Consider the following 241,836-nt stretch of genomic DNA (forward strand, 5'->3'; position numbering starts at 1 on the left):
GCTCCAGATTAAAGAAATTGAGACTCCAAAGGGCCCAGCCAGTGTCATATATGAAGTGGGAGGAATCTAATATTTTTCTTCTAACACTTACTCCAGTATGATTTCTTCTAGGCTCTGATGTTCTCCTAGGATCAGGGAAGTGGATAAGATGTATCAGTGAGGAGCAGAAGGTAGACAGTTCAGCCTGGGTAATAGCATATGCGAAAATGTGCTACAAAAATTCCTGAAATCTCACTGAACTCTAATATTTAGTGAACTGAAAATACTTTGACAGAACCCAGACATGTTTTTAATACTTGGGTGATGCTGTGGTGATGAGAATTGGATCTAAGATCTCACATGTGCTATCTATACACCAGTGAGCTATATTCCTAACCCAGATATACTACTTGCATTCAGAAAATACCATAGTCCTAGCTCATAGTTTTAATTTAAATGCTTCAAAGCAAAAGCCATTCTATATATAAGGTAACTAAACTTTTCATTACAATTTGAGCACAGAGATAAATCTAATTCCCTCTCTACTTTGAGATACCTGCCTCAGTGCAATGGATTATGACACAAGTCAACAGCAAGAAATAAAGCAGCCTTTTCCCCCTAGCAATCACAACATTTTTTTCAAGATGAAATCCAAGTTCATCAAAGTCTGTATGAGGATATCAATAAATAATCCCTCAGTATTAAAATCAGAGCTTAATCAGATACATGTATAATTCACACAAAATAAAATGCTAAGAAGTCAATTTAGCAGGCTATTGGCACCTAAAAATTTTCAAACCATGAAATTTCAGAGGGAAAAGCTCTGTAAGAATCCTGTTGAGTTATACAAAAAAGTGTTACATTTGAGAGTTCTGCCCTTCTTTATTCCTGCATACAGTGTGTCTAGCCTGGAGTATGCAAGTTCTTGAATATTGGTTACATAGATGCAGACTTCAGGTAGAAAGATTGTCAGGACTTCAAAAAGTGAGTCAGCTTGGCCTGACAGACTTTGGAAAGAGAGCAAATACTGGTGACTGGAGAATACAGCAGGAAAGGAAATGGTAGCTGTAGGCAAGGGAGTCAAAAGCTGCCACTAGGAAGAATTCTCGCTGGGAACTGAGGAAGGAAAAAGATGTAAGAGACTCTTGGAAGGTATGGAGTATGTGTGTGACTTAACAGACATGTACAGCTAGAGAAATGGGCAAAGGCTTACAGGTTAGCAATTCATCTTCTCTTTTTTCAATCACCAGTAAAATATGAATTGCTTTCAATCCCTTTTGACTACTGAATGCTATTTCTTTTCCTATCATATGGGATTTCTGATATTTATTTGAGATCTTATTTTAGTCCCACTTAATATTTATTATTATGTAATAACAGCAATAAGTGATTTACAATTAATAGTGATTAAATGATGATGATGATGTCATCTGTATGTGTGGTGCTGGGGATCAAACCCAGGGGCTTTTGTATACTAGATATACATTCTACCACTGAACTACCTACTCATCCCCAGGATATTTAATTTTAAAACAAGTAACTAAACAGGAAATAACCTCAGGAGAATCACAAGATTATACACATATTCTCTCTAACCAGAACAGAGCAAAATAGCATAGCATTTACTTGAAATATGTACCTCAGTAAAATGCATTTACTGTAATAATTTGCTAACTCTCCAATTTTTCTGAAGGGTGGTAATTCTAATAAGATTATTCGAGCTTTGCCATCTATCAGAAACCCTTGAAGGATTATTAAAAACAGACTGCAAATCCCAGCACGGTGGTACAGATCTATGATCCCAGCACTAGAAGACAGAGGCAGGAACATGATGGGTTTGAAGTCAGCCTAGGCTACACAGACTTACTCTATCTCAAAAACAAAAACACAAAACAAACAAACAAGGGCTAGGTATGTAGCTCAAAGGTAAAAACACTTGCCAAAGTCCAAAGCTTGCTCTCCAACACTATAAAACAAAACAATACAATGGATTGCTAGGCTTTACACTCAGACTTAACAGATCTTAGTCAGAGGACCTGAGAATCTACAGTTCTCCAAGTGTTTAAGTGAGCCATGCTGGTCAAGACCATATTTTTAAAGATATTATTTTTACTTATATGTGCATGTGTGTTTGCTGAATGTATATCAAGTGTGAACAGAATCACAGATTTCAGAAGAGGGTGCTGTATTCCATGGAGCTGCCTAATGTGGATTCTCAGAACAGAAAATGGGTTCTCTATAAGAGTAGTATGTGCTTTTAAAGACTAAGCCATCTCTAGCCCCTGGAGACCATAGTTTGATTTTCTTATTGATGTTCTCACAATACACTTCCCACCTTTTATAATCTTCTGATTTGGTTTAAATTTTCTCCAAAGGTGAGAAATCTTTACTACCATCAAACATGATTTTAATAAAAATATTTTTTGAATGAAGCAAGCCTAGAAGTAAAGCTCAAAACTCACTACTATCATGAAACTACAGATATCCAAGTATCAAAACACACATTTTAAAAATGTATATAAACACCCTGGGTTTGATGATACGTCTTTAATCTTAGCACTTGGGAGGTTGAGGAGAATTCCTATGAGTTTGAATCCAGCCCAGCCTATACAATGACTTTCAAGCCTGACAGGAATACTCAGTAAGATCCTGTCTCAAATACACACACACACACACACACACACACACACACACACAATCTCCTTGAAAAAATGGAGAAACACCTAGGTAAATTTTATATAAACAGTTATTTTACTGTGTCATTTAGGGACTAAAGACAGAAAAGGTATGTGTGTCTGTTCAAGATGGATTCAACTTTTCTTCTGAACAATTCTGATCCATGAATTCTGCAGTTGCAGAATCTGAAAACACAGAAGAACAACTAATCTAGGTCACATATAAAAAGTTATCACAGTCCCTATATAGATATGTCCTTTAAATTTTAATGTAATTGAAAGTGCTCAATATCTATATCTATCTATCTATCTATCTATCTATCTATCTATCTATCTATCTATCTATATCTCAATCAAATATTTGGAAAGCATTGGTGCTCCTCAATATAATAACCATTATCTCACCAACATGTATGCTGGTTCACCTGAAAACTAATTCCTAATACTCTTTGAGATTGAAATTTAGCTTTCAAATTAGCAACACAGTCAGCTTCTCCCAAGCCTCTAGCACAATAGCCATTTTGTCTTAGAACTTTTGCCTCCTGTCTTAGGGCATAGGTGGCTAAGAAGGACTACTGTGCTTAGAAATCAATCTTGGGTTAATATGATGGACCTATCTGCCAACACTCATTGGTTGGTACCCTTAAAATCTCTACGCTGTAGTTTATATAATATGTAACTGTTTCAAAATTCTGCAACAACAAATAGAAAACAAAAAAAATTAGTGCTGGCCAATGGTCTATGTTATTTTTGTTCAAAGCTACAAAAAATTAACCCAGAAAATACCTGCGGTATCCCAAGCTTTATTGTAGCCCTATGAAAACGTAGGAAGACTTATATGTCAATGCTGGTGTCTACAGTATAGAAATCATGAGATATGAGCATAGGAACTGAAGTCACCTTTACAAGGACCCAGTGATTAGATGAAATTTCAAAGCTCATAAAAATCAAGGCAACAGAACATGGTGGTATATATGTGCAATCCCACCACTTGGGAGGTCTAGGTAGAAGGATCTGAAGCTCAAAGTCATCTTCACCTACTGGGCAAATATGAAGCCAATGTGAATTACATGACACCCTGTCTCCAGTTAGAGAGACAAATGAACATGGAACAAAGACCTGATTTCACCAGATAAGATGTGAGAAGCTATTTCTTGGTCCTGAACCTTTCTTTGACATAAATCATTGTTTTCCAGGGTCACTGTTTTTTTTATTTTTTATTTTTGGAAGATAATTTTGTAATTATATTTATGTATGGAAAACTTAATGTACACTTAACCCAGTTTAGTGGCAGTTCTTTAGCCTTTGCCTTTTCCAGCTTGGCAATGTGAGCCATAGACTTAGGACCCAGAACGTTGCCTCCCCAGTGGTGGCAGATCTTGTCATATCTGTCACTGTAATTGGTCCTAATAGCTTCTACCAGTTTAGCCAGAGCTCCCTTGTCTTTTGAGTTAAGTTGTGTGAAGGCAACAGAAAACAATGTTTTTCTGTTGACCAAGTGCCCCAGCCTGGCCTCTCCCTTGATAATGCAGTAGGGCACCCTATCTGTTGACACAGGGCAGGCAAGAAAACCACCATCTCAATGGGGTCTACATCATGGGCAATCACCACCAGCTGAGCCTTCTTGTTCTCCACCAAGGTGGTGACTGTACTGACTCCTGCTTGGAGGACAGGTGGTCTCTTAGTTGGGACGTCCCCTTTGCAGCAGCTTTCTTCTCAGCTGTACCATGATGCAAAAGCTTAACTCCTACCCTGGCTCCTCATTAAAGAAGCAGTGTTCCTACGTTTATAAATAAATATAATATCAATATGTAAAATTTCAAAGGAAGTCAATATATACCATATACTCTACTTACAGTATGATCTGATGCTTATGTGAAGTCTACACAGCTTAGTGTAGGACTCCCTAAGGTAAACTGGTGATTGAGCACTGAAGTCTGTCTTCCCAGCTTTCTTCACCATATGGTACCCGCACAGATCTCATGCTTCCATACCCTCTGCATTTCTGATCAGTTTTTCTGTGTGTCTACTATTCACCCATAAGAATTCCGACTTCTCCTGCTGGGAAATAATCATACACATTAAAAAACAGGTAATGACACTAGCACTATATGAGTGGACATAGACAACACAGCAATTGTAGGGACTTCTATCATAGACAAAATAAACAGTGTCCTAATACCATTTTACTTATGGGAAACAAGCCCTGAATTATTTTTATCATAAACTAACACTGAGAAAATGTTACAAGGCTGTATACTGGGGAAGTATCTAATACCTGATTTCTGCTCCTGGACAATAATTTTCTGAAAACAGTGCAAGTAATCATCTTCAGGCCCTCTGTATTTTAGCCAGCTCTGTGAGTCTGGAGGGCTTCTCTAGCTAGACAGATGAACTTCTATCACCAGGAATCTGACAATTTTATGTCTTAAAAAATAAAGCAAGGCACTGTGCAGAAGGCTTAGTTAGTAAACTGCTTGCTAGAGAAGCATGAGGACCTGAGTTCTGATCCTCTGCACTTACATAGAAAGCCAGGGACCCCCATTAAACTTGGAGCTCACTGATTCTGCTAAATTGACTGGACAGCAAACCCCCATAATCATATGTCTGCCTCCCCAGTACTTGGATTACAGGCAGCCCCTAGCATAAACTTGTGTATGTTTAGAGTTAAATGGCACCCCTCTCCCCACAAGTAGAGAAGCATGCAAGCATGCGTAAGACACACACACACACACACACACACACACACACACACACACACACACAGACACATCAAAGTTGCTCTCAGAACAACAGTTTAGTCTATTTTCCCCAAGCAAAGCCTACTCATGAATACAAAAAAGAAATATAACAGGACAGATTTTATTCTAAGAATACACTGTTTTGTTCTATCATATGTCTCTGAAAATTCCACAACAAAGACCTGCTCATAATTGCTGTATTCCCAGCAATAAGGAGATATAATACAAGATGTGTGTGTATGATCATGCATGTATGTGTACATATCATAATCAGGAACACACATTGCTCTTTTTAAAAAAAAGCAGTAAACAATTAGTGGACTCATTACTAAGACCCTGACAATCCTCTTCCATCAAGATCATTTGTTTTGAGCAAAGTGGTTTGCCTTAATTAACAACTAACAGTGATCAATAAGAAATGACAAATATTCTGATTTATCCACAAGAAATTGCCTTGTCTAAAATTCTCAGCAAGAATCCAAGTATAACTAAATCTATCCTATGTTTATAATCAACACTGCATTTTGTAAAAGTTTTAAATATTAATATTTAATGCATTTATAGTTTAAATTTTAAATTTGTTTTTATGTTTTGAGATAGGGTCTTGTGTAGCCTAAGCTAGCCTCAAACACCCTATATAGCTGAGACTAACCTTGATCCTTGTGGTTGTATCTTCCAAGTGCTGGAATTACAAGTATGCCAGAGTGCTGGGATTACAGGTGTGCACTACCACAACTAACTCAAAAATACTTTAGTTCTAAATATACAAATAAAATGTCAGTGCCTGTGGTGGTCTGAATGAGAATGGCCTCCATAGAATTCTGTTTGAATACCTGGTCCCTAGTTAGCAGAATTGTTTGGGAAGGATTAGGAGGTGTGACTTTGTTGAAAGGAGTGTGTCCTAGGGGTTAGTTTCAAAAGGTCAACCTCCACCTCCTCCACCTCTTCCTTTCCCTCCTCTTCCACCTCCTCCCTCACTCCTCACTTCTGGATTGAATGCCATCCCCACCCAGAGAAAGCATGGGGCTCAGAAAAGTCATAAGAAACAAAACTCAGGAAGTTCCTCCTACTGATTACATAAGCAGTAAACAATTGCTGGGTAGAGAAAACTCTTCCAGGCACTGCCTGTAAACTTTGCAGATAACTAATTCCTCCAGAAAACTTTCTTTAGCAGTAACTCATGCTGGAATGGGGAGTTTTAAGATGTAGCTCCCATCCATGTTCCTGTAAGTAACCTCAATAAAACAGGTTGACAATGACTAATGAAAATGGAATCATTTCGTTGTCATTTTCTATCTGTGGTGAACAGTTGCTTCTGTGCATTTCCTTAGGGAAAGTAATTCAAAGGTTTTAATGCCTAATAACATTTACTGAGTTCTTAACTGTGTTGTGTGCTGTGTTAAGTGCTTATCATATAACATCTTACTTACATTTTAAAAGAACCTCACAGAGTTAGACTTATTACTCCTCCCTTCTACATAGAACACAGGTTTCTATAGAGATGAAACAATTTGGATCAATCAATCAATCAATCAATCAATCAATCAATCAATCATATAAGTATTTAAAAAAAGAACCAGGACCTAAACCACATAGATTTAGCTACAAAATCAAGCAAAAAGCTATAGTGAATAATATTTTATCAGTCAATGACACTACTCTCTATATTAAATACTAATATTTGCAGTTTTTGAAACTATAGTTTGATTACTATACATTAGTTACATTACAGGAATAAAGTGTCAGAATTTACGCATCTAGAGATGGTACTTTTGGAAGGAAGGAAATTTCTGTCCCAGAACTAACTCACTCACTCACTCACTCACTCACTCACTCACTCACTCACTCACTCACATGAGACACACCCTGAAGCCTTAGTTCATCACTTCCAGATCTTATCATATATCAGTATCAGATCGACTTGTAACTCCACTTTCACTGACTGATCTCTGCAATTCCTACAGACCAGCCAGTGAAAATCCAGATTCATAGTGGCAGAATGAAAGCAGGCGACTTACAAGGACACCACAATGCTCAACTATGTTATATGTCCATCATTATTTTGGGGGGCCTGAATTGTGCAGTGTGTGTGTGTGTGTGTGTGAGTGTGTGTGTGTGAGTGTGTGTGTGACTGTGTGTGAGTGTGTATGTGTGTGTGTGTGTGTGTGTGTGTGTGTAGACAGGGTCTCACTGTGTAAATCTGGTTGACCTGCAATTCACTATGTAGATCAGCCTGACCTCAAAATCAGTGTTCTCTCTGCCTCATTAGTACTGGGATTAAAGGTGTCCCTATGCTGGGGGGTTGGAGATACTGAATTCTTGTGTTTGCTTCTCTCACAATTCACTCAATTTGGGAATTATTCAAGGACTTAGTTAACCAGTTAATGTCATGTGAAAAAAGTGAAGGAAGAAGGGAAATGGGGGAAGGAAACATGTAAAAATATATCAAGACAGAAAAGACTAGTGGTAGGTTGTATAGGGTTGAGAATTGAAGGAAAATGGGGAATTACTATTAATGAATGCAGAGTTTCTTTTTGGGATCATGAACTGTTGTAGAATTTATTATGTCAGTGTTTATAGAACATTGATTGGCTAAAATATTGTATAGTTTAAATGGGTGATTTTGCAATGTCAAGAAAGATGGAGGGGGGGTCTGGGTACTATATAGCTCAATGGTAGAATGCTTGCCTAAATTGAGCAAGGTCTTAGATTCTAACAACAGAAAAAAAAAAAGAGAGAGAGAGAGACAGAATCTAAGTATGGGGCTCACATATCTAATCCTAGTACTCAGGAGGTAGATAAAGGAAGATTGTTACAAGTCTGAAACTGGCCGAGTCTACACAGTTGAGTTCCAAACTACCCTTCATAGCAAGACTGCATTTCAGCACCATCCCACCATGGATTAAAAAATAAAAATAAAAAAGGACAAACGATCAAAAAACACAACAAAATAATACTAAAGACATAAAACATTAAAGCCACAACTATAAGATGAGAACATGGGAAAGGCAGAATACCCTTTCTGTATGAATGGGACATATTAACAAATGCAAAATCAAGGCTTATTCTTTGCTCCAACACAGAACACTAAATCAGAAAATCAAGTATTTAAGATATTTACTTATTTTAAACAAAGTATTTTATGTTTTAAAATACAATTAGCTTCAGAATTTAGGATCTAAACCAGAGAATTGGAAGTGGTGGAATGTGGTCTAGTGGTAGAGGGTCAACATGGAAAGAACAAGTTTCTGGGTTCAGTTCTTTGAAACACATAATACAAATACACACACACACACACACACACACACACACACACACACACACACACATGAAACAGATATGAAAAAGTAGTCTGGAGGCAAGGAAGGTCATAGGGAAAAACAAGCACCACGTGAAGGAGAGTCTACTCTAGGAGCCAGGCATCCAGAGCACTGCTGGGGAATCTGACCCATTTGTGGTGTTCCTTGCAACTTCCTGTTCCATAAATGAAAGCCTCAAGAGTAGCTGAAAATATGTCAGGTAGCAAGGGAGCCATTGTAAACTTCACGTCTAAAAGCCTCATGATGGGCAGTGTATTCTTGATAAGAATTTCAAAATCTTTGATATAAATAATTTTTGTACTAATGCTGAATACCTCCTGATACGAGATAGGCACGTGGATCAATGGAATAGAATAGAAGATCCAGAAATGAGCCCTCACATATATGATCACTTGATTTTTGACAATGGAGCTGTAAACATTCAATGGAAAAAGGACAGCCTATTCAACAAATGGTGCTGGTCCAACTGGCACTCAGCATGCAGAAGAATGAAAATAGACCCTTTCTTATCTCCTTGTACAAAGCTCAAGTGTAAGTGGATCAAAGATCTTCACATTAAACCAGATACACTGAAACTAATAGATGAGAAAGTAGGGAAAACCTTAGAACACATAGGCACAGGAGAAAATTTCCTGAACAGAACACCAATGGCTCACGCTCTAAGGTCAAATATTGACAAATGGGACTTAATGAGATTGCAAAGTTTCTGTAAGGCTAAGGACACTGTCAAGAAAACAAAACAGCAGCCAACATATTGGGAAAAGATCTTTACCAACCCCACATCTGATAGAGGCCTAATATCCAAGGTATAAAAAGAACTCAAGAGGGCTGGAGAGATGGCTCAGCAGTTTATAGCACTGACTGCTCTTCCAGAGGTCAAATCCCAGCAACCACATGGTGGTTCACAACCATCTGTAATGGAATCCAATCCCCTCTTCCAGTGTGTCTTGAAGACAGCTACAGTGTGCTCATATACAATGAATAAACAAATAAACAAATAAATAAAAAAAGAAAGAACTCAAAAAGTTAGACATCAGAGAATCAAACAATCCTATTAAAAATGGGGTACAGAGCTAAAAAAAATCTCAGTTGAGGAATATTGAATGGCTGAGAAGCATCTAAGGAAATGCTCGACATCTTTAGTCATCAGGGAAGTGCAAATCAAAACAACCCTGAGATTCCACCTCACACCAGTCAGAATGGCTAAGATCAAAAATTCAGATGACAGCAGATGCAAAGAAAGAGGAACACTCCTCCACTCTTGGTAGGGTTGTAAACTGGTACAACCACTCTGGAAATCAGTCTGGCAATTACTCAGAAAATTGGACCTAGTCCTACCTTAAGACCAAGTTATTCCACTTCTGGGCATATATCCCAGAAATGCTTCAACATCCAATAAAGACACATGCACCACAATGTTCATAGCAGCCCTATTTATAATAGCCAGAAGCTAGAAAGAACCCAGATGTCCTTCAGTAGATGAATGGATACAAAAATTGTGGTATATTTACACAATGGAGTACTACTCAGCTATCAGAAACAATGACTTTATGAAATTCTTAAGAAAATGGATGCATCTAGAGAATATCATCCTGAGTGAGGTAACCCAGTCACAAAAGAACAGACATAACATGCAGTCACTGATAATTGGATACTAACCCCCAGAAAGATCTGAACACCCCAGAAACAACTCACACACTATATGAAGTTCAAGAAAAACAAAGGCCAAAAAAAAAAAAAAAGAAAAATCATTATGCTTAATCTTTACACACCAAGAAAACTTTGACTATTTCCAGGTTGCATCTTGTTTTACATGTACTTTATGCTCATTTTAACTAGTAAGATTTTAATGCATACTATCAAACCTTTAAAAAAATCAAGTACTTATAAAAATGTATTCATATACTGTTAGGCGAAAATGCTTTTAAAATCTGTACATTTATCTCTGTTTTTTAAAAATAAAGTTGTTCAATAAAAAAAAAAAAAAAAACCAATACCTCCTGATACCCAGGCCACCATCAAGATTCTCTCTCTCCTGGAAGTCCTAAGAAGCCACAAGTCAGTGAATACAATATTTTCCAGCTAGATGTAGTGCCAAACCATAGAGAATTACCATATGATCCAGGAATTCTACTTTTGCTACATACTCAGAATGGAAAGTGGGAACTAATAGATATTTTCATTCCTATGTTCATAGCAGCATTATTCATAATAGCAGAAAGGGGAAGCACCTCAAAAGAGTTCATTGACAAATGGGTAAGCAAGATGTATACTATCTAGACAATGAATTATTCAGCCTTAAAAAGAAGTGAAAGACCAACACATGCTATGAAATCGTTGACTTATGACGACATTATGCTAAGTGAAATCAGTCACCAAAAGGTAAATTTTATATAACTCCACTGATCATTGATATGATAGGCATATATAGAAACAGAAGATAGTGAAGGGAAATGGAGTGCTACTGTTGAATGTAATCATTATGGAGCTTCTTTTGACAATGTTAAAAAATATTCTGGAAATAGTACTGATAGCGAGACAACATGGTAAATACACTTAATACCACTGAACTGTGTTCTTAGATTGATAAAATGATAATTTGTAGTATATATATTATCAGAGTAAAAAGGAATTTCAAATTAAAATTCTTACATATAGGAACCCACACTTGGTATTATAAGATCCAAGAATATATTAAACTAAAAGATAGTTCTTTGATATGTATGTATGTGTTTTACTTTATATATATATATATATATATATATATATATATATATATTCACACACACACATATATGAGTATTTTGCTGGATATATGTATGTGCAGTATGAGAGTGTATGGTGTGCATGCCCTAAGGGCCAGCAAAGAGCATGGGATCCCCTGGATTTTAATTACAAACTTTTAAAGCCACCATGTGAATGCTAAACAAACCTAGATTCTCTGAAAGAGAGGTGAATGCTCTTAACTGCTGTGCCATCTCTCCAGCCCTTCTCTTTTGTTTGTAGGCAAGCTCTCATACTGTATTCCAAGCTGGCTTCAAAGTACCATAGGGTGGCCTTGGAATTATAGCAATACTCCTGCCCCAACCTCCTGAGTGCTATGATTGGAGGTGTGTGCCAACATGCCCATGTTCTTTAGCTTAAAGTGATTACTTATAAGAACCACAGACAGAAATAGCTGAAAATGTCCTTCTGTAAAAGAAATTTTCTTTGTCTACATTGTAAGTAACAGATGAACAAGATTTCTTTCCTATATTTCTCCTTATCTGTCTGTGGTAGTTTGAATGAGAATGATCCCTTTAGGCTCTTATGTTTGAATAATCTCCAGCTGGTGAAACTAGTTGAGAAGGACTAGGTGGGGTGGTCTTGTGGGAGGGGTATATCACTGGGGTGAATTTTGAAGTTTTCAAAAGCCTATGCCATCTCTATTGCACTCTCAACTTCCTCCTTGCAGTTCAGTTTGAGATATGAGTTCTTGGTTGTTCCTGCCACAGTGCATTCCCTTCACCATCATAGACTCTAACCCCTGGAATTGTAAGCCCCATTAAAGGCTTTCTTTAATAAACTGTTTTGGTCCTGGTGTTTTATCACAGCAAAAGAAAATAACTGCCTAAGGCTGAGCTAGGGAAAACATAGGAACAATTACTGTATTGATATTTTACATACTTAAGACAACCTTTGTTCACCTTGTATCTGTTTTTCAACCTCCCATAGCTTAATTGCACATCTTCCCAGAAACACCAAGCTTCTATTCCTATAAGCTTCAACCATTAAGACCTTATATTTTCTTTTTATGTGGCTCTTATATCTATAAAGAAAAGTCATAATTTCTGAGGTCTATTGGATAATGGTTCTGAGTTAATGCTGATTCTGGAAAGTCCCAAGAAACATTTTGGTCCCCTCCAGTTAAAGAAGAGGCGTATGGAGGTCAGGATTTGGACTAAAGTCCAACAAACAGTAGGTCCAGTGGGCCCCTGAACTCATCCTGTGGTTATTTTGCAAGTTCCAGGATGTGTAATTGAGAAAGATATACTAAGAAGTTGGCAGAATTCTGACACTAGTTCCCTGACCTGTGGTGTGAGAACTATTATGAATGAAAAAGCTAAATGGAACCCTTTTAAGAGTTGCTTCTGACAAGGAAAATAGTGAATAAAAAAATTGTATCACATTCCTGGAAGAATTGCAGAAAATGAGTACCATCACCAAGGACTTGAAAGACATGGGGGGGGGGTGTCCCACCACTTCTCCCTATCTAGACAGTGCATAAGACAGACAGATTATGGAGAATGACAGCTGACTATTGAAAACTAAACCAAATAGTCACTCAAATTGCAGGTGATGTACAAAATGCTTACTTGAGCAGATTAACACATCTTCTGGTGCATAGTATAAAGTTATTGACCTAGCAAATGCATTTTTCTAAGTACTTATCCATAAGAACCACCAGAAAAAATTTGCTTTCAGTTGACAAGGCCAGCAGTATACTTTTAGAGTTTAACCTCAAGGTTATATTATATAAAGCCTTATCCACGATCATGGTATTCCACACAATATTGCTTCTGAACAAGGAATTCATTTCACAGATAGAGAAGTGTGACAGTGGAGACAGTGGGAGCCTAGAAGACACTGTCCTGCAAACTGACCCAAGCCCTTTGTAAGAGTCCAGAAGACCATGAGTAATTTCCAGACATTGCTCATTAAGTTATTGATACTGTTGGGAGTTTGGTTTTGCTTTGTTCAGATTGTGACTGTGCTCTATTATCTAACCTGGAAAGGGGTTTTAAAAAGTAATAACTCAAAAGGACTCATCCTACATTCCTTCATGGGTCTTTCCAGATGTGAGTTCATAGAGGGAAACCAGTCTCACCCTCTCTGGTGTGAGATAACAGAGAAAAAAGAGAGAGAGTTGCCGCAAATCCTAGATAGAGTTCTGAGCATAAATGCAGTTACTTTACCTCTAGAACTCAGATACAGCACAGTGAACATCTAAGAAGTCATCTAGACTTCATAACACATGGCTACAGCTCCATAAAGCCTATCTGAGTCTTTCTGATAAATATATTGAACATAAAATTGGCTACAGCCTGCCTCTATTCTGGCATGGCTGGCTTGCATTTTCATCTCATTTACATACATACTGAAGTCATTTCCAACCAATGCCCTGGGTGTTTAAGACCCAAATCTCCTTCTAGGACTTTACTGACTTATAGATAAACTATCTTGGGAAAGACTACAAACACGTAGAAACTAAAGGCAAGACTCTTTGATCAAGTCTTATTTTTATTGGAGGGAAACCTCACCTACTTTATAGATTCATGATCTAAGGCAGATAGGACTAGAAGCATGAGTTTCCCCTTCAATCTTCAGCTCTGCTGAAAACTGTTCTGAGTGAGCGTTTAGAATTCAAAGGGCATTTATTAAATCAGCTACTATATACCCTGCCTTATGAAGCATTGCTTAGTTTGGCAAAGATGTAAGTACCTAAATATTCATAAGGGAACACAGATAAGTTACAGTAAAGCTATTATCAGCATAAGGACACACTGCTTGAGGTGGTAGAGATGGATGTGCACTCCTATCTCAACCAGAATGCTTACAATTAAAAAGACTGAACACCAGTACTGACAGAGGCATGGAAAAATTAGAACTGTCACTGGAACACAAACTGAGTCAACCACATGTTAGCAAACTAATGTTGTCCTTCTGGTATCTACATTCTAGTCCTCAGAACATATGCATGTTGGTTATCGTCTATGATGAAAGACCTCTGCAAAAGGCTGCTACTGAGATGCCCTAGTCAGTAAAATGTCTACTGAACAAACATGAGGAACTGTGTTTGGATTCCCAGAATGTACTTTTTTTTCACAAGTGAGGTATAGTGGCATTCACCTGGAACCCTAGCATGGGGAATGAGGGAGTCCTGAAGCTCACTGGCTAGCCAATTTTGCTGAATTAATGAGTTTTAAATTCACTGAGATACTTGTTTCCAACAATATTCCGAGTAGTAGACATCGACCATCAACCTCTGATATCCACATGTATTCACACATGTGAATGCACATCTGAATGTACACATGCATACATTAACAAGTACATATATATATAACCAGAGACACAGAAACACGCAGACAGACAAGAACCCCCCAATACACACACACACACACACACACACACACACACAAACTTTTTGCAGATGCGACTAAGCTAAGTCTCAAACTAACCACAAGGGAGCTAGGAAAGTTGGGAGTCAAGAGTGAGCTGATGTGTCAATGAAGTAGAAATTGGAGATAGAGAATCATAGGTGCTGGCAATACTGCTGGCCTGGGAAATGGAGGAAGGGTTCAGGAGCTAAGGAATACAAGAAACAAATTCTCTTTAGAGTCAGAAAAGCTCTGCTGCCAGCTTAATTTTAGACTACCTAACCTATAGAATAAAAGATAATAAGCTTACTTTGCTTTAGATCACTAAGTCTGTAGTAATAGCAGCATAGAAAAATAAATACACCCACTCTCTAAAATAGTTAATATCTCCTTAAGTTGAATATATGCCTATCTAATGACCCCACAATTCCATTCCTGGGTATAGAAATACATCTGCATGGGGTTCAATATATGTATATAAACATCATGTCCATACCAATTTTAGTCAAAACCATAAGAAGGTCAAAACCACACAGTTACTTAGGATTTGTAAAGTCCAACTTCCAAATGCTAAGCCCAATTCTATTTGCATATCATTTAACTGTATTAGTATAAACAACACTATCTGAAAAATTAAAGAAGAAATAAAATGAAAAAAACACATAAAGTATGTGTTATAGTAAGTTTCAGAGAGGAGGTAAGGTGTAAGTCAAATACTGAACCATGGACAGGGCAAACAAGAATAAAGAAAACAGATACAGGGACTGGAGAGATGGCTCAGTGGTTAAGAGCACTGACTATTCTTCCAGAGGTCCTGAGTTCGAATCCCAGCAACCACATGGTGGCTCACAACCATCTGTAATGAGATCCGATGCCCTCTTCTGCTGTGTCTGAAGACAGTTACAGTGTACGTAATAAATAAATAAATCCTTAAAAAAAAGAGAGAACAGATACAGAAAATAAGATAATTCCAGACAAAGGGAAGATGATGCAATCATCACTTCAAATGGGTGTAAAATGTACTGATACTAAGAGCCAGTGGTCAACACCCAAAGAAAGGCTGCAAGGTAAGTTCAGCTCCATCGTAACAAGCCTGGAGACTCTTATCACCAGCACTTTAATCTGTACTCTCTAGGAAATGTTAGACATCAAAGAAGGTTAAAGCCAGAAAGTAACATTGTGTATTCACAATAAGGAAGGTGATATGGACCCAGGGACCCATAATGCTCTTTTAATGCTCCTCTGGTCCTGGATGACAAGTCTAGCCAAAGGCACTGGTCACTGAAATGGGGTTCATAAGGAATGAGGGAGCAGACAGACCTACAGTGTTATTGACTACTATGGGAGAGGGTGTCCTCCAAATCCATGTGGCTGGTAAGCCTATCATCAACAAGAATGAAAATAAAGCTAGAAAGACAACTCCGCAGTTAAGACCACTGACTGCTCTTCCAGAGGTCCTGAGTTCAATTCCCAGCCACCACATGGTGGCTCACAACCATGTGTAATGAGATCTGATGCCCTCTTCTGGAGTATCTGAAGACAGCTACAGTGTATTCATATACATAAAATAAATATTTGGGGCTGGAGAGATGGCTCAGTGGTTAAGAGCACTGAATGCTCTTCCAGAGGTCTTGACTTCAATTCTCAGCAACTACATGGTGGCTCACAACTATCTGTAATAGAATCTGACGCATTCTTCTGGTGCTACAGTGTACTCATATAAAAAAATAAGTCTTTAAAAAAATGAATGAAAATCAAGTATATGTTTCCCTCTGCCTACTAGGCTGATTATGAAGCATTACAGAGCTGGAAAGCACCAGCATGGCTGCCTGAAATATTGTCAGGTAAGAAACTGAGTTATATGGGCCACTGCCTGAGGCCAGTTTATGAAAAGCAATCTGAAACACAAATTGAGACTTGCCTATTTTATCATGAACATCCTATAAAACAGGAAGCATTATTAATTAAGCTGTGATAGCCAATGCCCCAAATGTCCTTACCAACCTTCATGTACAGCCACGGGATTCACTGATCTATACTCAAGATCTGAGTTCCTATCAGCTATCCTTGCCAACCTTTTCTGGAGAGGTTCTTCCCACAGCTCATCAAAAATTCTAATGGCTTTATGATTTAGAAATTCCTTTTAAGTGTTTTGTTTTCTCCACCAAGTTGTTGTAAGACTTTAGCCTCTGTTTTTATTCTTCAGCATTGCCAACTTGATAGACTTAGAGAAGTTTAGAGAGGGGCAGCCTACTGATATCCCAGAGCCATCCAGAGCCAAAAATAAGTTTTACCTACTAGTTTTATCATTGCCATAACCTTATAGATCTGTTTATGAACAAGAGGAGCTGTAAGTTATATTCTTGAGAATGCTGACATGACAATTAGTAAAAATGAGAGCTTGTACTGGGAAATCATGGATGGGTCTGAAAGCAACTTGAGATTTGAAACGTATTTTTCATGTCTGATCCCATTTAGGCAAAGTGAGTCAGGAACTGTTTAGATCTTTAACATTTCCATCTTGAGATATTATTCTGTTGGAAAACACTGTATTTTGTAGGTCTAACCTGCTGAACAGGTAAGAGGGCACTCATTCTGAAGTCATTTTTATCTGACAAAAAGAAAGAAATTCTTCAACTTTTTAGTAATCAAGATAAATTTAGGTACCACAAAGAGCATTTACTACTCTTCAGAAGAAAGACACTTAGCCTCCTCAAGTAAAACTGAAAAAAACAAAAAAGACAACTAAGAAATTTATGTGAAGGAGTCCATTTCTCTCACTTTGTTCTATAAAAATTGTTAATCTCATACCAGAAGACTAGGCATGAATATGCAAAAAAAAAAATCAATGGACTATTAGTAAGTAGCAATTTAAAAGTTTAGGCCTAATGAAAATATCAAGTGAAGTAGAAATTTAAGTGGGTGATGAGGGAAAAGAAAAACTACAACTAGAATTAACTTTTTTTAAAAAGCTAAAAATATTTAAAATGTTGGTTATCTAGCTAATGAAATAAGCACCACTAAATTTTGTTCAAAGCACATGACTCCAATAGGAGAAAATTACCCAAATGCAAACAATACTTCCATTGAAGTCTGTCATATTATTTCATAACCAATTGTCACCCCAGATTGGTGCTCAAACTAAACACATACAATTAATACAATAAAAAACAAAGTAAAACAACTTAAGACGCTACTACACCTATACACAATGCTATTTCCCTCTCCAGTCAGTGGGATACTGAATACACATCCCTAGGTTCTGAAGTAAAAGAACATAAAGAAATCCTCCTAGGGGACAGGTTGTTTTAAAAAGAGGCACAGTAAGAGTATTCTATTTTTAAAAAAGGAGTATTCTATTTTATCTAGTTTAAAATTCTAATGATTATTGCAAGTTAATGATACGCATTAACATGATGTTTTGAAGTAAGAATAAAATATCATCCAATAAAGGGCTTTGGGTACCTAGAGGAAGACTCTTGCTACAAGGGGATTTCCTGTTCTGTATTTATTAATTTTAGGTACTCATCTGTAGCCCCTATCAGAAGAGATTAAAGTTGCTGATTATAAAATACATCAGTAAACATGGAAAGTGGATGAGAAAAAAGGATAGGGACAGAATAACAGAGCTGAGAAGTTAATCTGATGTAACTGCCACTCCAATTGGAATACCATACTTGTAAATTTAAACCAGCACTCAAGTCTTAGGTCTAAAGGTGAAAACCAACCAACTGTTCCAGGGACAGGTTGCTCAGGCAGAGACTTTCCCTGCAGGCCATGAAGCGAATTCTGGCTAACTGGCCTTTTCCAGTGACCCTCTATACCTAATGCCAACTCTCTTCCATTAGACCATAGAACAAGGAGCTCAGAACCTAGAACTGGAGTAGCTAAAAGAATGGTCCCCATTGTTGAAGCATCTGTCCTAATAAGCTCATCAGAACTAGCTGATGGCTTCTATAACAGGAACTATAACAGCTCCAACAATACTCAACAGCACAGTAATCATGCTCACTTAGAACCCAGAAGGCTCAACTTGGACCACTGAACTTGCTATGACTAAGATCTCCACATCCATAGTGGTACCCAAAACAGTTGCCATTAACTGAAGTTGGATAGTAATCATTCAAAGCCTGATCAGTTCAACTGAAGATGTGCCACAAACATAAGAGATGCAGAGGCAGGCAGATCTCTGTAAGTTCGAGGTCAGCCTGATCTACAAAGAAAGTTCCAGGACGGCAAGGGCTCTGTTAGACAGAGAAACCCTGTCTCAGAAAAAAATGTAAAAGTAACTTGGAACCACATTCCAAAGCATTTGCAACATTTTTACAGTAATTTCATATCCATAGATATCTTTGTATTTAATAATATTTAGGACATATTTTTGTATTTAATATTTAAAGTATGGAACATTTTTCCATGTCCTCTTTTCCTAGCACCTCTTCTTTACTGTGTTCTACTAAGAAACCAGTTTAAAATATATTGTAAATTAGAAATAAAACCAAAAATGGTGTTCTTTACTGAAGTCAGTTTGAGATACACTAGTGTCAGAGAATCTTCTGTGATCCTTGTACAGTGATTACTCAGAGGCATACAGGGGCCTCAATGCTCAGTCACACTGAATTCAGCTTTCTAAGGCTAAAAAACCAATTAAGGTTGTTTTCAAAGATCCTCAACAACAACAGCAAAGCTCACAGGAAAATGATAAGGATTAATTCCTAGCAGACCATGAAATTCTGTTAAACTGAAATTTCTCCCTCTAAGCATTTTAATATCATTTTTGCTATAATTCTAAAAATTGAGATCCTCATCATCATTGAGGAAAAACATCTCTGTACTAATGAAAAGGTCAAAAAATCTTTTTAAGAAGCCAGCAACTTGTAATCCCAGCACTTAGATGGTGGAGGTTCAGGAGTTCATGGTTATCCTCAGAACTTGAAAGACAGCAAGTTCTTTCAAGGCCTACATAACACACTGCGTCTTTTCCTTTTTCTTTTTGAGAGAGAGAGAGAGAGAGAGAGAGAGAGAGAGAGAGAGAGAGAGAGAGAGAGAGACAGACAGACAGAGAGAGACAGAGAGAGACAGACAGAGACAGAGACGAGTCCTTGTAAGGTGTGGAAATCTATATTTTAAGATGTGAGCTAGATTTTAAGATCTGTATAGACGTGGGAAACACAGGTCTTTTGAAAAAGGAGCATTATGAATCATCTCATCTATCTGTGGAAGCAGGGGCAAGAAAATAAAAACAAAAGAAAACAGATTCTGGGGCTGGTGAGGTGGCTTTAGTTTAGTTCAGTTTCTTTTTTAAAAAATATTTATTTATAATATATAAGTACACTGTAACTGTCTTCAGACACACCAGAAGAGGGCATTAGATCTCATTACAGATGGTTGGAAGCCACCAAGTGGTTGCTGGGAATTGAACTCAGGACCTCTGGAAGAACAGTCAATGCTCTAAACCACTGAGCCATCTCTCCAGCTCTAGTTTAATTTCTTATTCACTCATAAATCATTTTCTGTAGCTTCAATCACAGTCTGAATTCACTGATCACAAGGCTTTTAAGACAGGGACACGTTTCTAGGCAAAAAGAAAATAAATTCTTCCCACCAGAAAATCCTATCAGACTGATCTAAGAGGCAAATGTGAAGTAATTCAGAGACTATATCAGGCATAGCCTCTGATAATAAGACACATTGCAAGGTGGTGGCCACCTTAGATGAAAAGAAGACAGTAGTCAATCTCTCTCTTCACCAGCCCACAAGACCCGGTCACATTTAATCATCTATCTTATCTCTTCTTCTGGCACAATTCTTTTCACAAAAGATTAGAGGGAAAGGTCAGAGTTAAGTTTCTAAACTCAGCAATAACCTCAAGTTTTCTATTAAATGTGGGAGGTAGTTGTCTTTCAAAGTCTATCTTACCAAAAATAGTCTTAAGTAACTTTGCCTCTGTCTCTTGAATGCTAGAATTAAAGATGTGTGCCACCATGAGTTTTAAGCAACTTTGAAGCATTGGAAGTGTAGTGTTTACAGACAAGGCCCTATGGTCAATGTTCATCATTATGAATATAAATAGATAAATGCAACTTTGAAACAGGATGAACTGGGGCTGGAGCTATGACTCAGAGGTTTAAGAGACCATATTGCTCTTTCAAAGGACCTGAGTTCTATTCTTAAGCATCGATATCAGGTGTTTTGAAACCATCTGTATCTCCAATTCCAGGGGGATCAGATTCCTCTAGCTTCCATTGGCACCAGCACTCACATATACATGCCTACACACAAAGACATCACTGAAAATAGTGTAATTTTTTTAAAAATCAAGAAACTCTTAAAAAGAAAACAAATGAATAACTGATTGGGGGGTACTTTTCAGCCTATACTACCCAATCCCACCCTCAATCCCACCCTATTTGACTTCCTAGGGAATTTACTGAATTTCCTGTTTGTAGCTCCCTGCCCTGCACAGTCTTCTATTCCAGGGATTAGGATGGAAGACATGCAGGCGAGAAGACATTAAGAAACACTGTCTTGCCTATAAGCAATGTTTTCTCTATTTAAAGGGGCGGTGTTTAAAGTTCTGAGATATCCTAAATGTAATTTACAAAAGGAGCCATGAATATAAAGAGGAAAGATGGAGTAGTCCAAAGAAATCTCACAGCCAGGCATGATGGCACAAACCAGAATTCCAGCACTTGAGAGGTAGAAGCAGGAGTTAGAAGCCAGAATCAGAGTTAGAAGCCAGTTTCGGCTAAATAGTATGTCCAAGACTCTGTCTGAGAAAAAAACAATTTACATTATAAAATGCATGTTAAAACATTAACCAAATAATGCACTGTGCTGTGCTGTGTGTGCTGAGCTATGCTGTGCTGTGCTATGCTGTAGCAGTCTTACTTACAGTCTCAGTCAATAAAGAGGAATTATTTTCTTGGCAACAATCAATGTAGACTCAATTTAAATAACTTGCACCTTTCCCAAATTTTCTTTACAAAGTACCTTTCTTTGTGTGTATGTTTATGTGTGTATGTACACACCTTAGAGATTAGAAGAGGGCATTAGATCCCTTAAAGTTGAACTTATAGGTGATTATGAACCACCTGATATGTGTTCTGGGAACTGAATTATAGTCCTCTGTGAGAGCAACAAGTACTCTTAACTGCTGAGCCGTTCTCTCCAGCTCTACTTTGCCTTTTAGATCTTCAGAAGCTTTCCCAACTGCCTACATGTCTTGTTGCTTATTGCTTAAGGGAACTTGTCACAGAGATACTCCTTTCTTTTTTGGCTACCATTAGTCATGGATCAATAAATTCTTATTTCAGAGTACTTGGTTTCATGAGTTTTGGTTTACTAAGAATGAGCAAATAATTTAATTCAATTAGACAATTACCTTAGGAACACAGGAAAACCTTAATGGACATCTGACCACATGACTTTTAGTTCCATTATTTTAAGTTTCTGTATCACTTCTATAATAATTAACACATAATCACTGAGCATTCACCCTAGTGTAGATTATTGTATAAAACAACCGGCAAACATTAGTTACAGACCTGCTGTGTATGCACACCCCAAAGAATGGTAGGATAGTCATCCGTCCACCTTCTGCACTAAGTGAAACTGAAAGACCTACCTACAACTGGACCCAAGAATTGTTTTTAAGCCAATGACCTAGCAGGAAGATGCACACAGTTAATAATGGCTAACCACCTCAAGAACTTTTTGGACAGATAGTAACTGCATCATCCTGAAGGTAGTTTTCTGCCATTCATGTTTGCCCATTAAGTCTATTTTAAAGGTAAGATAAAAGTTGGAGAGAAGGCTCAGTAGTGAAGAGCACGTGCTCTTCTTCCATAAGACTAGGGTTCATGTCCTAATACCCACATGGTGGCAGGTCACAATTATCTGCAATTCCAGTTCTAGAGGATCCAACTCCCTCTTCTGGCCACCAAAGGTACCAGGTATGAACCTGATAAACATGCATATAGGAAAAAGTCCCATACCAAAAATATTATTAAAATTTGAGATAGTAAACCAGGGGCAATGGCTTATACCTGTAATCATAGTACTCACAAGGCTAAGACAGGATGACTGCTACAAGTTCAAGGCCAGTTTTGGCTACAGAATGAGACATAGTCTTAAAAACAAAAATTTGAGAGCCAGGCATGGTGACATGTGCCTGTAATCCTACCACTTGGGATAAGAAGGCAGGAAGATCATGAATTCAAGCCCAAGCTTAGCTACAGAAAGCTATCCTAGGCTACAAAGAGAGACCTTGTCTGAAAACAAGAGCAAACAAAAAAGAATGTGAGAAAGGTAAGATAGTCATGGTTACTCATGTTGTAATCTCAGCATTTAGGGAACTGAGGCAAGAGAAATGCTTCGAGTTCCAGGCCAGACTAGGCTTACAATGTAAGATTCTATCCCTTACTGCCTAATGAAAAAAAGTGAGAAAATTGAAGTTTATTGATAGCAAATAGTTTATTTAGGGTAACAAATAAGAAAAGATCTATCATTCCTTCCAAAATGGTCTGGACCTCAATCTATTCATGTTTGTTGACAACAGTGGATACTGAGTCAATACTGACTTAGAAGATGGGAAAGTTACTATAACACTGTCAGAATTACTTCAAGCACAGACAGAAGGAAATTCAGGGCTAGGCAGATGGTTCAGTGATTAAGAGTGCTTACTACTATACAACATGAGGACCAGAATTTAGATCCCAGCATCCATATAACAATCCATGAGTTCCATGAACAGCTGTAATCCCAGTTCTAAAGGATCAGAGACAAAAAAACTAATGGGGCTTGCTGATTTCCACCCTTGCTGAAAAAAAAAAAAAAAAAAAAAAAAAAAACAAGCCCAGGTTCAGAGAAGGACCTTGACTCAAAGGAGTAAGTAGACATAAAATGATACTCAATTATCTTAGTGGTTTTACTGCTGTGAACAAACACCATGACCAAGGCAAGTCTTATAAATAACACATTTAACTGAGGCTGGCTTACAGGTTCAGAGGTTCAGTCCATTATCACCAAGACAAGAGCATGGCAGTATCCAGGCAGGCATGGTGCAGGAGGAGCTGAGAGTTCTACATCTTTATCCAAAGGAAGCCAGGAACAGACTAAGTATCCCCAGGCAGCTAGGAGGAGTGTCTCCAAGCTCACCCCCAGAGTGACACTTCCTCCAACAAGGCCACACCTTCTACTAGTGCCACTCCCTGGGCCAAGCATATGCAAACTATAACACCAATGTTTCTCCTAGTATCCGGACACACATACAAGTGCATCCATCCACCTGTGCACACATTTGCTTTTAAGCACATGCAAATCTTTAAGAATAAATTTCACTAACCCTTGGTGAAAGAACCTAATGGAAGTGAGTACCTAAAGGGAAAAGAGAAAAGGAGTCACTTTAGGCTACAAGGAACACAGGACCTATGGGACACCAATGTATCTTAACATTAACTCGATTAGGAGATGGTGAAGTGCTCATTAATGGTATTTAAGCAGACTGAAACAAGAGGCACATGCTCCTCACCTGTTACACTAAGTATACATCACAAGCACTAAGGAGAATAGCATAATGGGTAATTTCATTCTCAGAAGTGAAATGTCTAAAAGAAGGCATCACTGGTGGGTAAATAAAACAAGCACAGTATTTCAATAGTTGAAGAACTTGTTGCTGAAGGAACACCCAAGGGTATTTCCTTGCCATGTCCTACAACACCTCAGGAAAACCACTTAACCACATCCCCCAAATATGCCAATAAGATATATTTTCTAAGTTCAAATATCTCAGACCTTTCCGTCTTTGTAGTCCCCAAGAGATTCCATGCATCCTCAGGAACAGTAGTTGGTCTCTAATAATACAAATGAAGTCTTATTAGGAATGGGTCCCACGTAAGAAGGCCTTGAGTGCCTAAGAATGAGAAACAGCTAGGATAAATTATCATTTTTTGTGGTGCTGAGTAATGAAGTCAAGGCTTTATGGATCCTAGACAACCACTCTACTAAACTGAACAATATCCCCAGACCCAAGAAAATGTGTTAAAAGATTGGTAGAATGCTTGCCTAGCATGCATGAATCCCTAGATCTGATCTCCAGAACACATGACCTAGGTGTGATTATTTCTATAATCCCACAACTTGGCATGTGAAGGCAGGAAAATCAGAAGTTCAAAGTTACTCTCACCTATATAGAAAGTGTGAGGCCAACCAGGGCTATATAAGACACTGCCTCATAAAAGAAAAAAAAAAAGACCAGTGTGAGGATTAAATACATGGACTCATTAGTCCCAAAAGTACAAAGGCTGGTATCACCTGCAATGTACACAGAATGTTCTAATTTTACAACACCAATCTTGGTATACCTAATTTACATGTATATTATTTTTAATTATAATAAAAATAGATTTTGTAACATATTAAATAGAAATTTTCTAATTATCATGCAAAGTAGTTTGGCATTTTCATAGTTTTGGTGTGATGGTAGGTTAAAATATCTTATTTTCATTTTTAATCCTGTGTATATGTAGGGATTTGTGCATAAGTGTAGTACCCAAAGAGGCCAGAAGAGGGTGTCAGATCTCCTGGAGATGTAGTGAAAAGCAACTGTAGCACTCAAGCTGAACTGCAGTCCTCTGCAAGAGTATTCACTGAAAGTTTATGTTCTTATTTTGTTCATTTTTAAAGAAAGGGTGGTCTCTTATAGTCCAGGTTTTCCTTGCTGTATAGTTGAGAGTGGCTTTGACCTCTTGCCTCTACTTCCTAAGGACTAGGATTATAGGTATGTACCATGCCTAGCTCCTTTAATCTATTAATGAATGTCTAAGCTGGTTCCATATCCTAGCTATTGTGAATAGAGAAACAACTAAAAATTCCAACTTTTTCTAACATAGGTAATCTTCAGCATACTAGGTGGCACTCTACCCACTGAGCCATATCCTCATCCTTAAAACTAATTTTAGTATCAGAGCCATCATTAAATGGTCCTACAATGAATATAATTAAAAGCCACCCTTCAGAAAATTATGTGTAGTGAACATGCCTGTAATTCCAACACTGAGAGGACTAAAGCAGTAGTTATCACCCCAATCCAAGGCCAGCCTAGGTTACATAGTAAGTTGGGCTACATAGAAAGTAAGGAGGGGCGAAGAGGATAGGGAAAAGGGTAAAAATGTGAAGAATCTCTTCTTAGGGGGAAGAAGAGTTACCATGTTTTCCCCCATATGTAGAACTTAGATTCAAAACTACCTGTGTAAACAACATGAAAACAGAGTGATATTTGGGAAGGTGACTCAAATGGGAGAAGGACAAGGGAGAGTAATGGGGTATAAAGGCAAACTACAGTGATACACATGTATGGAAATGTCATAATTGAACCTGCTAACTAAGAAATACAAGTTAAAAATTAAAACTGAGACCATTCGGTAATGGCGCATATGGGAGACAGAGGCAGGAAGATCTGAGTTTGTGGCCAGCCTGGTCTACAGAGTAAGTTCCAGGACAGCTAGGACTACACAGTGAAATACTGTCTTGAAACTCCAAAAAATAAAAAGTTTCTGGGCTGAAGAGAGCTTAGTAATTAAGAGCACTGACTGCTCTTCCAGAGGTCCTGAGTTCAATTCCAGCAACCACATGTGATCTGTAATGAGATCTGATGTCTGCCTCTGGTGTTTGTGAAGACCATATTCATATACATAAAATACATGAACAAATAATTTTTTAAAACATTAAATATGGGACTGTGAGGAAAACTCGGTGAGTAAAGTACTTGCCAAGCAAGCATGGAGACCTAAGCTCAATCCCAGAACCCATAAAAAAAAGTTCAGTATGGTAAATTGTAAGTAAAGCTCTGGAGAGACTGAAAAGGGTGGGTCCTTGGGGCCCCCTGACAAACCAGCCTGATCAAAACCATAAGTTTTAGGTCAGTCAGAGACTTAGAAATGAGACCTAAATTGAACCTGTGGACTCTTACAAGCACACCAGCACATCCACAGGAAACCTCAACTCACAAGAAAAAAAACAAACCAATCTTTAGTCAGAAATGTTGGTGATAAGGAACAGGAACATGAACTCATGCCCAAAATGGGTTATATAGCATCTCATAAATCTGTCGCCATCCCACCCTTGTTGAAATAAAGTTTAAAAAATTCTATCTGTTCCCTTTTGCATAACTATTATGAATGACCTCTACCTAGAACTATTTTAGGAATTCCAAAATAAAACTAGTATCCACACTGCAACTGAGCAATAGGAAAAATAATTGCCCCTTTAAATTCCTTCAAGTAAATTAAAATCCCAGATAAACTGGACATCCATACAAACCATACAACCCTTTCTCTACCACGAGAAACATCTAAATAATCTATTATTTCAAATCCCCACCAAAACTGTAAACTCAAACAGCATTCCCTTTCTAATGTTTTACTGCATGCGACCCCTTTACCAAGGATAGCTGACTCTGGTGTGTGGGTTCTGGGTTCATATCAGATATGGCCCGAGTTTCTCAAGCAAAACGAGTGAAAACATAAGGTAGGTAATCGTCACTATCCAGTAATGGTTACTAAGTTGTGCATTTAATAAAAGGCATGGCAACACAAACTAGAAATAAATTTTGTGTTCCTTTCCCTTCTATGAATGACGCAACAGGCAAACCAGTAAGATAGTCCCCTCTATCCCAACCCCCCCCCCAAAAAAAATTCAAGTGACTAAGGAAACATCTGCAAGCTGGTCATGGCATGGTGACTTGAAGATTCACTGGAATCCAGACCAACATAAAATAAAGAGCAAGATCCTGTCTCAAAACGAAGAAACAAACAATCCAACTGCATCTTCATTTGATGTCCTTCCCCTTCCGCTCTCCACCTTATACGATATATTCCACGATGTGGTAATTCCCAAATCCTACAAATTGTGAGTTTCTTTTTATTTTTTTCCTTCGAATGTTAAGCTGCAATACATTATTTTTTTTTAAAGATCAGTTTTCTCATTATCAACTTTTTTAAAAATAAAATGTCGCCAGGAAAAGCAGAATGAAATCCATTTCCTCACTGCGTATACCTCCGCACCACCTGCAAGTACACAGAAGGTTAGCACCAGAACCAAAAGACGCAGCCGCTTATCACGTTCTTCCCAGCGTCCTCACGATGTTCCCCTTGGGCAGAAGGGACAGCGACCCGCATCCCAGCACCCCTGGCTCCAGGTCTCAGCTGCAGTCCGGTGGGCTAGGACACTCAATCGCCAAGCTGTCACGTAACAGAAGGGCCACGGCCAGACACCCCAGTAAGGAAACCACTACCACCTCAGCGACTTCGTGGGGGAGGGGGTTGTCGTCGCAACGGCGGCGGCCCTGCTCCCTCCAGAAACCATCACTGCCCCCGGGCGATGCGACAATTTTTTTTCTCCAACCCCAAGAGGCCAATAAACCGCAAAGCTGTGCAACCTTGGTGGCTGGCTGTGGATTCCGGGCCAGCGCGCGTTAGTCTGGATGGAGGGTGGGAGCCAGCGAGCCAGCCGCAATCCCTGTAGTCCGCACACCTAAGCGGGGTCCCCACGCCCACAGGGTCGCCATCCCGGAAGCCCCCTCCAGTGCAGAGCCCTACCTCAGGGACGGTCGTGGGAAAGGATACCCGCTCCTCGCTCTCCATCCACCACCCACGCAAACTCGCCCACGCACCCACGCCAAGCCCGAGGGGCCCCCGCCACCTGCCGAAAGAGGGACGCAGCCCGAGGGCCCCGCGGCAGGCAGGTTGACCTAGGTCCCCGGAAAGGGCGTCCGGGCGAGAGCCGCAGGCCGCCCCGCCCCCCGGGGGTCCTCGGCGCGGCCTGCCCAGGCGCTCCCGGGGCCTTACCTGCGGGCCGCGGGGTGGACTGTGAGGAGCGTCCCGAGGCCGCCTCCGTGGACTTCGCCGGCGGCAGCGACGAGCCCTTCGCAGCCCCTTCAGAGGGGGCTCCGGCTCCGGCGCCGTTCCCAGCGCTGCGCTCCATCGGGCTGCGCGGGCTGCACAGGCGCACTGTCCGGCCCTCGGTGTCGCACCGGCTCCGCGCGTGTCCGCATGCGCACGCGGCCTCCCACCTTGCGCGCCGGCCTCGCACTGCCTGGGCTCGCCGCGCGGGGACCCTCCCGCACTCGCCCGTGCGGCACGCCTCAGCCGGCGCGCGTGCGCGGGGCCCGCACGTGCTGGGCGCACACCGCGTCTCCCTCCCCCCGCCCCCACAGCGAGAGAGCCAGACGCTGGGGTCGGTGTGAAATGCGCACCCAGTGCGCGGAACGTGCGCGCGCAATGTTCTCAACGAGTCCTCGCTGCGCAGCGGCCCCAGTGCCCGCACACACCAAACCCAGCGCCTTTCCTCTGCCAGTTTACAGGCGTCTTGCACACTCAGTTTAAACAAGCTTCCACACACCCGTACACTCATAGAGTTTCTCTGACCTTGCCCACATACTACGCCCACACACGTGTTCACACTGTGTCCACAAGAACAGCCCTGCAGCTGTAGGTACCGTTCATGGCTAGGTCCTCTGGTGGACAGCACAAGGGCCAGTGCCATAGTACAGATGCCATAGGGCCATAGGAGCCATTCCACCACAATGAGGTTTCAATTTATTTATTTCTCCATATAATTGCCAAATATTTATCCTATGAAAATGAGTTTCATTATCCATTTTCATGTCTATTATGTACTTTGCGAGGGTGGTGGTAATTTTCCTAGTGTTTGTTTTGTTTATGTTTTGTTTTTCAAGACAGGGTTTCTTTGTGTGGCCCTGGAGGTCCTGGAACTCACACTATAGAACTGGCTGGCCTCAAACTCATAGATCCTCCTGCCTGTCTCCTGAGTGTTGGGATTAAAAGTGTGTGCCACCACTGCCTGGCTAGGAGGGAGTGATTTTGAGACAGGACTTTATAGTACATCCCAGGCCTGGTCTGACCTTTAACCCATGGCAATCCTCCTGTCTCAGTCTCTCAAGTCCTGGGATTACAGGCATGAGTTACCACAGCCAACCATATCCTGTCCCTTGGTCATATTGCCCCTCCTATTACCCTCTTTTGTCCCCTCCTCTCTCTTGCCAGACCCTTTCCTCTTCCCCCAAAATTTCTTTTCTATTTCCCCATCATATATGTGTGGGCTTTAAATACAATTTTAAAATCTCAACTCTGCATGTCCTATGTTTGTTTTGGTTTGGCCACTCTCATCCTGTAGCTTAGGCTGGTATGAAATTCACGTTATAGCTCTCAAGCTCTGGAAGCAATCAAGTCTGATGGCTCAACCTCCAGAGTGCTACAATTAGGAAAATAACAACCATGCTGGACTTATAATGTCTTTTTGTTTGTATGTTTGCGTTCGGGATAAAGAGGGAAAGATTGTATGTAGCTAGGCTGGCCTTGAACTCACATGTAAAAGAGACCTTCTGCTCTAGCCTTCTGAATTGTGAGATTCAAGGCCACATTTACAAATGCGTTTGTGGGAGCGCTGGCAGAGCTGGCGTAAAGGGAGATAGTGGTTTAGGTAACAATGACCATCATGCTCAAAGCTGTGATCCTCATTGGAGGCCCCCAGAAGGGGACTCGCTTCAGGCCTTTGTCTTTTGAGGTGCCCAAACCGCTGTTTCCTGTGGCAGACGTCCCTATGATCCAGCACCATATAGAAAGAAGCCTGTGCCCAGGTCCCTGGGATGCAGGAGATTCTATTCATTGGCTTCTACCAGCCTGATGAGGCTCTCACCCAGTTCCTGGAAGCTGCCCAACAGGAGTTTAACCTTCCAGTCAGGTACCTGCAGGAGTTTGCTCCCCTTGGCACAGGGGGTGGCCTCTACCATTTTCGGGACCAGATCCTGGCTGGCGCACCTGAGGCCTTCTTTGTGCTCAACGCTGATGTCTGTTCTGACTTCCCCTTGAGTGCCATGTTGGATGCTCACAGACTCCAGCGCCACCCTTTCTTACTCCTTGGCACCACGGCTAACAGGACACAATCTCTCAACTACGGCTGCATCGTTGAGAATCCACAGACGCATGAGGTCCTGCACTATGTGGAGAAACCCAGCACCTTTATTAGTGACATCATCAACTGTGGCATCTACCTTTTCTCCCCAGAAGCCCTGAACCCTCTCCGGGATGTTTTCCAGCGTAATCAGCAGGATGGGCAACCGGAGGAATCTCCTGGCCTGGCACAGGGACCATCCGACTCAAGCAGGATGTGTTCTCAGCTCTGGTTGGGCAGGGCCAAATCTATGTGTACCTTACCGATGGTATCTGGAGCCAGATCAAGTCTGCAGGCTCAGCCCTTTATGCCTCCCGCCTCTATCTGGGGAGATACCAGTTCACTCACCCAGAACGCCTAGCCAGACATACTCCTGGGGGTCCACGAATCAGAGGAAATGTTTACATCCATCCAACTGCTAAAGTTGGCCCCATCAGCTGTGCTGGGCCCCAATGTCTCCATTGGGAAGGGAGTGACCATAGGTGAAGGTGTGCGTCTACGAGAGAGTATTGTCCTCCACGGAGCCACTTTGCAGGAACACACCTGCGTCCTTCACAGCATTGTGGGCTGGGGGAGCACCGTGGGGCGCTGGGCCCGCGTAGAAGGGACTCCCAATGACCCCAATCCCAATAACCCCCCACCCCGAGCTCGCATGGACAGTGAGAGCCTCTTCAAAGATGGGAAGATGCTTTCTGCCATCAAGATCCTAGGCTGCCGGGTACGGATCCCTGCTGAGGGATGATTGTTCTACCACATAAAGAGCTAAGTCGAAGCTTCACCAACCAAATCATCCTGTGAGGTTGCTGCCAAAAGGACCCCAAGACTCCCGCCCACTCTCTTTTGGGCTACTGCCTGCCTGGCCAGCTCTGTCCAGAAAGGACCTGAGAAGCTACCTTGTGGGGAGCCATGTATGTGGCCAGGGATACCTGGCCTCCCTCCCCACCCCCAAATAAACCCCTATGAACCTTGGGAAAAAAAAAACAAATGCGTTTGTGATTGGAGGAGGAATCGTTACATCATGTTAGGAGTATTCATGATCTTGGAATTGTTTCATCTCCTGTCTCCCGTCTTCCCGGGTCTCATCAAACACAGCTTGCATTGGCCACAGACTTTACAAGATCTTCCTCGGCATGTGAAACCCGACTCACTTTCCCTTTTACACTTTCTGCCACACAATTATCTGGCGATTTCTTGTGGGCTTTCTCTGAGAATTGTTTCTTTTGCTAGAGAGAGCTCTGTGATCTCCTGCGATCCCATTCATCAATTCTTTTGTTCATTTATTTTTGCTTTGTTTTTGACACAGGGTCTTTGTAGGGCAGTCCTAAATTGCACCATATTTCCCAGGCTGACTTTGGAATCCTCTTGACTTTGGCTTAGAAATTCTGGATTTACAATTGTAAACCACCATGCTTAGCTTTGTGCTTGCCTCGGGAGTAGGAGTCAAATAATGCTATGAGATATTATTTCCCCAGAATACCCTTTTTTTCTAGCAATGCGCATTTATTTATTGTGGTTTCAAAAACATACTGAACGGGCCATGGGTATAACTCAGTAGTAGACTGCTTACCCTGAACATGTGGTATGTATAAGCCCTAGGTTTGATTACTAAGATAGAAAACAACAGAAACAACCATGGGGGACAGGCCAGCCAGGGATGATACCTAGTGAGAATCCCACCCTAGTCTCAAAAAATTAATTGATAAAAACAACCATTTTGAAAAACATTATTTTTTTGGTCTAGAGAGATGGCTCAGTGGTTAAGAGCACTGACTGTTCTTCCAGAGGTCCTGAGTTCAATTCCCAGCAACCCCATGGTGGCTCACAACCATCTGTAATGGGATCTGATGCCCTCTTCTGGTGTGTCTGAAGACAGCTACGGTGTACTCATATACATAAAATAAATAAATATTTTAAAAAAGAAAAACATTAATTTTTAATGTTGGCTTACAGCTATAATTCCAACACTTGACAGCCTGAGCCAAGAAATTAAGTTTAAGAGTAGCCTGGGTTAGTAGAAAATGTGAGGCCAGCCTGGGCTAAATAGCAAAGAAAGAGAGAAAGGAAAGAGGAGGCGGTGAAGGAGGGGGAAAAGCTTCTGGGGAGGGAGAGAGAGAGACAGGGAAGACAGAGACAAAGACAGAGACAGAAGAGAGAAAGGGGGAGACTAAACAACCTATCTTTGCATGGTCTGCCTAAACTTTCAGGGTTTCGGGAAGCATAGCCTAAAATGATCCCCCAGTAGATGACCAGCCTTGAGATTGTTATTCCCAGTCTGGTAGAGAAAGAAACATTTGATTAAGAAAGAAACTGGGGGCTTCTTCTTCTTCGGGAAAACACCAAATGGCGGATGACGCCGGTGCAGCGGGAGGGCCCGGAGGACCCGGGGGCCCAGGCTTAGGAGGCCGCGGCGGCTTCCGCGGAGGATTCGGCAGCGGTCTTAGGGGCCGCGGTCGTGGTTGAGGCCGAGGCCGTGGTCGAGGCCGCGGGGCTCGTGGAGGTAAAGCTGAAGACAAGGAGTGGATCCCCGTCACCAAGCTGGGCCGCTTGCTTAAGGACATGAAGATCAAGTCCTTGGAGGAGATCTACCTGTTCTCCCTGCCCATTAAGGAGTCTGAGATTATCGACTTTTTCCTGGGTGCATCTCTAAAGGATGAGGTTCTGAAAATCATGCCAGTGCAGAAGCAGACCCGGGCTGGCCAGCGGACCAGGTTCAAGGCTTTCGTCGCTATTGGGGACTACAATGGTCACGTTGGTCTTGGTGTTAAGTGCTCCAAGGAGGTTGCCACTGCCATTCGAGGGGCCATTATCCTGACCAAGCTTTCCATCGTCCCTGTGAGGAGAGGCTACTGGGGGAACAAGATTGGCAAGCCCCACACTGTCCCATGCAAGGTGACAGGCCGCTGTGGCTCTGTGCTGGTTCGTCTCATTCCCGCCCCCAGAGGTACTGGCATTGTCTCTGCTCCTGTGCCCAAGAAGCTTCTGATGATGGCCGGTATAGATGACTGCTACACTTCAGCCAGAGGCTGCACTGCCACCCTGGGCAACTTTGCCAAGGCCACCTTTGATGCCATCTCAAAAACGTACAGCTACTTGACCCCTGACCTCTGGAAAGAAACTGTGTTCACCAAGTCTCCTTATCAGGAATTCACTGATCATCTTGTGAAAACCCACACCAGAGTCTCTGTTCAGAGGACCCAGGCTCCAGCTGTGGCTACCACATAAGGATTTTTATAAAAGACAAAATAAATGAACCAAATCTGTTAAAAAAAAAAAAAAGAAAGAAAGAAAGAAACTGGGGGACCTGGAAAAGGCTCAGTGGAGAACGCACAGACATGAGGACCAGAGAGTTTATTGCCAGCATACGTGTAGATGCCTTGTAGTTGTAGTGGCCCATCTGTAATTACAGTGCTTTGGAGACAGAGACAGGAAATCCACGGGGCAAGATGACTACCTAAACTAGCTCAACCCTGTCTCAGTAAATTGAGAGCCATCCAGAAAGACGACTGATGTAAACTTCTGGCCTCCAGATATTTCTCACAAATACACAGCAACGTGCATGTGAACATGGATATATAGACACACACCATACTTGTGTAAATATTTAAAAGAAGGCTGGAGAGATGGCTCAGTGGTTAAGAGCACTGACTGCTCTTCCAGAGGTCCTGAGTTCAATGCCCAGCAACCACACGGTGGCTCACAACCATCTGTGATGGGATCTGATGTCCTCTTCCGGTGTGTCTGAAGACAGCTACAGTGTACTCACATACAGACAATATATAAATAAATCTCAAAATTTTTAAAAGAGAATGAAACCTGTGCTATCTAGTTTTATGTTGACACAAGTCAGAGTTGTCCAAGATGAATAGGAGGGGAGGAGAGGGAGTGGGAAGTGGGGAGGGGAGATGGCAGGGCAGGGAAGACTGAAGAATGAGTTTTCTTTCTGGGTAATGGGAATGTTCTAGAAATCAGGCTGAGGATGTAAATCAGTTGGTAGAATGATTGCCTAGCATCAAGAAAGCCTTATATTTGATTCCCAAACACTGCAAAAAGCAGATGTGATAGCAAACACCTGTAATTCCAGCATATGGGAAGTGTAGGCCGGGGAATCAGAAGTTCAAAGTTATCTTATTCTAAATAGTGAGTTCAAGGCCAGCAAGGGATACTTGGGATCTTGTTTCTACAAACAAAGGAGATAAGAAAATTGCATATATGCTGTATATACACTAAAAACATTGAAATAAAAACACTTTAAACACAAGAAATTTGGGTTTTTGTTTTGGGTTTATTTATTTATTTATTTATTTATTTGTTTGTTTGTTTGTTTGTTTGTTTGTTTATTGGTTGGTTGGTTTGGTTTTTCAAGACAGGGTTTCTCTGTGTAGCCTTGGCTATCCGAAAGCTCACTTTGTAACTGACTGGCCTTCAACTCAGAGATCTGACTGCCTCTGCCTCCTGATTAAAAGTGTGGCTCACCATGCCCTGCTCTGATTTTTGTTTTTAATTAATGCATTTCCTGGTTTCCTTTTGCTTTTAATGTCTGAGTGATCTGCTGCACATACATCCTCATGCCAGAAGGGGGCACCAGATCCCATTATAGATATGGTTGTGAGCCACCACGTGGTTGCTTAACCACTGAGACATCTTACCAGCCTTCCATGGTTTTCTTGAGGTAGAATCTCAGGTGGTTTGAGTTTGCTTTGAAGTCATTACTGCGTAGTCAAAGATTACTTTGAACGTCTGGATTTCCTGCTCCCACCTCCCACGTTCTAAGTTTATAAGCACGATGCTTATCACCATTTCTGATGATACTTTGGGTCGCCAGTTGTTGTTGTTGTTTTTAAGATCCCACTATGTATCCCAAGCTAGTCAAGATATCACTACAAATCCAAACTGGCCTGCACTCCTGCCTCAACCACCAGTGTGCTTAAGCATACATCCTGTTTAAAGAAATGAGTTTTAGGGGCTGGAGAGACAACTCAGTGGTTAAGAGCACTGGCTGCTCTTCCAGAGGTCCTGAGTTCAAATTCCAAGCAACCACATGGGGGCGCACAACCATTTGTAATGGGATCCGATGTCCTCTTCTGGTGTGTCTGAAGACAGCTACAGTGTACTCATTTACGTCCCACAAATAACTCTTTTTTAAAAAGAAATAATTTTATAATGTGCAACTACTATATCAAATTTTAAAATAATGAATATCGTCTGTATTGGTATATGTTTGTAAGTCCTGCAGATGAGAATCTGAGACAGGAAGATCAGAAGTTCAAGGCCAGCCTGAACTATATATTAAGTTTGAGGCCAGCCTGAGCTACAGAAGACCCTATCTCAAAACATAAATGAAAACAATCTGGGGGTGGTATCACAAACCTTTAATCCCAGGAGGCAGAGGCGGCTGTAGTTCCTGAGTCCAAGGCCAGCCTGGTCTACAGAATGAGGTCCAGGTCAGCCAGAGCTATGCAGAGAAACACTGTCTTGAAGGGTCAATAAAAGAAAATATTTTTAAAGGGAAAGGAAAAAGAGAACAAACAACCACAAAATAAGTTGAAATCAGGACCTGGCATTTAGTTATTGGGGGAAAGATGGAAGAAAAAAACAGAAATAAAAATGAAACTTGGAAACAGTTCTTCTGTGGCACAAATCCTTTAGTGATCAATGTGTTCTTGACAGCCCATAGTTATGGCTGAAGGAGGCTGAGAGTGTATGAAAAAGCCAGAGGGGGAGTTAGGATTGTTACAATGAACAGGAAAGTGGGTAAGTCAAGACTAGTGCCTGGAGCTATAATGAAAACCTGTTTCTTTTTTATTTTTCTTTTATTGAATATTCTCTGCATTTACATTTCAAATGTTGTCCCCTCCTCTCTCCAATCCCCCTCCCCCTCCACTTGTTTTCATGAATGTACACCCTCTCCCAACCACCCTCTCCCACCTCAGCACCTTGGCATTTCCCTACACTGGGAAAACAAGCCTTCATTGGACCAAAGGCCTCTCCTCCCATTGATGTCAGACAATGCTATCCTCTGCTGCATATGCACCTAGGGCCATGTGTGCTCATTGAAAAACCTGTCTTTAATCTAGCAAGATAAAGCCTAGTTGATGAATGTTTGGAGGGGGTTGTTGTTACCACTTTATGCTCTTAGGAGTCTTGTGTGCAAATTTGACTAGTTGTTGAACTTCTGTTCTTGATGATGGTATGGGTAGCATCCTCCTCTAATGTTACAGTGTTTTTCCTTTTATTTACTTATTTTGAATTGTTTACATTTATTTATGTGTGTGAGTATGAATGTGCACCACAAGGGTGATGTGCCCACAGGAGTAAAAAAGAGGGCATTAGATCCCCTAGAATTGACATTATGGATAATTCTGAGCCACTATGTAATGCTGGGAATCAAACCCATATATATAGTGTGTGTGTATGTGTGTAGATATAGAGATAGAGATAAATAGATAGATAGATAGATAGATAGATAGATAGATAGATAGATAGATAGATAGATAGATAGCAATGTATATATCTATATATGGAATTTACTAGAATGACTGCAGTACAGCTAATCCAACAATGGGTAGCATGAATGGAAAGTATAAGAAGTAGTTGCTCACCCCCACAAGGCTGGATGTCTCAGCTGGTCTTTTGTGTAAGCTGGAATCCCAAAGAAGTAGGTTCCAATGCCAGTGAAGGAATGGGCTTGCTAGTGGGGCAAGGGCAAGCAGGCAGAGAGCAAAGGCTTCCTTTTTCTGTGTCCTTATTAGACTTCCAGTAGAAGGTATGGCCCACTAAGGTTAAAGGCATGTCTTACTGCCTCAAGATCTGAATTAGAGGCCTGTGCTTTCAGACTTAAGATCTGTATCAAAGGCCCATTTCTTCTCATCTCAAGATTCAGATCAAAGTGTGTCTTCCTACCTCAAGGGTCTAGAATAGGAGTGGATTCCGTCAATTCAAACCCAGCAGAAAATCTCTCCCAGATGTGTCCTCTACTTCTAGTTCACTTTAGATATAGTCAGGTTGACAACCGACAATAGCCATCACAAAAAGTTCCTCTCATTTTTGCTGTTATTAATTTTAAAATGGAGTCTTGTGCTGTATAACTCAGGCTAGCCCGAAACTCACTTTTGTAACTCCTGCCTGAGCATCTAGGATGCTGGGTTTGCAGGGATGCACTACCAAAACCAGGTTCTTTGATGTTTTTATAACTGCATTTTAGAAATGTTGCAGCATCATGTTGTGACAATACGAGCACCTGTAAACTTTGTATAAATGATACTGTGCCATAGCTACCAGTCTGCTTCCCTTGTTCAGAATCAACGTTTCGTGATCTTGTCATTGCAGCTCAGTACTAACTTATTGCAAAAGTCAGCCATATGGTTTCACCCTGAAAATTGCCTGTTTACTCTTTGGTCTTCTTTTCATTTGACTATTTGATCCAACCCCTTTTGGTTGCTGGGAATTTTTGCATTTTAGATGATACATTGAGTTTGAATGCCACAAATATTTTACCTGGTTAACTAAACCTTTCTAAGATTTGCAGGATGTTCCTTAACATTTTTCTTCACTTGGTTTTTTTGAGACAGGGTCTCACTACATAGCTTTCCCTGGCCTGGAACTCATGAGGTAGACCAGGTGGGATTTGAACTCACAGATCTGCTTGTCTGTGCTTTGAGTGTTGGGGTTAAAGGCACGTGCCATTCAAACCCATTTTCTTAAACATTATAGCAAAATTCTAGCACGTTTAATGTTAGGCTGGGCTAGATAAGATTCTGTCTCAAAAGTACAAAAACAATAAAGCCCAATAAACAAAAACCCAAACTACAACCAAAACTTCAAACACTTTCATGTGTATTTTCTAGGACAGTTTCTTAAAAAACAACCACCCTTGAACTGTCAACTTCAGAAACTTCGACACTAGCCTGGGGTTCATTGATCTGGCTGCAAGTCTCTCCCTGTCTTGGTATCTAAGGGGAAGGCACTATCCAGTCATACCTATTTCAACAAATCATCACTTAATGGTGCTTGCATGATCCATGTCTTTGATAATTATGAAATGATTCAACCCGTAAGATTTTTATTTGATGGTTTGTGCTTTATGAGCCACCTCTTTTTTTTTTTTTTTTTTTTTTTTTGGTACAGAATAGAGTTTATTCAAGTCATGGGGGAGTTAAGAGGGTGGTAGAGGCAGAGAGAGAAGAGAGGAATAGAGTGGTAGAGGCCGGCCATGAGCACGTGGAGAGAGAGGGGGAAGGGGAAGAAGAGAGATGGTGGGGGGGAAAAACAGGAGCAAGAGAGCTATGAGCCACCTCTTAAAATACATTCACCAGTAGTCTTTTCTTAGAGACCCTCTCACCATTGGGAATTCTTTCTCACTTTTCCTTAATAAATGGTCTGCTTAAAAATAAAAATACCTAACTTATACATAATGGCTCATGCTTTTAGTCCTAACACTCCAAAAGCAGAGAAAGATGGATCTTTATGAATTCAAAGCCAGCCTGGTTTACACACCAAATACCAGGCCACCCTGGGTTACATAGTAAGGTCCCCACCTCAAAAATTAAATAAACATAAATATAATATAAAATACTGTTTCTGAAACTGGAGGTCGTTTAGTGCTTAAGAAAGAGCTTCCTCCTCTGAAGAGTCCCTGAGCTAGATTCCCAGCACCCACATCAGACGACTCAAAAATTACATGTGACTCTAGCACCTCTGGCCTCTCTAGGTACCATTACTCACATGCACATGCCCACACCTAGACATACACTCAGACACATGATTTAAAATAAAATAAGTCGTGCTAGAGAGATGGCTCAGTGGTTAGGAGCACTGACTGTTCTTTCAGAGGTCCTGAGTTCAAATCCCAGCAACCACATGGTGGCTCACAACCATCTGTAATGAGATCTGATGCCCTCTTCTGGTGTGTCTGAAGACAGTGACAGTGTACTCACATACATGAAATAAATAAAAAGATCTTTAAAAATAAAATAAGTCTTTGAGGTACCATTTGCTAAGGACTGGAGCTGGAGCTTAGCACTTGGAACACTTGTCTAGTATGTGCAATCTCCAGCACCAATAAATAAATAAATAAATAAATGTTTAATTAAAAATATTTAAAATGTAGTTAAGGATTATACTGGTTTCGTAAAGTGGTGGCTGTAGGCTCTTCTCCAAGGTTCATGACTTCACTAGCCTTCATAGTGGCTAAGACTCCAATACCAGGCATGATTCTCTTATGTTGAATGGGTCTTAAGTGCAATTAGTTACCTCTAACGTATTCACACCAATACTGCTAGTGTTATCTCGTCATGCGGGTCACTGCTGGATTCATAGGTAGCATAGATGGATAGGATGGTTGTTTGCTTTCCTCCTTTTGAAGCCTTTCCGGTGCTTTTTGATACCATGAAAGATAGTTCTCAGAGAGGAGGCTTTCATATCAGTTCTAGTTCGGGGGCTTTTGGGGCTTATGTCTGAAGTGCACAGTCTTACCATACACGTGGGCAACCAGGGGCAACAGTGGCAGGATGTACGTCTCAGAAGTCTCTTGGACAGCCCTTGTCAACAACTCACGCCTCCTGTTGAGGTTTTTGTTAAACGATAAATGCTCTTGGGAAAGCATTATCAGCCCAGTTAAGCAAATTTCATTTAGACTATGTATATTCATACACAAATTTTTATGTGTATTATAGGGCATTTTTTGTAAATAGTTAATAGTTGATTCCTTGGGACTTCCCCAGACATCCTTACTGTTAATTTATCATCTTCATGCCTTCCATATTTATTTATTTATTTCCCAACATAGCCCCTAATTCCATTCTAAACATTTGTACTGTACCTACATACAAGAGTGGTCCTCATCCACATCAAGAAGACTTCGCTTCGAAACAGATGGGAGGCCGTTACAATAATAATAATAATAATAATAATAATAATAATAATAATAATAATAATAAAATCCAAAAACAAAATACAAAGTTGTGGAGGCCAGCCCCAGCTGATTAATCTACTACAGAACTCCTGCACCTACAGCTCAGTGAACATTACAAAAGAGTGCTCAGAAGGATTCTAAGAGCCAGAGGAACAGGGAGTTTGCTATGACTCCGTGTCTTCTAGAAATATCAGAAGCTATATCTGTAAAGTCTCATCAACATTGCTGCCTAAACATAAGCTTAACAACAATAGATATATGTGTTGTTTTTAACAACAAAATCCCAATCATTTGATTTTACTAAACGAAGACTCAGGAACCAGACGATGGGAAGAATGCCTGCTAGCTAGCTCAAAGAGGTTGAGGAAGCACCCAGCTGATCTTCCTCAACAGACATCCCAGTAGTAGTGGTGGTGGTGGTGGTTGTGATGATGGTGGTGGTGGTGATAGTCTTTTTTAATTAGGCTGTTATATAGTCCAAGCTGGCTTTAAAATGTTTATCCTTCTGTCTCCACTTCCCATGTATTGGGATTAGAGGCATCCATTAACACACTCAGCTCTTCAAGGATTTTTGAAGCCACTTTAATCCCACATCCAATTCTGCTATGTGGACTTCATTTTGAGTTCTTGGATCCTTTTCTACCAGTCTAGCACTTATTTTTATTGCAACATCTTGTGTTGCAGCTTCGTGAGTTCCATCTTGATTTGTTATTTTCTTTCTGTGGTGCTGAGGACTGAACTCAGGGCTTCAGGTGGACTAAATATGTGTTTGAACCTGAGCTACTTCTCAGCTCTGCACATCTTCTTCACTCTTACAAAATTAGCACTTCCCACGTTAGTTTATTTTGCAATGTTCTTAAATCTCCCATCCTCAAATCCTACAGGAACATCAGTTACAATTATATACAGATTAACGATTAATTTAAAATTCATGCCAAAAGAGTGCCATAGATCCTCTGTAACTGGAGTTACAGATGTCGTGAGCCATTATACAAATGTTAGGAACCAAACATCTATATAGGTCATCTCATCAGTTCCTAGAATGATCTTTAAAAATTAAATTAAAAAACAAATAAGAGGTTCCGATATGTATTTTTGGCTGGCTTAGACTCAGCATGTAGACCAGGCTGTCCTCAAACTCACAGAGATCCACCTGTCTCTACCTATGGTGTGTTAGGATTAAAGATAATAACCACAGTGGCAGCCTAGAATTGACATTTTTATATAACATTACATAAAATATCAATGATTAACACCAGTAAATATCAGTCATGGATTTAGAATTTTTTTAATGCCATTCAGGTGCTTGTGAGATGGCTCAGCACTTAAGAGTCCTTGCTGCACAAAGGTGAGGATCAGACTAGGGATCCTACAATATTCACTTAACAAACTGGATGGCACACATCAGAAATCCCAGATGTGGTGGTGTATTAGCCAGGGTTCTTTAGAGTCACAGAACTTATGGTAGTCTCTATATAGTAAGGGAATTCGTTGAATTTGTCCAACTTCCAAGCAATAGTCAGGAGCAGCAGTGAATGGAAGTCCAAGGATCTAGCAGTTGCTCAGTCCCACAAGGCAAGCAGGTGGAGAGAATCTTTCTTCTTCCATTGTCCTTCTCCAACAGAAGGTGTGGCCCAGATCAAAGGTGTGTACCACCACACCTGGATCTGGGACTTACTTTGTCCCAGATGACCTTGAACTCAGAGATCTCCTTGCCTTAGTCTGGGATTCATACCCATGATGCCTCAAGATCTCCATTCCAAGATCCAGGTCAGAAACTTGTATCTCCCAGCCTCAAGATCAGAATCACAGGTGAGACTTCCAATTCTGGATTGTGGCTCATTCTAGATATAGTCAAGTTGACAACCAGGAAGAGCCACTACAATCCACCCCTTGTCAACCTGATACAAATAATATCTCACGTCCACATGAAACAATGACAAGGTCATGAATACTCCTAACATGATATAACTATTCCTCGTACAATCGCAAATGCATTTGTTAATTACAATGGGGCAATGTCCCCTGGGAACATTCTTTTAGTATCTCAACTTAAATACCAACTGATATTAAAGAAACTAGAAGAAAGACAAATGTGTTCTTAACAAAATAAATCAGAAGCATCCATATTACTTTATAATCCTGGTTTCTGCAACTGGTTATTTGACCTTAGCTGGTATTTATAACTACCTTCCTGTACTACCCATTCTGTATTTTCTCCACCCTCTGCAAACACCTCAGGGTCTTTTCCTGAAAGACTGACCCATAATTTCATTCCTGATGGAATCTGTGTCCTTTGTCCTACTGCTTGGATTAGGCTGTTGTAGTTTCCCGTTGACTTTAATCACAGGACATAGTGATACTAAGAGACCTAAGGGATCTCCTGCACTCCAGACATAATCCTTCTTACCTCCATTGTGGAGAGGCAATCCAATTTCCCCCATGGTAATCTGGATCTAACATCCCTCCTAACACTGTTATTCTTTTCTTAGCCTGTTGGTTTAAGGGCATTAGAAGCCCAACATGACCAGGGGGACGTCTGAGCTTCCAGTTCAATGGAATGTTTGTTGTGGCTCCTGGTAGGACCACTCCCCCCTCTGGAACCAAAACTTCTAGGCCAGCAGAACCTAGAGTTGTGGGGACAGAAAACAAAAAAATTTCTAGAGGGTCACTAGGTGTGATCGTGAGTAGAAGTATTCCCCTTTCCTCCCCTGATTCCTGGACCCATAGATCCTGGCTATGAAAGAAAGTATACCATAAATTGGACACTGATTCAAAGCATATACCGAGTTCTGAAGAACTCTGCCCCAGCCCTCCACACTGCTTCACCTAATTGGCACCGTAACTGTGTCTTCAAAAGGCCATTCCACCTTTCTATCAGACCAGCAGCTTCAGGATGATGGGGAACGTGGTAAGACCAGTGGATTCCATAATCGTGGGCCCACTGTGGCACTTCTCTGGCTGTGCACCGAGTTCCTTGGTCAGAATACTGTGGGGAATGACATGACAATAGATAAGGCACTATGTAAGTCCACAGATGGTATTTTTGGTAGAGGCATTATGTGTAGGAAAGGCAAATCCATAATCAGGTCCAATGTAGTCAAATGTCACCAGGTTGCTGAGTGGTCACCTTGAGGAATGGTGCCATATCCAGGACTCAGTGTTGTTTTCTGCTGTTGGCAGATCTGACATTCTGCAGCAGCTGTAGCCAGGTCAGCCTTGGCGAATGGAAGTTCGTGTTGTTGAGCCCAAGAATAAACCCCATTTCTACCACCATGGCCACTTTGTTCATGTGCCCACTGAGCAATGACAGGGATGGCTGGGGAAAGAGGCTGGCTTTCCACAGAACGGGTCATCTTATCTACTTGATTATTGAACTCTTCCTCGGCTGAAGTAACCTTTTGATGATTATTTACATGGGACACAAATATCTTCATATCCTTTGCTCATTTGGAGAGATCTATCCACATACTTCTTCCCCAGATGTCTTTCTCACCAATTTTCCAATCCTGATCTTTCCAAGTCCCTGACCATCCAGCCAATCCATTGGCTACAGCCCATGAGTCAGTGAACAATCTGGCCATTTATTCTTCCAAACAAACTGTAACACCATGTGTACTGCCCAAATCTGCCCACTGTGAAGATTTCCCTTCACCTGTGTCTTTCAGGGTTGTCCCAGAAAGGGGTTGTAGTGCTGCAGCTGTCCACTTCTGGGTAGTACCTGCATAATGTGCAGAGCCATCAGTAAACCACGTCCTGGTCTTCTCTTCTGCAGTCAGCCTATCATAAGGAACACCCCCTGGGGCTATAGACGCGTGCTTTTCAACAGATGGCACTGTAACATGAGTAGAAATAATAGGTATTTTTACCAACTTCATGTAACTTGCTTGTGCCTTCAGGACCTGCCCGGGCCCGATCACATACGTACCACTTTCATTTGATAATAGACTGCTGCTATGCACGTCCTACTTTATGACTTGGAGGGTCTGATAGCACCCAGCTCATGATGGGCAGTTCGGGTCACATGGTAACTTGGTGTCCTATTGTCAAAGTTCAGTTTCCACTAAGGCCCAATAACAGGCCAAGAACTGTTTTTCAAATGGAGAATAGTTTTCTGTAGATGATGGTAGAGCTTTGCTCCAAAACCCCAAAGGTCTCTTCTGTGATTCACCTACAAGGGCCTGCCAGAGGCTCCAAACAGCATCTCTGTCTGCCATCAACACCTCAAGTACCATTGGGTCTGCTGGATCATATGGTCCAAGTGGTAGAGCAGCCTGCACAGCAGCCTGGACCTGTTAAAGAACCTTTTCCTGTTCCAAGCCCCACACAAAGCTAGCAGCTTTTCCAGTCACTTGGTAAATGGGCCTGAGTAGCACACCCATGTGGGGAATGTGCTGTCTCCAGAATCCAAATAGGCCCACTAAACATTGTGCTTCTTTCTTGGTGGTGGGAGGGGCCAGATGCAATAACTTATCTTTCACCTTAGAAGGAATTTCTCGGGCTGGAGAGATGGCTCAGTGGTTAAGAGCACTGACTGCTCTTCCAAAAATCCTGAGCTCAATTCCCAGCAACCACATGGTGGCTCACAACCATCTGTAATGGGATCAGATGCCCTCTTCTGGTTCGTCTGAAGACAGCGACAGTGTAATTATATACATAAAATAAATAAATCTTTTTTTTTAAAAAAAGAAGGAATTTCTCTACATGCCCCACACCCTTGTGCTCCTAAGAATTTCACTGAAGTAGATGGTCCTTGAATTTTGGTTGGATTTATTTCCCATCCTCTGATACGCATAGCGTTACCAATGAGTCCAAAGTGGTTGCTGCTTTCTGCTCACTTGGTCCAATCAGCATAATGTCATCAATATAGTGCACCAATGTGATATTTTGTGGGAGAGACAAACGACCAAGATCCCTTCTAACTAAGTTATGACACAGGGAAGGAGAGTTAATATATCCTTGAGACAAAACTGCAAAGTAATACTGCTGGCCTTACCAACTGAAAGCAAATTGCTTCTGGTGGTCCTTATGGACAGATACTGAGAAGAAGGCATTTGCTAGATCAATAGCTGCATACCAGGTACCACTAGATGTGTTAATTTGCTCAAGTAAGGAAACTACATCTGGTACAGCAGCTACAATTGGAGTTACTTCCTGATTTACTCATCAATAGTCAACTGTCATTCTCCATGATCCATCTGTCTTCTGCACTGGCCAGATAGAATTAAAGGGAGATGTGCTGGGAACCACCAGCCCTGCATCTTTTAAGTCCTTGATAATGGCAATAATGTCTGCAATTCCTCCAGGAATACAATACTGTTTTTGATTCACTATTTTCTTTGGCAGAGGCTTTCATTTAGCCTTTCCAAACTAACAGCCCTCACTCCACAGGTCAGGGAACCAATGTCATAATTCTGCCAATTTCTAAGTATATCTATCCAAACTATACATTATGAAACTGGAGAAATGACCACAGGATGTGTTTGGGGACCTATTGCACCTACTGTGAGTCAGACATCAGTCAAAACTCCATTAATCACCTGTCCTCCATAAGCCCCTACTTTGACTGGAAGGCCATAATGTTTCTTGGGATCTCCTGGGATCAGCGTCAATTCAGAACCAGTGTCCATTATACCCCAGAATGTCTGATTATTTCCTTTTTCCTAGTGCACAGTTACCCTTGTAAAAGGCTGTAGATCCTTCTGGAGAAGAACTGGAGAAAGGCTAACAGCAAAACTTTTAGGTGCCTTATCAAGATCCTTCTTCAGGGGTACTTGGCCACCCCTTCATTCAAGGGGTTCTGGGTCTGCAAACTGGCTCAATCTGGAAATTGATTCTCCGGCCAAGATTGCCTTTTGCTGTGATCCAGCATAGCCTTTTTTCCTTTGAGAATTTTTCTGCTTATACAGATCAAACAGATATGTAGTAGGTTTCTTATCTTTTTCATGCCTGGAAACACCATGATTGATCAGTACCAAAGGTCCAAACCAGACATGCCATTAGGTAAGGAGCAAAGGACACAGGGATCCTGAATATAGCTGGCTTCCATCTTAGCTGAGGAAAGACTTGCCTCAGGTTCAAGGAGGGATCCTGCCTAAAAGGATTAGGAAGAGTACAATAGAAGAAGGCATTTGATACCTTCTTCTAGACTCCGTGTGTGTGCATGGATAAAACATCTCCATAAACATATGTCCATATACCCACATATACCCACACACAGATATCCATGAATCTTCATGAAATAACATTCATAGAATGAAAAGAATGCCCAGTGTTTAACGGTGCTTGTAGCTCTTCTAGAAGTCTTTAGTTCAGTTCCCAGACCACATCTGTTGGCTCAAAACTGCCTGGATCTCTAACTCCAGGTTATCCAAAGTCTCCTCCTGCCTCTTCAGGCACTGCATACACATTACACACACACACACACACACACACACACACACAAACACAAACACACACAGGGATGCATATAAATAAGTATAAATAATATTTTATTAGTATTTTATAAAACTTACATAAAACATTTCCTGTGCTTTTATTACACTAACTTCCTATAATATCTAACTTACAGTTGGATGATTTCTTAAAATCTATTATGTGATTTTTAACACCACAGTTACCCAATTTCCTCATATCAGAATACTTTTATAGCAGTGGTCAAGTGGTCAGCAAATGATGGTAAATGGATCAAATGTACCCTACTATTTCTGTTAGTATAATTTTCCTGGAGTATAGCCACATTTTAAAATTACTACTTTTATTTTATCTGGATTTTGCCTGCATGTATGTTTGTGTGCTGAATGTTTTGCATAAAATGACTCATATATATGAGTGAGTGCTTAGTCATCAGTGATGATTAGAAGAATTAGGAGTTAGGAGGTACGGCTTTGCCGGAGTAGGTGTGGCCTTGTTTGAGGAAGTATGTCACTAAGGGGTGGGTGTTGAGGTTTCAGAAGCTCAAGCCAGGCCCAATGTCTCTCTCTTCTTGCTGTCTGTGGATATGGATATAGCATCCTCAGCTACTTTTCCATCACCATTCCTGCCTATATATCTCTATGCTCCCTACCATGACTGTGGACTAATTAAGGCCTCACTTAAGTGCTTTCTTTATAAGAATTGTCATGGTCATGGTGTCTCTTCATAGCTGTAGAACACTAAGACATACACCACATGTGTGCATTGCTTTTGGAGGCCAGAAGGGGGTGTCAGAAGACACCTGAACTGGAGTCACAGAAGATTGTAAGCCACCATGTGGTTGCTGGGAATTGAAACATACTCCCCTAGAAGAGCAATCAGTGCTCTTAACTGCTGAGCCACCTGCCCAGACCTATAGTCACATTTAACCTGTGTTGTCTTTGGGGTATCAGTGGCAGAATTGAGTAGTCTTAACACTCAATTCATCACTGATCTGCAAATTCTAAATCACTATTGAGTCATGGGCAAAAAGCGTGCCAACCCATAACAGATTCATAAAAAGCATTTGTTTTTTGTTAGCGGTGGTAGATTTAAGTTTTTAAACTGTAAATTTACTTGAAAATGCAAATAAAACCAGACCTGTAAGGCCAGGTCTTAGGAGGCAGGACAGAAGGCCAGGAAGTTACTGGCTAGCTTGTACCCTATGAGATCTTGTCAAACAAGTAAGAAACTTGCAAGTATATTGTTGGCAGTATTACTGTTAATTTTTTCTTTGTAAATTATTGAGTTGGGCATATTGCCACACACCTTTAATCTCAGCACTCAGAGGCAGAGGCAGGAGGATCTCTGTGAGTTTGAGACTGCCCGGTCTACATAGTGAGTTCCAGGACAGCCAGGGCTACACAGAGAGACCCTGTCCAGTGCATGTATGCAGGTCAAAATAAAACTTTGTGAAGTTGGTCCTCTTTTCTTCTTTTTTTAAGACTTATTTATTTATTATATATATGTACACTGTATCTGTCTTCAGACACAACAGAAGAGGGCATCAGATCCCATTACAAATGGTTGTGAGCCACCATGTGGTTGCTGGGATTTGAACTCAGGACCTCTGGAAGAACAACAGTCAGTGCTCTTAACTGCTGAGCCATCTCTCCAGTCCACCTCTTTCCTACTTTATGTGAGTTCTGGGATTTGAACTCAGGTCATCACGCATGTGAGGGAAGCACTTTGCTCACCAAGCCATCTCACCATCCTGTTAACTTTCCTCCAAATGAGAATTTCTTTTCTGACGTAGTTCTATATCACTACCGGATTGGTTGTATTATGTATTAGCTCAATAATGAACCCAGTACATTGACAGATTATTTTCATTTATTTAAAACTTAATTTATGTATATGAATAATGTGTCTGCATTTATATCTATCTGTAGATCATATGCATGCCTGGTTTCCCTATAGGCTATAACAGGATGTCCTGGAACTCACTCTGTAGAGCAGGCTGGCCTTGAACTCACAGAGATCTGCCACCTCTGCCTCCCTAATGCTGGAATTAAAGGCTAGTGCCACCACCCCCAGCCAAAAACAGTGTGGGTTCTTTCATTTTTTGAGGCAGGGTTTCTCTGTGTAACAGTCCTGGCTGCCCTGGAACTTGATTTGCAGACTAGCCTGGCCTTATCTCTGCTTCCGCCTCACCCCCCCCCCCCCCCCCCGTCCCCACCCCTACGGTCAGCCCTGCCTCCGCCTCCGCCCTATCCCCGCCTCCGCCCTGTCCCCGCCTCTGCCCCACCTTATCCCTGCCTCCGCCTTATCCCCGCCTCCGCCCTATCTCTGCCTCCGCCCTGTTCCCGCCTCTGCCTCCGCCCTGTCTCCTCCTCCCCCGCCCTATCCCTGTCTCCACCTCTGCCTTCTCCAAGTGTGCTTGGATTAAAGGTGTGCACAACTATGCATAGCCAGTGTTCTGAATGCAAAGAGGGAACAATACAATTTGGAGAGGGAATTGTTTTATGGTTTTGCAAATCTATTTGGCTGAGCAGGAGTGTCTCATAGCTCTTTTGTATTCAGTGTGCTGCACTATGGTGTTTTTACTAAGCAACAAAAATCTGATCTTGGAGGTACACAGAAAAGAACGATTATGTTTCATTTTCTCTATCTTTTAGATGGGGTACATGTTGTCCTGGTCTTGAACTCCTGAGTTCATGTGGTCCTTGCGTCAGTCTCCTGGGCATCCTATTATGATCCTATTATTATTTCACTGCACCTGGTGAAAACACAGACCATTGTGTTAGTTCCTCCATATTACAATATTGACAGATGATTTCTCTGTAGCCCAAGCAGACCTTAAACTTGGAATCCTTCCTCTGCTTCTCAATGAATTAGAATCAGGGCTCTATCGGGCCACCTGGCCCAGATAAGCAGTGAGTTTCCTTTTTGAGATGATTTCTGAGACGGGGGTCTCACCATGTAACCCTACATGTCATGGGATTAGTGACATAAGCTGCTTTCAAAGTCACAGATCCACCCGCCTGCCTCTGCCCCAACCTCTGTAGTTATGATGTCTAAGGCTTACCCTACCTTGCCCAACAGGTAGGAATTTGCTAAGGTACTTATCAGGACTCTATTACAAAATAAGAAGGTTTACATAGTTTTTTATTCATTAGATTGGTCTGCGCTTGGGGTAAAGCTCAGTGGCAGAGCCCTACCTAGCATGCGCAAAGGCAGGCCTTAGGTTCTATCGTCAGTGTCTGAAAAACTAATTTAGTATTCTGTTTCCAACTTTGGATGTAATTTTAACATCCTGAATGTAGAACATTTGGAAAACATTGGTGGAAAGAGCTATGAAAATCTTCCATTTAAAAAATTTTATTTATGTGTATGCGTGTATCGCTGTGGGTGCATTCTCTCTCTCTCTCTCTCTCTCTGTGTGTGTGTGTGTGTGTGTGTGTGTGTGTGTGTGTGTCTGAGGGTGCCATTGCAGGCCAGAAGAAGTTGGAGTTGGTGCTCCTGGCAGTTGTAAGCTTCCTAACGTGGGTGCTGGGGCTCAGGTCCTCTGCAAAGGCAGCAAATGCTCTTAACCACCAAGCCATCTTTCCAGCTCCTCATCCTACAGTTTTAAATGTTGCATTTATTAATCATCGTTTTCACGATTTACTCAGAAACCTCTTTATTAAAACTATTTTTTTTTCTTGAAAAGCTCAGTTTCCTAGGAGCAAACATGATTTGATAGGCTAATTTCATCTATTTTTGTAAAACTGCTAAAAAGGAATGCAAGTTGTTTTTCTTCCAGGAATTAAGTATTATGTTATTCAGAATAGACGAAATTCTTTAAAGAGATTTTTAAATTTTTTATGTGTATGGATGTTTTGCCTGAATGTATGACTGTGCACCACATGCATGCTGTGTTCTCAGAGGCCACTGAATCCCCTGGAATTGGAGTTACAAATGGTTGTTAGCTATTGTGTGAGTGCTGGACATGAAACTAGGTCGTCTGGAAGAGCAGTTCTTAACTGCTGAGCCATTTCTCTAGCCCGTGGAATAAATTTTCACTATTATTATTATTACCACTACTACTACTACTACTACTACTACTACTGAGGCCATCCCGGTATTCAGTATGTAGACAAGGCTGGCTTCTATTTGAGGTAATCCTCCTGCCTCCTTAGTGCTAGGATTACAAGTAAGCCACTGTAGTATAACTCTTTTCATCACTAACAAAACAGTCCCTCCTGGAGTGAAGACAGAGGCTTATAGAATTCAGAAAGCTAAGAAAACGTACAAAGCTCAGGGAGCTCAGTTAGTTACAAGATTGGGGAGAGGGAGCCCAGTTTAGGCAGGGAAGCGCTTGGGGTGCACATTTGAGGACCTGAGTTAGATTCCCAGCATCCATATAAAAATCTGCATATGGTAGAGTGGACTCATAATCCCAGTGCTGGGGAGGCAGACCCAGGGAGCTCCCTGGGGTTTACTGGTCAGCCAGTCTGGCCCCGGTTCCAGTAAGAAGCCTGATGAACAGTGTCTAAAGTTGGTGTCTGGCCTCTGCATATGTGTACATCTGCACACACAGGTGGCAAGGACTTTCTCCTTAAGAATAAAGATTTCAGGGGACCAATCACTGGACGAGGAATAGGCGGGACTTCCAGGACGGAGGCGCGGGAGGAGAGTAGGAGAAAGGAGACTTGGGGCTTGGAGACGGAGAGATTTTGGGGTACAAGATGTAATGAACTAGAGGCCCCTGGTAAGATGGCGGATCCGCCAAGCTCTGCCAAAGGACGATTAGTCTTGCAATGGCTTACTAATTAGGAAGTTAGTAGTTGCACCCAGCGATTGAGTTACCTGCTGATTGTAAACTAAGATTGTGTGGTGTTTTCACTGAGTTCCAGAGAAAGATACAGTGGCGTGACGTGACAAGCCCGCCACGGGCTTGTGTGCTGGTGTGGCAGCGACCGGCTATGGGAATTTAGCGAGTTGGGTGGGATGTTCCGGAGCTCTGGGCCAGAGAGTGCGGAAATGATAAAAGCCTGCAGGTGCCATGTGACCCGCCTGCGCTAGCATGACATGGTGTCCTCCCGCACCTTTTTTCTTTCTTTCTTTTTTATTACATAACGCAACACGCACACATGCAGCAACCCACATGTAAGAGGATGTACGCACAGAGTAAATATGCAGAAAGTTACAAGCTGTCTAAGCACTAAACAATTAACTGGGAGAGAAGAGATTCTTCCATGCAGTTGCCTGCAAGCTGGGAATGTCTCCAGGGATGCAGCCTTGAGGCATCATCATACGTACTGGGGGTGGGCATGGGGTTTCTGTAATGCAATTGCTTTTAGGTCACTCATGCCCTTGTAAGTGACCCCAGAAAAATAGACAGAATTGGGTGACATCATTTCTTTGGTCTGTCATCAGTGCTAACAGATGTTTATCCAGGTCTCTCTAGGCGAAAGAAGCATCATGTTTCCAAACAATCTCAAGGCGCCGCCATGGCCGTGTGATGACATTCCAAAAGCCTCCCGTCTTTGGTCAGTGCTGGTCGAACAGGTGCGATTTTCTGAGGCAGGATCTTGATCTAAGGCGGTGGTGGCTGTTCTTCATTGTCAGTTTGACTCTATTTGCAGTCCCCTAAGAAATATGCTTTTGAAGCAGTCTGGGGTCCAGTTTCCAGAATCATATGGCCTATAAGCTGGATGTGGGGGACAGCATCCCATGAACTCCAGTCTCGGATTGAATTCAAGGGAAGCAGAGGGAGAGCAGTGTGAGCATTCATCTCCAAGTCCAGTGTCACTCAGCTCCTAATTCCACTGCCGTGATGGACTCCCGTGGAACCACCGTCCAAAGGAAAGCTTCGCTTCTTGCTGCATTGGTGGGAGAGATTCGGTAGCTCTAGCTGCCATGGAACTGTTAGCCCAGGTTGACCTGCGCTGCACCTCTGTTTTTACCTCCAAACTGCTAGGATTATAGTTATGAGACACTATGGTTTCTATTGTTTCTTTTCTTTTTCTTTTCTCTCTTTTTTTATGCGTTTTGAAGATGATGTCAATTGTGAGAAACATTCTTTTTCTTTTAGATTTATTTATTCATTATATATAAGTACACTGTAGCCGTAGCTGTCTTCAGACACACCTGAAGAGGGCATCAGATCCCATTACAGATGGTTGTGAGCCACCATGTGGGTGCTGGGAGTTGAACTCAGGACCTCTGGAAGTGGAAGCAGGCAAAGCTCTTAACCACTGAGTCATCTCTCCAGCTCCCTCCTTCTCTCTTCCTCTCCCCGTTCCTGGTTCTCCAGTCTCTGCCCCACAAGTGCTGGGACTAGAGGTAAGTGGAACTATGGTGGTTTTGTGGTTTTTTTTTTTTTTTTTTTTTTTTTTTTTTTTTGTTCAGTGCTATGGATTGAACCTGGGCTTTCATGTTTGCTAGCCAAGTATTTCACCAACTGAGCTACGTGCCCCCCCGCCTGTTTTTTCAGTCTAGTTACATAGTCTTCTCTGGCCTCAATTCGCTTCCTTCTGCTTCAGCCTCCTAAGTGCTGAGCGTTTGTGTGCATATTCATAGTAGGTATATTATATAGAGGCCTGACATCAAAATTCACAATCATTCTTTTTTTTTAAAGATTTATTTATTTATATGAGCACACTGTAGCTGTCTTCAGACACACCAGAAGGGGGCATCAGATCCCATTACAGATGGCTGTGAGCCACCATATGGTTGTGGGATTTGAACTCAGGACCTCTGGAAGAACAACAGTCAGTGCTCTTAACCACTGAGCCATCATCTCTCCAGCCCCTGCAATCATTCTTAATTCCTCTTCCTCTTTTTTCACGGAGTCAAGGTCTCTCCATCAAACCTAGAGCTCTTGATATAGTTCGCTGTCTTACTAAGGTGGAGTTACAGGATGATCTCACCATGCACACTCACGTTTTCTGTGGGGTATGGGGATCTAAACTCTGGTCTGTGTGCCTGCACAGCAAATGCTGTAACTTCCCTGCCTGAGTCATTCTTGTTTCTTCTAAAGATTTATGTCTTAGTATTTTGCCTGCAAGCCTCCATGTGAACCTCCCAAATGCCTAGTGCCCGAGGCCAGAAGAGGACATCCATCCTTTGGAACTGGCATTGTAGATACTTGTGAACTTGTATATGGTTGCTGGTAATGGGACCTGGGTCATCTACATGGGCATCCAGTGCTCTTAACCACTGGGCTATCTCTTGAGCCCAGCCTGCATTGTAATTAAATAAAATTAACTTTGCTTTGGTAAATACTTTGGTAACATTTTATCCAGTTTTCACCGTTTCCTTGTATCTTAAGCCCTTACAACACACACAATTAAAATATATAAACTCCTTGTAAAGTATTGCAGTTTACAAAGTATTACACTAATGACTGCTTGGTGGCAATGCCAAGTAGCTTCAGGATAGTGACCAGTCACAGGAAGTACCAAAGCAGGTCAGGGAATTCAACTTCCCCCCATCAATGGCCATTGACTTATCGGGATTATATAATGAAGCCCAGTAAGACTCCCCAAATAGAGGTGGCCCTGGAGCTAAGGGTAGCTCGGTGCCATTACTCTATCCAACTTTTTATCAGGTATTCTCAGTATCCCTTGTAACAACCTTTATAATCAACATAAAATTTCCCTGAAAGACTCTAGAAGCCAAGGAGGTTGTGAAGTACCTCAATATGTATGACCTATCGTTTAGAAGCACAGTTAAAATCTTGGAGCTTCCCTGATCCTTACTTAACTGGGCAGCACAGTGGAGCTGGCTCTGGAGGAGTGGCTGCAGATGAGGCATCCCTGAGGCCATGAGAGCTGGAGGGCTGACTGCCTCTGGCTCCTGCTGATGGAGGCACTGAGTGACCCAGCTGGAGACTTGGAGAGCTTGCCCTGGTGGTGCAGATAAGAGAGCAAGCATGCTGACCTGCTCAGCTATCACGCAGACCCAGGGCTGAGCTGACCCACCCCCAAATCTTTATCATCTGCTGACTGGGACCCATTCAAAGGCCAGTTCTGCTTATTGAAAGCTGTAGGATCTCCATGACATCAGGGAAGATGACCCAGTGAGGATCCAATAGTGACGGTCACAGAAGCTACAGACCTCCAACACCAATGACTCACTGCAGTGAACATTTGCAAGTGAAGTTTTGTGTACAGAGGAGTATACTGGGGGACACAGTGTGACACATTACATCTTCCATGTTTCCTACGCCTTTTCTTCTTTGTGTTTTATTTATGTGTGGAATTGGGGTGCATGGTGTGAAACTCACAAAGAACCAATGAAGTTTTCCTTTAAAATAATCTTTAATAAAATCTTGGAGCTTGACATTGCATCTGTGGAAGATGGGGTACAGCCTTGGGGATAAGCTCAGCCTGTAGGGATGTGACTATTTAAATTCAGAAACTTTCTGGCCTGGGCCTTGTGCTGGGGAAGGTGAATAGTACTTGGCTGTAATCCCACCACCCTGGAGGCTGAGGCAGTTGTGTTGAGAGTTCAAGGTCCAATTGGGTTCCACTGTGATATCCTGTTTTGCAACTGTAGATTGTCCTGAAGCTGTCTGTATTTTAATGTTAATTCCCTCGCCCCGCCCAGTCACTGGCTTTCCTTTATTTTACTAAGTGGATGAATTGGCCAGAACTTTAGGATCATTTATACATATTTGCACAGCATAAAATGTCCACTGACATTTTTAGTAATTTGAGATCACTCTGAACAGCTGGTTTTTGGTTAGAAAATGTCTTCAGTACAGGTTTTCACTGAGAAGCATGACAGTACGCACCCAATCAGTTGAAACCAAAGCCAGATAAAAATAGGAAACATGCAATGTGTACTCTCTCTTCTAATGCGTCACACTTAAGTTTAAAAAAAAAGCCTGAAAGATTTCAAAAAAAGAATCATCATTAACATCTAAGTAGTCAAAAGCCTTAGTAGGAAAAGAAACTATACACCATTGGGTTGTTTTTGTGTATTTTTTTTTCTTTTAAAATTTTATTAGATACTATTTGTGTTTGCATTTGAAATGTTATCTCCTTCCCCCACCCCTCTCACTTGTCTTCACAGAGGTGCACTCCCTCCCTCCTAATCACCTTCTCCACCCCATTGCTTTGGCATTCTCCTAATTGGGAAAACGTGCCCTCCCTGGACCAAAGGACTCTTCTCACAGATCAATAGTTGTCTCAAAGTGTGCTCAAAGGTTGGTGTTTTAGTCCCTGGGAGTTGTGGAGGGTTTGGATAGTTGTTCTTCCCATGGGGTTGCAGATCCTGTCAGCTCCTTCAGTCCTTTCTCTAGCTCCTTCCTTGGGGTTCCTTTGTTCAGTACAATGGTTAGCTGCAAGCATGCTCAGCTGTATCTGTATGACTCTGGCAGAGCCCCTGAGGAGGCATCTTTATCTGGTTCCTGCCAGTAAGCACTTCTTGGCATCAGCAATAATGCTCGGATTTGGTGGCTGCATATGAGGTGAGGCAATCTCTGGATGATCTTTCTCCAATCCCTGCTCCCCTATTTGTCCCTTTATTCTCTCCCTTGCACAAGTGTTTTGTTCTCCCTTCTATTTGTTTTGCATCTGACTTCTTTACCTTTACATGATGGGAAAGGAATCCAAGGCAAAAGGACTCATTAAAGCATAAAATGATGTCACCACAGCCTGATTTATTAGGAACTATAAACTTTCTCTGAAGAAATACAGTTGGTGGGATTTCTTCAAGCAACTTTTGAGACTCCTACCTGCTAAATTAAAGGTGGTATGGAAGCCACTGTAGTGTCCAAATATACATATATTTTAAAGACTGCAAGCAAAGACATGGCACACAGGGAAAACAGGGAGACACACATCTTTGTATACAGTCCTGGATTCCCATGTGAAAAGTAGATGCCAGTGTGTCATGCATACAAATGTGTTTGCTATTAACCCTCCAATAATTCTACATAGATGTTATCATGTCTCCATTGTAAGCCAGGCTTGTGAAGCCGAGGAGTTGGGTTATAGAGCAACTGACCCCAGGGCCCATGTTCTTCCCTTTCTATTTCTAGTACACTGTCTCTCAAGAACCTGGTAGGGGTCTCCAGTACAGTCTCTCAATTGCTCAGTCTAGTGCTTCTGTATAATTGTAATACAACTTAATTCAGAGTTCCTATCTGAACAAGGATGAAAAATGGTTTAAGGTAAACTGTAAAAGTCCAGTATATAAATGAAACCTATCCTTACTGAGCAGAAAGAATATCACAGATACAAATCCTTTAACCTTTATGAACTCTCTTCATTCTGATACTTTTAACTGTAAAGCTGCAGTTTGGAGTGAACATCATTAAATCTGAACAGAGTACAAAATGAGTAGAAATCTAGCTATTTAAAACACACCATTACCTATATGATTATTCAGTTCCTCTGTAGTCAACACTGACAATCTATTAATGATGTTGCTCAGTATAGTAATCTAAAGTTTATTACCACGACAAGCCAGACTAAATCACATTATAAGTCAGGAAAATGTCTAAGCGACAACTTACAGCCACAATTCCATAAATGGGATGAGTAAACCAATGGCTATTCTCCACTAAAATATAAAAATTCCCATCACTAATACTTGTAATCTCCTAAAATTGGTTTCCTTAAAAGATGCTTAAGAAAGACCCAACAGGCAAAGGACAAAATGCTGGCAAGCCATTTTACAGATTCTTGGTGTGGTTACATTGCCACTTTAGTAACACACCATGTTCATGCCCTAACTGTAATAAACTACACGAAAAATACAACCCTATCAAACTGGTTTGCTTATGGGTGTTGGGGATTGGACCAAGAGTTTGGTGTGAGCCTATCAGGTTGACTAGCACTAACTTGTTACATCACCTTAATAGGAAGAGGTATTATTCTAGTTAGGTGTGCTTGTAGCACTTGTACCCCCAGCATTTGGGAGGTAAAGGCAGAGGATCAGAAGTTTGAGGCTGGCCTCAGCTACTGGTATTTTAAGGCCAGCCTGGGGGGTACATGAGATTCAGTCTCTCATCTTTCTTTTAGCTCTATATATTTTATATTTGTTAGTACTATGTCACCTGTCACTGTCTTCAGACACTCTAGAAAAGGGCATTGGTTCCCATCACAGATAGTTGTGAACCACCATGCTGTTGCTGGGAATTGAACCTGGGACCTTTAGGAGAGCAGGCAGTGCTCTTAACTGAAGAGCCATCTCTTCAGCCAGAGATTCTGTCTCAAAAAAATAAAAATAAAAAATAAAACCAGAAAAACAATAAACCTCAATCCCCCCAACACCACCCCTCCACAAAACAAAAAGAAAAGCATATTCTTGGATTTCATACATTTTATTTTTCTTCCTGTGTGGGGCTTGGAGTTGTACTATAGGAACCAAAAATAAAGCACAGACCATTTCCATTCCTTATCAACTAAAATCGGATCAGTGACACTACACAGTTTCACAGCAAATATACATCAAAGAACTCTTTCAGGCAGCATTTGCATACTGTATTCATACGACTGTATCCAACTATTTTAAATTAATATGACTCCAGATCTTCCAGGATACAAAAGCACTCAATAATGCTGCTTCAGGGAAGAAGAAAAGATAAAAACCACCAGAACATATAGGAAGTGGGGTCATGTCTAGTTTCTGCAAACATTCCAAACCTTGTTTGTTACAGAAGTAGAAAACCAGCCTTTGAGCCATATCACCTGTGCAGAATTAAAACACTGCTCATAAAGTAACCTATATACACTGCAAAGTTAGCAAAACCGCTTTTTCCTTGTTGTTTTTGAGACAGCGAATTACACAGCCTTGGCTACTACTCAGTGACAAATCCCCCCGTGCTGGGATCCCAGGTGTACGCTACATCCAGCTGGTGAAACACTTTTAAGGTACAGAGGTCTTTTAAGGAAGACGAGCACTGAGCAAACGCTTCAAGGCTACTTGCAGCCTTGTTCTCAGATGCAGTCTACCAAGATAAATGCAGAGGAACGCCACAGAATAGGAAATATACACGGACCCACTACGTCTCTCCCAATGATGCTTTATGGTACCTCGCACTTCGAGGCAGAGTGTGCAAACCTAGAAGATGAAGTCATAGTTAAGAAATAATTAGAGAAGCTCTCCTTGCTTGTGAAACCGTGTGAAGGTGCATTCCTCTGTGTGTCACTTTTCAGGAATGAAAAGTTTTCTGGATGCTGGTAGAATACAGGTCCACAAGCTTCGTGGTGGATCTTGGTTTTAAACTCTATTTCAGCATGTCTAGTGAATTCCGACTAGCTCAGCTCCTACTCTTAGAACTCCTAAAGGAGAGCAGTAGAAAGAAAATGGAGTTCCCCTGGACTCTCCCCAGACTGTCCATATAGTTTCGGGAAAGCCTGAAAAAGCATTAATTTACCTATACTTTTGCTATGTAATATTTATACGGTTATAAACTTAAATTTTCACTTGCCTATGCTTTATGTGTTTACAAAGCACTCAAAATTGTAGCTTATGTGAATAAGACTCCTGAAAAAAAAAGCAATACTCCAACACAATCTTTCTGTTGGGTAAAAATATTCTACACGCATGATTAAAACAATCTTTTGTTTGAGAAATTTCCTATTCACACTAGTTGAGAAAAGCAACCATCTCAACAATTAAAATAGCATTTCCTATGTTATGACAACTGAGCACCACCTAGTGTTCAACTTTTGCAACTACTGACCTTAATTCAAAATTGGCATTAAAAACCAGTTTCTAAAAACATTTTGAAGCAAGGTGGTGGTGGTGGCACACACCTTTAATCCCAGCACTTGAGAGGCAGAGGCAGAGGCAGGCTGACTTCTGTGAGTTTGAAGCTAGCCTGGTATACAGAGTGAGTTCCGTGACAGCTAGGGCCACACAAAGTAACCCTGTCAAGACCCACCCTCCCCAAACAAACAACCAACCCCCCCCAAACCATTTTGCAAATAGACACCTTTCTTCCTCCAGTAAGACTGCGAAATAAAATCATGAAAAAATGCATATGGTATCAAAGCTAGTATAAAAATAGCCACATACTTAAATATGAAAAGCAGACCTATCATTTTTGCCTTTAAATAGATTTCTGCCAGGGTTGGTGGTACATACATATGCTCTTAGCACTCAGGAGGCAAGAAAAAAGGATCATAGAGAGTCGAGGCCCACCAGCACTACAGTGAACTCCAAGCTAGCCTCAGATACAAAGTTAGACTCTGTCTCAAAACAAAACCAAACCACAGATTTCTGCCTCCATTTGTATCAAAATCTCTGGGCAACTGGAATATACACAAAGACTGTACAGTTGACAGCTATGCAAAGGCAGGGCTTAATCATAATTTATACTGAGCACAAGGCAAATGGTTTATTCAAAACACCCATTTACTTACTGGAGAGGGTCAAAGTAGGAAAGTTTTTTTTTGTTTTGTTTTGTTTTGTTTTTGTTTTTCTTAAATGGTCATCTTAAGGACCATTAAATGGAATCTACAAAGTGGGCTTAGCATGTAAATTGGGATTATCAGTGTGGAAAGAAGGCAGTAACAAATCTGCTGCAACAAACTACAATCACAGCGATAGTGAAAACTTCTCTTTGAGGTCTAGGGCCAGATTCCAAACTTGAAGGACAATCTTCAGGAAGACTGGAATGTAAAATGTTGAGTTCATTTTAGATCTGAAAGACAAAAGAACATTAAGTCAAAGGGAAAATTCTACAAAAGATCCTTTATGTGTGATAGTGGGGGTGCAGTGCTAGGGGAGCTTGGAGGAAGAGGACCTCAGGACCAATGTCATTTTCTGGCCTCAGTGGGCACCCGCACACACAAATATACATAATCTTTTGGAAAAATAATATGTATTATGTAAAATATTATGGAAGTTGGGGTTTCTAAAATGAGTTGTAATTGAGAGAAGCTTACACGTGGAATTTTCTCTTCAGACTGAGTTGATTTCCCATATAACCTTCGACAACATTTCTCTGAGAATTTCAGAATTCTTTGCTCCTGGAGGACGCTCACTGCTCATGCAGAGGTCCCTGGCTTGGTTCCCAGCACCAATAAAGTAGTTCACAACTGACTGCAACTCCAGCTCCAGGGAACCTAACACCCTCTTCCGGCCTCCAATAACACCCACATGCATGCACACACATACACAATAAAACATTTCATCAATAGCTAAGCCATCTCTCCGCCATGATTTAAGATTTAGTATTCTGGGAATAGACAAGAGGCAACTTGAGCATGACCCTTAAGAACTAGTCTTAAATCCTTTTCTTTCAGTTTGGTTACAGGAGTATTGATAGAAAACCTTTTAACACATAGGAAACAGCTAGAGAAATGTACCCAAGAGAGAAAGCAGAGGTCTCAGGTGATAACATGCTTTTAAGAACAAACCTGAAACAACCAGGATATACTTCATGGGCCAGGGAGATGGCTCAGAAGGTAAGTGTGTTTGTTGTCAAATCTGAGGCTCTCATGTGAACTGACTTCAACCTGCATGGTCTAGCACAGGTATACTTGTTCACCCAAACAGAAAATAAGCACATATTTCAAAATGGTGCTTGCAACAGTATAAATTCTGGGGATAGAGATGGCTCACTGGTTAAAATTGTTTGTTGCTCATGAAGAGTTTTGTTATAGGCACCCATATTGGATGGATCACAACTTCCTTTAACTCCAGTTCCAGAGGATCTGATGCTCTCTTCTGTGTACCCAACTCACACATACTACACATAAGTAAAAAAGAATAAAAGTATAAACAGGGACATAGACTTGTAGTTTCCTCCTATGTTTTCTTTTCTCTCCCTCTCTTTGCTTTCTGAATTACTAGGTGATTACTCAGGACTTTGTGCATGCTAGGGAAGTACCGTACCACTGAATTTTGACCTTTGCTCAAGACTGTAATTCCCTAAAGCGTCTCACCTTAGCAAAAGCATCAGATTGTTTGGGTTAGCATCTAAGCCATAACATATGGTTACTGTGTGTTTACTCTACTGCCAAAATACAAGCAATTTAGTCAAAGAATGTTTTGCTGGGAATGGTGAAGCACAATTTAATCTCAGATTTAGACACTACTACTACACTACTAACATCCTCCCCAGATCCCCAAAGAAAGCTACATTAAGAATCACTTTCTATTGTGGAGTAGTGTTAAAATGTTACTTATGTGTGCCTAGTGCTATTGGAAGCCAGAAGGAGGAGTTAAGAAGTCCCCAGGAACTGGAGTTTACAGATGGGGGCTGGGACTCAAACCTAGGTTCTCTGGAACCCTTACCTACTAAGCCATCTCACCAGCCTTCAAATGAAATGCTTTTCTAAAGCTATTTAGTGAGGTATTTAGCTAGAGGACCAGGGTTCAATTCTCAGCATCCACATGGAAGCTTATACCTGTCTGCAATTCCAGTTACAGGGCTTCTGACACCTTCACACAGACATACATACAGGCAAAACACCGATGCACATAAAAATTATGTATTTTTTTTTAAAAAAAGAAGCACATTTGTAAAATAAAATAAAAACCTTAAAGATATATTTGTTTTGTAACTGTGCTTGTGAACAGGTTAGGAATCCCAGGCAGCTCTAAGGCCTTATGCTTGTTAAGTGACACTCCATTTTCTCCAGCTCCTAGAATGTTTGGTGACAGCAGCATGCTGAAGGTGCGAGTGCAAGGCATTGCTGTGCAGCTCTGGCTGGCCTCATGTGTGCTTTGTAATCCAGGTTGACCTGCAGCAATCACCTGGCTCCAGTTTCCCACATACACTTTTGTATATATGAATTGTGCCGAATAATGGTTTTCATTGCAACATTTCATACAGGCACAAACATGTCTTTCCAATGTTCACCTAGTATTCTTTCATCTTTCCGCCTAATCGTCTTCCTCTTTCTGAACACGTTCCTCCCACTCCAAATATACACACAAATATATACACACACTGTCATTTAAATGTTCTCTAGTCCTAGAATTATAGAAATTTAGGGGAAAGGGTTATTATCTTTGTATGTAACTCACAAACAGAAAGCAGGAAAGGCAGGATGTGTCTACTTACATCATCGATGTCTTCATCATCATCCCCAATGTCATCAAACTGAATTTCATCATCATCTCCAGGACCAAATGTATCAGTTTCATTGATTTTAGCTAAAACACACACACACACACAAAAAAAACCCACTGATAATATAATAAAAATGTTGACTTCCAACTTTCTATTAATTTTTCTATATGAAGCAAAACAGTGAGAGTATTTTTAACTTTATTTTGTTCACAAGGGCTCCTGAGCAAGACAATCTCTAATTATACCAACTCTGAGGCAATTCTGCCCTTCAGATAAGCTTCAGAAGTTTCTTTAGGACGGAGACAGATTTGAGGAGTCATTACTGGCCTTGGCCTTAAGGAAGGTATCAGGTGTCCAGAAAACTTTACTCCTGATCCAAGTGAACCACACAGAAACAAACATACAGACCAACCAAAAGAAGAGAGAGAAGAACAACTGGCTCTCACCAGTCATTCACTAGGAAAATAAGCATGTGGGTAAATCCTGCTTTTCCCTGCAGAATGAAAAGGAATCAGCGTACTCCTCCATCCCCAAATCTCCACTTCCTAGATTGAAGGCATGCTTTTCAATAGTGCCACTGACTGAACCTGCTCTGTGCATGCTAAGGTGGCTGTGTCTCAATCTACTGCACCACCAACCTTTCCTGAAGGAGTCTGAACATACCATAACAAACAGCTCTTTTGGCTGACACTGTAATTTCTCACTAAATACACTTTATCAGGAACAGAATTTTAGTACCTTCTTTCTATGGTATCTATTATGAAATATAATCAGGTGTGCTTAACTCGAATTGTGTTAAGCACAAAAATAAATAGGATCATCAATAAATATCTACAAAATTTCATTCACTGCTTAAACACCAGCAGGCAACCTAAACAGCACACGACCCAGTCATTACCATGCTCCGGAAGCTCGCCATAGGCCTTGAGACTTCTAGCTTCATCTGCGTTGTATTTTAAAATGACATCTGCTTTGTTGTCCTTAAAACAAAAACAACCAATTTTCAAATCTCACTACTTCACACTCTTATCTGTTATACCATACAACACTTTCAAATTAAATTTAAAAAAATTCAAATCTCAGTGTTTTACTATAGATTCTTTCTCCCCTCCCTCAAATTTAACCCAGAAGTCCTTTATAATTATCCTTTTATCAGAAGCACAAATGCTACCCTGGAAAAATTTACAGAGCGATCTAACACCGTAGGTCAAAACTGAGACTTGGTATCAAAACTTAAAAGAATTTGCTTTTGCTAGGTAACGTTTCACAATAAGAAAACGAACACTAGGTATCAACCAAAATCTCCCGAGGATAAATATTAGCATCAGCAATTTATGAATTCCTTTAAAAATGATTGAGTGGGCTTAGGTAGTACCTTAGAGCCGCCCAACATGTCTTTGAAAAGGTTTAAAACCATGTCTTATTTCTTTTGTGCTGTCATACAAGTAAAACACAAAGCCGTAATGTTTACGTTTCTTTATTTGTGAAGAATTTCATTCCCTTAAGAGCAAGAAAATGGTTACTTTAACTTCAAGGGTTGTCATCTAAACTAGTACTTTTAAAACCGTGAAAAGTATATAAGATGACAAGAACCTGAAAGTTTTTTTTTTTCCCTAAAGCTTCTTTTTAGATATATTTATAAGTATGAATATTCTGCCTGGAGATGCATATACTATTCAATGCCTCATTCCCACAGAAGTCAGGAGGCATCAGGGTCCTCTGAAACTGGAGCTATTGATATGGTGTTGGCGGCGAAAATCAAACCGGGACTCTGTAAGAGTTAAGTGTTCTTAATGACTGGGCCATCTCTCCAGCCCCAAGATCGTGTACTTCTTTTAAGTCCCCAGTAGACAGTAATGCCACAATTTCTCTGGGCTCTCTTTTAGTGGCAGAGGACAGAGAAAAGATCATGGGAGAATAGAGTCAGTGTTAAGCCTGTCTAAATGTTGGTGCCCTTTTCAATAAGGAATTAAGTCTCTCTTCTTCTAGAGTTACTGTTAAAGTAAAAAAGAACAAATGATTTATGAATTTAGAGCACCTTTTCTCAACCAAAGCACTAATGATAATCCTGAGCCAGTGGAATGCTATGTATTAAAGGGTGTTGTTCCACATCACCAGGACTCTAGCCCAGACCCTCACTCAAACTATGGTACCCAGAATAGTCAGTCGCCTATGCCACTGTAGAGTGTCAAATCACCTACAGAGAACCCTATGGTTTGAAACAAAGATGTCAACTCTTTTCATCTGGAACACAAAAGTAAAAAACTAAGGAAGATGAAAGGCAAACATAGACATGTATTAAAGGGACCGTCATAGTGGCTCTGATGGGGGATTAAGAATTCAAGGTCATTCTCATTTCAGGGGTGGGGAGACTTGGGTTCCTGCTGCAGTGTCCACTGTGATGCACTGTCCCTTCAAACTGCACCAAACCAGACCCTTCTTCCTTTTGTGTGTGTCATAGCAATTAGAAGAGAAGGGAGAGAGGAATGGGGAGAGGTTCTGTTTGGGGGGACTGACAGGAGAAGGGGAGCTGGTATTGGCATGTAAAGTCAATTAAAAAGAGAGAAACGAACATACCAGGCTATATGCCATTTGTGGAATATAACTGGATTCATTCAGCTGTAAAACCCTACACAATTGGTTCCTAGACTTTTAAAGGCATAAAGAAAAAGTAGAGGACAAATAAAAAGAAAAAGAAAATCTCTACACAGTAGTGTCAATCATTGTAAAATGGGAAACTTCAAATAGTCACAGCAGAAGAAAAACTCAATGTCTGACTGCTCAGACTGGCATTTGGGAACCATAATGCTGGTGGCACCCAGCATAATGCCTACGAGACAATTGTGGTTAGAAAATGACTTCTGAAGTTCAAGCAAACCACCAAGAGACTTAACTTACCTGGTAATCCCGGAGGCCCACCAATATGATATCTGAGGTATTTATCCAAACCTACAAGAGAAAATCAGTCATGTTTTAGATAAAAAGGAATCATGAAATCTACACATTATTTACCTAGAAACCGATGACTTTACAAACCACTTGGTTATCTCCTATAAAAAGAGAAAAATGTGGTTTCTATGTCATGGTCTTCTACTTACCCCTCCGAACACAGCTTTCCCGATCCTTTTCCTTTCTGAAGGCCTGGTATCAGGGAAATAAATCAAGCATTCTCCCCTGCAACCAACTCTCACTTGGTGCTGGGACTTCCCAGAATGAAAAGGGCCAAATTTGCCAGACCTCTTTAGCACACCCTAAAACTGGACTATTCTCCAGCTCCTTCCCTTTCATACCATCAACAGTTCTGAAGACAGGCTTTTTGTTTTTTAGACCAGTCTTTAAATTAGATTTGCTGGGTAGATGGTTAAGAATGCAATCTGGGCTTACATAAATATCCTTAAGCTCATAAAAACTATAGAGGTGGGAGGCTGAACATGTACCTCCATGGTACAGTTAAGAGGCCCTGAGGTGGCTTCCCAGCAACACACTCACCCACCCCACTCCCACAGAGGCATTACTCTATATTCCTCCACACTTTCACATTAGGATAAAATGGGTGTCCACACACTTACCTTTTTTCTCAATTTCCCTCTGATGTGGCATAGCCTCTTCACGCCATCAAAACACATGGCTTCTAATCGTCCGTTTCCCAACATTTTGATTACCTGAGCATATTCTAAATGAATAGAAGAGAAAAATAAAGGAAAGAAACACTGCCTACTATTTTGATAGAAGCAACTTTATAATAGTCCACTGAAGATTAAAAAGGACATGTGGCTGCATTTATAAGGAATAAATATACAAAGGGCAAATATAGAATAAACAGAGGGAGCTAACCACTTGGCTAGTTAATGGTTGAAGTAGAAATAAGACTTTGTAATATAACAACCTGGGTCTGCTATTAGATGTTTTAATTATCTATGTGACTGTTCTTAGGGCTATGCTTTGCTTCTAGAGATCAAAGGTGTACAGTCTCAGTATATCTACCATACCTCATAAATTGCACACTCAGATCTTTCCTTCTTTCATACCCTTCTCCCTCTTTGAATGTTTATTAGAGAAATATCACGACATTTTCAGTACAAGTATCTTAAATGTTAGTGATATTCTCGCTAAATCAGTATAATAGTACTTATTCTTAGAAAGCCAGAATCTTTTTTCCCCCACTTAGGTCAAATACCAAATTCTTTTTTACTTTTTTTTTTTTTTTTGAGATGGGGTATAGCCTTGGTTAGCCTGGAAGTCATCAGGTCCACCTGCCTGTCTCTTGTCTCTCTGCCTCCTTTAAAGGTGTATATTACTATGCCTGGCCTAAAATGCCAAATTCAGAATCAGAATCCTTTAAAAGAATACCCAGATATCGGTGCAAATAAACTCAAACATTAACAGAGGCAGCCAGCCAGGAGTATAGTCTGTTAGCCAGAAAGTGTTCGATTTCCGACACAGGAAAACAAACAAATTGAAGAGCCCAGCTTCTCCAGCATCTTACCTTGCCCATCCTCCTTGAACACAAGCTCTCGCTTTTCGGATTCATTCTCATTCTTTCCTCTACGCCTGTTTTTACCTCCTTTTCCTAGTGGTTTTCATAAGAAAAAAAGGTATCAGTTATTTACAAAACACTGTGAAGAAATGTTAGATAAATATCGTTTTTAACAGACTTAAAACTGTCTTATTTGTTTTGGAGGCAGGGTTTCTCTGTGTAGATCAGACTGGCCTGGAACTGAGACTCATCCACATGCCTCTGCCTCCCAAGTGTTGGGCTTAAAGGTGTGTACCAGCCCCATCCAGTTAAAAAAAGCATCTTTAAAAGTCAATTAAATTTAAAAATTGACTCAATCTGGTTAATCATGTTAAACTTACCGTGTTCAGGTGTTTAATGTTACATTGTTAGCCTCCCGACTCCTCAGGTGAAATTCTCATTTTTTCATATATTCTGATTTTTGCCCCCCCCATCTCCCACCCCATATGAATTCATTCTCTGTGTCATGAGAAAATGGAGACATCTAAGGAGTAATAATAAAATTAAAGACACAATAACAAACAGGAGTGATAAAAGAACCAAGGAAAGCACAAGAAACACATCTAGACAAAGAGACACATGTTCACACAAGCAGGAATGCCACAAAAGCCCACACGCAGAAACAGTAATGTACAAGTGAAGTAAGGTTAGAAAATACCCTGCAAAGATTCCACTGACTTCCCTTTGTGTTGGCAATCCTGCTGGGCTTGGGGCTGTCCTCAAGGTGGTTAGATGAGCAGAGTGCCACCCACTTGTCACAATCATCCCGAATATTATGTCATTTAGTCCCAGTTTACCAGTAAGTTCGCTAAAGGTCAGGGATTAAATAACACGCTCAAAATTGTAGTCAATGAGCTTGGGATGCTAGATCCAACCTCAACCCTGCACTGTCATATTAAGGCTCCTTTCCAGAGAATTCTGCTCCACAATCTTAACCACACAGGCTTCAGCTTTCTTCTTCTTCTTCTTCTTCTTTTTTTTTTTTTTTTTTTTGAGATAGGGCCCCTCATTGGAGTGATCTGTCTGCCTCAGTCTCCTGAATGCTGGGAGTACAAGTATGAGCGGGGTGCTGATGAATTTTACAAAGAGCCCACCCCTGACAGGTGAGAGGAAAATAGTTATTGCTTCTAGAATGGAATACAGATTTCTTAACAGCAGAAGGCTAGTAACCCCACCAGTTTAATATGGTATACCGTAACCAAGATATTGTAAACTTGGAAGCAAGATGTTTGATTGCATCTAGAGCCTCTTAAAATGTATTTAATGTTGTGCATGTATGTCTTGTCTATCACAAGGAACCCAGGAACCAAATGGGAATCTCCTATTGACCTATGGGTGGAGTCACCAGACAGGAGGTGAGTAAGTCCAACAAATATTTATTAAGCATCTTTTAGGCTAAGTACTACCGAGCCAATGTGATTATGATTGGCATCACTCACATCCTCTTAGGGCCTACAACTAGTGTGACAACTGGAAATCTAGTCACTAGAATCAGGGCGAGATTAAGACCCTCTCACCTACTGAGGTGGTCGAGCTGCCACCCCAGAATAAGGCTGTCGCCAGGTAGGAATTTTAAAACTTTGAACACATTATGCTTATAACACACCTTTCTCAGGACAATCAGGTTGCAACCCTAAGTTTTGAGGCCCATCAGTGAGGTGGTGACAAGTTTAAGGTCAGATGGCTCAACTTATTTTTTCTATTAATTAATTATTTTTAATTACATCCCAAATGTTCCCCCTTCTGGTCTGGCCTCTGAGAGGGTGCCCTCTGAGGACAGACAAGTCAGTCCTCTGCTACAGCTGTGGGAAGAGTTGGGGGGAGGGGCGCAAGACTATCTTAAATAAACCTGTTCACAAGACTGTGACCAAGTACTCAGAGGGCTAATGTAAATGGCGACAGGCACAGAGAGTAAGTAGACTTCTTGGAGACAACTTTCAAGCAGAAAAGAGAATACTAGTGGGCACAGGACAAGGGAAAAGAGGACATTGGATCCCCTCGAGCTGGCATTACAGCCAGCATGTGAGTATGGGAACCTAACTTTTGTTCTCTTAACCAGGAAGACAGGATCTCTTTTTCCCAAAGACTTCACTATTTTTTTTCTAGAGAGGGAGTTTCTGTGTAGCCCTGGAACTCACTCTGTAGACCAGGCTGACCTTGAACTCAGAGATCCACCTGCCTCTGCCTCCCAAGTGCTGGGATTAAAGGCGCGCCCCTCCCCCCATCCTAGGGCTGTGTAATGGGTTTGTTCCTCCCCTGTGGGAATAAAAGCTTTTCACTATTTTTTACTGACTATTTTTGAGAATTACAAGGACAATGCCTATAGCAAGCCTGTGATTCCGGCTACTCAGGAAGCTGAAGCAGGAGAATCCCAAGTTCAATGTTAGTTTACGGTATCGAGTGAATTCCGGATCAGCCTGTGGACAGCCAGAGCAAAGGAAAAGCAAAGCGGTAGAGTGCTGGTAAGGATAGATTTGAAAAAACCACCACCACAAAATACTGTAGATAGATAAATATGAAAATGACCTCAGGAACGCTGCACTTCTTAATCATTTTTTCCATCAAAACATATACATGAACTGAAGCAAAAGTGGAAAAGTTGGCTAAATAAGGGTCAAGTGCTCTGTGGAAAAAGTTAACCCCGGTTAAACTATGGAGCAAAGTGATTCTCTGGGTATGAACTTTAAAAATGCATCTGAGTACTGGCCACTGGCTACACGGGAGCAGCCTCAACAGTACCAACTAAGAATCCTATAGAGGAGGTGCCAGATGGGTACGAAAGCCAGCAAGGCATCACCCTTTTTCAAACTTCAGACTGGCTCCCAGGGCTTAACTCCCCACGTGTTGGAAGCCTAAGAAGTCCGAGGCAGGTGTTCCCACGGGTCCCCCTGGCGCCGCGGTCAGTGTGGCGCGAATCGGGGGCAGGAGCCCACATTCTTACACAGGAGGCCCTACAAAAAATGGCGTCGGCTCCACCCCAATGTGGCCAAACTGGGAGCCAGGAGTAAGTTCCCTGCGTTTCTGCCAGGCTCCGACTAGAACGCAGAGAATGCAGCCCAAGAAGAGGCAAGGAAAAATGACAGGAAGGTCACTGCGGCCTGGGTTGACCTCGAGGCCGTGAGCAGAGCCAGGGAGCCGGCGGGGAGCAGAGCCCGGGTCCCAGCGGCGTCCTTACCTTTATTCTTGGGCATGGCGGCAAAGACCGGCTGACGGCGTGCGGGACCCTTCTCAGGCTGGTGGCAGGAAGGGAGGTGACTCTGACGGGCGACGCTGAAAAGTGAGCGGGATGAAGACTGTGGGGGAGGTCGAGAAGCGTGCTCCGGAGAGGTTGGTCACTGGTGCTTGCGAGAGCCACCGGTGCCCACGCTCGGCAGTGGCAAATGGCGTCGCGTCAGCGGGTGGCGCTTCTCCCCGCCCTCCTCCTCCCCCGCCCGCGGGGCCCAGCCTCCCACCCTCCCTCGGCTCTAAGGCGCAGGCGTGGCCAAGGGGCTGCCCTACGGCGGGAGGGAGCCGAGGGAGAAGCCTGCCAGGGAGGGGCTCACTGCTGACAGTGGGCACACAGTGGGTGGAGCGGGGCCCCAGCGTCCGGAAGGGGCCGGGAGAGGCCCTGCGTCACAGTGGAGGAGTGGAGGAAAGGAGGGGAAATTGAGGTGGTGCAGGCTGCTGGCTTGGGCATCATCCCTTGTTTCTTAGCCAAGTGAGTCTCAGGCTTGTCAAGCTGCTGACTCACTAAAACCTCCAAGTTGAGTTTTAATGGGGCCCTTTCACCAGCCCAACTAAGCTGGAAATCCGAGGAGAGAAGGCCCTTCTGCCATCCTCTTCCAAACTTTAATAGAATATTTGTATGGTACTTAAAATCTTGACCCTAACTCACTGTAGCTACGTCTGTTTATAACAACAGAATGTCTGCATGTGGTAGGTTGCTCAGCACATACAGGATAAAAGGGATGGAAGAAAGTCGATGTTACAGTCTGAATCCCCCAATATTCATGCTGATGTTCTAACACCTATGTATATTACTCTGTTTGGATATAAGGTTGTTAAAGAGGTTATACTGAAATGTGATCCTTAGACTTGATGACAAGACTCCACATTAAGCTGAGCATGGTTACATAGGCCTTTAATCGGAGTACTGGGGAGGCAGAAGATAGTAAAGCTCTATGAATTATAGGCTAGCCAAGGCTACATAGTGAGACCCTATCTCAAAACCAAAGCGAATGCAATTAACACCTAGGCATAATGAGGCACAAAGAAGTACAAACAGTTCCTGAGCTAGTAATCATGTACAAGCGATGGAGACCTCAGGAGAAAGCAGACTTGTCTTTACCTTAACTTTAGATTTGGAGTCTTCAAAACTGAATAAAAGTGATAGGCACACAGGTAGTTCATGCCTTTAATTCTAGCACCTGTGAGACTGAGGCAGGAGGATTGCTGCAAATTTAGGGGAAAGCTGGGCTACATAGTGACTTCCAGGCTAGCCTGGGCAACACAAGACCCTGACTACAAAACAAACAACACAGTCCAGAGAACGTACACTTATTTTTATGTTTAAACAATTAACTCTCCTGTTCTTTGTTCTGGTGGTTCCAGAGAAGGAATAATGCATAGCTTCTCAGAGCAAATAACTTCATTTTAAACCAGCTTTCTTTGGGCCAACAGGATGGCTCCGTAGATAAAAGCACTTACCAGGAAAGCCTAGCAGGCCAAGTTCAGTCCCTGGAGCCCCGTGGAAGAAGAGAACCAACTCTACAATGCTATCCTCTGACCACCACACATACCCCTCCATTCTGGCAATAACATATAGAAATGTAAAGGTAGGATTATTTAAAATGTCCTTTTGGGAAACACTAGCATCTTAACATTCTATAGGGAAGGAGACTAAATGAAAGAGAAGTAAGGTATAATGATCTACTTCTCTACTGTGGACATTAGGCAATGTCTGGAGACATTTGTGGTTGTGAGGAGTGGAGGAAGGAAGGAATGATGATGATGCCGGAGTAGAGGCCGGAACTGCTGGCAAACATCCTGTCCAGCTGAGAAACTCAGCAGCACATTTCTCACAGTGCAATTAAAAGATGACAGCAAACTGGACGTTTTAGTACACACCTTTAATCCCAGCACAAGTCTGAGGCAGCAGGGGCCTCTGAGTTTAAGGGTAGCCTGGTCTCCATATACAGTGAGACCAGGTCTCAAGAAATGAAAAAATGACAGGGGAATCAAAAGGTTCTGTTCTCTTATCATTTGTAATTTTTCAACCAACAGACTTTTCTTTTCTTGGTGGGGGGATGCAGGGTTCACTATGTAGGCCAGTCTTCCTCCATCTCTATGGTGTGGAGATTTCAGGAATGAACTACCACACATGGCTAAAACTTCAAACGCTCCTAAGATTGGGTTCTGGAGTTTATAGAGATCTGAGTTTAAACAGATTCTACAAAACTTCTTACTCTATGATCTGAGACAGCTATATCATCTTTGCAAGTCTGTTTTCGAATCAGAGGAACTAATGCAATATGCTAGGCATTTAGCAATTATGCCTAGTACACAAGTAATCAGACCTGAAGTGTATGACTGTATGTTTAAAAGTCAAGTACTTGATGTGTAGCCTCATAGGAGAAAATACAAATCAGGTTTTGTTTTGTCTCCTCTAGCAAGGTTCCTACATCTCTTCATCAGAAAAACGGAGACAGAGATGTGTAGGCAGGGAAAACATTGAGAACAGGGGCCCTGTGTGCAATACCTATGCTTATGGTCAAGAAATACCCAGGCCAGTGTGCTGCTTAGTTTTTGTCATCTTAGCACAAACTAGAGCTGCAGGGGAGGTGACAATCTCCACTGAGGAATTACCTTCCTGTGGACATCTTTGTGGGGCATTTTGATTAATGTATGATTCGAGATATCCAGCCCACTGTGGGCTGTCCGCCCCCCCCCCCGGTGGTTTTTGGCTGTATATGAAAGCGGGTTGAGTAAGCCACAGAGAGTGCAAATCAGCAAGAAGTATTCTTCAATGGTCTCAGTCTCAGCTCCTGCCCTAACTTCCCTCTATGACTGTGATCAGGACATGTAAGCCAAATCCCTCTCCTCCATAAGTTGCTCCCCAAGTGTTCATGGTACTTATATCAGAATTAGAACAGATGGTATGACAAAGAATGCAGCAAGTCAGGGAGCACTTCGGGAGAGGGAAGACCAAGATAGAGATGTAAGGAGACTTGGAACCCTTGGTAGAATTTAAACAGATCATTTGGCTTATGTGTTAAGAATGGCTGTAGGGAACAAGGATAGAAACTGAAACTATGTATGAGGTATTGCAACTGTCCAAGAAAAACAGCTGTGGTAGTTTAGAATAGGATACAATTTTCTTTGGGGATGATAACATATTCTAAAACTATGCTATCACAATGGCCGTGCAACTCTGTAAATGTGCTAAAACACTGAATTATAATTTTAAATGGGCAAACTTTATTGTATATGAATTATATCTCAATAAAAATATTTTGAAAACAAATGAACCTCAGAGGGATGGTGCCTGCCTGCAATCCCAGCACTTTGGAAGCTGTGGCAAGACTGTTACAAGTTTGAGGACAGACTAGTCTACATACTAAGTTGCAGACTAACCAAGATTTACATAGTGAAATCCTGTCTCTAAAGTCCAAAAACCAAAGGAAACCAAAACACCTCTCTACTCTTCCCTGACAAACTTTTTATTTAAAAAATAAAAAGAAATTAAGAGAGTGGATTTCAAAATGATGGACAAATACTGTAGGGACTTAATTGCAATTAAAAACCAGAAACTTGCAGTGCCATTTGCATACTTGTATATGTTTCATATAACATCTAGAAATGCAGATAGAATTAACCAAGAAGCAAAGACTTGAGTCCCACTCTGTGGGTACAGTATAAAAGTAAAGAGGTTTGAGTGATAAATTTTGAGGTTACAAGGTTCACTCTGGACAGCAGAGGAAACCCAAAGGAGAACTAAGATAACAGAGAAGGGGAATTTTTGGAGCTAAGTCTGGTAGTTGTGGACTTCTAGAAAAAACTATTTCATTTGTGTCTGCCCTAATATTGGGGAAGATGTTCAGCTCACATGATTCTAAGATGATCCATACCAAAATTATTTTGCACTTATTAAATTAGAAATATTCCTGATTTAAATTCTACTAATATGATTTCATAAAAACAATTCTGATAGAAAATTTTATATTGTAAAGTTTTAATCATATAACTAAAATAATCAGATAAAAGGAACATACATGCTTTATTTGAAACTTTATTATATAAATTTCCATTTCTTTTAAAGATTACAAAACCTGTTCTGTGACAGGAATACAAGCAATATTGTTCCAGGATTATTCATGGATACATTGGAAAGAGCTTAGATTACACATTAATAGTATGATTTGCAAACTTCCCAGATTAGACTCTTAAGTAAAACAAATTAGTATTCATTGAAATCTGAACCTCACAAGCACTTCGTAACTATGGCCACAACGCCAAGCATCTGATGTGATTTACCCATCAATAAAAGGTACAGCGCGTAAGAACCCTTGATATGGTACCTTGCTTGGGCTTCTGGCATGCCTTATTAGAGATAAACTAGTATAAAGGAAGATCATATATAATAGTAGAAAAATATTTCTGATTTTTTTCCTTTTTTAAAAACTACTCAAGTAGATACCCACCCTATTCCCACCCATGGCCAAAAATGCAAAATAATTACATCTTTTAGGTGTAACCTTCCCTTTTATTTAGGGCAAAAAGTTAAGATAAACTAATACACGTATATGATTTTGAGTTACACACTCATCACTCATAATCATTAAGGATGCTAATGAATGGCAATACTTTGAAATCTTTTTTAAAATTAAGAAACAAAGCTTTATATGGTCAACTACACTTACAGAAACAGAACCCAAAGTCTTTATCCTCATGCCCTTGCTCTGTACTTAAAAGTTCTACTTTAAATACTTTGAAAAACTCAGTATACAGTTCATCCAGTACTATATAGTAATACAGGAATAAAGATGTTCACTTTCATTGGACATTGAACTAATCTACTTAGAGAGAACTATTATAGTGACTCTCTGCTCAAATACATTTCCATATAATGTACTTAAATGGTATGTGTTTAGAAGACATTTTTTTGAGGTTCATACATCTGGACTTAAACCTCTAAATTTTCCTTTCCACTAATCTCTAGCCAAAATGTAATATACCTTGCTAGTTGCTCTGGGAGAAGTCATAGATATTTCAACAGCTTATCATGCAGTTCAAAGTTATATGGCAAAACAACGAGGAAAGTGCCTTAAGAGGTAGGAAGTAGGCTCTCACTCCAACCCTTGCTATGCCCATTATGAACAGTTACAGACTGGAATAAAAGTGGTACTTGTGAGACCTATAGTGACACCAGGTTTTACACAAACTTAAGTTGACTTAATTACTAGAGTTTTTAAAGAACCGTCACTTTGGAATCAGTTACAAGTCACTTGGCAACACAAAATACAGCAGTGTCAAAAACACACAAAGCACACTGTAGATATAGATTCTTCTTGGCCATCCATATTTGGGTTTTATTGTGTAGATTCTTCACTGGAAAAAGTGGTTAAGTGTGGCTCTGTAGAATACCACAGTCTCAAGAAACTGAATTCAATCCTTCATTATTAATTGGTCTCCACCAATGATCTCTTGGAGGAGATCAGCAAAATGTAAGTAACCCGGGGTTGAAAGAGGACTGTTTTCATTAATTGAAATAAAAACACTGAATTAAGTCAACTTCTCTGTGAATTAAATAAGGCTCAAAGTATACATCCAGGTTAGTCACAGGAGTTGGATCTTGCAGAGGAACAGATATAGAGTTAGACTGGACCTTCCTGGTTTAAGCACCAAGATCAGCCATGAAATCCATTGTTTTTGTGAGTCACAGAAAAGAGAGCTGTTTTTGATCCTTTGCATTCCAGAGCTCTGTCTGAATACTTTCCCAAGTCTCAAATTTTCAACACCATAGTAAGATAGAACTTATTTTTATAAAATACAGCAAAACAACCTGAAATAGTGTAGGTAATTCATAAAGCCAGGGAATGAAGACTATCAAAATCATGTTGAAATGTGTTACTGGCCCCCACAGTAATTAAGGACATCTTATACCAAGGCCTCAAAGTCTAGAAAGCCTTTTGTAACAAGCATCCCAGGATTAGCCTACCCTGGTCCTTTCCCAATCAAAGACATGCTTTCTTTTGAAGCTTCTGCACCTACTCTCTGTTCAAATTCTTCCTTGGCTGAGAGTATGTGAGCAGCTTAGAGAGCAACCCCCACTTCTCTTGATGCCTTCTGATCCCAACAAAAGCCATATCTAAAAAACAGATGAAAAATCATTGACCCCACCCAGCCTGTTGTTCGGAGCACAATGCATGTGAAATGTGGGAACTACTGCACATACCCAACATGCCCTCCAGACACTCAGAACTGACTCTTCCATATGCCAGCCTCAGAGCATCTTGACTTTGGGTCTTGCTAAAATTATTTTCAGACTTTTGGGGTGTCTTGTGAAAAAATAAGATTTACTTCACATCTGTTAAATTTAAGGGAGTAATGCACTTAGAAGATACCCCTTTAAAGAGAAGGAGCTGAAATTATTCATAAAAAACAAAACAAAAAAAGAAAACCAACCAACCAAACCAAAAAAACTTACCTTAATTTAATATCATCACTTGAAAGGGGAGATGCAAAACACACAGCATTTTAACTCAGAATTTCCAGTATGTGCTTGACTATGTTAAAATGCATTTCTATTATCTGGGATATTATTTTGCACTGTAAACCAAGAGATGTCTGTAAAGAGGCCCGTCAGTTTAGTTTCTTCTTTCAGTGAAACGTAAAAGCTGGACTAAGAACTCTGGGATAAGTCCTAGAAACTGGTAGGGCTAGGTGAAAGGCGGAAGACTTCGGGAGCCTTAATACCGTTAACTCCAGTGGCCTGTGAGAAATGGACTCTGGGAAAGGAATGGGGGGGGGGGGTAACCCAGCACAAGCACTACACTGTCAGCTATATATGCCCAAAGCAATGTGAACACTAAGGCCACTAACTTGTTTTGTCAGTAGGAAGCCTTCAGTTTTATGACTATATTGCTTTTCTCCAGTAAAACTAGCAGTTTAACTAGATAAAGAAGGCAATTCATCTGAAAGGAAATATACTTGGCAATATACTATAGTAGAGGACTGCTAAGAAGAAATACATGGTTTTCGACTTTAGCTCCTGGTTGGGGGACAATCTGAAGGAAAGGCAGCATGGTGTTCTGAGGAAAAATGAAATGGGATAAATGGAAGAGTCAGACACACTGACTAGAGGGGAAAGGCTTTCATGCTAGGCGATGGAAAGCAATTTTGAATCGTTAGTATACATACAGTCAAGAACTTCAATAGTTGGTGTGTAGAACTTCTTTTCAGTTAGAAGATAAGCATACATTTGATTTCTATGCAATTATCATTTTGTGTCCCTTGGGGAAAGGGGGTATTGGAGATTTTCTCTTTAGGAGCAGAGAAAATAAGGAATGATACATTTTTTTTTTTTTATGAACTGCACAAAGCAGTAAGGAACTCACATGTATTGGAGCACGTACCTGACGAGAGAAGTTAAATCACTTTTGTTTGCTCATGTTTATCATATCACATATTAATGGACACTGGGTAGTGTGACAAAGATATGAATAATGGTAGATAGAGAAGTGGGTTTTTTTTTTTTTTTTTTGGTTGTTAAATGAAACCAGAAACTACCAAGTTAGATGTGAATACTGAATACTGCACTTGAAGTGCAGCCAGGGGATGTTATGAAATCTGGTGACGAATGAAGTCAAAGGAAACATCATATGGCTATAAATCATCAGCAGGGATTGAGAAAACAGTCAGTGCTGATCAGTCATTTAGTCTGCCGCAGCTATGACTTTAAGTTAGAACAGATATTGTTTGATGAGGAATATTTTATTCCCTAGAATAAGAAAGTTTAAATCCAATTTTATACGGAGGCCTGTGGCCTTTATTACATCTGAATTAGTGTTTAATATAGACTATCTACTTAAACATGAAATATCCAGTAAGGCTTTGATTACCAATTGCTAAAATTTCCTTTTCTAATTTTCTATAGTTCTTTTAAAGGCCTTTTATGTATAGTGTCAAATTTTCAAATAATATGCCAAATATTAAGTACGAGGGCTATGTAAGGTTAAAAGTGCAAGGACTACTTTTTTAATTAAGGGAAAGAAACCTTAAGAAATCACAAAGTCTGTGGACTGACTTCATAGGAGTATTCCTGATTTCATGCCTCATACACACCAACCTCCTCTCCTGTTAACAGCTCTCTAGGTAGTCTGACAGAGCACCTGACTTGAAGAACAAATGAACCAACCTGTGAAACAAATGGGGTGATATGTACAATTTGAAAGAATTACATTCAATAGCTGTTCAATCAATCTGGCCATCTTTAAGGTTTTCCAACAATACTGTTAATCCAGGTGAACTATTTATCCAGATTTAATAGTCAACTGATTAGTAGATTCCAAGTTAAACAAGGCATGTATACATTAAAGAAAGCAGTACAGAAATGTACTGTATATGAACTGTTTACAAAAACATACAAAATGTTGGATGGCACAAGGGATACAGTGCTAATATAAATGAATTGTTTAAGCTAAGTGCTTAACATAAACTGTCCATCCCTATAACTAATAAAGAATATTCAGGGGACATGAAATATTTCCTATAAAAATAATGCTATATGGTGTAGAGTACTTTTATTCAGTGTATTTTAGGTGGTATTCATGTGTTCATTATTTTTGTTGATTCAGTGAATAGATCTTCATCATGTTTCCATTTTCTTTTCGGAGCTCCAGAAAAATCTAACTTACTAACAATCAATTAAAGCGAGAAGAGATGAAGCAGGAGCAGCAGGAGCAGCAGCATTATGGGTACCAGCTGGGACAGTGTGTGCTTGCAGGTGTCTCTCAGGTATGTGCTACCTGTCGCCAGAACTTGTGCTATCAGCTTACATCATGGTACCAAACATCTCACTGAGGTCACTTCACAGGGCTGTTGAGGTGATTTTTTTAATACCTCTCCGCTGAGCAAGAGTAGAGCGGCCTACTGGTTCCAAAACTGGTGACTGATTGCGGTTTAAAGCAGAGTATGTAGCTGCCATGGCACCCTGAAAAAAGTATAGGAAGGTTGGAACAAAAATGCCATGTATACATATAAAATACAGGTTTTTCCCTAGGAATCTTTCCTACATAAATGAATATAGATTTTTACCAGTCTCATAATAAGAATAAGCTCTGGTGAATATTTCAGATTTAATTAAAACAGGCCAATGTGAGAGGCTGACATTTTATATGAGGAAGAACAAGAGGGGCTCAAATAAAGCAGTCCTAGTTTTTCTTAAGGCCATTTAATTTGTCTTTATAACCCTGTAATATGAGAGAATATATTATGATTTTTTTCAGTGAGAAAAATTCATAAGTTCTGCCCTTATTGATAGTGAACACCCTTGTATACAAAATGACAGAAATGCAAATGTTTCCCTTGAGTTAACTTACTTACTGACATTCTGGTATGCTTTGTGCCCACATCCCAACATGTTAGACACTCGTGTATGGGACTCCCACACTAGAACTTGTAAAAAAGATAAAGAGAAGGTTGCTGGGGACATGGAGAAAGGATTCTTGGAGGCTTAGCTAGCCTTGTCCACCTTGGAGGTCACATAGAAAGCAATGGCTGGCTATGGATAGGGCTGCTCACCTTTACAAGATGCGGTGCATCCTGTCTGTTTAGTTGGTATTGTGGCAGTTGGTCCCAGTGGACAATCCAAGGATGTCTGAGCACAAGAGCAGCAGTCAGTCTCTGATGAGGATCTACATGAAGCATCTTTGACACCAGGTCCTATCAGGTAAAGGAGAGTAAGACAAGGTTAGTTTTGCTTTTCTTCTCCCATGCTTCTGGCATGAACACTGCTCTTCAGCTTTTATGACGATGTGTTTCCTGGTAGCAACCTTTGGGTCATAAAACTATTTTTACAATAAATTTGTGAGAAAACACTCCAACCTCTCCTCTATTTTCCCTGTGTACCACAACATTATGGTGCAAAGGACCAGTTTACTCTGTTTTTTCTTAGCTCTGCTCTAATTCTAGAGGTTTATAACATTCAGAGAACTCTGGACTTAAGGAGTATTAGTTCAGTGAGGGAGAGACAAAGAACCAATTAGTAAGCAAGGTAAAAACAGGTGCCAATAGCAGCTAGAAGAACATAAACTAGGAGATGGCTTCAAAATGGCACTTTTTATTGTTACATTTTTGAAATAGTTTTGCCATGTACTTTCAAGTGGCCTGCTACTTTTAGCCTAGCCTCAAACTTGTGGCAATCTTCCTGCCTCAACCTCCCAAGAACGCTGGTAAAAGTGACTCTTAAGAGGAAGGTGAGGCCTGAAGAATAGGCAGGAGTTCCTTCAGAGAAGGTATGGAGGAAGCTGAACATCTCAGGTAGACAGAAGGGAGTGCATCTAGAAGAAAGTCGTAAATACAAGAGAACATGTCTATGGTGCTTTGAATGAGAATGGCCCCCATAAGCTCTTATGTTCCAATACTTGGTCCCCAGTTGGTAGAATGTGTAGGAAGGATCAGGAGGTGTGGAGGAAGTTTCCGGACAGCCTTTGAGGTTTCAAGTTAGCACCCTCTGCTCCCCTGCTTGCAGTTTGTGAGTTGCTGCTCCTGCCATCATGCCTTTCCTCTATCATGGACTCTAACCCTAAGAAACTTATAGGGTTTTGTCACAGTAATAGGAAATAACTGATATAATGTCACAGTTGAGGAGCTCACTAGAGTACAATGTGGCTATAGTAGAAATTTGTTGTCAGAAAGAACATGGAAGTCACTAAAAGTGGAAGAGTGAGAAGAGACAAACCAGGAAGGTCTTTGCACACCATATTAACAAACACAGACTTAGTCTAGAGCATAAAAAGCGCTAACACAAGATGGTAAGGTGGTCAAGTTTGTGATTTAGATACTCCTTATGTATGGAGAAAAATTAATTTGAAGGGGCAAAAGCCTGGAAATTTAGATTGCTTGTTTGTTTTGAAGAAAAGGTCTCACATAGGGCAGGCTTCAAACTCATTAAGTAGCCATAGATGGATGACCTTGGACATCTAATTTTCCTGCTTCAGCTTCTCAAGTGCTAAGATTTTAGGATTGCATCACCCCTTCTGAGTAGAAAAAAATGCCTTGACAGCACCTATTGGCTGACTAGATACTGGGAATTAGGAAGTTGCTACTCCCTTCCTCTACTAAGGACAAACAGGCTGAGAAAGAAACTGGAGAATTGACACCCTTCAAAATAGTCACAAAGAGTATAAAATACCTGGTTGTGACTCTAACCAAGCAAGTGAAGGATCTGTCCAACAAGAACTTCAAGCCTCTGAAGAAAGACACAGAGGAAGACCTCAGAAGTTGGAAAAATCTCCCATGCTCATGGATTGGCAGGATCAACATAGTAAAAATAGCCATCTTGCCTAAGGCAAATCTACAGATTTAATGCAATCCCCATCAAAATTCCTACTCAATTCTTCATAAAGTTGGAAAGAGCAATTTGCAAATTCATTTGGAATAACAAAATCCCAGGATAGCAAAAACCATTCTCAACAATAAAAAAAAAAAAAAAAAAAAAAAAAAAAAAACTTCTGGGAAAATCACCATCCCTGACCTCAAGCTGTATTACAGAGCAATTGTGATAAAACTGCCTGGATGTGCTTTATTTACAACCTCATCTCAAGCTTTCATTTCTAAGGGAAGTCAGTGAACATTTTTACCAATGCTTCTTTAGTTTCTTCTGTATTTTCCTTATTGTGATGTGGAAAAGTTTACTCCTTTTTAGTGCTCAATGAATTAAGTGAAAGTAGAAGCATTGGAAAACATGTTAGTGTTAGTCTAAGAATGGCAGCTCTAGAACCAAGGGTTTCGAATGATTTCCAACAATCTGGCTGTAAACCAGGCTGTTGTTAATTATGATACAGATTTATTCCCGTTCTTCCCAACAAATCAAAATGAGGACATACTGCAATTCTTTTAGGGAACATGTTCTCTGCAATGAGAGTTTCAAGTGCTCATGTGTACTTGGTCACTAACCATGGACAAGTTTATACTAAAACTCTAGCCTTTGCTTTTATCATGTGAAATGAAGACACTACCATGTATTTTACAAGGTTCTTGGGAAGTAAAGTGTGCTGTGAGGCATACAGAAGACAGACAGTCACATAAATCACCACCGTTATTATTCATCATGCTTGTTAGTGATACAGCTTTAGAATGTATAGAGATAATAAGGCCAAACCAAAGTCCTTTAGGAGAGAAACAAAATGGTCCCTTTTTGGAGTTAAAGATATTTTGTAATATCACTTCAATGTACTACTTTATAAACAAAACCTTCTGCTAGTGTTTCTTCTCCTCATGAATTATGACAAATAATTTTTTCTCAACAGTTTGTAAGAGGGGAAATGGAAATAGTTCAGTCGGTATCCTGTTTGCTGGTTAGTATTTGTGGACTTGACACAAACTAGAGTTATCTGGAAAGAGGGAATCCTTACTAAGGATTTGCTTCCATTAGACTGGTCTGTGGGCATGTCCATGGAACAGTATTTTTTAAAAAAAACTCATGTTTTAGGTTTACTTATTTTATGTCTGATTTAACTTAGGTACATGGTATCTATCTAAAAAGTTGTCCATTTCCTCTATATTTTCCAGTTTTGTTAAGTAAAGGCTTTTGTAGTAAGATCTGATGATTTTTTGAATTTCTCCAGTTTCTGTTGTTTATGTATCCATTTTTCATTTCTGATTTTGTTAATTTGGGTACTGTCTCTGAACTCTATAGTTGGTTTGATTAAGGGTTTATCTATCTTGTTGATTTTCTCGAAGAACCAGCTTTTGGCTTTGTTGATTCTTTGTATGGTTATTTTTGCTTCTACTTGGTTAATTTCTGCTCTGAGTTAGATTATTTCCTGCTGTCTACTCCTCTTGGGTATATCTGCTTCTTTTTGTTCTAGAGCTTTCAGGTGTGCTGTTAAGTTGCTAGTGTATGCTCTCTCCAGTTTTTAAAAAGTGCCTCCAAAAGGAGGCACCCAGAGCTATGAGTTTTCCTCTTAGCACTGTGTGCATAAAAGACTTTTATTTTATTCCCCCCAAAATTTTTTATTGGAAATTCTCTGCATTTACATTTCAGATATTATCCCTTTCCTACAATCCCATCCCCCCTCCAATTGCCTTCATGAAGGTGCTACCTCTCCCACCCACCGTCTCCCACAAGTTTGGAGATGCTGTGCCTTCTGAATACTATTAGCTATTAAAAACGACGACTTCACAAATTTTGCAGGCAAATGGATGGAACTAGAAAATATCATCCTGTGCTTACAGCTAACCATTGGACTCAGCATGGGGACTCCAATAGAGGAGTTAGAGAAAGGACTGAAGGAGCTGAAGGGGTTTGCAACCCCACAGGAAGAACAACAATATCAACCAACTAGACCACCCCCTAGAGCTCTCAGGGACTAAAACACCAACTAAAGTGTACATATGGAAAGACCCATGGCTACAGCTGCATATGTAGCAGAGGATGGCATTGTCTGTCACCAATAAACCCTTGATCCTGTGAAGGCTAGGTAGAGGGGAATGCCAGAGTGGTGAGGTGGGAATGGGTGAGTGGGTGGGAAGGGGAACATTCTCATAGAAGCACAGGGAGAGAGAATGGGAGGAGGGAACCCGGACATACATGATATGTACTTGCTAATAAGTGGATATTAGCCAAAAAGTACAGAATACCTAAGATATAACCCATAGAATTTAAGAAGTTTACCAAGCAGAAAGGCCAAATGAGGATGCTTCAATCCCACTTAGTAGGAGGAAGAAAGTAATGATGGGAGATAGAGGGAGTGAGGGATTTGAGTGGGAGAGGGGAAGGAGAAGGGAAAAGGAAAAGGGGAACAGAATCATGTAAGGAGTGGGGGGATAGTAGAAGTCCAGAGGGACAGCAGAATGAATGGAAATATGCACTCTCAGGTAGTGGAAAGCAGGGAGACCCTCTAGAATGTACCTGAGACCTGGGAGGTGAGAGACTGTCAGGACTCCGGTGGAGGGACCTTAGATGAAATGCCAACAGTGGGGAGAGGGAGCTTATCGAATCCACCTCCAGTAGACAGACAGGGCTTAATGAGGAGGGATGGGGTTACCCACCCATAGTCAAAATTTCTGACTCAGAAGTGTTTCTGTCTAAAAGAACTGCAGGGGCAAAATGGAGAAGAGACCGAGGGAAAGGTGGTCCAGTGACCAGCCCAACTGGGAGAATCCATCTTAAGGGGAGACACCAAGGCCTGAAATTATTATTGATGCTACAATGTGTTTACAGACAGGAGCCCTAACATGGCTGTCCTCTTGAGAGGCCAAACTAGCAGCTGATGGAGACAGATGCAGATACTTGTACCCAACTATTGAACTGAAACTGGGGTTGAATCAGGAAAAGGATAGAAGCAGATGATTTGGGTGGCCCCATGAAAGGACCAGCAGTCTCAATTCAACTGACCTTTGGGAGTTCTCAAACACAAAGCCACCAACCAGGCAGTATACACAAGCTGGTCCAGGGCCCCAACACATATATAGCAGAGGACTGCTTGGTCTGGCCTCAGTGTGCTAAGTCCTCGAGAGACTTGAGGCTACAAGGAGGGGGTTGGGGAGGCCTGGTGGGGGAGCATCCTCTCGGGCACAGGGGGGAGGAGGAATAGGGTGAGGAATTGTAGGAGTGGGTACCAGTAGTGGTCCAACAGAATCAACTAAAGCAGGGCTCATAGGGGCTCTCTCTGGCAACTGCAGAGATTACATGAGTCTAAACTAGGTCCTTTGCATACATATTATGGTTGTGTATCTTTGTGTTCTTATGGGACTCCTAATAGTGGTAGTGGGAGTTGTCTAACTCTTCACCTGCTCCAGGGACTCTTTTCCCTCCTCCTAGGTTGCCTCATCTAGCCTTGATATAATGATTTGTGGCTAGTCTTATTGTGACTTGTTATACCATGTTTGGTTTATATCCCTGGGAGGCCCGCTCTTTTCTGAGAGAAACGAAGAAGGTTGAGAAGGGAGGTGGAGGAGAGGATAGGAGAAGTGGAGGGATGGGAAACTGGGTAGGATGTAATGTATGAAAGAATTGAAAGAAAGGAGAGATTGGATACCAAAAGAAAAGAAAAAGAAAAAAAGAAAAAGCACTGTTGAGAATGTGTGCTGAGCATATATGATGTCCTGGGTCCAATTCCTACCCTCATAATAAAACAAAATGAGAGAGCTCGTGTAGTTGGAAGTCACACATACCTTTGCTGTGTCTGAAACAGAATTCCAGTAACCACCACTGAGTGAGAATTTTTCCACTACCTATTCGTGCCAGTATTTCCTCTGGAGTATCATCAGGACCATTTGCAAATGGAGTGTAACTAGATTATAACAAAGTTAAATATCAATGATTAAAATTTCTCTTATGGTTGGTAATATTTATGTTTACTTGTAGTTTCTAAAAGTATTCTGAATAATTCAGTTAATGAAATACTTTACAGGAGTCTATCAAAATGAATAAAAGACAGTAAAAGAAATTTTCATAGACCAAATAAGATTATTTTAATTAGACTTAATATATAATATTATATGTGTTTTAAATTATGACACAGTCTCGGATATTAAAGCAGCATATGCTTATTACATAATCAGAATAAAGTTTGAAAAATTAAGACCGTAAGACATTAAAACAGAGCTATAGCCAGGTGTGGTAGTATACCCTATAATTCCCTAGCACTGGGAGGTAGAAGCAAACAGACCTCTGTGAATTTGAGGCCAGTCTGATATACATAAGGAGTTCCAGTACACCCAGGACAACACAGTGAGACCTTGTCTCAAAAAAGGCCAAAAAAAAGGAAAGCTAATAAAAAATGGTACAGCTATAATTATAGGACTATATACTATATATATATATCACATATACACATAGCTTATACCATATAGTACACATAACATATACATATATGTAGTATATACTATATAGTACATATAACAAATGTAACATATATATATATATATTATACATATACACAACAGTATAACACATATGTATATATATTATATATACATATGCAGGTTGTCCTGAAGCTATTAATATTTTAATGTTAATTCCACTTCCCTAAGAAGGGCTGCCTAGTCACGTGACTCCAACTGAACCTTCCCATTTTAATTAGTAAAATAAAGGAAAGCCAGTGACTGGGCTGGGTGAGGGAAGTAAAGAGGGCTGAGAGGTCAGAGGAGGGCAGACCAGACGGAAGGGGAGGAAGGGGAAGATTGTGGCAACATGGAGCTTCCCAAGGACCAGCTAGACCCAGGTGATATTTATTGGTGTTAAAAAGCTATGAACATTAAGGATTTTGTAGGTCTAGCATCTTATATGAAGGTCATTTTGTATCTTTGTCTATTTGATGCAATCCTGTTGTGTAGAGGGTTTATGGATTGAGAGTTGAATATATAAACCTGTATGAAAAGCTATTGGGCTGTAGAGTTGTGTTTATGAGATTTTGGGGTAAAGAAACACCCTGGGTAGAGCATAGGTGGTGGAAAACCGCCAGGGAAGGGAGTTACTCGGACAAGTTGGGCCGTGGTGGCGGCTCAGACCGGGTGCCAGAAGAGCGATCCAAACTAAAACCGGGCTTGAGGAGTGAGACCTCAGGGCCGGCAGAGAGATAAACCAGATCTATTTTTAATATTTACTGCAACATACATATTATATACATATATACTATATATATTATATTCGGTATATTTTAATATGAAAAACATAAAAATATTCCAATATAGGTATTAAAAAGCCTACATCATTTAAATAAAATATTGATAAATAAATGTTTGCAGCACACACTTACCCAGTAAGCATTGTATAAAGGAGGACACCAAGACTCCATATATCACAGGCAGCATCATAACCTTGTCGTTTTAAAACCTAGAAAAAGGATGAGTATTACCATCTTTTTATTTACATATATGTGTATAAATGCTAGCTTGTCTGTATATACACGGCACAAAGGCCAGGAGAGGGTATCTGATCCTGTGAAATTACAAATCCCAGTGAGCTGCTGATCCTTTGCAAGAACAAGTGCTCTTAACTGAAATCATCTCTCCAGCTTCACCACAGGATTTTTCTTTTTTTGGGGGGGGGCATGTATTTGAACAGTAAATAGAATTATATTTTCCAAATCAATACACATAAAAAAAACCTTCCATAAAGCATGACTAATACGACTGTATAGTAATCCAATATTAGAACATTTTGCTTCTGTTAATTTACACACACACACACACACACACACACACACACACACACACACACACTTTAACATTGGTATTTGAATATTTACTGTGTCCTGCTGTGGGTGGAGAGAAGATACAGAATAAATCAATGATTTTTTTTTATCTATCTCTTCTTTAGACATAGTCTAACTATGCAGTTATAGCTGGCTCAGAACTCATTATGGAGACCAGGCTGGCCTAGAACTCAGAGATCTATCTACCTGCTTCTGTCTTAGTGCTGTGATTAAAAGTGACTCATAATCACTGATTATTATCAGTCATGAGCTATAATAAACTTTTAAAAGGGATCAATTTCTTTAAAGACTTTGATATTGAGATGAATATTCATTTTTTGTGGAGCTGAGGATCAAATTCAGGGTTTCCTATAGGTAAGGAAAATATTCCCTGGGGAAGAGGGATGGGATAGGGGGCTTATGAAGAGGAAACCATGAAAGGAGATAACATTTGAAATGTAAATTTAAAAAGTATCCAATTTTAAAAAAAAGAAAGTATTCCCTAATGAAGGTATATTTGAGTTCCAATTTACTCTTGACATATGGAGAGAGTTAGCTAGCTTGTATTCTAGTAAGATGTCTGTAGACAAAGAGAGAAGGCAGAAGATAGTCAAATGTAGAATCAAAGGGGCAAAGCTGGGTGTGGTGCTTCACATTTGTAATTCCAGCACTTTCCAGGATAAGGTAGATTACTGGAAATTCAAGGCCAGGCTGGGTACAGAATTGAGGTCCTGTCTCAGAACAGGACAGGACAGTCTTAATGATAGGCAAGGAAGTATGAAGTGACTAGAACTTCAGGTAAAGGATACTAGAGAGACTGAAGAGCTTTTGTAAGATCTTACACAATTTAGATTCCCCCCCAGGCAATCTAATGTCATTGAATCATTAAACAGAAAAACAAAGGGCTAACATTTTATTTCTATGATCAGTTCAGTGATAGTTCAATTAAGCAAGAAGAGTTCTTAAATATACCCAAACACTATACACACACTCTCTCACAATTACCTCTGGTGCAACAAAATTTGCAGTATAACAAGGAGTCATGAGAAGCCCATTTTCTGCTCTCAGTTGTTTTGCAAAGCCAAAGTCACAAATTCGAATGGATTCTGGATTACCAGACTCATCCACATAAAGAATGTTGCTAGGTTTCAAGTCTCTGTGAACCACCTAGATGAAATAAAATTTAGAAAATTATGTTAATAATTTATGTTCCCAGTGAAATTGCTTTATTCTCATACTGCCAAACAATACACCTAACAAGCTGATGAGCACAGACCTTTAAATTATCCCAATATTATAAAATACTGCTAATATAAACAGAGCTTTCTAACACTGATCTGGGAGTATGGAGGAGGAAGAAACAATATCACTTACCTTTTCCCTGTTGCCCAGTTGTATAACTGGGTAAAGGAGAATTGCAGGTTAATTCCTTCATTTCATAATAGCTAGTCACTTCCTACCATGTGCCAGTGTCCCTACCATGTGCCAGTGTATTATATAAAGAGCTGCAGAAACTGTGAGTAAGACCCGTAAGATCTTGGCTGTTTGGTGGTAGCTGCTTACAATGTAGTGGAAAGGACTATGATAGACATTTTAAAGGATGGGAAAGTTTCGAGAGGTAATCACATCTTCTCTTTGACCTAGACACTTAAAACAAGCCACGAAAACAGCAGGATAAAGCAATTTTAAAGTGAGGGAATAGTGGAATAGTACACACACACACACACACAAACACACACACACACACACCCCAAGGTAGAAATACAATAAATATATGAACTGACATGTTGTTTATAACAGTAAAAGTAAAAACTCAAATCCAAACCCAAATAAAATATCATTGATTTGATATACATATCAAGATGTTACACACATAAAACCATTCACTTTTAAAAAAGTTTAGACTCTCTCTTTTAAAGATTTATTTATTATATGTATATAAGTACGCTGCAGCTGTCTTCGGACAAACCAGAAGAGTTTTGGATCCCGTTCCAGATGGTTGTGAGCCATTATGCGGTTGCTGGGATTTGAACTCGGGACCTCTGGAAGAAGTCACTGCTCTCAATCTCTAGGCCATCTCCCCAACCCTGATTCCCTTTTCAATCACAAAATTTGGAGTCTATATTTTAGTTGCCTTAGTTTTAATTTCTAACATTCAGAACATTAATTATATTTACTAAGTGACAAAGCATAGGGAAAATCACACAGAAGACTTAAGATAACTGCAAGTTATCAGCGGTTCAGTAAATATTGTGTCTTCTACCAATTTCAAGTTACAGTTCTAGGCAGATCTTGACTAGCCCACAACCAGGGAGCTGTAGATTGAACTTAATCCATTTGTTATAAGAACAAAATAAACAAATGAACAAACAATTCACCCCCTGAAATGAACAATCAAGATGAGACCACTGCACTGCACTGAAATGAAGTCCTAAGAAGTCTTTTGTTTGTACTCATAATAACAAAGGCAAAAGGACCTAGAGACTGGCTTTAGTTGATAAAATGCTTGCCTTGAAACCTCAAGGACCTGAGCTCAATTCCCAGAACCCATATATACTGTGTGTTTGTAATCCCAGGGCTTCAAAGGCAGACAAAAGGATTCCTGGGCTCATCAGCTGTGGGTTTAGCATTAATTGGTAAGGTTCAGGCCAATGAGAAACCCTGATCCGAGAGAGATAGACAGGATTTCTGAGGATCACACCAATGGTTGTCCTCTATGATGCATATACAGGTGCACACAAATCCAAGAACAGAGAAGTGTTTAAAGATCTTTGATCTACACCACAAATATATTTCTGTCAATTAAAAAATGTTAAAAAATAAGCAAAACTCTCCGATATTCTTTTACATCCTCTTTATTTTCTCCTTTCCCCATTTCTTCCACAAACTACATTCTTTTGAAAATATTAGTGTCTTTTCCACTTACTAAAATACGAATGCAGGAGGAAACAATGAGACCATTCACTGGTGACTACTTGGTTTTACTTGTGCACAAAGACACAAACCAGTATTCTCCGTTTCTGCTTCTAAGTTGAAGTGGGCCTAGTTTCCAAGGATTCAGAGGGCTATGTTTTACAGTCTGAAGATCTAATTAACTTCTTCTTGGAAAGCATAACATCAGAATATAAGCATGCTAAGATTTCAGAGTCCTTCAGACTCAATGAAAAAGATTTGTGTAAAGGAAGAACAGTAGGAGAATAAAGCTCATTACGGTTTTTTCATTACTTTTACATTTCTAATTTTAGTTTGAGTATTAATAAAAAGTAAGCATATAAATATATGTATGCATAATTTATCCTCAAAACACTTACCCCTTGTGCGTGAAGATACTCAACAGTTTTGGTTATAGTAAACAGGACAGCACTGGCCTCTCGCTCTGAGAAAAACTTCTGTCTAAGAATTTTATCCAGCAATTCACCTCCTTTCATAAGTTCTGTTACTACATACACATATTTTCCATCATCATACACCTATAAAATTTAACATCAAAACAAAAAATATTTGAATCTTCGTATATCTATAATACTACTTAAACATAGTAAAGCTAAGTGAATATATCAAAAGAAATATAAAAATTGCACATTCAAGAAAACTTTACTTGTAAAAAACCAATGCAGGATTTCTGGATATTGTGTTAAAGAGTCATTTACAGTAAATAATTTCATATTTAATGTGACTAAGTCAGCATTCTTTATCTAAGACAAATTAGTCTGAGAAAATAATTTTTTGACCATAGCTAAGTAGACTTTGAGCCTATGTGAACACCAGCAACAAGAAAGATCTGACTACTTACCTGGGAAGTGCCAATACTCAGTTATAACAAAAGCTATGGGAGACAGAGGTATCAGGACAGCCCTGGAGGAGGTAATGCTCAGGAAAGGCTTCCCGGGAGGAAGCAGCCCATAGTGAAATCTTAGCTGTGGTAGTCAGCCAGGCAAGGAAGGGAAGTGATATTCCCACTTAAGGATCCATACACTCAAAAGAGCACTTGGATTGGAGAAAATAAGGCGTTAAAAAGTCTACATCCCAAATAAAGCATGGCCAGAACATGTGGAATGAAGTATGAACTGCTGCAGAGGAAGGCAGATGGGAAGACAGTCTGGTCTGGAAGCCTCCAGAAAGATGAATAAATCCTGAATATTAACATTAACATTTTAGATGTTCAAATTCACATACTGTAAATAATACTAAAATAGGTTTTAAAAGTAAAACCAAAAAATTAATCACATATTAAGGCACCATTTTTTATTAAATTTTAAGATTTATTTTTAATCTCTGTGCCTATACACACGTGTATCTAAATGTGTTAGTGTCTGTAGAGACCAGAATCATCAGATCCCCCGGAGCTATAGTCATAGATGATTGGTTGTAAGCCACCTGAAGTGGGTGCTAGGAAATGGACTTGGGTCATGTGGAAGAGCAACAAATGCTCTTAACCACTGAGCTGTCTACCTAGCCCCCTACATGGTTCTGTATAAATTAGGCCATCAATATTGTTCTCAAATCTACCATATATACACGTATATATTTATGCATATATGTACATATGTATATATAATTATGTTAGTATACAAAGTATTGAGTTAGTAATGAATATTGAGTTTCATTATGGGATTTTCATACATATTGTTTTGTTCTTTTTAAATCAATCCTCTTCTTCTATTACATTCCCCTCTAATCTCCTGTGTCTGTTCTGGTGGTTCACTCCTTCCTAATGTAAGTTCCCTCTTATGATCTCATGTTCTCTTCTCAAACTTCCCTTAAGATATTTTTATCACCTCTCATGGTTACCTTTCTAGTTTCATGACCTACGTGCTTCATTTGTATACACACACACACACACACACACACACACACACACACACACACACAAATAAAATTAATCTAGGTCAAAGTCTGGGATACTTTGCTTAAGATAATAATTTCCACCTTCATCTATTCTTATTTACTTTCTAAGCTGATTATTCTGAAGTAGTCTTTGTCTAATTCGGAATACTGAATATTGAAAAATATCTTAAATGTGAGTTTGTTAAACAATCTACTTACATCTTTTAGGGTAATGATGTTTGGATGCTGTCCATAACGAAGAAGAATTTCAATCTCTTCTGTTGGGTCTCTCTTGCTTTTATCAATAATCTAAAAGGAAGATATTCACCATAAAATTTTATTAACATGGACCTTAAATGTTTATAGTTATAGATCTTAGGTATCACCACATGTGAAGATTTTATATACAAATCATTTACCAGTCAGTTGTAGTCAACTATTTAGCCAGATTATTTAATTAGAAAGCTAGTCTCCAGACAGATGGCATGGCTATATAAGGCTAACCACGTGACATAGTCCCACCAGGTCACATTCTTACCAGGTAACTCCAAGGTAAGTTTTTAGCCCAATGGTGACTTACTAAAAACTCAAAAGCCTCAAGAAAATCTATCAATAACAAAGTTATCATGTCAGTTTTTTCCATCTTTCAATTTCTCAAACAATTGAGAATTTAGGTAATTTCCAATCCCCTGTTAATATAGATGACTTTGGGATAAATGTGTCTGAAATACCAGCAGTAGCATCTGTTTGGATTGACTTGTTTTAATTAAGTATTCTCATGGACTATTACATTGGCTGTAAGCTACTTATAAAAGTTAAGTAAACAAGCGTATTTTTGAAGCTATAAAATATAAGATCATCCCTAAAATATTACTGGACTATATTTGATTATAATAAAGCTCTTTAAAATACTAATGTAGCTTTAAAATTTTGTCAGTTGTTTAACATTTTTGAATGTTTTAATATTTTCAAGTATTATACATACATACATATATACTTTTAAATTTAATTTTATGTGTATAGGTGTTTTGCCTACATGAATATATCTCTGTACCACATTCATGTCCCTGTCCAATGAGGCCAAAAAAGGTACTGAAGCCTTCAAATTGGAGTTACAGATGGTTGTGAGCTCCCATGTGGCTTCTAGAAAAAGAAAACCTCGGTTTGCTGGAAGTGCTCTCTTTTTATTATAAAAAATTATGTGTGTATACCACAAGTATGCAGAAGCCCTCAGAAGTCAGAAGTGGGTGTTGGATCCCTTGGAATTCGAGGTACAGTCTATGAGTACTGGGAAACAAGAGCAGTATGTGCTCTTAACTCCTAAGCTCTCTCTCTAGCCCTAAGTAACACATTTTATAAATACAATAGGGTCTCATATGCACAGACTGGCCTCAATGTTCCTCTTTAGCTGAGGATTAACTCTCCTTGATTTCCCCTGCCTCCATTCCTAAGTGCTGGTATGCCAGACTTGCTCAATTCTGGCTTTTGATTCACTCATAGTAGTCTGAAACAAATTTTGTGGTCTTCATGTTCAATTTTATTTTATCAGCTTTAATTTTTAAATGCTTTTAAAACAGATTCTCATTTTGTAGCCCAGATAAGCATCAAAATTACTACCCAGCTCAGACTGGCCTCCTGCTGGCAGCAGTCTTTCTGAAATGGCCCTCAGGGCATGTTTAATGTGTTTATGGAGGCAAGATACGCTCTTACACTGCCTGTAAGTATACCATTCCCCCTTTCTCCTCACGTTACAAAGGTTAAATTTCCAGTCACTCCAGATTTCAATAGAACAATGTATGGCAGAACAGCAAGTTGAATATATTTCTATGGTTCATTTTTTTTTGTATCTGATTGAAAGCCTTGGTGATATTGGTGTCTCTCTAAACAATTATGTCCAGTAATGATTTGCTACTCTCTTGTTAACTAAACATGAACTACTCATAGTTATAAAGTACTATGAAAGTTATAAGGTTAGTTGGAAGCTTTAGGCATGACTTCAATTACTTGAACCGGGAGAGATTACTATCATAAACAGTGAAAGGGCAGATAATTTTAATATAATCTTTGTTCATTCACAGCTAGAGGTTTGAAACTCAAACTTTATCACAAAACTACATGCCTAGTTTGGGCTTGGATAGTTTTGTCTTAAAATATTTTATGAAGTAAAATTAGTAATGCTAAGAAATCACCATGGTTCTTATTCTTTTAGTGATTCAAAGATTCATTTTAGATATAAAGAAATGTATGAACATTTTCAGCAGGAAATACAAAATGTACATACAGTTGAGGAATTCCCTGACACTCTGATCATAAAGTAGGGTCTGGTAAAGGGCGTCCAATTAAACATCACTGGGCATAAACTGGCTTCCCTGACTATACAGCTATTTTACTGTTCATTTCATGGAAACCCATGACTCCACATTAAGATCTTTGAGTACAGACATTTAATTTTATCTTCAATTTATTTCATAACAAAAAGCAGTTTTTCCAAAGAGAAGAGTGTATTTTGTTTTAGGAAGTTTTGCCATACTGGCTAGGTTAACTTCTAATTCATGATTCTCCTGCCTCAGCCTCCTGACTGAGTAGCTGAATTGTAGTCACGTTCTACTTACATGCATCTGGGTTAGAACTAACTGACAGACGTATATAATTAAGAGTGCTAGAGTTCCATTTCAAATGTAAAAAGATTTACCTTCACGGCAAACTCCATGTTTGTGGCTTTATGTATACATCTCTTACAAACGGAGTATGAGCCAACACCAATATCCTCTTTGACTTCATATCCATCAGTAAACTGAATACTGTTCCTGTGTAATTGCTACAAGCAAAAATCATAGGTTGATAAAGAGTTCTGTACTGTTTCTGATGCATTTTATAATAGAGAAATATTTTACTGAGCACATATTGATGATGTTATCTATTAACACAAATATTAATAATAAAATGAGCAAAAATATTCATAGTATATATTCTTAAAGTACATATTAATACCCAAGAAACAGACCTTTTAAAATGGTTATATTAATAAGAGAAATGCCTCCATTTTGTTTTTACTTTTGAGAATTTCATGTAATATATTTTGATCATATTCTTTCCTCTTCCTGAACTCCTACCATAACCCCCACCTGCCCAACTTCATGTTTTCTCTCTTAAAAATAAACCCAAAGCAAAAAGAAAACAAGACACCAAAAAAAGCACAGGAACACACACAGATACATACCCTCTCCATGGCCAAACTATTCCTGTCCTAGAATATATTTGATATGCTCAGTGTTACTCCACTGAAAAACCTAACTTTCCCTCACTCAGCAGGTATGAGTTGCAAATAGGTTCTTGGCTAGGGGTGGGACTTCCTACTTCTACATGCTAGGATTTTGTTTGGCTTGAACTTGTGATATGTATATATGTATGTATGTATGTATGTATGTATGTATGTATGTATGTATGTATATATGTGTGCATCTATATAAAATTTATGTGTATATGTAGGTCACATGGGTGGGAGTACCCATAGAGGTCAGAAGAGGGGATTGGATCCCTTGGAGTTACAGATAGATGACTGTGAGATGCCATGTGTGTGTGTAAGCAGAAACAAACTCAAATTCTCCAGAAGAGCAGTAAGTTTTTTTAGTACCTCTAGCCTGAGACCTTCACTCCCCTACAACCCACAGGCTTTTAGAAGTACCTCTAAAATGAACAAAAGTCTGAGACCTCTAATGCTTAGGAAGATTCATAATTAGAAATGTGGCATGTTTCTGTCATTTCCATCTTTCAGTAGCTGTGCCCCCTTTCTTCACCTTCAAGCCATATCTCCGGCTAAAGAAGCTATCTCATGACTTAGGGACTAATGTTGGTAAATGGCAAAAAGCAAATTCTTGTTACCTAGGGCAGCAGAAGAACTTGTGCTGCTCTTGACTATGCTGATGTGAGAGCCTTCAGAATGAAGAGTTTTCTAGAGTATAACTTGAATTTTGTAGCATATTTATGTTTATAGTCTCCGTGTTAGGGATTTAAGTTAGAGTTTAAAATTGTCATATTCATGGCTTTAGAAAGTAAAACAGACTACTGCAATGTAAGTTTTATTTAAAACATGGTGTTCTAAACTGGTGGTCTTGAAAACTGAATAACTAAAACATTTCAGAGTAGAGCTGAGGGTGAGATTCAGAGACAGATTGCCTATCATCGATTTAGAACTTGGGTTCAATTCCCAGCAGCAGCATACTATACCACTATTACACACTACACAGACACAGACACACACACACACAACCACAAAAAAAGCAATTGGAAAAAAAGCAACTTATTCATCAATCAATTGAACAAAACTCAAGCATCATCAATATCCTAAAAGCAATTTAACATTTCCAAACAAACAAACCAACCAACCCTCACTTTTTCAAAAGGCTAATTTAAACTTATGATGTAAAAGATGGATTAAAAAGTTTAAATGTATTTTTATTTTTTATTTATTTTCACACAATAATTGCACATTTATAATGTATAGTATATCTCAGTATATGTATACAAGGGTGAATTACAATTATCTTCCCACAGTGCTGTGACAAAAAGGACAAAATTTCATAGTTTATATTCTGTTTTAGCAATATTTATCAGTTTTCTGTTGCAAACACTCCCATTCCCAGACACATGTATTTAGGCCTAATTCTATGTTCTTTACTTACTTTTCTTTTCAAATGTGGTAATCAGATCATATGAAGGGGTAAATGTACTGTGGTAGATAATTTCAGTATTGTTAACTTGAGAAAAACCTTAGCTGAAAAAAAATGCCTCCATCAGATTGGTCTATGGTATGTATGTTTGTGGGACATTTTCTTGATTAATGGCTGATGTGACAGGGCCCAGCCCATTTCAGGCAATGCCACTTTTGAGTAGGTGGTCCTGGGTTGTATGAGAAAGCAGCCCAAGCAAGCCAGCTTCTACTTCATTCCTGCTTCCAGGTTTCTGTCTCCAGGTTCCTGCCTTGAGTTTATTTACTACTTTATAAATAAAGTTTTATTGGTACCCAACAATGTCCATTTGTATATAAATTATCTATGGCTGTATTTTTTGTGAGTTTTATTTCGTTTTTTAAGTTGGTCTTGATAAGCTGCCCAGGCTGGCCTTGGTCTTACTCCGCAGCCCCCACCAACATTGAAATTGATGCTATTGCTGCAGCCTCCTAAATGGATTACCCAGGAACATCATGTGTGGCACCATGAATGCTTTATTGCAACAAGAGCAGTGTTGTGTAATTGTGAGAGTAGTTCACAAAGCCTCATATGTCTTCTTAATTTTTCTAAAGTCTCCTAAGCAGGTACAATGAACTTGCAGACCTCAATCTATCATAGGTGACCTGACAGAGGCAAATGATGAAATATACTGAGCCCAAGAAACACTTTGAGGTATAGAAGATGGGGTAACAAAATAGTGATGTCTCTCTCGATTCTCTTAGCATTTCACTTTCAAATCACAAATATGATTTTGGTTCATGCAACCTTTGCAATGACATATGAAAGAAATTTCTCTGACATAAATGATCTAAAAATATGTTAAGGGGTTCCCCTAAAGTCAGCACATAAAATCTAACCTTACTATTCACATACTAAGTATATATAGTAACATTTCAGGTTCTAAGTTACTGCTGTGTAACTTACCTGAACAATTGAATGCACACCAACTGTCTGCATAGCTTGGCTTTCATCATCTGAGGTAATAGCAACAAAACTAAACCCCCGAAAAAGCTGGTGTGCATTAGCACTAGGTGGAATGCCAGGTGAATCTAGAAAGAATGAGGAAATACTAAGAAGAGACTTCAGATGGTATTTAAGGAAAAACTGTTGACATTTTCAACTTTCTTACTTCTTCTGGAGTTCTCAGTTACCCAGTATGTATACTGTACATGTATAAAAACTTACCTACGTAGTGAGCAGTGTCTGTCCTGATTATTTACTGTAATCATCAGCCTACTAATTTAGTCTCACAGTCTAGAAAATAGTTAATGTTTGGAGAGCATAATAAATCAATGAATTATTGGGTTAACTGTATTTAAAATTAGTTTTATACCATTCACCTTCTTAGAACAAGAATAGTTTTCTTGATCTGTGCTGTCCAATATGGTAAGTAACCACATATAGTTACTGAATATTTGAAATATACCTACTATGATTAAGAAACTAAATTTTAATTAAACTCAGCCAGCCCCATTTGATTATCAGTGCTATGGTGCCTCACTTTTACTGGAGGTGGGGATATAAGGTTCATATATAGCAAATTTAGGGGAGTCGAAAAAAAGACTTTTTGATTGAACCAGAAACAGATGGCTGTTGACGCAGAAAGAGACAGCCATTCTCTTACATTTGAGTTTCCATGTTTTTTCTTTACCTTTGGGAGTTTTTGCAGTAAACTCAGGATCAAAATAAAATGTATCTTCAGGTCTGCCAGTTGCCGGCTTAAAAGGTGGGTGAATCTCTCTTCTATATAGTTTCTGGTGGAAACAAGAAAGACTTACACATGGGTTGGGTTAAGTTTACAAAAACAAAGGAGTTCAAACTTTTCTTTTTATTTAAAGTAGTATTGAGCACCCAGAGCCTTGGAAATGCTCCTTCAGTTCCCTCAAGTGTGTCTTCAGATTATACTCACATTCCAGTCTATTGTTGAGAAAAACGAATGTCTTTTAATTTCTTCAACTCCATCTGGTCCAGCACCTATCAGAAATTGATTGGTAAATAGTTTGATTTTTGAGGACAAATGTGCACATACTGTTTACAGTCCTTGCTTTAGATTAGTTGTATGACTATATAACAGCCCCACTTAAAAAGATATCCACCGTCTACTGAAAAAAAGACAACACAAACTCATTAAAGAAACTAATTAATTCAACGTCTTTACCTAATCTGTTTGCAGGATTCCGTTTGAAAAGCATTCGTAAAAGACTCTGGGCTTCAGGACTCAGAAACTGTGGCATCCCAAGTTTGGCTCTAAATACAAATCCATGTAACAACATTTAACTTTTGAAGGCATTTTTCATCTTTAAACATTAAACATTTTATTCTGAAAAAATGTATAGATTCATCCTAAGTTATGAGAGATGATAGTGATCTGTGTATCATTCTGCAATTCCTACAATGTCCTATAGAACTGTAATACGGTATCATAGCTGCAGTGTGGACTCCGAGATAATCAACTGATCTTATTCAAATGGCTCCAGTTTTATTTGCATTCATGTTTCTGTAGTTTTAATTTTATGCAATGCTCCCATATGCATGACTAATCTCCTATATGGGTATACTAGTTTATTTACCTTCTGAAGGATACCTGAATTGTGTTCAGTCTGGATGACTATGAATAAAGCTGCTATAAACATTCATGTGCAGGTTTTTAAGTAAACATATTTTATATAAAATCAATACTATGAAATAAGGTCATCTGAGACTTAGTTATGGTTATTAATCATCTGCCTGTAAGCACTTCTTCATAAGCAAAGGCATTAACATGAGACATGCAAGGACTTGCACGTAATTTAAAAAAAAGTTAAAGAATTTTATGTGCGACTGTTTTGCCTGAATACATGTCTGTGTATCATGTGCAGGTAGTGACTAAGGAGGCAGAATAGGGCATAGATCCCCTGGAACTAGAGTTACAATTGGTTGCGTGCTGTCATGTGGATGTCAGGAATCAGATATGGGTCCTCTGAAAGTACAAGTGACATCAGTCAGCTAAGCCATCTCTCTAGACCCCTTCAAACTAATTAAAATGTTGAATTCACTAGACTAGTGCTGCTCAAAATGTTACTTAATAATATCCTCCTAGATACTTGATGATAACATTAAAGAACATCCTATAACCCAGTGAGCTTATGGATTGTGATTTATTATAGAAGGGGGAATAAAATAGTCATAGGAGGCAGAGCAAGGAGGGGAACTGGGTGGGACAGTGGATGAGGAAGGACTTGGGAGGTCAGGATCAGGTGTGGGATGAGGCAAGAGAGAGATGGTCAGAGGGCCAGGAGAATGAATGGAAATCTGCAGCTGTCCAGAGTCGGAGTTGGGGATGAATCTCTAGGAAGTCCCAGGGACCTGGGATGGGGTAGGCTTCCAGAACTTAGTGCAGGTGACCTTAGTTGATATGGAACCTGAAGAGGCTATCTCATGTAGCCAGACAGGAACTCCAGTGGAAGGATAAGGACAGCAACCCACCCACAAAACCTTCAACCCAAAATTTGTCCTGTCTAAAAGAAATGCAGGGAATAAGACAGAGCATACATTGAAGGAATGACCAAATAATAACAGCCCAACTTGAGACCTATGAGCAAGCACCAGTCCCTGAAATTATTAATAATACACTGTTATGCTTGCAGACAGGAGCCGAGCACAACTGTCCTCTGAAAGGCACTACCCAGGAGCCAACTGAAACAGATGCAGATACCTACAGCCAAACACTGGATAGTGATTGTGCACCCTTATGGAAGAGTTGGGGGTAAGGGCTGAAGGCCCTGAAAGGGATGGGGACCCAATAAGAAGACTAACACAGTCAACTAACCTGGACTCCTGGGAATTCCCAGAGACGGAGTCACCGACCAAAGAGCATACACAGGTTTGGCTGAAGCTCCCTGGCACATATATAGCAGATGTGCAGCTCAGTCTCCACATGGGTCCCCTAACAAGTAGAGTAGGGTCTGTCCCTAAACTGTTGCCTGTATGTAGGATATGTTCTTCTAGCTGGACTGCCTTGTCTGGCTTCAGTGGGAGAGGAAGTACCTAGCCCTGCAGAGACTCGATGTACCAGGTTGGGCAGATACCAGAGGTGCCCACCCTCTCAGAGAAGGGGGAAGGACTCTGTGAGGGGGAAATTGAAGGGGGGGGTTGGGATATAAAAACAATTTAAAAGGCTAAGAAATCTAGAATACATTATTTTCTAAATATCTATCTTTGGCACACCCTTTTGAGAAGTTACTGTTTGTTACTGGATCAGGGCTCTTTTGAGAAAACCTGGAAAAGCACTGTTAAAGTCAGTAAGTAGGATATGGCAGAAGTCTTGAAAAAGTGGTCTTGCATCACTTATTTCAAGATGATAATTCCAAGGGTAACTGAGAACAATCTGGGATGGAAAGAGGCACTATACTTAGGAGTGTGGATCAACAGAGTGTGAGATATTTTCCCAATACTGTGAGCAATGCATTGCAGAGGAAGGGTTAGAACAATGAAATAATTCAGAAAAAGATAAAATCAGAATATCTGGATATGAAAGAAGGAAGAAGACATGTTTCTGGTTTGGGAAATAGGATATACAGAAATGTTTATTGGACATATAAGGATAGGAAAAGAACAGCAAACAGGGACTTAGCTTAAAGACATGAATTCATGCATGCTACAAAATCATGTGGGGAAGACAGTTTGAGTACATCTCTTGTGCTTGGAATACTTGGAAAGGTAAAAATTAGTATGAGAGTAGTTGAAAGAAAGGCTCAAGTCAAGGAACTGAATACACAGAGGGAAGGGAGGGAGAAAAACACATCAGAAACAAAACCCTAATGAGAAGATAGTTTAAGGAGTGGCTAGAAAAAGAACATTTTGTACATTAAAAATAATATACATTGGGAGGACAGTTCAAAGGTAGGGTATGTGTTAACATGCACAGGGTCCTAGGTTCAATTCCAGCATCAAGAACCAAACAACCAGCCAAACAAATACAACTGGTTGAATCATGCTGCTTATTTGATGAAGGAAAGTTCATTGTTTTATAAAATACTAGCTAATACGTTGAGGAAAACAGTAATAGAAAAATTACCTGTTAGAATCTTTAAAAGACTTTTAAAGTAATGATTATTAACAGATTAAATCATCAGACAATGTTTAGACAATATTTGACAGGAATCTCTATCATGGTGGGCTCATTGTAAGGCCTCTGACTTAATGAAATAAGGAATTATACATTATAAGTCATCAAATAATAGCACCAAGAACTTTGAACACTCAAGACGGCATATACCTAGTACTTTTACAGGCTGAGGCAGGCAGATTGAAAGTTTGAGGCTAGTCTAGGATACTTACATTAAATTTCATATCAGTCTGGACTACACAGTAAGACTGTATGTCACAAAAGTATAAAATCAAATAAAATACTATCACAAAAACAAGAATTTAAGCAAAAAACAGGAAAGAGGAATAAATTACTAAGTTATTGGCACAGTTCTTAAAGTAGACTAATTGTTATGTAAACTAAGGTAATTAAGGAATCACAGAACTGGTTTTAAATCCATTCAATTATCAATGACAATTTGCCTGAAAATCTTCCACGATAACTGATCATTAAGTGTTATCTCTAAAAATTAGCAAATCGAGAACAGCCTCATTCATATAAACACACCTGAAGTGCCAAATGGTTGGCAGTCCTACCAAAGGAATTACACTCTTATACATAATGCCAACCCATTTATGGAGTGAAAACCTGCTAATACGTGAATCCTACCATTCCCTAAAAGTATGTTCAAGAATAGCTAAGCCTAGTGGCACAAGCTTATATTCTCAACACTCAAGAGGCTGAAGAAAGAGAGTAAAAAAATCGATTCAGTCTCAGCTACATAATGAGACACTATCTTAAAGTAACACACACACACACACACACACACACACAACAAAACCAAAAAGAACAAAAGCTAGAGAGGTAAGACTAACAGTTGAGATTAGGAAATAACTAAGAAGACAGGTATGAACAAATAGGCTGTGGAGTAAAAGAAGCTGGAAAATGGTAAGAAAAATCCCTGATTACACTAAAAGAGGCTTTGTGGAAAGGATGAACAAAGATGAAGCAGTAACTTGAAAGAAAAGGCAGGTCAAAGAAAGGGCTTGGCTTTTTTTTTTTTAAACACCAGAGAATTCTAGTTGAAACTATAGGATAGGCAATGAAATTTTGATAGTGTGAGTTCATTTATGTAATATGTACTTTCTAACCTTTTTATTGTGCAGAATATCAAGCCAAAAACCTGTCAAAACAAACAAGTGTTCACCCAAAGTACACAGCTCAATAAGTAGCTGTCTGGCCAAGAATGATAGGATTGCCAGAAACCATCATCTAACTTAATCACTGTTTTTCTTATTTTGTCTGTACTTTTACCATCCGATTATAGACCTTAAATATGCTTTAGCTTTGCTACTTTATAAGCTTTATAAATAGAATCATAGAATTGATTTTTTGGTTCTAAACCTTATTTACTTAACTTTCTTGTAAGACATCCAAATTCTTGAATGCAATTATGGCATGTCCATTTTTTTTGCTATATAGCATACTATGTTCATATAAAGGCCTGAACCTGTTTTTATACGACTTCTGAGTCAAGACTTGTTTTAGTCAGGCATAGTGGTACATATATGTAGATCTCAGTACTGAGGAGGATAAGAGTGAAGAGTCATCAATTCATGACTAAACTGGGCTGCACAGTGAGACCTTGTCTCAAAATACAAACAAAAACTAGTCATTTTATATTTGTATAATATTGGACAGAGAAATACAGGACAGAGGAATGTAATAAAGACTCAACTGTATGAATATTAACATTCTGCTCTATTATTACTAGTACAATATCCACTATTACCAATAACATTGTTCTGAACATCTTTACATTTATTTCTTGAGTATACTGCCACATAAACATTAGGTACATGTCGAGGAGTAGGGTAAGCAGACAAAGGCATACATATATGTAGTTATCTTTAATTTGAAGCATTTATTTTAAAATCTCAGCAAACACATTCATTTGGGAGTACTTACTTAAGAATCATAGTCATTGTTTCTTTACGATCTTTTCCTTGGAAAGGTAGTGTACCAGTGAGCATTTCAAACTACAGAATGGTAAAGCAGTATTAGCCAAAAAGTATATAAAGTTTCAAGACCAGAAGTTAAAATTCCTATTAGAGAAAGACATTTTCTCCTTTCTTTTGTTTAAACTGCATAAAATCATTCTATTATAGTGTTACTGAATATGCAAACTGTATCACAATACATTAAATATAGCTTTTAAAAAGAAACATTATTCATTTTTAAAACAAACATTAAGTTTCTACTGAACTTTTTGATAATTCACAAAATATAAGTAACTATACAATTCTTCAGAAATCAACCATATTTTAAATGGCATTTAAAAAATGTAATTATGTGACTAGTCGAACAGACTATCAATTTCCCATTAAGATTTTAGAAGGGTTATTGCTAACAGACTTCTCTAAGAGGCTTTTACAAAGAATAAACATTATTAATGCCTTCAGGTTTGTCTAACCTAATGATACTGTAACACAACGTTGGCAATTATACAGCTCATGCTTCAAGAACCACAAAATCAAGTCAGTAAGTAACATCCCCAAACCCTAATCTCATAACAGTTTAGGTAAGTTCATGATTTTGTATTGGGCTGTATTTATACATAATCTAGGGTACATGCAGCCCATGGACACAAGTTGGGCACATATGTCAAAAATAAAAAAATCAAAGGAAATCTATTTTGGATTTTTTGAATTAGGATGAGATAGAAGCAACCAATGTTCCCTAGTCCTATCCTTCAGCAATCATTTGATTTGGTTACTTAGTATTTATAACAGAAAACATTGAAAACCAAAGTAATATACACTGCCAAATCTCATTTTAAAAACAAAATAACAACTTCCTCCCTCTAAAAATCAGAGATTCAAATCTTACCATCAACACACCAAAAGACCACCAGTCAGCACTCTGAGTATGACCTCTACGATTAACTACTTCTGGAGCCATGTATTCCACAGTGCCACAAAAAGAATAAGCCTTTTTCTCGTGGTCAATAGATTCCTTACTCAAGCCAAAATCTGCCAAAATCAATTTTGAATTAATAAATATCCAAAGTATTTTATATAAAATTTAAACTCTGAATTCTAATACTTATTTAAATTTAGAAATATTAACTTAAAATGTAATAGTTGCTGCTCAAAACTTTTATCATAATCAACCTTAAAGGAAATATAGGTGAGAATATTTTAGTAAAACGAGGATTCTTACCAGTTAACTTGATGTGACCTTCTTCATCAAGAAGTATGCTGCAAGAAAACAAAGTCAGAAAATGTCTTTAAAGAACTCTACACAGAGACATACTGAAGCTGAAATGGAAATGACTCAACCATCAGCTGACCATATTCACTCTGAATGGTTGCTTTTGGCCATGAATAACGATTAAGAAAACAATTAAATAAGCTATACCTTTTTAAGGTGCTGTAATGCTTTTCTACCTAAATATTCTTGTCCATATATACTAGATATGAAGTACATATTCAATCTAAACTCTCTTTTTTGAGACAATATCAATATCTCACTTGTGCTCAAGGCCTTCTTCCTGCTTCAACCTTCCAAGGGTTAGGATTACAGATGTATTTATTATATTTTGTGTATATGAGTATTTTGCTTGCATCTATTTATGTGCACTATGTACATGCTTGGTGCACTGGATCCACTGGGTCTGGAGTTACAGATGGATATGAGTCTCCAGGTAGGTACTGGGGTCCTCTATAAGAGCTACAAGTGCTTTTAACTGCTGAGTCATCTCTCAAGCTAAAGATGCTTTAGTTTTTGAGATGAGTCTTGGCTAGGTCATACAAGCAGGAAATAAAAACCTAGACTCAAGTGATCTTCTCACCTTATCTTTTGAGTACTAGGTCTACAGGTATGTACTAATGTGCTTGGCTAACTCACACAGTTATAATAGAGGAATTAAATGAAATGTGGTTCTCACTTCAATAAAGCTATTTTAAATTATTCTTTATATATTAGAAAAAGAAAAACAACTCCTGTATGCATATTATATGAAATAGCAGCTTCTTAATGAATGCCACTATAAGAGCTGTGGAAAGTTTCCTAAATTTACATTTTAATGAGAAAAATGAAATTAAAAAAGTGAAGCCATGAATAGAAAACCTATAAATACAAACTGCCAACCAACAGACTTTAACCTCATAAAAATCAAAGAATGTAAATGAAAATCAGGAAAGCTGGGCAGTGATAGTCCACTCCTTTAAACCCAGCACCCAGAAGGCAGAGACAGGCAGAGCTCTGAGTTCAAGGACAGCCTGATTTATATAGTGAGTTCCAGGACAGCCAAGGGTACTTAGTCTCAAAACAAACAAAGTAAATGAAAATAGGTTAGTAGTGTTGTTTAGTAAATAGTTTAAGATCATACATACAGTGTTAGCAGACATGTGAAGCACAATACTATAATGAAGTGCTGTGGAGATCTACAAAGTTACTACATTTTATGAACTCCTTTACAACTGTACCACATTGAATTCAACTTAATGGCATGGCTCCTTACTTTTCTGGTTTTAAGTCTCTATAGATTATTCCCAGGCTATGCAGATGGTCTAAAGCAAGTGCAAGTTCAGCCAAGTAGAATTTGACATCTTCCTCTGTGAACATCACCTAAAACAAAATAATATTTCTAACTTTATTTTCTTTTAATGTCTATGATTTTTATGTATGGTTCTAGATAACACTTTAACTATTCAAACAATTTGTAAATATGTTAATCAGATATAAATTTAGTTACAATTTACTCATGAAAGAAATTTGCAAAATGATTTTAATCAGTCAAGTATAGTCATATGCTAAATGTTAACTATGCCCTGTAGCAGAAATGTATTTTTAGCATATTAACATTTTAGAAATGAAAAACAAACTTCAGAATAAATGCCAAACTGACAGTACCAATGATTAAAGACAGTTATTTCTATATTATCAATTCTGAAAGACATGACAGCAGCAGAGTTAAGGTAAGTTTCTCATGTAAAGCACTGCTTTCAGTGTAAATTCAAGAGTTAGGGAAATAATTCTTTCTGACTCAGTTTCTTGAATGAAAGAATTTAGTGCTGCAAGAGAAATGATGATATATGCAATATTGAAATAACCAAGTTTTAACTGAAATAGAAGGAATAGAAATAAAATTTTAAAAATGTACAATAGTTATATACCTCTTTGGATAAGCGTGTAAACAAATCTCCTCCCCTGAGAAAATCCAAAATAAGATACAACTTCCCTTCAGTTTGAAAAGCTGAATGAAGAAACAAAATTTCTGTTTAAACCATGGTAGTTTACTTTTCTGGATTATATTAAGTCAATTCATTCACACATAAATATTTTTTAGCAAGTAAGTGATACCAGAAATCTATGCTTATTTCTACATGCTTAGTTCTACGCATAAGAAAACATTGATTCTCTTAGTTTCCATGAGAAAATGTCAAATACAGTGTCTTAATATGGACCGAAGTTTTCTACAGGCAAGAGTCCCTCAAGAATGCTACTTTTTTAAAAACATGTTTTTCTTTTTTCTTAATTGTTTTATTTATTCAGAAAGATTTCTTTAACCATGAACTAAATTACAAAACTACGCCACAGCACGGGTTGGGTATATTCAATCATATAGTATATGCATTCTACGCTTTTACACACCAAGAAGTAGCACTTGGTTTTCAGAGAAAAAGAAACGTAGGTGGTAAAAGTTTTAGGATGCTGATACTGGAACTCTTTCTTGTCTTCAGTTTGGTCCAATATAAAAGGAATATGAAATGCGGCTGCAGTGTTACATGGCTATACTTCAGTATATCTGCATATACTCAGAGGGTGAGAGAATCAAGGGAGAGGAATGAGAGGCAGTTCAGAACTTACCATAATGCAATTTGACAATGAAAGGATGATTGACTTCTACCAAGATATCACGTTCCATTTTTGTTCGAACACGGTCTCGAACTATAAAAGATTGCCCACATGAGGTATTTTTGAAGATAATATTAAAACACCATTTTCTTTAGATTACATTTTAAATTCAAATTTTCTTATGTGCATAAAACATAATTTTATTGCTGTTGAATTTTTAAATCTGCAAAAATAACTTTTACTATATTACATAATCAAGAGCAACTGTGCATTTAAAAACTCTATGCTTAAGTTAAAAATATATAAGACATTAGTTATTGGGTTTAGAAGCACTTTAGTGGGAGTTGTGGAAAATGGTAAAATGCACGAGAATTCTTTAAAAATAAGGCATTTTATGAAATATTAAAACAAAAACCTGAAATGGGTTTCAGTACTTGTAGTAACCCTATCACCTCAATAAATGTTCATTAAGTCTCTATAAAATGTAGCAGACTTTGTTTGTAAAGCATCCATAAAATGTAGCTAACAGTATATATATCTCAAGAGGTCTATTTCGATAGAAGGAGAAAAAAAGGGAGGAAGGGTAGATTGGAACTGTTGTACAGGTGAAAGGCCAAAGGAGTTTTTATTTTTAAAATTAGAATGATATGGATTCAAATTTGTGTAATCATGAGTAAGTTTCTTATTTAAACTTTCTGAAACATCAGCTACTTACTTTTCGGGTATAAAATTGGGTAATTTGACTGTAATGTTGAAGAATTTGTGATCACTTGGATAAAGTTAATAACTAAAGCTTAGTGTGTAAGAGGCGTTTAAGTAATAGATACTATCGTTACTATATCAAAAAGTAGTAGTGTGGCTATGATTAAGGAGAAGTTTATTACCATTGGTAAGTATTACAGGAATTCAGAGAAAGGCAAGATCAGTTTTATTTGTATAGGAAGACTAGAAGTCTAGAAGAAGGGGTATGGTTAAGATACAAGGTTTAAGATCCTTCCAGTTGGGATGGGTTCTAAAAGAGACCAAGTATGGAGTACCAACACCTGAGAGACATGGAAGCATAAATGATGACTTGGAAGGAGCTACACCAGTGTGGAAACAGAGGTTCACTACAGGGGAGATAACGCAAGGAAGATTCAGATTCATGATAAATTGAAATGCTGGGAAGAATTTGGGTTTGTGGCAAAACTTTTACAGAAACAAACATTTTCTGAACAAAGCCTATAAGCTAGGTATTAAGAGCAAGAAGTACATTAATAGGCTCAGAATATAGGGGAGGGGTGAGAACTTAGTAAATGATCAGAAAACATTCTAAAAGTCAGATATAGTGGCATGTGCCTGTAATCACAGTATTTCAGAGGTGGAGGCAGAAGCATTAGGTGTTCAAAGCTATTTTCAGCTCTGTGGTGAGTTTGAGACCAGACTGTTTTACACCAGACTCTTGTCTCAAAAAACAAACTGAACCAAAACAACAAAAACTTTCAACATTTATGTTAGTGATCAAGACAAAAAAAAAAAAAGATGGAGTGGGGGAGGCAACTTTAAGTTAGTTTTATTCTCAATTTAAGGAAATCAGAGATAGTTAAACAGCAATAAAACTCCTGGGAACAAAACAAGTAAGAGTCAGTGAGAGATGGCTTAGTGGGTAAAAGTGCTTACTGCTAAGCCTGATAACCTCACTTTGATCACTGGGGACCATACAGTGGATAGAGAGAACCAACTCTAGCAAGTCGTCCTCTGACTTCTGCACTTGACCCCTGGGCCAGTCCTCACCACATACATGAAATAAACATGTAACAATAATAATATCAACAACAACAACAATACCAATACTACCACCCACGGCTTTCTCCATCCCATCTTCCACCCAACTGAAATTAATGAGTCAGGAGTAGGAATCAATTCCTCTTGCAGGCTATGCAGCTCTGCCTTTTAACTGAAACATTCAGCTAATGTATCATATTAATTATCAACCTATGATTTCATTGTCTTGTCATCCTTATTGTATCTAACAGGCTCTGTTTATTTTTATGTGAATGAACCTTATTATAATGGCTGGTTGATAATTCTGTTCTAGCTTGGACTCAGTCTTTTTTTTTTTCTTAATTATGGTTAACTATATAATTTGTGATTAGTTCCCATTAAAGCTAAATTCTAAATTTCTAGATCTCAGAGTACACAAAGTTCATACATTTAAATACCACTCCTATACCTAATGAGCAGCAAAACCAACATATGCATTGTATGTACTCTCTCTATTCTTCCACAATGAAAAGCTTTTTTTTTTAAAGTCAAGGTCATATTATGTAGCCTGTGGTAGCTTTGAAGCGAAGATACTTTCCTCTACCTCCTGAATTACAGGAAGGCACCACCATGCTCAACAGAAGAAGACTCATTTAGGAATGAAGAAATAGAGCTTAGTAGCTTTGAGTTACCTTTCTATATATGGAGATAGCTTTCTATATATCATTATAAATTCCTTTGTTTTGTCAGACAGAAATACAGTAACAGTAATGTGTTTCCCTTTCTTTATATAAAAAAAAATCTAAATCCTATAATCTAAAAATTTGGTTATCACATTTTGTTTAAATTTTTAAAACTTTATTTGAGTGTGTGTGTGTGTGTGTGTGTGTGTGTGTGTGTGTGTTTGTCTGTCTATGTGCATGTGTATCCTGGAGCTGGAGTTATAAGTGGTTATGAGCTGCCAGACATGGGTGTTGAGAACAAAACTGCAGTCTTCTAGAAAAACAGTGAGCACACTTTATGGCTGAACCCCATGTTTTTTAATCATCATATATTCACTGCATGAAATAATGGGTTTCCTTATGACATTTTATATATGAAACATATTTTAATTAGATCTATTACTTTATTGCCCTCGTTTGTTCTTTCCTCTCCAACCTCTTCCCAAATAGTCTACAGAACGCATGGTACTTTTTAATCAGATAACTTCTAAAGTGTTAATGCTTATTCAAGATGGCAATCAAATTTCTCTGACCGTTATTAGATTTGAGCCTCCTTGACTTAAATATGAGAGTGAATAAAAATGCTGTTTGTTATTTCTAGGACTGTATATCAAAAATTGTTTTAAGTAATGATGCATAAAGTCTTTTAGGCTGACAGAATGATCTAGTTCCCCACTAAATTGATCTAATGTCACTGGCAGACGTCTAGTTGATCCCAGTCAGTGTATTAGTAGAAACTTTGAAATGGAAAGAGACTTCTGGGTAAACATGAGTTAATTATTTCTATAGAGCCCCACCAAAAGGAAATTAATAGAAAAATAACAGTAGCAAGCTGTTATATATAATGGCTACATTTGATACTCTTCATAGGTGCCTATAATCAATTAAATACCAACCCTATAGATACAGATCTATGAAAAAATCAAATTTATACAATAGGCACAATAAAAGATAAGTAAAAACAAATAATAAAGTTCTTTGAATATGTTTTCATGTCAACTTTTCACTTAAAAGAAGTACTTTATGGATTCTCTTTGGCATGTCTGAATCATGAACATCATTAATTTTGTGTTTTGGAGCAATTAGTAACATAAGTTTTTTCTTGAAATTTCCTAGAAAACAAAAGATAAAATTAAATATCAAAACAAAACAAAGGCTGGAGAGACGGCTCAGTGGTTAAGAGCACTGATTGCTCTTCCAGTTCAATTGATCCTGAGTTCAATTCCCAGCACTCACATGGTGGCTTACCAGTATTCTTAATGAGTCCAATTAAGGATGAAGTCACGTTTTCAATGCATACTGTCAAGCCCTTGAAAAAAATCAAGTACTGACTAAAAAACATATTCACATGGTTTTATGTAAAATTTATTTTAATGTCTGAAAAAACAGTACTGACAAAAATGTATAATTTTAAGCAAAAAATGTTTAAAATCTTTACATTTATCTTTGTTTTGCAAAATAAAGTCGTTTAAAAAAAAAAAAGGATGAAGTCAGCTACAGTGTACACAAAACAAATATTAAAAAAACCCCAAAAGTCCAAATCCCAAAAAGAATAAAAATAATAAAACGTAGGAAATTACCCAGGAAGCACAACATACAAAAGGACTAAGTGTTACAAAATAAAGAATACATAACAAAAAACTTTCACAAAACTGGGAAGTAGGAGTTCCTAGTTTCAAAGGAAACACCACACATAAGGTATGATGAAATTTTATATTACACATTGAAAGATATACTCCATAAATTTCAAGATACAAGGATAAAGAAGATTTTATCTATAGACTTCTGGAGAGAAAAAGTTACCTACATACAAAGAACTAGCAACATTTTATGTGTGAGTGGTTTGTATGCCTGTGTCCTATATTCATGCAGTTCTTGTGGAGGCCAGAAGAGGGCAATCAAATCCCTTGAAACTAGAGTTACAGACAGTAGTTGAGCTGTGTTTTGGATACTAGGAATTGAACCTGGCTCCTCTGGAAGAGCAACAAGTACTCAACAACATTTATTTTAATCATATCTTCTATTAAGCATGATACTACAGTCTTCCAAATATCCATATTTCAATATCTATAACTATAAATGTTTCTGTGAATTATTTTCAAGTACAGGAACTCATTTTGTGATGCTATTTCCTCAGGTTAATTCAGCAGCATTAATAACAACCTTGTACTTATTGCAAAACTGCTTTCTAATGATGCTACTATCATATGAAACAACTCATTATTTAACATGCATTTAAATATGCATATTATTTAATATACATTTCTTTTTTCTCATTTTTTAGATATTCTGTATTTACATTTGAGATTCAATTATTAGATTATCCCTTTTCCCCACTCCACTCCCATCCCCCCTCGCCCTCCATTTGCCTTCGCAAACCCTCCTGATCACTCTTCTCCACCCCATTGCCTTGGCATTCCCCCACACTGAGAAAACATGCTCTTTCTGGGCCAAAAGCCTCTTCTCACATTGATGCCAGACACTGGTATCTTAAGCTACATGTGCAACTGGATCAATAGGTCTCTCAATGTGTGCTCAATGGTTGGTGTTTTAGTCCATGGGAGTTCTGAAGGGTTTGGTTGGTTGATAAAAGTTGTTATCTTCCCATGAGGTCACAACCCCTTTCAGCTCCTTAGGTCTTTTCTTTAGCAACCTCATTGGGGTCCCCAAGTTCAGACCAATGGTTAGCTGCAAGCATGCTCAGCTGTATCTATATGACTCTAGCATAGTTCCTGAGGAGTCAACTCTATCTGGTTCCTGCCAGTAAGTACTTCTTGGCATCAGCTATAATGCTTGGATTTGGTGGCTGCATCTGTGGTGAATCCCTGGGTGAGGCGGATTCTGAATGATCTTCACTTCAATCCCTGTTCCTCTGTTTGACCTTGCATTTCCTCCCATGAGTGTTTTGTTCTCCCTTCTAAGAAGGACTGAGGCATCCCCATTCTTATTTTTGAGCTTCATCAGGTCTGTGAATTGTGTCTTGGGTATTCAGAGCTTTCTGGGGTTAGAATCTGCTTATCAGTGAGTGAATACCTTAATATACATTTCTATTTTAACCCATTAAGTCGTTTCCTCAAAGATTTAAAAATATTATTTTATTGTTTTTAGTGTGCCTTTTGCCTGCTTGCATGTCTCTGCATCACTTGTGTGTGCTTTGTGCCTACAAAGGTCAAAAGAGGGCAGTAGACCCTCTGTGAACTGTTACTGCTTCTTCTGGAAGAGCATCCAGCATGTATAACCATTGAACCCTCTCTCCAGCTCCTCCTTAAAGGATTTATCTTCCTTAGTAACTTTTACTCAGTCTTTTACATAGGATGTAATAGTATGTCTCATCAACTACCTTTACCATTAGTTTTACATTTACTAACTTCAATTGTACTGCAAGAGATTTCCTATCTTCATTAATTTATGGATTAATTTACAGATTATTCTTTAGTGAGCTATAAACTATTACTATTATTAATTATTGTAGTGCTCAAACTTTCCCAGATTTAGCAAGTAGGAGAACCTTAGACAACTCTGTATTTGTATGTTTTTTTTCTGTGTAAGAGTGTGTATATATGATATGTGTGTGCTGTATGCACATACATGTGTATGGGTGTGTGTGTCTATGTAGATTTGTAGGCCAGAGGAGGATGTCAGGTGTTCTTCTCTACCACTCTCTGCCTTACTATCTTAGAATGAGAACTTCCACCGAACCTATAGCTAGAGAACTCTGCCCCAAACTGCTGAGGTTACAGGCATGCATATGGTCATACTGGACTTTTGTATAGGTGCTGAGATCCCAACTTGGGTCCTTACCTATTTCAGTAAGTGCTTACAAACTAATCCATCACCCTAGTACCTCATCTTCATACACTAATACAGTATTTGAGGCCTATTTTTTCTGTTCCCTATTCAAACAATTTTATATGAAAGGTTAATTAAAATATTTATGTGCATAGCAAAATTGTGTATGTATGTCTGGGTAACACATGTGTGCCTGATATCTAAGGAGACTAGAAAGGGTATCAGATCTCCTAGGACTGGAGTTACAACTACTTGTGAGCCACCAGGCAGGTGATGGGAACAGAGCCCTCAAGATCCTCTTCAAGGGTAGTTACTAGTCTTCACCACTGAGTCCTCTTTGCAGTTCCTAAATTTTTTTTATTGTCAATTTGTTTGTTGAAATTTGTACATTTCCTTCTGACATTTCTATGTTAAATAATTATGACATTTAGATACGATGAAGTCCATTATGGTGTAAGATTTAGATCTAGACTAATGGTTTTTCAGATATTTAAAAATAACTTGTGAAACCATGCTTTCCATTTCCCACCATTGAACTTAATAGCTTTAGCATACAGAATAGCAGGTACTCAATATTTGCGACAGATATAATAAAATTTAATATATATTTTAGTATTTGTATTTGCATAATTTTTTACAAATGATCACTGCTATAAATAAGCTTTAATATTGGACATATTTGTTCCCTCCTCACTTTTCTTTTCCAAAATATTTTTTAAGATATGTTTTTCAAGCAAAATTTTGCTTCATTTTGTTAAGTTTTAAGGACAAATCAACTGGAATCTGGACGCTGAGTTAATTAATTAGAAAGATAAAGGGCTACAAGATCAACAGCTTTCTGTCATAGGACTTGGGTATTTGTTTCCTTTTTAAGTATCTTATGTTTCCAGTTTTATAGTTTCCTTCAAGTATTATATATAACATAAATCTTGATAACTATAAGAGAACAAGAAACTTCTCTTGCTTTTGTGAACTGACTGTCAGAGTTCCACCTATGTGAATTCATGACAGGATTTGGGAGTATAGTTTCAAAGGCAGGAATTAAAAGTTAGGATGCTGGAAACTACTTATCCAGTTTTAGAAAGAATTAGTAAGTGGTAATGCCCCAGAAGTTAAGTATATATAGATCAGAAAATGTATTCAGGAAAAAGAACAAGAAAACAAAAGGAGGATGCTCATTTTCCCCTAGAACTTGGTGAAATTTCTTGGCATTATATCTACAGTGAATGACTGGCAACACCAGAAATAATAAATGATCAATACAGATATTATCTTGGGTAGTCAAATGTTTTATGAATTATGTATATATTTATAGAAACCCCCTGGCATTAGGAATCAATACCTCAACTATTTAGAAACTAGCAAAATAAGCACTATTAGTAAATAAAAGGAAGACTGAAGTATTCAAAGTCTATGTGTATCTCTTCTCAATGTGTCTTTACCTATTAGGCTCACATCCTACATTACATTTTTTTTCTAAAGAGTCAGAGTCAGAAGCTTGTTTGGAGATCACAGTTCAGGATGACAAAATACTAAAGGGTTAAAGCTATTTTGCATCTAGGTAATTAGTACATTTTACAAAAATATTCAACTAATTATTTGAAAATGGAGAGGTAGCATCTTCATGGAAGCAAGGGGAGGGGGAGAGGGAGGGGAAAATGGGAGGGGGAGAAAAGGGATAATATTTAAAATGTAAATATAGAGAATATTCAATAAGAAAATGGATCAAACCCAGTTTTAATTTTTTAAACCTCTCCTTGCCTAAAGCTTGAGATGAATTCATAATTCTTCCTTTTTAACCTGGCAAGTCCTGCTCTTAATAGCAATATGACTCTTAATCCAGTAGGAAAAAGTCACTAAAAGCCAATCTAAATTTAAAGTTGTTAACAAGAGCCAATTCCGAATGTTGGTAAACAGCCTCAGGGTCACATGAGCTCTACGGAGGGAGACCTTTTAGCTTGTTTAGGTTACATTAACATGGCAAATAGCAGAGGCACTTACCTTTCAGTGTGGCCTTCTTTAATACCTTCATGGCATAAAGCTGTCTAGCATCAGAGCCTGAGATTTTTTTAACTAAGAAAACCTATATTTAAATGACAGAAAATAAACATTACAAAGAATTATAAACTATATTTCCTTATTACACCAAGACCTCATTTATATATTTATACACATATATACACACATATATTCTACTATATTATAGGTGTATTTTGTCCAAAATACTGACATTTCAAACAGTAGTTATAGATTGATATTTCAATGTAAGTGGATAGTTTTTTCTCTTCATTTTGTAGTTTACCAGTTCCCAAGGAGCATGTAATAGACAGAATAAGACAAAAACTCAACTATAAATATAGCAGCTAGAGAATAACTCCACACAGTCAAAGTATACCACAGGAAATGTTGGCTCTGCTTTATCATAACAGAATTTTTCCAAGTTCCTCAATTTTTCTGGGTGCTACAGCTATAACTTAAGGTCTCAATCAAAATAGGCAAACACTCTACTACCGAGCTATAGCCCCAGTCCCACATCACAATTTCTTGCTTCTTTAGTGTTTTTAAAAATCATATTCACTTTCTCCATTACATTTTTACCACCATCCCCTTCACAAGTTGTCTATTTTCATGTCTTTTTTTAAGTTGAATTAGGGTTGCTCATGGGCACATGGACAACTTACCAGTGGCTATATTACAAAAAAAGAATTTGCCTCCCTTCCTGAGCAAACATCAACTGTCTATTAATCCTCAGGGAGGGGTGTGCCCTTCTGAGTTGCCCCTATCAAATTCTTATGCTGGGGCATCTTGTGACAAACTTCTGTTGGTACAATTATTCACAGATGAAGAGTCTTTTCTGTGTATGAAAAGTATACACACATCTATGTCACTGCTAGAGAGAGTAATTTAAAACATTGCTAATGAAGCATACTAGCCAAATATTTAATAATAAAATACTTCCTTTTCACCTTTTAACCAGCAAATCAGATACATCAAAATATGAAGAATGAGGCCTAGGATCATTATTTAACATCTTCAATTTCTGTATATTTGAAGATATTTTGAAAAGAATGTGAGATTTAGGCAAAGTAAGATGGGCTTTTAAATAACTTAGAGTTATACTGTAATATGGTTGATAGAAACACTGTCAACACATCATACTCATTTTGACTATTACATTCTAGACCTTTTCCACTAAGCATTAAAGAGACCTGCAATATAAACCTGAAATTTAGTGTTGTGTGTGTGTGTACGTGTGTGTTTGTGTGTACATGTAGTATATGATAGATAAAGATGCTGGGTGTCCTATTCTATCATTCTCCACCTAATTCCTTTGAGACAGAAGAACAAGCTCTAGTGATTTTCCAGTTTCTGCCCTTCATAGTGCTCTGGTCACAGATACATTGGGTCACACTGGGTTTTTTATGTTGGTACTTTGGATTTGAACTGAGGTCCTAATGCCTGTGTAGCAAGTGCTGTTACTAAGTCATCTCTCTAGCTTCTAAATCTGAATGTTAACTTATTTCCTCTAACTACTCTTTCAAATCAAGCAGTTTTCCTTTCTTGTTTTTGTTTTGCTTTTTGAGATTGCATCTTAATTCTGTATAACCCCAGAACTCAGAATAATTTGCCAGCCTCAGCTTCCTAACTGCTAGGAATTCTAGATGTGAGCCACCACCATGCCTGATTAAAAGCAGTGTCCTTGAGTTACTATGTGTGGGAATAAGAGAAATACAGTCAAGATTTAGGATTAGATTCAGCTTTTTTTTTGAAAATTTATTTATTTATTTTATATATGTGACTACATTGTTGCTGTCTTCAGACACACCAGAAAAGGGTATCAGATCCTATTACAGATGGTTCTGAGCCACCATGTGGTTGCTGGGAATTGAACTCAGGAACTTTGGAAGAGCTCTTAACCACTGAGCCATCTCTTCAGCCCTAGGGTCAGCTTTCAATGATTTGACTTACACTCTATGTGATTAACATAAAAATCTCAAAATAATTTATCTAATTGGTTCTCAGGCAAGGTAAAATTTGATAGTTTTGCAAAATAGTACAAAGGCAATGAGTAACGAAATCAAATGAAAAGCACCACATCTGACATCAGACCCCCAGAGGCAGGATGTACTCTTTTGTACTGTGTTCTCTGTCAGTACTAAGCTCCACCTAACAGCTCTTTTAGTCAGTTATGGGGAGCCGGATCTAGGAAGATAAAAGCATTTTTAAAAATAAGTGTGGTTCTAAGGTAGACTGTTGTTTAAATACTAAAGAAATCAGATATTGGTAATAACTATGAATAAAATATATTGTAATTGGATAAACTTAACTAGGAGATTGCCCTATCAATGTCTTTATTCCATTCTAACAGGGAAATCTAAGGCTTCTAAACTTGTTGCAGTTCTTTAGAAGCACCTCTTAATGACTTTTAGCACTTATGAACTTCCACAGTGCCTTCAGAAGCATCTGCAGTGCAGCATCATGACAATCTGGGGAAGCAGGCCTACTAAACAATGCCAGTTTATAGCTGTCCAAATCAGGGCTTAGAAGAAGTCAAACCATTTGCCTGGCGTTCACAGTGGAACAAGATCCAGGTCAGATACCCAGTTCTGGGTTCCTGCTCAAGGAATTCTTTAACTGTTTCCTTAAGCCAGTGAGCTGCCAAGCTCAGTGAGAGCAGCAGGAGTCCTCACTTGCCCACGCAGCTATTATAGGCTCTGACAGGTCATCCTGTTTCCTTGCTTTACACTGGCCTTTAAGGATGAGTAAGAAAGAAGACACCCTATTTTAATGTTTTCTATTTATAGTGAGGCATTTAAAGTACTTTTATAGAAATAAAGGGAGAATCATTCGAATTCCTTAGAACTTAAATATTGTGTTCTCTGAAACCTAATGTATAAAAATAAACTCATCTAGTTGGGTTTGTTGAACAGTATGGCAATACTGTTAGTGTCCAATATTATGTGGTTGGCCTTATATCATTTAATTCTCACCATAATCCCATGAGGTCAGCACTATGACTCATAATGTTTTTTGGAATAAATGTAAGGCATCATGCTACTCGTGGCACTGCTAGGCTAGTGGGAGAGATACCCAATAAGAAATTTTGCAAATGAGTAAGTACAACTGAAGTGTCAAAAAGTAGAGGTATATAATGTTCTTAGAGGGTATCACAAGAAAGAATGACAGGCAGGGTGGCAGGGAAGTCTTCTCTAAGATCACAGACTCAAGAGCCAACCAGCTAAAAAAAGCTTAGTCACAAACTAAAGGCTGAAAAGTATAAAAACTGGTGTTTTAGAGGTGGCTAGGGGTCAGACCGAGGAGCTCCTCTGCAATTGTAAGAAATTGTCTTTATCATAAAAACAAAGGAAGGCAGCTAAGAAGTTCAACAGTGGTACAATATTAGTTTATACTAATTCTCATGTACATAACTGAAGTTAACGGTTTTTTGCAAGATTTACAATACTCTTTGACTAGACCATGGAAAGGTAGAGGCAGCATATTCTAGAGAGGTGGTAATGAAGGACAGGATCATATGATTCCAAAATTTTTTACTAAATCAACAGAACCTGGTGACAGATCATATTGGTTGGGCTAGTGCATAACATGGTGGGGATTGGGGGTGGAGAAGAAAAGGGAGGAAGGAGCAGACTTGAAAAGATATTAATGCTTCTCTAAGGCCTGGTCCAGCGAAGGCTCATTTTCCCAGTGTAGGGGAATGCCAAGTTGCTGAGGTGGAAAGGGAGGTTGGGAGAGTGAACACCTTCATGGAGGCAAGTGGAGGGAAAGGGGGGATGGGATTGTGGGACAAAGATAACATCTGAAATGTAAATGCAGAGACTATCCAAAAAAAAAAAAAAAAAAAAAGAATGCCTCTCTAGGTTCTGGCTTGTTTAACTGGATGCCATTCATAGTGACAGAAAAAAATTGAGACAGGATAGGTTTGGGGGTGGGAAAGAATATGAGTTTGGTCTTAGACATGCCAAGCATAAAATAAAGTGCCTTTGAGACATAATGGGGGTAAGGAGTAGCTATGATGAGAGCTCGGAGCTTGAAGGAAAACTTTAGGCTGGAAATATAAATCTGTGCTGTCAGCAGCATGTGAGTTCTAATTAATACAGGAGCACAGAGAAAACCAATTAGTGAGTAGTACAAAGAGAGCAGTTTAGAATCCAACATAATGAATTTTCATATTTAATGACATAAAAAAGGGAAACGGGGCTTTAAGAGATTAAATAACATAGTCTGGTTGACCTAGGGTTTAAACTTATAGCCATTATTTTCTGCTGGCTATTGAGTCTATATTTAGATTAAAAGTATGCTCTATGTTGAAAAGTGGCTAAACAACCATAACAAATTATCAATGTTAGGAAAGAGCTACTAAACAGCTTCAATAATCTATACAAGAGAGATCTGCTAATGCCATTTTGCTTACAGATATGATATCTTCCAATATTTTCTCAAGAGAGGTGGTAAGGAAGGACTACACTATCAAAGTTGTTTGCAATCTCAGAATACCCACCCCAGCTGAGACTCTGTCTAGAAAAATCAAGTGGTAGCATCTTGGGAAGTGGAGGCAGGAGGGCCATGTTGGGAGTTCAAAGCTAGTGTGGGCTAGAGGGAGACCTGGCCTTAAAACAGTAATTGCAACAATGAAGACAAAAATATGAGACAATATAGAGGGGATATCTTGTGATTTTTAATTATTTAAAAAACAAGAGCGCTGGGACTGTAGTTTAGCAGTAATGTGTTTTCTCATCATGCCCAGAAGCCCTAAGCTCAACCTCCCTATCACATACACAAAACAAAACCAACCAACCTGTCCACATACCCACCACAATAGGGTGAAAGGACATTTCATCTTAAAAGATAAAATGAGTATGAACATTGCCAATTTACTAAGGTTTCTACTGCAGTTTTGAATAATTTTATTCATCATTTCTATACTTAGTAAAAAATATAAAAGAAAATATTGCTGGCAAAAAGATTGGTATCATTTCATACAATATTTGCATTCTAATGTGATAAAACATCCACAAATTCTAAGAAATCTTCTCTTTTTTGAGAAATGTTCTTACTCTGGTCTAAGTTGGCCTTGGGTTCACTACATAGCCTAGGCTGGCTTCAAATACATGCCAATCATCCTGTTTCATCCTCCTAGTTGCTGGGATTATGAACCCAAGAATTAACTCATTTTAATTCTGAACAGCTTTTAAATTTGGATTCCGTTCCTTTTAACTTTTTTTTTTTTTAAGATGGGGTCTAATGCGGTTTAGGTTGGTCTCAAATACTCTATGATTCTTCTGTCTTGAGTGCTAGGATTATAGGCTCATGACATCAGGTTCTGTTTTCCTTCTAACTTTTTTGTTTTGTTTTTTGATAGAGTCTCTCTACACAGTCCTGGCTGTCCTGGAAGTTGCTATGTAGATCAGGCTGCTCTTGAACTCACAGAGATCCTCCTGTCTATCTGAGTACTGGGATTAAAGGCATGTGCCATTATGCCAGGTCTCCTTGTAACTTTTTAATCTAAACCTTATGAGCTATCTCTTTATATATATTTATTATATATAAATATATATCCATATATATTATACATATATTATATATGGATACCTAACTATTTATGGGGAATAATGTGGCAATTTGATAAATCTATGCAATATATAATGACCACATCTGATTAATTAGTATTTTTTATCTTTAAACATGTAGAGCTAGTTGTCATGGTACATGCCTATAATCCCTAAGACTTGGGAGACTGAAGCAGGAAGATTGTATGTTCAAGACCTACCTGGGCTACATAGTAAGATCTTATGCTCTCAAAATGTTAACCTTTTGTGCTGAAAAGCTTCAAACTTCCCTTCTAATAAAACATATAATGAATTGTTAGCTATAATCATGTTACTGTGCTACAGAACATGAGATCCTATTTCTTCTATGTATCTAATGTTGGTACCCATTGTCTAGATGCTCTCTATTCCTAGGCTAGTGCTTTACTTTTTACTTTTATGGAATTTCTATAAACTCTGTTTATAGCACACAACTAAGACTTACCTTTCCAAATGATCCCTGCCCTAATACTTTTAAAAGCTCAAACTGTGAAGGATCTGCCTTTTCATGTCCTTCCTTCACATGATGTGTGATTGCAATTTCTTTGATACTGCCTTCTTCCTGTTAAGGTAAATACAGAGATAACACAGTGTTAGCCAGAATGACTCTCATTAGGAACCAAATAATCTTAACTTAATATAACATATCAGAATCTCTCAAATTAACACACAAAACTACTCTTTGCTGACTTATCAAGTAAATAGAAAATATACAAGTAATTACACTTTCAAGTTAAATGTTGGAGAATATTAGGCCATATCAGCTTCTATATGATATTAGCACTAATTATTTGCAAGTATTTATTCTTTCTATTGGAGATAATTAGGATAGTTTTGAACAAAGGTGTGTGAGAGCATTTGAGAATCCAAGACTGGAGTACTGTACTATGTCTGGCATATGACTATATCATGTAGAACAAAGGCTGTATATTAAAGATGCGTTTGTTGGGGAAAAGGACTTAAAACTGTTCTGGGGTAAACATAGTTCTATCCTTCACACAACTATGTAAGAAAACATACTAAAGAGTGGGAAAAGTAGAGTGAAATTTTGTTTGAAATAACTAAGTTACTTCCTGTCCTCAAAGGAGAGAAAGGGCTACTAACTATGTTCAGAAAAAGATCTAACATTTGGATATATGGATTAAACATTTGGGTGGAGATTACTGTTTTATACAATAAAACTGAAAATTCTTTGGGCCTAGGGAGGAAGGATATTTTGAGATAGTGTCTTAAGTAGATCAGGATGGCCTCCAATTTGTTGGTGATCCCTTTGTCTTAGGTTTTTCAGTTTGCTGAGATTACAGGTATGCAACACCACATTCAGTTTTAAAAAGGAACTTTAAAACTCAACATGGAGACTAGAAAATATATTACATGTACATTGAATTTCAATTGCTTATTTGTATAGAGATGAACAAATGAATCAAGACAATAATGTGTTACAGAAAAAAAAACAGCAACAAAAAATTAACAAAACCAGAAGTAAAAGTCTGTTAAATAAATAATATCATTTCTATTCTACTGACTACAAATGCAGCTTTTTCTAGATACACGAGTATTGGGGGAAGAATCTAACAGTGTTATACAAATACTATGTAATCCAGGATAGCCTCAAACTCATGCTCCTACTCATGAGCTCCAGAGTGCTAAGATTAGAGGCATGTGCCACCACAGCTGGTCTCATTCTTTCAAGGGTTATAGTATTTTACTCAAACGTTTTCATTAGCATTTTCTCACACACCCTTAAAAGGCTGGCAAGAAGCTCAGTGGCAGAACACTTGCTTAACATGTGGGAGGCCGCAAGTTCAACCCCAGTACCATAAAAATCAACCAAGCAATAAATTACCAATCAAGAATAATACTGGTAATATCAGTAGAGAATTAAAAAACAAAAACACAACAACAATAACAAAACAAAAACCCACTACATCAAGATCCCCTTCTGTAGTTTCTGGAAATGTTTAGCAAAAAGACAAAGAAGCTCTGGGCTAAGGCTCTAAAGGACTAGAGCATTTTCCATTTTTCTTTCTAAGGCAGAGGTGTGTATAATTGATAGGCTAGCCTACTACTTGGCAGCTTACTCATTTTGGACTGTCTTAGAATTCTAGCAACAATAACATTTCCCACGATATTTTCGTGTATTTTGTTATCTCACAGCATAAATTCCCTTTAATTCTCATGAAAACACCGTATGTCAAGTATTTTAGTTGAACCAAGCACTAACTGATTCTTAGGTGTTACTCTTTCTGAGCAGTTATAGTAAAAAAAGCAGGAAGAGAATGAACAAATTAAAAGAAAAAAACTTTCCAAAGAAAATGAGTCTGTAAGAGTGATAAATAATATCTAGATGAAAATATTTATCTTTTATCAAACACGCATTAGGTGTTTTTCCACCTTATATATTACATTTATGTTTCACGACAAACATTTGACTTTTTCAATTAAAGTTTTTAAGGGCTAATGATAATACAGAGTAAATTCCAAGATTAGGCAAAAGTATTTCAGAATTCATGTGTTCCCCACCCCCTTATTCCGCTCATCATGGGAAATTTATGGTGTCTTTTAAAGGCAAAATGCTTTGAACACTGCACTCTAAAGGTTAAAGACATTAAATGAGCTAAAGAGCTCAGGACTCAAAGAAGGACATACACTGACACTCCTCTAAGGCTGGTGGATGTTTTTGGTGGTTTTCCACCTAAGAAAAATGACAGGAACCTACATATTTATGCCCCTATGCTTTGTGGTCTTTGTTTTTGAAACAGAGTATCAATAAAAGTTTCAGCTGTCTTTGAACTTGCCTCAGCCTCCTAAATTCTGCATTTATAGGCATGAGCCATTATGCTTGGCTTTAACTAGTCACCCATTTCTTGCTTTACTTATTCAGTAGCACATCCTAAGAACAAAGTGATAACTACTGAACCAGTATTTGTATGCTTAGTGATTCATAATATATACACATAAAAGAAATTCTCTTTCTTCTCCATACACAAAGTATCATCACATTGCATTTTAAAGACTAATAATGGAGTATAAAACTTGACTCTTGGAGCCAAGCTCATTGGTTAAACTCTAGGATGTATCAGTTAGTTTCTATAGATTCTATAGGATCATTTATGTCCTTCAATCATATGGCCATAAAGAATTATATTCTACAATAGTCTACATTTTATAATTTTCTCTTGGGTAAACAGGATGTGATTTAATTCTGTTACAATATTTTTGCATCTTATAGTCCACAACAAATGCCTACCACAATGTCTTTCACCAGGTTGTAACATAAACAAGGAGGAACAGCTCCTGAATCAGTATTTAGCAGACTACAGCAAGCAAACAGGATCAAGGGTAACTGTTACAGTGTAGGCTACAATCAGGGAATGGATCTCAGAATAAACAGTAGTTACTATTCTCATCTTTGATGGCTACCTTTCCTCTCAGGCCAATTAAGCCACTAAAAATGCAGGCTCCCTTTGATCTCTTCAGTTAATAAATATATACTAAAATACCGGCTGCATAACAAGTACAGTGTTTGGAAGACCATGACAGCCTTACTTCTTCTTTCATTGCCAATAGTATCATGCAGATGTAACTTTTTACTCTTAAATGTAGAAAAATGAAATGAGTATGGTTATGCATAATACCTCATCTTCCCTGTGTCTAGTTCATCTTCTTTTGATACATTTCCTGAAAAGCATTCAGCTCCAGTTATATGACCAGACTGCTCAAACACCTCTCCAAGTTCTCCCAAATTCATGCACTGTGTCACCTTAACATTTGAGGTCCTTTGCAATATGACTTCAATCTATTTCTTTACTATACAATAGTCTTTTGTGAAATATATAATTTCGTATTTTTAAGAGTTTAGTATGACTCTCTGCATGTGAATGAGCAAGAGTATAATGCTCCTGGAGTTTCCTAGGTCTGGAATCACAAGCAGTAGAGAGGCACCTGATGTGGGTACTGAGAATCAGTTAATCCTCGCCAAGAACAGCAAATGTTCTTAACTTCTGAGCCAATTTCTCCAGACCCAGACATATTTCTTTATTCCCTAAATTTTTATTTTTAAATCAAAGTAATACATGCACATGAAGAACAAATCAGATACTGGTAGAACAACGTCTAGTGAAAAGCAAGTTGCTTTTGATTGCTACCTATGTTTCCATATTTATTTATACATGAGACAGAGTCCTTCTTTGTTGCCCTGGCTGGCCTGCAAATCACTATGTAGATCAGGCTGGCCCAAACTTGAGATCCGCCTGCCTCTGCATTTTTAGTCAGAATATTAAAGGTGGTGCCACTATGCGTTGCTCAACACAGATTTTAAAAGCAATTAATTTTGTTCTTCCTTTGACAATTTATTAAACTTAAGACATCTAATGTCTTAAAAATAAGATAAAAGCTCACTTAAATCTCTTCTTTAACCACTTTCTTTTCTACTGCTTGGTAATTATATTACTTTTACATAAACCCTTTTATTTTCCTGTTTTTGAATTTAATCTTAACACTTCACTTTGTAAAAGTCAATAGTGCCCATATATTCTTTCTGTGACTTTCCCCCACCTATTGGGAGCCATTAAGAAAGTGCTCTGTAGTGCTGAGTGTAGGAAGGCTGAGGCATGAGGAGCACTTCAAAGTCATCCTGAGCCAAGGTGTGTGTGTGCCCCCACGCTCGCGAGCGTGTGCGCATGATGGACTCCCAGGAACACTCATATATTTAGTATATTTGTATGCTGAGAGGAACACCACTGTTGTTTTCTGTTTTGCAAATTAACAAGTACTCTGTATAGCCTGACCCTAACCAAGTTAAATCCCCATATAACAGCACTGGCATTGCAAGTGCATACTAAGCAATATAGTAGATTTTCTTTCATATGAGCCCCTAACAATCATTCCGAAGCCAATCCAAGGGGACTTCTTCACTGGCTGAATCTACTATTTTCTCTTTTTTGTGTTTCCCTCTTTGAAGATTATTCCTTATAATTTCCTATGAGAGATTACATGGAAGAAAACATTTTTCAGATTCCTAAGACAAGGTCTTCCTATGTAGCCCAGGCTGGTCTCAAAGTCACAATTCTACTTCAGCCTCCTGAGTGTTTACAAGTTTACTTATGCCCTGCTTGAAGACAATTTTCTGGACCGAATGCATCTTGTCTTTATTTTGTTTTCATATTTGTAAAGTTTGGGTTGGTGTCAAATTTCAGGCTGAAAATAAGTTTGTCTTAGAAATTCGATGTCATTTGCCCACTGTCTTCTAGCAACTGTGCTGCTTACAGTATGGGTGACGCTGGTCTAGTCAGGCTTTGAAGATGACCTTTTAAAATCACTTATTGCATACAATATATTTTGGTTATATTTCCCTTCCCTCAACTCTCATTTCTGAAACCTAGATTCTTGAACCAATCTTCCTACATGAGCTTCCCAGTGCTGGGATTACAGGTGTGCACCATCACAGCTAGTTTTATGTGGCAGCCTACCCTAGTGTGTGATATTTTAAGTGATACATAAGTACTTTTGTCGATACAAAAAAAATCTCTATGTTGGGCACCTAAATCCTAATGCTATTTTTGCTATTTTCCAAATTCTGTTTATTTGTAAGTAAAGATTTTATGATAGCCAAATGGGCTAGCAATGAATGTCAATCACAATTCTGTATCATTCTTTTAAACTTCCCTGACATTTGTCACCCATAGCTTAAGGGCACTGAACACCCTGTACTGGCATTAAAGGCTGGCAGGCTCATTCTCAGTCTTTACAGCTCATCCTTAAAGTGGGAAAAAGGTGCAAACTGTTTCCTTTTCAAGCCAGGCACCATGGTCAAACTTTAATCTCAGCCCTGGGATGCAGAGGCAGGCTTATCTACAAAGCAAGTTCCAGGACTTCCAGGGCTACAGAAGGAAACTCTGTTTCAAAACAAAATCATTTTTAAGCCACTAGGGGAAAAACATAACCTTGACCCTAAAATGTAAAAAGAATTAAAGAAAGGATACTTAAAATTAATACCATCTTCTTGAGTAATTAAAAACCTATTAGTGCACCATGCTAGCTAGCACTAAGAACACAAACTGGGCAATATTAACTGATTTTAAAGAATGATTCAATGTTTGGCATTATGCCCTACCTTGTATACATAATTTCCTTTTTCCTCCCCTCCCTTGAGTCAGGAAATGTATTCTTGAGGCATTTGTATTTTCCAAATTGTTTTGAATACCAGAAAACATTTTTTAATGCTCAAAGAAAGTATTTAAATGTTCCTTGGTACAAGAACATATAAAGTATTTAGCTATGGACTTATTTTTTGGTGCAACATAAAAAAGACCTTAACAAAGAAATATACAGAGTTTATTCCTTAAAGGTATTGTAGACTAAAGTTATGGAACAATCACTTCCTACAGAGATTCCTATGGCGCTATTTTTATTTGAAAGGGATTCTTTAACTTTTGTTTTTAATGTGACCTAGACAATGAGGCTTGTTACCCAAGCCATGGCAAGAAACAATTTTTAATTTATTCTAGAAAACACTTGTGCTAATGAAATAAATGAGTTCACTATTTTTACTTAACAAAACACTTTAAGAGAATATCATGAGCCAATTCTTCCATGTTTAAAAGAGCACTGCTAGTTCTCCAGACCAACATTTTTAACACTTCCCCCCCCCAACCCCCACGCTGCCTGCAGCTTGGGAATCTCGACCACTAAGGTACTTGAATGTAGGGCTGCTTGAGGCTCTCAAGTTTTTACAGAAACCAGTTTCAACGAAAGCCTGATTAAGTGTTTGACTACTTAAAACAATACTCTCTTATATGCCAAAATACTACTGACAAAATAATAATTTAATATTAGTTAATTTTGCAATTCTGTTCATAACTACTTTAATTCTGAGAGGTAATTTATTTTATTATATAAAATTATGAATTATCACAATCAGGGTAAAATTTCTCTAGCACAAACAATTCAATATAAGAATAAATTGAGAAATGAGAGTTGAAACATCTAATACAACCAACTAGTTTAGTTTTAGTAAACAGAAATTTCTTTCTTTAAAAATTCATCCAAAACTTATTCTGAACTTTTAAAAGTTCCTTAAAAGAATCTAGAAAACGAAATGAATAGCATAATTATCGTTCATTCTGAATAAAACATCTTACTTTTTAAAAAAAGAAGTTGAACAAAGCTTACCTGGATAGGGCGAACACGGAAAGACAAAAATTTAAACATGGCTACGAAATCATGCTGATGATAAAGAATTCCTGACGGTAAAACTTGAGCCCCTGCAAAGTTTTCTCCTACCAGCTGTTCCGGCAATTAGAAAATTTCCTGTCAGGCGGGTCCTGAAAATGCTAGAAAAGAGGCTGGACAGTTTTCCTGTGGTAAAAGAAAGGAGGAACCTGCCTACAGAGGCTTTTCGTGTAGCTGATAGGTAGGGAGGCTAGAACAGGAAACTGCCACAGATTTGCTGATAACCAAATCCTGTTGAAGTTGTTTTTTTTTCCCCTCCTGATTCCCAGCAGTCCTAACAACTTTTACAACCAGTAAATTGAACGCCATTTTAGAATCCTGAGAAACGTCACTATTTCTTAACTTTGAGTCTTAAAAGCAAGTGAAACTAGTCACTGCTATTAAAATAAAAACTGCTGATGTAAATATGGGAATTTACCCTTTGTAATATTTATACCCATATACAAAATATGGCCTCAAGATGACTTCAAAGCTATATATAGACATGCCATGGGTGTTCCCTGTCAGTAAGGAAGTTTCATAACTACGGTTAGAAAATAAAAGGCTACACACAAAAAAGAAAAACTCAAACTTTCAATTGAAAAATAAATTCTTTCACTCTTAAATGAATGTAAACTGAACTTAAACCTCTAGTAACTAAAATTCAGTTGATAAAAATCTCAATTAAAAAGTCCATCCTCTGGGTTTATTAGAGAGCAAAAGTGAAGGAGGTTTAATAAACTAAGCTGAAAAGGAAGGTTGAGCATGGCTTTCTTTCACTTTATTGGTATTTTGCTGCAAGTGGCACTTAAAATAACCAAAGGATCAGCAGATATAAGAGCTGTGAGCTAATGTAATCTAATCTATGTGGATCTAAGAAAAACCTCATGTACTAATCTACATAGCTTATAAAATTTAATAAAAGTATGGAAATTTCAAACCCCCAAAGACTCTGAAAACATCCAGAATGTGGGCTTTAAGGTATAGCTCTGTGATCATTTTGTGTAGCATGTGTGAAAGCTGGGCTTCAATCTTCAATATAGGGAAAGTGGAAGGGAAGTGGGAGGAGGAAGAACAAGAACAAACTAACTTTCTAGATGAAGAAACTGTGGCAGAGGTAAGTACATCTCTTGGTCACAGCTATCTATAGCTGGGGCTCAGCTGAGCATTTATTGATTGAGCATACATTATAGTGTCCATTATGTGATAAGTAAAAAGCCAAAGCACTTCTTGCTACATCAAATTTTCATGGCAAGGATTTCATGTAAATGGAGACCAATTTTTAAAAATTCTACCCCACCAAATACATTAGATATCAACTAAAATAAATGTCTCCACTAGATCTTTGAATTATACCCAGATGACTGCACTCTTGTCTCAGTTAAAAATGGATGACTCTGTTTTTTTTTTTTTTTTTAGTAAAGAAAGCACTTAGAAGCTTTTCATCAAAGCAGAATTTTCCCAGATCTCAAAATGAATCATTTAAGTCTTCTTAAGAAGCTCCAACAGGATAACAAAGTTAGGAAGTGCACCTAATGCACAATTGCAGTCTGAACATGAGGTGCCTCATCACCATATAATCACTAGCAGTTATGGAAAGAGTTCCTGGTTCAGAACAGTCCTCTACTTTATTCAAGAGATACTTTTCTCAAACAGGCAAACAAAGAACCACTCTTTTTCATTTGAAACAAAGTCTCATGTATCTCTCAGGCTGGCCTTCAATTTTCTATGTAGCCCAGACTGGCCTAGATCTTCCGATCCTACTTCATCCATGCCCATGTGCTCGGGGATGAAACTCAGTGACACAGCCTTTTCATAGAATCTAAGGTTTGGTTCAATCCCTAGAACCATAAGAAAAATAAACCCATTGGATTGTGGAGATTTTCTTTTCTGCTCTGCACATACACATTAAATATTTGGACCATACTGCTTGTACCCAGTAAAAGGCCACGTTTTCGGTAAAAGGCCAAATAGCAATCATTTTCAGCATTGTAGGACAGACGGCTTCTACCCTGCCAATACAATGGAAAATCAATAGATGAGGCTGTGTTTACCAAAAAAAAAAAAAAAAAAAAAAAAAAAAAAAAATGGTAACAGACCCATAGGTACAAATTGCTGACTTCATTTCTATTATTAGAAAACTTAAATGCATCACTAACGAACACTAAAAATTCTATAATACAAATCTACTGAGGGGCACTTGATTTTCTGTATCATTGTGATATCCCCACCTTTCATACACACTTACACTTATCTAGAACTCATTTTTCAAAGTAGTAGTATATTATCAAGAATACTGCTTTCTTGCTTCCATTTTTCCTTATGCAGTCCTTTGTCTTTATAGCAGACAAAATAAAGCTTAAGCACAAATCATAGCCAGTTGTGGTACAGTCTTAAAATTCCAACCCATGAGAGGGGAAGAGGCTGGAGGATTCAGAGTTCAAGGACAGTCTGGGCTATACAAGGAAAGACAACATATCTGAAAAAAGGAATATGGAACACACAAATAAAAACTATTTATCCATAGCTTCATGCTATATACAAGCAAACAACAAACAATCCAGAAACACAAAACAAACAGATTGGTTTTGGTCCTCCCCAAAATTCTTCACTGGCTTCCAATCATAAAACAAAATTAAATTTCTCCTTTAATGGAGATTAAAGTAAGCTATATCAAATGCTACTTGACCTTGACTTTGGAAATATAGTCACTAAAGTACTTAGACATAACACTTTTAGTTTTAAACCTCTTTGATGTAGTTTTTAAATGTTCAACTTTATAAGAAGTCTTTATTTTCTATTAATATAATAAACACAGTGTTTCTTCCTTTGATTTACAGATGTGATAACTTATATGAATAGATTTCTTTTTAAAATTTTTCATTATTTTTATTTTGGAGTCCTATGTGGGTTTCAGCATGTCTCATCTCAGAGGAGCAACATTCCAAATGGCTGATGGGCACTTCTAACTTTTGATACCATTCTGAACTGTGAGATGTGCATGTGACCACAGTGAAGGAAGTGGCCAGTGTGTCATTATGAATAGATTTCTAAATACCAACCTGTACTTGTATTTTGGAGAATATTGTCTTAATGTAATTCTGAACTTAATCTGCAGATGTTTTATTAGGATTTTTGAATTTGTAGTCTTACATTAAATTATCATGTTACTTTCTTTTCTGTGCCAATTTTTGTTTTCATAGCTATAATTTTATAGAATAAATCAGATGCAAACAAGAAATCTTTAGAGCCTATATTTTGATTTTTGCTCATTTTACTAATGATTTAAATTATTTCCAAGACTATTGGTACATTAATTTTTCAGTTCATTTATAAATAATATACTTTAGATTTTCCTTTAAAACTACGTACTTCAAAAAAAACTAATATAGTGTTATACTTAGTATTACTTTTTGAGCATATCCAGAAATACAAAGGCTAGTATGGTAAACTCTGTCTATTATGGAACTTTAACATTTTTTCTGTTTTTTGTTTCTTGTTTTTTCTTTTTTAATATAGAGTTTCATATAGCCAAAATGTCCTCAAGTTCATGATGTAGACAATGGCCTTGAACTTCTGGAACTCCAGTACTTCTGAAGGTGGAGGCAGGAGGGTCAGGTGTTCAAGGAAATCTAAGGCAAGCCTGAGATACATGAAACCCTATCTTAACACACACACACACACAACCACACACCTAAAACAAAAAAAAAAACAACCAAATTTATATGCTAATAATGTAAAATAATCACATTCTTAATTAATTTATTTAGGATATATTTTTGTAGAATAATCCAAGGTTTTTAGACACTGAATAGTTTGGTAGCTAAAGATTTTCCTCAAATTGTAAGAGTTTTAGTGCACATCTATCAATAACTGCTACTATAAGGTGCTGAAGGTCTAAGGTGTTAAAAGAAAGAATACAAGTTCTACAAAAAACACAGTTGACTTGAGCTAAATGGTAGTGACTCCTGGAGCACTGGGAGTGCTTGCTTCGAAGGCCTTGTCTGGATGGAAAGAAAGCACACTATGTTCTGCTTGTCCTTCCCATGGGCCAGAAGAGAGTTGAGTAGACAGCATCAGTGTCCCCAGTAAGAGCCTATCACCCCTCTCTTTGACTACATAGCTTTTTCTGCATAGTCTTAAGGCCCAAGTAATGCTTGTAGGAAATAGTTAGCTTAAAATATTTATTTATATAAAGGGCCCATAGCTTTCATATGCTAGTATTTCAGTTTGACTCAGTCAACCATTCATTCATATTTGATTATCACTAAGTTAAGTCACTCGATTTCCTTCCAGTTAACTTAAAAGAATAGATTTTGTGATGAACACACTAAGCAGAAAGGTCACTTTAAATCAGAGGAGGCACTGTACCAGAGGCAAGCCATAGCAGTAGGAAGCTGGGCTAAAAGGAAAAGGACTTCAGTTTTGTTTTAAGCTCTGGTGAAGAGGTGTTTTAAGAGGTGGAGGAAAGGGACTCTAGGAAGTTAAAAAAAATCTCTGAAAGAATGCCAAAACTCAGCAGAAGGAAGCCCTATAAGCTTGGAAAGTTTGCTCAGTGTACACATATCCTATCCAATACTGCCATACCATGCTAATTATAATCCTAGTTATCTCGGAAGTATTTTCCCCAGTGGCATTCATTTACATCAATTAGAGTATCTGCTCTCAAGTTCTGAGTTCTACACTTCTCAGTCAATGAGTTAGAATGACAAACAATAATCAATGGAATTAGTCAATAAGGGTTAATGTGCCACACCATGCATTTACTTGCCAGTGATCACTCAATTGTATTTTCCTATTTTGAGTGGCTCCCTGTGTATTGTTTACTCTGCTCAAAATTCTTTGTGTAGTTTATTTTGTGCTTTAACCATGACTGCTGAACTTGTGGTTTTGGGTGTTATTTGGGCTGTTCAAATTCAAGTTTTAATCCTAAATAAACAAGTGAAATTCCTTGAAGAGGATCACATATAGCATTGCAGCCTTATTAATTACTGAACAAGCAGGAGCTAAAATAACGGTGAGAGTGGAAGGCAGGAGAAACTGCTGCTAACTGCTAATACCCAGTATGACTTCTGGAGATCTGAAAAGAAGGTAGTATTACTGCCTATGTCCTTCAGAAAGGAACCTGAAATGTGCAAGCTCCTGGGTTCAACCCTCAACATGGCAAAGAAAAAGGTTTCAGAATATTTTCAAATGCCTAATAAATGAGGTATTTTGGGGATGGGTATGTTTAAACATAAAATTCACGTATGTTTCATATCTATCTTATATAAATAGTCAGAAGCTAATTTTATCCAGTATTTTTATAAGTCTTCATTTTTACTATAACCTCTCATGTTGGCACAGGTGTGTAATTTTTTAACTGTACTATCATATCCATACTTCAAAAAAATTTTTACATTTTGGGGGACTAAGAATGTGCTAGTTTTTTATTAGCTTTCTTTGCTTCTTAATAGTTTTATAAATAGCTATAATATAAAAGCTGATCCAGCATATACCTTTAATCCCAGAACTCAGGAGGCAGAGGCAGATGTATCTCTTTGAGTTCAAGGCCAGCCTGGTCTACAAGTGAGTTTCAGGACAGCCAAGGCTACTCAGAGAAACCCTATCTCAGGAAAATACAGTGGTGTATGACTTTGGTCCCAGCTACTCATATGGAAGGTTGAATCAGGATAAAGGCTTGAGCCCAGGAGTTTGAATCTGGTTAGCAGAAAGTACAATTCTATGTCTTATTTTTTCATTCATAAATGAATGAATGGCAGATCCAAAGAAGGGCCAAAGGACCCAATTAAAGGGGAAGTGAACTAATTTCACAACTTTGCCTAGGGTCGGGCCTACTTTAAGCAAAACAACGAAATAACTAAGAAAACATTGGCTAAAATTCTAGTTCCTTAGGAACACATTTAACCTCTGGCAAACAACATGAGAAAACTGAAGCAGCCTCTAGAAGGAACAATACAGGCAATGAAGATTTAGTAGGCTTTCATTTCGTGCTAGGCATTTACTTCTCTCCTTCAATTCTCCATCCTCAGAAGGACCTTTGCATAGTATTATACGTGAGGTGTTAAGAGAACCAGTTCCCGACTAAACAGAAAACTGCCTTATGTTATTCTTTGATGGCTATCTTGAAGTGAAGAGTTGCTAATTCTTCAGCATAGATTGTGAAGACCATGGAATTTTCTGGCTAGCTGAGAAATATCAGAGAAGTCTGAATAGTCTAGGAGGCTATCTTACTTTGGGGTACTCTAAGGAATGTTCTAGCTTCTGCTATTAAGGTAATTTCTCTTCTAAGTCCCACAAGAATGAAGGATAAAAATAACCTACTCTCATTAGCAGAGAAGACAAAAGATACTGGCAGGAGTAAGTTGTGAGATAAATTAATTATGGATAAATATGAAATTGATAAGCCAACATATCTGGGGAAGAGAATGCTATCAGCTGATCTTCTGGTGTTGAGCAATTTAAATTAGGCAACTTAAAAAAAAAGAACTTTAGGTGAATAAAAAAGGTAAAAATCAACTTTTTAGGAAGATTAATAACAGCATTAAAACTTAGAGAAGATAGAAGAAAATCTAAGACATGGATGGAAGGAATATTATAAGAAAAAATCCAAATGGATAAAAGGAATTAATGAGAAGTGAAAAAAGAAAAACCCTGACAGAAGAAAATGGTTTCATCACAAATAGAATGATATGCTTAAGCTGTAAACTGGGACTATCTCCACATACCAGGAAGGTCTGAGTGGAGATCTTTTTGTCATATTCAGGAAAACATAGGCTCTTCTTTATGACCATCATCTTAGGCGAATGGATTTGACCATCTCACAGCTGATCTTCCCTCCCTCATCTTCTGTTTATACAATTTTCGCATGAAAACCATTTCATCCCAACATTGATGTTTACTTCTCAAAATCCTGTACCTGGTCTTTAACACTCATTTTATATATTTTACAATTTACAATTATTTTTAAATCTGATTACATGATACAGCTACTTAAAATGTTTGCTTAAATTTTTTATTAAAGACAAAAGGGTAAAAACCTGCTGCCATGCTTAACCCTTTCAGCTCTTTCCATCATTCCCTCTGACATTATTGACTCTTACTCTAGCTCAGGTTGGCCTGGTACTCAATATGTAGCTCACTTGCCTTGAACTTGTAGCAACCTTTCTGCTTTACTGTTGGGATCAATGGCATGAGTCACCATGTTTGGCTTTCCTGACATGTCATCTAATGCCATTTCTGTTATCATTGGACACCCTATTTTTATAACTTAGCAATCATAACATTAAACTATTGTGACTATGTAGAAACTGTTAATTTCCTAGCTGCATTTTCTTTCTTAAGCTTACATTATGGCAGCTTTGTTTTACAACTTGCTTTCCTTGTATCTATTTCAAGCTCTTTCTGCTCTACAACAGCTTCTCAAGTAAATTTTCAACACTTAGATCTATTGGAGAATTCACTACTATTGGCAGCTTCCCTATACTTTCTGTGGGCAGCATTCCTGGAGCTGTGTGTCTCAGTCTGGATTTGGTATTCTTTAAGCTTACTGAATAAACTCGTCTTCTGAAGATTCCTTTATCCATTATGACGAGAAGGGCCTTTCTTCTGTGAGATTGTAGTACTGGGTCTTTTGTGTTCCAAGTACCGTGTCTCTTTTTCTGTATCAACAACTCTCTAGAAACTTTCTCCAATAGGTAATCTCTTAAAATATATTGGCTGAAGATTATTTTCATTATGCATTTTAAATCATTGTCTTTTCTCTTTGTGATGAAATAGTATTTTTATATCTAATCCTTTATATGATTTAAAAAAAATCTCTTTTAAAAGTTCTGTTTAATCTATACACACCAAGAAAACTCTGACTGTTTCCATGTTACATTCTGTTCTACATGTACTTTATGCTTATGGTAACTAGTAAGATTTCAATGCATACTATCAAACCTTTAAAAGAATCAAGTACTGCTTGCGGTGCTCAGCTTTCTCGGTTCGTGTGGAGCTCTATGCTTTCGCCGGCGATGAGCTTCCTCAAAAGCTTCCCGCCGCCTGGCTCAGAAGACGGGCTCCGGCTGCAGCAGCCAGACACCGAGGCTGTGCTGAACGGGAAGGGGCTCGGCACCGGCACCCTTTACATTGTGGAGAGCCGCCTGTCTTGGTTAGATGGCTCTGGATTAGGATTCTCACTGGAATACCCCACCATTAGTTTACATGCGGTGTCCAGGGACCCAAATGCTTATCCTCAAGAACATTTGTATGTTATGGTGAATGCCAGATTTGGAGAAGAATCAAAAGAACCACTCTCTGATGAAGATGAGGAAGACAATGATGATGTTGAACCCATTTCTGAATTTAGATTTGTACCCAGTGATAAGTCAGCATTGGAGGCGATGTTCACAGCAATGTGTGAGTGCCAGGCCTTTCATCCCGACCCTGAGGATGAAGACTCGGATGACTATGATGGAGAAGAGTATGACGTGGAAGCACACGAACAAGGACAGGGGGACATCCCTACATTTTATACCTATGAAGAAGGACTATCCCATTTAACAGCAGAAGGGCAAGCCACACTGGAGAGATTAGAAGGGATGCTTTCTCAGTCTGTGAGCAGCCAATATAATATGGCAGGCGTTTGGACAGAAGATTCAGTGAGAAATTATGAAGACGGCATGGAGGTAGAAGCCACACCAACTGTTGCTGGACAGTTCGAGGATGCAGATGTTGATCACTGAGGACGATCAATGCTACGATACAATCCTGCTCATGTCTGTAGGCAAGAACTTGATGACTCTTCACTCCAGAATGGGGCTGGTGAAAAGCTTCCTGCTCCAAAACTCATTCCCAAGACAAACTATAATGAGACAGCAAGCTGTCACCAGCAGAAAAGACTCTGACCTCTATTAACAAAGGTGAAATAACTGAACGGGTATTTGTAGTTTCTCATTTACCCCCGAGTTTCCTGTGTCTAGTTATCTTCTGAGAAGGCCTCTAATTCCTGCCTTGTCTGTGTGCAGTCTGTCAGCTGCAAGGCCTGTGTGGTGAAAGTGGGGTCCCTGTGTGGTGAAAGTGGGGTGCTGAAGCTTAGATGTCTCTGCACTTAGGAGAACTCTCATCCCCGAGATAAAAAACAAAGGCCTCCGAGGGAGCAGCCTCTAGCATTTTCCACAGGGGCACGGGCCTTCTACATGGGGCTCAGCCACTTCTCGACAGGACACAATACGTGTGCTAGCTTCTGTTCCTCCTCATTCACCATCAGCTCTATTCTCCTAGGTTAGGTCCTTGACTGTCCACCCTCTTACGTTCGCTTTCTGTCACAGAATAAACTGAAATGAAGTCTTCAGAGTACTCTTGATGATATTTTGTCTCTGTAGTAGTTAACAAATAAATCTGGGTTTTGTACATCAAAAAAAAAAAAAAAAAAAAAAGAATCAAGTACTGATAAAAATATATTCATATAGCTTTATGCCAAAATGCTTTTAAAAATCTGTACATGTATCTCTCTTTTTAAAATAAAGTTGTAAGAAAAAAGTTCTTAGAAATAGGGCCAAGTGATATATACTTATTTTTTAATTATTTTATTGGATACTCTCTGTATTTACATTTCAAATGTTATCCCATCCCCCCTCCATTCCCACCCTCTTCCCCCTGTTCTTGTCTCCACAAAAGTGCACCCTCTCCCAATCACCCTCTCCAAACTAAACCAACCAACCAAAAAATGAGAATGTGGCAGCTACTTTTATTTCTGTTGCTTTTTTATTTTTTAAAAATGTCTGTTTTTAAGACCAGGCCTTTTTGGTCTTTCTCCTACTAATAGTTTTTCTGGTGGAAAGTTTTAATTCAGAGACTCATTCTTATTTAGGGGAAAATGGTGCTATCATATTTTATTTAATATAAGAACAAGAAGAACATTATGCAAGTATGAAAGAAAAATAAGACAATTAAAAGGTATCATCCCATTATTAGAGATAGCATTCTGATTTGAGAGATTAAAATATGAAGACATTAATTTCTAATGGTGTTTCCATTCTACTTTTCCTTCCTCTCTTTTCCTTTGTTTCCCTTTTAAGATTTATGTTTGTTACCATAAGGGTGTAGTATTAGATACCAAGCCTTTCAGCTATTCAGGAGGCTGAGGCAGGAGAATTGCATGAACACAGTAGTTCAAAGTTAGCCTAGGCATCTCTATATGAAAAAGAGGTACTAAATAGCATGGGAATGTCAGACCCTGTCAGCTGGCACCGTTTCTTTCAGACTGCCATATTTTTAGCCCTATCTCACAACTCTACTTCCCTTATATATGAGCACCTCTTCTTGACCTCTTTTGAGCTTTCAGGGCTATAAACAAGGCCTACTTCATGTTGGAGTATTCCTCCTAAAATCACTTAGGTTCTGTAACTTCCTATTGTTATGCTTCCATCTACCTTTTTATATATGTCTTGTGATTCAAGTTATATAAGTCTTCTGATAAAAAAAAAAAACAAATTTCAGTTTCTTATTTTCTTAATTGTTTTGGGTGACACTTTCTCCCAGGAGAAGTGGACCAAGATAGGACAGTTTTCTTTTTTCCCTTTAAACTACAAATTTCTCTTAAGACTCTTTTGTAACTTTAACAAGGTAGCAGTGTACTTGGCACTTAATAGACACTCAGCTAATCAATGATTCAAGTGGGTTAGATACAGGTTAAGCTGCTGTAAGTAGAAGACTCAAAAATGCAATGACTCAAGTAAAATAAGTGCCTATTTCATTTCTCAGAAAACAGTTCACAGGTAGGAGGCAGTTTAGGGTGAAGAGCTGTCATTAGAATATTATGTCATTAAGAGGCTCAGGTTTCTTTTTTGTCATTTTTCTTGATCATCTATATTGCCCTGGTGAAAGCTGGCTTATTATAACTCTGGATTCCAGACCACAGTAAGGGGATTAAATCAACCTACAAAAACATATACCAGTTACAATCTTTATACATATATTATCTCACAGTTCCAGTGGACTAGGAATTTGAACCAGCTACTATGTGAACTTAGAAGCAGACCCTTGCTTCAATTCCAGATGAGACTATCAGGGGCCAGTATCCTAAATGCAGTCTATGAAAGTCTCTGAAACTCAAATGTTATATTAAGCCATGTACAGAATATTGGCCTGTAGAAACTATAAGATAATAAATGTGTTCAGTTTTAATAGGTGATTAATATAGCATTTTAAATATCGCCATGCAAATTACTAGTAGCTGACAAAAAGCAAACTTTTTAAAAAGACATTTTCTAACAATTTATTTCTAAATTTATAAAATAAAGACATGCCATCAGTCACTTGGAGTTAGGACTAGGTAAGATAACACAGATAAAATGCTTAACACCGTTCCCTGTCACTTACATGAAATCATGGCAGAAGGGTGGAAAGTAAAGTCAAAATTAGCATAAAAATATGTGACTTGAACCTCTATCCCACCAAGGCTGTTATGAAAGAGACAGGTGCAGAAAATGTGCACTTTACACAAATGACCCGTGAAAGTCCAGGTACAGGTACAGGAGCCCCTGGGGTCTAAGCTTTTTTATCAGGTCTGCTGCTGGAGACATTTCTTAACCAAAAAGCAAATTTTTAATTGTATTTTAAAGGTAGGTACAATTTTCAAGTATAAGGCTAATATAAATTTTGGTAATCTTTGTGGATTTATTTATTTTGTATATATGTGTGAGGTACATGCATGTGAAGGCCAAGGATTGACAATGCATGCCTTCCTTTATTGCTTCCACTACTGTTTCAGCTAGAAAGATGGGCCAGCAAGCTCTCAACCAAGAATCCAGCTGTCTCTGCAGGCCCCCAGTGCTAAGGTTACTGGCTCATGTTACTATGTACCTGGATTTGATGTGAGTCTCAAGGGTCCAAACTCTGGCCTTCATACTGGCAGATCAAACATTTTACCTATATAGGGCCACTTCATCAGCTGGGTAGTCTTTTGGATCTAATTACATTACAGAAATACTGTTTGTACCTGGTAATTGAACCTAATTCCACATTCACTAGAATGTTCGTCTGCACTGCTGGTAATACCACAGTTCTACCTTTCTTTCAGCCTGTCTCTATAATGAAGTTTTTAGCTGGGAGGATTAGGAGTGTGACAGGTGAAAGTAAAAGCTGCATGACATCGTATACTTTCATTGTAGTCAATAAGTAGAAACTGTGGAGGTTTTCCTTCTAAAAGACTTGTTACACAGCACAAAAGGTTCAACGTTAATGTTTACTGATATTTTTATATATCTATGTGTTAATATACATTATAGATGATGATGTTGAATACCTCAGATGGTTTCAGAGGAGTAGGAATCTAGACAAAATCTAACGATAGTCTTTATGTGTGGTTTTTGCATAGCTAAAACTTAATCCATGCACACAATGAATTAACAAAATACTTTAGACAAAAATTGAGTACTATAAAACAATGAATAAGTCATATTTGGTCACTCTTCATGTGGTTTACATTTTAGTAGGGCATATAGACAAATAAATGAACTTAGGAATCTAGTGTTGTGCTTGTATAAGGAGATGCATAGACAACTATAGCAGGACAAAGGAAAATGTGTACTTAAGATGGATGGTAAAGTGCTAATTATGTCAGGAAGATGTCTCAGCTAAACATGATATCTAAACTTGAACCTTGGAGATGATTGAAAATTAAATGGAGGCCAGGCAGTGGTGGCACATGCCATTAATTCCAGTTCTCAGGAGGTAGAGGTAAGTGGATCTCTATGTTCAAGTCCAGCCTGCTCTATAGTGTGAGTTCCAAGACAGCTAAATTACACAGATCAACCCTGTCTCAAAAAAAAAAAACAAAAAAACAAAAAAACAAAAAACAAAACAAAACAAAAAAAAAAAAAAAAAACAAAACCAAAAACAAAAAAGGAAGAAAAATAATTAAACAGAGGGGGTGGATGGTTAAGAACAACAGGAGAAAGATACTTGTGAAAGTACTAAAGTAAATAAACGAAAAGCTGACCTATTAGAGTGAGAGGACAGAGTAGTGTGGCCAGAGAGGGTGTATACAACTGTGGAAAGACCTTTGAGGACACCACCAGTCATACCGCAGAAGTTAGACCTCATTTAAAGGAAGCAAAACCTAAAATAAACTCATTTTTCCATGATTCATAAGGATTTGTTTGATTTCTGAAAAATTAACTTTTGTAAAATGTTAAAAAGCTAATAGAAATATGTAACTAGAAAGGCATGATGGTACATCCTATAATTCCATCACATGGGAGGTGAAGGCAAGAGGATCAGGAATTCAAGGGCATTCTTAGCTGTATAGGGAGACTGAGGACAGCCTGAGCTACATTTAACCTTGTCTCAAAACCACTTCTCTATTAAAGTAGAAGACAAAACATATTTACATTATTAGTAACTAGATATAAGGCAGCAAAAAAGACATTAACAATAACAAAAATTAAAATGAGGTGTGGTACTGTTTTCTTATAATCTTAGTACTAGGCAAAAGAATTACCAATTTGAGGCCATCCTAGAATACATAGTTCCAGAATAGTTTTAGGGGAGAAAAAACCCAAAGCAATAAAAAGAACTATAAAACACACATAAATTATCTTACTTTAGTAAAAGTGTATAAAAAGGTATGTAAAAAGCCATAAAACTTGAGAAAATATATACAAGAATACTGGAATAAGTGAGTATGTCTAGAAGTGAAGACAGTATTACTAAAATAATTTTAATCATGTTAGCCTATAAATTTGGCACAACTATTATTTAAAAGTCCCGATACATTCTTCAGGAGTCGCCAACAAACTGAATATAAGATTATTGGAAAATTAAGTGCATAAGACTAATTTTTAGAAAGAAAAGGTTATACTGAATAAGTTCCTAAACCAATGGCCAACATTCTGATGTGGGAATTTGAGGGAGACACAGACAGCAGGAACACAATTTAGTGGCTGAGAATGATACTGGAATGGTACGTCTACAAGACAATGTTTAGGACTCCTGGAACACCAGAAGCTGGAATAAGCAAGGAAGGATCCTACCCTAGAGCTGCCAGGGATGCATAGTGGAAACTCTGACATAAGACTTCTGACTTCCGAAACTGAGAGAATACATTTCTATTGTTTTAGGCAGTTTGTACTAGTTTGCTATGGCAACCCTGGAAAATTTGTATGGTGTGTAAAAGAAAATTAAAATACTCTAAATGTGGTATTTTGAATGAGTGGGTAAAGAATGAATATTATTTATTGAATAAATAGAAATTAAGGCCACAGGTTTATCTATTTGGTAAGTTAAGTCAAACTCAAACATCATATCACAATTTAAATTCCAAGTAGATGAGATTTAAATGCAAAACCAGAAAAATATAAAACAAACTACTGACACAAGAAAAATTAAAAGATTACTAGGTCAAAATATAACCATTTGTTTTAATAACAGGGATAGGTATTATACCCTGAAATCCAGAAGTCAGGTGTGCTAATTTAAAAATAAAAATGTATGTATATATTTAAGCAAAGCATAAAATCAATGTTTTAAAAACCTGTATAAAATATTTAGGAGACTGAGAGTAAACATGAGGTTATTGTCCAGAATATATTCAGAAATTCTAGAAACCAAAAAGGAAGTGAGTTATCCAAAAGAAAATCATCATGCTAAACATAAAACATGCAGGCCAACAATATATGGATACTTAACCTAACAATGAAATGAGATGTAAACTAAAGTGAGAAAGTATTAAGTATTTAGAGTGGCTCATAAAGATTACTTTCTGATAATACTCCAGTGTGAGTGCCTATTGCTATCATATGTTGAAGCTTTAAAGGAAAGTTTTGGAAGGAATTTAGTAATGTCTATTGAAATTTAAATGTTTATACTTTCTGGCTCAGTGCAACATTTTACATAGTCTACTGAAATTAAGTTTATAAAAAATTAGTGGAAATTATATTAAAAATAAGATAGACAAAGAGTAGAATAGTGTATAACCATTGTAAAAATATGCAACCATTTTAAAAAAGAGATACATTTATGTATGTTATGAAGATGTTCAAGACAGTGAAAAAAATCAAGTTGCCCAATTACTATCATGTGTATAGAATAACAAAATTACAGTTGAGCTGCTGATAATGGACAGCTATGGGGGGGTGCTGGGAACAACTCACTAATTCATTTATACATATTTAATCAGTACTTAATGTGTACCAAGTTCTAGGTGCTAGATATTCAATATTGAACAATTTAAAAAGGGAGGAAGGGGGCTGGAGAGATGGCTCAATGGTTAAGAGCACTGACTGCTCTTCTAGAGGTTCTGAGTTCAATTCCCAGCAACCACATGGTGGCTCACAACCATCTGTAATGAGATCTGATGGCCTCTTCAGGTGTGTCTGAAGACAGCTATATATAATAAATAAAGTTTAAAAAAATAAATAAAAAAATAAAAAGGGAGGAAATGGTCAATATCTACTTTCTGTGTGAAACGTTTCTTTAAAGTATGACCCTAATATGTACATACATAAAAATGAGTGTATACACGTACACGTACTCACCTACATACCCACACCTCTGCACACATGCACAGAAGCAGAGTGTATTTAACCCAGGCTGGCCTGGAACTTATTTTTAACCCAGGCTGTTGTTAAACACATGCTTCTATTGCGTCAGTTTCCTAAGTGCTAGGATTACAAGCCTGTAACTAGATCCAGCTTTGTCATTCTTCTAAAACAAATCTTAAAACAGTTTTTTTTAAAGTTTACTGTTTATTCAATGTTAAATGTTACAGAGTTCTTACACTGTCGGAACCATGCCTGAGAACCCAAAGAAATGGTGCAATGGACAGCCTCATCCACCCAGACAGTGTATTAAAACTTGATTCATATGCAATGCATTTTGATAGTTTCACAATCTTAAAAATTTTTTTAACAAGACTTGGAATTTACATCTGCTGCAGGTCTTCAGCGTTCCAGTACAGTATGCCATTAAACAAACCTCATCGTATCTCTGTTCACTTCTTAAATCATAACCCCAAACAGAATTTATGTGTCTATGTGTGGGAAACTGGGGTAAAGCATACTTTTGAGGGAAGTTTGTGGCTCAAGGTGTGAGATTACTTGTTAAGGTTTCTGGTGCCCAAACTAAGCCTTCAGCTTAACTAAGAATCTCAAGCTTCTAATCACCCAACCTCCTGGCTGGCTCAGATCATACCAACATTATGCCATCAGAAGTGGCATGCAGTCTGGGCAGGAGACACTGGCCTACACCTCCTGCTTCCCATACTGCTGCACTAATCCACTAAGACATGCTCTCAAACTGGAAAAACTTTCCCTATTCCCTCTTCCACTCCTGCGAGTAATGAGCAAGCCTGAACTGTTTGGCATAGGGATTCATTTACAGAGAAGCCCAGGCACTGCCATCTTATCATAGTCATATAAATATTTATGTATTTATTTACTTATTTATTATGTATACAGTGTTCTGCCTGCGTGTATGCCTGCAGGCCAGAAGAGGGCACCAGATCCCATTACAGATGGCTGTGAGCCACCATGTGGTTGCTGGGAATTGAACTCAGGACCTCTGGAAGAGCAGCCAGTGCTCTTATCCTCTGAGCCGTCTCTCCAGCCCCCCTAAAACAGTTTTTAGAAAGGACCCTGGCATATTTTCGTAAAACTAACGTGAATTCCTTATGTTGTAAAATGATTGCTTAGTTTACAATTAAGAATAATTTTTAGTATTTGATTTGTCTCTGTCCTTTGTGACAATATTTTACTTACAGTTTGTGGATTAATCTCCTCCTCTCCCATAGGTTCATCCATAATTTGTTGTCCATTCTGTGAAAAGCACAGCAAGTAGAAAGTTAGCAAAACAGATTTTTACATCAGAATTATATGAAGACAGACCAAAAGAAAATAAACCAACAAAACTATCAACCCATCATCTACAATATCTCAACCCCTAAAGGGCTTTAGTAAAGTAGAACCACCATCTAAGATTGCAGGTACAACTTTGGAACAAGTTTTGTTTCAAGAGTTCATAGGTAATTTAATTATTTGAAATATATGAGCATTTTCCCATGGAACTAATAAATAATGATTACCTTTCCAGGTGAGCTCTTAGGCTTCAGAGGTAAATGCATTACAAATGGTCTTAGTTAAGCCTCACCAAACATCATTTATAATACTTGGTACAGCAAAACACATTCAAAATTCCAATTCCATTAATAATTAATCAGAAAACTGATTAATTATTGTAGAGAAAGCTAAGCTCAATCTCTACATCAAAATAAGTTCCAGATGGACTAAACATTGAAATGTTAAAAAAAAAAAAAAAGTAAGTTTAGGATCTGGGTGAGTACTAGCTACAAGCTAAGAGTAGAATCAAAAGAAAAAAGTGACATTCGCATCTATAAGTTATTCTGTCAGACACAAAGGATAACAAAAGACAAACTGATTACAAAAAAAACTAAAGCAACATGACAAAGAGTTGGTATCCTTGATACATAAAGATCTTTGTTTTACAAACCTGTAAGAAAAAACGATGAACCTCAACAGAAATGAGCAATAAGGGAAAAAAGAATTCAGCCTTAGTGCCAGTCATAGAAATGCATTTAACCCAAGATACCTTTGCCTTCCAAGTCAGTAAGCGTTTACAAAAGACTGAAAATAACACTCAGCGGGCAGGGGGAAAACGATATGGGTTTACTGGTGGAGAAAGTATAAATCAGCATAATCTTTCAGGAAGACAATTTGAGTCTGTATTAAAAACAAGTATCACACATAAAATTTTAAAGTTTCCCATCCATTCTACTTCTGTTAAAATAGACAAGTATACAAAGATGTATATACAAGATGCTCACCATAATTTTTTTCCAAAAAGAACTCCAAATTGGAAACCTAAATTCCTAACAATAGAGAACTAGTTAAATATAGTTTGATGCATCCATATAATGGAATACTATGCGGTCATTAACATGATGATAAAGATGTAAATTTATTGACATGGAAAGACAGTCACATATAATAAGTGAAAAAGCAGTTTACAAAACAATATGGATTATAACAAACCCATTTTAAACAAATATATACATCAAAACATGTATATATTTGCATGGGAAAACACTCTGAAAGAATATACATCAAAATGTTAACAGTGGCTATCTCTGAATGGCAGAATTTCAGATGTCTTCAACTTTTATTTTGCTTATTTGAATTTTGTAATGTATCTACAGTATTTATAATAAATATGTATTGTTTGTGTAACTGAAAAATAAAACCAGTAGGGAGTGATGACCCATGCCTATAGCTCCAGAACCTGGGATCTTGAGGGAGGAGGTCTGTAAATTTGAGGCCAGCCTGAGCTATATAGCAAGCTTATGTCTCAAAGAAAAAATAAACTTAAAATGATGGAATCCAGGAATAGAAAGGGTCTTCTTTTATTCCCTCAGTGGACAAAAGCCCTCTAACTCCTTGTTGATTCAACAAATACACCAGGATCTGAGTTAGCAATTTTCAGAGCATTATGAACTGGAAAGCAATAAAAGGCAGTCCCCAATACCACATAAGGCGGGTTCTCTGAATGTGAATTCCTGGCTATCTAGCTCTATTTACCATTCACTCATTCATTCTTTGTTGTTCATTTATTCATGCTATGCTCTAGGTACTGACCTGGAGATATATGTAAATGTTTTCATCCTAAAAGGTCTACTAACTAAAACAAAGGGCATCTACATTCCTAGGTTACGGGTTGTCTATACAATAACACAAAGGGCAAAATTGGTACCAGAATTCAGGAAAACGGAGGTGGTGCATGGAAATAAAATAAAATCTTAATTTCCTGAGTCACTTTCAGGAGCTATAATTCTGTGGTAAGGGCATCTAAACTATCTCTAAGACACACCTTTCTTCTAAAAGATATAACTTTTATTTAACTGACTACTGACTGTTTTTAGTCCAATCCAGGGACTCCAATGAAGCCTTAAACTAGTTCTTGAAAACAGTGAGTTAGAGTCAAGTTTGGAGATTCAAATTCCTATTCTCATACTACAAATGGTTAAGCCTTGGACAAATTATTTAAACTGCATAAGGTTTATTTTCTGTACATGTAAAGTGACAATTTAGAGAGTATTATTCAGAGACTTCTGAAGATGAAAGATAAATTACATGAAAACCTAAGCTGAGTATTTGGTATTCAATAAACAACCAGCATTAATTATTATTTATTATGTCTAAGTGTAATCATATCATCTATGGCCGGCCCACCTGCTACCTTTCCTGTATTTGCTCTTAGTGAATGCTATTATCTAGTCATTGTATTGACCTTTTTCTATTACTTGGATTTTGGAACTCTTGGTCTAAATGGAGGCACACATATTTTCCATGGGATAGAATTTCAGAATCCTCAACTCCTTGTAAGTTTTGATGCATGCAAAACAACCACCACAACTCTGAATTCATTTCTAAAGCAAACTGGTATAACAGGAACAGCACTGAACTCAGAATTTGTAAAGACAGAGACCTCGCACTCATAAGCCTTATGATTTGGGGAATTTGGAGTTATCCTGTGCCTATCATTTTCTGTGTTCAAATGGGAATTATTTGTCCTGTCTACTCAAAAGGTTATTATTCCACTCACAATCTTGATATTTCTTAGGAAAGCACTTTGTTAATTAACCCTATCAACATAAAGTACTCAAAAGATGAAATAGCTTCATAAGGATGAAATGATACCAACACAAAGTCCTAATAATAAGAGAAGTCAAAAGTCTTTTGCTTCAACTGCATTTAATTTACTTAAATTCTTTACACCCTGTTCTTACCTATGTTCAAATTCTATCAGGACAAGAATATAGGCTCATCAGGTAGCCCACTACTAGACTGCCTTGGAAAAATACTACTAGACATAATTCATCACTATTTAGTAATTTTTCCTCAGTCATGGACTGAATTAAGATTACTAATAAATGAAGACTAATTTGCCTTTAGAATACCTGCAAAATCATAGGAAGTAAATCTACATCCATGCTTATACAGTGCCCAAGTCTTATCTTTTTCCAGATAACTCAAGTTTCTTCAAATATTTAAGACAGAGGAGACTTGAGATCCCATTTTCTGAGCATATCCTTGATTCTTCTTAAAGAGTAGTATATTAATACATATGCAACATTATAACTCTGGTATTAAAAAATGCAGAAATAAGGGCATATCACCTCCCTTGTCCTAGATAATAAACTTTCATTGATGCTGTTCACATTTGCGATATTTTTGGTATGCCTTAACATGCTAAGTCTCAGTCCATGTCTTTAAGATTTATTTTATTTTCAGTTACGTGTATCTGCATGTCTGTGAGTGGTATGTGAAGGTATATGAAGGTGCTGATGGAGGCTAGATGTGTTATATTCCCTGATTTATACAGTTGTAAACCACCTAACATAGTTGCTGGGAACTGAATGTGGAACTGCAAGAAAAACTCCTCTTAACTATTGATCTAGTTCTCTAGTCCCATCATTTATCTTGGTGGTAGTTGGAGGAATTATATATGCCATAGTGTGTGTATGAAGGTCAGAGGAGAGGCAACCTGAAGGAGTTGGGTCCTTTTCTTCTCCTATGTGAGTCCCAGCGATTCAACTATGGTCATCAAGCTTCCCAGCAGCTACTTTTACTTGAAGAACATGTAGTACCCACCCCCCTTTTTAAACTTACAGTATAACTTATTATGTGCCAACAGCATCCCTTCACATCTTGAAACTTATTACTTATTCCCCCTTATTACTTATTTGGTTATTCCTTTTCCATCTATAATCTATTGCTACATTTTCATAGGGTGGAATAAAAAAATCTATAAACCACTATTTTCAAATTCATGTCACTCACAAATTTTGATGATGTATTATCTTCTCTGAGCTATTCAGCCAATTAACACCGAAAATAAACATTTTAAGAAATGACTGAAGTGAAACATGATCCCAATGGTATCCTATTGTTTCGTGTTGCGGACTAATCCATTTCTTTCTACATTTAGGAAAGATTTAATCTTGAACTTCATTATTAAAGAAGGACAATATGAAAGCCAATATTATCCTATATACCAACTTTATAACCCCCCTTTTCTAGTAAAAATATTTGTTTCAATGAACCTTTGGTATCACTCATCAAAACAAGAATTCAGACATTATTAGAAATGAATGTTACTTATGCTGTTAAGAAGTTTATTTCCCCCTTTATCACTAGAGACTAGGATAAACAGATGACCAGTATGACTCAATGCTATATTTTTTATAGATCTAAACAAGAAAATATAGTTCTGTAATTTTAAGACCACTTTTGAACCCTAGCCACTGCACATACTGGTACAGCGTTGGGTACATTAATTAAAATTTTAAGCTGCAGTTTGTTTACTTGTAAAACATATATAGTGCCCACCTCACAGGATATTGTAATTAAAAGGATCCATCACAGGATAGTAAATGTTACATTTTCTTTTTTTGCTTCAAATCATAGGGAAATGTTTCCACTTTTGCACATAACTTCTAAAGATGTTATGCTGTGAGGAACAGGAGAGATGCCTCTCTCACCACTCCCAGCAGTCAACTTCCTGCCAAGCAGGATAGAAGAAATCATTTGTATGTGTGCTATTTTTCTGTACAATGTGGCTGAAGAATAAGTATGGAAAATAGTTTTAAAGTGAGGCAAATGTATTTATCCTCTCTCATCCTACCAAAATGCCTGCTAGCCAAAAAAATAAAATAAACTATAGAGCTTAGTAGACTGCACATATGCAAGTATGATATGAAATACTGGAAAAAGGTTAGGAAATGCTAATCATCACACTTTGCTTTTGTGACTTTAAAATGTGTAAAAAGTCACAAACTGGAATAACCCATGATAGGGGTCTGAGCATAACTAATCAGAGAGTCTTCAGTTTCAGCACAAGTTGTTTTCAAAACAACTTTCCATGTTATATCAGGGATCACTAAAGATCACCTTTGAGGTGTGATGACAGGTGACTCTGTCAGAAATGCTAAACTCTAGTATTCTCAACTATTTTAAAGAAAATGCTGATATGTTAAAAATAAAACTATTTTATCAATTAAAAATGTCTCTTAGCAACTCTGTTCTAGAGATTATTTTGCTGCAATGGAATGTTACATCATATATTCCTGGGGTATTGTCTGATATCTTTGGAAAAAAATGTAAGGTAAATTTTAAAAAAATTCCTTGACTTTCTAACAGAAGATCATCTAGAAGAAGACTGACTATTAAGACTAAGAAGTGATCTGTCACAAATGAAATTTGACCTTTACCTTGGTAGGTCATACCAACTATTTACACTTTTTCTAACCTAGAAATAAAATGCACATAAGAACACTGGGAGGAAAGAACTACTCATAGAGAATAACAGTCTGAAGTAGCAGAAAAGAAAGATGATAAGGGCCTGAAGCCATAATATATTAATATGGAGAGCTGAGTTGCAGGAAGGAGGAAGGACCACACTTAAAAAAAAAAAAAACCCAAACCAAAACACCCTTACATTTCCACAAGTATATCTGCCTTCCAAACTCCCTGATCTCAGCAGTAGTTTTCTTGTTGAGAGTGTATGGAGCAGAAGTTTTGTCATAAAGGTGCTGTGCATGAGGTAGTAGAAACCTCTCTCCAACTTTGGTCAAGATACCATTGCACTGTTCAGAATCCAAAGAAGCTTCTATGCAATCACATTGAAACAATAAGAAACAAGCATTTTATATTCTTAATAAGGAATGTATATAATCCTTACCAATGTGACAGGATTAAGAATCAGCTCCTCATTTATCCTAAGGAAATATCAGAGATGTGCATAAAGACTTATGTACAGTGATATTCATTATACTTTAAAATAGAAAACAATCTAAATGACCAACAGGGGACTGGTTAAATAAATCACAATACATCTATTCATATGTAGGAACACTACGCAATGGTTAAAATCAGGGCCTAATAAAAATGATGCAAAATATGCCTGCAATATATTACAATTAAAAGGATATAAAACTGTAAGTATGATCCCAATTCTGTACCCTCCCTCCAAACATGGGAGCATATAACTAGCAAAACATAGAATCTCATCAGTAGTTACCTGGGCCATAGGATTTTCTTCTTGGTACTGTCTTTTCAAAATTATAAGCATTTATTATGTATTTTTAAACAGAAAAAAAACAATAAATGTAATTAGAAAAAAATCAGTTTATCTTCTAGTTACAGTGCTGTTTTGCCTGCTTTATTAGCTATCTTGCTTCCAAAAACTTGCTAGAGTCAGGACTGTTCTATTTCCTAGACTAGGTAGGTATGACCTTTGGCTGTATCTACACTTTTAAGTTTATGAGGGCCCTTTCTTAAGTTTTTTATTTAGTTGTTCTTTTTCCTTGGTCCTGTTGTTGTGGCCTCAGAAAATAAAGTTTAGGCCTATATTCACCTCATGTTTTTTGAAGTGTACCCCTAAGGGAAATTTTGTTTATGAAACAAGTTATGTTGGGAATAAAGAAATGAAAACATAGCAGCCAAAATTAAGTCTGTATTGTGAATAGCAAGTATCAGAACACACACTGCAGGAAACAAAATCCATGCCACAAAGGACACACTTGAGTAAATGAAAAAAAGAAAGAAAGAAAAAAGGAAAAGATTTAAAAACTATGGAAGACAGACAGAAATAATCTATGAATAACAAATGTTCCTAAGAAAAAACAGAGCAGATTAATTAATCAAAAGTATAAGAAAACTTTCCAGTTCTGAAAAAAATACCTGAGACTGCAGAGTGAGAAGGTTCAACAGAGATCATCAACACCAAGACATGTCCTGGCAAATGTTTTTAAATCTCAAGGATAAAGATATAATCCTATAAGCATACAAGCAGAAAAATAGGTTATTTCAAAGGTACTAAAATCAAATTGACCTCAGATTTCTCCTCAAAATAAAATGCCAGAAGATGATGAAGTAATAACCTATAGAGAGTTAAAAGGAAACAGTTAAGATCTAAGGCTTTCATGCTTCACCCTAGTTTTTCAAGCTCAAAGGTTGTATAAAATTATTCTTACATCTGCAACATCTTATAAAATGTTACCATCTTGGAAGCATCTTTTAAAAATAAACTGTTCAAAGGCACAATCTAGAAGATCACCAGAAGAATAAGGAGCTCAAGAATACAAGAAGAAGTAACATCTACAGACACCAAGTTAATATCCAGGAATAGTTGAGTAATATAATCCCACTAAAGGAGAATGTGAAAAAATGAATACATAATTACTATAAATATATGAACAATGTAAAAGAAACCTTGGAATAAGTTAATATGAACTCAAAAAATAGAAAGAGAAAAAATTAATTCTTCATCCTTCCTAAAAGTGTATTTAGCAACCATTATGTTTAGTTTGCATCTAATAAATTTTTGAATATTTAAAAAACACACAATAATAAAAATAAGTATTTATTACAGTCAAAATCACTAGATAAGGTACTACTGGGGCAGATAATACATAATAGTCTTTTATGCTGACATCATAATTCAAACCTAAGAATGTAAGTATAATTAACGGTATTTCACAGTTGAAGAAATAAAAGCTTAGCAAATAAAATCGTGAATGGCAGAAATAGGACTTAAACACAGGTATTTTAAAATTAAATAGTCTTTCTTCCATCTTTCAGTTTTCTCAAACAAAACATTCCATATGGAAGAAGAAAAAAATCTCAAGGAAATAACATAAAATGACAACAACTGTTTTAAAAGTGATGTAAAACATTTCAAGATTCCAATTAAATAACATGACTAAATATTTGATGCTATTGGAGTCTTTTTATTTGAACTGCTAGAGGCAAAATCCAGGATCTCATACAAGCCAGACAAATATTCTACCACTAGGCTGTATCTGTAGTCTTCTTCTTACTTTTATTTGGAGACAGAGTCTCACTAAGTAGCCAAGCCTGGGCTTGAACCCATTCTACAGCTTAGGGGAACTTTATACTTGCAAGTCTCTTTGGCCTCAGCCACCCATGTGGCTGGGTTTACAAGTTTGAAACATTAGTCCCAGACCCAGAATTATTTTCAAGTATGACAATGGTATGACAATAAGTATTTTAATTTTTTTAAAGAAATATGATGCAAATATTTACATAGGAGTTGACTTATATAGGATTAGCTTCAAAATAATTCACTAGAGATGGTATAAAGAAGTGTGTAGTTTGTGGAAGGGGAATCAAATATAAAATAGCAGGTCATGAGTTGGTCAGTTTTCTTAGAAAATGGTGCTTAACCATGTTACTTATACTGTATTCTGTGTGAAATGCTTTCCCCCAAAACTTTTAGTAGCCTTACATTTTGTAAGAAGGGAAAAAACATTATTTACTATCAAAGAAAAGAGGAAAGTATAGAAAAAGAAGAATGCATTCAACTAACTTTCTGCAGTTCCAGGAATAAACCCAGGCATTCATGCATGTTAGGCAAGTGTTCTAATCCTGAACTATACCATCTCTAATCTCTTATTTATTTATTTCTTCATTTTATTTTTACATCCAGATTTTATTCCCCTCCTGATAAACTTTTTTTGTACAATTAATACACTTTTTAAAAATAAAAATGGAAGCAGATGTTTGTAACATTAATACTAAATGTAAAATCTAAGTGAAGGTGATCACAAAGGTTATTTGGACTAGAGATACTAGTACTGAATGCATACAGTAATGGTTGCTGCCATTTACTCAGCTCTTGCCCACTAGGCTAATACTACTAAGTATTACTATCTCTGAAGCTTCTAACAACTCTGAGAGACATTATTATCAATTTACAAATAGAAAAAAGTTAAGCCAAGGTGAACTTGCTAATATTTTTAAGAAGTATAGTCTCAGCAAAATGCCTGGCACATAGTACATGCTCAATAATACATGGTTAACACATGAGAACATCCAACATAAGGATAAAAGTAGGGCCCACATTTAGACTCAAATCTAAACCTAACCCTTCTGTTCTTTAATTACACAAAATATTTTAATAATACTCCATTATAGTATAGTTCAGATGCATAATTGCTTCTGTGCATGTTCCTTTATTTTTTAGGTCTGAAATAATTAGCATGTGCTACTTTTTAAAAACAAACACAATCAAATAGTAAATCTGTAAATGTACTGAACATTCAGTCACAGACTAAAAAAAAAAAAAAAAACCACAATACAAAAGCAGATGTATTAGGACTATAACATGAAGTAAATGGAAACAAGGAAGATATGAAAACTTTAACATAAGAGTATCAACTAATGTAAAGACAGAAAAAAGAGTATTTTGTTGTAATTTATACTAGAATGGATAAATACTGTATCTTAGCATAAAGTAATCTAAAAAGATTAAGGACTCTTTTAAATATTTATGAAAGCTATTAAAACTATGTTCTAAGCCATTAAGCAAATATAAAAATTTCCAATATTTTCTTTTGTATTTATGTACATATAGGTATGTATGAGCTGGGGTTTAAGTCAATTGTGAGCATGCTAACAATGGGTGTTGGGAACTGAACTTGGGTCCTCTGAGCGGTATCTACTCTCTAAAATTATTTTGTAAAGACATATTTATTATGTGTGTGTGTGTGTGTGTGTGTGCGCGCGCGCGCGCGTGCGCGCTCTCTCGCACACACATGCCATAGCATAAGTATGGAGGTCAAAGGACAAACCATGGGAATTCAATTTTTCCTTTTGCCACACTAGTCCCAGAGATCAATCTCTATTTGTTAGGCTTGTTCCACGTCAAAGGCCCTGAACCTAAAGTCACTGAAAGCAGGAATCACATATTCTCTCTGGTTATGATAAATTAACTAAGAAAACCCTACAGCAATCACCCAGAAACTAACGTTCTTCTAAATAACCATTGTGCTAAGGAAATAAATAGTAGCAGCTATCACATACTTACTGCCTATCTTTCAAATTATAGTTAGCCAATGTTACATATTCAATAATTTATTTCCAATTATTAATAAACCACCAGGCATGATACTATGTATGGTAGAGAATCCACCAGATCTGATATTATGTATGTAGAGATGAAGGAAGGCTGTGAGTGAGAGCATTTTCAGATCACAGCTATATTTGGTAAATAAAATAACTGAATCAAAATCAAAATGCAAAGGGCCCACTAAACAAACTTAGGCAGAAGTGCTATTGTTATATAACTGTTAGAAATGATACCCAGGTATGCTTACTTATCTCTTTACACAATATAAAATTTTATGATAAATTGGAGAAAACTAGAGTTCTTTAACACAACAATATTCTGAAAATAACCATTTTGTAAGCACATTATTCTAATAGGATATGGTTCATTTTCTAACATTTAATTGGCCGAATATATATATATATATATATATATCAAATTATATATCAAATTATTTTATCTCCTAAGAAGTTTCTATAATTTATTCCCAATAAGGTCATGAAAAAAAGATAATGTAAAACTAGACAAGGCAAGGAATCAAAAGCAAACATAATTGGCTGTCCAATTTATTTCTAAATACTAGTGTGATCTTGGAAAAATCACTTGAGGAGTTCTTGTCTACAATCCTCAGAGTTCTATGAAACTTTGGCCAGTTTAGATTTGAGAGTCTGCCATAGACTGTGGGGGAAGGCCAAGTGTTCCCTTAGCTTGAAAATGTTATAATCCTTTGATTAATAAAATTGTTTTAGTTTAAGCCTTTGTAAGTCTTTTCTCATTTGAGGAAGTTAGCAATTCTGTGCTTATAGCTATTTTATATTTCTTTTTTGTTGCTATTTTATATTTCTGTGATTCTTTCATCTCTATCCAGAATAATTTATCTGTATCCATCAGTGATGCATTTGCTCCCCAGTGTAAAGAAAGATAATTCTGAACAATGCATGGAACAGCTTTTGGCACCTAAAAGAAAAATAACAAAAATTCGGTTTTCTTTATAGATGAAGGACTCTAATTAGATTTTATAATTTCCATAGTTCAATCTTACAGTATTTTACTAGTAAAGTAATTGGCATAGTGCTAATTTTTAATAACTCCTATAAAAATTAACTCTATTGCTGTCTCCCAAGGCCTATTTCTTTTTAAGCAATAGTATGCTTCCAATGACCAGATTTATTTTTCTGTTTACATGAAGTAGGCAGAGTGGTTGTGTAGCACTGGTGAAGCCCTGCATTCAGTATCTAGTAACACAAACACAATATAAACTATTTGAACTATTTGAACTTCCTCCACACAGAAACTAAATCAGATTTTCAGGAGCTCCATGGCTTATTATTATTATTTTTTTAAACAAGCCCCTAGGATGACCAGGCACAGCTCCAGGAAATGAGTGTAGTAAAAGAGCACGGGTGAAGATGTGTCAACACCTGCCTTGTCCTTTATTACAGGTGTCTTTAGATAGGTTATTGATTAACAGGCTTCCCAATCCAGGCTCAGATACTCAATTGACCAGAAGCTGTTATAAATGCAGGATACTCAACCATATGGGGTATTCGGTCAATTTCAGCTTCTCTTTTTCCTGATAGGGGAAATACTTCATACAAAGGTTTAGAAGAATTCCCTGTCCTGAGTCCCCTCTCATTTACAGAGTTACAAACCCCAAATTCTTGTTTTTATCATTTGTGTTGACTAATTCAGAGATCTCTAGAGCAAGCATGATAATTTTTTAAGTCAGTTTCCAGAGGCTCAAGAAGCCTTCGTATCCAAATGAGAAATACCATCAATCTTATTTCAAAGGTCAAACATTTATTTTGGTGTGCTTATGGAAAAAAATCACCTGGACCTCTATTTTCATATCTTTTTATTATCATTACTTTTGCGTTTGTTCTAAATATTTTCATAGAATCAGTTTATTTTGTAGTTTTATCCAAAAAGTGCTTCCCCATTTCCAGCTTTTTCCCCCAATGAATTTAAATTGTATTTTTTTAAGTGACCTGATTTCAGATAAGATGTTGAAGGCCAGAGGTCTTCCTCAGTATTTAAGTTTTTCAGTACTTTTTTTTTCCTTTTTAACTGACAGGTGCTGCATTTGTATCTGCTATATGCAGTTCACACGTGAAAAGCTTTTTTTGGATTCTGTCCGTTGTCACACTGTTTATTCCTTTGCCAGTTTATTCCAATGCCATAGCATTGATTACTGAAGGTACATAGAAAAATCTTAAAAATCAGGTGATTACTTTCACATTGTTTTTCCTCTTGTTTGCCATCTTTTCTTCCTTTCTATCTTTTTCTTTTTTGAGACAATCTCACTATGTAGACTAAGCTGCCCTTGAACTTGCAAACAGGGGTAGTCTTTATTTCTTCCCATTAAAAAAAACTGTGTATGAGTATATGGATATATGGTGTGATTGTGTGTGGGCTAACCATGGACATCATAATGGAGTTCAGAGGACAATTCTGGCGGCAGTTTGCTCCATCTTGTGTTTGAGGTAAGGGTTCTTTTGCCGATTCTGGCATGCGGAATATGTCTGTCTCCACCTCCCACCTTGGCATAAGAATTCTAGGATTACATGCATGGGTTTGGGGGCTCAAACTCAGACAGTGAGGTTTTCACAGCAAATGCTTTTTACCTGCAGAGCTACCTCACCAACTCTTACTTCATCCTGTAAGTTGACATGCCTCTTACCTCCTTTGCTTCTCTATTATGCTGGCAAGATCTAAGACTATGCTAAACAGTAGTTGTAAGAATGGGCACCTCTGACTTATTCCTGGATTTTAAAGACAAAGCACTCATTTTTGCTTATTTTTGTAATTACAACATGTCAACAATGGGGCTTTCTTATTCTCTATAAAGCTGAAAATGTTCCCATCTCAGTTTTCTGACTTTTCACCCTAAAATGTTTAATTTACGGTTTGTATTTTCTGCATCAAAATGATTTTTCTTTAATTTTGAGAAGGCATCCATATCAGGTTCCTGCCAGTAAGTACTACTTGGCATCGGCAATAGTGCTTGTGCTTGGGTTTAGTGGCTGCATATGGGATAGATCCCCAGGTGAGGTAATCTCTGGATGATCTTTTCTCCAATCCCTGCTCCTCTATTTGTCCCTTTATTTTCTCCCATGAACGTTTTGTTCTTCCTTCTAAGAAGGACTGAGGCATCCACCTTCTCTGACCAGGATATTCTAACATCTAAATTATCAGTACTAGTGTCTGCTGACATTTCACATTTTCTCTTTCATGGCTCTTGATGCAATTTTCAACTGTATGGCAAGCATTTTAACTGGTTCTTATTTAATGTACTGTGCCAGGCATTCCTTCATATATATTCCATATATATGTGTGTGTGTGTATATATACACACATACACATATACATACTCTAGACACTACGAAGGCTACCTAAGCAACAGTGGACCAATGTCTCAATTGCTTGTTGCAGATGTATTCAACTATATGCTCGCTTCCAGAGAGTGAACCAATAACCTGTTTGATGCTGGGGAAAAGAAGAAGTTCAGTTCGAAATATCTCTGCCTTACATACTTTAATGTCTCATTTTGAATTTTTGGTAGAGGCTCAGCTTAACTGCTGACAATACCCTCCCTGAGAAGAATACAACTTCCTTTTAAGGGTAGAATAGTGAGAATCCAGCTTCCTTAACAATCTGCAAGTCACCCAGCAGAGGGAACCAAAGCACTGCCCATTATTTTTGCAAGACAAGAAATGGGTAATTAGGACCTAGTTTCCTTATCCTTGGGCTGAAGTGGGCAAAACACTGCCATTTGTTTCTTGGGGGTAGAATAAGATATTCCTATCAGCATTTGGATAGATTAGAACAAGAATTGCCAAGAAGCTTTAACTTTACTGAGCTTCCATTCCCGTTTGGTTAAAGATAATTGAGTTTTCTTTAAACATTTTTTTTTTTTGTGCCTCATAGTGCATCTTGTCTGTGATATATAGTAATTGGTAAGAAAGCCCACAGACTTCATTACTTGTATTTCTTTTAGATTCCAAGCTGCAGGCAATCTGCCTTCTTTTTCCACTGCTCCAATGTTCCTGGTCTTATTTGTTGAATCTCAGTTGGAAGGGAAATCCTGGGAGCTGTAGGGCTCCTCCATCTTGGCAGAACCAGAGGTTTCTTTCAAGTGATATTTATATTGAAAATGACATTTGTTTTCTAGTTTGCACATCATTATTGAAATTGTATTATGGAAAGTTGTTACATTATAACAGATTATAATTTTCCTCTAAATATCCAATTATATCTGTTCCTATTCCTGGCCAAACTTAGCTTGTTTTATGCTATTTTGGCTGTCTGTCCAGACAATTAAGTATGTTTAGACTAAAGTAATCCAAAGGAAAGACTTCTACTTAATTCATTATCCCCTAGTACTATAGTTCACATTAAAAGGAGCAAACAGCAAAAGAACATTTTAAAAGTAATTTACATGTTCTTTTTATTGATCTAATTTCATTGATCTTATTTTTAATTTGCTTATAATATTTCTTCTAACCCTTTTACTGATACCAACACACACACTGCAATAGTTATTCCTTTTGAATTATATCAATTGCTAGCAAGAATTTGAAGGAAAGAAGCCAAGTAAGGACAAAAGTAACAGAGATAGATTCTTAAAAAAATTCATTTAATAAGCTGATTTAATTTCAGATATTTTCAGGTTTATTGTTCTGATTATCAACAGATTCCTATACTTTTGCTTAAAAGTCCATTAAGACCAAGGGGACTATTTACTGTCCCCATCCTCGAGTACTGTCTGTAGCTTTCTATAATTAATTTATAGCTCCATGTTGTGTTCCTCAAGGAACTCTGCTCCTGCTCAGATAAGGTATACTAAGGTAATGAGACATCCTAAAGCATGTTCATAGGACCTAGACCTTTATGAATTCAACTAAAAACCACTGCTCTAGCTTAAGTTTTGTGTTTATTGTAGCTAAAATGAAATTGAGAACACAAACATATAGGGTATTTTCATATTTTCTGGGGGGGGGGGGAGGAAACCAGTACCATTTAAACTGCAAAATCAGTAACAAGTACACAAATTAGGACAAAAAGCAAGTGGAGCTATCCCTAATATCACTAGTTACTAGGAAAATGCAAATCATAACAAGATACTTTAATAACTAGACAGTTTCAGTAAAGAAATGTAACATATATTGGGGAGAATATGCAGCAAGATTACTAAGGACAATGGAAAATGGTGCAATGAGTTGAAAAAGAATTTGGTAAATTCTCAAAAATGTTACAGTATAAATCATGTAACTCCACAACTTTACTTCTAGATACATAAGATAACTGAAAACATCCAATAACACAAAACTTTTACTCAAACATTATTCATAATAATCAAAAAGTAGAAATTTGAAGTAAGTCAAATCCCATCAGTTAGTGAGTAAACAAAATGTGTTGTACTCACATAATGTGGGGGGAAATGAGCACTGCTGCATTCTACACAACATGGATGAGCCCTGAAAACATCATGCTAAGGAAAGACAACATACACAAAGGCCACATATTATAGGATTCCATTAATATGAAATGTCTGAAATAGGTAACTCTATAAAGATGAAATTAGGTCACTGGTTGCCAATGAGTGTGGGGAAAATGTGACAGTTAATGAGTAGGACATTTCTTTTTGGAGTAAGGGCAATGGTCTATAATCAGACACTGAGTGGTAATGGATAAGACAATACTCCAACTATAGTAAAAGCAAGTCACTGACTGTGTTGGTTAGTTTTTGTCAACTAGATATGAACTAGAGTCACCTGGCAGAGAGGACCTCAACTGAGGAATTGTTTCTATCAGATTGGTCTGTGGGCATGTCTGTGAGTGTATTTTCTTAATTAATGACTGTTGTGGGAGGGTCCAGTCCACTGTGGGTGGGACCATCCTGTAGGTGGTCCTGGGTTATATAAGCAAACAAGATGGACAAACCATGAAAGTAGGTGTTCCTCTATGGTTTCTGCTTTAGTTCTTACCTGAGTTCCTATTCGGACTTCTCTCAATGACCAGGACTTCCCTCAATTATCAGGATGTGTAAGCCAAATAAATTCTTTTTTTTCTCCAATGTGTTTTTGGTCAATGTCTTATGACAGCAACAGAAAGCAAACTAGGACACATACTTTATAAAGGTAAATCTTGTAGTCTATAATTTCTATCTCAATTAAAAATTAAGGCCATTTAACTTGTTTAAAAGTCTAATGAAAGAATTAACTTTAATTTTTTCTTATACTACAAAACAAACTTTTTTCACATTTTTAAAAATTTACTTTTAGTTAAAGCAGATCCTACTTCCTGGTACTTTAAAGGAGTATCTAATAAATATTTCCCCCAGAAAACAGGAGTCAAATATCAACAGGTATATTCATTTAAAAACTGAAAAAAAAAAAAAAAAAAAAAAAAAAAAAAAAAAAACCCAAACCAGGCCACTCAATATCTACTCAAATAGATACCTGCCTAGGGGCTTCTGTAAGGAAAGCTGTTAAGTAATGTTTAGACAGCCTCCTTCCCCACTTCAAATACAAGACACTTTGTTTCATTGGTAACATAGCTGTCTAGATCTCAAAGCATTTTCCCATATAATATGAAATGCTTTTACTCTAGACAGTTAAAAAAGGGCTGTGTGTGCAAAGCAGTATTAATTTTTACTAATTTTCCTAAGTACACTATTATTATGTAGTCTCTATTATGAACAGCATTCCTAGTTCACACCAGGATCATGTCCTCCATTGGGCCCCTCTGTGAGAAGATTTTACATACATAAAAAGGTGCCTGTCTTTCTAGGTCATTAAACTCCTTAGATTCTCACAGATACAGCTACTTATGCAAACCACCTGGATACTTTTCTGCAGCGCAGATGATTTCATCTAGATGGAATCACTCATCTGGATGTTCTCAATTCAAGCAAACCAACTCAGGGGAAACTCAACACAATTTGCAATCTGTGAGACTTGGGTTTGAAATGGTGCCCTGGTTTACGCTGTGCAATCTCACAAGCAGTTTACTTTCCCTGGGCTTCATTTTGCCCAGCTTTTAAGGGAAGAATAATTATATACCTCATTCTAGTTAATATACACTGAGTACTTAATCAAATGAGCACTGAGTAAATTTGAGTGTTCACATTCACCTAGGAAAGAGACCTTAACATACTCCACACTATTTGATTACAGGTAATATTGTTCCAAAGTTGCTTCTTTACATCAGGGACTGGTTTAATTTTCCAAATTTAAAAACTAAACGTAAGCTGATTTTATTATTCTGACAAAGAAAACAAAGTTAAAATTAACAACAACAAATAAAGAGAAAAATAGTTGAATTTTTACATAGTGGCTATTTAAAGTTCTCTAAGACAGTTTGGAAACAACTACTTTTAGATTATACATGTTGTAAATAGAAAAATGAGTTTTAATGATATGCAATGTTCTGAACAAGTATCGGGTTGTGTGTATGCATGTGTGTTTGTATTTGAGGCAGCATTTCTATGTGTAACCTTGGCTGTCCTTAAACTCGGAGATCTTCCTGCCTCTACCTTCTTAGCGCTGGGATTAAAGGTATGCACCACAACACCTGTGGCTAGGTCTATTTTCTTATGTAGAGTAGGGCTAAATCATTCTTAGCTAAATAATTCTATACTAAATTAAAAATTAAAAGTTTCTAGTTCCACAAGACACTTGAGCCCACTTTCATTTTTAAGTGGCACAGTAGAATGTAAAAAATTCAACATTTGAAGTTACCATGCAGCATTTTTTTTTCTTTCAACAGCACAGAATATAATTATGAACTTTTCTGCTCTATTTCTATTGTTTCATACTTCTGTCCACAGGCTCAGTCCACAAGAGGAAGCTTATAATTGCAACATTTTGGTAGCTAAATATTCTCATTGCTTCAACAGGAAATGCCACCAGAGAAACAACTGAAGAGCACAATCATGAGTTGTGAATATAAATCATTTAAGCAGGCTTATGAAAATCAATATAGGAAATGGTTAATTGTGAAAAACAGAAAAACATGTATCAAATATCTTTTTATTTAGAAAAATACCATAACCTGTTCGTTTCAAAATACCAATATGTAGAAAAATGGGAAACTGGACACTGAGGCAGAAGGAGAAGAAGGGATTTATTTTGTTTGTACAAATCCTATAATATATGAGCACACTAGTCTTGGTAGACAATAAACACGGGGGACTATTTTAACTCAAAATTCAGGATTGGGATGTAGCTTAGTGATCCGGCAATTTCCTAGCATATGTCCTGTGTTCCATCCCCAGAATGTTCCTCAGTCACAGAAGACTGTATTTCAAGTGCATTATTAACCCACCATTAATACTGAATTTAACAGTGCTGATCTACAAGATTTAATTTTATAAAATGATTTCTTCTGATAAGGGGTGGGGCAGGTTGCAAGTGCATGTAGATGCCCAGAGGCCAGAAGAGGGCGACAGATCCCCTGGAGTTGGAGTTAACAGGTGATTAAGTTCTCCAAGGGCATAGGTGCTAGATACTAGGTCCAGTCCTCTGGAAGAGTAGCAGGCACTCTTAACTGTTCAGCCAAGTCCCCATCCCTTTCCATTTATAAAAATTAATTTATTTGTGTGTGTGTGTGTGCTTACAATGTGTCTGTGTGCATGTACAATGTGTAAAGAGTGTGGGTATGTCTGGTCCAAAATGCACACATGGAGATCAGAGGACAATCTCTGAAGGTCCTTCCCTTCTACCTTATCTGAGACTGGCTCTGTTGTTTTTCCTTTGCATAAGCCTTGAGTTTCAGGGGATTCTCAGTGTCTCTGCCTTCCATCGCCCAGTAGGATTGTTAGAATTATAAATGCTTATGCTACAAATCAGTCTTTTGTATGGGTTCTGCAAAATCAAACTTGGGTCTTTATGTTATATGGCAACTTGCTTTTATCCAGATGTTTTTTTTTTTCTCCAGTTGAGATGAAATCTCATATAGCCCAGGCTGATGTCAAACTTGATGTTCAGGATGACCTTGAACTACTCATGCTCGGGCCTCCTCCTGCCATGCACTAGTATGACTTGCATACCACAATGTCCAGCTAACTTCTTTTGAAAAGTAAATCTTCATCATTTTATCGTGTTTCAGTATAAAAAATAGTCACCTCTGTTAGCAAATGAGTAGAAATACGTAACATTTTAATTGTGAGGATTTTACTATAATAAGTTTTATAAGATTTCTAGAACAAATATTTCTTTCTAAACACTGCATGCAAGATACAGCTCAATTCATTAGTGCCAAAATAATCCTTTGCTTTAGGCTATCACTTACACCTGCTTCTAACACATATCTTATGACTGAATTAAGTTTCCTATATCAAGCTTTGTGAACCAAAGGATTAGAGCTAAGTGCATAGAAATCTAGATGACCAGGTCAGATTTAAAGATCTTCACATATAAGATGATGACACAAACATAAATTTATATGGTCAACAAAACACAACCAACACTTAAAGTAAGAGACTGTATTAGCTAAGATGGAGAAATTCTCTTTAACTTACTTTGGCTATAACATCACTATTACGGGAGAGCAGGATGAAGAAATCTAAAAGTGCTTTTGAATTGACCTCTAAGTGTACAATAACTAATATTTGGGAAGCCAGCAAAATCTCCCAAGAACAAAACTGGACTCACAGTGTGAAACCTGACTCCTTATGGGGAGATAAGCTAGCTTTCTGTTTTACAGCTGCCTGGTCATTCATTCACATTCTACTTCCCAGCTGACATCTTTTAGAGAAGGCAATAAATAATTGAACCACTTTGTTATGGTATACCAAAACATACAATTAGGTAATATGTCTAGTAAATATCCGACCATATATGTATGTCTACACCAACCCGCAGCTTATATATGTTCCCAGATAACTGACTTATTTATAGATGCCAAGTTGCAGTATCAGATCAAAAGATGGATATCCCTGGTCTACATAATGGACAGGGCCTAACAAAAAACTGAGGATATTCTTTTATATTATTTGGTGAATTTAAAAAAGGAAGTCAAAATATTCCTATGTTAAAAATGGTTTCATGTAAATATTACTAACCGTAGTTTTCTACCTATTGCTGGCAGCAGATAATTTTAAAAAGGGGAATGGGACATGGCAGGGAAACTGGCAGAAGAATAAACAAAACAAAATACACTTTAAAACAGCCTAGTCACACAGCAGATTTGAGGCCAGCCTGGACTACAATTGAGACCTTATCTGAAAAACAAAAGGGAAAAAATTAAAAATTATAAATAGCTGACAAAAGTAAAATTATAGGGGGTTATTTAGTAAAGGTTTGCTATTAAAGGACTATATAACAAATTATCAAAAGTTGAATTAAAAATTTTAATTTTTAAATATTTTATTAAAAATTATGTTTTTAACATTTTTTAATTTGCTGGGGGGGGGGAAGCACAAGCATGTCATAGTGTTCATGTGCCATGGCACACACATGTGTGGAGACTTATGTCAGTTGGTTGTGCCTTTCTGCTATGTGGGTCCCAGGATAAAATTCAGGTCATCAGGCTTGGTGAGTAAGCATCTTTACCCACTGAGACATCTTGTTGGCCTTAGGTTATATTCATATTTTAGTTCACTACTGAGTTGGAAGTTTATTGTACAACTTAGATTTTAATTAAAAACAAAATGAAATTTTTGTTGACAAAGCCAAAAGCTTCAGAACAGTCAATTAAAATAGGAGTTCTTTTCCTGGCAATACTGAATCAAGTTACAAGCTAGTATTACTTGAGATTCCAATAGGTGTTCATGAAAACAGGGTTCTGACATCAAGTCTCAAATAGTGCTTTTGTTTTGTTCAAATACTGTTGCTTGTTTTATAAATACAGGGTCTCACTATGCACCCCTGACTCCTATACTTTTTTTTTTGCAGTTGCACTGTGTACATCATCTTCAAAGTTCTCAGAAATTATGCAGTAAAGATATTCCACACATTTTTACACTTACTAATATAATGTGCTCTTATTTTGGGGGGAAGGGTTGATTGCTGGTCATATATCCCTTAATAACAACTTCAGAACCTTTGGAAATTTAAAAAATCATGTCTCTAAAGTCTTCTCTGTAAAATACTATGTAGTATTCAAAGTTTAAAATACCAACACTATATAACAGACAAAATCCAAAGCGTTACATTTCTAGACAGGAAATCCCATTTATTCATGGTCTAGTCAATAACCAAAATAAATGTACTTAAAGTAATGGGGAGGTGTGCTATATAAATTTCCCTAGAAGTAAAATGAACCAGAACAGATTGCCCCTAAATTATGAGATATGCATATCTTGTTTTGTTACACTTAAAAAAAGTTAAAATTGTCTCTGTTGATGCTATATATTGACTTTAATCTTTTCTGTGTGGGCAGTCCTCTATTTCACCGATCATAACTTCTGATTAGAATTTTAAAATGTGAATACACACAGAAAATATCCTTCTCCTTACATGTCCCTCATGATACTCTTTGTTGGGCTTTATCCTTTAAAGATATTTGGTGAAACCAATATGAAAAGAACAAGACTGAAAAAATTTCTGTTTATCTTACCCTTACATTCAGATATAACAATGATTGTTTTAAAGAAGCAAAAAAAAATAATTTTACCTGCTTTACTTAAATCTGAAAAATATATCCAAGACAGTTCTTTGAGTGACTCATTTATAATAGAAGTATTATTTAATAAACACATATCATAGATCACATGGTTATTTTACATGCATTATCATTTAATTTTTATCACAACTATACAGTCAATATTTTTATACTTAATTTGAAAATTAAAGAATAGACACAGTAAATAACCTTGATATGGTTAGAAAGTTAAGAGGCAAGGCCAAGACTCAAAACACAGGTCTTTATAGCTCCAACATTTTTTGTTTTTTTTGTCATGAAGCAAATGATGTGACAAAGTTTCTTGTAAATTTCAAGGTGAGAAAGCTGGAATTCTTAACTGTAAACAATAACTAGTGAACTCACTTAAGCAAACCAAATGCCCTAAATGATCATTACATGCTGGCTGAGCATGTTTTCTTCTGAACTTGTTTTATAATATGTGCATTCTGTATTTTTTGTTGAATGTACTTATTTTGTTGAATTTTAACACATTTACTTAGCAAGTATTGTTTACATTTTTCCTTTGTGTTTATGCTTTTTTGTTATTAAACTGATAAATCAGACTATCTAGCAGCTGATCTTTGTTCTAGATTCATGAGACAAGTCACTGTATTAAATCTGAACAACACACTGGTGGGAGCAAAGATGTATTAATACTAGGTATTAAAATGTAATCACGTATTTTTCATTTTTCCTATAATTCAGAGAATGGGGTTTAAATACACAAACACACACTTCTCTATTTTAAAGCTTAAAACTGTATTTTTCATTCAAACATTAACAATTGAACACTATTATACTTAGGCATCATTAGAGACACAACTAAATGTTATTATCCTTTATTACAATCTGCACCACTGGGCCTACAGCATCCAATCTGTGATGAGTGAATTAGGCCACTCTGATGTCACTCATCATTTATAGCCTGCCATTATACATGTTCTCAAACATGAAGGGTAGAGTAAAACTTGTTAATTGTGACGATGACATGAAGTTTTTACTACATAATTAAAGGAAAACTTCATGAAAAATTCTGCAAATCAATATTCTAAATAAATAATTTGCTACACTCCTGTTTATTTAAGAACTTACCAAGTCAAGTCCTTGGTTTAGGACTTCACATCTAAATTATGTCATTTTTTATGTAAAATTAGGATATGTTTATTGTGATTTCCAGAGATGTAATAAATACCAAGTGTGCCTCTACTTGCTTCTTTGAATAAACACTTTAATCCCTTTGTCTTAAGGTTCAAAATAACACGAAAAGTTTCATACTTTTGGATACTCTACTAATACGGTATCTAGCTGCCAAAATAAAGCAGGTTTCTAGATTTTCAAAAACTGGAGTTATTGAAAACGATGAAGTATTATTCAGTAATGTGTCACAGGGACTTGACAGTTAATATGAAGTAGTACCTGTCCTTGCCTTTGATCTTCACTTGGGTACAATTAAAAAGAATAAAACAACCCTGCAAAGTGGTAAAAATGAAACAGGAAGCAGAAAAGAACCTAATAAAATATGTTCAAAGTCACTGTCATAGATGAATAAAACATTTTCCCAACGGATGAGACTTAAGAACCCTATATAATACATTAAAAACACTGTAGAAACTTTATGCTATATTACACTAAGGATTACTGCATAATTTTTTGAGGTTAAAATGGCTCCACATTCACTAAAGATTAGCTACAGTACAAAGTTCTTGTCTTTTTCTATCAAATATAGTATTTTTTCAGTGCCTCTTAGGCACTTGTTTTTTTAAAGTAAGTCAGGTGACTATTTCTATGCAACACACTATACAAAAACATTGTTTATATTATACACAATACATTGCATTGTGACCATTTTAAAGAGCAAAATTATCCTTTATTTCATTACTTTGTACATTGTTTCTATTTAGATTAGCATTTATCCAAATTCCACTGCAATTAAGGAAAACCATATACTTTAAGTTAGCCTTGTCATCTAGTGATATTTGTCGCTGGCAGCAGTGGCCATGGATTTGCAGAACCATAATTCCTTGATATCTACCCCCTAAATAGTCCAATATCAAAAAAGGTACTTGTAACTTTAAGTAATCCATTAAGGATTTCCAAATTCATCTAGTTATTTAGGAAGTGATTTTGATTTTTTTAATCTTCTAATAAGCCTCACTTTGCTTATACAGTACTTCATTCTCCTCAATTTGCCTTAAACATTTGGCTTAGTTCTAGCCTATCATGCTATGACCCTGTTTGAGTTCAACCACAAGGGTTTGGTTTTTCTTTTGTTTTGAACACCATGAGACTTGTGTGAGGTCTTAAAGCAGAAAGGCTGGTGTGAAGGAATAAGAAACTGTCTGTTTTTAGAGGCACTCAGATCTTCTAAAATTGTTCATATTTCAATGAGGAATTAAAATGATAAGAACAGAGATAAAAATCATAAGCACCCTATTCTCGACCTTCATGGTTCATTTAGCAGACATTTATTGAGTTCATAATATGTATGTGCCAGGCATTGTGTTAACTGCTGAGGATTCAGAGAAATAAGAGTGTTTGTTTTCAAGAGCTCAGTCTAACTAGCAATGAGACCATAAATGCAATCCTATATAGACCAACCCTAAAATATTTTAGCATGGAGAGAAAATTTCTGATGCATTTGCTTAAGTAAATATTTCTTTAGAAACCCTGATGTTTCTCTGGTAAAATACAATTATTCCCTCATGTGAATCTACTGAAGAGAGGTTGGCATAATAATGGGTATCAATATTAGACCTCTTTATGAAAACTCAACTCTTCTCTAACTGCTTTCAGTATTGGAAAATCAGATCAGAAGTAATTTACTCCAAATACCTTAACAACCAAAGGAAACAGTATCTAAAGGCAATTTGTTAGAGTCTACTTTTAATCTAAGCAACCCCTGGCTCTGACATACTTTATTGCCAGAACAGCAAGAAAACTTCAGAAATTAAAATTTGTGGAATCTTATCCATCAGGCTTTTGAAAACATGATGCTGATACACACATAGTATATATATTAAGGCTATGCCAAATCAGATCTTGTATTTTTATACATAAATACAAAACTAGGAGCATGTCTACACTTTGACTCGTTTTACAAATGATCTGAAGAGCCTATTCCAACATAAAGCAAAGCATACAATTTGTATGTACCTGGCTTCAAATTATGGTTCTACAATTTACGATTTATAATCTTTGTGCTCTTAACAAGTGAATTTAGTTTCCTAATCTGTAAACATGGGGCCCACAACACTCCCTGCTAGGTTACAGGATGAAACAGCATCTTAAACGAAGTACTTTTCCATATAGTAGATGCTAAATAAGTAGGCTTGTACCTTATCTAAATGCATACTATACTGAAAAAAATAAAGTAGAATTTTAGATGATTTCTCCGTGCACATTGCCACATGCCAAGGAAAAATGTGGAGTAACATTTAAACAAGCTATTCAAAAGCAATTTGTTGAGGTATAGCTTTAATAAATCATTTGAAATATATCAGTGGAACCATTTTGAATCATAATTATTATTATGTATATTTAAAAAGCATACTCATAGCCAGGCATGAATGTGCACAACTTTAATCCCAGTTCTTGGGAGGCAGAGGCAGGTGGATCTCTGTGAGACCAATGCCAGCCTGGGCTACATAGTGAGTTCCAGAAGAGCCTGGGCTATTTCAGAAAACCAAGGGGGGGGGGGAAACTAAAATAGAAAGCAGATTATTATAAACAAATACATTTTCCCCACATGTTTAGCAATTTTAACCACCTTTATATCTGTATTTTTTTAATGCAATTTTCTTTTAGGAAAAAAAGGAAGAGGCTCCCTTACCATACTATTTTCCACACTGCCCATTTAAATGACGGTTAAGCATTCTAAGTTTAACTTTCTTATTAAAGATTTATAGTATCATACTGGCTCTAAATTCAAGTAAAATTCTTGTATTCTGCCAGTCTTAAAAAAACCGGGTTCCTTTTTTACACTAGCTTTTCCATTAAAAAACAAGTAACATATACCTATCTATGTCTTTGCTATTTTAGAACAGCATTATTCAGTAATAAATTATTAAGCATGGACTTGTAAGCTTTATTAAACTCTTCCTGCATTTAAGAACAAGTAAATATTTTTATATGGTAGTGGAGGTGACTGAGGAGAAAAATTTGAAAAAGGATCTGAATGGATTTCCCCCCCTCCCTCCATCTCCCCCCTCCCTTCACCTTCCCCCTCCTGGAGAATGTCAGTGTCCTGTATCTCACACCAAACTGAGCCGGAGTTTTACTGACGTAACCAGTAACCCTACCCACCTCTCACACTGCGGAGGCAGATGGGGGCAGTGGCTGCCGCCAAGTACACCACTCATCGGAGCCTGCCCCATTCCACCCCCGCGTTTCAGTCATGCTTTCCAGAAATGGGGTCACTCGCTCAGTAACTATTACACACACCCAGCCTATCATTCTGTAATCCCCTAAAGTCCGCTGCGAGGATAGAAGGCAGGGAAAAGTCAAGAAAGAAGAATCACAGACGCGCCACCATCAGGAACTGATTTTCCACTCTGGAGAGGAGCGCTGATACCCTGGAATGAATCTTGTCTGCATTATTTTCTTAGATCTCCGGTTGATTCTGGGACAGGGGCGACTGCAAAAAGCTCAGTGCTGGGACGCGTCCGCGGAAATTCTGTTTTGCCTTGTTTGGGTATACAGTTTGGATTTCTGACACTGGGGTGGGTATCTCAGGGACCATCACCAGATCCCAGGAGAGGAAAATCAGATAGCCCTTTTACAGCATCCACAGATCTCCTTGAATTTCACCCGCTCACCTCCGCGAACAGGAAGCAAAAGTTATACTCGGGGTCTTCCAACTCAGTGACCTCAAAAATCTGGGAGTAGGGGACCCAAGGCGTTCCGTTTTTCTTTTGCAGCAGCAGCAGAGAGCGCTGCGGCAGATTGACGTGGAGGGGGGGTGTCTCTCAGTCTTGTACCCCTTACTCAAAACCCTCAAGGCTCGCTACACTGCCCTGCGTGCACCCTCTCCCGAGGCAGACTCAGTCTTGGCTCCTGGTGAACCGAACCCAAAGTCGCTAAGATTCCAGAGAAGCCCCTAGAGCCGGCAGGGCCAAACTTCCCAACTCCCCGCCGCCGGCTCCGGCTTTGCCTCCTGCTTCCCCCACGCAAAGTTGATTAAAACAGGCTCTTTGCAAAGCCTCAGCGCCCACTCCAAACCCCACACGCCGCCACACCGGCAGCCCCCCCCACCCCAAAAGCAGGGAGAGGTGAGGGTGCGGGAAGGAGGACTAGACAGATCGGCAAAGCCCAACGACCCAAAGCAGAATCCCGCACCGGGAACAAGATGTGAGCCGGAGAAGGTGGTCTAAGGGGCAGCTCCGGGGAAGAGAGCTAGTGCCGGCGGGGGCGTGGGGAAGGGGCGCGCCTGCCCTACCGCACGGCTGCACTCACCTCAGCACTGTCGGAAGGGCTCTCCACAGCCATCTTCTGCCACGGGTCCGCCAGCTGCGCCAGCGGCATCTTCCCCCCTCCCCGGCCCGCCGCCGCCTTCACCGCCTCCTCCCTCCCTACCCGCCCCACAGCCGGCCCGGCTCCTTCGCCACTGGAGCCCAACGCAGAGTCGAGAAGCAGCAGCAGAGCAGCCGCGGCTCCCGAGAGCGAGCTCGACGCCGACACTGACCACCCGAACGCCCAGCGCCTGGCCACAGCCGCCCGCACTCGGAGTGAGAGCCTTGCACCGCCACCAGGCACCAGGGCTCGCCCCTTTCTTCCTCTCCTCCTTCCGCCGCCCGGACTACGGCTCCGCCCCCCACCTCCCCTCCCCGCCGGTTCCCGCGCCCGAACCCAGCAGAACAGCGACGGCCGCGCGCTCCCCCACTTCCGCTCACAACATGGCGTCTAAGCGATACCTGTCTCTCAGAACGAGGCTGGGCGGCCGCCACCACCACCGCGCGCACTCGGGGGCTGGGTTAGTGCAAGACACGCCCCCTGGCCGCGCCGTCCCGCCCCGCCCCTTTCCCACCCCCCCACCCCCCACCCCCCCACCCCTTCCTCCTCCTTCTCCCCAGCCTCAGCTTCTGGGCCTCGCCTACTTTCAGGAAGGGCGAGCCCAAAAGATTTGGGGGCGTTGGCGGGAGATGGGGTTGGGGGAAAAGTCTGCTATGCAGGGAGGACGAGGGGCTGGTGCCTTTAACTGCCACAAGTCCTAGCAGCTTGGGGACTAGTTGAGAATCGGAGAGCAGAGGGGTTCTTGCTCAGCTGGAGAAGCTAGGAAAGGCACTGGGGGCGCAGTCCCGTGTTAGCAACCCCGGGCGGAGGCAGGAGCTGTCTTTTCGGCTTTTCTCCTCCAGGGGTGCGCGTGGGCGCGCCTAGGCTATGGGTATATCCCCTCCTGGTCCGAGCCTTTCCTTCTTCAGGGTTACAAGCTGGGTATTCACCTGACCCCTTTCCTCCTGCTTGGACGGGGACCCAAGAAGCTTCGTTCCCGGGGGCTAGCTCGTGTAGGTTCGGCTCCCAATTTGATTCAAAGCTTTTCAAGTTGACTCTCGTGTTCAGTGTTTAGTACTTTGGACATTTTTCGTCCCACCCTTACCCCCGCCCTAATAAAGCTTCCCAAGTGCATAGAGCCCAGACTGTCACACCCCTCCCTTGCTACCTAAATCTTAAAAGAAAACAGAGGTTCCTTAAGGTTGCCCTTCTTGGCAGAGATTAAGGAGTTAGTAAAAATATCTTCTAGGCAGGAGCGCGGGGTTCCTGCTCCTCCTTTGACTTTAAATAAAAGATTAGATTTTTTTTTTAAATCAAGCTGGTCGTAGGCGAAGGAGAAAGGGAGGGGAGGTTGTGACTCCTCCTCCTGCCCAAGAAGAGGAAGCCCTAGGTTAAGGGAACCCAATCTTCAGTCGGCTAGGGAGCCACAGAATTATACGAGTTTGAGAATTAAGGCCTGGGCGCTCTGAGTGGATTCCGGGATTCAGTCCTGGGTTCTCCAGCCTGCTGCTTAGACGCGCTGAGTATGTCTGGGATGTGTAAAAGTCGCTGGGCTGAGTGGAAAGCTACTGCGGCCCCTGGCTAGCCGCCCTGCCTCAGAAAGAAACACACACACACTCACACACACACACTCACACGGAAATCTCTAGCCAGCTTGTCTACACACACACACACACACACACACACACACACACACACAAGGAAATCTCTAGCCAGTTCCTCTACACACACACACACACACACACACACACACACACACACACCTCTGGCCAGCCAGCGGCCAGCTTGTCTCCCCAGTCCCCCAGGCCTGGAGGGAGGCATCTCTAGCCTCCCACGCTTGGCTACCACAGCGCGTCCCCCCGCTGTGCTCTCCCCGCAAGCCTTTTAACAGTTTCCTTTAATCATCCCAGGATCCAGACACCTGGAGTGTCCCCGCCTCCCTCCCTTAGGCAGGTGGGAGAATGACCTTACAAACCCACACCAAGCTTGCCAGGGCCATGCGGGCTGTGCAAGGTTTCTTGCCTGGTCCGACAGAGACAGGTGTTGAGCTCTTTTTGCTGCCATCTGCAGTGTGCCCCTCCAGGCCTGGGAGCCGCATCTGATGAAAGCTCCAACTGTTTAAGGAGGGCAGCCGGAAATTCTTGCTGTGAGCCCACTCCCCTCAGCCTTGAACTCAGGGACAGATCTCGTTAAACAACAACTAGGCAGGCTCAGAATAAACTGGAGGAGAGAGGCACGTGGAGATGCTTTTCACCATATTTGATTTGGGTGCTGCAAGTACAACCAGGACCCCAATTCAAGTTAGTTGATCGCACCATCTTGATGTAGAAAACTGTGCTCACGGAAGTTTGACAAAATGGAGTTATATGTATATGCATTTATACACAGAATGCCTAAGTTATGTGCCCAAACACTCTCAGGCACAAATTACCCCATAGAAAGCATATAAAATAAGCATTTTGAGCCAGCGAGGTGGTTTGTTTAATGGGTAAGGACACTTGCTGCTAAGCTTTGATCCCCTGAACAAGAATGGTGGAAGGAGAGAACTTACTTTTAGAAGTTGTCCTATGATATCCAGCTGGTGCACATAGGCACACACGCATGCAACAAATAAATTAATATAACTAAAAAAATAAAAGCAAAGCATGCTGTGTGCTGTTTCCAGAACCAACTTTTGCTGGTTTCTGTTTACCCTGAAAACAAACTAGAGTAGTTCATTTTTAATTTTATTTTTTGTAGTTTCTTGGGGCCTCACCCACCACATGCAAGCATTCTGCCACTGAGTTATATCCCCAAACCTTCCCCACCCCCTTGCTTTGTTCAGAGCCATGCTCCTACTGAGTCTTCCAGTTAAGATCAAGTCTTGTAATTTTCCTGCCTCGAACTACCAAGTAGCTGGGAATATAGGCTAGTAGCATCAGACCTTGCCTGGAATAACTTAGTAAACACGGTTAAGGACAATTGTGGGATTGACTGCTAAGCATGGGTTCAAACACCCCTACCACAGATGTCTTCTTGAACATAGGATCAACTTAAACTGGGAACTGATTTAGAAAAATACAATTCTCCTTCTTTTTTTTGCCCCAAAAGGAAAGAAAAAAAAATGATGGGTGAGCAGCATTTCCCCCGTTTATTTAATAAGATCAAAAAGTAGTGCAATAATCCTCTTTGCTTGGATAATTTAGGAAAATTTGACTAAGAGTACAATATTTATCCCTGCCCCATCCCCTTTACACTTTTGTTTTTCATTAGTGTAAATCCAAGATGGGGAACAGCATCACACAATCTGTGTCCGATGGCATTCATTAGCAGGAAGGTTGCTTTGAAATTTGGAATTTGGCATAAATTATACAGTTGTTTCCATGGGCCCAGGTTACCTTTCTCCAGATTACTCTGGCTTTGTTCAGTTGGTCTCCAGGACCCAATAACCAATATGTTTTTTGTTTTGTTTTGTTTTTTGCTTTATACACACAAGTACATCTCTTGCCTGATTACATTTCAGTTTCATCTTGGGCATAAACACCTTCAATTTTAAGAAGAGTCAAAGTGTTCTCTGGTTCTGGCGACCTCTTTTGTAGTCAGCAAAATGGCTGTGCATTGCAGCTTTTGAGACATATTTGCCTTTTAGAAGTCCTGTTTCCAGCAGGTACCAAGAAAGAGGGGACAGCAAGAACACAGGTTTTTGAAACAGTAGCGGATGCTGCCTTGAACAAGATTACTTTTGTTTTTCCAAAGAACTCTTAAATTCTTACTGTTCAAAGAACAGTTGGCTCCTCTCTCCCAACCTGGGAAGACTGCAAACCACTAGCCTTATGTAATTACTGAGCTATGCTGGTCCAAATTCAGGTGTGTCACAATATCCAGGTGGTTGTGGTACATGCCTTTAATCCCAGCACTTGGGAGGCAGAAGCAGGGGGATATCTGAATTTGAAGCCAGCTTGGGGTACTGAATGACTTCCAGGTCAGCCAGGGCTACACAGGGAAACTCTTTGTCCAATAACGAAAAAACAAAGAAGTAAGCAAACAAACGAAACAAGATGAGCTGGTGTGCTGTATCTTAAGAAAAGCATATAAAATATCTCATCAATACTTTTGTATGGACTGTACATTGAGATAATATTATGACTCTCTTGTGTTAATCAAATTTCATTATATTAAGCTCACTTTTGATTTGTTAGTGACAGAATCTCATCACCTACCCCAGGCTGGCCTCAAAAATCTGATCCTCCTACCTTTGTTCCCTGAGTACTGGGATTATTGGTATGCAGTCACCCCCATGCCTGACTTCTGACCTTACCTTTAAAACATATAAACTCATTCTTGCTTATGTCATTTCTGGTTAAGCGTCACACTATCGTTCTAAAAGATAGCACTGATCTAGAATTATCTTTTAACATCAACTCTTTTATGAACACCTACATTCATAAAAAGAGTCCTACAACCTTGAAGTCAGAGCTTCATATTCTGTGCTCTTCCCTCTCCCTTTACTCTCCCTTCCCCACCCCCTCCTGCTTCCCCCCCTCCTTCCCTCCTTCCCTCCCTCCCCCTCTCTGTCTCCCCTCATCTGTGTAGAACCAGCATAAAATATTGATTCATTTATCTCCTAATCTCTCTACCTTATGTCTCCAGATCCAAAATACTAGAAAGTTATTACTTGAAACAAAATAGCTGAGGAATCAGCAAACCTGAGCAGAAAATTTAAACTAAGTTTCTAAGATTTTTTTTTTAAGAAATGATTCTTAATGCACATCTCATTTGTCAAAGGAAAGAGTTTACCTCAGTCTGGAAAAGTCACAACAAGATTAACTGTGGCTCATGGTGCCACTGCCACTCGAAGTCCCAGTTCTGTACACATGGGCCTGCTACTAGTATAGCAAATTCACAAAGCACAATCCCTGTTACGTCCAGGAGAAGGCTTTTCCTTTTATGTTATTCAAAGTATGTCCATTTTCACAAGAAAAACGGGTAAACAAGCACTATACACTTTCTTTTTTCACAGAAGGATTCAGGCTCCTACCATGCATCACATAAGACAAGAGTTTAACAAAATGTATGGTAGTGTATCGTTCATGTATATGACTTTTTTGAAACTTCTGAAATAAAAACATTATTAAGGCCAGGAATGGTATCCACCCCTAGTTTTGGCACTCCAGAATCAGAGACTTCTGGATATTTTATTTTATTCGAGAAAATTCAAATATTTGGAAACGTAAGACTTTTCTCTTAGATTCCTCTCCATATAGAAAGTTCAATAACATGATGAAAAGTATTAATAAATTCTGTGACGAACAAGGACAAAGCTAGTCTACAATACAAATTGATGGGATTCTTCCTTTTAGAAAATTTATTTATTGGGGCTGGGGAGATGGCTCAGCAGTTAAGAGCACTGACTGCTCTTCCAGAAGTCCTGGGTAAAGCTTCCAGCAACAGCAGCAACATGGTGGCTCACAACCATCTGTAATGGAATCTGATGCCTTCTTCTGGTGTGTCTGAAGACAGCAGCAGTGTACTCATGTATAATAAATAAATTCTTAATTTTTCAAATTTGTTTGTGTTCACATGTGTGACTGTAGGCATACATGTGTGGATGTCAGAGGAAAACCTCATGTGTCTGCGGTCCTTGCCTTCCTCATTGTTTAAAGCAGGATCTTTTCTTTGTTCTTCCCCACATGTGTGTGCCAGGAAAGGTGGCCTTTGAGTTTCTAGGGATTCTTATGTATCTACTATGGAATGGTGGCAGCTTTTATATCGGTTCTTAGAATTCAAACTCAGGTTCTCATGCTTGTGCAGCAAATGCTTTATCTGCTGAGCCATCTGTCTAGCCCAGGGAACAGTTTATTTGGCATTATTTCCACGAAGGCAGGATGGGGTCATGATAAGAGTAGAAACAGGCTCATACCTAAATTTCAGACTCATTTCTCTCTCTAAGCTTCATTTTTCTTAAAAACATTGGCATGTGATAGTTGCTTAACGGCTATTTGCAAAATAAGCTTTGATTTCCTCATCTGAAATAATAATAGTGCTCTTCTCATAGGATGCTTGGGAAGATGAAATGGGAGTCATGTCTACTAAGCATGTCATTAACATTGTCATTAGAAAGCCTTCAGTAAATGGAGCTTTTGTTACCCATTTCAGAAAGGTAGTATTCTTGAATACCTAATGTAACTCTTGAAAGTTATCTCTTTCCATTTGTTGAGTGAGCATTTTATTGCGGTGCTATCTATTTCTTTAGAGCTCTCAGACTACTAAAAAAAAAAAAAAGGTACTGTGAGTAACTTCCTGTGGGATTCAAATAAAAGAGCAGGTAGGGTAACTGGCTCTTCAGTGTTCAGAGCTACATGTGTTGAAATGCAAATGATTACAGGTCAGTTGCCTCATAGGCTATGATCAAAATCTGTTTATAGAATGCTCAAAAGAAACTAACAAATGCCTGATTCAAAGTTAACAGTACCTGACTCATACTTATGGAGGGAACAGGAGTGGAGCTGGTGGGGGGGGGGCAGGGAGGGAACAAGGGGAGAGGGAAATATGGAGTGTGCGTCAGGCACGCTTTAATGTTTTCTTCTTTTATTGCTTTCCAAAATGTTTAATCCTTGGAGGTGTCATTTTGTTTTGGAATCATTTGAAGGGAAAGAATTATGAGGCTTTGAGACTTGACAAGAGACTGAAAAACCATTCTTGGAGCATTAATAAGCTCCTGTTCCCCCTTCAGTTTTTGACTAGAGCAGAAAAGACCCTCGAAATGTTCTTGTCTATAAACACTAATTCATAAGAGGAAGGTAATACATTCAAACTTCATTTTCAAACCAATATTAAAAAATGGCTGCTTTAACATTAAGCAAAAAATCACAGTATAATGTGTTCCTTCAGAAGCCAGCATTTCTGTTTTTATAACTATCAATTTACTGTGCTTGGTTAGAACAGTGGTTCTCATTTTTTTCTGGTTCACAAACAATTTTGAAGCAAAACCCCAAGGACCACCGTTTTCTATTCATCACTGTTTACAAAAAGGAAATTTAAAAAAGCAAGGCAAAGAAAAAGAAATACCTAAATATTATAAAACTATGGTTTTAGCAAGTGGCTGTCATTATGGTCGTTTTAAAGTTTGTGTTTATTCTTTTGAATGTAAAATTGAGTTCGAAATTAGGAAGATAACTTTAAGAAAAATTCTGGGCTTTTTTTTTTTTTTTTGAAGAGATTTGGATTTTAACTTATCCCATAACTGGTGCTCAACTGGAAGTGATACCATGGAATTAAATGGAATTTTACTCTGTGGCTATTAACCAAATCCCAAATATCTCTGCTTCAGAAATATGCAACTTTAATCACAAAACTGTGTAAGTGAAGCAGTGTTAGATCAGATCTGTTGCTAGGAAAACTGGGGATTGATTTAAGTATGCTATTTATGAAGGGAGTACATTTTCACCAAGAAATCACATTGATTATAATTTCAGCAACTTATTTAAACAGATAATTGGTAATAAAAATGCCTTGGGGTTATGAATAACAAAAACATTCTTCTAAAAACCTGAACATAACTTAAAGTTGTTTGCTAAATAAGGCATTGATTCTATAAATAGCTTTATTTGAAAAAGTAATTAACCCCACCTAATAAAATTGAGTACATTTAAATTGTTTTTTTGCAAAATTTGTGAAATGACATTTAGAAAAACAGAAAATATTTTACTGTTTCCAAAGGGGAATATAATATTTTGTTGATGACTGGTGATATTGGTCAATGGTAGAATGTTTTCCTGTGTTCCCTTCCCAATAAAATGTTTAAAAAAACAGGTATTTTGAAATTGCAGTCATGAAAAACTTTCCTATAAGTTTAGACAACTGGTAAGGGTTGAATTATGCTATTGTACAGAATGATACTGAATTCCTAATTCCTACTTTAGAATGTGACCATACTTGGTAAAACTGTAATTTACAGGTGTAAAGAATTAGAGTGAGGCCATTTATAATTGGGTGGTCCTCTAATCCAATATAACCGGTGTGTTTATAAGAAGATTGCTCTGTTAAAGAGAAGCTCGGGGAGAATGCTATGTAACAAAGGAAGACTGAAATGGTGCCTCTGCCAGCCAAGGAATGTCAAAGCACCAGAAGCTAAGGAAGGGTTAAGAAGAGTTTCCTATGGCTTTCAGAGGGACTTAGATTCTGTGTGTTACCTTGATCTCACAGCTCTAGCCTCTGTAACTGTAAGATAGTCTCTTGTTCCTCTCTTCTCCCCCTCCCTCTTTCCTCTTCCCCACCCTCTACCCTGACACTACTTCTGAAGGTTAGGCCCTTGATGACTCTGGCCTGCCTTTCAAAGCATTTCTCACTAGCTCTGATCTATGGCCAAAGGATGCATTCTTAATGAAAATCTCATCTAATTCCTTAAAATCCACAATATTTTTCCATAAACCAAGATAAAAATAAAGTATTTTCGCATAGACAGGTATTAGAAAAATGAGAAAATAGTATGTTTTTGGGTTTGGAGTTTCCACCAGATATTTTAAGTGTGGAAAATAGGATAGTTGATGTGACCCCTAGCCTAGAAAGATGAAGGCCAGATGAGCTAGCTCTCCTTTTTACTCTGTAAGCAAAGAATACATTTTGTTCTTTATCTGACATTGCTATGTAAAGCTACAGGAATTGAAGCCAATTTCCAACGCCACTTGGTAGATTGGTTTTCATTCGTTTCAGACATAGCAAAAAGAAATTGTTTCCTCTGGTTTTATATTTCTTTTCCTTTCACCGAATTATAGATCATGTACAATCTAGTCTTTTAATATTCTATTTTTGTGACAAAAATGTCATACAAAATTTGCCAACTTAATCATTTTAAGGTGCACAACACAGTTCAGTAGTCTTAAGTAACTCACACTGCTGCAAAATCTACAGAACATTGTTTTTGTTTGTTTGTTTTTTTACCTTGCAGAGCTTGAAACTCTACACCTAGCAAACAACTACAACTCCCCATTTCCCCCTCACCTCAGGCTCTGGTTGCTATCATAATACTTTCTGTCATTGGGATTTTGTCTACTTTAGATACCTTATGTAACTGGACAAATAAATGATTTTCCTTTTCTTTTGTGATTGGTTTATTTCTGCTAAGCACCACACCCTCATGTAAATTGTCCTGTAGCTGTTAGTATTTTAATGTTAATTCCACTTCCCCAAGAAGGGCTGCCTAGTCACTTGACTCTAACTGAACCTTCCCATTTTAATTAGTAAAATAAAGGAAAGCCAGTGACTGGGCGGGGCAAGGGAATTAGAGAGGGCAGAGAGGTCGGAGGAGGTCAGAGGGAGGGAAAAGGTCATGGTGACATGGAACTTCCCAAGGACCAGCTGGACCCAGGTGATATTGATTGGCGTTAAAAAGCTATGAACATTAAGGATTTTACAGGTTTGATATCTCATATAGAAGGGCAGTTTGTATCTTTGTCTATTTGATGCAATCTTGTTGTATAGAGGGTTTGTGGATTGAGAGTTGAATATATAAACCTGTATGAAAGGCTATCGGGCTGTACAGTTGAGCCTGTGGGATTTTGGGGTAAAGAAACACCCTGGGACAGAGGCAGAGAACAGGTGGTAGTAAACCGCCAAGGGAAGGGAGTTTCGCAGACAAGTTGGACCATGTTGGTGGCTCAGACTGGGCTCCAGAGGTGCGTGGGGTCCGTATCAGGGTCGTGCCTGAGGAGTGAGACCTCAGGGCTGAAAAAGATATAAGCATTTTTATTTTTTTAATATTTACTGCAACACCCTCATGATTCTTCTATGTTGCAGTGTGTGATAGGCTTTCCTTTTTTAAGGTTGAATAAAACTCCATTGCATGTTGTAACATCTCTCTCTCTCTCTCTCTCTCTCTCTCTCTCTCTCTCACACACACACACACACACACAGTCTACTCCTAATTCTTTACACAGAGCTCTTAAAACTCTTGTAATGTTGTGAGTGGTAATAAGGTGACTCTGGTGGGCTCTGAGTATGATTCGAAGCTTGGAGCTTTCATCCTTGCCATGCTCCAGGGAGAAGAGAGGGGCTGGAGATTGAGTTAATAACTAATCATGCATATATGATGAAGCAGTCATTACATTTTCCTAAGCTGTGGGGATTGAAGTGTTTCCAGGCTGATGAACACATCCATGTGCCAGGAGGGTAGTGCATCCAATCTTCCCAGGGCTAGAGGCTCTTGCAGTCAAGGCCCCTCTGGATCTTTTCTGGATCGTTTGAGAATTTCATACATGCATGAATAATCACCTCCTACTCCTCCTTCTGACTCCTCTCATGTCCACCCCAACTCTTTCTGACTTGGTATCTTTTTAAAAAAAAAACAAGCTACGTGTTCCAGTTTATGAGACTCATATACTCATGGGTCTGGGGCCATCCACTGAAACATGTTTGACCTACCAGGAGCCATAACCTTAAAGAAAATGACCTTTTCTTCCCCCAGAAGCCACCAACTGTCAATAGTTCCCCACTGAGGAATGAATGACATAACAGAAATGTCCCATCTGTGGTTGAACATTCTACAGACGCTTACTCTCTGCACATTGTCCAGTTGTGATTTGTAATATTGTTTATAATAAACAGACTATTTTATTTATGCATTCATCATTGGAAAATGGGTTGCTTCTTTTGGTAATCATGAATACTGTTTTATGAGCACAAGTAAGCAAATCCCAGTTATGTCCTTGATTATATGGCAGATTATAAATCACACACTAAGCTCTTATCCATGTGCAGGGGAGATCCTTAAGCAAGGAGGTAAACAACTATAAAATAGCTTCAAGAACTCCATGAAACTGACCAGATTCACTAGGCCCCTCCCTACAAGAGTAAACAATAAGAAACGGGGCTTCAAAGAAGACTCTCAAAGAAGGAAAGCTGCAAAGATATCTCTGAGACCAGCCCAGTTGCCTGGAAGAAGCAAAATCCATTCAGGCATTCATCTTCCTGAAAGATGTTGAAACTAGAGTCACTTGGAAAGGACACTGCAATTTGTTGAGCTGCCTGAAGGTGCTCCAGGTTCCCAGCTTTTGTGAGCTGTCACCCATGCTGGGGTGGGCTTTGATGATTCAGCTGTGTTTGAGTTATCTTTGTGCCTATAAATTACCATTTACCCATATTCCTTTAAGTGACCCCAATACAATTTATTGGTTTACTAAGTTGGACGTTTGGTGGTATCTGTACTTTGGTCTGTCGTGGGCTCCCTTTCTGGGGCGAGGAGATAAATGTGTCTCATCTTCCCAGGAAAAGTTTTGTCATAAGACCCCATGCTAATTTGCAGTGTGACTTTTCATTTTTTCCTATTCAGGTAGAGTTAATTTTCTGCTATTTAAACAGGGGTCAACCTAATGAGTACCTTTAGCCAATGGAATGTGATGAATGTACTGTGGTACTGGTTTCAAACCTGAGCTGCAGCAATGTTGCACACCTTTTGTTTCCTTTCTTAGAATCCACATGAATACACTTAGGTCAGAAATAATCAGGGAAGAAATAGTAGAGAAAGTAGAGATAAGACATCTTAGATGAAGCTCAAAAAAAGTGTGAGTGCCCAGCTAAGGTCTGGACAGCTAACTGTACACATATATGAGCTTACCTACAAAAGAGCAGAATAGATGTATATCAAAGAGCTGAATTCAGTCCAAATTTTCATTTTTATGAAATTTTAGGCCAAATACATGAGTTATGCTTTTTTTTTTTTTTTTTTTTTTTAAAAAAAGATAGGATCTCACTATGTAGTCCAAGCTAGCCTCACACTTGAAATCTTTGAGTCTCTGTCAGGATTATAGGCATGGGTTACATCTTCTAGCTGGGTGTTGTTACTTTAAGCACATGTATTTGTATTTGTTTCCTTCTAAGATACTCTGACAAAAGCAACTTAAGGGAGAAAAGGTTTATCCTGGCTCACAATTCAAGGGTATGGCCCATCTTGAGACAGGTAAGCAAGGCCACAGGATCTTGAAGAAGCTGGCCACAGAGAGCAGTAAGTACTTCTGATCTTCTCGTTTTCTACATGTTTGCAATGCAGGATTTCCTTCCCAGAGAATGGTCTCTCAGACAGTTAAGACGGGTCTTTCCATATTAAGGAAACATAATTAAAATAATCCTTCATGGGCATGCCCATAGATTCATGTCTAAATTGACAACACTAAGCACTATGCATCATGGTACATTTTAACTATTGCACATAAGTTATCTTTGAAATATCTACATTCTGCTTTGCAAATCTAATCTAATTTCCAAAGGCTTCAGTAATCCATATTGACTGGCTCCAGATTATTTTTCTTAGACTTCACTCCGATGCTTTGAACTATTCCATCTTGTATTTGGGACTCTATATTGACACTCTACCATACTGTCTATGAACATCATGTTAACATTTGAAATAGAACATTCCTAACCTGAATTTCTCATCCTATAGCCAAGTTATGTTTTCCACAAAGTATATTTTTGCTAATTGATAGTTTCCTTGTTGTTCTCCTACTTCTGGTATTTGTTTACTCAAATTCATCTCATCTACTGACTTAAATGATTTATTCTCCTAAGGAATGAAAGAATGAGTTAACTCCTCAGCTTTATACACTGTAAGTACATTTCCCTTTTGAAAGTTTATTGTAACATTTTCTCCATTGTTTATTACTTTTCTTGAACATGGGTCATGTTTTCCTATTCAACTATCTACTGATAATGGTTTATATCCTACATATTGTAAATGACATGCCTGGGGAGTCTGGATTACATTATGATCCTGCAAAGGAGTTTTGGTCTCTTTTGTTTGTTTTTACAGGCAATGACCTGGGCTGAACTCAGATTCCAAACTGAGCATCAGCCGACCTTTTAACCCAAATCTTTAAGCTAGAGCTGGTTTTCTTCTTCTGCCATGCACATGAATTTTCAGGGTCTACCAGAGATTTAGGTGCAATTAAAATAGACTTTAAAGCACTTAGAGATTTCTACTTTTCTCTATAAACTGATTTCTGGGTTTTCAGCAAATATTGCTAGTTACATCTATCTTGTTTGGCAAACTTTTTTTTTACTTGTTTTGACCAGAACTTTTATCTGAGCAAAAAGCTAATAAATATGGAAACTCAGAGAGCTGGTATTTTTCAGATCTTTACCCATTCAGCACTTGACAGTTATTGTTTGTTCTCTGGTGCCTTTACTAAGATGATGATGGTGGTGATGTTGGTGTTGTTGATGATGATGATGATGATTATTTTGTTTGTCAAAGACAGGGTTTCTCTGCATACCTCTGGCTTCCCTGGAACTCACTCTGTATTCCAGGCTGGCTTCAAACTCATAGATCCATCTGCCTCTGGCTCCCTGGAATTAAATGTGTTTGCAACCAAAATTTTATTTCATGTTTATAGTTATAAAGAAAATGGTGGTCATATGTTGCAGCTACTTAGATAGCATCAGAAGCTGAAACTCTCTGTAAATTAAAAACCTTCCATGATTCTCCAGTTGAAATCCTAGGATTCAGTCTAGGATTTGTCTCTTCCTAAGAATTACTTATGCTCTCCTACTTATGCTAAGCTCATCTTTAACTTAGCTTTTATACATGGTGTTCTGTATGTTTCCATGGTGTTTATATCACTGTCTATTGAAGTAATCATCTTTTAAGTACCCAAGACTTGGTTCAAGATTTTTTGTACTACTGTAGCATTTTTTTTCTCCCTGTTGGCCTTATCCAAGTCCATGGCTTTAAATAGTATTTATTATATGACAGTGATTCATAAGTTGGTATTCTCAAAAACATTCTACAAATTTAAAGAAATTACATTCAGAATTATTTACAGACCTAGAAAACACAACCCCGATATTTGTATGGAATTACAAATAATCTTGAGTAGCCAAAACAACTCTAGGGCGAAAGAATAATGCTGGAGGTATCACAAAACTTGATCTCAAGTTATATTGCGGAGCCATAGCAACAAAACCAGCATGCAACTGGTGCAGGAACAAACCTTTATTAAATACAATAAAAAGAAAAAATAAGCCCACATTGTCACAACCACCATTTTTTGACAAAGGTGTTGTCATGCAGCAATATTCTAGAAGTTGAAACATTTCATTTGGGCAAGAGGCTCTGTAGGACTCAGAAACTTCTAAAAGAAGACTCAGTAAGATTCAAGAAATAAACAACTCAAAAGTTTCAAGGTTTCCTAAATTTTACCAGAAGCACAGAATACTGCTCTCCTCCAGTTTAAATCAATAGTAAAGGCCACAAAAGAAGAGAGACTCTTTGACCCGTCAAAGTGACATCAAGTAGTGTGGAGAACTCCACGGTTCCAGTTTTCATGAACTATCAACCTTGTGGGAGTGAGCGTTTGGTAATGTGATTGCATATGTTGCTATAAGCAACCACTTATATATACCTTTATATTATTTGAAATTTTCATACTTGTATATAATATGTTTGGATTAAGTCCACCCCACATTCATGCTTCTTCAATTCTCTATTCCCTCTACCATTATTCATTTCCAATTTCAGGGGTTCTTCCTTTTTATCCCACTGAATCCACTTAGTACTCCCAATGTTTGCATGGTGAAGAGACATGAAAGAGAACAGGTAGTCTCTCAGGAGCAGCATTCCTGGAGAAAATTGGCTCTCTAAATACCAGAAACCATCAGCTGGTATTAGCTCTTTAGCTAGGGGTGGGACTTCATGAACTCCTTTCTAATCCATGCTGGGGTTGTGTCTAGCATGATCTTGCATAGCTCTTATGCATGCTTTCATAGCTGCTCTGAGTGCATATGTGCAATAGCTCTGTTATGTCTGTAAAACATTGTTTCACAGAAGTAACCTCCTACTTCTGGCTCTTGTAATCTTTCTGCCTTCTCACTCATGAGGATGCCTGGGCTTTAGGAGGAAGAGATGTGATCTAGATGTCTTATTTAAACACACATATCTAAAGGTTCATAGCTAACATCCACACTAAGAGAGAACATGTGGCATTTGTTTTTCTGACCTCTACATATATATACATTTTATGTAATCCAATATCCTCACTGACTTACCAAGTTGGACTTGGATATTGTTACTTAGGTCTGTTGTTTGTTTCCTCCTTGGTGTAATTGGATGCTTGTTCACATCTCTCTAGGAATAGTGTTACACAGCAGTTGTCAAAAACATACACTTGAGAAAAGTCAGCATCTTCAACAAAATAGTACCAGGAAAACTGGGTGTCCACATATATAAGAATGATATTAGATCTATATCTTTTATCCTGCCCAAAATCATTTCAAAATGGATCAGAGACCCTTAATAGTAAGACCTAAAACTATAAAACTGTTGAAGGAAAACATTTCAATACACAGACATAGCAGAGATCCTCTGAAAATGACTCCAATTGTTCAGAAAATAATAGCAACAATAGACACATGGGAGAGTACATGATTTTAAAATCTTCATAGCAATACAAACAATTATCCGAGTTAAGAGACTACAGAGTGGTCCACCAGGAACAGCGGAGATCCAGGGAAACAGGCAAGGTACATGGGAGAGATGGGAACCAATCACTGAAAACAAGATGGCAAGAGAAAAGCAAAAGAACTTACCCAATGGAAACCAAGACAACCTGGCAACACCAGAACCCAGCTGTCCCATCAGAGAAAACATTAAAATGCCAAACACTCCAGAAAAAGAAGACTCAGACCTGAAATCATACCTCAAGAAAGAGATAGAGATCTTTAAACAAGAACAGGAGGAAAAGCATAAAGAAATAGAAGCTTTTAAAGAGGAACCAAGAAAAACACTCAAAGAAATCAAAGAACTAGAGGAAAACAGAACCAAAGAGATGAAGGAATTGAAGAAGGAATTTAAAATGGAAATAGAAACAATACAGAAAACACAAAAGAGACAACCATGGAGGTAGAAAACCTGAAAAAGAAATCAGGAGTCACAGATGCAAGCATTTCCAACAGACTACAAGAGATGGAAGAGAGAATCTTAGGGGCCGAAGACAACATGGAAAACAGAAAAAACAGTCAGAGAAGATGCAAAAGCCAAAAAATTCCTAACCCAAAATATCCAGGAGACCCAGGACACAATGAGAAGACCAAACCTAAGGATAATAGGAATAGAAGAGGATGAAGAATATCAATTAAGAGGCACAGTAAATATCTTCAATAAAATTGTAGAAGAAAACTTCCTTACACTTAAGAATGAGATGACCATGAGCATAAAAGAAGCCTACAGAACTCCAAATAGATTGGACCAGAAAAGAAATTTCTCCCTACACATAATAGTCAAAACACCAAGTGCCCAAAGCAAAGAAAGAATACTAAAAGCAGTAAGAAGAAACGTCATGTAACATATAAAGGCAGACCAGTCAGAATCACACCCGACTTCTCAACAGAGACTATGAAAGCTAGAAGATCCTGGACAAACATCATACAGACCCTAAGAGAACACAAGTGTCAGCCCAAGCTGCTATACCCAGCAAAACTCTCAATCATCATAGATGGAGAGACCAAGATATTCCAGGACAAAACTAAATTTACTCAATATCTGACCACAAATCCAGCACTACAACGATTTATAGGTGAAAAAACCAATACAAGAAGGGAAACTACATCCTAGTAAAAACAAGAAAATGCCTAAACAAGAAAACCAAAAGGAGAAAGAAACACAGGCACAATTCTACCTAAAAAGCAAAAAGCAGGAAACAGCAACCACTATTCCTTAATATCTGTTAACATAAATGGACTCAATTCCCCAATAAAAAGACATAGGCTATCAGACTGGATACATAAGCAGAATCAAGCATTTTGCTGCATACAGGAAACTCATCTCAGAGACAAAGAAAGACAATATCTCAGAGTAATAGACTCGGAAAAACCCTTCCAAGCAAATGGCCCCAAGTAACAAGCTGGAGTAGCCATTCTAATATTGAATAAAGTAGATTTTCAACCAAAAGTTATCAAAAAAGATAAGGAAGGACACTTTTTACTCATTACAGGGAAAATTTGTCAGGAGGAACTCTCAATCCTTAACATATATGCTCCAAATACAAGAGCACCCATATTCATAAAAGAAACCCTACTAAAGCTCAAAAACACATTGCACCCACACAATAACAGTGGGAGACCTCAACACTCCACTCTCATCAATGGACAGATGATGGAAACAGAAGCTGAACAAGGACGCAGTGAAACTAGCAGAGTTTATGAACCAATTGGAATTAATAGACATCTACAGAACATTTCATCCTAAAACAAAAGAATACACCTTCTTCTCAGCACCTCATGGCACCTTCTCCAAAATTGACCATATAAGCCTCAATAGATATAAGAAAATTGAAGTACTCCCATGCATCCTATCAGATCACCATGGTCTAAGGCTGGTCTTTAATAACAACAAAGACAACAAAAAGCCCATATACACATGGAAACTAAACAGTGCTCTATTAAACGATAACATGGTCAAAGAAGAAATAAAGAAAGAAATTAAGGATTTTCTAGAATTTAATGAAAATGAAAACACAACATACCCAAACCTATGGGATGCAATAAAAGCAGCACTGAGAGGAAAATTCATAGCTCTGAGTGCTTCCAAAAAGGAACTGGAGAGAGCATACACTAGCAACTTGACAGCACAGCTGAAAGTTCTAGAACAAAAGGAAGCAGATACACCCAAGAGGAGTAGACTCAAGAAATAATCAAACTCAGAGTAGAAATTGACCAAATAGAAACAAAAAGAACCATTGAAAGAATCAACAAAACCAAGAGTTGGTTCTTTGAGAAAATTAACAAGATTGATAAACCCTTAGCCAGACTAACTTGAGAGCAAAGAGAGAGTATCCAAATTAAGAAAATCAGAAAGGAAAGTGGAGAAATAACAACTGAAACTGAGGAAATTCAAGAAATCATCAGATCCTACTACAAAAGCCTATACTCCAGAAAGCTGTAAAATCTGGAGGAAATGGTTGAATTCCTAGATAGATACCAGATACTAAAGTTAAACCAGGACCAGGTAAACTATCTAAATAATCCCATAACACCCAAAGTAATAGAAGCAGTCATTAAAAACCTCCCAACCAAAAAAAGCCCAGGACCAGAGGGGTTCGGTGCAGAATTTTATCAGACATTTATTGACGACCTAATAACAATACTATCCAAACTATTCCACAAAATAGAATCAGATGAAACACTACCTAACTCATTTTTCCAGGCCACAATAACCCTCGTTCCTAAACCACACAAAGACCCTACAAGGAAAGAGAACTTCAGACCAATCTCACTTATAAACATTGATGCAAAAATACTCAACAAAATCCTTGCAAACCAAATCCAAGAACACATCAAAACAATCATTCACCATGATCAAATCGGCTTCAAGTTTGGGATGCAGGGATGGTTTAACATACGGAAATCCATCAACGTAATCTGCCATATAAACAAAGTCAAAGAAAAAAACACATGGTCATCTCACTAGATGCTGAGAAAGCATTTGACAAAATTCAACACACCTTCATGTTAAAAGTCTTGGAAAGAACAGGAATCCAAAGCCCATACCTAAACATAATAAAAGCAGTAAACAGAAAACCAATAGCCAACATCAAACTAAATGGTGAGAAACTTGAAGCAATCCTACTATAATCAGGGAATCGACAAGGCTGCCCACTCTCCCCCTACCTATTCAACATAGTACTGGAAGTCCTGGCCGGAGCAATTAGATAGCAAAAGGAAATCAAAGGGATACAAATTGGAAAGTAAAAAGTAAAAACATCACTGTTTGCAGATGACATGATAGTGTACGTAAGTGACCCCAAAAATTCCACCAGAGAACTTCTACAGCTGATAAACAAGTTCAGCAAAGTGGTTGGATATAAAATTAACTCAAAGAAATCAGTTGCCTTCTTCTACTCAAAGGACAAACATGTGGAGAAAGAAATTAGGGAAAAGATACCCTTCACAATAGTCACAAACAATATGAAATACCTTGGTGTGACTCTAAGCAAGTGAAGGACCTGTATGACAAGAACTTCATATCTCTGAAGAAGGAAATTAAGGAAGATCTTAGAAAATGGAAAGATCTCCCATGTTCATGGATTGGAAGGATCAACATTGTAAAAATGGCCATCTTACCAAAAGCAATCTACAGATCCAATGCAATCTCCATCAAAATTTCAACCCAATTCTTCATAGAGCTGGAAAGAGCAATGTGCAATATCATCTGGAATAACAGAAGACCTAGAATATCGAAATCCATCTTCAACAACAAGAAAACATCTGTGGGAATCACCATCCCTGACCTCAAGCTATATTACAAGGCAATTGTGTTAAAAACTGCATGGTACTGGTACAGAGATAGGCATGTGGATCAATGGAATAGAATAGAAGATCCAGAAATGAGCCCTCACATATGTGGTCACTTGATTTTTTCACAAAGGAGCTGTAAACATTCAATGGAAAAAGGACAACCTATTCAACAAATGGTGTTGGTCCAACAGGCACTCAGCATGCAGAAGAATGAAAATAGACCCTTTCTTATCTCCTTGTACAAAGCTCAAGTGCAAGTGGATCAAAGATCTCCACATTAAACCAGGTACACTGAAACTATTAGAAGAGAAAGTAGGGAAAACTTTAGAACACATAGGCACAGGGGAAAAATTCCTGAACAAAACACCAATGGCTCGTGTTCTAAGGTCAAATATTGACAAATGGAACTTAATGAGATAGTAAAGTTGCTGGAACGTTAAGGACACTGTCAAGAAAACAAAACGGCAGCCAACATATTGGGAAAAGATCTTTACCAACCACACATCTGATAGAGGCCTAATATCCAATGTATGCAAAGAACTCAAGAAGTTAGACACCAGAGAATCAAACAACCCTATTAAAAAATGGGGTAGAGGACTAAACAAAAAGCTCTCAATTGAGGAATATCAAATTGTGGAGAAGCATCTAAGGAAGTACTCCACCTTCTTAGCAACCAGGGAAATGCACATCAAAACAACCCTGAGTTTCTACCTCACACCAGTCAGAATGGCTAAGATAAAAAATTCAGATGACAGCAGATGCTGGCAAGGATGTGCAGAAAGAGGAACACTTCTCCACTGTTGGTGGGTTGTAAACTGGTACAACCACTCTGGAAATCAGTCTGGTGGTTCCTCAGAAAAATGGACATAGTCCTACCTGAAGACCAAGTTATTCCACTTCTGGGCATATACCCCAGAGACGCTCCACCATACAACAAAGACACATGCCCCACAATGTTCATAACAGCCCTATTTATAATAGCCAGAAGCTGGAAACAACCCAGATGTCCTTCGGTAGATGAATGGATAAAAAAATTTTGGTATATTTACACAATGGAGTACTACTCACCTATCAGAAACAATGGCTTTATGAAATTCTTAAGAAAATAGATGCATCTAGAGAATATCATCCTGAGTGAGGTAACTCAGTCAGAAAAGAACAGATATAATATGTAGTCACTGATAATTGGATACTAACCCCAGAAATCTCTGAACACCCCAGAAACAATTCACAGACTATATGAAGTTCAAGAAGAACAAAGGCAAAGAAAAAAGAAAAAAAGAAAAAAAAGAAAAAGAAAAAAGAAAAGAAAAATCATTATGCTTATTCTTTACACACCAAGATATCTTTGACTATTTCCAGGTTACATCTTGTTTTACATGTACTTTATGCTCATTGTAACTAGTAAGATCTTAATGCACACTATGAAACCTTTAAAAAAAATCAAGTACTGACAAAAATATATTCATATATTGTTATGCAAAAATGTTTTTAAAATCTGTACATTTATCTTTGTTTTTTAAAATAAAGTTGTTCAATTAAAAATATTTAGAGAGGAAAGATATATATATATATGTATATATATATATATATATATATAAAGACTACAGAATGAGAAAAAATTTGACAGCTATACATCTATCTGGTAGGGAATTGATCTGTAGAATGGAAAGATATATAAAAATTGTACATAAAAAAACCCGAACCATCCATTAAATAAATGCCTAAATACATTAAACTAATAGTTCTGAGAAGAAGAAATGAAAAATCGTATTTATGAAAATGCTTACCATCCCTAGGCACAAGACAAATGCAAATTAAAATTTCCTTGAGAGACTCAATGTCATTATTCAGAATGGCTATCCATAAAAGAAAATAACAAATTCTGGTCAGAATATGGGAAAAGAGAAACACACTGAGGAGGTTAGTCAAGGAAATTAAAATTGTACTTCCTATGACCTAGCTACACAACTCTTGGGAGAGTCTATTATAGTGGAAGGGGGCACAGTAGCAGGCTATCAGAAAACAAAGAGATCACATTTCCAGCTACAACACAAAGCAGAGAGGGAACTGGAAGTGAAATGGAGCTCTAAACCCTCAAAGCCTCCTCCTGGGAAGATCTCCTTGCTAGAAAAAATCCACACTCAATATCAGTGTTCATTCTTCACAAAGCCTCTATTGTATCTCCCTCCAACAAATGTACTCTTACTCTTCTTAAACGTCATCTTCATGTTTCTTATGGTTTGAATATAAAATGCCTCCTATGGCCTCATGTAAATTGGGAGCCTGGCTTTCGGGGAAGTGATTGGATCCTGATAGCTCTGACCTAATCAACGGATTAATGGATTAATTAACAACGGATTCATAATGCTCTGGCATTATTGGGAGATGGTTTCAGAAGGCAAAGGAGGTTGACTGCATCCTGTAACCACTTTTCCTCTGCTTCCTGGCTTCTGGGACATTAATTGTTCTCTCTGCTCACCCATACACCTGATCTCTTGTCACCATTGTGGACGGAGCCCTCTGAAACTATGAACTGAAAGAAATAATTTCTCTAAGTTGTTTATGTCATGTGTTTGGTCACAGTTATATGAAAGTAACGAATGCCACCATGCATCTTGTAGTATTAATACTTCCACCCTCAAGTTAGAGTCTTGTGCTTGGAAACCAGAAAGGGCAAAATTGCTGCCTGATTCATTTGAGTCTTCTCTACTTGACCTATTACAGGGCTTCACTCAGAATCATGCTGATTGAGTGAGTGACTAAGTAACCAAGTCAGCATTCATTTCCATTGAAGAGAATTAACACTAACACAAAAACAGTGCCAACAGGGAGCTTAGTTAGGTCATTCCTAAGTTCCTTTGGAAGCAATACAACATAGTTCATTCATTTAAGCCTATATTATGAAATATTTTAAGTGGTCATTAAATTTTTAGTGTCTAATTACAAATGTTGGAAAGTACTGAAGTGTTTCAATTGAGGTGAATTTAAACAACACTTCCTAAAATGCTCACACGCCTCATATATCTAAATATTATACAAACATGCCAATGAACCACAAGTAATTCAGCAGCAGATTCCTGTGGGTACCTTGACATAATGGGCAGGTAGCAATTTGGGGGGACATACTTACACATTTTAATGCTGACACACAAAAAAATCTATGTAAATAGAATGGAAATATTTTACATTTTAATTACACAAAGCAGATCTCAGCCTTAAGTGACAGCTTTTAAAGATCTCACCTTCTTCTTTTGCTTCATTTCATTTATTCTTCCCATTTTTCAGCCTCTGCTACTGAACTGTTTTTTCCTGTTGCTATATTTCAAACTCTTACTCAGAATCTAAATTTACCTCCCAGATCCATTAATGCCACAATAGCTTTACCTTAGAGAGAGACACTCTTTAAATATTTTTCATGTAATAGAATCTTCTCTACATTTTAATGCTATACTTTCCTGGTCATTTTAGCTCTTTAAACTTTATCAACTCTTTGTACAGCTAGCCTAGTGATTTAGATTGAGGGTTTCTTATATGGAACAGTTGCTTACTTATCTAGATAGTCTCTGCTTTTGTATTCTGTATGTATCTTGTGGTGTTTTAAATTTAATTAATTGAAAAGCACAATTACCGAGGCATAATATATGATGAAAAAAGATCCCATGTGATTCAGGTAAATTAAACACAAAGCCAAGTTTCTTATTATCTTGACCTAAAAAAGACATTGCTCATAAGTGACATTGTGGAAGAAAGTATTAAATAATTCAAGACCATTGATGTCATTGTTATCTGCCCAGATACATTTGACTGAAGAGGAATAACCTTTTCTCTCTTCCAGTAATTTTATAGAAAAGATTTTCTCCATTTCATACAAAAACCTCAATTCTATTCATCATTTTATCTTGGAGGTTAAGCTTTAAGAGAAGTGCACAAACGCTAATGTAAAATCAAGCAAAAGGATCACTCCTTTGTATTATACTAGGTGAGGTTTCTCAACTGTCCTTCCCCCCCTCCTCCTCTCCCTCTCCCCCTTTCCCTCTCCTTATTCCTCTTTCCCTCCCTTTTCCCGTCCCCTCCCTTTCTCTTTCTTTCTTCCACTCTTCTTTTCTTTCTTCATTTCTGAACTGCAGAGAGCTGAATACCCGTCTACAAGTAGCTTTAGAATTAAGGGCATTCTCTTTTTATTGTACAATAAGTGCACAAGGGTAGAGGGATTTCACAAGATTAATTAGTTGATATCATTGCCATTGAGATCCTACTTTTACAACAGCTTATTTATTTGCATGTGTTTTCCTGTGGTGTAGTCTGTTTGTGAACACAGGCACGTGTGAGCTCACACACATACTCCATCACATACATGTGTGCACACACACGGACATACACGTGGAGGTCAGAGGACATCCTGTGGGTGTCAGCATACCCCTTCCACAACATGGGCTGTGGAGAAGATTGAACTCAAGTTGTCAGGCTTGGTGTCAAGCCCTTTAACCCACAAAACCATCGTCATGACCTTAAAATCCCACAACTTTGACCCACAGTTCTCAAAGAATTAGTTTGGACTTCTGGCTTCTCTGTTAATGGTTGCAAAATATTTACAATACTTTCAGCTTTCATATGTAGAAAAAAATAGAGATTTAAATGAGAATATGGACCTTTCCCCTCATAGAACTATCTTTTGTCTTTAGGCTGTCTGCACACACTATCTGCAGTGCTTGGCAGTTTGTCCTGCAGATATGATAGATTCCATTTCCTACAGGTGAGCAGAGACCACTTTACTAAAAACAACTATCACCTCTATTGTACTTTGTCTCTTTGTTTTCTTTTCTTTTTACGAAGGATCTTATTATGTACCTTAGGCTGGCCTTGAACTTCTGATCCTCCGGTTCCATCCCCACCCAGAATGCTGGGATTGTAGGCATTTGCTACCATACCCAGCATCATCCATTATACCTTACACCCCTCCCTTGCTTTAAATTTTAATGACTCAACACCAGTGTGTGTGTGTGTGTGTGTGTGTGTGTGTGTGTGTGTGTGTGTGTGTGTGTACATGTACCACAGTAGAATTGAAGACAAGTTGCAACAGTTGGTTTTCTCTTTCTATCATGTGGGTTCTGGGAATTGAACTCAATTTGTTAGATCTAACATCAAGAGCCTTTAGCCACTGAGCCATCTCTCTGGCTTCTCAGCACATTTCAAGGTGCTTCTAATAACCATTTTCGCATCTTCAGCTGGAAAAAGGCTATCCTAAATTAAGACCAAACTTTCTACTTTCAATTAAAACTGTGTGGCACTCTGAAAATCAGTCTGGCGGTTCCTCAGAAAAATGGACATAGTACTACCTGAAGACCAAGTTATTCCACTTCTGGGCATTTACGCTCCAACATACAACAAAGATACATGCTCCACAATGTTCATTGCAGCTCTATTTATATTAGCCAGAAGCTGGAAAGAACCCAGATGTCCTTCAGAAGATGAATGGATACAAAAATTGTGGTACATTTACACAATGGAGTACTACTCAGCTATCAGAAACAATGGCTTAATGAAATTCTTAAGAAAATGGATGCATCTAGAGAATATCATCCTGAGTGAGATAACCCAGTTACAAAAGAACAGACATAATATGCAGTCACTGATAATGGGATACTAACCCCAGAAAGCTCTGAACACCCCAGAAACAACTCACAGACTGTGTGAATTTTAAGAAAAAAAAGAATATATTTAATTAAAATAGAACTGTATCACATTCCCCTTTCCTTCCTACAGCCCCTCCCAGTTTCTCTCCTATCCCCTCAAATTAATACCCTCTTTTCCTATATTATTGTTACATATATACATATGTGTATGTATATGTACCCACAAATACTTAATTACAACCTTAAAATGTATTCGTATACTTTTATGCAAAAATGCTTAAAAATTTGTACGTTTATCTTTGTTTTTTAAAATAAAGGTTTTCAATAAGAAAAAAATGAAACTCTGTGTGGTCATCAGGATATTAGCAAAAATCATGACTATCAATTTTCAGGATTTTGCTATAAGACAATTTGTTCATTCATTTTACATGTTAAGTTATTTATTCTTTGCATTTCTTGTCAAAGCATGTAAATGGCTCTGTAACCACTATTTTAGACTATGAAGATAAAGGTGATATTGGTCACTTCTCATTTTGTTATGTGAGAAAGAAGTAAGATTTTATCTTGTTAAGCTATGGTTATTTGGGTCCATTTTATTTGCTACCAAGTCTAATTCTAACTGGTAGACAGAAAGATTTTAGAATGTTACAGATGGAGGATGGCCCAGTTCCAGAGGTCATAAACCAAGGGCACAAAAATAGAGTGTGGGTAAAGCCAGATCCAAAACACAGTTTGCTTCAGCTCTTTTCTGCCCATCAAATATATTTAAATATATATTCAAGTATGCAATTGAAATGTATATACATATATACTTATATATGCACACATATCTTGAATATATACATATATAAATATATACATGTAAAATTATACACATAATATATTTTGAATATATACATATGTATATAAAATATGTGTATATAAGTATATATGCATATATATTTCAAAATAGTTTGGAAACTAATTCCTGTTTCCACATTGATTTTATTTACAATATTATAAGAATTGCAAGTATGTAATCTTTTAGTGCATAAGCTCAAATACTTCCTGAAAAGATACATGTTTTAATCTGTTGATTCTTTAAATACATGCTTTAAGTTCTCCATTTTGAAGTGTAATTAGAAGATTAAGCTGAAGCACTGTAGCTGGAGTGTAAGTTGATATAGGTTTATATGATATGATAGGCTGACATAAACAAAAGTAGCTCTTTCCTGTGTGTGAAGTTTACTAATCACTCATGCAACCTGCATAATATTGGATGGATAGGGTGGCTATACTGTAGTTTTGAAAAGTTATTACTGCACAAAAAGGTCATGAAATGATATTGGGAAAATAATAACTATTAAATAGTTATATAATCATCAGGTAGGGGAAGGAGTTTCTTTTATGAGCTTTCTTTCTTAATCTCCAATAGTTTGTATTTCATTTCTTTTTGATCTTTTAAAAGATATTCTCTTTTGAGATAGGGCCTTATTATGTGGCCCAAGTTAACATCAAGCTTGCTGTACTGTGTTTTATTTCTTGTTTTCAAGCAGAATATATCCAGCTTTATTAATGATACTTTTCATACACCATCATCATGTTTAAGGAAGGACATGAGGCAACAATTATTAACAATATGCAAGACCTTCCAAATTCCCTTCTTATATGGGCTTCCAGAAAGCCATTATGAAATCTAATTTTGGAGCAAGGGTTGACCTTTCACATAAGAATGTTGTTTAACAACTTTTCTTGAACAAGCCCTGACTTTTAGGAAATGCAATAAGAATAGTAGAATTATCAGTCTGAAGAGCCAGTCTTTTAGAAAAGGATCCACTGCTTTTCTGAGGAATATCATCCTGATGATGTCACTGCAAGGTACAGCTCACCCAACATACTGGTTAAACCAAGTTTAGGGGATTAGATCCAAGCAGGTCTCTGGTTTTAAGAGAATTAAGTCTATGTTGGTGAAGGAGTGGGAGGGGATCTAAAAACGAATTTGAGATCTCCCCATGGCACTAGGCATTTTGTGCCAAGGAGGTCATAAGGGTGAGTATCAGGAAATCCCCCCTGAAGCAGAGAGGAGTCAGTCAAGATAAGTAGGAAGGTGTTTTCCCATTAATCCAGCTTGGGATAAATTTTGTCAGTGACACGTGCTCCTTGTCCTTCTACCCTCAAACAGTGAAATGTTCTGTGTGCTAACAACACAACTGTTTTAAAAAGTAAAACACGATTATGAATGTTTCTAAAACTTGATAAAAACAGTTATTTAAACAATGCCCACTCTTGGCATCTGTGGCACCCCCAGCTCCCTTGTTTGCAGGGGTATTGTTTGGTTTAGGCTTTGGTTTTAAGGATCAGGCTGAGCAGACCAACCACCTTGCAGATCTTCTCTGTGGCTTATCTGTCACCTTGGCTTATCTCTTTCAGAATACTCTTCAGCAATTCTTTTTTGGACATGGTTATAGCACGGTAATGTCTACATTTAGACATTAGACATTAGGGGGTGATGGGTCGTGAATGCAGAGATATAGCAGTGCACAGCTTTGGTATGTTGAGGGGTCTTTCTAATCCTGCACCATGCTGCTCAAATCTTGGAACTGTCATGGTCAGACATTCATTAAAGATCACCTAGGGAACATGCTGTCAGGTCTTATGTCAACTTGACACGGACTAGAGTTACCAGAAAGGAGAGAGCCTCAATTGAAAAAAAAATGCCTCCATAAGATCCAACTATAAGGCACTTTCTTAGTGATTGATCAAAGGGAACGGCCCAGCCCCTGGTGAGTGGTGCTATCTCTGGGCTGATGGTCCTGAGTTCTATAAGAAAGCAGGCTGAGGAGGCCACAGGAAGCAAGGCAGCAAGCAGCATTCCTCTGTAGCCTCTGCATCAGCTCCTGGTCATAAAGGGAATCATAGTGCTTTTCTAAGCAAAACCATGAATTAATGCATCTCATTATAGCAAACTGGATGATAATGTAAAACATTTATACCCCAAAGGGAGATCATCATGTGATCTATGGCAAAATTGCTGGTTTGAATTCATTTGTCTTAGAGTTTGTGGCAATCTCATTTGTATTTATCTCCCAGAATCTTTAAGGAAAGTAAGGTGTGAGAATGGACACGCGCTTGTAATCCTCCCACTTGAGAGGAGGATTGTTAGTTTAAAGCTAGCTTGTGCTACATGTGGATGTCCTGCTTCCAAATGGGGGGAAATCTGGAAATCTGAAGAGAGTATATATTATCTTATCTGGGTTGGAAGAGTGTTTAAGAGCATAAGTTAAATTAAGGCAGAAGTTTATAAACACTGAGATTTTAAAAAAAGTTTTGTGAATTCTGAGAATTCCCATGAGCATTTGATACATTTTGTTCACATCCTAGGAAACTAACTATACACAAGACAGCACAAAGACATTGGATTGTCTGCTCACTGTTTTCTGTCTGATGTTGCCTTTTCAGCCACTTGGTAATCAAAAGGATCACAATGCTTGTACAGCCATTCCTGTTAGGTCAGATCAGTTAGCTGATAGATGGCCATGTCACCCAAGTCAAGACAATCACAGTCTGGACCTAAGATGTTTTAGAACTGGAAAGAAAAGTGAGAACCATTTTTACTTCAGAGGCTTGAAAAACATAGCATAAATGCCAGAAGCAGCTGCTAATGTAGAGAATAAAGGCTCTCCTTATCTATGATGGGTTCATAGCTAAAGACCCTAAGACAAAAGACAGACACACTACAGCACCATTTCTCAATCTGTAGGTCATAACCCTTTTGCTAGGGTGTAGATCAGAAATCCTGTATATCAGATATTTACGTCATGATTCATAACAGTAGAGAAACTACAGTTATAAAGTAGTAATGAAAGCATACAAATTTATTTAATGTAAGTTGTATGTGCTACAGGAGCCCTCATAAGAAAACCAAATCCGAAGAAGTAGGTTGAGCCTGTGTATTTTCATGCTAGATTTGGTGGAAGAGTGGATTGTCATGAAGGAGATGATTGATTGGACAAAAAATCATAATCTAATAATAATAAATGAGGTAGAGACTTAACAAAGAAGCCTGTTTTCCTAGGGTCTTCTCTTTGTTCTTGTACTTATTTTGTGGGGTGGGACAGGGTCTTTCTGTGTAATCCAGGCTGGTATGGTGCTCACCATGTAGCCCAGGGTGGCTTCTATCCTATTGCCCTTGCTTCCTGATTGTTGGGATTATATGCTCCTTGTTTCTGTACTTGTCTTTTTATGGATAAGAGTTTATAGGTACTTGGAGGGCACCTCTTTAATGAGGGTTTATGACCTGCTTTAAAGGAAGTTAAGTGAATACTTCCTAGACTTTATGACCTGCTTAAGAAAAGAGAGGCATAGTAAGGTCAGTAAGTGTCCTTCCTGCTTCTGTGGTTTGCTTGAATGCCAACATGCCTTATTTTGGAGCAATTGTGTCCTGAACCCTACCATTATTTATATTTTCTGTCACATGGAGGAGGCCAGTTTGAAGTAGAAAGAAAAAAGCCAAGGAGGAAGGAGTGTGAGAGACTCAACCTCCTGTCCTAGCTCCTATTCTAGTAGCTTTTTTTTTTTTTTTTTTTTTTTTGAGATGGGATCTGTTTATGTCACCCAGGCTGGTCTTGAACTTATGAGATTAAGTGATCCTCATGCTTCAGCCTTCTGAGTAGGTGGGAATGCAGTAGTGATGGCTTGCTGGTGTAGTAGATTTTACAACTAAGCCAGCCATGTATCTGAGGGTTTTGTTGTCATTGTTGAAATTTGTATCTTGATCAAGTTAGATCCTATTATTTCTCACGGAAAACAAATACTACTGACATACAAGATATGTGCGAGACTGTTCTTGCAATGTAAGTTGGTTTACCAAGGGCTAACAACTTATCCTTGTATTAGTGTAGTGATTCATGATCAGGATTTGTTGTAGCTCAATGATAGTGTGTCTATCATGTGAGAACTCCTGGGTTCAATCCCCACCACTGAAAGATAGTTTTCTTGTTCAAATGGGTTTAGCTAACGAAATATGAATTGTCTTCTAACTGAAGCAAGTTTAATGTGTCTCCTATTTATGAAAGGTCTGTTATCAAGTTAGGTTCTTGTACATAGGCATTAAACAAACTGTTTTATTACCAGCGTTCTACAATTCAGACTTCCCCATAATATTTGTCAAGATATTTAAAAAGTTTTAAGTGCTTTTAACATTTGTATATTGATTTTTCTTTTGAATATGCCATGAGAGAGAAAAGAAGCAACAGCAAATTAGTTTAATTCCTTCTGCTCTGGGAAGCAATCAAGTCTCAGAAAACCATAAAATAAAATTTATAGGTGTCCTGCTCATGAAGCAGAATGAAACTTTTATTTATTTATAGAGGGCTATAGACTTTTCTAGTGACTCGGACAGTAAAGACTTGTCTCTAAGGCACTCCCTTCCCGGTATACCTAGAAACTATTTTGTTTATCAGAAGATCATGCTGATGAGGGTGAAATTGAACAGAATAGAAATTGGCTTCCTATCAGTAATTTAGTATTGAGCTGTCAAAGATCCCAATCAACTACTCTTCCTGAAATCAAAATTGTCAGTGGAAAAGTTCTACATACTCTTCTCATTGGGTTGACAATTGTTTTCTTAATCATCTTTTCTGTTCCCTGGGTTCGGAAATCTTGGATTTTATTAACCTTTTCTTTAAATAAAGACTCCCACTGTGCTGAGAATGAGCTGGCAATTGGAACAGTGGTGGGAAGCAGCATGGTCTTATATATAGTCCCTTATTCATCACCTAGTCCTTGCTGCATAACAAATTACCTCAAAATTAACACATCGTAGCAACAAAATAAAAATGCCTTTTACCTTTGTCTGTGGATAAGCAATTTTCAGTCTGCTAGGAAGGTCTGCCTCTTGATCTCCTGAGGTGGATGTAAAGATGTCAGCCAGAAGTGCAGTCATCAGAACACTGGGTTGGGGTTGAAGGGCCCACTTGTAGGATGGTTTACTCACAAGAACACTGCAATAGATACTTGTGATTTCACATTTCTCATGCCAGTTTCTAGTTAATGTTTGCAGTAAGACCTTGAAGTGTGTTCAGAGCCACTTGGAGTGTATTTCCTATATTAATTTTGAAAGACATGTTTTGAATATGAGCCTAGATAAATGTCAAACCTTGGGTACAAATATCACACATGGCCCGTGAACATTTCTAAAGCCTTAAAGTGCTCTTTGGGGACCCATCTATTTATGAAAGAGAAGGGAACACAACAGTATTCACATAATCAGGAGAACAGGAAGAAAAGAAGCATGGAGGGTTCAAAAATGAGAGCTGACCAAATAGAAAGATACTGCAAATCTTGGGGAAAGAGACAATCTTAAAAATGAGATTCTTTCTAAATAAATATATTAATTTAATCAGTTCAATTTAAAATGCCAACAGTCAATATATGCTTTTCTAGTAAGACTGTTTGAGAAGAATCAAATTAAAGGAATAAATAAGGGCTGGAGAGATGGCTCAGTGGTTAAGAGCACTGACTGCTTTTCCAGAGGTCCTGAGTTCAATTCCTACAACTATCTGTATGGGATCTGATGCCCTCTTCTGGTGTGTCTGAAGACAGCAACAATGTACTCACATACATAAAAATGGATTAATAAGTAAATACATAGAAAGAAAGAGTAAAATCTTTTTTAAAAATTAAAGGGACAGTGTCTGTGTTATTCATTTATTTCTAGGAGGCGGGATCTCCCTATGTAACCCAGGCTGGCCTTGACAATCCTTTTGCCATAGTCCAGGTGCTGGAATTATACATCTGTTCTACCACACTCAGCGCAGAAGGACAATGTGTTTTGTCATATTACTGAACAAATTATAAAGCCCAATCATAAGGTAATTTATCAAAAATAGGCTAATAGTTCAACAGAACAGGGAGTCTGGAAAAAGAACATGTCTTTAAGAATTTAACACATGGCAAGGAATCCTGAGAGAGACATAATTATTTTTTGAGAACAATATAAGGAAGTAAAGAAATGAGGATGTGTGAGAGAAAGGCATACTACTAACTATATGGGGCAGACTTCAGCGGCCTGTGCATTTGAAGTGAGATAAAAATCACCTGAATATCAAAGGAAACAAACAACCGAGTAAACATAATATTCATGAAATGGGAGAAAATAGCCAGCAAAGGCTAGCTATTCCAGAATCTAAAAAAAAAAAAAAAAAAAAAAAAAAAAAAAAAAGACAATTTAACAATAAGGAAAACAAATAGTCTAATTAAAAGTGTCAATTGGCCTGGATAGACAGTTTTCAAAAGCAGAAATACAACTGCTCAGTAAACATTTTGAAAATGTACTCTACATCATTAGCTATTGAGGAAATGCTAATACAAACTGAAGGAGATACTATTTCACCCCAGTTAGAATAGCTATTCTTACTCTAAAACAGCAGCAACAAAAGCTGGTGAGCATGTGGTATATAATTGGTGGGAATATAAGTTGGTACAACAGTTATGGAAAACATTATGGCAATTCGTCACAGAAGCTAAAAGTAAACTAACATGTAATCTAGCTATATGACTCCTGGTGTGTGTGTGTGTGTGTGTGTGTGTGTGTGTGTGTGTGTGTGTGTGTGAAGGAGACAAAGTTAGCATTAAAAAGAGATCCCTGAAGATCCATGTTTATTAGTACTATTTGCAATAGCAAAGATCAATTTAGACACTCGTCAGAGGGAGAATGGATGAAGAAATTGTGTGGAAAATTATTCAGTCATAAAGTAGGATGAAATCATTACTTTTTCAGGAAAATGAGTGGAAATAGAAGACATCACATTAAATAAAGTAGATCAGACACAGAAAATCTGGTAGCACATGTTGGTTCTCATATGTGGAAATAATCAAAAGGAGTTGATTTGGGAGCACAGTATTGATTAACAGACACTGGAAATGTTACAGGAGGCAGATGATGGTAGAATAAAGGTGGTTGGATCAACGGACTCAGTCTGAATATGTGGAGATAGAATCACATTAACGTATACATTCAGCGTGTGCTAATATTGTTGTTCTCGTTCGCATGTGGATCTTGGCTTCAAATCTTTAATGTTAAGTATTTAACTTTCAGCACATAGCCAGGAAACTAAAAAGGACTAGTGAGGGAATGTTTCAAGGGAAGGAAATTAGTAAAACACAAGTGTTATAAAATAAAGAGTTATAAAATAATACTGAGATTAAATGAAGGTAGAGAGGAAGAATAATGGGGTGGAAAGGTTCAAATGGAATGGAGAAGCGAGGGGGTGTGGTGGAAAGATTAACCAAGGTGAAGTACCCGTGGAAACACCATATGAAAAAAAATATACTAAAAAAAGTTGAAAAGAGGAGATATCACATAGCTGGAAAATGGTGTTTCTAGAAGCTATTGTTCATAAAATAGAAACCCTAGTGTCAGGAGTAGGATACCTCATTATGAAGTTTTGGTAAGAAATCCCCAAAACCTCCCCCCAAATAATATAGGCTATTATTATTTCTCTCAAAAACCAATGGCTGGGAGCCATTGAGGGCACTCATTACTGGTGTTTGGCTACATTGACTCGACTCGGCAGCAAGTGCACTTTAAATAATAGTGTTGATACCCATTAAGGATGCAACCCTCATCCTTAATTAGAGAAGTTTCTTTTCTTCAGCAAATGGCAGTGAATGTAGAAATTTGTGGCTACTTAAGATGATTAAAATAAATGTCCTAAACAGGACATTTATATAACATCCTGTAAGGCTCAGGGGACATTGCAGAAGAGGGAATGGAAAGAATGTAAGAGGCAGAAGATAGGGAAAGGGCTGGGAAATGCTATCTATATTCAGGACATGACACAGTCATTGCAAACATGATCTCACAGCAACTGCAGTTGTTTCCATTAGGCCTGCACAAGACTGGGCCTGTCAGCAGTCAATCATGTATCGGGAGGGGCTCATGTCCCCCTTGCCCTCTCTGGTTAACCATTGGCAGGCAGGCAGTTTGAGGGAGGGGAAGTCACTGCCTACAGTTGTGTACTAAATTGTAAGCTTAGTGGACTCCAGTGACTGTCTAAACCAAACCAGACCAGACCAGACCAAACCAAACCAAAACCAAACCAAACCAAACCAAAAACCAAACGGAGCGTGAATGTGGAAAGAGGCTCTGTGGGTGAGACACGGTGATGGTGAGGATGGATGGCAGCTGAAATGGAGCGTAGGGAGGAAAGCAAAGCAGAGTGCACTGAATTAATTTGTGAAGTTGTCAAAAGGAAACGTTAATCAATTAGATGCAAAATGTTTTTTTAAAATCTCCAAAGCCTTAAAGAAAATAAAAATGTTACAACCACACTGTTAATTGTAGATAAAATTGGACATATGGAAACCAATTTAAAATCTAGATCAGTTTATGCTTTGTATGCTTCAATGATGTTCTTTGTAGAATGGAAAATCGAAAAATAAGTATAAAAATACCATTGTAATCACATGCCCTAAGCTTTCTACATTCTTAGTTTACACATTTAATTTCTGTGCAAACAACAACAAACAAACGGGCCAAATACAAATTCAAGAAACTCAATAACATGAGAAAAGATATTCTTAGCAAAGGAAAATAAAAAATAAAATAAGATATTGCTCACAAAATACATGTAAAATTTAAAAGGACCTATTACAGTTGTTGCTGATAAGATACAGAGAAAAGGGCACTCTCATTCAGCACTGGAGGAAATCTGATCTGTTATAGCCTTTTGCAAGACAATTTGGCAACATCTATTAAAACTAAAAATATCCATGCCACTTGACCCAGTCATCCACTTTAATTAACAATTATGAATGTGTGTGCAGAGAGAGAGAGAGAGAGAGAGAGAGAGAGAGAGAGAGAGAGAGAGAGAGAGAGAGAGAGAATCTTATATTGGTAGAGCAAGATTATAAAAGGAAATGCCCAGTAATAGGTGATGGTTGAATAAATTTTGACACACCCAACCATTTAAAATATTGTTTAGTCAAATAAACAATGAATGATAGGCACAGTAGTACTTGCAACTTCCAGATGGTGAGTTTTGGAGTAAGAAAAGCAAGATGTGGAAAGGGTGTACAATATAATCATGTCTTTCCAAAACAATGACCAAAATAACTCTTTTTATGGATATATGCAGATAGGAGTGTATGCACATGCATGCACACACACATAATTATATGAGTATATGAGCTTGGAACAAACAAGTATGGATAAAGAGAATAAATTACTGTCAGGATTTATTTGGCAAGAGGATATATGTAGGAGAGGTAGGGAAAGAAATGGGGGAGGAAAGCCATGCTGAGCAGGAAAAGAAAAAAGAAGAATGCACCAAAAATCCAAATGTATAGGACATAATCACATTTATAAAATTGTATTTGTGGATAGGAAGGTAAAAAAGAAAATGATAGATGAGAATATTACACTTTGTAAAAAAAAAATAAATTGAGGTCTCCTAAGCTCAGGACATAATTTAAACATATTCTTTTTAAAGCAGATTCCTACCATGAATTTCTTTTCATTTTTTCTTGCCCTTTTTCTTTTTTACTATAAGTCAAAGACCAGAAAAAGTGGTAATACAGACATTCTGATGGAGCTATGGTGATTATAAAGCTTCCAAAGGAAAGAGAATTACATTTTCCAATGTGCTCCGCAATTTTCCACAGAGATGCCCTTTAGTAGAGAAAAACAAATTCATATTTCCATTGTACTTTTAAACAAACCTATTTTTGCGATAAAAATAAATATTTAAATTGATTAGTCAGATTATTTAATGTCTTATTTACTCTGTATCAGTTAAGGTTTTGCTCAGAAACAGAGGATGCACTCAAACTGTGTAGCTGGAAGGGTTTGGCAGAGGGACTACCTACAAAAGCATCAGCAGGGAGGAGGAAAACTGGCAAGGAGTAGTAAACTGTCCTGGAATAGTAATAGAAGGGCTGCCCTCATCTCTGGGTTTGGAGGGAGAAAGGAAGGAAGTACTCCGGGTGTGTGTGGGGGGGGGTGGGAGACACAGCAGTTTGGAGTGCTGTGAGGTAGTAGCATCTGCTGCCTTCAACAGAGGGATGCACTCAGCTTGAAGGAATTCTGTGGAGACAGAGCCAAAGGAATTACTGCTCACTACTCCAGATTCTTGTTCCTAATACTTTCTTTATCCGATGATGCCTTTTGTTCTAGGAACTAAACTGAAAGGCAGAGATCAAGGGACCCCATTTATACCATCCATACAGATCAACAGGAGCCGAGAACTGGGGATGGAGAGGAAGACTGTATCTGAAGAGGTAAAGATGCATCACTCTTCCATAAACAATTTCTTCAGAAAGATGGAAGGTTGGCAAGGATCAATCAAAATATTTAGTCTATGGCTTAAATTAACCATAATTCATTAAATTAAACTTGGCCTTATGCTTGGGGGAAATTCACGTTTGGACTTAATGAAATTAGTTAGATGCAACCCAACACATAGGACAGAGTGTCTCTAATTTAGGACAGATATCAAATAAACTCTGGTAGGACTTGAGAAATAAATTAGGAAATTTTTTTTTTGTTTTCTCGGGGGAAAAAAGCCGAGGGAAGGGAGGATGATGTTCACAATATAAATCCACTTCAAAAAGTTTGTCTAAAGTTCAAATGTATGGACAGTACATGTAGGTCAAGATCACTTGTGCAGGAGTTATAATTACCTTAGTCCTGGTTCTCTGCTACTAGTTCTATGTCTGATATTATTTCTTCCCTCTGGACCTATTTTATCTTGTGCATAACCAAAGAGTAAGTCTAATGTTTTCCACCATTTCTGTCAGTTCTACATTGTTTGATATTATTATTTTTCCCAAACAGAAAGCTATTTTAATGCCAGCTCTAGCTCTTGCAATTTTGCCAAAACAATCCTTCCCTTAAACTATCTATCTAGCCTTAGAATTTAGCAGGCTAGTGCCAGTCAGGGTGGTATATACATATAATCCCAGCAGTAAGGAAACTGAGAGTTAAGTTTGAAGCCAGCCTGGGCCACACATCAAGATTTTGTTTCAAAGAAACAAACACAAAGGCTGCTAAGAGACAATAAAACCCCATGTTCAGTGAATATCAAGGTGAAAGTATGCATGTGTATGTGCGTATGTATGTGTATATGCGTATGTATGTGCATGTATATGTGTATGTGAGTATGTATGGAGGAGAAAAGAACGAAAGTTTGTCCTTCTGGAGTTCTATCTGACTATGAGGATAAACAGATGTGGATGGATGTTTAAATGATTTTCTGCTACAGCATGAGATACTGACAACACATTAAACATCTTTTTTATTGCTTCCTAAAAACCTGCATTGCCAATAACCACTGCTATTGTTAAGGAGGAGAACTCATTTTCTCCTCTTTATTCTTTCTCACGCTCATGATTGAGGAAAAATGTGAATATTTTGGTGACAATACTTGCTACTTAGAATGTTACCTTAATTTAAACATTGATTTGGATCTATTTGGTTAACTCACATCAACAATTAATATATAGGACAGGGACTTCAAATAAAGGAGAGATAGAAGTAACTTAATATTAGCAAAGATATGAGTCTTTTACATATGAAAAAGCCCCAGATACAAAAGTATCTCAAAAAAATCCCAGCAAGCCAGTATTCTGTGACAGCCTCTACTGTACAAAGGAACTTGTGTAGTATGGCATAGGCCATTACGCAGCTATTTTTCTTTCTTTATGTTTCTCTCATCTGTGGCTTCTCCACAGTTTTCAACAATTCAGATGAATTCTGTAGAAGCACTTTCATGTCCCACCCCAACACAGAAACCTAAAATATCAAGCTCCTGAGCACTGATATCCCAGAACCAGCCCCAATACTTTCAAAGTGTGAGTTACCTTCTATTTGAATGGTGTGTGTGTGTGTGTGTGTGTGTGTGTGTGTGTGTATGCGTGTGTGTGTGTGTGTGTGTGTGTGTGTATGTGTGTGTGTGTGCACATGTGAGTGTATGTGTGTGAGAATATGATCATGAGCATGTGCATGCATGTGTGTACACATACATTAGCACACATGAGTCTCATACTGTTAGACAACATTTTTGGTCGCTCTATGACTTGTATTTAAAAATGTGAATTAGAAAATGATCTCCCAGGACTCTTTATCTTTACTACTGCTCAGTAAAATACAGTTACTGCTGTAAAAGTCCCTTGGCTTGAACTTGTAGAGCACAGGGCGAGCAGTAAGATGAGTGATTACATCATCTTTTGCCGCGATCATGCTTTATTACTCAATAATGCAGCCTTACATAAAGGGCAGGCCGTCCAAGGAACAATTACAGTATACTGCTTAAAAGGTAGCATTCTCACCAGCTGCTCTGTTGTCATGCACTTAATGTTTATTTCAATCCCTCTTTGTCATTTTTTCCGAACAAATTTTGGTAGCAAAGAAAAGAAGACATATACAAGCAAAATCATAAACAATTTTATCTTGGAGGAAATTGCATGCTAATGGAACACGTTACAGTTGATAATTCAGCTAATGTGCTTAGAACTCACCATCTTCCATTATTAGAAAGCTCCATGATATTTAATTGTATTAATTCAGGGTTCTTTGCCCTATAAAATTTTCTCAACATAAAGAGACATGGGGTTGAGAAAAATTTAGATGGCAGAGGTGGGGGCAGGAGGAAGAGCAGCTCAGTGGTACTGTGCATGCTTAGCAAGGTCCTACTTTCAACCCCCAGCAACAGAATAAAATAAAATGTAATTTATATAACAGCAGTAGGCCTCATAATAAATGTATATCCAAAGCTTGTCTACTGGGATGCTGGGTTGTTCTTAATTTAATTTTGTTTGTTTATATTTTGCTGATATTTCTACACAAGAATGTGGGTAATAATTAAGGCATTGCTAAGGAAATGAATGTAATCATTGATTTGTAGTTTTATTTATGGAGAAGCCATTAGTAAGATGCATTTATGTCTAGGGTTTATTTTTGTCTTTATTAGGAAGTAACTGCATGAAATTAATAGTGTCACAGTGGATTATTTACCTAATTTGTTTACAGAAACTCTAAGTTTATTATGGATCTGGACCTAAGGGGTGGTATTATTTCTAAGTGTGGTGATTTAGTGCCAATTTTAAAGAGATCTTATCTTCTTGTAAGAACTAAGCCTTTGGCCTCTATATTTTATGATTTCTTTTACTTTTGTAAAAGCAATATGTTTATATTACAAAGTATTTTTAGTAATCCATTTATTATTTATAATCTTTAAGATATTATATTTTCATGAGAATTTATAGTGATTTTTCTCTTGTAACTTTATTGAGACTCTTAAGATCCATGCAAAATAGCTTGTATTCTATGGTGCCTGAGATTGTTTTGGAAAGGGAGGGTAAGACATTTGTAATAAGTAGAGTGCCTCTACTGCGACCACTTTGACTTCATTAAGACCTTAATTAAAGGTCAGAGAGATGCTGCTTCTAGACGTCATTGGCATGAATGCCAACTTGAAATTCAAAAGGATATTGCATCCTCTCTGCAGCTTCTCCACCTTCTTTAACCTGTCCTCATTTTTTTCTTTACTGTAAAAGCAACTCTGTATTGTCTAAAAAGGAAATCAAATACCTAATACTACGAGTACCATTTGTTTGTTAACTCCTTTTTGCTGCCCATACACATTTACATTTTATATATATTAGCAATCATAGTACATATAGCTCTCTCTCTCTCTCTCTCTCTCTCTCTCTCTCTCTCTATATATATATATATATATATATATATATATATATATATATATATATATATACAATACTGTATTCACTTTAATTTGAATTTTTATGTAAAATATGAAAAATGTTTGTATCTGTAGATTACTATATGATATTCTGATATAGGGATATATTGCATGATATAAATAAAGGTAAAATTTATTTCTTGTTGGTGAAGATATTTAAAATCTTTTCTTGTAGATTTTAGAAATATACAATATTCTGTCCTTGTGTATAGTTACCATACTGTGCAATAGCAGGACGGTAGATCTTAGTTTTGGCTCTAACTTCCTTGCTATCGGAAGACATTTGTAATGCTTGATTTTAGTTGTAACATACAAATAAACTTAACTGTTCTTGCAGACAACCAAGATTTGGTTCTTAGAAACCGCCTGTAGTTCCAGCTATACCTTCTTCTCTGACCTCTGCAGACACAATACATGCAGGGAAAAAATCCTGCATAAAAGTAAATAAAATACAAATGAAATTACTTGCATTTTCATGTACACCACAATGTTTTGACACGTATGTATTGATGAGTGGCTAAATTAAGCTACTTGCCATATGGAATAGCACACAGATTTATCATTTCTGTAGTGATAATAGACAAATCTATTCTGTCAGCATTTCTGTAGAGTGCAATGTATTGCTGACTATATTCACCATGCTGTAAAACACAGCTCTTGAACTTACATGACTTTCTTAAGCGAAGTTTGTATTTTGCTATCTATGGTCAACTCTATGCTGAAAAGTAATCGGAAAGTTTTGGAAGGGAAATGCGGAAATAGAACTATATCACTCTAGATGGGGGTTGTTTGAATTTTAGGCTTTCCAAAGGGGTGTAACATTTACCTTGCATTTTTATTTTAAAGGAATCTTTTAATACAGTTATTTATTTTCTTGTGTGTGTGTGTGTGTGTGTGTGTGTGTGTGTGTGTGTACACCGGTGGAAGCCAGAGAACAATCTAAAGCAATCTGTTCTCTTTTCCCGTGTGGTTCCCAGAGAACAAACTCAGGTCATTGGGTTTGCTGGCAGGCAGCTTTGTTCAATGTGCTTTTATCACTCACCAGTCCTTACATTGCATTTTCTTAACCAGAGGTTTGAACCCAGCTGCTTTGGCTTGGAAAAAAGGTATGGAATATGATGAAACTAAAATTTGTGAATGGAATTAGAGCAGCACTTTATTTCTGCCAGATTGCTAGTTAAATGCCATGGAAGACTCACATATTTAATTTTAGCCATATAAAGAATGTGCAATAGTTGGTAGGCAAGAGTTTTAGCCAGGAAAAAGTGTGTGTATTTTTAGATCGTTTTTGCTACCTCTCTCAACTACACTGTGATGTAGCTCAAGTATAGATATGGAAATATTCCTTGATTTGCTCCCAGGTTGAGACTGTGCCAGGCAAAAGGGAATGGTTCTAGAAGCTATGACAGAACAAAGGTGGAAGTGAGGTACCGCGTGCTTCTCAGTAGAAAAGGGAAGGAGGCAGAAGCAGATGAACGCTGCCTGACAAAGATGAAGTAGAGGATGTCAAGAGGCCTGGGCTCTGTGTAATGTGAGCTGGCATGATATAGGGAAAGTAGAGCAAGAGAACTAGAAAAATGAAGGCAGTGTTCATCAGTTTTATTGAAAGTGAAAATCCAAAATGCAACTGAGTTGGCCTATTTATAAAGCTTTATTTTCAGATTTTGGTTTTGAGAAAGTCTTTTTTTTTGGGGGGGGTGGTGGTTGTGCAGGGTTTCATGCTTTCCAGGCTGGCTTGAACTTGGTAAGTAGCTGAAGAGGACCTTAATTTTTTGAGCCTCTTGCTTTCCTTTTCCAAGTGCTGGGATTATGGGTACCACTATACCCAGGGCTGCTTGTATGCTAGGCTAGCACTCTGCAATCTAAGAGTATCTCCTTAGTCTAGGTAATACTACTGTGTTTTTTCCTGCTTTTATGTTGGGAAGTATTAAATATATCCAAGGCATACAAATGAAAATCCATTCATCAAACTGCCCATGCATTCATTCAAGAAATATCTTACTTTGCTAGTCCTATGTAACAGGCATGGTTTTGGAGGTTGTACATACAGCAATCATGAAAGTAAACATTTTTCTAATGGGGGAGGCAGCCACTTACAAAATTAAATAACAAGTTTTAATGAGATAAAAAAATAAAGAGCCAGGAGTGGGAGCAACCCCTAGCTAACCTTTAAGGATCTGGTAGAAGAATACAAATAGGACTTCATATTTTCTATGTTTAAATGTTTGCATTTATAACAAGTCCTAGTCCTAATTCCAAGGTCAATTTTCATTTTGTCCACTTTGAAGTTGTCACAGTGCCAAGAAATGTCTTATATAAAGTGGGTGAGCACCTGATTTGAATGTCAAAGTTCAGTCCACATTACCCCAACATTTTCCCCTATGGCTGCTTGGTGTTGGGGATGTAAACAATTGTGAGAGTCTGCTCTTGGAAAGGTGGACTGGAAAGGTGCCCAGGTTAGCCATTTAGATAGCATATTCTGAGGTCCTGGATGGGCACAGACCTTGAACAACTAATTTCTGTAGGACCAGAGGGGAGGTGACAGATTAAGACCCGTGAAACCAGGTGACTCAGAGCAGCAGCCCCGTTGCCAGGATGTAAGCAGTACACTTTTGTTCATTCCATCTGAGAACAGGGAGGTTGTTCCTACATCCTCAGGATTTGAACTGTGATGATCGAGAAGGTACAGAGTTTCCATTCTGTGGAGAGTCTATAAAAAGTAAAGGAAGGAAGAAAAGGAAACCAGAATGTATGGAGCATCTGCGCTAAGCCTGGCAGTATGAAATACACACTTGATTGTGTGAGCTAATTTCATCTTCCAAATTACCCTAGGAATTAAGCTTTGCACTTTCCTCACTTTCCTGTGTAAGGTTAAGAAAATAAACTCCAGGGGGTCACTTTCTTGCCTAGAGTCACACAGCCAGTGATCTAGGGAGCAGAAGCTCAAAGGCAAAACTTAAGCTATTTCTAAAACCCATGTTTTCTCTATTATAGCACAGCGCCTTTAAAATATCTGAAAAAAAAAAAACCCTTCATTTGTAACGAGAGAGAAGAACAACATGGAAAGTGAGCTCCTATATCATTCAGAGAGGAAAGTAGGTGCAGGGGTCCTTAGTGCAAAGATTCCCAGAGATTGGAGAGTTCTCTTATCTCTTGACACTCTATAAAGATACTTGATGAGTTTATTATGGGTGTTAGGTAGTTTTAAGGATTGAAGTAAACTGGGTATGCTATTGAATATCTTGGATCCAGCACTTGGGAGACAGAGACAGGTGGATCCTTGTACGTTTGAGGCCAGCCTGGCTTCTAGTTCAGCCAGACCTACATAGTGAGAGCATGACTCAAAACAAACAAACAAACAATTTGAGATAATGTTTATATACTATGAAGTGGACATTTTGAAAAGTTTTGTTTTGTAGATGCAAAACCTGTCTAATAAAGACATTTCTCAATCAATACATGCTTCTCACTCCAGAAATTTCCCTGTACCTCTTTTCTAGGACTCTCTCCCCGTAACAGGCAACCACTGTTCTGTTTTGTATCACTCTGGACTTGTTTTGCCTGGTTTAGGATTTAATGTAAATAAAACTGCACTTTTGTATCTGGCTTCTTTGGCTCAGCATGGTTTTGTTCCTTGCAATTTATCCATACGATTACAGAAAAGAACGCATCTCCCATTTATGGCTAAATAATACTCCATTACATACATAATTTACAATTTGCTTATATCTTCACCAATTGATGGGCAGGTGAGCTCTTTTTTATTTGTGGTTGCTATGAGTAATGCTGGTATAGACATTCTTTTTTCCTCCTCATACTGAGAAAGGAACCTAATGATACCTTGTACTTGTTAGGATGCACTCTCCCGGTTAGTAACATCCCCGCCCCAAACATTCTTGCACATGTCTTCTTGTAAATGTATTTATTTGTTTCTATTGGGTCTATACTTCAGAAGATGTGGTTGGTATAGGTTTTACTTTTCATTTAGCTGCCAAAATTTCTCAAAGTGTTTTATATCAGCTTATACTTCTACAAGCAACCTATGAGTTTCAGTTGATATGCTTGTTTTACATTAATTCAAGTAGTAAAATTATTAAAATTTTAATAATGCTTTAAAATTAGAAAGGCTAGTATTTTACATGCTAGCAGATTTCTGTGTTTGTGTCAGACCTTAAGTAAAATATGACATATACACTTCACATATACTTGGAAATCTGCTCCTCTATCTCCTTTTTTCCCCCTCTTCCCTGGAAGTCAGCATCATCCCGAAGTTGGTTGAATCCTTCCCACATCTGTCTATTTTAAAATCTACAGCATAGCATATGAATTGTCTTCAATATTTCACCCAGTCTAACAAAGATGGCATGTTTTCCTGTGATAAGTCTGGGTGAATTTTGGTAAATAAATCAACTTAATCTTCCTTCACACATTTTCATTTTCTATTTAATACTCTTCTTGATTATTTCTACTGTATATTAATTAGATTGTTTATATGAGCAATTAATAGAAAATGGGGAATGTCAATGTTTCATTTTAAAAGGCAGTTTATGGAGCAAATGAAAACCCTCCTGACAGACTTGGCAAAATGGCTCAGAGGGTAATGGCGGTTGCCATGAAACTTGACAACCTAATTCCATTGGTTCCACGTGGAGTGAGGACAAACCAGACAAAAGTCTTCTCTTACCTCCTCATGTGTGGTGTGTACACAGATACACACAGACACACACACACACACACACACATGTACATGGGGAGGGCAATGAAAGAAAGGAAAGATCCTTTCTTCAGAGATTAGAATCTTTACAGGAACTTACAATAAAGTTCTTGGAATTGTGCTGGTGGGAGCTACAGTATCAACACAGACCTCCCATATTCCAAGGAAGGAAGCTAAGCTGTAGATAGTTGTGACGTTGCTAGGTTTTAGCAGCTGAAGAATCTCAGGCCAGCACCAAAGTCAGATTATCAACAATTCTCTTGAACTCACCATGCAGCTTCCATGGCACTGGTGGTGATCAAAGACAGAGAAGAAAGAAAAGGAGAGAGGAAAATGTAATGGGGGCGGGGGAGGAAAAACTTCATCAAAACAAGGCAGAATCGTGGTATTTTAAGGGAGAGGTTTGCCCTTCATATGAACGATTCTTAGATTTTGGTGTGTATTTTTGGTAGCAGTATGCAGTGAGTCACTAACAAAGAGCTTAAGACAGATGAGTTAACATAAATGGACCAAAATAAGCTGTGGTCTCTAGGCTGAGCAGCTGTTGAACAAACCTGCCAATATTTTATTTCCCAGAGACATTTGCAGTGGATTAAAGTGAGCAGGAGACAAGAGCTTCATTAGAAAAGTCCGTACTGTTTAGTTCCCGGTGCCTGAGACATGGCTCTCCAGAGGAAAGGCAAGAAGTCCCCAGCTATTTTCTGGAGTTCTGCTCTATGGAAGAGGGTAGGCAGCAGGGTGTGCTGGTGAAGGAACAATGCAAATTTGCATTCCCAAGACAGGAAACAGTCTTAGGTTTACCACCCTGACTGAGAGACTAGCTACAGTAACCACGGAATTTCAGTCTTCTTGTGGCTCTGTGTTCCATCTTCTGAAGTGGGAGTGGTGGAGCGCTGGCTTGAATGACTTCCAAGAACACTTCCGGTTTCCAAAAAAAAAAAAAGAAGAAGAAGAAGAAGAAGAGTCCCACTCTGCATTCATTGAGAGGTTCATTTTATTGTGTAAAAACTTTTCTATTGAACTGTTTTTGCACTGGCCCCATTTTTCAGATCAGGAAACTGAGGCCAGAGGGTGATAAGAGATCTTCTTGAGTCACAGCCCCAGACTCAAGCCTGAGGCGAACTGGGTTACCGGCTTCTTAACCATGTTTTGCATTGCCCATTCTCCCTTAGCAGGGAATTACGAATGCAATTTTTTTCTTACCTGTTTGTCATTGTTTCTGTTCCAGCTGTCTACCTGTTTGAAACTGCTATGCTTCAATCACACTGCAGTAGATTTTTCAGTTCCTCATTAGAGTTCCTTGCTGCACCCAGACACCATACTGTCAGTGAGTGGTGTTAAAACTAGTGAATCAAATTCGGGACACATACCTCACGCCAAACAGAAATAGTGTTGAGTGGAGCACAGCAGGGCCATTTGATTCATAGGATCGTCATCAGCTTGGATATTTTGTACAGTCTCTCCGCTGGACACTATCTAGGGGCAGCAGTGTCTTATGGGGAGACACCATGTTTGAAGGGCTGTGTCAGTTACCTCTCCTATCCTCACTTAAGATGATTTGGCCACGGCAATGGAGGCAATAGTGGTGGTTCCTTTGTTTCTTTTCATAAATACTACACTGCCACACTTGCAGTGAAGATATGAGATACAGGGAGAACATTCTTCTTCTCAACATGAACTGAATGAAGTAAACACAGACTAAGGTGGTGGGAAATCTTCATCTAATGGGTTCGAGATGACTTGTCAGGTGGGCAATTGACAATCCTGTTTCTAACGTCTGAAGGGGATATTTATGAGGGAAATCATACTTTGCATAATCCTTTTCATATCTTATTTTTTTAAACAGTACTTGGGAACTGAGCTTAGGGCCCTGTGCATGCTACATGCTCTCCAGCTTCCTATAGTCTTTTCTTTTGTGTCTACATTGAAATGAAAAACCCCCAAACCCCAAAAGTTTGCTGTCTGAATAGTCCCAAGAACCCCCAAATTCTTTGCTGTCTGCATAGACATGAGAACCAATAGAATATCTAATAATCTCTAATACTGCGAAGTAAAATCAGGGCTGCTCCTGACACAGGTTTACACATCTTTATGTTTTATAGTATAGAAACTTGGACATTAAAAGAGAAGAAGCCATATACTGAAGCTTAAAACTATGCTTCTGAGGTATGATTTACATAGAAAAATATATTCAACATTTTCTCAAAAGACAAGTCTTAAAGTATGATAGATTTCACCGATGACTTTAGTCCTTCCTGCCTTCCTGTTTCATTCATTAAGTGAAGGACTCCCTTTCTTTTCTCTTGAATCTAGGTTGCTCTTCTGGTTTATTTTTGACAATAGAATGGGGTAGAAATGTTGGTTGGGCCACTTTTGATATTAGGCTTCAAGAGGCCTTGGGCTCCCTTGTCATTTGTCTGTGTTTGCCTGAGAACCTACTAGAAGATGTAACAAGATCAGGGCCGATTTACCCAGTTATTGCAGCTGAGTTTCCCTAGCTCATTCAATAAGGTCTATGAGTTCAGTTGCAATCAGAAGCATGGCTCATCTGAGGTCAGGGTAAATTCCCAACCCACAGACTTTTAAACAAATGTGTATTGTTTAAAGACATCGAATCTTATGTTTTCTTACATTGAATCATCTGACAACCAGTAACTGAAAGTAAGAGTTATCAAGAGAACATACAAACTATGGCTAGCTCAGTTTGATAGAGTTTGCTTAGCGAGCATGAAGTCCTGGGTTTGATCCCTAACACTTCTAAGGACAGAAATGGTTATACACAACTGTAATCCCAGCAAGGGGGTGTTGCAGGTGGAACCATCAGAAGTACAAAGGCCATTCTTGTCTACATAGCAAGTTCAAGGTCTGTGGGGCATGTGGAAGTCATTCTTGTGAAGGAAAAGGTGGGATGGAGGGTGATATGCCATAGGCTCCTGCGATTCCTTGAGGAGTCCTGATTTGCTTAGATTAACAGCATTAAATCTAAGATGACTCTGGGCATACCAGTGAGTCAGCACAAAGGGATCCTGTCTTTATGGAAGTCCTCACAGGTTATGAGCCGCCCCCACTCCCCTGAGTTACCTCATTAGGAAGGACTTTCTTTGAAGCATGGTGATGGTGTGGCGATATATGATTGGCCAAGGGTTTAGGGGCTTGGGATTGGCTCAAACACTGTATATAAGCTTATGGGCTGGGCAATAAACTCAGATCTGCACCCCACTGCTGATCTCTAGAGTCAGATTTCCTGGAATTCATCATGTGACTCTGTCACCTCTCACCACCTGATCCTTGGTCCTGTTTCGGTGAAAGTCAGCTTGGGATACATGAGAGACTCAAACCCAACAAACAACATATGGGAAGTAACAAAGGACCAAGAGGATTGTAGGAAGTAACAAGAATCAAATGGTGTTTTTAAAAGCATTTTGAAGTATTTCCAAATCAGCATGGTTATGCACTCTTTACTAGTAGTTATTCTGAAAGCATGAATACTAGGTTACATGCATAGTGAGATGGAGCTTAAGAAAAACCAGAGCCAGTGACCCTAAAAGACTGGCCATGGGAATGAAGGTGAATGGAGATGGGTAACTTCAATGAGACAATTGTAGAGCTCAGCATCCAGAAGATGGCCAATGAAAATAGAATGAAGTGGAAGTCTGTATGAAGTAGAAGACATTGGATCTCATTCATGAGACTATCTGCATGAATTCTGGGAAATTAAAATCTCTGTCTTCTATTTACCAGGAGCAGCCCTCAGCTAATGGCACGAGGACTTGTTGCATAAATACCTGCTGTCTCTTAGCTCTTGGGTAGGAGAATTCGGTGGTTCATGTTTTGTTTTGTATTTTAACCTTTCCTGTACTATTCCTATAGAGTTGTTCTAGTTACCTGTTGTGGCAGCTGGCTCTGTTACACTCCCCTCCCACATACTCCAAGGTCCTTAGACTCATTCTTTCTATCTCTTAAATGACTTGTTACTTCATGTCCAATGGTCTTCATGGCTTTACCCACTGCCTGAGATGCTCTTCCTCTCACTCAAGCAAAACCAGCTTCTTGTGATTTAATTCTTAAAATTCACATATCATTCTAAATTATGGTGTTTTAGGAATCTTTTGCAATTTAGCTCAGGCTTGTCTTATTTTTTGTGTACCTTAGGCTTGTGTGAACTGGTAGTAATCTTAGCACTTAGGACAACAAGGCAGAAAAATTCACCTTTTATAGATGTTTTCCTGGTCAATGCAAGTAAATAGTCATCTTACCTCAATTTTTTATATCACATCATTACTATGAGATATTCATTTTATTGGTTTATTTTCATACATTGGTGGGGAGAGTGTGTTGGCACTGCCTTCATAGGAACATTGTCAGATAGTACCTAGTAAAGCCACTTATGACTCAACAGTTCATTCCTGGAACCAACCCAAATATCTACCAATAAGAGAATAGATAAAAATGGTAGAGTAGTCAATAGACTATCCCATGATATAATACTATACAGCAAGAAAAAGTGCAAACTATAAACAAAATACAATTATATGGGTACATATCATAGAAATGACGAATAAAGGAAACCAGGCACAAAAGAACATATTATAGAATTCCAATTTTACAGCACTTAAACAGACAAAAATTATCTATGGGGACAGAAGCTGGAATAGTGGCTGCCTCTGGGCAAAAGAATATTGACTGGGAAGGAGTTTGTAGTGCTAGAGACACTCTGTCTTTGTGTTTAGTGATTACATGAATAGATGACACATATATAGAAAGTCAATAAGGTGTGCACAATATTTGCACATACTCCATATCTCTTCTCATGAATTAAAAAATAAAATATGCAGTAGACAGGGTATATAGCTTATAGGTACAGTGCTTTCACCCCCTGCACAGTACACTGGGCACAATACCCAGTGTGGCAGAAATTGTGTGTACTGGTGCACACCTGCAGTCTGTGGCATCTAGCACTGTAATACTTCTTTCCCACATACTTCAAGGTTCCAAGACCTTAGGAAGTGAAAGCAGTAAGATCAGAAGACCAAGATCATCCTTATTTGAGTTTGAGGCCAGCCTAGGATGATGAAATCCTGCCTCAGATAATAATAATTACCTAGACATGGTGGCAGAAGCTTTAGTCCCAGCACTAAAACAGCAGAAGCAGAAACATCTCCATGAGTTCAAGGTTAACACTGGTCTATAGAGCAAGTTCTAGAGCAGCCAGGGCTACACAGTGAGGCCCTATTTCAACAACAACTACAATAACCAACAATTACAACAACGGCAACGAACTTCATATAAACAAACTAATGATAATTTTGAAAACCTGCATTGTTCTCTGAGAGCAAAGGAAGCTTTCTGGTTTGAGTTGTTATGGATACCTGACAGAAGCCTAGCATGGCTGTCCTCTCAGAGGCTCTACCAGCTGCTGACTAGACAGATGCAGATAGTCATACTCAAGCACTGGATGGAGGTCGGGGACCTTCTGGAAGAGTTAGGGGAAGTATTGAAGGAACTTAAGGGGATGGCAACCCTATAGAAAGAACAACAGTGTCAACTAATCCCTGGGAGCTTCCAGAGAGAGAGAGAGCCATCAAACAGAGAGGATTAATGGGCTGGTCTGAGGGCCTTGGCACATATGTAGAGGACTGCTTTGTCTGGCCGTAGTAGGAGAGGATGCACACAATCCTGTGGAAACATGATACCCCAGGATGTGTGTGTGTGTGTGTGTGTGTGTGTGTGTGTGGGAGCTCCTTCCCAGAGGCAAAAGGGAGGGGAGATGTAGAACAAACTTCTCGAAGGGGAGCTGGGAGGGTGGGCAACATTTGTAAAGTAAATAAAATAATTAATTAGTAAAAATGTATATTCATGTTTTTGTCTTAAGCATTTAAATAAAAATGAAACTTTTGTTGATATCTAATCCATGTACACGTTAGAAGAATTGAAGGTAAATCAGCCCAGCACGAATACACAGCTGAATGTATAAAATACAGTATTAATGCTATGAAAACATATGACAAGCCAAGTGTTTAGCCGAGCTAAAAAGAGAGACGATTGCACTGCAGCTTTGAGGAAGTGAGATTTGATCTGGCCCAGGGAATATTTCTGCAGGTAGGGTAGGAGAAACGCAAAGAACAAGATGAACGCATAACTCAGGGAACAAAACCTCTGAAACAGGAAGTCAAGAGTGCACCGAAGAAATGGAGATATGGGAGGAGATGGCTGAACTGAGTGAGGAGGGTAATAGGGAAGAGATCTGCCAAACATGTTAAGACAAGGTCTGGACAACTTAGCTAGGAGTTTGGTTTTCAGAGATGAAGTGTAAAAGAGGGTTATTTCATCTATCTATCTATCTATCTATCTATCTATCTATCTATCTATCTATCATCTATCTATCTATCTATCTATCATCTATCTATCTATCTATCTATCTATCTATCTATCTATCTATCTATCTATCTATCTATCTACCTACCTACCTACCTACCTACCTACCTACCTACCTACCTACCTACCATCTGTATACTAAACTCAGGATTGAACTTTGGGCTTTGCAGATGCTAGGAAGTATGTAGAATAGAAGTATTGTACAACTAGATTACCTCTTCAGCCCTCTATTTATTTTGAATCAGGGTCTCTCGCAAAGTTACTTGCCTGGAACTCCTATAGCCAGGGAGCCTTAGACTTGAATTCGTTCTGCTTCATCTTCCCAAGTAGCTGGGGGTTACAGGTATGTACTATCATGCCTAGAAAAGAAGAATTATCTAAAGGAGCAATTTTTATCTTTCACAAATTAGAATAAAAAATTATTGGCAGAAATATCTGAAAGTTAGTGTTCACAAAGGATACAGACATAATGAAATCACCATTATCAATTTTATATGTGAACTCTGAGGTATTAATCCACATACATTAAATTAAGACTTTCAGACTTTATAACTCAGTAGTTTTTATATATGCATAAGTATGGGCAATCACCATCAATATTTCCAATACATTCTTATCACTTTCCCCAAGGAACAAAATGCCTTTAGCAGTCATTCACCACTCTTTGTTCCCCAAATCACCAGTGTATTTTATGTCTCTCTGGGCCATCGTCCTACACAAACATACATACATAAAGTATATATGTATATATGTGTGTGTGTGTGTGTGTGTGCGCACGCTCGCGTGCATGCATGTGTATGCACATATTTGGAAAAGAGAGACAGCAACAGTGAATGATGAGCGGAACTTAGAAATTGATTAGAAAAATGTGAAGGAATAGGTGAGTTAAAAAGAAATATATATATGTATATATTGTATTATACTATTATACATATCTTTCAGTACATCTTCAGGCACACATGGGTGTGAGGCCAAAGGAGGATATAGAATATCCTGTTCTATCACTCTATAGTTTATTCTCTCAAGACAGGATCTCTGATCTCTTACTACACCTTGAGCTAGGGTGTCAACAACCAATCTCCAGTGATCCGTCTCTGTTCCCCATAGCTCTGGGGTTATAAAACATTTCTGATCATATCTGTCTTTTTACGTGGCTTCTGAAGATGTAAATTCAAGTCCTTATGTTTGCATGGAAAACACTCTTACCCCCTGAGCTGTCTCCCTATCTTAGATCTCACTTGTTTTAATTTGAAGGTCAGGAAAGAACTCATAGAGTGTGACAACCACTTCACATGGGTATGAGGTAAGATGATATTAAGGAACCAAATATACAAGCAAGTTGTTGAGATAGTGTAGCTTGAAAGATGTAGGTTAAGGAAACTTAAGTAGAATGTAAATATCAAAATAGGTAATACCTACCCCACCCCAAGAATGAGTTAAGATTTTTGTTTGGAACTGTTGAGATTAGTCTTGAAAAGAAATATATATTTTGGTGTCATTTATGTAGAAATAATGATTGTTGCCTTAAAAATGATCATTAGGAGAGTTACAAACTTGTGCAAGTTCTTCAGCAGAGCTGACTAATGTAAGTCTTGATCACTGTATGCCACAGTGAATTCACCATGTTGTCTTAGACTCCTTGTCAATATGTGGCTTTAGGCAATTATTACCAATAATCCCACTTACCATTTTTGATTCTTTTCAAAGTTTAGGTGTGGTGATCAGAATCAGTTTTGGCCTTCGAAGGAAGCGAGCCGCTTGGTTATTAGGTGCAGAATGTACACACAACAAGGCAGGGAAACTACTCAGTAAGGGAGAAGAGTATTTCACAAAGGTGGGAAAACTGACATCTGGCTAATGACTAAGCTGAGGACATGGAGAGCCTATAAAATTTGAATGTGGAGGCTATTGATTATCTTAGAGAAAAGGTTTTACTGGCATGATCTCAAGTGAGATGACAGAGGCTTGAATAGAAAAGGGGAGGTGTTCCAAATGCTCTGTTATAAGCTGCCTTGGGCTCTTCTGGGGGAGCTCTTGTATTTCTAGGACACACCCCAGTGTTATTTCCTCAGGCTGTAATTTGATGTTCTAGGGAGAATTTTTATCAGTGTCATCTCTGGTGAAGGAAAGATGCTTGAAGTTACTGATAGGTGTTCACTGCAGCAGATCCTACAGTGGACTCTTTTATAGACCTTCAGTCTTCACAACAACCAAATGCCATCCCTAGAATCCACATGATATAAGGAGAAACCAATTTCTGCAAGCTGCCCTCTGGCCTACACATGCACACTATGCTGTGGTGCATGCTCGCCTTTCTCTCTCTCTCCCCTTCCTCTCCCCCATCCCCACCCCCACACAGTGAAATAGAAAATGAGTACAAAATTTTGAGCAATGAGCTAGTTCTGTTTTCAAATGCAGCTGAGAAGGAGGGACTTCCAAATACTGGAGCCTTCTTAGTGTTCTTGCACAATCATTAGCAACCAGCCTTTTTATCTGCGCTGTTTAGAAACAGAAGAAAAAGGGGTCAGCACTTCTAAGAGTTTGCTGACCTCTGGCCTTTGCAAAGTCTAAACTCCTTAATCGCGCATTTCCAGGTGTCTCCAATTGACCCCAACCAACATTCTTACCCTGATCTTTGACATCGCTCCCTGAAAAGCCTTTGGAATTATGCTGCTTGTGACAGGATGTGTTTTCCCACCTTGCCACTCGGCTTTCCCTGTCCACTTTGCTTTTAGTGACCTTTCTTTTTTCATGCCTTTTTAGATCAAAGAGCTCACTCATGTTTTGCCTGTAACGCTCTGAAATTCCATTTTGCCTTCCTCCCTTTGTGGCGACTGCTCCCTTGATGTACAGGACTTTATGTATTTATGTCTTCTCTTCTGAACTAGAAAGAAGCCATTTAGACAAAATTAGGCTTATTTGTCTCTTTAGATCCTGTACTTTAGTTTAGTTCAAAGAACATAATTAATGAAGACAGACGGATAGATAAATGATAAATAGACACATGGTTATTGAACTCAAATATCACAAATGTAATGTCTTGCTCAAACACAATTTAAAAAAAAACTATTCAGATTTATTTTCAAATTTGTAGAAGAGCTGCAAGAATTAAAAAAAAAGTCTGAGTAATTCTAACAACTGGGAAGCTGAAGCAGAATTGTGAATGAGATCAATCTGGGTTTCCTAGTGAGTTCCAGGCCAACCTGGGATGAAACAGTTTTGTTTCAAAAAGCAGGAAAAATAGTAGAAAGGGTACCTGCATAGTTTCTTAGGTTTTAGCTACATTCTCTTACTTAAATGTTTTCTTTTACCTTATTTCTATGTATTTTATCCATCCATCCATTCATTCATCCACCCATCTATCTATTTACCTACCTATTTCTCTGCAGTCTCTCTCCCAATATTTTACTAAATCATATGAGAGTAAGTTATTTTTGACTTGTCTTTACACTTAAATATTTTTGCATGAGTTTTCTACAACCTAAGCAAAGAAGAGTTATAAATTCCTATCACCTTAATAATAACACATTTATTTGGTCCTTACATCACTTCTGTCAGCTGATCTGATCATGCCCTTTATGATAGCATCTCCTTCCAACATAGGACTGAGTGTTGGCTCGTTGTCACTCTTGATTATCACGTCTTTTCAGTCTCCATAAATCTGAACCACTTCAACAATCTTTCTTTGTTTTTTATAACATTGTTCTTTTTCACATTAACCCCAAGCCCTCTTTTTAAAGAAATTAGAACTTGTTGTGAAGTTTTAGTCATTAATGACAGTATTTTGATTTTGCAATGCGGGAACTTCTATTTTATTCATAATACTTTTTCTCTTCAGTTAAGTGGAGCTAAACTAAAGTGGAAGAGGAAATCACAAATCTCTTTCTCCTCTAGCTTCTGCTGGCTTGCAGGCTGAAGAGGAAGAAAAGTCAATAGAGGAAGCGAGAGAGTAAACTGAGAAGTTGAAATCAAAGTGGTGGGCTGCTGAGTCTTGGCTGTGGTGTGACTCTGAAGTCAAAGCATTTTTAGAGACAGCATTCAACCATAGTTAAATAAAATCCTCATGCTATAGGAAAGCGTTAGTAATTTCCATCGACTATGAGTAGAAACAGAGACACTGACAGGCTCAATAAACTTTATGTTTTGAATCTGAGACATGGTGAGGGATAATAGAAATAGAGTTGATAAAGAAGTGGCCCCACTCAGGATATTTGAGATTATTTATTACTGTTGTTGTCAAATCATTCTGTAATTGAGCAAGTCATATAACCCCAAATCTGGTGTCAGGGTTTGAAGTGAACTCATTTTACTCTGTTTTCTTCAGTGGGTCTACAATTCACTTGCAACAAAATCCAGCATACGTTAGATGTGTATTTATGAACGCTGGGCTAGCCACTGCAGATGTGTATTTATGAACACTGGGCTAGCCACTGCAGATGGAATGAGTAGAGCTCAGTTTTTGTTCTCAGGGAGCTTCCAGATATTGGTGGGGAGTAAGCATTTAACCAAAGAATTTAAATTCATGGTAATAAGAATCAATTTTAAGTACAAAATCCAAGAAAGAGAGTAAACAACTAGGTGTGGGGGTGGGGTGGGGGATAAATATGCCATTGCACATTCATAGAGAAAGTGACAGTGGTTGTTGAACTGAGTATTAAAGTGGGTACAGGGCAGTCAGGCAAGAGCTGCATGGATGTTTGTAAGAGCAATGTACTTTCAATTTCCTGTATACAATGTATCAGAGATAAAGTCAGAGTAATGAGGCTAAAAAGATAGCTGGGGGTGGGAGGTAGCACTGTCACAGGACAATTTTTCCAAATAGAGAAGGATTTGAGGCTATGAATGAAAGATGGAATTAGACTTATGGAAAAACCAGAGTTGATAAAAGACAGGGTTGTAGATAAAGGACTGAGAGAGGGGAGAGGAAGCAGTAGAGGATTTGGAGACTTATTTAAGACAAAGACTTGAGACCTACAAAAGCTTACTAGTTGACTGTGGCAGCATGTAGGAAGAGGGCACAAGGATTCCACACTGGTGATTTGCTAGGTGATTGAACTGTGGTACTATTTATTACAATTGGAAGTCCTTAAGGAGGAGTTGGATTGGAGGATGCATAGTGAGTTCATTCTATCTGTCTTGGCCTTGAAGTATATGTGGGACATTGTAAAAATTGACTTGAAACCCAAGAAAGAAACCTAGGAAGATTTAGTTGTTAGAGGTATCAGGAGTGGCACCCAGTGAGAGTAAAACTTTAGAAAGGATCATGGCCAAGAAGGAAGAGCATAAAATCACTTGCTATTAGATCCCGATTCTTATTTGATGAGATCTTACTAGCTGTATTTTATCAGCCAAATAATCTCCAATCCCGCCCCCCCCCCGCCCCCGCCAATGCTGACTTCAACTTGTGGGCTTGTGAATTTGAAATTAAATATGCAGCTGATGGACGTTTTAAGACAAGCAAAAAAGCACTCTGGGAAACACTAGAAAGAGCCATTTTACTAAGTTTCCACTGCCTTTCTTGCCATATTAGTTAGTTATATGTTGCTTGTTACTATTGATATGGTATGTAAATGTATATGAATATATGATATTGATATAGGAAACTAATCAGCATCTTCTGTGCTGTCACCACTCTGAAGTGTCTTATGAATACTTAAAGGATGTTTTAATTAGTTGGAGAGAGGACTGAAATAAAAGAGGTCTTTGATTCTGAACCATACTTATCTTAACCAATGAGACTTCTATTTGATCTGGTATTTACCTCCCAACAGACCAGAGACAAGGCCAATGGTAAAGGTGGGTAGAGAGGCAGAAACAGAACTATGTGTTGAAGAATTTGTGAAACTATCAGGGTCTTGGTCCTTTGATTACTGCTTATCTTCTACGCTAAATCTGAAATAGAGAAGTCTAAAAGGAACTCTACTATTGATGTGATCTCAACTCTGTATCTTCCAAGCATGCCATTGTTGAAAAGGCTCTCAATACTCATTCCTTAATTAGGCAGATCAGATGTTCAGAATGGAAGGAGGCAGCAGAATTTACCAGATAAGTCAATGGCTGGCTCAAGCTAGTTCTTAATGAGTGAGGGGTCATAGAAGATTCTAACCTGACCACAAGGATGAGCAATATATCAAGTTATCATTTACTTCCATTTTCTCTCAAATTAGTTAATAAGTCATGCAAACCATACAAATGAGGGTACAGGGATATAGACAGACATCATTTCTGCCACATTTCTTAGTGATATTGGCAGTCTGAAAACAATAGGTTGTCTCCTAAGACAAATGTGCCTAGAGTAGTAGGTCCATTTTAAATTCCATAACCAATAAAATAAGGCTGTGCTGTAGGTAAGGCCCAAGTCTACTGTAAATAAAAAATATGGTCCATAACATCTTTTAAATATTTTTTGTTCCTTCCCACTGATCACATAACATCTTTTTATTCAGAGTTAAAGCACAGATTTGATACTTTAAATTCTTCTTGCTGAGGGGGTACCAGCAGGCAATTGCCTGTTATATGTATGTACACTGTGTGTTGCAAGACTCTTATTATGGGGCCAATGAGACAGTCCAGTGGGTAAAACTACTTATTAAGTAACATGGAGACCTGAGTTTGACCTCCCCGGTACCCACTATGGAAGGAGAAAACACACTTTTGAAAGCTGTCTTCTACTTCCACATGTGCCTGCTCCACTCCACACTATATACACACATGCACAACAATAATAAATACAATAAAATAGCAGAATTTCCTGTTTATGTGTATGCACAGTAGACTTGGCTCTTATCCACAGCACAGTTAATGCTGTATTTCTTTCTTCCCTCAGTTACTGTCCTTCTCTGTTCCCTCTATTTCTCCCTCCCCTTTTCTCTACCCTTACCTTTCTTTATTTCCTTTCCTTATTCCTTCCTTCCACGCATTTTTAAATAAACTGCTTTAGAAAAGTTTTATGTTTATGGGAAAATGAATCCAAAAGTAAGACAGTCCTTCTATGCATCACCCCTTTTCCCTCCCCTCTATTAATGCCCTCCTGTGTTAGTGTGACATATTTGTTATAGTTAATGAGCCAGTTTTGAAGCATTATTATTCCCTCAAACCCATCATTTATTCAAATTCCTTGGCTTTTCCTGTGATAGTTTTCTGTTTCAGGATCTCCTTCCAGGACACCATGTTACACTGGGTTGTCATGCTCTTTAGCTTTAGCTGTGACAGTTTCATATGTTTTTCTTGGTTTTGATAGCCAGGTGATTGATATTATGTCTATGTGGTATTTTGTAGGATACCCTTCTATTGGAATTTATCTGATGTTCTTCATATAATTGGACTGGAGCTATGCTTTGCAGAAGAGGACCACAGAAGCAAAATGCCTTTCTATCATACCATATCAAGATAACATAATTTCCAGCTTCCCATTCACTCCTTTGGTCTCTGTTCATTCCCTGAGCTTTTCTAAGCCAGGCAGTATTCCTGAAAGAATGTGGTGTCTAATACAAATAGACATTAGGTTGATTCTGCTTCAGTATTTAATGGACTAAGATGACTTCCCAACTATACAGAAGGATGGTGACAGTCATTTATTGACTTTTTGAAGCCCCTGTTAGCACAGTATAAGGGATAGCTATGGAAAATCGGAAAGGAATGGGAATGAGAATTGAAGTATCAAGAGTTTGATTTTATTCATGTGTGGCCTGCAGCCTGATCAAAGCTCAGGGTCCCAGGGAAGTGCACTCTTAGCCCCCCAGCTTCACATTTCCAAAGCTTGCTTCATGACCAACGTTTGGCTAATTGACATCTGAGCAGTAATTATTTTTAGATCACTCACTATATGTTCTGCTACTCAGTGTTATATGATCATGTAATGAAATCCATGCCCTAGTGCATTAACTAATCTTTTGGAGGAAAGAAAAAAGTGACCTTTCAATAGCATCTCCACAGCTTTCCCCTTCACAAAGAGCTGACAAAAAGCTTCTAGACTTGAGTGCTAAATGTTGAACCATTAAGAATGCTGGTGAAAGCTATGAAGTCATCAAGTATTGACCTGACAGAACATTTAGCACCATCTGATTTCTCCATCTTGACATAAACATGAAATGGACCTTACATGCCAATGAATCACTTTCCCTATTTAAGTTCACAGGTTTTGTCTAAAATAGCTCCCTTGGTACAAAATAGAAATTCAGCTCAGAGACTATAGTAGTAAATAGCAGGTTCAAGTATTATACTATTATTATCGTCAAAAAAGCTCATTAAAATTAGAATATTTTGGTGTGGGTTGGGATAATAAGATTGAGATGCCTTTCTTAGTCACAGAGTCCTTAGGAAATTAGAAATCCAACTGACATATTTTCTTCATGCTCTATATTGTCCAACTTGCTCAAAATATACATACCAGCCCTGTTTAGATATGTTGATTTATTTGGTAAGCAGATGATTTTAGGTTCAAATTTTTATTTCTCCAGCCCTTACCACTTCAAATATCCTAGATTATTCCCAAAGTTCAGAATATATATAGCCAGAGGGCTTTGATTTTGCACGTCAGAAGAATCAAGAAATCAATGGCATCCAAGTGTGGCTTCAACAAGTAACTGGGAACTGGTATTCAAATACATCCTTCACTCTCCTATTTAGGGACATAGTTCTGACATGGGTGTACTGCATGTTTTCCTCTGGTGTGACTGAACTGTAGTTGCCCATAGTAGTAATTGACTTTCGTGTGCACCCTTCTTTGTCTTCTTTTCCCTGACCCATTTTCTTACTGTTTTCTAGGATTCTCTCTCAGAGTTTCCATAATCAAATCCTTGTTTGCTTAGACAGCTGCTCTGGGGTGAACTCTGCACTTTTAACAAACACCCTAGGATGATTCAGTGCAAATGGCATACTAAATGATATCGCTTAGAACCTTCGTTCAGAAACTTGTAAGGTTATTTCATGTAAGATTATCAGTAATTTTATGTATTGGACCAACATTTTCCAGAACCTTTGTATTGTTCACAAGTCTTTTGGCTTTTTCTTTGAGGGTTCAATCTGAGGTGAGGTAGAAAGCCAGATTACATGTCTTAGTTAGGTCTTTCCAAGAAATCAAAGTATATCAAGGGGACTAGGAGACAAATGTAAAGAACCTTATCTTAACCTTGAAAGAGCCATTCCAAGACAGTACTCTGTGTGGGTAGAGAAAAGTATAGGAATGAGATAGGGCTGTTATGTGTTCGACTAGAAGAGTGTTGAGTTAAAATAATTGTAGAGACTTTAGTATAATGTGATTGGAGGCTTGTCCAGGATTGATCACTTAAATGACAGAGGCTCATTCTGTCATTGTTTGATGTTCTTTTCTGGGTTGGGTGTAACCCAGTATTTGGGTATAAGGATGAATATTTAGGATGTAGTTAGGGATTATGCTGGTTTAGTAATGTGTTGGTTGTGGGTTCTCCTTCAAGGTCCATGACTTTACTAGCCCCAGGTAGTTGGATAAGTTTCCAGTATCAGACAGGATTTCTCACTTTTTTAGTGGGAAAAAACCAATTTAGAGAGCTGTTGGTTACTACGAAATGTGCATACCACTACTGAATCCTTAGAGGTACAGTACCATGTTGGTTTTTGATGTGGTTCATAGGTGTCATAGCTGGATAGTGCTGTTTGTTGCTTCTTTTCCTTGGGAGTAAGCATGGCACCTTCTAGTACTATAAAAGCCAGTCCCTCGGGATGAGGCCTTTAGGTCAGATCCAGCTCCAGTTCTCTGGGAGAACTGTGTCTGAATTGCATGATATCTTCAGGAACAGGGACTTAACTTCTACCCCTGGGAGACAACCAAGGACAAGAAAAGATCTTATTGAGTGAGGAAACCCAGATCCATGAAGACATGCTCTCTTTAATCTCAGGCTCCTGGGGTCAAATCTTTAGAAGTGAGTATAGCCTGGTGTAACTACAGAAACCAGGAAAGTAAAAAGGGATTGTTTTACAGTGGGAGATAGGTTGGGGGTGATACATATAGAGGACACTAGCAGGGTACACATGAAGGGGAAAATAGGGTGCTCTAAATAGAGAGGGAGATTGAGATAAATACAGAAGGAGGGTAAGGATAGCTGAAAACTATTCATAAGGAATCATACTATTAACTAACTACCTAAAATACCTACAGCACACACACATCTGCATATACCTATATATTTTAAATGAAAATTTCTTATCTGATCTGACAATGCTCTCCCGTACAAGAGCTATAGATGACTTAACCCAAGCACTATGCCTGAGAGACCCGCTTTTGAATTGTTAGTTTGGATTGCCTAAGAGACTACAAAAACACAATTAAAAATCAATATTTTTGTATATGTAGTTGTATGGGTGTGCATGAAGTTGATGTCAAGTGTCTTCTTAGATTACTTTCTATTTATCAAGATAGAGTTTCTCCTTGAGCTTTTGCCTTTGCCAAATCTGGCTAGTCTAGCTAGCTAGCTTGCCTTAGAATTCCCTGATTCTTACTCCTAAGTGCTGTGCTTATAGGTATCTGCTATGTCTACTTAGCTTTTGCAGCTTTTCTGTGGACTCTGTGTATCTGAACTGCCATCTTAATACTTGCGCAAAACGAGTTTATTCACTGTGTCATCTTTCTAATCCAAGATGCTGCCATTTTTTGTCTTTCTCTGAACCTTCTGCTCTGGGACTTCTGTCTAATAGATTATGAGGCAGTTTTAACCATTGGACACAACCTGGGGTAATGGGCAATAGATTGATAGTCATGTACTTTAAGGTTAACCTATGGGAATACCCTCAGTACTTAGCTGAACAATACTGAACCCTACCATGTCGCTATGAGATTTTAATATACTTTGCAGTTGAGCATGAATGATTGAAAAGAAAAGAAGATTTAACATGTGACATTCACCAATATAAGTCGCACCAGAGGATCTCCATCTATTTTTCCATTGTTTTTTTATTTTCCCCAAAGTTCTTTCAAGAGTACCTGGCACAGTAGGCATGCAATCAAATTATTTTTAGTAGAAAATTTATATGATGTTGACAAGGAAGAAGAGAAATGTGGCACGTCCCATGAAGTACTTTTCAACTGGTTTAGATATGTATGCATTATAAATGGAAAAGTGACTAGACATAACTGTTTAATAAAGAGTCTCAACTCATGGGGAGCGAATCATGAAAGTCTTTTATTTATCTTCAATCCAGGCTCCCAACTTTGCACCGTCTTATTGTCATTCCTGGTTTCTTGATAACATTTTGAGCAGATTCCATAACTTTCTGGTCATTTTTGATTATTTTGGAGTCCAATTCAGATTTCAGTCTTAACTTTGATCTCAATCTCATTTCCTCTCCAGGCCCAAGCTCAAAGCTTAACTGATTTGGAGTAGCCTGGTCTAGTTCTGAAGTATACCCAGTGCCTTTTTCAGGCAGTAGCTCTTCAGGCTCAGGAACAGATCCATCCATCTTTCATTGGTGTTTCCCAAACCCTTTGAAGAGTACTTGAAGAGTAGGAGTTCAACCAGACTATTTTGTGGAATGATGAGGGAAGAAAAGTGACAAAGATCTCTCTATATAATGGGCTGCTATTACTTTCTCTTTTAGGTGTTGTGGCTTCATTCGTGTACAGTGCCAGTCCTCTGTGCCCTCTGGTGGTAACCCCTCCAAATGTTAGCTGTCTTGTGATAAGGTATGTGGTCAACTCCTTAGGGTAGTGGGCCTCACAGACCTTTTCACTGTTCTGAAAGATCAAAACTACCTTTAGTCTACTACTACAATGTCATTGACCCTTTTCAGTATGCTGGTATTTTCAGTGATGCCTTAACAGTAGTGATGGGTCAGACTGATAGGGCCCCAGTAGTGGTACCAAACAATACTACTTGTTCTTATAATCCTAATTGCAACAAACCAAACTGAAGTAGACTCCAGTTCTGATGAAGAATGACCTCCGAGAAACAGCAAAAATGAGTAAATGTTCTAAATATTGACCTTTGACAATGTATCTTTTAACTATTTTGTGTGGAACACATGAGGTACCTTCTTTGCATATTGGGGTGTAATTGTTGTCCCCAAAAGACCTGTTTGGTTGCTTGAGTGGCAAGCTGAACTCTTACTTATCTCATGAAATTTGGTTTTCACTTGAAAAAGATCTGTGATTACTAAACTCTGGTTATTTAGACTTGGCAGCTACTTTCTTGGAAGAAGGCCTGCTGCTTCAGGGGAAGCAATGGACAGCATTGATTGTCAATGATAAAAGTTGAGCTTTCAAGGAAATATGAAAAATTTGAAAGCCTTATCTCCACTCCTGTGCATTTCAAGGCTTTCCCACACTGGAAACACTTTTCCAGGGAACCGACTGGGAAGATGAATGGTGGGATTCACAATTGTCATATTTTGAAGCTGTATAATGAAATCTGTTACCATGTGTAACATCTATCTGCATAGCTAAGGAAATTACATTTTTTAAAAGTCATGAATATTACAAAAGCAAATGAAAGGTCCATTCACTGTGCATGATTGACCAAATGAGTTTTAATATCATAGGGTCTCGAAAATTTTTCATTATGGTTTCAGATTCCACATGGCAACAAACCTTTAACAAATGGGGGTTTTGGTGTAACAGGGTATTTATATCACTGAAATGATTGTTAAAATCATCCTCTGTGTGTGGATGTTAGTGTGTGTGTGTGTGTGTGTGTGTGTGTGCATGTACTCATGTATTCATGTGTGGAGGCTAGTCAAAGATACTGAGATATCTCACTCTGTTATTCATACTTGTCCCTTCTTTCTCTGGGACAGAATCTCCTATTGAACTTGAAAATCGCCATTTCAGCTAGCCTGGCTGGCCAGTGAGGCTCTGAAAGCTGCCTGCCTTTGCCCTTTGTTAGTGAGGCTACAGACATTCACAATGCCTGGCTTTTAAATGGTTGCTGGGAATCTGAGTCCAGGGACTTCACTTTACCCACTGAATCATCTATCCAGCTCCTACTCCATATTGTAATTACATACCTGTAAGAGGTGAAATCTTCTTTAATTAAACTCAGCATATTGTAAGGATTGAATGCAGGAGCAGATGTAAGAATCTGGCTATCTTCTAGACTCCAGAGAATCAAACAATCCTATTAAAATATGGGGTACAGAGATAAACAAAGAATTCCCAACTGAGGAATATCGAATGGCTGAGAAGCACCTAAGGAAATGCTTGACATCCCTAGTCATCAGGGAAATGCAAATCAAAACAACCCTGAAATTCTACCTCACACCAGTCAGAATGGCTAAGGTAAAAACTCAGGTGACAGCAGATGCTGGTGAGGATGTGGAGAAAGAGGAACACTCCTCCATTGTTGGTGGGGTTGTAAACTGGTACAACCACTCTGGAAATCAGTCTGTCAGTTCCTCAGAAAATTGGACATAGAGCTACCTGAAGATCCAGCTATTCCACTTTTGGGCATATACCCCAAAGTTGCTCCAACATACAATAAGGACACATGCTCCACCATGTTTATAGCAGCCTTATTTATAATAGCCAGAAGCTGGAATGTACCTAAATGTCCTTCAGTAGATAAATGGATACAGAAATATTTGTATATTTACAAAATGGAGTAGTACTCAGCTATCAGAAACAATGACTTTATGAGATTCCTAGGAAAATGGATGCATCTAGAGAATATCATCCTGAGTGAGGTAACCCAGTCACAAAAAATAGACATAATATGCAGTCACTGATAATTGGATACTAGCCCCAGAAAGCTTTGAATACCCAAGAAACAACTCACAGACCACATGAAGCTCAAAAAAAAAAAAAAAAAAAAAAAAAAAAAAGAAAAAGAAAAAAAGAAAAAAAAAAAAAAAAAGAAAAAAGAAAGTCCAAAAAGTGGAAGCCTTTGAGAAATATCTGAGGAAGTGCTCGACATCTTTAGCCATCAGGGAAATGCAAATCAAAACAACCCTGAGATTCCACCTCACACCAGTCAGATTGGCCAAGATCCAAAACTCAGACGACAACAGATGCTGGCGAGGTTGCAGAGAAAGAGGAACCCTTCTCTACTGTTGGTGGGGTTGCAAACTAATACAACCACTCTGGAAATCAGTCTGGCAATACCTCAGAAAATTGGACATAATACTACCTGAAGACCCAGCTATTCCATTTCTGGGCATATACCTCGAGATACCTTAGTACACAACAAAGATATATGCACCACAATGTTCATAGCGGCTCTATTTATAATAGCCAGAAACTGGAAGGAACCCAGATGTCCTTCAGAAGATGAATGGATACAAAAATTGTGGTACATTTACACAATGGAATACTACTCAGTCACCAGAAACAATGACTTGACCAAATTCTTAAGAAAATGGCTGCATCTAGAGAATATCATTCTGAGTGAGATAACCCAGTCACAAAAGAACAGACATAATATGCAGTCACTGATAATGGGATGCTAACCCCAGAGGCTCGCACTGCCCCAGAAACAACTCACAGACTGTATGAAGTCCAAGAAATAAAAAAACAAAACAACAAAAAAAAAAAAACAAAAAAATCTCTATACAACAAGAAAACTTTGACTATTTCCATGTTACATTTTGTTTTACATGTACTTTATGCTCATTGTAACTATTAAGTTTTCAATGCATACTATCAAACCTTTAAAAAATCAAGTACTGACTAAAAAAATATATTCATACAGTTTTATGTAAAAATTATTTTAAAATCTGAAAAAAAGTACTGACAAAAATGTATTGTATAATTTTATGCAAACAATGCTTAAAATCTGTACATTTATCTTTGTTTTGTAAAATAAAGTTGTTAAAAAAAAGAAAATTGATATACAAAAAAAAAAAAGAAAATTTAGGAAATTTGAATCATGGACTCTTTGCAATCCTGATAGTCAGGAAAAAAATAAAAACCTAATGTAGAGGATAAAAAAAAAAGTGGAAGCCTCAGTCCTTCTTAGAAAAAAAAGATAAGTGTATAGCACCCTCTCAGAGTGTGGTACACCTAGACCTTAAATCATTAATAACTCAAGAGCTAAGTAGATAGCCTTGTGGCAATTTTTGGTGTTTAAAAACCATTATGTTTCATCTTTACACTCCAAGAAAAATTTGACTATTTCCATGTTATATTTTGTTTTACATGCACTTTATGCTTATTGTAACCAGTAAGATTTCAATGCATACTATCAAACCTTTAAAAATAAAGTTGTAAGAAAAAAATTGTAAACACCAGCACAAGGCCACTCACTGATTTTTTTTTTTTCATTTTTGAAAACAGTTCTTTTTTTTTAAATGTTGCTTATATAATACATAAAGTTTTATTGATATTTTCTGTGAATTTATCAATTTATAAACATCAGATTTAATTTCAAAGAAAGCATATGTTAACAGCTATAATCCCCATAAAGAAAGGTCTTTGCTCTTGTCCACATTGATGTAAGGACACAAAATCATGCCAAGACAACAATGCTTTATAATTACTGACTTGAAGATTTGCTGTTTTCTGTTAGGTTAAGCCACTACAACTCGAATCACCTGGGATCTTATTAGAAATGCAGATGTTACTTTAGCCCCATTATATTAGACTTGCACTTTAATAATAAGGCCCTCAGGCAATTCAGAGGAAGAATAAAGGTTGGGAAACACTGTATCTCCTTGTCCACTCTGTAGGTCCTGGTGGGACAGATTTGGGTTGGATTGCCTTTACACATGTCAGGCTTTTCTTCCCTTTCCCTCAGTTCCCACCAATCTATGAGTGTTTCAAGCATCTGCCTTGTTCTGGTGGTCACAATTGCTCAAGCTCAGGGACCTTCTTTTTTAATGCCTTTTTGCCTGAGGAGACCTTCACTTTTACCTTGTGATACTGGCAGTCAGGTCTGCCCACTGCCACCTTCCTTTGCTGGCAGGTGAAGTTGGGCTGTTTCAGCATCTCCCTTGCCTTCCCCCATTCTATAACTGGGCAAAAGCAGACATTAGCTGTTATTGTCACAGAATACACCAAACCCCCATGGCTCACTTGTCACTCTCTGATATTTTCATGAAAGTTTATCTGAGGATTCTGTCCTTCAGTGACTATCTAACTGGAGAATGGGGCCCTGTATTTTCTTTCTTCTCTTCTCACCCTGATTCTTTCTTTTTTTCCTTATTTTGCAACACCCTTATTGAGATATTATTACCACACCAGGAGCTTTCTCATGTCAAGTGTGCAATTCACTAACTTTGAAAGCAGCCATGGGGTGCAACTCTCTCTGCAATCTTTTCTAGAGTATCTAGAAATATATTAGCATTTCTAGTAAAATCAATTCTAGACATTTTAATTTGTCTCAAAAGAACCCCTGCCAAGATGGAGAAGAAAACTCCAGTAACTCCAGCACTTGAAGGACTGAGACAGGAGAGTTGTAAGTTTGAGATAAACTTGGACTACATATTGAGACTCTGTCTTAAATCCCCCCAAACAAACCACAAAACCTAACAGACCACCAACAACAACAAGGGAACCTTGTGCTTCTTAGCTATCATCCATTATTGTCCCTTGCACCCCATCTTAGGTCTCTTACATTCAACTGTCACCTTGACACAGCCTAGAGTACTTGTGGAAGTCCAAGGTGAGGGATTTCCTAGGTCAGATTGGCCTGTGAATGGGGTCTGTGGGTCGTTTTCTTAATGGCTAATTGATGTAGGAGGGTCCAGCCATAGTGGGCAAGTATTCCTGAGTTATAGAAGAATGCTGGCTGATCAGGAGTCCAAGCAAGCCAGTCAGTAGTATTTCTTCATGGTTCCTGACTCTGTTTCTTCTTGAGTCCCTGCCCTAAGTTCTCTTAGTGATAGATTGTGACCTCGAAGCATACATCAAACAAATCCTTTTCTCCCTGAATTGATTTGGGCTGTAGTTGTTGTTACTACAACAGAAAGCAAACTGGGACTCGTAGACACTGGAGCAGCCCATCCTACCATGGCATAATGTTCTCAAAGATTGTCTATGTTGTAGCACATATTGACACTTTATTTTTGTAGCTATATCACATTTCACTGTATAGTAGAATATATTGTATTTATTTGTGCGTTTGTAGACATTTGAGTTGTTTCTATTTTGGTTGTGAGGCTGGGGACAGATCTTACTCATTCTGGGGAAGAGCTCTACAACCGAGCTACATCCTTAGCTCTTGGCTTCTACATTTTTTTGCTGTTACAAATGAGGGCTGATATAAATACCCTCACACATGCTTTTAGTGAATATATGATTTCAGTTCTCTTGTATATACACCTAGGGATGGAATTCCTGAATCCTATAGTAACTCTTTGGCCTTTTGAGGACCTGCCAGACTGTTTCCTGAAGCCGTGGCTCCATTTGAGGCTCTACCTACTCCAATTTCTCATCATCCCCACCATGTGTGATTGTTTTTTTTTTTTTGATTATAACAATACTTTGTGGAATGACAGATCATGGGGGTTTTAAGGAAAATGGAAGATTTTGTTTAAGGGTATAGAAA

General features: G+C 38.2%; 3 protein-coding genes and 2 pseudogenes across 5 annotated transcripts; 3 read left to right on the top strand and 2 right to left on the bottom strand.

Moving 5' to 3' along the window:
* Window positions 1-30,371: 30,371 nt before the first annotated feature.
* LOC308414658 (mannose-1-phosphate guanylyltransferase regulatory subunit alpha-like) lies at window positions 30,372-31,625 on the top strand (annotated as a pseudogene). The gene has a single exon. The product of its transcript is annotated as a mannose-1-phosphate guanylyltransferase regulatory subunit alpha-like (transcript).
* A 1,542-nt stretch (window positions 31,626-33,167) lies between these two features.
* On the top strand, window positions 33,168-34,049 carry LOC308416069 (small ribosomal subunit protein uS5-like; annotated as a pseudogene). The gene has a single exon. The product of its transcript is annotated as a small ribosomal subunit protein uS5-like (transcript).
* Window positions 34,050-58,440: 24,391 nt separating this feature from the next.
* Window positions 58,441-71,068, bottom strand: EIF1AX (eukaryotic translation initiation factor 1A X-linked). The gene is made up of 7 exons (XM_080910361.1): window positions 70,852-71,068; window positions 67,647-67,730; window positions 66,730-66,833; window positions 66,059-66,109; window positions 64,059-64,140; window positions 63,152-63,243; window positions 58,441-60,781 (listed from the first exon to the last, which is right to left on the bottom strand). Exons 1-7 carry the CDS (start codon window positions 70,865-70,867, stop codon window positions 60,776-60,778), a joined length of 435 nt encoding a protein of 144 aa, XP_080766487.1. The 5' UTR covers window positions 70,868-71,068; the 3' UTR covers window positions 58,441-60,775.
* A 4,275-nt stretch (window positions 71,069-75,343) lies between these two features.
* Window positions 75,344-173,707, bottom strand: RPS6KA3 (ribosomal protein S6 kinase A3). Its single transcript, XM_080910520.1, is given in 23 exon segments — window positions 75,344-79,866; window positions 80,457-80,597; window positions 86,055-86,105; window positions 86,107-86,173; window positions 87,641-87,717; window positions 89,084-89,245; window positions 91,390-91,548; window positions 93,125-93,214; window positions 95,598-95,723; window positions 98,560-98,684; window positions 99,287-99,389; window positions 99,545-99,609; window positions 99,794-99,882; window positions 104,672-104,742; window positions 105,593-105,735; window positions 105,926-105,963; window positions 107,229-107,335; window positions 107,884-107,963; window positions 108,578-108,658; window positions 116,821-116,902; window positions 122,872-122,988; window positions 146,384-146,440; window positions 173,628-173,707. Coding segments are annotated over 23 exon segments (2,223 nt in total). The 5' UTR covers window positions 173,697-173,707; the 3' UTR covers window positions 75,344-79,743.
* On the top strand, window positions 137,639-138,661 carry LOC308415469 (methylosome subunit pICln-like). The gene has a single exon (XM_080910509.1). It carries the CDS (start codon window positions 137,642-137,644, stop codon window positions 138,365-138,367), a length of 726 nt encoding a protein of 241 aa, XP_080766635.1. The 5' UTR covers window positions 137,639-137,641; the 3' UTR covers window positions 138,368-138,661.
* Window positions 173,708-241,836: the final 68,129 nt, after the last annotated feature.

This window comes from Micromys minutus (assembly GCF_963924665.1).
Source record: "Micromys minutus genome assembly, chromosome: X".
Lineage (NCBI taxonomy): Eukaryota > Metazoa > Chordata > Mammalia > Rodentia > Muridae > Micromys > Micromys minutus.

Excerpts from the sequence above, each read along its gene's own strand:
- EIF1AX (XM_080910361.1), bottom strand. Across the intron at positions 66,834-67,646 it reads GTTCAAGGAGGATGGGCAAG|AATATGCTCAGGTAATCAAA; the intron begins GTAAGATGCTGG and ends CTATTCATTTAG. Across the intron at positions 66,110-66,729 it reads GAGGGAAATTGAGAAAAAAG|GTTTGGATAAATACCTCAGA; the intron begins GTAAGTGTGTGG and ends TTTCTCTTGTAG.
- LOC308415469 (XM_080910509.1), top strand. The coding sequence starts at position 137,642 with ATGCTTTCGCCGGCGATGAGCTTCCTCAAAAGCTTCCCGCCGCCTGGC.